This window comes from Felis catus, chromosome B2 (assembly GCF_018350175.1).
Source record: "Felis catus isolate Fca126 chromosome B2, F.catus_Fca126_mat1.0, whole genome shotgun sequence".
Taxonomy (NCBI): Eukaryota; Metazoa; Chordata; class Mammalia; order Carnivora; family Felidae; genus Felis; species Felis catus.
This window is the reverse complement of record NC_058372.1, coordinates 127,827,370-128,115,727: the sequence shown is the minus strand read 5'-3', so window position 1 is coordinate 128,115,727 and position 288,358 is coordinate 127,827,370. Positions and strand designations below refer to the sequence as shown.

Here is a 288,358-nt window from a genome sequence, read left to right as displayed (position 1 = left end):
GAGAGAGGGAGAGAAAGAATCCTAAGCAGACTCCGCACTGTCAGCATGGAGCCCAATGTGGAGCTCAAACCCATGAATCGTGAGATTACGACCTGAGCTGAAATCAAGAATCAGACACTTAACTGACTGAGCCACCCAGGTGCCCTTCAAATCTGGCCTTTTAAAAGACCTCCTTAAAGGTGCAGATCATAAAAAAAAATAGCTTAAGATCCAGGGATATCTAAATAATAAACTAAACCCACATATTTCTACAAAGAGACTAGTCTTTAAAAATAAAATTTTTAACTGAAGAGCAAAGACATCTAGAATCCTATAATTCTAGAACTAGGAAGAACTCACTCTCCTCATTTGTAACATATGAAGTTAGAATGGTTGTTGAAGTATATTTTTTCTTGAGATTGTATAAAATTTTGAGTCAGTGGAGAATGATTTGATTTACAAAACAAAAGCAAAATCAAAAACAAAAAAAACCCCCACCTTTTCATAAAATTCTTCAGGAGCACATCTACTGTAGGTAATAATAAATATGTGAATTCAAATTAGGTGTCTAAGAAACAATAATGATGTGAGAAGAGGCTGAGAATGATGCTGGTGAGCAGAGAGAAATGTGTGAGGTATGATCACTTGATAGGAAAATATAAGAATTGAGAGAGGTGTTCTTTAGACTCCCCTATACACACAGGGCCATGCTGAATTGCATAGCCAGCTACACAGTATTCTCTCATGATACCAGTGCCCTGTGATCAGAAGGGGATGTTCTCACATGGTCTTTCCAATACTGGAGATGGCTTTTGGCTGATGCATCACAATACCCTCTTTGTGATCTTTGAAATAGGATTTCTGAGTAGCTCAGGCATAGTCTGTGGTCATGAAAGACTATTAAGCTAAAGAGGGCTCAAAGTCTTGTTTTTGGCCCTCTGGGTGTGGTAGCTATCCAGCTGAGGAAAGGGCCACATAATGAAGGTTCAGCAGGCATGGGCCCAGCTGTTGGGACAATGGTTCTCAAAAGTCCACATGCAGTAATAGTGCCCCTGGGGAAGGTGTTCACAGTGCAAACGTCTAGACCCTATTCCCAGACATTTCGATTTAAAAAGTTGAGCGAGTTGTAAAATAAATGTCACTGTCATGAGGATGAAAAATACAACATAAGGAACAGCCAATAACTGTAATAATGTTGTATGTTGACAGATGGTAACTACACTTATCATGGTGAGCACTGCATAATGTATAGAATTGTCCAATAATTATGTTGTACACCCGAAACTAACATAACATTGCATGTGAACTATACTTCAATAATAAAAATGTAAAAGTGAATAAAAAATTAAAAAATAAAAAGTTGGATGTTGGGCCCAGAACTTTGCATTTCTTACCAGCAGTCCAGGAGATTCTGAAGCAGGTGGTCTTCTTTGAGAAATGAAGTTCTAGAAATTCAGTTGATTTCTGCTTCTCCTCCTTGGCTCAGGTTCTTTGAGTTAGACCCATTAATTTTTTTTTTCATCTGCTCCTATTTTGATGAAGCCAATTTTAGAATCATAATTTACTTCTAGAATGCTCTTACTGTTATTCAAAATAGTATCATTTGGCAAAGTGGAAATGATTTTGAGAAGAGGGAACATAAAAAGCTTTTGAAAAGAAAACCAGATCATAAGATGGCCTATTAAGCAGCAAGAATAGATTCAACTTTCAAGCTATGGAGAATTTTGCAAATGGTCTCAGTGAGGAAATGACTAATGGAGATTTGGGGAGCCAAGGGAAAGAGAGAGAGCACCATACTCCTGTCAGTAGTTAGACCAAGAATGTTTATTCTGCTAGAAGACCTTGTGACACAGGGAGAGCCAGGTGACTGGGAAATTAGTGTTCTCATCACAGACTTTTATTCACTTACGTAGAAACCATTCCAGCTGAATTGGTGTTTCCAAGACTGAAGAACATCCAGGGGGAAACTTGCCTGGATTTATAGGAAATCTAAAAACCTTGGCTTCAGCCTGAGTATTTGGATCTTAGGTTGAAATGGCTGAGAGATTGATTTTGTGGTCCCCATTATTAGAAGAACCCAGAGTGGTTAATTATCCAATATGGGTTGTGGTGGGAAATGGGCTTAGGCAAACACATAAAATCTGGTGAATAATTTGGAAAGAACAACATACAGGTACAGAGGTGTTTGCCCTTTTGCCAGAATGATGATTTTGGTAAAGCAGAAAAAAAAAATGCACATAAATTACTTTGGCCAATATATGCCAAGAAGCATAATGACTAACAACAAAGGCAGCGGAAAATACTGTGGCATCTGTTCTCACTATAGTTGAATTCAGAGAATCACCATAGGACTAATAAATAAAAATAAAATTAAGAAAAAAAAATTGTAAGGCAGGCAGTCTGAGCCAGCCCTTTTCTCAATGCCCTCCAGCCTACCTTTTTATAACCAGGGCTCAGCTTTCCTGTGTCTCTAGATTGCCCTCTGGCTGTCCCTGCCTGTACTGCTGCCTCTTCTAGGCAGAAAGTCTACAGAATTTCCCTTGGAAAACAGATTGCTCTGCATCCCATTGTCTTCTTGTTCTGCTCTCTTCTATTAAATCTGACAAGCTATTTTCAAATACTTCTAATTGCAAAATCCTTTTTCCAGATAGCATTTCATGCAGAAGCCCAGTACGTAAAACAGAAGTACTGCTTAGCTTGAATGGAGGAGAACCTGCAGCCATATCCATTTGGCCTCTTTGGGGAGGCAGCCCCACGGAGCAGTTAAGCAACTACTGTGATAAACTCACTGTGCATGTGGACTCCTCTTTGGTATCTTAAAGGCTATATTTGTATTTAAGCAGAGCCATCTTGAGAATAATATACATTCATCAGAACATCGTTAGGTTGGAATCAACAGAAACCCAACTCTAAAGCAAAAATGAGAATCTTTTGTTTATGTATCTTTAAAATGTAAGGGTCTGGTCTGAAGTAGGACCAGATGTAGATGTTCAGAAAATGTCAACAGGAATTGTCTCTTTTTTCATCTTTCAGGTTTGGTTAAAATTTGTTGTCTATATCCTGTAAGTTCTCTCCACAGAGCTGCAGAAGAAGACATCCAGGTCTGCATGGTAGATAAAGCTAGACTCTCATAAAAGAGACATCTTTTTCCCTTTGGCTGAGTCTCTGTTCCTTCCCCACCACCTTTACCCATCCATAAAAAGACTCTGTTTGGCCCTGTTTGGTACTGAGATTCGCTACTGCATCAGGCGATGAGGTTATATATTGATGACTCCCACAAGGATGAGTGTACCAGAAAGGATCCTTATTACAGAACATTCAACTATTTTCCCCTATTTTCTTAATAAAGGGAATGAATTATCTAAGTGAAAGCCAAGATGGGGTTCAGGATGCAGAAGTCACAAAGTCATTAGAGCTATAGCTCGATTTTGGTGCTCTTGGTTCTGCCCTCCCTCTCCTGCATGCTTTGCCCTCAGACTGACTTCACACATGCTGGTAAGATGGCTGCAATGGAATCCCAAGGCTTGGGGCCTGCATGGCTCAGTCAGTTAGGCATCTGACTTCCGCTCAGGTCATGATCTCACAGTTCGTGAGTTCAAGTTCCACGTCGGGCTCTGTGCTGACAGCTCAAAGGCTGGAGCCTATTTTGGATTCTGTCTCTCCCTCTGCCTCTCCTCCACTTGTGCTCTCTCTCTCTCTCTCTCTCTCTCTCTCTCTCTCTCGGAAATAAACATTAGAAAAAAATTAAAAACAAAAAAAAATCCCAGGGCTATGTGCTCTCTCATTCATATTATTCGATAAAAGACCTGGGCTTCCCTCTGACTAGATTAACTAAATTAATGGTCACAGCCCTGAGTCAATCTCTGCTGTAAGAGTTTGGGAATTTACTGATTGGCTCATGTCAGTCAGGGTCCACTCCTGTAGCTAAGGATGGCTCAATGGATAAGAAAGTTAAGGTTTGGGAATAAAGGGATGAAAGGAATGGATGCCTCTCACTACAGTGGGAGAAGTTAACTCCTTATGGGGCATAAGGAATGTATCAATCAGTATCTGATCAGAAAAGCAGAATCACCAGGAGATGGAGACACACACACACACACACACACACACACACATTCCACCCCATTCCATATGTTGAAGGAAATAATTATGAATAAACAAGGTCATGATCTCAGACTTCCAGCCTCCAGACTGTGAGAAAATAAATTTCTGTTTTTTTAAACCATCCACTCTATGCTACTTTTTTTTTTTTATGGTAGCCTGAGCAACCTGAGCAGTTTTTGGTACCAGGAAGTGGGGTTTTGCTATAAGAAATACCTGAAAATGCAGCAATGGCATTGGAATTGGGTAGTGTGAGAGGCTGGAAGAGATCTAACGTGCATTCTAGAAAAAGCCAAGACTGCCTTGAAGACACTACTGGTAGAAATAGAAATATTAAAGGTGATTTTGGTAAGAACTCAGATGGTAACAAAAAAAAAAAACACTATTGGAAACTGAAGGAAAGGTGGGCCTCCTTATAAAGTGGCAAAGAACTTGGCTGAATGGTTCTAATGTTCAGTGGAAGGTAGAATCTGCAAATGATAAAATTGGATATTTGGATGAGGAGATTTCTTTTTAAAAAAAAATGTTTAAAATGTTTTATTTATTTTTGAGAGAAAGAGAGAGTAAGAGCAGGGGAGGGGTAGAGAAAGAGGGAGACACAGAATCCAAAGCAGGCTCTGAGCTGTCAGCACAGAGCTCAACATGGGTCTCAAACTGATAAACCAGGAGATCATGACCTGAGCCAAAGTCAGACACTTGACTGACTGAGCCCCTCACGCACCCCAGTGGCTGAAGAGATTTGTAAGCAAATGTTGAAGGTCTTGGCTTCTTCTTGCTTCTTACGGTAAAAGATGAGAGGAGAGAGAGAAATTGAAGGAATCATTAGGCAAAAAGGAACGAGAACTTGGAGATTTAGAAAATTAGCCTATTCATATTTGAAAAAAATGAGAAGGCATGATCTGGAGAAAATACCAAGGGTGTGGTTGGACAATCACTCCATAAAGAGATTACCCATGATTTTAATCAGCCAAATCAGCAGAAGCCAGGAACAGAGCTGGGATTATACTAGGGGAGATACTGCTAGTTTGAACTAAAGTGAATAGAGACAGGATGGAATAAAGGAAGGCTTTTAAGCCCCTGGGATTCTACAGAAAGGACAAAAGAAGTATCTAACTATGAACATACTTTATTCTTCAAGCAAAGGTAAGAGTGACTCTCAAGGTGATTTAGAGATCATTGGGTCTGTCACTTATAACACAGGCCCAGACTGTAAAGGCCCAGGGGACAGCACTGGTTCTCCTTGGTTTCAGAGAGTGATGCATCACATGCCCACCTAGTGCCTCAGGGGCAGGGCCACCAGGAAAGATCTATGTGAGCAGAGCCACTGGAAAGAGCCATGAGGATAGGGCCACTGCCTAGGGCCATGGGGGGCAATGCCATCCCCCCATGAAGTGATCCCAAAGGGGAGAGCATTTATCCGAAAAGGATTATTCTTTTTTTTTTAATTTTTAATTTTTTAACCTTTTTATTTGAGAAAGAAAGAGAGAGCACACACAAGCAGGGGAGAGAGACAGAGATTCTCTCTTAAAAGAGAGAATCTTAAGCAGGCTGAGCATGGAGCCCAATATGGGGTTTGATCCCATGACACTGGGATCATGACTTGAGCCGAAATCAAGAGTTGGACAGGCACTCAACCCACTGAGCCACCCAGGTGCCCTCAAAGAGATTATTCTTGAGGCTTAAGTCCTAATGGAATTTTTCCTGCTAGCTTTTGTACTTGCTTGGAAGCTGTCACCTCTTTCTCCTTTCTCATTTCCCCTCTTTGGAAAAGCAATGCTTAATGTATATATGTCCCACCAATGTATTTTGGAAACACATAACTTGACTGATTTCATAGGATCACAGCTGGAGAAGAATTTTGTCTCAGGATGAATCACACCTTTAGTCTCACCCATACCTGATTGAGGTGATGTCTAGATGAGATTTTAGACTTGGAATTGGTGCTGGAATGGGTTAAGACTCTTGGAGCTGTTGGGATGGGGTGAATGTATTTTATATGTAAGGACATGAATCCTGAGGGACCAGAAGACAGAATGTTATGAACTGGATTTGGTCCACCCAAAATTTCTATGATGAAGCCTAATCTCCAATTTGAGTGTAGTTGGGAGGAGGGCTTTCAAAGAGGTAATTAAATTTAAGTGAGGTCATTAAGATGGGACCCTAACCTGATAGGACTCATGTCCTTGTAAGGACAGGAAGAGATATCAGAGCTCTTTCTCTTTGTCTTTACACATGCACATAGAGGAAACTCCATTTGAAAACACGGAGAGAAGGTGGAGGTCTATAAGCCAGGCAGAGAGTTCTCACCAGAAACCAATCCTACTGGCACTTGATCTTAGACATCTAGCCTCTAAAACTGAGAAAATAAGTGTTTTCTTTAAGCCACCCAGTCTGTAGTATTCTGTTATGGTAGCCTGAGATATGTATATTACATATACATGTTATATTACATATAACATATGTAATAATTTTCTCCAAACACAATTATTGGAACTGGTTAAATAATCCATATGAGGCTACTGCTTCTATATCTGGTGCTGAATCCTAAAGTTGCAGATAATGCAGTCTGTAGTCAGGAAGAAAAGACAGGCATGAAGTAAAAAAAGCAAGGACAAACTAGAAACTATGAAGATGAATTAGAAGTCCCAGGGATGCTCTGGAACTTGCTGGTCCCTCACCACCTGTAGGCCACCAACTTTGATGATGAGATGATCTAAAGAATCAGCTGATACCCTTTTGTCATAGACCTAAACATGCACTTGGCAAAGTGGAAAAGATTTGGCAAAGCCAAAGGGGCTGTGGGTCTGGCTCCTGCCCTATGCTAAATGACCCAGCAGATAAGTGACAATATATCTGAACATCAACAATCCTTCATGGTCTGTGCCAACCTTCCAAGCATTAAAAAAAAAAAAAAGTATTACCTGTCAGATCTCATGCAAAATGTCTCATGTGGCTCATGCCAATCCAGAACTATGCAGTGATGGAAATTCTAGAAAATGTAGATTAGCTAAATTGACACAATACAAATCTACCACAGGAATTAACACAAAGTAGAAAGAAAGGAAACATGCCAACTGGACAGTATCTTAACCATCGGTCAGACAGAAGATCTGAATCCACAAGAGTCCTTCCTGACCATTGGGCAGATGTTTCAGTGCCCATCTTAGAGCACTCTATGTCCTAGCAGAGATAGTAGCAGGACCCGTTTTCCAGGAAGATCCAGGCAAAAGGTAGTTTTAGATGCCTAAGTTCTTTTCTAAAAAATAATTTTTTTAAATGTTTATTTATTTATTTTGAGAGAAAGCATGAGCAGGGGAGGCGCAGAGAGATAGGGAGAGAGAGAATCCCAAGCAGGCTCAGTGCTATGAACACGGAGCCTGACTCACGGCTAGATCCCACAACGGTGAGATCATGACCTGAGCCGAAATCAAGAGTCAGATGCTTGAGGGACTGAGCCACCCAGGAGCCCCTAGATTCTTAGGTTTTATTGAGTATGTTAAACACAGCAGTCATTTTACCTTGGAGTCATTCTTTTTTGGAATTTAAGAAGTGATTGTTTTCTGGAGTGTTCTAAGAAATGTTTTATACTCAAGCTTTCTCACTTTATAACATTTAAGTGTATTCATACGGGAAAGAGAATGACAAGCAGCACAAAAGAAAGAGAGAGAGGATACCTATTTAGGATTTTTATCACTATGGGCAAAGGAGTCATACAATTGGGTAGAACTTTTTTTAAAAAAATGAGCTTTACTATGGAAGTGAAGCAAAATATTGCCTATTTGAAAGCAGCAGGGAGAGCTGACTCTCAGTTACACCTAAGAAGGTGAACTATTTGTATGTGTTTTTGTATAAGAAGGCTGGAGCAGGAATAAATTTATAAGTCCAAGGATCAGAATTAAAGTCAGAGAAGTCTATGGACAGTTATAATAGGTAGATCTGAAAGCAATAAATAGATGTTTTATTTGAAACCATCAGGTGTTCTGAGAGTGTAGTGAGGGTGTAGTGATTCAAAGCATTGAGTTTAGTTATAGTCAAACTACCCATAAATGTATCTGGTTTCCAATATGTACTAACCATGGGACCTTGGGCAAGCTACTTAAATTCCCTTTGACCCCATTTGTTCATATTTAAATGGGGATGAGAGTAAAACTAGCTATTTGAAATAAAGATTAAATGCTTTACATATGTAAAGTGCTGACTATCACGAGGCACACAGAAACGCTATGTGGTAGCTATTATTATAATTCTATATCTGTATGAGTTGAGATCATAGAATACCACCATTAGCATTTTTCAACCAACATGTTGAGAAGCACCAAAGATCCTATTTTTTAAGTGGTTATCATCTGTTGAGTACCCATTGTATGGCAGGTACAATGCAAAGTACTTTTCAGTTATTATTCAATTAAGTCCGTGCAACAATCCAGGAAGATAAATTTTCTTATTCTTATTTTATGGATAAGGAAACTGAATCTCAGAGTTGAGTAATTACTCAAGGTCACATAGCTAAAAACAAACAAACAAACAAACAAACATATAAATAGGACCAGGATTCTAACCTGGTTTTATCTGACTACAAACTCTAGGACTGCTCCCTCTAGTATTATGAAGTCACGCCCCGTGAATTCCAGCACTGAGCCTGCCCCTAAGGGAGGTCCTTTTGCACATAATCTTAATGAAGTCTCATCTTTCTCTCAATGCTCTGAGCATCCTGTGAGGGAGACAATTTTAGGCCTTTTTTTTTTTTTTTTTTTTTTTGCATTTGTTTTTCTTTTGAGGAGTGTCCCTGAGCATTAGAAAACCTTGGGAGCCTCATCCAGTTTGGGGATGGGGAGGATTGGTTGATAAAGTTGTGAACATTGGGAGATATTCACTGAGGTTTTGCCCTCAGATCAGAGCAGCAAGTACCTCCAAAGGGAAGAAGACAGAGAATTGATGGGAAATATTAGCAAGGCCCCCGATATCTGAAACGGTTACTTGGATTAGGCAAGAGACCTGCAGGTGAGACAGAGAGCGAAAGCGATAACCCCCCCCCCCCCGAAACTGCAGTGTCCCAAGCCTTAGGGACAAGCTCACCAGTGCCTATGTGGCTGCTTTGGGCTGCTCCCCTTCATCCCTCACTACTGGATTTGCCCTACAGGGTATTAGGATGCTCTCCAGTCTCCTGGGGATTATCTCTGCACAATTACTTTGTGATTAAATTGATTAGAGACCAAGTAGTCCTTTCTTTCTTTTTCTTTTTCTTTTTTTTTAATTTATTTTTGAGAGAGAGAGATGGAGCGTGCAAGTTGGGGAGGGGCAGACAGAGGGAGACAGGATCTGAGTTGGGCTCTGTGCTGACAGCATGGAGCCCAATGGGGGCTCAAACTCACAAACTGTGAGATCATGATCTAAGCCAAAAGATCTCACCTGAGTCACAAGCTTAACTGACGGAGCCACCCAGGAGCCCCTCTTTTTTTTTAAAGTAAAATGTTTGCAATGGTGGCAACTAAAATAAATTTTAGGGCCACTGAGATCACATCGTGAGAATGACCTGTGTCATGGGAAATGGGAAAGTGTTGCTCTATTGATTTTGTCTTTGTCCCCAAATATTTTTTTTAGTTGGTGTTCTAGGTGTGAAACTGGTCAGAAGACCTTGGAAGTTTCTTGACGACACTTCTGGTGACTGAGGTGTGTGTGTGTGTGTGTGTGTGTGTGTGTGTGTGTGTGTATGGCGGAGCCACTGCCCTAAATCCCTTTCAATTACATCCACTCTCCTTCATCAACTCTCAAGACTTGAATACAAAATCATCACAACCCATAATATTGCCTGCATCAGAGACCTTTCTAAATAGTCCTTAAGTATTTGAGAGATCTCCTGTTATCTGTATCAGCAACTCTGTGCTCTCATGCTAAACATTATTTGATTCTGTAAAAAGTTACAGAGAGACAATCTAGAGAAAATTAAACAGAAAAAGAGGTTTTGTTTATTTTTTGTTTTTCTTTTCCTCTACTAAAAGAAATGTCGATTAAGGTAAGTTGATTCACAGACAGGAAGAGAACTCTCTGTCTTTTCCATATCTGTTCTACCTGGAGACAAAAACTAATGATTGTTCATAAATGGTTTGCTGATGCTTCTGTATTGACTTGTGGTTTGCAGCAGCCTTACTTCCTTTCCTTTGTGACATCATTTTCCTGTTCATTTCCCACAGTTGCATATGTGGGTTTATGTGGTACACACTAATCCAACAAATGGAAGAAATTACGGGCCATGTCAAAGAGCTTTCAGGAATAGAATTTGGAACAAAGGGGCCAATACTTGAAGCATCCATAAAGCAAAAAGGGTGATGAGACAACTGGCAAAGAAGGTTCTTCACTTAAAATTAGAGTCCTGCTCACGGAATGTTCTGAGTGGGCTGTGGTGATTTTCTTTATTGCCCTTGATTCTTACGCTTCTGATACTCACTTCTGGGCTAGTGGGCATGTTGGGCTATTAGGCAGATATTTCTCCCAAAGAGCCCAATGCGTTGACTAAGACTGACTGGCAACCAGGGGGAATCGTTTTCATCAGAAAGAGATAAGAAGACTTCTTTAGGGTAGTATGGTGTGAGGGAACCATAGAATTCCAGGAACTTTAGGATACTGGTAGAGTTCCCATGGAGAGAAAAAAAAGGGTTTGAGGCTGTTCCATATGGCCAAAAGCTTTCAGGCTGGAAAATCCTTCCCAAGATAATTTTGGGTCACTACAAATTCTGTAATCATTCTCATCCACTTACTACCCCACGAGCTAAGAGCACCTTGGAATTTCAACTGAGTGCCAGAAGTTCCCCTTGACTGATGATAACTCTTACTCTGAAGGATGATAACTTGTGTTGTACTTTTGCTAACATTATCTGCTGTGAGGAGCACCCTGGGTTTCTGTTCACTAAAATCCCTTGCCACATTACTGGGATTTGAGCTTGATAGTCAAGAAAAAGGTGCTCTGTAATGTTGCATTGCTGTTTGATGTTTATTCATTTCTTAATGTTCCCCATGCACTAGAGGCTGCACTTACATGTTGCATTAACCACTTGCATTAAGTCCATTATCCAAGCAATTTTTCACTCAAAACTTATCGGACTACAGAAAAGAGTAAGCTTTTTTTTTTTAAGAGTCTGAGTTCCAGTTCTCAAAGTGGCATCTGAAATAAGTTTGCTATTACGTGGCATCCACAGAAGCTTAAGGAAACAGTAGAGTCACAAGGTGTGCAGCAATGTTGATCACGGAAAGATCCCATGGTTACCATCAAAGCCACCATTATGCTCTGGAAGGACAGCAGTAGAATGAAAAAATTAAAGATTTAAGCTCCAACCTACTGGATTACCTAAGTATCTTAAGAGGCGAGTCCCTTAGTTTTTCAGTGTTTATGGCAGTGCCTGACATATAGGATATGCTCAATGAATGTCTGTTGAAAGAGTGACAAAGGAATGCTTAGCCTAGGCAGAGCTTGGGGAGGACTTTTTGCATCCAAGGCTGTGAAACCCCAGCCTAACACTGTTGACACCTCCTGCAGCTATTGGAGCAAATGCTGCCATAGGACTTTCTCTTCAACAGAAAGTCAGGGTACCTTGATACAAACAGAAGAAAAGCTTTGTGATTGCAATGACCTAGATTTTGAATACAGAACTTCAGTGCTTCAGCATACTCATTTATAAAATGGGATATGGAAACATACATAATTGGAGGACGTATTAAATAGTACTATAGGTCATTGCAGTTGGCAAAGCATCTAGTTTACTGCCTAATGCTGTCCTGAAGATTTTTCCCTACGCTATTCTGGTCACTTAGAGAAAAATCAGTGTATCTTTATCATTTTGAGGTGAAGGATTTCTGGGAAAAAAATGAACATTTAGCGAGTACTTGAAATACATACACATGTTAGAAATACCTATGTTTCTCATCTACTATTTACAATAACTCTGTGAGGTAATAGTCTGTAACTTATATACATCAGCCAAGCCTCAAAATACTTAAATATCCATATCTAGCTAGTAAATGATGAAGCCATCATTTCAGTCCATTGTGTCTGATCTGCCAACCTATGTCTGTTCTCTACATGATGCTGCCTCCCTACGGGTAGTGTAAATTGGGTGAGAGGAGTTTAGAAGTGTTAATTTTTTTTTTTTTTTTTTTACTTTTGGCATTTAGTTGATGTTACTTAATTATTTGCTTGGCTTCAAGAGCAACACATGTAAAAGAGGTCTGGGTGAACCTTGTACCTAATGTCTAGTAGCCTATACAAATTAATTTTAAATCAATTCTTGCCTTTAAGATGTCATGTAACAACATTCATAATTCACTTATATGATTTTTCTAAGGTTTTAGAAATTTTCTATTTTAGCTTTTGAGTTAATGCAATTGAATTTTATTATTTTCTTTCTTTTTTTTTGCATTTTTTTCTTTTAAGTTCACAGGCCTTTCTTTTTTTCACAACAGAAAGAAGTATCTTTTCATGTCTTAAGGATGAATGAACCACCTATGGATAAATATACTATAATACACACCCTCCCACACACACACATCTACAGTAAAGAAGTAAGGCTACTTATTCCTATGACTTCATTTCTCTTGTAGATGAAATCATCTCATGTATGTATGAATGATATATATTTATATAATATACATGCATGTGTATATAATGTGCATACATGTAAATTATATATGCCCATATGTAGAGCATATATATGTACATATCTACATATGTATATATACTCTAGAGGCATTTTCAATAAGATCAATGTGAAACAAATCATTATTCTTAAACCTTTGATTTGTCTTATGACTCCTCTACAGCTCTTGTGAACACCCAACATAGTATTTTTCTTTCCATTCTGTTCCAAAATATACACTAATCTCACTCAGAACCAATATTGAACAGCACTTTCTGAGAATTTTCCTTTAAGTGTCAACTGTCATCTCAAAAGCTGGACCATCTAGGCTTCTGTTCCAGGAAAATTCCTATATATGGCTACCTTTTAAGACCTAGGAAAATATATTCCCCATCAGTCTAGGGCTACGTGATGTACAGATCTCTATTTTTCAAAAGCACAGATTTGTCCACTTGTCGTTATAGCACGTGTCTCAGGGCAATATGCTGCCCATCTGCTGAGCCAGTCTTCCTGGTTGTAAGCCTACTGTGGTGACCTCCTGCGTCCTAAGCCTACGACTTCTCATTGCAGAGGCAATACTGGGATGGCTAAACAAGTTGAGGAAGAGAAGTGCTGTGTGGCTGGGGCAACTCCTCAGTCTGAAGTAGAAGACACATGTGGGTAAAACTAAAATAGCTTAGGTGAGGTAGCTTCCACGTAGCTACCTTACCATTGTCCCTCACACCTCTGGACTGTGTAGCAAGTGGATGCCAGGTGTCCAGATTTCCAGTGTTGAAACACTCTGTTACAAGGGCTCCATAGGCTGCCCTAGAACCATCATTACCACCGGTAACACCCGTCTACACTGAACAGTACCACGGTTTTCCTTCTCTTATTTACTGTTGTCCCTGGCAGGATTGTTTTTATTTTATTTTATTTTATTTTATTTTATTTTATTTTATTTTATTTTAGACTCTGTGTGGAGCCCGACATGGGGCTTGATTCCATGACCCTGCAATCACAACCTGAGCCAAAATCAAGAGTTGGGTGCACAACCAACTGAGCCACCCAGGCACCGCCCCCCCCTGCCGGCAGGATTTTGATGACTAATTTTCCCATTGGATCATTAAGCCTGAGCTTTGACATTCTATTGGCCTCAAGTTTATATAAATATTATCCCTATCTTTGTCATTGTATATTTTTCTCAATCTTTTATTTGCTCACAAGTCAGAACAAATTAAAATTTTTTTTAATGTTGATTTATTTTTGAGAGAGAGAGAGAGAGTCAGAGCACAAGTAGGGGAGGGGCAGAGAGAGAAGGAGACACAGAATCCGAAGCAGGTTTTTGAAATTGCTTCTGTGAATTGGGGGTGTTTGAGGCAAATGGAAGAGTACAGAATGGATAGCAACTCATTGAGCTCCTTGGCCTCAGATGAGTATGTGAGTGGGGAGTGTGAAATCTAGACTTCACCATCGTCATCAAACACAATTACATGTTTGTCTTCACCATCATCATCACCAAACACAATTTGTAAGCACTGTTGGTGCATGGTTGGAATGAATGACCCAATGCTCAGTTCAGTGTTTCTGAGAACTGTTCTGGGGCACGACAGTCAGCCTGTACCTTGCCCTCGGTCCAGCACAATGTGAGGTCAAGTCCCATTACCAAGTTTAGAGTACCAATGAAGCCGTTCCAATCTTTCTCCATCCATGCAAAATTAGAAAATGGTAATATTTTATGGCATTTGGATAAATGCATAAAGATGCTTTTGGCCTGAGGCCACCAGTCCAGGAACTTTGGCAACTCCAGGTCACATATGGCTGTCATAAGGCAAGGAAAGCAGTATCTCGGCACTCCCTTGGTCCATGGCACAGCATTGTGCTACTATCTACCAGTTGAGAAGTGCTAATCTACATTACTTGTATTGGTGAAACACATGTGTACCTACTGACAAAACTCTGTGCCTATAATATGTGAAGATTCTATGCCCCTAAATTAATGAAGGCATTTAAATATTCAACAAAATGCTAAATTCCACTCATTGCTTCTCCACGAGTTCTAGCAGTTCAGTTGACCCTAAAGGCACACACAGACTAAAGGGGAAAGAGGAAGCTGTCACAAAATACGTCAAGGTTTCATTACTACCAGATGTCTCTAAACCATGGACCCACTGTTTTCAGAGTATCCAGGAACTTGGTAGAAATGTTTCTATTTAGTTACCTCCACTGAAATAAATCTTAGCTAAGTTCAAAAAAGTAAATCAAACAACCCACTGGACATGGTGGCATGGGAGGGAGACTTGGAGGAAAGTAGCTAAAAGGTGTTGCCTAGGGGGGTTTCAGATCATAACGGCACTTAATAATTGCTTTAAATGGTCACTAGAATTACAGACTCAAGACCCACCCTTTAAGAGAGTATCATTTGAGCCATTCCTCAGGAGAACTCTAATATACTTGTCCTTCAAGGTACAAATCCGGATCCACTTCCTCCTAAAAGTTTTCTGTTATGCTTGTCCCCGATCCCCACTCCCCCCTTCTCAAGAAAGCATCTTACTCTCTCTTCAACCACAGCCCTCATGTATCATGTGGTAACTGCTTTTTCAGAGTACGGATAAACTCCTTGAGAGCTGGGATCATGTCTTACACACTTCTGCGTAGCTATCTTGCAAGCACCCAAGAAACTATCAAATGGCCGTTGATGAAGAATATAAAATTGGGAGAATGTTTATTATATTCCTCTATTAGATGTATTTTATTCACAACAGATGAGAAGCTGGTATGTTACAGACTAGATAGGCCGCCCCCAATTTACAAACGTGGCTTTCCGAAAGTTCATTTTATCAAGTCAGTTGCGGAAGGCTTGGGGAGGGTTTTTTTGAGAAACATTTTTTATATGTGGTGGGTAAGTTCCCACTCAAGCTATAAAATTCGACCTAACAGCGAATGTCACCATATCAAAAGACACATGTAACAGGCCTGAAGTCTGGACGTGGGGGGTTCATAATGCAGAAATGAAGAGAAGGGCCCTAGCTTCTCCCATCTGGGCTGGGCTGGTCCTTGGCAACATTTTGGAAAAGGGAATATTTGAGACTCTCCCCATTTATCTTAAAACATGATTTTTGCCTCATCCTAGATCTGTCCTAGTTCCTAAAATGCTGCACTTTAAAAATATCCCCTTTAACTTCAATCATAACACAGATTTTCTTACTGTACAACATCTCACGCTTGCATTCAGCATAAAACAAGCTGATCCAAATGAATCCCACAAAAGTGAACGACTTATCTGTGAGATGCTTGCTCTCTTGAGTGGTGATTGAGGTGAATCCTCTAAACTATTCTCCAGTTTCCCACATTTTGTCTGGCTTTGAGGACCCACAGTGTCTCTCGATGCTCTGTTATTTCACTCTGACTTGCCTGGAAACAGAAACGCCGGTGCTGCCTCCAGCCCGGGCAGGAGTGACCCTCTGTGTCTCTCTTGGACCATTTCTTTATAAACTGGGAATGTGCAAGTCTGGTACTGCCTGTGCTCGGGAAGGCTGACTAACATTCCCCATCCGGAGGCACCGGAATGCCCACTTCTCTCCACCTTCGGAAGGCGGCTCCTGCCACACCCCTGAACAGCCCCGGGGGACAGGGGAGCCTCCCTGGGGCTTGGAGGCTCGAGCTAATGACACACAACCGCCTGGCTGTGGTTACGGGCTGCTCTGCCAAGGTTGTACAGCTGGTTGCCTGTGTGTTGGAAGATTCGGATGCCCCCTGCTGAAACCCGGGTTGCCAGGGAGAGCGGTTCCAGTGGGTTTTAAAGAGACCACGATTTATCTTTGCTCAGAGGCATCCTTGTTCTGTTGCTTCTGGCAGCTTCAGCTCAGCTCAGGTTGTGGTTACGTAAGTGTTATCCAGCGAGCCATCTGTCTTCCCGAGGGGCCAGGCTGATTTACAAGCAAGGCTACAGACAGTGTTCGGCACTGTCGTAGCTTGGATTTTACCTCAGGTTTGAACCTCCGGAATATTCTGTGCTGCCTTCGCTCCCTTGCGTGGGGCGAGCATTCCATGTATTTTTTTCCCTTTCCCGTTTGCCTGGAGTGTTTGTTTCCCATAGAGCTGTGTAATACCTCGGCCATTTCCTTAACTCTCTTAATCTCCCCCAATGAAGACTGTTTTTGCCTTCTATTCAGTTGCTCTCTCTACAGCTGCTAGACGCTCTTCAAATGTATGCTTTTATTAAATATTTAAACATGTATTCTCAGGGATGGAACACAGTCTCTGCTAAGAGCTGTGCCAGCAGATTTATCTCCTCTACCAGCGGAGAGATGAAGTTATGAAAGGCTGTGAAGTGTCCCCAAGTAGCTAGCAGAAGATGAAGATGGCCGAGGTTTTATGTGATTTTAAGCTTCAGACTGACCCTTATTCCTAGAAGCCCCTCGGCACGCAGTAGAATTGCCGGGCCATGAAATCCGAAGGTCAGCCTCACAGAATGAAAGCAAAATGGACACATGCAGGCTGGTTTAAAGTAAAATGTGCACCCCTGAAAGAAGATGGTAACGTTTAAATTCCTGCAACTAAGGCAAAAATCTTTTATTCAATGAACAGGACTCCTGCAAGTAAACTTTGCAAATGAGATCATCTTTTAACAGTTGTGTGGAGCGAATCAACCCCTCCAAGTGTTTTCTGAGCCCCTGCCACGTGCTCAGCCTGGTGGTGGGAAGAGGCTGCATTCAGAAACAGCATACAGAAGGGCCCCCGTGACTTTGCCAGAACAGTGAGGGCCGAATCCAGCCCTGACAATGCAGCAGAGTTTTTCTTCTGAATGCAGCCCTTTCCCCATCCACGACCCTCCAGGGTAAATAGTGCCACCTATGAGAAAGGAGAACAGAGTGCAGAAGGGAAGGCAGATGATTTGGTGCTGAACGAGCTAAAATCCTCCGGGGAAATACCAAGCCACCATTACCCATCGTAAGGAAAAAATGATCTTAAAAGAAGCAAAATTATTAGTTTATTTTCAACTCTAAAGGCAGCGGGTATGAATAATATCTAAAGGCAAAGCAAAGTAAGCGGTTTTACCCATTGTCTTTGCATCCTTTCCAGCTCCTACACCAGTCTGCGTTCTTAACACCTAAGACTTAGCCCTCTTCCTGGTTCAAGCACTCCAAGGGTCCTTAGCCAGTGACAGGCCATCAGTCCTCTGCACTAAACCTGACCCTGCATTCCAAAAAAAAGTAAGCACTTACCTTGCCCATTTCGCCTTGACCAAATTTCCTTGGAACTAGCCTCTTGTTTCCTCTTTTGAGGTCGTGGAGAGACCATATTTTGCCTCTTACCTTCACTCACATAGTTACCTGGCACCTGCCACCAAACATTCCTCGAGCTGCTTCCCAGCCTACCTGTCTGCCGCCTCTCACCTGTCAGCGTGCTCTCGTGGTACCCTCTCTGCCTCCCGGTATTCATCTCCTCTCATTTCCCCCTGCTGGGTCTGCACACCCTGGCCACTCACCCCGATACACACACAACTGAAAGCCGACACATATTGCCTCTTTGCAGGATGTGTAATTGCTTATTTTGACCTAATTCCATCTGGGCCCCTGGCCAGTTTATCATTTTTTTCTTACTATCTTCTGTTTTAAATGATTCAAGTCCCAATAAAAATTATAAATTAATACCGCTTAGAGTTCAAATACCTTCTATCCCAGTTTTGCTTATTTGTTGGGTTGCAAAGAAGTCTGTTGCCCCTTCCTAGAAGAACCTTAAAAACCCTCCCCTTGATCAAAACTGGTACTCTATATTCCGAGATAGTTTTCTGTACCCCATGCCTATGCTGGCCAGCGCCGATGACTTCGGTCTTGCAAATCTTTAAGTCTGATACTAGGTGAATGATGTCATCACTTGGCATCTTTTAAAAATACCAAAGTTAGTTTTATGCACAACATATGTTAAAACGAACTTGACCTCACACGTGGATATATATAAACAAATAACTTTCCTCACAGTCCTTGATTGCAGTCTACTTGAGGAGACAAGACTAGCACACATTAATTCTGGAATAATGTAAGGGTGCTAAGCTAGGTGCTAAATCACATGATACTGTCAATAAGAAACCAAGAAGTATAGGGAAGAATGAGAAGGATACAGTGTCAGTAATATAGCAATGGTCTAAGAGTGTAGATATAATGGGAATAAGTTTTTTTTAAAGGAAATAAGTGGTCAGTTTACATAGGTCCAAGTGAATCATGCTTGCCATGTTTCAAGTGTTCCAGGTGCAGAGGGAGTTAGGATAAAGGCAGGTTAGAATTTCCACGTGGCCACATGGTGACGCAAACCAATGATTACTAAAACCTGGCTCCCTTCTCTGGATGCCCCCTCGCCCAATATTTCTGCAAAGGGACCATAAAGTGAGTGTTGTGTGCTTGTCTCAGCCTATCAGTAACAATATTATGGCTGGACCAGCCCCGTGGATCTATCACTGAAAGACGCCTTTGGCAATACTCATCAGGAAACTTTGAAAAAAATAAAGATTTATTACTTACAGGACCTGGAAATTACACAGCACACCTGGGGCCACATAGCAAGGTCTCAGGTAGAGACAAAGACCTGCATGGACCCAAGGTTGAGGGTTGGTGCCTAGGGTTCCCCAGGCTCTCTCTTTATTGATGAATTTAAAACGTAAGAATGGGAGGGGGTCCGGGTGGCTCAGTCGATTGAGCATCTGACCCTTGGTTTCTGTCAGGACCTTGCAATTTGTGGGTTCGAGCCCCGTGTCAGCCTCTGCTCTGACAGTGCAGGCCTGCTTGGGATTCTCTCTCCCCTTCTCTCTCTGCCCCTGCCTTGCTTGCTCTCTCTGTCTCTCTGAAAACAAATAGATAAACTTACAAAAAAAGGAATCTTGAAAACACAGGGGAGGGAATTTAAAACAGAAGAGAGAAAAACGAGTGACCTAATGATCAGTTACTGAAATCAACCTACATCTCTAGACCAAAAGCCTCAGTTCAGGGAGACAGCCTGGTTCTTTATCTAATCATGTGGTTGGCCCTGTGTTTATTGGAGATAGCCATCTTTGAAGTGGATGCCTCATCAATCAAAGCTTAAGTTAGGCACTTACATTACAAAAAAAGAAGATTTAAAGTCAGGGCTTACAGTATAATGGGCTACACTTGGCTACACTGTGATGCCATGGCATAAGAGTCAATGGTGAGGACATCGACTGCCTGGTAGCTGATATGTTAAAAGTCAAGGGTGGAGCACATTGTAACCCAGAGAGTGCACATCTAAATAGCATCATAATTACAAATCCTATAACCATTATACAGGCAATAGTCTGAAATCCAGTCTGTAGCCACTGTCCCCAACTTGAAAGTGTTCAGCCATGAAAACAAGCCAGTGATCTTGTGGGCTGGCCCTGGGAATCTGTACAAAGATCTGAGTAATGTGAAATATTTTAACATCTTGAGCCATCAGGTATAAGGAGATTTGAACCTGCCCTGAGTTGATAGGCTATTTCATGTCTCATCAAACTAATCTCTTAGTCTTAAAAACTGGTCAGTTCAGTTAAAGCATTGTGTCTTATTTCAAGAGGCACTGATGACGGTGGGCTTCCAAAGTTAGGCCTGTATGATGCAAGTATTTGCATCAGGTATTTAATAAGAGGCATTTCTATAGAAACAAAAGAAAAAACCCCACAGAGGTTAGTAATCCCAGTTTCTGAGTTCTAAAGACAGCCAGTCGAGAATATTTCTAGATGTCAGATGGCTCGAAACCTCTTCAGATGGAGTGATGGCAGACAGGGACAATCTAATAGATTATGTGTCTGGTGATCATTCTTGGAAAAAACAATTTTTTTAATGTTTATTTATTTTTGAGAGACAGAGTCACAGCATAAGCAGGGAAAGAGCAGAGAGAGAGGCAGACACAGAATCTAAAGAAGGCTCCAGGTTCTGAGCTGTCAGCACAGAGCCCGATGCAGGGCTCGACCCCACAAACTGGGAGATCACGACCCATGGTTCAAACCCATGAACTGCAAGATCATGACCTGAGCCAAAGTCTGACGTTTAACCCACTGAGCCACCCAGGTGCCCCGTGTCTGGTGATCTTTCTGAGTCAACTTGACAGCAACAGGCATGAAGACTGTCCATCCAGGAGCTGTTGTGGGGATTTCTCTGAAGTTACTATCAATGTGTGCCACTTTAACTTCCATGGATTTGGGAAAGGGCAGTTTTAGTTCTCAAGGATTCCAAGTCATAAGTGGGGTTGGGGGGGGGGCTAAGGTGGGAATTGGAAACATTAGTTTGGAGAGTTGCAGCCAGATATTGGAGGAATAAGAGGAGTCCAGTCCAGGTTACAGGTGGAAAACAAAATCTTACAGACAATGAACAGAACTAGAATCTAATATTCACAAGCGTATATTATAATCGCTACTGAAAAATAATTTTTCTCTTCATAATCATCCCCATTTCTGTCAAAGATACCCATAGTAAGACTAACTTGTATGCAAATTAAGTTTAGTTTTAAATAAACTTGGCCTGTTTACGTAAGTGCCACAACAGTAGCGATTGACCATATAAGCTCTTTTAAGTCTGCTTTGTTGGAATCTTTCATAAAAAACCTCAGATTCAACTTTTAATAACGTCTCCATGGAGTGCCTGGGTGGCGCAGTTGGTTAAGTGTCTTGAGTTTTGATCTCAGCTCTGGTCATGATCTCACAGTTTGTGAGTCCAAGCCCCATATCAGAGGCTGCTTAGGATTCTGTTTCTCCTTTTCTCTGTCCCTCCCCCATTTGTGCACTCTATAAATAAATAATAAACAAACAAACAAACAAACAAACAAACCTCTCCAGGCTAGGAAGCCCAGCCAAAGACTTCCCATCAGACCTTGCCTGCAGTACCTATAGATTTGGATGACTTCTTGAGATCCTCCAACATATTCTGAACCTTGGTCTAGGAACCTGGAAGGGAGTGAATTTCCTGGAAGTAAGGCTGCTGGGAACCCTGTAAGCATGGTACCAGACTGATTACCAACAAAGTTTTTTAAAAAGTCATAAAAATTATAATTATCCTCATGAGATCAACCAGCCCTATGTAATTAATTCTTTCTTTAATGGAATTATTTTTATTATTTTTTTATGTTTATTTATTTTTGAGAGACAGAGCATGAGTGAGAGAGGGGCAGAGAAAGAGGGAGACAGAGGATCCGAAGCAGGCTTTGTGCTCTCAGCTCAGTCTGGGACTTGAACTCAGAACCTTGAGAAGTCCAATGCTTAACCAACTGAGCCACTCAGGCGTCCCTATGTAATTAGTTCTTGATCTTAATCTTTTGTTAGCAGTTTTATGAACCCAAAATTTCCTTAGAGCTCTGTAAATTCTTACCCAGTGCAGTGGTATTTTCTGAAAGTTATCAGAAAATTGTACCTGGCAGAGTCCTTTTCATGAATCTCCTTACAGATGAAATACTTTTGAAAAAGCATCAGAGTAAAGCCATAACTGCAAATGACAAAAGACTTAAAAACATCCATGGTTAAAGATTTGATGAGAGTTCATTATAATGCAATTAACAGGGAAATTTGATTATTGCTGTGACACACAGTGTTTCAAGATAACTGGGATTACAACTAATAACATTTCATATCAGATTTTTAAGAATTTCATATAATTTTTGGAACACTTATATTAATTACACATATCCACAGGGTATGCACTTATGTGACAATGCTTCCCATGTAACTTTACATATCAAATAAGCTTAATTAGTTTAATGTCTCTTTACGTGGAGAGAACACAACTCCTTTGAGATGTTCCAGTGACCCTTTGGAAAATCACAAAGTTATTTCCAGGTCAAAAAGATTTCATTTAGGATTTGATTTGGGGAAGTCTGTGAAAAGTATTAAAGGTTTTGGACACTTGACTCTATGGGATCACAGCTCACTATTAAACAATACTTAATTATCTACTTAACCAAGGTGACAAGAGATTAAAAAAAATTTTTTTAATGTTTATTTATTTTTAAGAGACAGAGAGACAGAGTGTGAGCAGGGAAGGGGCAGAGAGAGAGGGAGACACAGAATCCGAAGCAGGCTCCAGGCTCTGAGCTGTCAGCACAGAGCCCGACTCGGGGCTTGAACTCACAAACTGCGAGATCATGACCTGAGCCAAAGTCGGACGCTCAACCGACTGAGCCACCCAGGCGCCCCTCAAAAAAAATTTTTTTTAACTTTATTCATTCTTGAAAGACAGAGACAGAGTATGAGTGGGGGAGGGTCAGAGAGAGAGGGAGACACAGAATCCGAAGCAGGCTCCAGGCTCTGAGCTGTCAGCACAGAGCCCGACGCGGGGCTCAAACCCACGAACTGTGAGATCATGACCTGAGCCCAAGTTGGATACTTAGCCGACTGAGCCAACCAGGCGCCCCTAATGTTTTTGTGTTTAATCTTATTTGGAAATGATCTAGACATTCAAGGAATTCCCATCAATTAATTTAGCAAAATTCTGAAGTTTCAAGTTATCAAAGAGATTTAGGAAACTATTTTGAAGTAGATATAGCATAACATACAATTATTGCTGGAAAGCTTACCTAAATTCTTATGCCACTTAAATCTACGTAAGTCAGTTGTTTCCAAAGATTATGTTTTGACTACCAATGAAAATTTATTACAATAGTAGCCAAAGCCGGCCATTGTCCCAAGCTACTTTTCTTATTGACAAGATCTGTAATAGAGATAGCATGAATTTATTTGACTAGTAAACACAGGTAGAATTACAGTTTCTTCTCTGCATAATATTTAATATTTATAACTCTGAAGGCTTACCTATTTTAATTAAAACAAATTTAAACTAGATTTTATTTGCCAAAGATTATCCCAGATGATGTGAACTTGAAAAATATTTGAGTTAATTTCTATATTTCTGAGTTTTAGAAATACTTAATTCAAAAGCACTTTTTTTTTTACCTTTTTAAAGTTCTATATAAATCCAAGTTAGTTAACGTACAATATAATAATGGTTGCAGGAGTAGAATTTAGTGATTCATCACTTATATATAACACCCAGTGCACATGCCAACAAGTGGTCACCCATTTAGCCAATCCTCCCACTCAATACTCCTCCAGCAACCCTGTTTGTTCTCTGTGTTTAAGAGTCTCTTATGGCTCATAAGCACTAATTTTTAAGCCAATTGGAGCTCTTTTACAAATTAACTCTGGTAGTACTTTTTGGAAGTAAAAGGGGGGACGAAGCACATATACATAACATACATCCATAGACATGCGTAAACATAGCAGAAACAGAGACTCTATAGCCTGCATTCCAAACCTTTCAGCACAGATCAGGTACAATAATATAAAACTCAGAAGTTTGTAATAACAGTTGAATCCAAATTTCCAGATGAAACAAGTTAAGCTTATCTCCTCCTATGGCTAAAGCATTTTACTAATATTCGCGGAGAAGACTTTCAAGATTTGTACTTGCAATCTTGAGGAGGCTGAGGACTGAATTTGAGGCAAAAAACTTTCATAGCATTTTGTGTGTATTGGAGTGTAGTTGACACATAATGTTACATTAATTTCAGGTGTACAACGTAGTGATTCCACAAGTTTATACATTATGCTGTGCTCACAGTGCAGCGTTTTGTAATTTAAAAGGCCTCTCTTCCTTAGCCCTCTCCTCTCACCCCACCTTTTTTTTCCCTTCCGTCTCCAGCAACTGTGGTCAGTTTTCGTTACTTTCTGAGGTGGTTACATTTCAAAGACATTGTAAGATTTACATCTGAAAGGGACAGCCAAACAATGTGAGTGTTCTCCCAGGAGTTTTATGGCCTTTTGGATGGTTTCAGCAGTCCCAATAAAACGCAGTAGCTAGGGAGAGTGCCCTATAAAAGTAATTCTCTTGACTCCAGGTCAAATGGGACCTCTTCAGAGTTAGAAACAGGGAGCGGGTCTTTTGGGTCACTGTGGTCATGAAAATGATAAATCCCCTGGACCGTATCAGTTTTGTGCAACAGGAGATGGGCTTCATCTTAATGTTTTTCCTTCCCTGTGAGCCTTAGCAGCAGTCATTGGGAAGGAGGAATGGGCACAGCGTACCGGTAATAAATATCCAAATGAGCAGAGGGGGGGGCCTGCTATGAATATCAGTGGCCCCAGGGCTTTTGCCTTCCTTCTCTCTAGAAGCCTCAATCACCCTGTCAGCTCTTCTCTTGGTGACGGGTTGATGACCTGTGAAATGTGCTTCTGGCTCTCCCCTGTTAAAGAAAAAGCTGAGGTGGCTCAGCATCTGTGGTATCTCAGAGGACACAAGCATATAGCCCAGTTGGATCTTCAGGAAAATGACCGATTTTAGGGTCTTTAGAGGTATTGGTCAGTTGCATTTTGGCAGCTGTAACAATTCAGAGCCTATTCCAAACAAATGAGAAAACCCACACTAGGCAATTAGTTCCCCTCTCTCCTTCCTGCTGCATAAAATCTTAAAGAAAGGTTTGAATTTCAGGTAAGCTATAGCTTTTGATCTGTTTCTATTTCTTGTTTTTATCTTGTTACCTTAATCTTATGTGTAATTACCAGAAAATTTTGGATAACCTCCCTCACTGTGAACCTTCTTCATAGGTAGATGTTTTCCTTTTTAGGGTGTCCCAAGAGACTGCTCTGGGATTAGGGTCCATCTCCATTAGTGAGATATGCACAGAGTCTTTGGGGGAAGCTCCTAGGCGTCTGGAGTATAATATCCGAGTCTGGGGATGCTGGTCTGCATGGCACTGAATAGCACCCAGGAAGTGTTCGTGGGGTTTTGCACTTACCAAAGAGCTGGTGTATCTCCTCAGGGTTCTTAGGAGACACTAGCACCAGAGGTTTAGGACATTTGTATTTATCCATTAATCTTTTAGCAACATCACAGCAGGGATTGGACCCACGATATCCCAGCGGGTCAGAGGGCAAAGAACAACAACAGTGAGTGAAATGGTGACACATAGACCATAGGCCTAGGAGATATTTTCCCTTTAGAGATGTTATTAGTTTCCAGTTGCAAGACTACTTTACTTTTCTGGTTTAGGACATGTAGTCCTGGCATGACCCACCAGCTCAGTGGTTGCTGGTAAAATTCTCCCATTGTCCTTTTCACCTTTGGAAGTCTTTTCTGTGGGCCTTTACCCTGAAAGGGCAGGCCTACACCGGCGACTCCATCTTGTTCTTTGTCCTTCACCTTGACCACACCTCCTCCCCTTGAGTAACCCCCCCCCTCCACCTGCCTAACAGGACTTGGACCCTTCCCCAGCCAATCGGCTGAGGCCACAGCCATTACCTCACCAACTGCCCCTAGGCCCCAATAAAACCTTTGTCCTTTTGAAACTCGCTCTCTCTCCGGTATCTCACCGCTGTGTCGGTGCAGGTAGGGGATTGAGCTCGAGCTAATAAAGGCTCTTTTGCTTTTACATCGGACTCGGCTCCCTGGCGGTCTTTGGGGATCACAAGTTCTGGGCATAACAACCCCAGAACCTCTCTTTGGGTGGTGACAGACAATAGCCTTGCAATCCAATCCACTCTCCTTAGCTCTCCTTGGCCTTGAGGCCTTGAGAACACTTGCACACATTAATAGTCAGTTAAGGCCTTTATTATTAGTAGCCTAATCATCTTGTTAGACCTTATGGCCTTGATCATGCAGCTCTGGGGAGACTGTTGGATTACTGGGACGCCTTTTGGGTTGGATATCACAGGCAACACAGAATGGAGGCCGTATGCGAAAACGCATAGAGTGTGACAGACCCACAGCAAGTGGGGCTCCTTTTCCAGATGGTGTTACCCACCTGAGTTAGGTGGTTCGTAAGCAAGTTGCAATAAAGGGCATTCCACTTGGTTAATTCCAAGGGCAATGGTGTGATCCTGCCAACTACACCAGTTGTTATGCGTTGGTCACCGCCCGTCGATAGCCAGTGTTGTGGCTGGACCAGCCCTCGTGGTTCTTTTTATCATTGCAAGATGTTTTGCAGTAATAACCATCAGGTAACTTTTACAAAACAAAGGCTTATTGCTTATAGGACTTGGAAGTTACATAGCACACCTGAGTTCACACAGTGAGTTCAAGGGTAAAAAGAAAGAGAGAAAGACAGAAAGAGAAAGAGAAAAAGTGGGAGAGTGTGCATGGGTCTGGGGTTCTGCTTTTATTGGGATCAAGGCGGGGACTTAGCATTTCTGGGTTTACTCTTTATTGTGTAATTTAAAGTGTAATAGCAGGAGTTTAAAGCAGAACAGAAAAAAAAAAAAAAAACCAAGTGGCCTAAATGATCAGTTATTGAAATCAACCAACATCTAAACCAAAGGCACTTCAATGTGGGAAGGCAGGCTGATTCCTTGTCTAGTCCTGAGGCTGGCCAAGTGTTTATTTGAGATAACCATCCTTAAAGTGGATGCCTCTTTGAAGTGAATGTTATGTAATCAAAGCTTAAGTCAGGCACTTGCGTTACAGAAAAGAGAAAAAAAAAAAACCAAAACTGTCAGTGCTTATAGGACAGAGAGCCAACCTTGCAAAAGAGCTGAAGGAAGTAAAATGGAAATCACACAAAGGCTTAAGGAAAACCACTGTCAAGGGGCTTCTGGGTGGCTCAGTAGTTAAGTGTCCAACTTCAGTTAAGCTGCATCTGACTTCAGCTCAGATCATGATCTCACAGTTTGTGGGTTCGAGCCCTGAGTTGGGCTCTGTGCTGGCAGCTCAGAGTCTGGAGCCTGCTTCAGATTCTGTGTCTCCCTCTCTCTCTCTGCCCCTCCCCTGCTCACTCTCTGTCTCTGTCTCTGTCTCTGTCTCTCTCTCGAAAATAAACATTAAAAAATTTTAAAACTATATATAAAAAGAAAAACTATTGTCAAAGATACCACACTAAAGAATATGGAAGGAGATATAAAATCTTAATCAATATTTATTTAAAATTATTTTATTTTATCAATATGCCACATGCAAATATAATAATTCAGCTGGCAGCTGGTATTTATTTTTGAAAGACTCTGGAATTCTATTCCTGAATATCAGCTTTCAGAATGGCATTCTTGCTTACAGCCTCTTAAAAATGGTATAGTCTTCTTACATCATGGCTGTTTTCAGCAATAATATGATAGATATTTTGAAGAACTTTTCATTGATTGTAAGAATGTCAGGATCAGTAATGAAATAGGTATATGGATGAAAGATAGGAATATGAAAAAGGCAACACATTTTGGATGATCAGGATGATGGAGATTTCAATGAGAATTAAGGAATTGGGGAGAGAAATTGTGAATAATGGATTTGATCTTGATTATGAAAATTAGCAACAATGTCAGTAAGCACAAGCAAAAGGGTCCAGGAGGTATGCTAATGACCACAGAATGGCCATTCTTGATTTGTGACTTGCTGTTCCTGTGTGTGTGGAAGGATGCTTCTTTCCCAGCAGGGTGGCTCTTATGGAGTAAGTTGTGAATACTCTATTTACTGGAGTAATAAATGTGAATAGATAGGTCTGAACTGGCCTCTAGCACATGTATCTATACTTATTCATCTGTTGGTTTGTTTATAAAGAAATATACCCCTATTAAACTCACTGGCTAACTTATTAGCTCTATCTTGTATATTTGTCAAGAGTAAAATGAAGTCAGCTTTTTCAGCATTACCTCAGAGAGCCAGCAGGTTTTTCTATTATACAATCTATAAACCCTGATTCAGAAGACTTATTTCCTAAAAACCTTCATGGCACATGTGAACAAGATCAAGGAGAAAGCCAGTAAGCCATGACAAGCTGCCAGTGTCCCCCATGAGGGCCCTCAATTTGATGTAACTGTTATTAATGAAGGAAGCCAATGATTTGAGATAGGCCATTGCAAAGAATACTGGAGCCTTCAGAATTTTAATAGAGTGGAATGTGTAGAAGAAATCAAGTATAAGATGTTTGGGGGGATCCCTATTCTCTAACCAGTGAGAGAAATGAGTAGGAAGGAGGGTTTAGGGTTAGCCTTCTCTTAAAATGTCCCTGTCAATGTATTTGCGTATGGTGAGAATGCCAGAAATCTGAAGACTGGAGGACATTTGATCTGGTGAAGAGGAAAGGTTAGATTAAATGTCAATGTGAGATATTTGGAATTTGGTCTTAGGTATTCTAGAAAAATAAACAAAGCCTACTATTAATTTAAATGTTTTAAATTACAGGAATCAAAACATATGTTTTAGTAGCTATGGTATAGAGTAGGGAATGCAATGATTACGATCCCACTGTTTGGTGGGCACCTGCGTGGCCCTGTGGGTTTAGCATCCAACTCTTGATTTCAGCTCAACTCATGAACTCACAGGTTCCTGAGATTGAGCCCCGAGTTGGGCTCTTCCTTGACGGGGCAGATCCTGCTTGGGACTCTCTCTCTCTCTCTGCGTCTCCCCCACTCACACTTTATCCCTCTCAAAAATAAATAAAAACTCAAAAAAAAAATAGAGCTGTTAAGAGTAGCATCTAAACCCAGATGATCCGATTCTGAAATATCAATACTAATTTTGGATCCCTTGCTTCCGGTTTGCTTCCATCTGTAGATCACATTGAAGCAATCTGCAAATGAACTACTTTGTCATTGTTTGATCCCCTTTCAAAGCAGAAACTTGAGGTGTTTGATATTCCCTTCATATATCTGTCTATGTTACCCAGATCAGCTACACTTGTTCAAATTTGTAGCTTTGAATTCAATGATGTGTACCTTTCTTAAATTAATCATTGATCTTTTAATCTTCTTAGAAGGAATGCTAATCAGCCAAATAAATAAGCTTTATTTCCAGTTCCCAAGGCAAAAAAAAAAACAACAAAAAACATTCAAGAATAGCCTTAAAGGGAGTGCAGCAGTTAGCCCGGGCCTCCTCAGATAGGTAACAAGAAATACCGTGAGAGTTGGCCGTGTCTTTTTCTTCCCTTACGCATGCATGGGTAATTATCAGGTTTTGTATCTCTAAGTGACTAATGAACTTTCTTGTTAGTGAGTGGCAGGTATATCCTGCATTCTAATTTCTGGGAAGGTATAGGTAAAGGAACGGGTTGTAGGTTACAGTAAGAAATCAGTGCTGTCTTCGTCAGAAACAGAGAAGTCATTGAAAGAAGCTGTTGAATTGAGTTTTAGAAGGGAATTAGTGGGACTGAGGGAACACAGTTACAAAGCTCCCAGGCATGATATCACCACACTTTGTCTAAGGGACAAAGATACTAAAAAGCTAACAGAATCTAAAGAAAGTGCAATGGTTAGGCCTTTGTAAACAAGTTGTCAGACATGAGCTGCAGGCTTCAGTGAACAAACCAGGAAGAAAAGAAAAAACTCAAGCAACCCTAGTAATGACCCGGCAGGACCAAGTTCAGGGAAACATACCCACCCTGATGTTACTCTACCCCCTCACTCATCTCTAGCCAGTGCTTCCGTTCCTAAACACAATCGGAAGCCAGATGTCAAGAGACCCTTTGATGCAGACATGGAGGTCATTCTCCAAGAGCATCAGAGGCAGGTAAGGGGAGTGCACCTGAGGGGTAGACAGTGCCCAGAGCAGCTGATGGCAGTGAGTGAGGTTAAGACAAATTGACTTTTTTGGTGGACCAATGCTGGTCCTATCTGACTGAAGAATATTTGATAATTATTCTTTAAACGAATGGCTCCTGGGAGCAGAGATCTGCTGTTAATAACACCCTCTGAATCAAAGAGTAAACATCACTGTCTGAATCTGGAGTCTGGGCTGGGACCATTCGAGTTGTGGCTTGTACGTTAACAACCCTGGGCCAAAGCGTATGGGGCACTCAGAAGGGAATCCAGCACGAGGTCAATGGCTTTCACTTTCCTAGAGAAACAACCGCAAGGATGAAGTAGATCAAATCAGGGGAGAAGGAGAGGTTATTTCATGGTCAAGCTTGTTCTAGGGCATTGGGAGTGAGAGCCAGTCCAAAAAGTTTTTTTGCAAATGAGTTGGCGATGTTTCTTTAAAAGCCAATTAAGGGGACCTCAGATTGAAAATGATGGTGAGCAATGTTTTTCTCATTTTAAATCAGGGGTTTGAGGTTCATTTGTGAGAAATCAATGTAACCACATTTATCCTTGGGTTAGTATTGAAAAAAATATATAGTTACAGTGCAAATGATTTTAGTCTTTTGAAGCTGTGGGTAATATGAGTGATACTGACTGAATGGAAATTTCAGGTTAAGTGCATGAAATGGCAATTCAATAATGATGTGGAATAGTTTGGGGGGGGGGAGTTGGTACATTTAATCTAAAGACACATAGGTAACTTCTGTGCAAAAAAATCATTGCATTCCAGTAAATGATGTGACCCTGAAATTTTCCTGGGGTGGGCTCAATCACATTTTCACAACCCAGCACACTTCAGCACCAGTTAAATATATACTGTGACTGTGGAGGAATAAGGCCGGTATTGATGACAGCAAGCCTTGCAAAAACCAGACGCGGCACAGCATTCCCCTTCTGTTTTCCCCCTTTCAAGAAAGGGCTTCAAGCGTTCATTTGAAATTTGTCTCTTAATCTGTTTCCCATTGATGGCAGCAACTGAAAGTTTTCAGCCGGAAAAAGTCAAGCTAAGTCAAACCAGTTTTGCGCGCAGCAAGCATACAAATTGGCCATTTTTTAAAAAATCAGAACTTAACCATATGCTTTGAATTCAGAAGTGGGATTACATACTAAAAGGCTGCATTATCCTTAAAGCACCTTGTGTGTGTGTGTGTGTGTGTGTGTGTGCGCGCGCACATGTGAATATATGTGCATGAATGCATGTCTATGCTTGTATATGGGTGTGTGCATGCCAGTGAGCACACAGATGAGGGTAGGCCTGTCCTGCTTGGTGGATGATCCTGAAACAGGGACAATAGAATGGATGACAGTTACCACAGATTCTACCAAAGTCCCCCACAGAGATGGTCTTTTAAGGACTCTGGAGAGAGAGGCTCACTCTAAATAAGCTCCGAGAGAAGACCTACAGAGCCCCAGTAAACCAAGAGAGGTTTCAGTAAAGTCTCTTCAATAAATAACACTTGAATAGATATGTTCTTTTAAAATAAAAAAAAAACATGCCATTAAATGTTGTACCTTGAAGTTTAAGACATTCACCACTAGTGAATGGGTGTATATGAGAAAAATGTTCTACACATTACAAAGAAGTACAAGAAAAGGAATACAGAATACAGGAACACCTCTCCAGCAAGTTATGAAGTTGGCTGAATTCAAAAGTATCTCTAGACGTGACTGCTTCATAGTCTCCATCCCACATAGATTTATACACAATGCCCAAGTTTCAGGGTTTTCACATTTTTTTTCTGAGCACTGTGTGTGTGTGTGTGTGTGTGTGTGTGTGTGTGTGTGTGTGTATTCAACCAGAACCTTGTTTTCACACTGGGGTTGGAGCTCAGAAGTGTATGGCCATCCCATATGTCTCAATGAGCTTGGCTCTAGCAAGAGGTGAACATGTTGCAGCCCTTCTTCATGCCCCAGACAATGTGCTTTTTCCAGAAGACCAAGTGAGGCATAGAGAAGCTATCCAATTGGGATGTTGAAGGGGTCAAATGGTATGTTACTTTATCTGATAACCAAGATCAGGTGAGAAGGGGAGTGTCATAAGATGCCCCATCCCAATTTGACCATTTTTTTCTGGGGAAGCCACCTATGTCTCAGTGCTCATAGTCCCTGGGAACTATCATATATTGTTTTTTAAAATGTGGGTGCATCCTTTACTTACTTTCCAACACAGGCTATAGGTAAGTGAATTACCATATAACCTTTCCCAGACCTTTTGTTGAACATTGAGGCAGCAACATGTGCTCCAAGGTCTTTGTATCTCAGCAATGTTTCCAATTATCCAACAATGTTTCACAGATGTTGCATCAATGTTAGGAGACTGGATACCACTTTGGGACTCTTCCACATTCTCGCCCACACTAAGCAGAGATATGGGTCAGAATAAGTGTGACAGCAGCCTGTGGCCACCTGGGGTTTTGCCCCACTTTGAGTAGGGAAGATCACCCCCTGGGACTCTTGGGTCAGGCTTGAGGTGGGGAAAGAAGGAAACATGAGTGCAGGTCCTCTTCCTTTTACTGCCCCAAAATGTCTGGTCACATGTGTTCTCTGGACCTTTGGACAAGCGGTAATGGATAAGGATGGGAATGGTGGAGAGAAGAGAGTAGAAACTTCGCTACAAACAGAAGGGTCATAGCCTTCAGTGAACTGTTGTTGGTTGACAGAGAAGTGTTCATCTGGCCGCCATGAGCACACTAGAGGGGCATGGCTGTTGATGATGTTACAGACTTCTGCATATAAGATTTCTGTCCACTAGTCCTCCAAACTCTGGGAAAACTTCCTCTCTAGTCATTGATAAATTCAATTACGTTTCTGGAATGCTCTTTCATTAGAATCCCTATCACATTCTATCTATCTATCTATCTATCTATCTATCTATTTAATTTTAAAAACTAAGCAAAGATTTTGACAAGAATTCAAATGGCTGTAATGTAAACTCCTGAGAAGTCATGTACAGTTGCACTATGGTTGGATTCAGACAGAAATTTTGATTTTTAATTTTTTAATGAAATCAAGGTATATGGATGGGCTGTCCCTCTGTGACTTCTAAAGTATTTTATGTCCTTGTGTCATTTATCACAATTTATGTAGTCATTTCTGATTTTTTTTCAGCTCATAAAAGGCACAAAAAAATAAAATATTTGAATTAATCATTGGGCTAATTAAATAAAGTTGTCCACGGCTAGAGGTAATTGGTCTGGGGCTATAGCCATCCATTGCTCAACTAGTCCCTGGTTCTAAGTTTATCAAATTGAGCTCTTTGTAGGCTTTAAGAATGTCTCCACTGGCTGCAAAGCAATGGACAGGCAGGTCATTTTTGTCATTTTGAAGACTCAGTGTCCCTCTTATATAAGCATAGTGTGGAACACTGACAGGTGGACAGTGCTCTGCAGATTAAAACTGTCATTGTGTAGAGACCTGAACTGACTTGATGACACATAGATCCCAATCTAGGCAAGGTTCATTTACACTGTGATTGCTTAACTGCCACATCTGGTTTATCCTTTTCCTGGACACTATGTGCACACTGCCTTGGGAAGTGAATCACTACTGCAGTTCCTCTGGCATCACAGTCTCCATACACACTGATGTTTCAAGAGACAATGAAAACATGTAAACCTTTTCTTACCTACATTCCAATCACCCTCGATTCTAAAGGTCTAGAGGAACTCTCTGATATTCTACCTTAACTGCGAGAGCATAACACACGGAAATGTTAATAGAACGCAATGCAGTCCGGCCACCCCATAATATCAAACTTGAGTATGAAGATCCCAGACTTTGATTCTGTATCAGGGAGGATAGTTTATAACACCAAAGTTCATTTGTCATTAAACTGCATTTCCATGATGATCTGCAAGAGGGCCCTCTTCACCATCAACACTGAGAAAGCCAGGATATTGGAGCCTCCTTTGAGCCTCCTTTGAGGTGATTTTCAATAAAATTGTCAGGGAAGAACTGACCAAATAAGAAAAACTTCAGCAAAAACTTGAAGTAGGTCAGGGAGTTACTTAAGTGTATATATGGTCGTACAGGGCTTCCTTGGCCTTCATTTTGAGTGAGTTAGGAAACCACTGATGGCTTTGAACAAAGAAGTGGCATTACCATGTGACTTCTGTTTTAAAAGGAAGTTCTCTGTTGAACATGGACTGTATGTTTCAGGATGAAGGAAAGGCGACACATTAGAAAGTTATCTCAGGAATCCGGGTGACATATGACGGCAGCTCAGACCAGCGTGGCAGCATTGGAGATGTTGGGAAATAGTCAGAGTCTGGACATTTCCTGAAGGTGGAGACAACAAATTTGGGGAAGGACTGAATGTGGGATGTGAGGGAAAGTTTATGTACTGAAGAGTTTTATTTATATTAAGAGTTAAATTTATATTAAATTTATCACAATTTATGTAGTCATTTCTGATTTTTTTCAGCTCATAAAAGGCACAAAAAAATAAAATATTTTAATCAATCATTGGGCTAATTGAATAAAGTTGTCCACGGCTAGAGGTAATTGGTCTGGGGCTATAGCCATCCATTGCTCAACTAGTCCCTGGTTCTAAGTTTATCAAATTGAGCTCTTTGTAGGCTTTAAGAATGTCTCCACTGGCTGCAAAACAATGGACAGGTGGGTCATTTTGTCATTTTGAAGACTCGGTGTCTTCAAAGATTAGATGGCTAGTGTAGGAGTGCTGACGATACTGACTCCATTTTGGTCCTCTGTCTTGTTCATGTTTGCTCAATGACCTCTCCTGGCACTACATGTTCTGGATCCCTTGGACATAAATATATACACTTTAGGAATGCCACCAAGGCCAGGATGGGGGAAGGCTTGCTTTGGCCTCCCATGAATCTGTGAGATATGTCATCATCTTTCCCCTTCCTGAGGCATAGGTGGTCTGTGGCATAGATCTAATTGAAGATTAGTTGTCATTTAGGTGCATGCAAGCCTCCCATCGAGGTGTGTGTGAACCTTTTAATCTTGCTGCAATACTCTTCCACACGTCCCCTTGCTCTGTAAAATTTGTGGACCAAGGTCTCGATTTTGTGGAGGATAACCACACAGCTGCCATAGATTGTCTTCTATCAGAGCCCTGCTGTCAGTAAGCTACCCCGAATAAAACTCTGTGTCAACTGTATGGAGTGACCTGCTTCACTTTCTGGTTTCAAGGCGCCTTCTCAATTTGGGGGATAGTTTACTGTCCCTCCTCTACCTTCTTCTAAGAATAGAAATGGAGCAGAATTCAGGTGAAGTGGAATCTGGGGGAAGACAAGGTTTTGTACATGCTAAGTTTAAGACCTCTGTTAGATGTCATGTGGAGACATTGATTAGGGAGTTGAATATATGACTCTGGAGTTGAACAGACAGATTGGAGCTGGAGATACAAACTTAGGAGTTCTCAAAGTGTGGATGGTATTAAAATCCATGATATTGAATCAGACGAATATGAGCATAGGTATTGAAGACAAGGAAATCCAAGCCCAAATCCTGGAACACTCCAAAACTAAAAGACATTATTTCCCAGGCCCAGTGTAAATGCACCATAGTGTTTATTTAATTCTTATTGTTATTTTTTCTCTTCTTCTTCTTCTGTAGGTTATCCCACATTTGTATTCTACATGAAAATGAATTTTGGGGGTGCCAGGCTGGCACAGTGAATTAAGCATCTAACTCCTGATTTTGGTTCGGTCATGATCCCAGGGTAGTAGGATAGAGGCCTTCATCAGACTCTGTGCTTAAGATTCTGTCTCTCTCTCTCTCTCTCTCTCTCTGTCCCCCTCCCTCTGCCCCCTCCCTTGCTTGTGCTTTCTCTCTAAAAAATAAATAAATACATAAATACATACATAAATGAGAAAGTGAATTTTCAATTTAATAGACTTTTGGATGAAAAGAATTTATTCCCTGCCATCACGTAGGAATTAGGCTCCACATCAATTTGTTTTGAAATGAAATCTGAAATGAGATCTATGACTAGGTGCTGAGGGTAAAAACACATGAACGAAAGAATCCTCACTCTAGTCTGTCATATAAACGGTGTATTTATACTTGTGATGGGGAAGAGAAAGGGAACCTGCTCCTCTTCCTCTGCTCCCAATCTCAGTCTGCAAAGCCGCCATCTACTCGCAGACGGAAAGAGAAACCAGTGTTCTTCTTTGTACCTGCCTGGTTTTTTTACTCCAACATCAGTTGTAACCAAGTTTTGTTGAATCCACTTTCAAAACAACTCTTAAATCGATGCACTTCTTCCATTTTCAAAGGGTCAGTAAGAGCTGTTTTTCAAAAATGCCCCCCCCCAAAAAAAAGGAGGCACCTGGGTGGCTCAGTTGGTTAAAAATCCAACTCTTGATTCCGGCTCAGGTGTTGATCTCAGGGTTGTGAGCTCACTCCCAGCATGGAGCCGACTTAAAAGGACACACACACACACACACACACACACACGCAAAGAAGAAGAAGGAGAAGAAAGAAGGAAGAAAGAAAGGGAGAAGCAGAGAGAGAGAGAGAGAGAGAGAGAGAGAGAGAATGAAGGTAATCAGGAAGAGGGAGAAAAGGAAGGGGAAGAGGGAGAGAAGAAAGAAAGATGCTGAAAACCCATCAGTGGCTTCCTACTGGCTTTGTGATAGACTCCAGTCTTTTATTACCTGTTTTTGCTGCCTCTATAGCTCTCTCCTCCTTCTGGTCTTACTCCTCAGTACCCTTCAGGTCTCAGCTTCAATTTCAAGTCTCTGACCCCACCCTTATATGCCCTCCAGACTGGAACAAATGCCCCAATATTTGCTTCTATAATCCCTTCTACTTCTTTTATCATACGCAAGATATGTTGTTATATTTGGGACTGGACAGGCTGTGTTGCTCATCCATACACGCCCAGAACCCAACATTTTATGAGACACTCAACCAAAAGTTATTAAGAATCTTAATAATAAATGTCAAAAAGGACACTAAAGTTTTATCCTCTCTCTATAGAGTGTGTGCTTGCTTTTTCACAGGGATAAAAACTGATTTAAGAGCTGAAGCCATAATTGATACTGGGGAAGAAGGCTGAAAATGCCAGAGGAACCATCATGCAGAAAACCCCGAGCTGCTCAGAATGTTTGGACCTGGGAAGGAAGTGGCAGTTCCCTGTGTTCTGCTCCCTTCTACTGTGAGCTGCAGAAGGAGGGTGAGGTGTGTTACATCACGAGTGAAGTCCTGCACATTTCTTCATCCCTCCTCCTCTTCCTCCTCCTCTTCTCTACTTTAACATTTTACAAAGGAGGAAGTATTTCTTTCCTGTAAATTCATGTAAATTTATTTGGAATTACCTCATTCTGAACACTGTTTCTATCTGCCTGTTTTTAATTTGTTGGAAATTTTAAAAAAGAAGATGATTTATGGATGTGTCAAATAATTCATGTTTGAAGTAACTTCAATATCAGCATTATTTGTCCTGCTGAATATTTCAAGTATGAAAAAAAAATATTTGTCTTTAGAGTCTTCAGATGCTTAAACTATGTGGGAATATGCGATACCTGCCATAGCGCTGTGATGAAATGAGTAACCAATATTTCAATGGTTCTTTCTCTTTCTTTCCTCCTTTCTTCTCTTTTATCCTTTTTCTTCTCTGGATAAGAACATATGCAGATTCATGGACAAGCAAATGACTTTGCCAGTGGGTCAAGACAAGTGGAAAGATCAGGATTAAGAGGGTCTGGATCAGAGAGCTATGTATGAACCTATGGGAGTGAGAAGGAAGTACAAAGATCTTTGTATTCCATGATAATGATCATCTGAGAGCATCCATTATGTAAAAACAAAACAAAACAAAATAAAACCCGTTTATCACTAAATCAAGAAGTAGACAGGAAAGAATAACTTGACCAGTTGGTAACAGCCAGTCTCTATCATCAGATGTCAGTGCTAAACAATGTGTGAATGCCCTGGTGGCAGAAATGGAGGCTCTGCATAGGTCCAACAACATGAGCTCCACTCTCCAGTGCTAATATAGCCATTGATATTGACAAGTATCCAACCTCCCAGTAACAGAAAACAGTGATGACTCCCTCCCACCTACTCCCCACATACACACTCTTCCTTGGTATGGAATTCTATTTTGAGACCAATTAGCCACTTGGCAGAAAGTTGGCTACATTGGATACCATCTATGTTAGAAAGAGTGGTGATTTATTTTTATGAGAATTGATTTATATTTGTGGGTTGAGTGTACCTTTCCTGCCTGAAGAGACTCAGCTGGCACCACTATTTGAAAGCTGAGGGAGTGGTGGATCCATTAACATGGTATCTCATATAACGTTCCATCAAAACAAGTGAGTCACTTCACAGGAAAAGAGGTGAAATAATGGGCAAGTGACCATGATGGGATCTATGGGTGTTATCACATACTGCACCATCTTGGAGTTGCCAGACTAGCGAGTGATGGAAAGGCCTGTTGAAGACATAGCAGATGTGCCATCATGGAGCCATTATCTTGTAAGGATGGAGCACCATCCTCCCAGATGTAGTATATACACTAAATAAACAGCCATTATATGGTGCTGTGTCCCCAACAGGTAAAACAAATGTGTCTGGGAACCAAGGGGCATAAGTAGTAATAGTTTCACTTCCCATTAATATAACCAACCATATTGGGTAGTTTGTGCCTAGACTCTGTGGGTTTAGAGGTCCTGGTGCCCAAAGGGGACATGTTTCCACCAGGGAATACAACAAGCATCCAACTGAATATTAAGCTAAGGCCGCCATCTGGAAACATTATGTTTCTCATGTCAAGAGACCTGAATTTAAGAAGAGGAATCTCTACCCCGTCAAGAGATCGGACTGACCTTCAAAAGGAGATGGGGCTGTTTTTACACAATGGGAGTAGAGGGGAATTATATTTGGCACCTAAGCAAATTAGCTGGGTGTCCCTTAGAATCTCCTTTCCCATTTTGGTGATAAATGTACAATGGCAACAGCCTTAATGTGATAAAGCCATGGTGATGAGGGGCTTGGGGTCCTCAGGAACGAGAATCTTGGTCACCCCACCTGCCAACTAGACCAGCCAAAGTGCTAACCAAGAGAGAGGGAATCTAAAATGTAAAATTAAAGAGGAAGATAATAAGTCACAATGTGACCCTGAGGCCAGCTGAAACAACGGTTTATTACCCATTAGCTTTCTTATAAATCTCACCCAGGAAAAGAGGTTAACTGGTATCCTGGAGGAGCTTCTCCATAATTTATAAAACGACGTTGATCCAGGAAGAACAAAGAGTGGATTTCCATGGTTGTTGCACTGCCCTGCTCAAGTTTCTTGTCAGGTTTGCAGGACCTATTTCCTATAGGCTGAAGCCAGTCACTCACCCAGTGTCATACTTCTTTACTGGGGCTGTCTGTATCCAGTAACTTGTCAGCACAGGGGCATAAGGACTTACCCCTCTTCCTCAACGAGGTAACTGAATGTCCCTCCCAGCTTCTGAGCTCCCAATTGCTTTGGGTTGGCCCAATCTCTTCCTCTGTCCTTTCTTGCTTTCTGTTATTCCTTTTCACAGGCTTTGATCCTAATATCACTCCTTAACAAACTTCATGCTAACACATCTCCATCTTGGAGTCTGCTTCCCAGGGGCCATTCCCTGGGACAGATCAATTTACAAAGATAGAAGAAAGGTTTAGGGAAGTAAAAGGGTAGCTGCTACCGCTTCCAGGCCTGAAGGGATAAGCAAAGGAGCCTGGAATAAAAGCTAGATAGGAAAACGCAACTGATAGGTTGTAAGAATTCTAGCAGAAGAACAAGGCCAAGACCAGCCAACCCCCAACTCTCATCCCCCCCACTCTTTGAACTTTTGCTGGTTCCTACCATTGGTAGAACTAACCTGGAGGCCAGAGGTCAATGGATTCCTTTGTTTATTCCATACAGGTCAGCCTCCTAGGGTACCAAACAATGTGTGGAAAAAGTTAAAGAGTGGGTTTGGAGGGGCAAATGAAAATTCTACCATAGCCCATCTGACTATGCTAAAGATTTCTTTTATCCCTTTTTCCAGGAAGCAAAGTAAATCATACTTCTTCCTTAGAGGTAGAGTGTGACTTCTTTTTGTTTTTTATGTTTATTTATTTTGAGAGAGGGAGAGAGAGAGAGGGAGAGGGAGAGCAAACGAGCAAGTGGGGGAGGGGCAGAGAGAGAGGGAATCCCAAGTACGGCTGTGCAGAGCCTGATATAGAAAAGAGCCTGAGCCAAGAAAAGTCAAACACTTAACTGACTGAGCCACTCAGGCACCCCTAAGGTATGACTTCTAATTTGAGTTATCCGTGTCAATTAATTAATATACAAACAAAGGGAGATCAAAGGAAATATTTATTTGAATATGAAGGGAAAATATTTAGATCATAGCAAAGCCAGCTCTTTAAATGAGATTTTATGCAACTGCATTTATAAGAAACAGCATTATCAAAAACTGCTACAAAAACTGGGCAAATGATCTTCCCGTTAAATTCTTGCAAGGGAGCTGATGTCAGCCCCCATCTCATTTCCAGGTCTTTGCCAGCTTAGATTCCAAATTCCTTACTATGGGTTTTGTCTTTTGCAGACTCAACCTTTCTCCAGACAAGGACCAAACCATATGTAAGACATTTAAATATCCCAGGCTCCACATTTAGTAAGTTTGGGGCTTAAGTTATGTTCCTAAACCCATAAAGTTAGATAGATATGCGTGCTCATCAGATGGTAAGCAGAGTCAGAATTTGAACTCACATCTGTCCTATTCATAGCCAATGATCTGTCTACTGAACACACATCATTACTTCTTCAATGTTGGCTAACATATGTACACTGGGGGAAGTCATTTCCTCATGCAATGTTGTCTGCAGAGCTCGAATGGGAACTCTGGGTTCTACATTCTGGTTTCCTATGGAGCAGCTGCAGTGTTATTAGGATATAATCATTTCTCTTTAGTGTAGAAGACAATTGTGGATTTCTCAGTAGGGAAGGGCTTTTGCAACATGAGATTTTATTTTAGCTAGAGAAGTAAAGAAAATCTCTTGTTTTGGTTGATATGTCAGCATTAGAATATATATAAGTTATAAAGACGAGCAAATGTGGCTGCAAAAACCAGGTTGGCATCAGAGTATTCTACCCAGTCTTCTAAGAAACTGGCCTTTCTGGTTGGAAATCTGAAAATGGTCAGAAACTCTGCAGGTCTTTTATCAGATCAGAGGTTATAAGTTAAAAGCCAGAGACTTTGCAGATGAGTCTTTCTTGGTCTTCAATGTACTTTCTAAAACACTTTTCACTTATTTGATAACTTTTAAGAATCACACCTTGAAGATAAGAATTGGGCTCTACACTTGGACATAGTCCTCAACACTTGGCAATAATTTGTACTGGCCCAGCAGCACTCATTTAAGATTTGCAGACACGTCGGTTTATAACTCCTGGTCTAGGCCTTCCATAATTTCTTATGATGTTCTGAATTTCACGATTCGATAGGTTTAGTGCTTAATATCCAAGTGATCCAAATAAAAAAGCCGTTTCATTCATTTTCCTTTTTAAAAAACAAGGGGAGCAGTGAGGACTTCAGTCCATATTATATTTACACTATACACAAACAGGTTAATGATATTGGAGCCTAAGAAGATATTTGGGAGGGAAAAAAAAGTTTTATGATTTAACTAGAGTGTAAATTTTACCTAGTAAATAGTTTTTGACATTTATCCTCAGAGAACACCTACTTCTCTGTCTGGGTGATGCGATGCACCATTCAAGCAGAAGGATGTAGATGTGAGGACAATATTTAATTCATTACTCGCGTTTTCTTGTCTTTGGGGGTTTTGTGCTAATACTGAGCTGTGAGCTCAACAAACACCAACTTTGAAGGTTCCAAAGGTTTTCTTTTTTCTTTTTCTCCCCCTGTCTCATCAAAAACATCTTTTCTTCCATTTGCACATTTAAAAAGTAAGCCTGGGGTGTGTGGGTGGCTCAGTCGGTTCAGCGTTCAACTCTTGATTTTGGTTCAGGTCATGATCTCACAGTTCATGAATTTGAGCCACCTGTCGGGGTCTGCACTGACATCATGGAGCCTGCTTCAGATTCTCTCTCTCTCTCTCTCTCTCTGGCCCTCCCCTGCTCGTGCTCGTTCTCTCTCTCTCTCTCTCTCAAAAATAAATAAAAATTAAAAAAAAAATTAAGTAAACCTGCAGCTAGCATTTCGAACTTCCTTTAGCAAGAGTCTTGTTTCTTTACTAAAAATGTGGCTTGACTTATCTAAGCCCCAGAGCCTGCCAGGTATCTTTCCTCATTGGATCGGAGGGAGGATGTGGGGAGACCAAGAACACGGATGATTGATGAGATCTTGGGGAATGGCAGAAAATATTTCCAATTTTAATTTATTAGGCTCATGTTGACAAAGAAACTATAAGCCCTTAAAAGCTTACTTCATTCACATATTTTTTGGCCAACGAAAAGTTTCACCGTTGCCAAGTAAAAATGCTTCCTTTATTTCTCTCACTTCTGCTGACATATAAATTTTTTGGGAAAGACTTAATTAGAATCAGAAAGCAGCTGATCCAGCCAGAACTGTTGATGGAGACAAGGTGTTTGGTAGCTGGATCCTGCATATATATATATATATATATATATATATATATATATATATTTCCCTGGTTTTGCTACAGACGGGAGGGAAGAAGCACAGTCCTTTGGCACCAGAGAGCTTCTTTCCCACTGGAGCAAAAGGAAAACTAGAGGAAAAGGAAAACTAGAGCTGCGTGTACTACTCCTACCAATATGGATGCTGCTGACCTTGGAGGTTTCAAAAGAATAAATGTTGTTTTATGATTCTTGGAATAGCTGCTGCTGTGAAAAAATAGTTTGAGTTCTTGATGAATTCTTTAGAAAAACGAGTTTTGCAATCTGTTCAGTTCCGCGCTTGTAGCCAGAAATGAGAGAGTTAAAGATGCTGAAAACATGAATACCTTCTATAATCATGAGTTTGGGGACAGAAGTGGGTGTATCCATTTGGCGCTTGCCAACTCTTGCTTTCTGTTTACTTCCCTCTTGTGTAATCGTTCTTCATGATGCTCTTGTTGATGTTAACATTTAATGAAGGCCAAAAATATGCTAAGCCCTCCGCGGTTACATACAATGAGCAAAGCCCTTTCTCTGAGGTCTCACAAGACACAATGAGGTTAGAAAAATAAAAGATTAAAACGAGAGACGTAACTATAGAATTATACAATGAATTCCACCAGCCATTTTCCAAACAACACAAAATACCACTCCTCCCCAAATAAAAACCAAAATGCAACCCCCTAGTGAGGCACATTGATTGATAGTCAGACCACATGTACTAGAATATGCGGGAAAATATGTTTTCTGTGAATATATGTTCATGAACTTATCCTTTTATCTCCTTGCTCAAAAAGTGTTTATTGTATCAGCACAAAGTCCTGGAATAGGTTCTATGTAGGGTAAAAATGTGTTTCCATAATAATCCTGACCTAAAGGAATCTCTGATCTGTTAAGAAAGGTAAAGACAAAATATATGGAAGATATTTGCTGATGGGACAGCACCGCATGTTTAATAACAGGAAGTCAATGATGCTTCCCAACCAAGTGCCATCTATTTCTATCCCCAAACCTTAGTTTTGACCGCATATGCCCTGACTGGTCTCCTGACCAGTCTTGCTTCTCTCTTGTCCATTCTTGAATTAGTAGCTGGTGGGCATTTCTCATCTGGACAAAACCTGAAGCTTATGCAGGACTTAGACTCCTCAAGGGAACTAAGCATGTTCTCAGAAGAAATTCACATGTGAGACAAGCAAGTGAAAGACACAATGGTACATTTGAAGAAATGAAACACACTCCCTCTGTGCCTGCATGAGAGGGAGGAGGCAGTGAGAGGCGAGGCAGGAAATGCAGGCAGGGTCTTAGAGATTATGTAGGAGCTTGTGCTTTCTCTAACATGAGAGTAATTGAAGGCGTGGAAGACTTTGGGGAGGTGCATGACATCCCTTCCCACTTCCTACTTTCCACCTCTTTCTACCTCTTTGTATCCATAGGGCATTTTACTCTTCCTGAGTAGCACTCCACTGGGATTTCTCTTCTAAGCCTGTAAATGAGAATCAGATTCAGGGCCCAGAAATACGGAAGACTGAGTTACCACACGTAGATACCTTTCCTTTTAGATGCACTTGTTTCTACCGGATAAAATATTTAAAACAAAATTATAATACTATAGAATTCATTCATAAGGAAAAAGGAAACCCTCAAGTGCTAGGAGTAAAATGAGATTTTAAAGTCAAAGCAGTGAATGTCTAAGCTGACGCCAGGGAGTATCTAACCCAGATAAAACTCTAAAGGCTAAAAGCTGGAAGTTTAATATCCTTACAGGAAATTTCAAGCCATGACCATATTATGGCAGAAACTGAGTGGCTTAAAACAACAGAAATGTCTTTCTGTCACAGATCTGGATGCCAGGAGTCCAAAATCCAAGTTCTGACACTGTTGGCTCCTGAAAGCTTTGAGGGAGAATCTGTTCCAGCCACTCACCTGACTCCTGGTGGTGACTTGTGATCCTTGGTGGTCCTTAATTTGTGGCCACATCACCCCAATCCTGGTCTCCATTGTCACATGGCCTTCCTTTCTGTGTCTCTCTTTGGGACTCTGTATTAAAATCTCCCTCTGCTTTCGCTTATAAAGATACTAGTCATTAGATTTAGGGTCCATGTTAATCCAGTATAGCTCATCTTATTTTGATTACATCTATCAAGATCCTATTTCCAAATAAGGTCACATTCACAGATATAAGGGGTTATGATTTAAAACACATCATTTGGGAGGGGGCACAATTCAACCCACTAACAAGAGCATTAATACGAAATTTGGTCCCAGAGTAGTAAATTACCTATAATGCCACTTCAAAACAAATATAAAATATCTTACTGGAACCCTATCAAGGCATATACAAAATATACAAACCCACACCCAGTCTCCTCCTATCAAGGCATATACAAAATATACAAACCCACACCTAAAGATGAGGGAACAGTAAAAAAACATTACAGAGCTCACAAGGAAATGATCTACCACAAGGAAGAAATAGCAAGCACAACAATAAGGGACAAGAATTGGAAAAGATAAAAAAAAAATCCCCAGAGTCCAAAATTATGAAAAACATACACCATAAAATAGTTACTGAAGTGTTTAAGATATATATAAACAGGAAATAAAGAGGGGAGGAAGAATAGTGTGGACTTAGAAAAGAGAAAATAGGTATTCTAGAAATAAAAATATGTAGTTATTAAGCTAACAAACTCAATAAATTGGTTAAACAATAGATTAACCATAACTGGAGAGAAAGTACCAATTCATTGGAAGATGAGTCTGGTGCACGTGCTCAGAAAAAAGCACAAACAGACTAAACATAAAAATAATATTTAAAAGACTGAGAAAGAAGCATGAAAGACTGAAGCAGAAATCTAATATATATTCAAATAATTCCAGAGAAGAAAGGAGAATTAATGTATGTGAGCAATATTTTAAAAGATAACGACTGATAATTTTCTAGAATTAAGAAAAGTTATGACCCTCAGATTCATCCCTGAGCATCACAGATGCTCAGTAGCCTGTGGACTATCAAAGACAGAGAAAAAATCTTAAACAAACACACTAACTTGACAGAAAGAACAGGTCACCTAAAAAGAAAGATCAATGGGACTGACAACAAAATTTATTGTCAGTAAAAGACTGGGAGACAATAAGATAATACCTTTAAAGCACAAAGGATAATACAGTCAACTAGATTTCTACAACAGGTGATTCAAGCAGGAGGGTGAGAGAAAGCTAAACTACTAAATAAATGAATGAATGAATCAATCAATCAATCAATCCATCAGAGAATGAGTCAAGCAATATGAAAGCCATAACTGAGGAAGTAAAATGAAACCCAGGGAGGGGAAAAAAAAAAAGAGTAGGACCATGGCCCATGAAGCAATAGAAATTTTAGAAAGTAAAATTACTAGTAATCTATCTAATCAACATAGGTATAAAAACAGTGCATGATACATTAGCTTACCAAATCTAGCAGTGGATGTTAAGAATAAAGACAGAGATTGGGGCAAAAGATGAATAGTACAGGGGAGTGAAATTATGGGATGAATACACATTTGTCACAAATTATAGAATACTCACCACCATGTTCATTATGGATAGTGATAGATACGTGTCATTATACATTTGTCCAAAGTTACAGAATACACAACACCAAGAATGAAACCTAAAGTAAACTACAGACTTCGGATGATAATATGGTGTCAAAGTAAGTTCACCAATTGTAAAAAATGTACCATTATGATGGGGGATGTTGATTATGTGGGAGGCTATACACACATGGGGGCAGAGGTATGTAGGAAATCCCTGTACCTTCCTCTCATTTTTGTTATGAATCAAAAACTTCTCTAAAATACTGACATCTTAAAGAAATACATGTGACAAAAGAGGGCTTATCACAGAAAGATAAGAATATGTTGATATTAACAAATGTAGTAAGATCAGAAATGTGTAGTAACCACATTTTAAAAGGAAAAAGAAGAGGAAAACAAAGTACTTGAATATCTAAGTTGATGTAGAAAAAGTATCAGGTGAAAATCGACATTCAGATGTTGTTACACACACAAACACACACAGACACACTTACTTAGCTAGCTAGGAATAAGAAGGAAACCCCTTAAACAGGTGAAGGATAGCTACCTAACAAACACTTAATAGCAAACAACATACTTCATTTGTCAAACATTAAAGGTATTTCTGCAAAGTCCCGAATAACACAAGGATGCCGATTTACAACCTTATGATTTTTTAACGTTTTAGTTTCAACAAATTCTAAGCTTACAGAAAAGTTGAAAAACAAAAGTACAGAATTTTTTTTATATCTCTCACCAGGATCCCCTAATATTAACATTTTATGTGACCCAGAGTACAATTATCAAGCCAGGAAATTAACATCAGTACAATGCTATCAACTAAAGACCTTATTCAAACTTCTCCATAATACCCTTTTTTCTGGTCTACTTTTCTAAAGAGGTTTCTGTCACATTTCCTTGTTTAGACATAACTGTCTCCAGCAATTTGCACTCATTCCCCAGTGTTTGCTTGTCTTTCACGATCTGGACACATTAACAAATGTTGATCAGTTATTTTGTTGAATGTGCCTTAGTTTGGATTTGTTTGCTGTTCCGTTTTGTTTGTTTTAACAATTGGGCTGAGATTATGCATTTTTGGTACGATTAACACAGAAATAAGGTTGTGTCCTTCTCAGTGCCTCAAATGGTTCAGTATATCCATTTGTAGAAGATGTGCTTTTAATATTTGTAATGGGAGCCTAGTCAGAGCAACAAGACAATGTAAGTCAGGAAGTAAAGTTTAAGAATTGGAATGAATACAGTAAGTTATCTTATTTCATAGATAATGCTTATCTACATAGAAAATCGAAGACAGTGCACAGACCAACTACTAAAGCCAATTACATAGTTAAGCAATTTTGCTAGATAAAAGATAAAAATATCATATTTTTACTCAACTGCATTGACTTGAAAATGCAATAAGTAAGATGTCACTTATCAAAATGTAAAAACAATAGAAGGAAATGTAACAAAAATATGCAAGACTTATGGAGAAATTTATAAAAACTTTATTGTAAGACCTAAAAGGATAACTAAATGCATAAGGAAATATACTACATTCATGGACTGGAAAAATAAATAGTTAAACTGACAGTTCTCATGAAATTGATCTATAAATTCAGTGTAATTCCAGTCAGTCTCAGTATGGTTTTTCATGGAATTAGACAAACTGATTCTAAAAGATTATGAGAAAATGAATCATCAAGACGATACAACACAAATTGACAGGAGATTTTTTTAAAAACCTTATTAAATAATACTGTGATATTGGCGTGGGGATAAATAAATACATCAACTGGAAAAAAAAATGGAGCAGAAACAAACTCACATTATTTGGGGTACTTGGTACATGCCTGAGATGGCATGAAAGATGCATGAGGAGGGGCGCCTGGGTGGCTCAGTCGGTTAAGCAGGCAACTTCAGCTCATGTCATGATCTCAAGGTTCATGACTTCAAGCCCTGCATTGGGCTCTGTGCTGACAGCTCAGAGCCTGGAGCCTGCTTCAAATTCTGTGTCTCCTTCTCTCTCTGCCTCTCTCCCACTTGTGCTCTGTCTCTGTCTCTCAAAAGATGAATAAAAGTTAAAAAAATATTTAATGAATAGGGAAAGGATAGTTTGCTCAAAATGGTTTTTTTATCTGATAATTAGTTATTCTCATTAATCCCTATGTCACACTGTAACAAAACATTAACCCCAAATGAATTAAAGATCTACAGTAAAAAAATTAAAGCTGCAGAAGTTCAGAAAAAGATGGAGATTATCTTTATGATACCAAGTACGAATACCTTAATGCCTAATAAATAAATAAATAAGCTTTATAGAAAAAAAGTATATATTTGACTACTTTAAAATTAAAAACTTCCACTAAAAAAAATGCACGTAAAGAAAGTAAAAAGCAAGTAAACAAATGCTGGAAACTCACACAATGGGCAAAGAATTAGCATTCAGATCTCACATAACCTAAATTATAAAATACACATTTTCTCATACTTTAATATCTCTAAATCTGGATACACCTTGCTACTGAAAGGACAGTTTGATATTATCATACCTTGATATTATATAGATGTTATAATACCTAATAAAGTTGAGGACAATCATACTCTGTGAGCAATTCTTTGAAAACAAGCCAGTGCTTTTCAAACCTTAGGCACTGATTCATTGCTGGGTTATAGAATCAATATAGTAAGTCACTCTCAGAATTTAGAAAGGAATAGAAAGGAATAGAAAGGAATAGAAAGGAATAGAATAGAATAGAATAGAATAGTATCAGATTGCACCTCAATTTTGTCTAAGTTAGATGCACATGTATATGTTTATGTGTGTTTGCACTTGGGCTTACGGATGATGATGTAAAATGTAGTCAAACTGTGTCCTTGTCAAAACAAGGTTGAAAAATACCACCCTAGGAAAATTCTCACACACATGAGCAAGGAGACATATACAAGAATGTTCACTACAGCACTATTCTTAATGGTGAAAAGTTTTAAATGTGTAAATATTCAGGGGCTCCTGGGTGGTTCAGTCAGTTAAGTGTCCAACTTTGACTTGGGTCATGATCTCACAGTTCATGAGTTCGAGCCCCATGTTGGGCTCTGTGCTGACAGCTCAGAGCCTGGAGCCTGCTTTGGATTCTGTGTCCCCCTCTCTCTCTGCTCCTCATGCTTTGTCTCTCTCTCTCTCTCAGAAATAAATAAACATTAAAAAATTTTTAAATCTGTAAATATTCATCAAAAGTAGAAAGGATAGATTAAGGTAAACTCATAGAACAGATTAACAGTAAACTGGCAGAATATACTGTTATTAACTCTACATGTGTCAAATTGGAAAAATGTCACAAACATAATTTTGAATGGAAGATGTAGTGTCTGAGAGGGCTTATAAATTAAGATACCACTTTGATATATCCTTAAAAACCAAAATCATGCATTTTGTAACACATGACCACCAGGTAACTAGGCTAGTAGTTACCTTGGGGAAAAGGATGGAGGGAGAGGAGGAAGGAGAGAGGGAGGAAGGAAAATTAAACTGTCGGCTCTTTGATTCTCATGGTTACATTTTCTTTTTTACCAATATAAAGTCTTTAGAAAATTTGGCCAAATTTTGATGTTTATATCTGTTTAGTATTATATTAATTGGTGTATTTTTTGACTACTTAAATTATTTTAAAATAAAAAGTAATTTCTTGAGAGCAAAACAAAGTATCATGTCTCTTCCATATCCTCAGCATCTAGGGCATGCTGATGTAGTCGATGCTTAATTCGGTGCCTAGTCAACCAGTGGACTAATTGATGTCATTAGAGTGTGTGCTATGGCAGGTGCCTTGCAGGAGATAAACTGGTAGGGCACTCAGGCCTATAAGAAGAGGGGGTGCAGGGTTGGTAGGGACAGCCTTATGATTGATGTCTTTACTCATTCTGAAGCACTCTATAAGAAAGCAGTAGGAGCGTTCAGACATCCCAGACAATGTCTTTCTGAAGGGGATGACAGTATGGAGAAAAATATCACCATCCCTCCTTCATTAAGAATGCAAGGTCAGAACCAAGAAGTGGTATTTTGTTGCCAGATACTTTTCATCAGTCTCTTGATTCCCAAGAGACTAGGGAAAAGAAAAAAACCTTATGGCATCAGGGGACCACCCAGTGTGCCTTAGACTGCTACAGAGCTGGAGATTCAGAGAAGGGGTGGGTGGGAAGGAAAGGGGGTCTCAGGCTCAGGGCAATGGCCTTCCCTGACCTTGTGTGGCTCTGTAAATTCTTCCGCATTTCTCCTAGTCTGAGGAGCTCAGACAGCTGTTTGTACTCAGGATACTTCCCCTTCCAGGCTATAGCTGTGATGGATTCTGTTGCTCTCAGGGAGAGGACAGAAATAGGTTGGGACAATTCCCTGGTTTAGAGAGAAAGAGAGAATTCACAGTGAGAGAAAGATTGTCCACACCCATTCTACCTTGTCTGAGATACTGCCTCAGAGAATATGCAGTTCTAAGCCGTTCAGGGTTGATTAAAAGTAAAATTTCTTAGTGGCTTATCATAGAGCTAACTAGGTAAGGGATCAAGTGGCCCCAAATTCTTGTTCAGTGCGCATTGCACCAGGCCATTGTTACTGATTAGGGGATGTAGAGGGTACAGGGCGTTTCCTAGATATCATTTTACAATCTCCTTGAGTTTTCATCTTTTAAGAAATAAGCCTGATTTATTTTCACAAGGAAGAAGAGGAATTTTCTGCTCTCCTCTTTTTCCCTAGCAGTAGCTTTGTTGGGTAGGGGACGGACAGAAGGGCTCTTCTCATTTGGAGGATGAATTCACTGGCAGAACAGAACAAAATGCACATTAGCCAGATCAAGTCCAGGGCTGAAAGGAAGGCACTGGAGGGGGGAAGCATTAAGGAAAAAGAATAGAGAAACAAAACAATGCCTAAGTTATTTGGGGTTTATTATATTGATCTATAATATCTATAATAATCAGTTTGTAGAATCTTACACACATTGCTTCATTTAATACTCTACCAACCTTAAAAGAGAAGTACAGTAGAATTATTACAGATGAATAAGGGGAGGTGTAGAAAATTAAATAACTTCCCCATGGGAGTCATTAAGTCTGTCCATCACTACTACAGTTCCCCTCCAAAGTGCATGGTCAGCACACTTCTGCTTCCTGAAGGTAGGTGTCACCATTTGACTTGCTTTGTCCAATAAAATATGAATAGAGGCAACATATGCCATTACTGGACCAAGTTTTAGGAAGCAGTGTTTCTTATGTCCTTGTTCCCTCCTCCTTGCCAAACCAGAGATGCTCCATCAGCCTGGGTCCCAGGATAAAGAGACATGACCCAGTTCCAGTATTGATTGGAAAGCATATCCTAGAATCTACTGCTTCAGCTCTTCCCACAATTTTGTAAGTAGCTAATTCAGTGAATTCTATTTCTTCTCCTTCTCCGTCTTCTCCTCCTCCTTCTCCTTCTCCTCCTCCTCCTCCTCCTCCTCCTCTTTCTTCTTCTTCTTTGAGAGAGAGAGAGATAGAGAGAGAGAGAGAGAGAAAGAGAGTGGGGGGGGGGAGAGAGAAAGAGGGATGGAGGGAAAGAGAGAATCTTTTTTAAAAAAACATTTAATGTTTATTTATTTTTGAGAGAGACAGAGCATGAACAGGGGAGGGGCAGATGAGAGGGAGACACAGAATCTGAAGCAGGCTTTAGGCTCTGAGCTGTCAGCACAGAGTTCAACGCGGGGCTCGAACTCACGAACTGTGAGATCATGACCTGAGACGAAGTTGAAAACTCAACTGACTGAACCAATCAGGTACCCTGAGAGAGAGAATCTTAAGTAGGTTCCATGCTCAGCACAGGGCTTGATCCCACAACCCTGGGATCATGACCTGAGCCAAAATGAAGAGTGAGACACTCAACCACCTGAGCCACCCAGGCGCCCTGAATTCCATCCCTTCTTGCTTATAATACCTGCCGTATTTTCTGTTACCTTCTTTGGATGATACACTTAAGTAAGGACTCTTGCAGAATCTGACAGAGTGAACCTCTCTCTCCTTGAACTTCTCCCTTTGGCTTTGATGGCATTGTTCTTTTCTGAGTTTTCTTACTCCTTCTTAGTGTCCTTCACAGGTTCAGCACCCTGTGCCCATTCGTAAACTGTTTCCATACTTCAGATCTGATCCTTGGAAGACTTCTTTTATTGCACATTTTGCCCATAAAGTTCTATCCACACATGTTCATTTATATTGTAATCTATACTGATGCCTGCCAATATGTTGATGACTATTTTCAGACCTCTCTCCCAAACTCCAGATCTGCATTTGCAGCTACAAATTAGACATCTCCATCCAAGCATTACACAAGTTCCTAAAACCCAAAATGGAGCTATCCTCCTCAACAACACTGAAGCTGCTCCTTTTCTGGGGCTTCACACCTCAGTTAACGACATCACTATTGACTTCATGGCTTCCACTAGAAACTAGTCTCTTCAACTTCTTTTCAGTAACCCTCACAGTTTACCTCCCATCTGTCAGCTCTACTTCTTTTTGTTTTTAATGTTTATTTATTCTTAGAGAAAGGGAGTGAGCTCCACGCCCACAGCAGAGAGCCCAATGCAGGGCTTGAACCCATAAACCACAAGATCACGACCTGAGCCGAAGTTGGTCACCCAACTGACTGAGCTACCCAGGCGCCCCTGTCAACTCTACTTCTTAAGTAAATTTATGCTGTCCTCTTCTCAGTCACTTTTTAGTTAAGAAAATATTTATTAAACATATAAATGTGTCGGGAACATCATGGCAGACAATGGTGACGAACATGTGGTCTCTGCCCTCAGCGTGCTTAGCTTAGTTCATGCCATCATGATGTCTCGCCAGCCTATGCAATAGCCTCCTAACGGGTGCATTTCTCCAATGTACCTTATTATTGCCAAAGTGATCTTTCTGTACTGAATATGGAGATTAAAGAGTCTTCTGTACTCTGAGAGATCTGGCTTTGCATGCCTCCTCTCCTACTTCTTGGTTATGTACCCTAGTAACTCAAATAAATTTTCTGTTAATGTCCTTCTATGTAAAATAAGCATAGGGCAGCTCAATAAATGTTAACACAATTAAAATAAAAATTTGATCACATTACTAGCCAGCTTATACTTCATTTGTGAGTCTTTATTGTGAATAAGATGAAGCCTAATCTCCTTACCATTGGGTATTAGAATCTTAACGACCTATGATGGAATAAATTCGACTTTGTTCTTCTGCGTCCTCACACACCCATCCTGTGTTCCCACCACAACTGAATGACTTGTACTGACTGTACCTGTTATGTTCTATCTGGCCTTTTTCTCTTGCACATACTGTTCTTTCTGTCTGGAATACTCTTCTCATGGTTCACTGTGGACTCTGGATCATCTTTCAAGACTCCATTTATTCAGCAACACTTATTGGTTGCTTATAATTGCCCAGACACTACTATAGGCACTGGGGACTCAATATTTTATAAGACATTGTATCTGTTCAGGATATACTTGCAGTTTAATGAGAGAAGTGTCCAGTAAGCAGATCATTACCACACCAGGTAGTAGGAACCGTGATGGGCAGAAGAAGACAGGGGAAGACCATCTATCTCAAATTCAGAGAGTCCTATGTATGAGATTTTGGGGTTGAAGAGATGCCTGAGCTGAGTTTTAAAGGAGGAGATGGAGGAGAGGAATTGGAAAGTATAGTCAATGCTTTTGAGGGATTTTCTGTAGAGGAGAACAGAGAAATAGGGCACAAGCCCTGAGGGAATTGAGTCAAAAGAGGGTTGGGGTTTTGTTTTATTTGTGTGTGTGTGTGTGTGTGTGTGTGTGTGTGTGTTGTTTTGTTTGTTTTAAGATGGGAAATAGGAAAACATGTTTGTATATTGGTGTAAGTGACCCACTGACCCAATAAAGAAGCAGTAATCGGATGGCACAATTAGAGGGGAGAGTTGTAAAGCGGTGGCCTTGAGACTAAAAGAGAAGACAGGGTGCGGTACACAAATGAAAGGCTGGGCCAAGGTTGGAGCATGGGGTGGTAGGGGGCTCATCTACAGTAGCCTCATGTCTGCCTCTTCCTCTGTTTTACTCCTTTTCATCTTTCCAGAAGCTCTTGTTACCATTTCCCCAGCAGAGATAAGACTTTAACCATACCTCTGTCAGCAGAAAGCCCAAAGGAATAGATCTGTCGAATGAATAATAAATGAGGAATGACCTAGAGACTGCACTAGTCTGTGCAAACCTAAAACACAAAACATGTCCAAAGGAAAGAATAACTGGATTAGAAGTTGTCCTTTGGAGCACACTCATTTGTAAATTGAAAATTACCTCTGAATTTCTTCATTGCAAACAATTTGACTTGAAATGGATTTAAATAATTTTGCAACTTTTTTGAAAGGGGGTTGTAAATGCTGTTTATACAATTATCTGTTTCAAAATAATTAATAATTTTATTGCATATAGAGAAGCCCTCAAATTTTGTGATTTTGAATATTTGCTCTGAGTAATTCCACTGAAGAGAATAATTTTTAAGTAGAAAGATTAAATTATATAATTATTCATCACAACACTATTAATAATTTTAAAAACTGGAAGCAAAGGAATTAGATTTAAAAATTTATTAAGTTTTGGGGCGCCTGGGTGGCTCAGTCCGTTAAGCGTCTGACTTCAGCTCAGGTCATGATCTCGCAGCTCGTGAGTTCAAGCCCACATCAGACTCTGTGCTGACAGCTCAGAGCCTGGAGCCCGCTTCGGATTTGTCTGTCCCTCTCTCTCCCTGACCCTCCCCAGCTCACACTCTCTCTCTCTCTCTCTTTCAAAAATAAATAAATAAATTTTTAATTCTTTTTAAAAATTACTAAATTTAATATGGCTAAATATATTCTATATAATATAAATATATAAATATATTGCTAAATATGAAATTAATGAATAAGAGAATAGGCATATTTAATGTTAAAAGCCTGTTTATGATATATATTTAAGTGAAATAAACAATTTGCAAATCATATGTTAAATATTTTAGGAAAAATATAGATTTATGCATTGGAAAATTCCTGGAATATCATATAATTTTCTCTACATATAGGAAAAATCATAGGTGTTTTTTTCTTTTCTCTCTTTGTTTATCTAAATTTTCTAGTTTTTTGCAATAAAAAGATACTGCTTTTGATTTTAAGTATCAATTTTAATTGAGAAAAATACACATTTGCTGCATATTCTATCAGCTCCTACAACATTCTACTTACGTGGCCTATAATTCTCCATCACTGACATCTTTCATGGACTACGTTTTCCTCCACCCTTCACAAGCAAAAAGCAGTTAAATCTCCAGTGTTAAATCTCTCCCGAAGTAAAACACTGTTCACGCAGTGGAGTATTCATCTGGGAGGAGTGAAATGGTGTGGCAAACATTTCATATTTTCCATTCCAGACCAGGAGATGTACAGGTGGTCTGAGTATGTCAGGAGTACATGTTCATGGCCATTGCGTGTCCCACCTAGCCTGCCTACCACCTATTCTTTGGGTGGTAAATTACTATTCATTTATCCTCTCAGAATATTTCATCTTCTCCAATGCAAGTGTGCTGTTTAAAAAGTAGGCTTCAGTTTTTTGAATGAGGGATGGGAGGGTTTAAACTGGTGAGGGGAGCCTGGGTGGCTCAACGAGTTAAGTGTCTAACTCTTGGTTTTGGCTCAGGTCATGATCTCATGGTGTATGGGTTTGACTCCTACATCGGGCTCCCCACTGCCCTGTGGAGCCTGCTTGGGATTCTCTCTCTCTCTCTCTCTCTCTCTCTCTCTCTCTCTCTCTCTCTCAAAATAAATAAATAAACTTAAAAAAAAATTTTAAAAACTGGCAAATGCATTATATCTCTAATACAGAATCTATAGCATCTCCAAAAGGGCATTGAAGAAGTATTACACAGAGGTACTAGTGTTTCCCAGTTTGACTCATTAAAGGGAAAGTAACATTTTAAAGTTTATGCACTTAATGCCCTCCATCTTAGTTATCTTTAATTTCCACTGTAATCTTCTCCAAAATTAGCCTCCAATAGAACACAAGCTTCCTCTCCAAATATAGCCTCCACCAGAGCTAAAATAGCAAGCTTTTTTTTTTTTTTCTTTCCTATTTCTTCTTGGTCACAATCAGAGGAGAGAGAATTCAGTAAAAGTCTTCCCTGTGAGAGCATGTTAAGCATAATTTGAATCCTTTGGGGAAAAGAGCAACTTACTCTAGATGTGTAACTGGCAGGGGTTTGGACTGTTAATATTTTATATGGCCAGTGTTCCTTCAGCCCTAGAATGGATTTTGATTAAGCAAGGATGTGGATTTCTCTATAGACCAGGTGATGGGAGGCAGGCTCGCAGTTCGCCTCATACTGCTTGTTTTCATTGGTACTGGTGCTGAGGAGAATGCCAATGTGTGAGGAATAAAGAAATGCAATAAGGAAAGACTCAGCAGAAAAATGATTTTCAAAAATAGCAAAAGAGAATGGGAAGGATCTGCCCATTCTTGGGGGCGGGGGGCGCACAGAATTATAAATATATGGGGAATACGTGCCAGAGAGGGAAAAAAAACCGGAGTAGAACAAGATTATGAGATTAATCAGATGTTGGATGCCCAGCTAATTGAGAAAATATATGTCTTAGTCAGAGGGAAAGAAGTACAAACTAAAGATTTACAGAACTTCTCCCACGTAGAAAATTAAGAAATGAGCACAGGAGAGTTTTGATACTTCATGCACAGCAACTGTTCAGGGATGGCACCCCTTTCCGCCCTGCGGAGGGAGGACTTTGGAGTGAAAGAGAAACACATGCGGGGGCGCAGAATGTGGTTTATTGGAGGGAAGAAGGCTTTGGAGGGGGAAAGATTTGAGAATCGTTTCCCTACTGTGCCTCAAGGAGCACAAAGCCTTCTCCCAACCCACCCTCAACCAGAGTCTGCTTGCTTTTATATAAAACGGGCAATTTATCCACTCTCTCTTTGCAGTTTTGTTATCTCTGAAAATGGATAGTATAATGCCTGATGTATGATCGATGCTCAACAAATAGTACCTATAGTTATTTCAGAGAATGTTCATACCTTTAGATATAACTTCCCAGCAAACCTTTAGATATAACTTGGGGTGTTTCTCAGACTTCGGGGTGTAAATAATATAGTGCTTCTGCTATGTGTTTGTCTAATGTGGCCAATGTTCTTCACTTTTTATGAGCAAACCAATGTAATGCACAAGTTAATTGATAAATAACATTTTCTCGCCGACCATGATGATTCGGTGTTAAACACTGTAAATATACTGTAAATATGTTTTGCTTCTGTTGCGTAAATTTAGGAAGCAGCAGAGACCAGAATAGAGAAATAGATGAGTCAACAACAGAGAACAGGTAGAATATGGTCGTGGTTTCTGGTGGCAAACAGACCTGGTTTGAAAGACTGGCTCTGTCCACTTCATGTTATGTGACCCTTACGACTTGTTTAAACTCCGTAAGTATCAGTTTCTTCAACTCTATAAAGTAACACAGTAAAGATTAATTATCGTTTAGTAATTAAGACATAAATGGGTGGCCAAGAGTGGGTACGTGGTACACTCAAGTCCCTGCCTTGCCTGGTGTAGAGCTGCAGGCTTATGGTTTGAACTTGGAGGGTACAAAATAGGACCTAAAAGCAGGCATTACTTTTGTAGGTATGAACTTGATTTTCTCTGACCCTTGATTAGACGTTGGGGGCCAATTTCATATTAAATAAATACTTTTGAGACTTACCTTTTAAGTTACTGTTAATAATGGTGGGATTTACAAAGGTGAATAAACCCAAGCACTGCTTCTATAAAGCATACATCATCACAGGGATATACACAGAGACATATATATACAAGGACATACAAGTGGGAATGTGACATGTGTTGTAGAAGTATAGATAAAGTGTTAAGGGAGTTTAGTAAGTCATTACTTTCAGTTGGAGGTAGTAGAGATGTGACTTTTTAAAAAGCTGCTCACAGTTTTTCTAAACCCAACAAAATCTATATCTAAATATGGGGTCATTGAGACACAAACAAGGTGTGTGTTCCAATTCAATCAGGGGACATATGAGTACAAATTAGAATTAGGTCATGAATAGCAACATGAATATTTGGTTTCCTCTCAATTTAAGGTAAAAGATCAGTTTGTATTATTGCGTGAAAGTTCCAATGTGCAACAAAATACACTGATCAAATAAGCAAATCAGAAATTTTGGTTCTAATTCCACTATCTCATATATAATTAGCCTTAGAGCTAATGGTACCAGAACTGCTTTTTAAATTTTTTATTTTACATTTATTTATTTTTGACAGACAGAAAGAGACAGAGTAAGCAGGGAAGGGGCAGAGAGAGAGAGAGAGAGAGGGAGACACAGAATCTGAAGTATAATTGTACCAGAACTTCTAAAATATGACAAGAGCTATAAACCAAAGTAAGCTTTACTAATGATCTTTACAGAGAAGTGTTCAATCAGGCATCACTACTTGCCTATACTCATCTACGTGAAAAGCAAGTAGCTCCAAAGACTTAAAACCACTTTCCTGCATAATATAGCATCTTGTCTGCTGGGTGGGTGGGGGGGGGGGGATGGGGGGGCAGGAAAAAGTATAACCTTAATTGCAAATGTGCACACTACTCTCAGAGAAAGTATTTTTTATTTTGAGTGAAGATCAAAATAGCAAGTTTTCCCTTATTTGGCAAAACTAAACAATGACAAGAGGTCTTTTTCACAGAATCGATATTAAGTGTGACCTATGGATTCTGTGAGAGACTGTTTTTACATATCTATAATCTCTGTGACTCTTTAAGATTACATAACTGAAATGTCATTTAGGCTACTTGAAGTCTTTATTGTTTAGATTATTTGTTTTTAGTGGCACCTGGGTGGCTCAGTCGTTTAGACATCTGACTCTTGCTTTTGGCTCAGGTCATGATCTCACGGTTCGTGAGTTTGAGCCCCACGTTGGGCTCTGCGCTGACGGCGTGGAGCCTGGTTGGGATTCTCTCACTCCCTTTCTCTCTCTGCCCCTCCACTGCTCTCTCTCTCTTTCAAAATAAATAAGTAAACTTAAAAAATTATTAAGATTATTTGTTTTTAAATGTTAGTGATGAAAAAAAATCAGCTTATTACATTCCTTATCCCCATTTCCAGATATTCTGATTCAGTGAGTCTTGGCTGGGACCCAGGGGTCAGCATGTATCATAAATGGGCCCAAGTCATTCTGATTGCAGAGGGTACATGGATTGCACTTGAGAAATCCTGTGCTATATGTACTACGCTTCATATAATGGGCTCTTTTAATCAAAGATCTAGTAAGTTCTTTCTTCCTGAATTTTCTAGAACACATCCTGTTCCCATTTTCACTCTTCCTTAAAAATGTCACTCATTTCTGGGCCAAATCTATGCCATGCTGTGAAAAAGAAAAATATGCTCTCTGTGAAACTCTGTCTAAATGCTCAAAGTTAGTGGTCTTCCAAGGAGGTGTGTGCAGCCTAAGAGTTGTACAAGGACATCCATTGGAGAATTTCTATTTCTATTTGCTTTCATCTAAAAAGAAAAACTAAACTTTATTAATCTCAATGAATCGGGACAATAGTGTAAGTGCACTGTTTCTAAGTAAATAAATATGCATCTAAAGGCATGCACCCTCAAACACTTCTTACTGGTAGGAATGAGTAATGAGGACATTGAGAACCAACTGCTTTAATCAGTATAGTTTCCATTTTCCTAAATGTTTTAGCATTCATTATAGCCTTGTGTCATTGCTTACGTTTAATGTCCTTATGTCTTCTTTTCCCATTTAGAATATAACCTGGACGACAGGAATGGTTCCCACAATCCACTTTCCCCACACCCAGCACTTGGCCCAGAGCTTTCAATTAGTGGTTGTTACACAACTATTTGGAAATTAACTGACATGTTAATCTTCCAGTTTATCTGTTGTCTAATTTCAGTAAGTGGCAGTGTCACTGACTGCCCTTTCTCATGTCTGTTTTCTTATGCGGTGTCAGCCAGAACTACTTTTTCCTCATTCCCCTCTGATGAACGCATACATCGTGTGTCAAGTCCAGTACCTCCTCTGTGATGGCTTTCCTACTTTCTCTGCCTCAGTTAGCTCCATTTGTTTTCCTGACTTTCCAGAGTAACTCACCCATAGTTCTGTCATAGTAATTGCCATGCTGTGCACAAGCCTGAACTGTCCTGGATTCTTAGTTTACAAGGGACAGACTTAGGTCTTATGTCTATAGGAGATACTCAACGCGTGTTCTTGAATGATTGGTTGAATAATGAATGAAGGAGGAAAAAAGGTGCCTCCATCTATGTCTATGGAGGTAAAAAAATCTTAGAAACATGTTTATAAGTTGATAAGAGAAGATAGCATGATTTTATCAACTTAAAGAGATTTTTCTCAGGTCAGTGTGTGAATAAAGAATTGCAATGCTAGAACTAAAAAAAAAATCAGGTAAGCTTTAGTCCAGTTTCCGTTAACTGGTAGCAGTTACAAATGAGAAATGACTTAAAGAATGCACAAGCACCCAGAGTACTGATGAGTTTATATGGTGATTTTAGGAAATAAATGGATTAAATTAACTATAAATGAAAGGATAAGCAACAATCTTAATTAAAATTCATCTCTCTAGAATAGATCAAGAACAGCAGAAACATCAGGTGTTGGCAAGGATGGGGAGAAAGAGGAACCCTCTCATAATTGGTGGGAATGCAAATTGGTGCATTCTGGAAAATAGTATGGAGGTTCCCCAAAAAGTTAAAGATCCCTATGATCCAGCAACTGCATTACTAGGTATTTATCCAAAGAATACAGAAACACTAATTTAAAGGGATACATACACCCCAACGTTTATAGCAGCATTATCTACAACAGCCAAATTATGAAAACAGTGCAGAAGTCCATCGACTGATAAATGGATAAAGATGATGCGGTATATACACAAGGGAATGTTACTGAGTCATAAAAGAAGAATGAAATCCTTCCATTTGCAATGACATGGATGGAGCTAGAGAATAATATGCTAAGCAAAATACATCAGCCAGAGAAAAACAAATACCATGTGATTTCACTCATATGTGGAATTTCAGAAAACAAAACAAATGAGCAAAAGAAAAAAAAGAGAGAGAGAGGCAAATCAAGAAACAGATTCAACTATAGAGAACAAACTGATGGTTACCAGAAGGGAGGTAGATGGGAGATGGGTTAAATAGGTGATAGGATTAAGGGAGGCATTTGTTGTGATGAGCATTAGGTGTTGTATTGAAGTGTTGAATCATTAAATTGTACACCTGAAAACAATATTACACTCTATGTTAACTAGCTGGAATTTAAATAAAAACTTTAAAAAAATAAGTGAATCTTTGTCCAGGTTTTCTTTCTTTTTTTAAATGAGCATTTGAACACAGTATTTGGAAATTTTCTATAGTTACACTATTCCAATATATTTTTAAACCTCCTATTTCCTAGCAACTGAGCATGACTCCCATCACATTAAGTGTATATTTCCAGAATGATTCCAACAGAGACGTTTTGTAATATGTTCAGGTTGCTATTCTATACTCTATGCTTAAAACTCTAAAGAAACTTCTGGGTCCAGGAAGTGATTGGAGGGCCTGATTTTATCCTGAAACAGACAGACAAAATGTTCTGGTCTTTAAAGTAAATGAATGTTTATACCTATGATTGGGAAAATTGTTTTCTTTTCTTCTGTTTTCTTTTCCTTTTCTTTTTTCTTTATCTCTCTTTTCTTTCTTTCTTTCTTTCTTTCTTTCTTTCTTTCTTTCTTTCTTCTTTCTCTTTTTCTCTTTTCCTTCCTTCCTTCCATCAAATCCAGTGATTGAGTTAAGTACTAAAGCTATAGAAAGTAACTTACTCAAAACTATAAAACTATTCAAAACTTTGTCTGTAATAGAATCGGAATTGGGTAAGAAAATTAGTCTTGAGGCACCTGGGTGGCTCAGTTCATTGAGCGACTGACTCCTGATTTCGGCTCAGGTCATGATGCCAGGGGCGTGAGATCAAGCTCCGTGTTGGGCTCTGTGCTGAGCTTGGAGCCTGCTTGGGATAATCTTTCTCTCTCCCTCTTCCAGTCTCGCCTGCTCGTGCATGCTCTCTCCCTAAAGTAAAAGAAAATAATTTTTTTTTAATAAATAAAAAAGAAAATTACTGTCTCATTTTCATTGCCAAGTGTGTGTTTGCTATGGCACAAAGTAGAAAAAGAAGTGGTTGTAAGACACTTAGGAACATCTAGAAGAGAAAAATTTCATGGAAATACAAATTTGGTTACATCAACAACTGTGATATCTTGCTTGATGTTTTTTTTTTAAACATTAAAAAAATTTTTTAAACATAAAAAAAATTTTTTTAAACATTAAAAAAAATTTTTTTTAATGTTTATTTTTGAGACAGAGAGAGACAGAGCATGAACGGGGGAGGGTCAGAGAGAGAGGGAGACACAGAATCTGAAGCAGGCCCCTGGTTCTGAGCTGTCAGCACAGAGTCCGACGCAGGGGCTCAAACTCACAGAACGTAAGATCATGATCTGAGCCAAAGTCAGCGCGTAACAGACTGAGCCACCCAGGCGCCCCTTGCCTGATGTTTTAAATACTAGGCATCGAACTCTAAATCTTGCTTCAGTAATGTATTGCCCATTCTTATTTCATATTTGAAATTAAAATGACAGCAAAGTGCAGAAGGAGAAATAGAAAGTCATAACTTTTTTTTTTTTTTCTCTCCATTCTAGATGCTGGAAACTCAGTAGTTAATAAAACGGAGGAGTTCCCATTCCCAAAGAGCTTCTTATCTGGGGAGACAGCGAAGAAGTAAACACATAGATAAAAACAATCATTTCAAACATATGAAACATCATGAAGGAAATTGGGTGGTAAGAGAGAAAGTAATGGCTGAGCGGGGGTGGGGGGATGGAGGGGGGCAAGGTGGTGCTACTTTGATATTATGGGGTATATACTGATCTGAGAGAATATTCAAACAGGGACTTCAAGAAACCTATCCTAGGAGGGGCCGGGCAGTGAGAATCTAATGACCCAAGCTCTGTGGTGGGCAGAGCAAGGGCAGCTGGAGTAGAGTGAGCAAGAGACTGGGTGCAGTAGGGAAAAGAAGCCAGCCAATGTGGAGTCATTATATATGTGTCATGTCACTATACATCATGCTATATTTCTGCTGGTAATACATTACCTGAGTCTAATTGCAAGGAAAGGAAAGATAAGCCCAGATTCTGATATGTAATCTTTTAAAATGTCAAAGTCAAAGAACAAAGGAAGACGGAGAACACTTCCAGATTAAAAGAGATTTAAAAAGACAACAACACAATGAAATGCAATGTGCAGTACTGACATTGGATACTGGATTGAAGGCAGTGGGGTTGCTATAGAGAACATCACTGGGAAACTGGCAAATTTTAAGTATGTATTATTAAATACTATTACAGGATCAATGCAAAAGTCCCAAATTTGGTCATTGCACAGTATTTATGTCAGAGAATATCCTTGTTCTTAGGAAACTAATGCTAAAGCACTTAGGGATAAAGAGGAGTGAAAGAATGTAAATGTGGCAAAATATTAGTAAATTCATATATTGGGGTAAAGTTAAGCAGGAGTTTATTGAACTACTGGAATTCTTTTCTAACTCTGGAGTTAGTTTAAAAAAGAAATTAAAATATATCACTTTGAGTTCTGTGTGGAGAATCCTTTTTAAGGAGAAATAGTGGAAGCAACAAGGCTGGTTAGGTCATTGAAGCCCTCCATGTGAAAGGCGGTAGTGGTTTCAGTACGGAGGTGACAGCACCTTTATTTCTGATTTTAGGGAGAATGCGTTCAATCTTTCACACTTGACTGTGATATTAGCTCTTTGTTTTTCCTGGTTATTCTTTCTCAAGCTGAGGAAATTCCCTTCTATTTCTGGCGTATCGAGAGATTTTTTTTTCCAGAAATAGATATTAGACTTTGTCAAATGTTTTTCCTTCATCGTTTAAGAGAATATATTTTTAGTTTAATAAATTGGTGATTACATTGATTGATTTTCAAATGTTAACCAATCTTCCATTCTTCAACAAAACCACACGTGATGTCCACTCTCATCACTAGAACAAGAACTGAGTTTTACACAACTGTAGATGAGCTCAATATACAAAGCCAACTGTATTGGTATACACAAGCAATGAACAACCAGAAATTGAAATTTTAAAGAATACATGAACTGCTTAGTGATAAATCTGACAAAATATGTGCAAGACTTGTATACTGATAACTATAAAATGTTTCTGAGAGAAATTAAATAACGGATATCTAAATAATTGTAGACATACTACCTTGTTCATGTGTTAGAAGACTCAATATGAAGATACTAATTCTCTCAAAATTGACCTACGGGTTGCAAACAATCCCAATCAAAACTCCAGCAGTCTATTTTAGTAAGGATTGACAATCGGATTCTAAAATGCACATGCGAGTGCAAAGAACCAAGAATATGTGAAACAAATTTGAAAAAGAACAAATTTGGATAATTTTTCAAGATTTTTTTATAGAGTGACGGTAATCAACATAGTGTGGTGTTAACCTAAAAACAGATAAGTAGATAAAGGGAACAGAATAGAGAATCCAGAAATAGACTGCTCATATATGGACAACAGGTATCTGACAAAGGTTCAAGGCAATTCAGTAGAGAAAGAATACTCTTCTCAAGAAATCGTGCTGGAATAATGGGACATCCACATGCTCTCTCCGCCGAAATGAACTTCGAGCTGTATGTCACACCATATTCAAAAATTAGATCAAAGTGAATCATGGAACTAAATGTCAAACCTGAAATGATAAAATTTTCTGAAGAAAACATAGGCTAAATTATGGTGACTTTGGGTTAGACAAAGATTTCTTAGATTCTACACTCGGAGCCCCAAACATAAAAGAAAAAAATGATAACCAGATTTCATCAAAATGAAAACCCTTAGTTCTTCAAAACATGCTATTAGGAGAATGTAAAGACACACTAGAGATTGGATGTATTTGGAAGATATACATGATAAGGAACTTGTATCCAGTATATAGAAAATCCTCAAAACCCAATAATAAGGAAAAAATGGCAATTAAAAAATGATCAGGATGCCTGCCTGGCTCAGTTGGTAGAGCATGTGACTCTTGATTTCGGGGTCATGGGTTCAATTCCCATATTAGGCATGGAGCCTACTTAAAAAAAATGATCAAAATATTTGGCCAGACATTTCACCAAAGAAGACATAGGGATGGCAAAAAAGCATATGGAAAGATGCTCAGCATCTTTAGTCATCAGGGAAACCCAAATTAAAACCATAATTAGATACCTGTCAGAATGCTAAAATTAATGTCAAGCCCTGACAAAATATGGAAGAATGGGCACTCTTATTCACCGTTGGTGGGAATATAAAATGGTATGGCTTTTTGGAAAAAATTCATCAGTTTATTAAAAAGATAAACACACCCCTTCTATAAGATCCAGCCAGTCCCCTCATATTTTTACCTGTGAGAAAAGAAAGCATTTTCCCATGCGAAGAATTAAATACAAATGTTCACAGCAGCCCCATTAAAGATATCCTCAAACTGGAAATAATTCAAATGTCATCTCTAGATGAATTGTGATTTATCCATGTAATAGAAAACTACTCAGGAATAAAAAGAAACAAGCTACTGGCACATGCAGTGACATTGGTGAATCACAAAATATTTATGCTGAGTGAAAGAAGCCAGACATGAAAAACACATATTGTATGATGTCATTTATTTAAAATTCTTGAAAAAAATGCAAATTACCCTACGCTGACAGAAAGTAAGTTAGTGAAGGAGAGAGGCAGGTATGGATTAGAAAGAATGACAGGAAGCTTTTGGGAGTAAGGGATACGGTCACTATCTTGTTTGTGGTAATGACTTCACAGTTGTATACATAGGCCAAAACCTTGAAAATTGTACTATTTTTGTACACGATTATACAAAAATTTTAAATTGGCCATTTCCAAAGTGTGCGGTTGCTTGCATGTCAATTACACCTCAAACAAATCCTGAGTATGTGTCCCTGTTAGAGTAGACGAAAGACTGTAATAAAGCATTTTAGATTTTTAAAACCCAACATGACTAATACAAAGCTTATTTTATAATCATACTTATTTTATTTTTTTAATTAATTGGTGAAATAAAAAATTATTTTCTCAAAAGAAAATTCTAAGAAGAGCTGGTCATCCCACTAGTTCCTGGGTAGGTGTTTTTACCTTCTAAGGTAGTTGGATCCAGGCATACACCTCCAGTTTATTCACAGCAAATTGTATTTGGCTAATTTTGCACATACTCCCTCATATTGTTAAAAGCTTTATTGCTTCTTCACCTCTGATCCTTGCTAAAATGGTATTGCTTCCTACAACTATGATTGGAGCCAAGTAGAGCCACGTGACATGAAGTCATGCTATGTGTCAGCCACTGTTTCTGTAAAAGTCCTCATTTCATTGGTAATGATCCAAAGACACTCTTTTAAATTTAACAATAGTTTCTAAAAAAACAAACAATAGCTTCTTTATGGTTGGATCATCTTTAATCATTCATGATGTAGAAACAAGAATGGAAAGTTAGATTTCTTTAGCCTCAGTATTCTATCAAAATGAAAAATAGTGTATAAAATGTACTTAGCAAATTACCAAGCATCAGGCAACCAATGGTCTTTATTATTGTTACCTCTTTATCATCGTGTCCCTATGAATGTCCATCTGTCTGGACATCACCCTCCTCAGTGTCTGTTTCTAGACAGAGAAAACTATCAAACTCCCCAAGGCAAAAGCAAACAAAAAACTAGTAAGTGATGTAGTTTTGTTTCAAATCCTCTCTGCCTGACACTAAAGTCTGTGTTTGTCACCATTCTTGTGTCCCTGCTTCCCACAAATGTCAACTGAAATGTTGACGTATCTAGTGGATTCTCATAGTAGGTGCTCAGTAAGTACTCCTAGAATTGAATAGAATTGAAGCTTGTATCAAGAAGACGGGATGGTTGCATCCCAATACTTTTTTTGCATAACATGACCTTGGATGTGGCTTCTTCGAGAAAAGGCAAAACAGTTCATTTCTCCACAGTTCCCTGAGTAATTTCCCGCTGCATTCGCTGTGTATACCCCCTCCTATTGCCAAAAGCCAGATGTTTTTTTGATCTATATTTGTTCAGTAGCTGGTTTGTGCATGCTATTAATTGGTCAGTTGGGACTCATAATATTTATTCCTTTATGATCCAAACAATACTAATTCTACTGGGGACAGAGAACAGTTGTTGATGATATATTTTGGCCCGAAGATCTTATTCTGTAAAACATCAGCCTTGTGCTAATATTTCCCTTTCAAAAACATTAGAAGTAAAAAATCCTGTTTCTTCCTCTCAATTTTGTTATAAAACCTAAATTGCTCTAAAAAATAATCTTTAAAAAAATCCTTGTTTCTTCTTCTCATTTGCATTGCATTCTACACCTCACCCCCTTCCCAGAGAAATCATGAAAAGCATTCAGAGTGTGACTACACTTTTTAAATATTTTACATAATATACAGCTTTGTGAGTGCTAAGCGTGTGTGTGTGTGTGTGTGTGTGTGTGTGTGTGTGATTTGTGCTTGTTATAAAAATATTCTTCAGTTGACGTTGGTATATTAATTTTTAAATGCTCTAGCTCTCCAAAATTATTATGGGGAAAGACCCAACATGCCATGAGTGCCTATTGGGTACGCGAGGATTTTGCATGATTTGAGCAATCCTCTGAGAAATGAAAAGAAAATTGAGGTTCTGAGAAATTAAGGAAATTGTCACATTGTAAAGTGGCATATAATCTGGATGATTCGATCCAAGTTGTGCCTATTTTAATGGTCTACACTACAGCTGCTAGAGGGGAAAACAGGATTCTCATCTGGAGAAAAGTTTCTGCATTCTACTGCTGTATGTTGAGTCTGTTCTCCTCAAAGGTAGGGGGAGGGCACCTGGGTGACTCAGTTTGTTAGGTGTCCAAGTTTGGCTCAGGTCATGATCTCGCAGTTTGTGAGTTCAAGCCCCACATTGGGCTCTCTGCTCTCAGGTCTCAGGACAGAGGTTGCTTTGGATCATCTGTCTCCCTTTCTCTGCCCGTCCCCTGCTTATTTGAACGTGCTCTCTCTCTCTCTCTCTCTCTCTCTCTCTCTCTCAAAAATGAACATTTAAAAATATTTTTAAAAGCAGGCAGAATTAAAGCTAATTTCAGAGAAACAAAGTTTAGTTCAGAGGTAATATTGACCCTAACAAGGAAGCAGAATTGCCCATCTCTTGCTTCTTGTTACCCACAGTGAAGCTCTGGTAAGTGTTGGAGCAGAGTCCTGTGAAGAATTGTAGTTGCCGTTCACAACCTCCCTGGGGGTTGTTCATGTCATGGTGGCCACTTCGAAGCCTCTGTGTTTCTACTTTGGACAGGCAGAGTGGAAAAGGTAGGAAGGCAGTTAGCAGAGAAGAGACTCATTAGAAATAAAACTGGGTATAGTAACTTGAAGAAAAAAAAAGTAACAAGCAGAGAACATAAGGGTTGAAGGTCAATGGTATGTTTCATTAGCTCCTCTGGGCTTCTAATGGAATATGGATTAGTTTGCCCTGTGAAGGCTGGTTATAGCATAAGTCAGTGGTAATGTTCTTCTTGAAGAATACATTATCAAACTTGTTCTCCTGCCATAGCTGATACATCATCATTTTACAGTAAGGCAAGCATAAATGACATAGTAAATTTCTTCAAGACAGAAAAACATGAGGGAAGATACTAGACAAGTTTATAAATCTTCTCTTTTATAAATGTACTCTCAACACATCACATAGTCACTTAATTTGAGCAATACTTTTGAGTTGTAGGACACAAGGGTACCATTCCCAGCTTTTGGTTGGGAAAATATAGATGATATAACCAAGTCATTTAGCCAAAGCCTTATATGGGATTGTGGCCCAACTCATGTGCTGTCACTTACTAGCTGGACTTAGTATGTTTCCCTCCTGCCAGGAAAGACAGTGCAGTTTATTGTGGTTTCTAGAGTTTGGCTGCCCTGTTCTTAATTATCACCATCATCAAAAAATAGGGACAGCCTGAAAGTAATGGTGATAGACCAAAAACATAAGAAAAGAAAATTTTAAAATTGCCTTTAAGGAGATAAGCATCAATGAATGAGACTCAAGAAGTACCACTTCTGAGCCTGACGTTGATTTTTTTTTTTTTTTGTCCACTAAAGGGTTATCTGAATATGTATTAAATGACTATGAAGGAGGAACTAGGGGTCTATCAATATCTTCCTTACTAGGAAAGAATTTTTACACTAAGAGTTCCAAGTCTGTTTTATCAGCGTCCTATTGGAAAGAGGAAAAAATATATATATTTTTACTGTTCAAGTCATTTAGATCAGATCTAGTCTTTTGGGTTATTCTGCCTGACCCATAATGCCTTCAATTGGCACTAAAAAAGTTGCACTGATTAGAATTGCTTTGATTTTTGAATTGACAGAAATTGGTATGCTCACACTGACCTGTGTTCTAGCAAAGTCACATTGCCCACTGGAAATATTGCAAGAGGACCTGACACCTAGAGCAAGAGAAAATTTTTTTTCTCTAAATTCCTTCTTTCTTGACTCTTGAAACTACAAAGGAATGTTAACATTCCAATGTTTCCCTCCATCTCTGCAAAAAAAAGAGAAAATGTTTTAATCATTGTAGAATATGATTCAGCAAATCTCTCAGATTCGCAAAACTTTTACTTTTTGCCTTTTGAAATTTGGATGAAATGTTTCTATAGTGATTGATTTGTAGCCTGACCCAGTTTTCCAGGCTGCAGTAGAACACAGTTCGTCAGGTTCCCCAGAGTTGTGATAGTGACGTGGTTTGAATTCAGGGGCTGGAATCGGACAGACTTGGATTCGGTCCCCATCTCTGTCACATACTGGCTTGTGCACACTGGACACTTGTGTAATCACTCCTGGCACACTTCCTAATCAGTAAAGTTGGTATTGCAATAAGAAGTAACCCATATTTGTCTTTCCTAAGTGTTACCTCATGCAATACCAGAAAGTATATAGCAAATAGTGCAGCCACTATAAATGTTAGCCATTGTGATTACCACTACTGGTGTCGGAAGAATTGATAAGGTTTCTAAGATGGATCACTAAGGATTGAAGGAATCATCCATCTATAAAGGGTCATAACATGTCTTGACTGATGTAATTAGAATTGGGGATGAGGTACGAGTGATGTCAACTCCTCATGGAATTGATGGAGACACAGGCTGGTCCGCAAGCAGGAACATGTGGAGCCCAGGGGAAAGGCTCCAAAATCACTGGCCAGAACTTTCCTGCTGACGCCAGCAGATACAGCCTGGGCACCCTGGCCTCTGCCAGCCCTTCGAAGTGCCTAGAGTTGCTGCCGTTCCTGGAAGGCATAAATTCTCACTTTGTCTACTCGTTTGCATTAGTCTTTCAATTCAGAGTTTTGAAGAGATGGCTCCGATCAGTGGCAGGGCCCAGTTGAGCAGGCACACTTTTCACTCTCTAAATGGGAGTCGTTTCTACCCACTGTGACTCATAGGGTGGAAAATCCCAAGTACAGCAAGGAAAATGGCATGCTGATCAGCTTCAATGTTTTGTCCCCTATAAGTGGATGGGATTAAGGTCAGGTGTATTTCAGAACCAAGGGTGCCTGTGTGAGTCGCTCGGCAAAGTGATTCATGCTTAGAGTGTAGGTTGATAAGTTCAACAGTTGGAATGACTGAGCTACCTAGGGCCTGAGGCCCCTTATTGGCCATTGTATTCTGAAGGCGTCTGGCCTGCCTTCCATCTCCACGGCAGCCGCACAGCTACCTCCGTGCGCTCTCGGACTGTTTATGGGAAACGCTGGGGATTGGCCTGTTTGTGAATTAAAGCAGCTTCCCTGAACTGATGATGGTCAACAATGCCTCTCAGATTGAAAGGGAGAAGATAGTATATGGGTTTTGATTTGGAAAAAGGGACACCCATACGTCTAGGTATTACTGCCCCATCCTACCACCTCCAGCCGTAGCCCAGACTCTTGGGTTCTCATGTCTGGGGGCGGGAAGGGGGAAGTCTTTGAATCTCTTCCTTAAAAGCAAATAGCCAGAGTTAGTCTAAGTAGAGACCATCGAAACAATTCTACCAATAATTGATGCTTTAAAAATAAACATGATCTTATGTAAAAGGAATACAATTTAATAAAGCAAAATTTTGAAAAAGTAGAGAAAATAGAAAAGTCTGTGATCCCCCCCACTCTAATAAAACCACTTTGGGCCTTTCGGCCTATCTTATGTCACGGAATCTCTGCTGTGAAAAGGCACCTGGTTGTTCCCCAAAATTGTTCTTACAAATAGAACTTGAGGATGCGTGTCTGTACCTTTGCATGTTGCGGAAAATGGAGAAGGAACAGCCCCTGGGTATTGGCAACAGGAATGCGAATCCTGTCCCTGCTCTCTACAAGCGCTGTGACCTGAGGGATCAGTTGACCTCTGTGACCCTTATCTGCCAACTGGTGACAATGCTAATCACACATGGTTGATAAGCAAATTAATGGAGAGCAGTAAAGCCAGAGATGCAAGGGTGGAGACACATGTACACATGGACGAAGAAGGAAAAGGAATAACAAAGACCCCTACTTACGTGCTTTACTCTCCATGGAACAGGCAGCTCAGGAGGAAGATCCAAACTCTGATTATGTTTATTAGCGAGAGTGGCTTTTATGCAGCTAATATTCAAATATAGCATTTTCTATGTGTCAGGCCTGGTTCTTAGAGTTTTATAAATTAATTCATTTATCCTCTTAACAACTGTTGGAATGGTATTATTTCACAATTGAGGCCACGGAGCTCAGAAAGTATACATCACGTACAGACCTCAGGTCCCACAGCTGGTGAATGGCAGGGCTGGGATTCAAATGCAGCAGGCTGGACCCGAGCCCATGCTCTCACCCCATACACTGTACTGCTATTTGCTGTTGAGTTTGAGAACACACAAAACAAAGCCTTCATCCTCTTCCAGCCCTGTACTTTCTTCGCAGTCGCCATAGTCTTTCTTTGTAGGTGGTGGTATGGACTTTTGTTCTCCTGAAATCCCCTGAAAACCAATTCTAAACTCAACATCATTCCTAAGAGTTTTATCAAAGGTGGGCATCTCAGTGCCCCTTGCTGGCTGGGTAGATCTCTGCATAGCAAACAGGAAAGAAGACACATCCGTGTTGTGGCATGATCCTTTCTCAGGATTATTTGCTCCCTGAAGCCATTTCCTAAACCTCATTTAAAAATACAGGGGCACCTGAGTGGCTTAGTCCATAGGGTCCTGAGTCCTTGCTGTCAGGGTGGAGCCTGCTTGGGATTCTCTGTCTCCCCCTCTCTTGCCCCGCCCCCTCACGCTCAGGTGCTCTCTCTCTTGAAAATAAGCAAATAAACTTAAAAAAAAAAATGTTTATTTACTTATTTTCAAGAGGGAGAGCAAGGGAGTGGGGGAGGATTAGATAGAGAGGGAGACAGAGAATCCCAAGCAGGCTCTGTGCTATCAGCACAGAGCCCTGTGTGGGGCGTGAACTCATGAACTGTGAGATCATGACATGAGCCAAAATCAAGAGTCAGACACTTAACCAACTGAGCCACCCAGGCCCCAATAAATATACTTTAAAAAAAAAGGCAATAAAACAATGTAAAGAGTACTCAAATAGAAAGACAAGATAAAAGAGTAAAATTTTACCAGGCGAAGTGAAAACCCAGCAGCAGGAAATGGCCACAAGTTCCTTTGAATAAAATATTTTTAACTCTCAAAGAACTAAGTGCTGAGCTGACACAGATTAAATGCAGGGAGTGCTTCTTATCATGAGGCTGCAGGTGAGGGCTTCTGGATGCTAGAATTCTCAGTTGGAAATTTCTTGTGGGAGAAATCTCACCTTGAGAAATGAAGTACCTTCAGGTAAATTGTGCAGAGTTTCCCCTGGGGATGGGGAGAGGAGAGAGTGCTGCCTTTCAGCCCACAGGGGCAGTGTACTCTTTCTCAAGCCAGCGCCCAGCAACTGCTTCCTCAAAAACTGCCTCCCTCAATGAGAGATGCCCTCATTTTGTATCAAATGAAATGCACAGCCCCAGGGGCTATGTCTAAACTTCTGCAGGGAACAGAGCTCAGGTCTCCAGAATATCCTAATAGACTCTTTCTTGAATCAATCTTCCTTCCTTCCTTCCTTCCTTCCTCTTTCTCTTTCTTTCTTTCTTTCTTTTCTTTCTCTGTCTTTCTTTTTCTTTCTCTTTCTCTCTCTTTCCTTTCTCTCTCTTCCTTTCTTTCCTTCCCATTTCTCTCCTTCCTTCCTTCCTTCCTTCCTTCCTTCCTTCTCTCTCTCCCCTTCCTTCTTCCCTCCCTTACTTCCTTTCTTCCTTCCTTCCTTCCTACCCTCTTCCCTCCAACATTTCCTTTCAACTCTTTTTGCCAGTTGGGTTAGAGAATATTAAAAACAGAACAGAACAAAACAAAACAAAACCTCTTTTCCTGGGACTTGTCAAAGGATAAGTCACATTCTCATGTAGTACTAATTATAAGAGGCACTGCCCTGGTGAAGCACCTAATGTGTGCAAGATTCTTTTTATGCACTGTTTCTAATCCTAATACAAACACTCTAACAAGTACTTGTTGTTAATCTCATTTTATACATGAGGAGAGTGAAACTCTCGGAAGCAAGGAAGCTGCTAAAGGTCACACAGCGACCTTGGATTAGAGCTGGGATTAGAAGTGTGGTGCACATGGAGGCAAAATCTATGTTTCTGCCTCATGCGGCCTATCGCAGAAACTCAGAGGACAGGCTTAGGGTAGATTTGGTATTTAAAATGGAGTGATTGCAGAAAAAACTGTTTAACACCAGACCAAATCGTTGATTCCCTGAAGTATTCAATTTAACTGAATCTAAGGAGGCATTGCACACTGGCTTTTTTGTCTCTCTCTGAGCCATGACAGGAAAAATAATTTTTTATGATGTGTGTTCCCCTGACACCATGGCTCCAAATGGCCAGTGGGTGAATGAGTGAAACGTAGCTAGAAAGAAAGTGGAAACAGGAAGCAACGTGGCCTCTCAGAAGTGAGGTAATGCCCCCCACCCCCACCCCACAGTCTATAAAACATCTTCAGAACAGGTGTCTTCTAGAATGGCGAGACTCAGAGAGCTCAGTGCCTAATGAGTCCAGGCATTTCTTTACCATACGCCATGAAGACCCCTCTAGACTAGAGCACTTTGAGTTATTCCCCCACCAAATAATTAAACTGTGCGACATCCCTTCTCCCGCACCTGCTCCCACCCTCGCACGTGGCTTTATTAATGAGAACGTGCCACACTCTAGCAGGCTGAGCAATGCCAGGTGTGGGGTGTAAATCTATCTACAGGAGTAGGAGACAGGCGTGGAGGAAGACACCTCTCCGTCCTTTGAGTAAGAGAGAAGTCAAATCGCTAGTGGATAAAAGGCTTTATTTTAGCTTGCCATGGCTGCTATTAAATAAATAAATTGTCCCTAGAAAAGGAAATTGTGAATTTTGCGGTACTTGGTACTCTTCCAGGGTTTGAACGCCAAACAGACATCCACCGTGCAAGTATCTGAATCATTCCAGGAGTTCGCACGCATTCCTTTGTCACTGTCCAGCCCTGTGCCAGTCTCAATTCTTCACGCCTACCTCGCTGTGTCAGGCTCCAGCTGGCAGTGTCATCACTGACTTTGTGTGTGGATATTACTGCTTTCATGCCTTTGACTTGAGCTTCTTTCTGTAGGGTGGTATGAGGAGAAGAGGAATGGAATTAGAGGCTAGCCACCAGACAGATGTCAATGACTCCTAAGTGGTCAAGCCTGGAGGGCTGAACAGTTACATTCCCTTCTGGCCAGCCACATCATGTCATGACAGGGCTTCAGGCCCCAGTTTGCAAGCATTAGCCCACACTATGCAACTTTAGGAAGTTTCCCTTCCACGTGCGTTTAGTAGCTCCCAGGCAGCCAGGGAAGATCTCAGGGCTTCTCTGTCCTTCTGTCTGTCTGTCTGTCTCCCCCCTCCACCCCTTCTGTTTCTCTCAGACTGTGGGAAATATGAAGAAATTCAAAGATTCAATAATAAAAGTAGTAAGTGGTCATCATAGATACTTTGAAAGATGGGAGAGTTTAAAGAAGAAAATAAATGGCACCGGGAAATCTACAGCGTACAGATCAACACTATTAATATGTTTTCTACAGCCTTCCAGCTCGTTTCTACTGTGTGTGGGAGAGGGAGGAAGGCATGAAATTATCAAGCCTTTCTAACAATTATTGTGTTTCATCTTGCAAAGGTAACTATAATTGACCATGAAATGATGTTGAAGTGTGAGGACTGAATTATAACATTTCCCATAGGCTACCCTAAAACCTACATTCTTCATATTTTAGCATAATATTTTGTAACAATTTTAGTTTTGTAAACAAGTACAAAATAGTATGAAGTATTTCTGTTCACCCTTAACCCAGATCCCCACATGTCAATATCTTACCGGGTTTGCTTTATCATTCAACCTGTCTTAGGTTCTCGTCTGTGGATTATAGATGACAGATAAATAAATGAGTGGATAGGTAGATGGATAGATAGCTTTTTTCCTCAACTGTTTGAGAATAAGTTGTCAGTTGTACACCTGGTACCCATTTATTGATGAATACTTTAGTGTGTATTTTCTAAAAATAAGAGCATTCTCTTTATATAACCACACATGACTATCAAAATCAGAAAATTAACATTGATACAGAAATATTATATAATCTACAGGCCTTATTCAAATTATTTCCAAATTGTTCCACTAATACCCTTTATAGCAAAAATAAATTATAGGGGTGTGTATGTGTGTGTGTATTTAATGTTTCTTGTTTGGAATTCAATCTACGATTAATTGCCAAGCTTTTTAAAATTTCCTTTAATATGGAAAACCCAGGCTTCCTTTTTTGGTTACTCCATTTTTGAAGAACACAGTCCATTTATTTTGTAGAACATCCTTCCAGTGAAGTTGGTTTGATGTTTCCTTATAGCTAGATTCAGCCTTCATATTGTTGACAAAAATATCATAGAATGTTTCATCTTTCTCAGTACATTATATTGGGAAGCACATAATATGTATGCTATTACTGGTGATATTAACTATAATCACCAGGTTAAGGTAGTATTTTCAGATTTCTTCACTGTGAAGTTACTATTTTAACCTTTAAAAATGTTTTTAAGTTTATTTATTTATTTTGAGAGAGAGAGAGAGAGAGAGAGAGAGAGATAGAGAGAGTGCGCAGGGGAGGGGCAGAGACAGGGAAAGAGAGAAACCCAACGAGGTTCCTCACTGTCAGCACAGAACCTGATGCAGGGCTCAAGCTCACAAACCGCGGTATCATGACCTGAGTTGAAACCAAGAGCCGGACACATAACCAGCTGAGCCACCTAGGTGCCCCACTGTTTTAACCTTTTTAATTAATGAGTTTCTTATGGGAGATACAATTATATATTATTTTTTTTCTTGGTACTTTGGATTGCGTCCTGGACATGGTAAGTTATGAGATTCTGGGTTCTGTTATTTTTCTCCAACAAGTATCGCTCTCCTCAAGCAACGTGATTTGTAATATCAACAGATTTAGAACTTGTCTTAGGCACTGTCCTGGACATATAACAGAAAAAGACAGAAACGTTCTTCAGCCTCATGGAGAGAAAAAGAGGCGCCTGAAAATGAGCAAGCACACAAATAGTAAAACACCAGCAATGTGACCTGTGTGGTGAAGAGAGTAAACATGATAGAACACTAAATAGGGGTCAATAAACTTTTTGTGTAAAGATCATAGTTTGTCTTAAACTTTGCAACTATTAAATTTGGCCATTGGAGCACCAAAGTAGCCATAGATGATACACAAATGAACGAGCACGGTTGTGTTCCAATAAAACTCTATGCAAAAAAAAAAAAAAAAAAAAAAAAAAAAAAGATGTGGGCTGGTTCGGCCCACGGGTCAAAATTTTCCAAACCCTGTGCTAGGGAATAAAGCACACTTTATTCTTGATACATTAGACAGAATGGTCAGAGAAGACCTCTCTGAGGAGAAATATTTTAGCTGAGGCTCTAGGAAATGCCAGTGTCTTCTGGGAAAGGAAGTAGTAAGCATAAGAGTTCTAAAAGGCGGGAAAGGCACGCGCTGTTCCAGAAGCCGCCGGCAGGGTTGGTAGGGCTGGAGTGTGACCAGCAAGTGGTAAGTGAAGGTTGGAGAGTGGTCAAGAAAGGTCATACAGGGTTTGTAGGTCAGCATGAAGAGTTAGGTTTTCCCTCAAGTGCAAAGAAGGGACACTACAGGGTTTTAAACACAGAGTGATGTGACCTGACATATAATTTAAAGGTCATGCAGTCTGTTACATGGTGAACAGATCGGAAGGTGACTAGAGGGGCAGTGAGGACCCAGTCTGGAGACATCTGCAAGAATCCTTGAGAGACAGCTGAACCTTTTACTTGATGTCCATATCCTCCTCTTGTTTGACTACTGCAATTCGCCCTAGAAGATCTTCTATTTCCTATGAAGCAGTCGAGGGAGCTGGAATGTAAACCCAGGAACGGCCAATTCTCAAGTCTGTGTTAGCCACTTTCCCGACATCATTCGACCTTAAGTCGCCCTTCCCATCACTGCCTATGGCTATGTGGCTCAGTGGTTTCCAGAACTCTTTGGCTCAATCGACTCTGATTTAGCAGTAAGCCATATACCTCTGGCTTTTGGCACTTACCTCAGCCAAAAGCCTGTGTGGTTGATGCCTAAATGCAGAGGAACCAGCATTCTCCATGGGCAAATGCCTCACCTCTGAGAGCACGTGCCAGAGGGGGGTCACAGCTGAAATCTGGCTGAGTGTGTCTGAGAGCACAGTGAAGCATGAAGATAATATAGTTATTCAGAAGATACTGTGTGCAAAATATCAAAGATGCTTTAAATATCAGTTTCCTTTTGTTCTTAATGACTAATGGCACCAGTTTGTCATAATCAGGATTTAGGTTTTGTTTTTGTTTTTACCAAGCAGCAAGGATTTTTTTGAGATTATTACTACCTCACACTTAGTTCGACGAATTTGGGGAACAATGGCTATTTAGAGCTGGAAGGATTTTGCAGGATCACTCAGGCTGGTAGTTCCCAGATTGTGCTCCGAGGAGGCTCAAGATTCAAGGGGAGGAAGTTCAAAGAGAAATGGAAACAAAGTGGGGTACAAGTCTTCTTCAAGTCCAGCAGTTTATTTTATATATTGAACTTTTGGATAATATTTTTGTTTTAAGTTTTTTCATTTTGAGAGCTATAGATAGCATGTGTGCATGAGTGGGGGAAGGGCAGAGAGAGGGAGAGAAAATCCCAAGCAGGCTCCACACTGTCAGCACAGCGCTGGATCTCACAAACCGTGAGATCATTACCTGAGTTGAAATCAAGAGTCAGACACTCAAACGACTGAACCACACAGACACACTGAGCTAAGATTTTTTTTAAAAAGATTCCACTGGGAAAAATATTTGAACTTACTTACCTAGTCCAATGCGTTCATTTTTACAGAAAAATACATTTAGACCCAGAGAGATTAAATAACTTGCTTAGGAAGCCAGGGTCAGTGATGGGACTAGAACACTTTTTTTTGTTTTCAATGAGCTCTTTGCCCCACATGGGGCTTGAACTCGGGACCCTGGGCGATAAAGAGTCCCATGGTGTACTGACTGAGCCAGCCCAGGTGCCCCAGGGCTAGAACTCTTTAACACTGAATTTGTGACTCTGAAAATCAATGTGGCGAAATGTTAGAGAAAATGTTGGGTCAACTGATATGTATCTAATTATCACTAGTTTTGTGTCTAGAAAAATCATTTCCCTTAAGTCTCCTTATATACAGAGGAGTTTAGCTGTGTTTTGTTTTCTTTTCACTATAGCATTTTGTCTCAGCAATGTGGCTTTCAACAAGGTGAGGAAGGGAGACATGAAATTTAAACAGAGAAGCTTGGACTATTCTTTCTTCCAGTTGACACACATTACTTCACTAGGACGACCCTCTGTCAGAGCACTTTTTGCTTATTAACCAGTGCAACCCAGAGTCTAAGAACCTTGCACACAGTGGGAGATTCATAAACACCCAAGTAGATAGATCTACCCATCTCTAAAAATTGAACTCACCTCGTTCTAATCATATGCTCAGCTATTATTAATGGTGCAATGCCATCTGCTGGCAGTGTCTATAATTACAGTTGCACCATGAAAATAAAATCTTGAGGGATTTTTTCCTTTTTTGCTTTGTATTGCTTTAACAGAGAAAATAGTGTGGGAACATTTTATGTCTTTTATAATAAAATAAAAAATATGATCTCTGTAGATCATAAAATCTTTTCACTTTCCCTGCAAAATGACAAAACATGAACCCTCACTTATAATGAGAAATCTCAGCAAACCTAGGAACAGAAAGGCTGGAAGGGAACAAATACACCTGAAGGCTGAAGAAGGAACTGAACAATGGTGAGGGGCGCCCCCCTGTGGACATTCTGAGGCTTACCTGGGTTGAGAGGATGAAGGCGCCATTGGTTAGATGGGACTTTTTTTTTTTTTTTTCTGTTTTTTAGAGAATTTCAAATTAACACTAAGATTTCTGACTCCCTAGAAAATTCTCAAGTCTCGGTTGCTATGGGGCCTGGTCCTTTAGGAAAAAAAATAGGCGTTGGCATTCCTAAATTCTTCCCACCATATTTAATATAAGCCCTTGTGAGCAAAGTTTGTTTTTTTAGAAGCCAGGGTAGGTTACTGTGATGTGTGATTTCTCTGGGAAAGTTTGTCCTATAAAATATGGATTGTCCTAGAGAGCTTATAAGTAATTAGAGCTCTGAAACCCATTAAATCTGCTAAGCATTTCAGCTTTCCTGTTGAAAAAGTGTCATCACCATTTCTCCCTTCTCTGGGATGCAGTGCCTGTGAATATGAGAATACACATGGCAAATGAGACTTTGCAGATGTAATTAAGTTAAAGATCTTCAGATTGGGGGATTATCCTGAATTATCCAGATCGATCCAATGTAATCACAAGTATCCTCACAGGAGGGGCAAGGGGAACCAGAAAAGGCAACGTGACAGCAGGAATAGAGACTGAAGTGATATGGCAAGGAGTGTTAGCAGCCTCTAGAAGCTGGAAGAAGCAGAGTGGATTCTCCCCCAGAGCCTCCAGAAGGAATCAGCCATACCGACACCTTGCTCCAGGAGACAAATGAGTCTTCTGAAATGACGGGCTTGTGATCTCCAGGCGTTTAAGAGAACGAACTTGTGTTGTCTCAAGTCACCAGATTTTTCCTAATTTGTTGCAGTTATAAGAAACTAATACCATACATATTTCTAATCAATGATGACTTTTAATATAATCATGGTGCTAGTATCAGACTTCACAAAGTTAATAATGCCTTCATACCAAATGCCATATTCAAATTTCCTTAAGTTTATAGCTTCAATCGCTGTGCATTGTCATCACCTGTTTAACACAGCTGCTTTCCTCACCAGACATGAGCTTATTAAGAGGGGTTGATGCTGTTCAGCAATGTATCCCTTACAGTGCCCAGGTCATAGCAGATAGTAGACAACTAATAAAAGCAGGTTAACTTGAAATTGATCACAGCAATGATAGCGTTGATAGTAAATTACTGAAACTACATCATCCCTGTCATGACTATACTGTATACACCAAATCGGAAAGACATCACACAAAGTTACTATTTACTGAGTAGCCAATCTGACAGCTCTTTTTTTTTAATGTTTATTTTTGAGAGAGAGAGAGAGAGAGAGAATGCAAGCAGGGAGGGGCAGAGAGAGAGGGAGACAGAGGATCTGAAGAGGATCTGATCTGTGCTGATGTGGGGCTCAAACTCATGAACCATGGGATGATAACCTGAGCCAAAGTCTGATGTTTGACTGAACCACCTAGGTGCCCCTGACAGCTCTTTTTATGTGTCATTTTAAATTTAACTGTTATAACAGCTCTGAGAAATGGGTAGTACTTCTATATATACGTATATATGTGTGTGTGTATGTATGTATACATATATATTAATGTGTGTGTATATACGTGTGTGTAGGTATGCATATACACACACATACATATACACAGACACACCTCATTTTATTGTGCTTCACCTTACGATGCTTTGCAGATACGGCATTATTTTACAGATTGATGTTTGTGGCCACCGTGTGTCAGACAAGCTGATTGATCGGTGCCATTTTTTCACCAGCACTTGCTCACTCTGTGTCTCTGTGTCACATTTTGGCAATTCTCGAAATTTTTCATAGTTTCCATTTTTATTATATCTGTTATGGTGTAATGGTGATCAGCGATCCTTGATGTTACTATGGTAATAGTTTGGGGGCATCAGGAACCACACGCATATAAGCACACCCTGGTCAGTCAGCAGCCATCACTATTAAGGCAAGACTTTCCACCAGCAAAAAGATTATGACTCACCGAAAGCCAGATGATGATGTTTACGTGCATTGTTTTTTTTTTTTTTACGACATAATGCTATTGCACCTTTAACAGACTACAGTATAATGCAAACATAACTTTTTTATGCACTGGAAAACAAAGCAAAACGAAACAAAATTCACTTGATTAGCTCTGTTGAGATGGTCTGGAACCAGACCTGCAGCATCTCCAAGGTATGCCCGTGGTTGGTCAAACTGAAATGTTGAGGTCAGTCACTGGAGTAACGTCACTCAACAGGCGATTAACACGATAAGATTCAAATTCTAGAGACGTCTGTAGTGAGCCACCCTACCTTCTTCGTGAGTAGCTACCACTTAGAGAGTTACAGGGTGCAACAGCACACGGGACAGGGAATAAACCATGAACCCTTGGGCCACAAAACTGCTGCTTGCTGTAATTCACGTGGCAGAACTGTGGGTGGAGACAGACTGGCAGAGAGAGTGCCTGAAGCTGGGCAAATTGGAAAGTGATGATTAATATTTAATGTAAAATGTCATTGAGTTCCTGAATTACAATTGAGTAAGAATGAATGTCATTCTCATACACACAAAAGTATCAGCTGCAGTAAAAGCAAAATAAAACCCTTAAAAGGCTGTGTTATGGTAAGGCTCCTGGATGTCAATTAGATTTTTCACTCTTCCCCTTGCTCACGGTGGTTGGCTAAAGTATGCTTCCTGATGAGATCTAAGTCCTAAGCCCTGGAATATGTGAATGGTAACTTGTATGGCAATAAGGACGTGAAGATGTGATTGAATTAAGGATCTGAGACGGGGAGATCATCCTGGGTTAGTTTTGTGGGCCCTAAACACAATCACAAATGTCCTTACAAGAGGGAGGCTGAAGGAATGATGTGCACAGACAAGAAGACAATATGACTGAAGCAGAGAAAGATTTGTCTCTAGAAACGAAAGAAAAACTCATGAGGCCAGAACACAAGGAATGCAGAAGGACCTGGGAAAGGCAAAGAAATAGATTCCTCCCCGGAGGCTCCAAGGTAGCATAGCCTGGCTGACACCTTGACTTTAACCCACTGAAACTGATTTGGGAATTCTTGCCTCCAGAATCATAAGACAATAATCATTTTAAGCCTCCAAGATTGTGGCAATGTGTTAGAGCAGCCATAGGAAACAGGTAAAAGAGATTATCTCTAAATGCAGGAGTACTTCAGTTTATAGTAAAGGCACGCTTCAGAAAATACTCCCAAAAAGTACGTAGGCATCTCAAATCAATTTTTCCATTGTCTTTTAACAGCAGATGTTGTATTACAGAACCTCAGGAAAATTCCAGAATATTCCAAGAAGAATGAGAACTGGCTTTCTAGCAACCATCACATTGTTTTATTTAAAAAAAAAAATGTACACGAAAGAAGCTCATAAATTGTAACTGCAGCTTGGTGAATTTTGAAAAAGTGGGTATTCCTGATTTATCAGCATCCATCAAGAAATAGAATAGGGGAGCCTGGGTGGCTCAGTCAGTGGAGACTCTGGCTCTTGATTTCAGCTCAGGTTGTGATCTCATGGTTCATGAGATCGAGCCGTGTCGGGATCTGTGCTCACAGCACAGAGTTGGTTTGGGATTCTCACTCTCCCTCTCTCTCCCTGCCCCTCCCCCACTCATGCACCTGCACTCTCTCACTCTCTCAAAATAAATAAATAAACTTAAAAAAAAAGGGGGGGAAATAGAGTGTCCCAGGCAGCCCCTCTTGTGCTTCTGCATAGTCACCTCATAGTCACTACCAGCCTTCCCCCAAAGTTGTATCTATCTTGACTTTTACTTATTTTTGAAGTTTATATAAAAGAAGTCAATGGTGTTCTTTTCTCTCTGGCTTCTTTCACTCAAAATTATGTTTTTGAGGTGCATAGCTAGAGTTTCTTCATTTTCCCGACTGAACAATATTTTGTTATGTGTTTATAAGGCAGTTTAACATTTAACCTAGCGCACTATTTGTGGACATTAATATTGTTTCCAGTTTGGGGTTATTAACATTGTTTCCAGTTTGGGGTTCTTCTACCCAGGGTTGTGGTAAACATTCTTGTGCACAGATTTTGGTGCACACAATTAGTATTTCTATTTGTTACATATCTAACAATGAACTAGCTGGGCAGAAAGTGAGTGTATGTTGAGCTTTGGGGATTACTACCAAACAGATTTCCAAACTGTTCTATCAATTTACATTCCCACCAAGAATGCACAGGAGTTCTAGGTTCTTTTGATACTGACAGTTTGTTCACTGTAGCCATTATGGGGTGTATAGCATATCTCGGTGTTTTTTAAATTTTCATTTTGTGAAGTTCCTGTTGAAGTCTTTTGGCCACTTCTCTGTTAGGTTACTTCTTTTTTTATTTTTATGTAGGAATTTAAAAATCTTCTGGATATAAGTCATTTTCAGGATATATATATTTCATTTTTTTATAAGTGTGCATTTTCAATGCCTTAAATGGTGCTTTTAATGAATGGAAGTTCACAATTCAAAACATAAAGACAAAAATTTAACAATATTTTTGTGTGGTCTCTTTAAGAAATATGTACCTCCTCCAAGGTCACAAAGACTGTCTTGCATGTTATTGTATAGAAGCTGTATTGTTTTATCTTCAACATTCAGATTTATCAGTCACCTAGATTTAATTTTTGTGTGTGCAGTAGGCGTCAAACTCTATTTTTTTTTCCATACGGGTATTCAGTTGATTTCGCATCATTTATTGAAAAAACCATGCTCTGTAAGCTGTTAGTTTTGTCATAAATCAAGACACCATAATGAACGTACAGGTCTATATGTGGACTCCATTCTATTTGTGTATTTGTCAATTGTTCATGTCAATATCACATTGTCTTAATTACTGTAGCTTTATAATAAGACTTGATAGATGAAAATGTTAGTTTTGGATCTTTAAGTTTGTCTTAAACTGGGATTTTAACAAAGCCCGCTGGGATTTTAAATAGGATTGAACTGAATGTATAGACCAATTTGAGGGGAACTGATATTTTCATATTAATGACTTTTTAAATCTATGAACACGGTATACATCCCTATTCTATCCAGGCCATCTTCAAGATTGTCAACAATGTTTTATATTTTTCAGTGTAAAGATCTTGGATATTTTCCTCTACATTTATGATTATCATGCTATTTCAAGTGGCACTCTTTATAATTTTATTTTCATGTAACTTATTGCTTATATATAGATATACATAGGATGCAGATATATAAAAATAGAGAAATACATTTGATATCTTATTTGACATTTTATGCAGTAATTTTATTAAATTTATTCATGAAGTCTAAGAATTTATATTATGATCCTTTTAGATGTTCTGTGTACAGAATCACAGCATCTACACATAATTACATTTTTATTTCTTTCTTTTGAATCCTCATAATTTCTTTTTTTTTCTTGCCTTGGTGTCCTGATAAGACCTGTTGAATAGATGTTAGCATGCATCTTTGTCTTGCTCCCAAATGTAAAAACAACGTTTTTAATATTTTAATATGAAGTCAGATATTTACAGTGGCTTTTATTTTGTAGATGTCTTAGATGAGAATGGTTTCCATTTATCCCTAGCTTGCCAACTGGTGTTCATGATAAAGAGGACTTTCCTGTATCTATGGAGATGGCCATATGACTTTTCAACCTGACTCTGTTTACATCACAGTGAGTGATTCTCTAAGATGAAATTCATCTTGGCTATCCCTCCTATTCAAAATTGAACTGAAGGTTTCAGCTAGTGAAATAGAATATGAAGATGTAAAAGTCATCCAGAGTGAAAATAAAGGATCAAACTGGCTTTATTTCTGGATGACAAATCCAATAGAATCCTGAAATTGTTGCTAGAACTTACAAATGACTTTAGCAATGTTGCAGGATACAAAAGCAATTGTGTTTTTATGTTCTGGCAATTAATAACAAAAAGTTGAAAATTTAAAAATACAATTTATAATAACATTAACAATATGAATCGATAACTCTGACAAAAGATATAAATGAGATATATATATATACACACTAAAAATAAGACATAACTAAAGAAATTAAATAATTTCTTTAGATATGGAGATATGTACACCATTCATTGGTTGGAAGACAGTATTCTTAAGATGTCAAGTATCCAAAATTGACCTATAGATTCAATGCACCTCCACTTAAAATCCCAGCAGGCATATGTGTATGTTATGTGTGTGTGTATTTGTGTGTGTGTGTGTGTGTGTGGTGTGTATAGACAGACGTAGGTATAGATATGTATATCTACCTCCAACTTGTTAAAAAAACCTCGGGGTCAGCAAACCAGAGCCTGCCAGCTAAATCTGGCCAGCCATCTGCTTTAGTAAATAAAGTTTTACTGGAACACAGCCGTGCTCATTTATTTCTAATTTTTTTTTCAACGTTTATTTATTTTTGGGACAGAGAGAGACAGAGCATGAACGGGGGAGGGGCAGAGAGAGAGGGAGACACAGAATCGGAAACAGGCTCCAGGCTCTGAGCCATCAGCCCAGAGCCCGACGCGGGGCTCGAACTCACGGACAGACCGCGAGATCGTGACCTGGCTGAAGTCGGACGCTTAACCGGCTGCGCCACCCAGGCGCCCCGTGCTCATTTATTTCTACACTGCCTAATACTGCTTTCACGCTACAATGGCAGAGCTGAGTAGTCGCAACAGAAATCGTATCTTATGGCCTCCAAAGCCTAAAATATTTACTATCCAGCCCTTAGAAAATATTTGCCAATCTGTGCTAAAATTTATATGAAATGCAAAGGACTTATGATGGGTAAGGCAACTATGAAAAAGAAAAAAGATTTGGAGGAACAACACTATCAATGAAAGGGAAAAAGCTACTGATAGAAGCCATAGTGTGGATGGATTTGAAAAACGTGCTGAATGAAATAAATATGTATGTACTGAATAGGTATGTAATAAGTACTGTACACTATGTAATAAGTATTGTACTTATAGAATAGACAAAATGAATCTGTAGTGACAGGAATGTGGTTTTCTGTGATTAAGGAGATTTCAAAGGGTAAGAGTGACCTTTCAGGAAGGTGGGAATATTCTGTAGTTTGTGATAGTGGTTACTTGGGTTTATGCTTTTGTCAAATCTTACTGAATTGGGCACTTAAAATGAATGCAACCAATAAAGTTGATTCAGGGGGAAAGAAAATAGATATAAGGCACACAGGTATACTAATCCAAAACCAGAAATGTGTCTTTAAGGAATGTTAAGTTCCCTACCACAGGTTTCTCACAATGACTCTGGCTTACCATGAGGCCTCTTAACAGGTGTTTCCTCTCTTATTGGAATTCAACAATCACTAACTGCATTGCTCTTCATCAGGGCTGGTGTGATGGTTAATTTTATGTGTTACCTTGCAAGGGTCATGGGTGCCCATATTACCCATTATTTCTGGGTATATCTGTACGGATGTTTCTGGATGAGCTGCACTTTTGAATTAGTGGACTCAGTAAAGTCAATTGCCCTCCCCAGTATGGGTGGTCATCACCCAATTTGTCAAGGTCCTAAACGAAACAAAATGTGGACGATTGGCTTCTCTGGTGCTCAGGCCTTCAGACTTGGACTTTGGCTTTCCTGGGCTTCAGCTTGTAGAAAGCAGCTACTGAAACTTCTCAGCCTTCATAATCATGTAAGCCAATTCCCATAACAAATTTCCATATAGATATATATCAATCATTGTGGGAAATAAGCTTAGAAATTCCCTGGGCTTTCACTAATGGGTTAACAAGAAGTTAACCATTGAGCATAAAGAAGTACAAAGCCATAGGATGCTCACACCCAAGTTTGGGTACACAAGATTAGGTAAATAAGCATAGAAAAGGTGGGGCAAAGTCCTCACTATAGAACATAGGTATATGAAATAACCAAGATTAGGTATTCAGGGCAGAAGTGCCCCCCAATTTGGTACTATAGCAGAAAGATGCTTTCACAGGAGGGAAGAACCACGTTAGGTAAACAGGTAAATTAGACCCTGGACCGCAGCACTGCAGGTTAGGCAGCCCAGAGTGGAGATGATTAACAAAAGAAAGGTGGCTTAACTCTGAGATCTCCTGTCCTACCTGTCTCATCCCCTAGGCTAGCTAAGATAAACAGAGGTGGTACCTCATGTCCCCTGTAAACAACCTTCCACCTGACTGCCCAGCGCCAGGATTTTGTTTTGTATTAACCCAAACCCCTAACCCCTAATATCCTCAAGACCCCCTTTCCCTCACGTCCATGAGTTAATGTTCACACATTCATTGTCTCTTTGTGCACGTCCATCGCCATGTTTGTGAGCCTTTGATCCTGATAAAAACGGGGCAAGGACCCTTATTGAGGGTTCTTGTCTTTCCCTGGACATTAGCCATCTCTCGCTTTTAATCCTGCGTTCCGCTCTCTTGCTAGACAAGAGAGAACTTTAGACTTAGAGTCAGTGACAAATCATGGGACCGGAGTATTAGGAAAGCCTTGAATTCTAGGGAAAGGATTTCAGATCTAATTTAGTAGGTGGTGATACAGTCAGAACCCAGATTTAGGAAAACTAATCAGGCTTCTGTGTGTGTGAGGTTCAATACACATACGACATGATCTACTCAATGAAAGCTGGTTGGATGAGTTTTAGAACATACAGCTTTACACGTTCAGAATTTAAAAACAAAGGAAAAAATCAATGCAAAAGAGTTCTCCACGAAAGTTGATAAAACAGTAACATGATGTTTCACAAAATCTTAGTACTTGTTATGCTATATGGTATATACACTTGCTACGGGATCTAACAGAAATGTGGGTGATTTTACACACAGATAGAAATTTATGTGCAGAATAAATAGAGAACGTTTTCTGCGATTACTATGATTACTCTAGTAATAGAGTATTACTATTTGACAGTTATTTTGAGAAATGATCAGGATAGAGTAGGGTAATGAGTCTTACTGAAGTATGAAAATGCCATGATAGATCATAGTAAAACAGAAACATATCTTCTAGACCAGCCACAACGAAAAGGAAATTCTTCTAAGAGATGGAGAATGTTAGCATAGCTAGAAACCCGGATTCTGACAGGAAAACATCATAAATTTTGGAGACATTATGCACTTCGGGTTTTTTTCCACTAACAAGTTGGCAACGTCTGCAGAATGCGGCTAAGATTTTATGTTTACACTGCTATGTGAGAGCCTGGGCATTGGAGGCACAAGGTTGTCACCAGCATCAGGAACACTCGTTTTCTCCAGGAGCAACAAAGCCTGATGACACTTCACATTTCTGCTTTTAGTTCCATCCGGGCAGGACAGAAGGTATATCTAGTAATTTTCTGAGAACATTACAGCCACTGCAGAGTCTGCTGGCTGTGCTGTAGGAGAAAAGCATTGCCTGAAGTGAGGGATTGTCTAATAGAGAATTCCATATTCCAGGGAGGAGACAGTGTATTGGCCAGGGCCACCCAGTCACTAGGTAGAAGTCCCTAAGTCTAAGGTCAAATTCCTGAGTGACAAGTTAGTAACCCATGGAGATACAAGAGATTGTTTCTGTGAGGAATCACAATTTCCAGTCATATTCAGAGAGCTGGGACCTTGAATGAGGCTCAGGATTCTACAACTCAGGGAATTTGACTTAATAGAAAACTGGTTATACTAATCAAGGCCATCATCTTTTATCATTTATAAAATACTTTCCCAGACTTTATCTCAACTAATCTTTCCAATCGAGGTATTTTTATCATCATCAGAATCAACCTCCCTTTAGAGATGAGAAAGCCATGGCTTGGAAAGAAAGATATTTCCTACAAAGTGATAGTCAGGACTGCAAAACTTATTTCTTAATGGCAAATCCTTTAATGTTTTCACAACATTGTACTATCAACTTCTGATTTAAGGCAATCACACTTAAGAGACAGAAAGCACCATCAGTATTGTTAACATTTTTATTTGAAATTAATGACATTTTATATGGGGACAGTAAAGCTTTTGGAGGGCACTCCATAGCTCAAATGAAGGGAAAGATAGTATAAAGAAGAAATAAGGTCCAGACAAGTTAGGAGTTGGTGGCAGGGCCAAATGACTTCCTTCCAATTCGATGAGGTTAGCCTTTTCAGAGACAGTTTCCAAAGACATAAGCTAGCACTGCCCCTTATAAACTCCAGGAAGTGCTAAAGTATTTGCCTTCCAAAAATGTCCTAACCCTATATGGGGCCAAGAATGAGAAGAGATATATGAAGTGGTTAATATCACTCCATTCTGCAAAAAGCACCTTGCACATAGTCCCTCTCTATTAATATACTGGTGATGGTTAATGTTACGTGCCAGCTTGGCTGGCCAGCAGTGCCCAACTGGTCAAGCATTACTCTGTGTATTTCTGTGAAGGTGTTTTTTTGGTGAGATAAACATCTAAATAGGTGGACTTTGAGAAAAGACGATTGCTCTCCATGATGTGGGTGGGCCTTGTCCAATCAGTTGAAGGCTTTAATAGAACAAACACTGACCTTCTTCCAAGCAAGAATGAATTCTACCAGCAGACTGCCTTTGGATGCAGATTGCAACCTTTTCTTTTGTCTCCAGGCTGCTGGCCTCTCCCGTCAGATTTTGGGCCTGCTAAGTGTCCACAGTTGCATGAGTCAATTCCTCAAAATAAATCTCTCTGTATCTGGGGGTTTTGTTTCTCTGGAGAACTCTAAATAATCAATAATGTTAGGTGTGTTATATAGTTTCTAACATATATGAATATATTCACACATAAACTCATAGACACACTTATATCTATGTATACTCATGCAACCATTGAATGAATGAGCTTTACTGTCCCCATATTAAGTCAAACCCAGTGTGCTGATCAAGTAAACAGATTATCATTTTAAGATGATGCCAACCACCCCCTGATTGTCTCTAGGTTTGAGCTTCAGGGTTCAAGAAAGAAGGCAACAATCTCAGTTGCTTCCTTCTCCGACAAGGAAACAGATAAGGACTCAATTTGCCTTCCAGTCTTCTAGCAGACCATTTTTATTTGCCTAAACAATAGGGAACAATTTGTACAGGAAGGAATGTTTCATGAAAACTAACAGCCCATTTTCATGAATTCTAGAATATGACACTATTATTATTCGGGAAACATTATATTCCAGATCCCTCCCAAAACCCATGCTGCACTTACAGAGGTTTGTGCTCATGAGAATTTAGAAGGAGGGAGGGGTTAGGGTGCAATGGATTTACCCTGCTACTTCTTTGTGACTACGGAGAAGAAAGCAAGGGTTTGCACATTATAGATCTTTCTGGATGTGCTTAGAGACCCTGGCAGTCACTCACACTGGGGAGATTGGTGGATAAAAGAGGCAGCTGAAAACAAGGAAAGGCTATGGAAATACCTACTCCTCACTGTGACTCCAGGCTAATCGTGACCACTTTCATTCCAAATACACGCGAAGCGAGATATGGGAAAAAAATCAACTTAAGGATTCGGGAGAGAATGCTTAGTGCTTTTACTGAGTAAACACTATGCAAGATAGCAGAACAAAAGTTAGAGAGAAAGATCCTTTGAAAAACATTCCCAAGTGAATTGAGAATTATTGCATCAATAATTCAATTCAATTTCAATTGCATCAATTGAGAATGAAAGCCAAATTATGTTAGTAATCCTTTATAGCTTTTGTGGATAAAACCAACAGCAACAACAACAACAACAATAACAACAACAAAAATCCAAACAAATCAAACCAGAACAAAACAAAACAAAAACTCAATAGTTTGTAACTACAGATGGATTTTTCTGTAACTGTGGCAAAGGTCTAGTAAAACATTTTCTTTTTTTTTGTTAAAAATTTTTGTCTAATGTTTATTTATTTTGAGAGAGAGTGAGAAAGTAGGGAGAGGGACAGAGAGAGAAGGAGAGAGAGAATCCCAAGCAAGCTCCAAATTGTCAGTGCTGAGCCCTATGGGTTCAGTCCCATGAACCATGAGATCATGACCTGAGCCGAAACCAAGAGTTGGATGCTTAACTGACTGAGCCACCCAGGTGCCCCAAACATTTTCTAACTCTTATGTTTGGAGTACTTGCTTGGAATTATTTCTGAGAAGAAATATCCTTAAAAATTTTTTAATGTTTATTTATTTTTGAGAGAGAGAGAGAGAGAGAGAGCGCGTGCACACAAGTGGGGGAGGGGCAGAGAGAAAGGGAGACACAGAATCCGAAGCGGGCACCAGGCTCTGAGCTGTCAGCATGGAGCCCGATGTGAGGCTCGAACTCAGGAACTGTGAGATCATGACCTGAGCTAAAGTTGGCCGCTTGACCAACTGAGCCACCCAGGCACCCCAAGAAAATATTCTTTTAACAATTCTGAGTACGTTATTTGGAAAGCAGTCTGTGTGCATGTGTATACACATTCATACATAGATAGATCTCTAGCAAAAATGTTGAGGAAACAAGTTTTTTTTACCCTCAGGTTAGAATGTTAACTGGAAGCAGACTAATCAAACTAGTGACAATTTCTGTTTGCAGAAATATACCTGCATTAACATTAAGATACTAATCTGGGGTGTTTACGTGGCTCAGGGTTAAGCGTCTGACTCTTGATTTTGGCTCAGGTCATGATCTCACGGTTCGTGAGTTCTAGCCCCTCCAGGCTCTGCACGGAGAGAGTGGAGAGCCTCTCTCCCTCTCTCTCTGCCCCTCTCCTGCTCGCACTCTCTCTCCAAACAAGGAAAAAAAACAAGAACAAAAAAACGAAACATTAAAAAAAGATACTAATCTAATAGCTGTATTGACTGCCAAGTTGTTCAACCCACTCCCCTGCTCCACCCCAGTATTTGCATTGCCATAGACGATTTCCCATTGTCATGATGTCTGTAAACTCATATTTCACAATTTAAGAGACTCTGAGGGCCCTTGAAAGGGAATCACATGAAATATTACCTCTTCAAAGTGTATCTTGGATCTTTGGCAGCGTTCTGTGCTAAGGACTGCCTTCCATAACTTATATGCAAACAGCTCTCTCTAATTTGAATGCAGACCTGACTTAGGCATCCAGGGGCAAAGGTAAGATACTCCTCTCTGCTGTGAGGCACGTACATGTGTATGTATTAAATGAAACCTATTGGTTTTGCCTTCTCACTCACCCAGCAAGAGATCCTGTATTGCACGTCTGAGGACCATTCTTGGCAACTGGCAAATCTGTTTTCCTCGCTCTCTTTGTGTTTCCAGTTGATCTGTTCTCTTCTTTTCCCCTGTGGCTGTGCACATTGTTGTAACACAGCTGGGGAGGAGAAATGGGATTTTTTTTGTATCCATGTTGGGGGGGATCATTAATTCCATTGATTTGTTCAAAGAAAACTGGGGTTTTTATCTCTGATTTTCACAATGAGTACTGACTTCCTGGTGGGCCATCTTCTCCTTTGTATTTGAGAGTGAATCTTCTTACTAATTTAATCCCTAAAGATTTCATTAGTGCCTTGGAAATATTAAAGTATGTGTATAGAAAAGGCTTTTATTTTGAAAATAAAAAAGATACAGAATACATATATTCCTTTGAAAAATTCAGATTGAAGATCAGATGTGTTGGTTGATAATTTGTTTTTAGACATCGGATTCTGTGTTTAAATGGAAACAATGAGTATTTTTATATTTAAAGAAATTAAAGGGAACTACAACATTCTAGGGCTGAAAACGTTTGAGCTCTTAATCAGCTTCTTTTATTTACCAGAGGAACCGAGGCCCACTGCAGATAGGTGACAGACTAAAGCCATGCAGCATAGGCCATTGCTAAAAGAGTCAATTTTTCCTAAAAATTAAGCCTGTGATGTTTCTTCTACATTGTATGATTCCTTCAGAGTGAAGAACTGTTGGCTTTAGCAAAATGGGACCGACACATCTTTCTAAACCTTAAACAATACGAATTCTGTATGACTGTTTTCTCTAGTTCTTACCCTACGAATTACCACTAACATACCTTACTCTACTTTCTGCAAGCTCTACCATGGTTTTCTTACTTGCAGAAACTGCTAGAACAGATAGTGACAGAGCCCAGGCTAATTAGCTATTCGGGATCTCAGACTTTTCTTTAACTGCAACAAGTTAACCAGAACAAAAACGTATTTACCAGAAGCTCAGACAAAGCAAGTCTAAAGAATACTGGAGTGTTGTCAGCCAAATCACCACTGCTCTCTCTGCAACCCAACAGGCATTCAAGAAAACCGGTGAGCTTACAAGATGGGGATAAAAATTAATTTTCAAATGCTCAATTCATCATGCTTCCTAAACATCTCTTGATTTCACACGGTAAACGTAGAGAGAGAAAAATGAATAATGAATAGTCCCTTTGATCTCTAAACCCCCCTTTTAATTACTAAAATCTCTTCTCTTTGTAAATCTCTGGCTGAAGACACTGCTCACTGGTGGTGTCCTGCACCTGGCGTCCGCTGGGCGCGTGTCAGCAGCACTTGGAAGGTGCCTGGTAGCATTGCACCAGGGTGACTCTGCGTGGCTCCTGGCTGCACAGCCTTCGAGGCAGACTGTCTAGCCATTTTGCATTTCTGTGAATTTGGACGGGTGCCCCCAGGGGCACGCCCCTTGGATCTTTCAAAAGAGAACTTGTTGCAAGAAGCAGCGTCGGCTGACGGCCTCTAGTTTCGGCGCCTCAGAGGTCTGCTGCCCGGGTAGAGCTGAGGACCGTCTCTCCCTAGTTGGTCCGAGCCAGTAGCTGAGGGGGGGAGTGGCGGGGCCAGCGTGTCCACCCAACATGAGCACAGGGATGAGAGATCTTGGTGCCAGGGTGCCCCGCTGGGCTGCCAGGACTTCCTCAGAGTTGGACTGCACTCCAGGGCTCTTCCTACACCATCCTCCTCCCTCCAACTCTCCTTAAATGGGTGTGACACCTGCAGGCAGGCGCTCCTTTGCCCCCTCCTTCTCCCTCTCAGGCTCCTTTGTCTTTCACAGGTGTTATTCCCAGTAAATCACTTGAGTTTCTATATCCGTACTGCTCCCTGGATGACCCAAGCTGACACAGTGAGCTAGTAATAACTCGCTTTTTTTTTTCATAATCCACCTGTCCTGTCTGAATAAGTTCACCCCTCTCCCATCCACAGCCTCTTTGATGGCTAAGCCTGTGGTGGCCAGTCATATTGTGTGTTCTTGGACAAGGTAGAGCCCCCCCGAATAAAGCTGGGTCAACTAGGGCCTTTCTTAATTATTTTTTTTTCTGATTTGTAAGGTTCTTATTGTTCTTTTAAAATCATTATTATTGAAGTATAGCTGACGGACAATATTGTATTAGTTTCAGGTGTACATCATAGTGATAAAACAATTCTATACATTATGCTATGCTCACCGCAGGAAGTATAGGTACCATCCATCACCATGTGATGTTATTACAATATTATAGATTATGTTTCCTATCCTGTGTCTTTCATCCCTGTAATTTGTTTTGTTACTGGAAGGTTGTACCTCTTAATCCAATCTGGGGGTCTTTCTCAAGAATTTAAATGAAGAGATACCGAAATTGAGGTTACACGGTATTCCGAACCAGGGATGGAAACTCACATTTAGGGTTGAGGCCAGCATTGGCACAATGATAATTTCAGACCTCATGTACAACATAGCTATGAGGTCTTGAGAGGAAGTGAGCCTGCGGTGGATACGGATCAGTGTGCAAAGATGAAACACCATAGCTTCACTACATTACCGTCTGCTGATTTCTTATGAAATGAAACACACTCTCACCATACAATCCAGCTATCGTGCTCCTTGGTACTTCTCCAAAGGAATTGAAAGCTTATGTCCACACAAAAACCTGCAGACGGATGTTTGTAACAGTTTCATTCATAATTGCCAAAACTTGGCAGCAACCAAGATGCCCTGAATAGGTGAACTGATAAATACATTGCCGTGAATCCAGACAATGCATTATTTATTATACAGTACTAAAAAGAAATGGGCTATCGGACCACTAAAAGACAAGGAGGAAACTTAAATGCAAATTCCAAAGTGAAAGATGCCAATCTGAAAAGGCTGTATACTATATGATCCCAACGATATGACACTCTGGAAAAGGTTAAACTGAAGACAGTAAAAAACTCAGTGGTTCTCAGGTGTTGGGGGATGAAGAAATGAATAGGCAGAGCACAGATTTCTGGGAGAGAGAAAATCCTCTGTGTGATGGACACACAGCATTCTGCATTTGTCAAAACCCATTGAATGTGCACCACTAAAATGAATCCTATGGTAAACTACAGACTTTGGATAATAATGATGTGTCAGTGCAAGTTCACCAGTTGTGATAAATGTGCCACTCTGGTGGGGGATGTTGACTATGGGGTGGGGGCTGAGTATGAGTAGGGGGTAGGGGTATATGGGGAAACTCTGTGCATTCCTCTCAATTTTGCTATGAACCTACAAATGCTCTAAAAAAATGAAGTCTTAAAAAACAAAACAAACAAGTATAGCATCACAAAAAAAATTACTGCTTGATGTTCGAACCATCATCCCTTGGTCCCAGATTTCCAAGTCTGTTTGCACATGTGGTTGCCAGTCTCCATGGGTACCTCTGTGCTTTTACATTAAATTCCCTAATATTGAAGTTAGTTTGAGCTGTTAAACAGTTCCCAAGACAACTGCTCAAAAGCAGGTTTATATGTTTATTTATCTCAGACTTGAGTTGAACCTAGTTCCTTTTCCAATACCATTAAAAAGGATTTAGAGTTAATACCAAATTGATGGGTATTTTTTTAAATTCTTATTGCACTTGCCTGTACCATATAAGGTGACAGATAGTAATTAGGGTAAAGGTCTTGGATAGCATAATTCTAATACATTTTTCCTCTTTACTTTGTATTTCTAATCTATGTTCTCGCAAGCCCACCCAAATCCAAGGTATTTTGGAGATCAACTTTTGCAAAACATAAAATGCAAATGGACCCAGCAAACTACATACGTATTTCAGCTTAATTTAATAAACATTAAAACCACACACCTGTTACGTGGCTAGCAATATGCTATCACCTATGAAAATGATGAGCAAATACATAACCTTTAATATTAACCTCATTCAGTAGAAAAGCCATACACATGTGAAATTAAAAAAAAAACAGCATAATATAATGTGTCAAGTTTATGTGGGCATTTTATTGCTATCGTGTTAAGGAAGATGATCCATTAGCTCTAATTTGGCAGTAATGGTTTTATTTCAAATTTTTACAGGTAAACATATTATCTTTTGAGTTAAAAGAGTTTCATGATGTATCTGTTAGCTCTGAACAGTGAATTCGTTGTAGGAAGGCTACATGGTTGTAATCACTTAATATCCTTCATTGATTGAGCTTTATTCAGGACGATGAAACAGGAAAATCAGGAAAATACTGCAGTGCTCTATAGGTCTTTCTTTTGCTCCTAGAGTATTCAAACTCTATTTTGTTTTGTTATTTTCTCAATGCACCGTGACCAGACACTATCCATATTAATATTAAAATATATTTAATGTGAATATCAAATATTTTATTCTAATGACATCCTGAATTTACAAAAATCATTTAAATGAATTCAGGATGAAAGTAAGTCAAGCTAACCAGAAAATGTCATTTGAAAGATTCAAAAGATTTTGGAGTTTGTCTGAAATAATTCATCATCCAATTATTTATTAATGTTTAAAGTAAATCCTTGATCAATAAGGTTTGAGACTTCAGAACATTGTTTGGTTATGACCTTGAAATAAACTAGCTTTTCAAAAACATCAAATAAAAATATTTGAATGAGATGACTTAGGGAATAACTTGTAAAAGCTACTCTAAGGGCAAACACCACTTATTAATTTCTTTAATGTAAATTAGCCAAGGATTTGCATTCCCTATAAGGTTGTTCTAAATCTTTTAAATTTTACTCAGATCTTCATTCGGATACTACCTCTCTTAGGTGAAATGAGCCTCTAACTATTTTAACTGATAAACATCAGGAAACTCAACAAACTTTCCTTACTATAGGTCTGGTTATCCCCCCCCCCCCCCCCGCCCTTGTCTCATGTAATAATCATTTTTCCACCTTCAAAGGACACGGTCTCTTCCCCTTGCCAAGGCCAACTCTCTCCCTGCAGTTCTCAATCTCTCACCTCTGGAAACCTTCCACAAACACATCCACTCTCTTCTGCCTTCCTTTTCACCTTCAACTAATTGTATTCCATTCATAAATAAGAAATAAAACTCCATGAGACACCTGTCCCTTATGTTTGTACAGTTGAGCCTTGAACAACATGGGATTAGGGGTGCCTACCTCCATGCAGTTGACAACCACCATAAGCTCACTCCCTGAAAACCTAACTGCTAATAGCAGATTGTTGGCCAGAAACCTAACTGATACATAAACAATCAATGAACACACAGTTTGTAAATGTATTCTTACAATAAAGTAAGCTGGAGAAAAGAAAACGTTATTAAAATTACAAGGAAGAGAAAACACATTTGCAGTATTTATACAAATAACCCATGTGTATGTGGATCTGTGTTCAAACCCATCTTGTTCAAGGGTCAACTGTACTCCTTCACATAAGACCACCCCTTCTTCTCCCCCCTTCTGCCACATTTCTGGATATAAGCAGCTTTTGTTTCATGGAAGACTTACTTTGTTTCTTAGCTCCTTTAACCCTGTGGCATCTGGAACAACTGGGGACCTCACCCCCTTTTTAAACATGTTTATGTTGGGGAGACTGCAAGTGGAGGGGGGCCAGAGAGAAGGGGACAGAGAATGGGAAGCAGGCTCTGTGCTGACAGCAGCGAGCTGACGTGGGGCTCGAACTCACAAACCAGATCATGACCTGAGCTGAAGTCGGCTGCTCAACCGACTGAGCCACCCATGCACCTCTCACCACCATTCTAAGTACAGTGGGCTGATGCCTGGTAAAGGTGGGCTTGTGTTGCTTTGGAAGCCTTGTGGAAGGTGTCATCACTCCCTTAAGACCTGTGAGCCAACACACCATTCCTTGAATTCCCTTGCTCTTCTGACAAGTTCTCCAAAGGCCTCCTCACTGTTCTTCCTGGGTCCAGGCCCTGTGCCTTCTAAATGGCTTTTTACACTCACCATTCTAAAGTCACCTTGCAGTGAGGATTCAGCTCCTTCCCTGCCTAGAGCCTGTAGGTCTCCCTTGTGTCTGCCCCAGACAGACACCCAGTCTTACATTGTAAGCTGGATTCAGCCTCTGGATGATTCCACACAGCTCCCCACCCCACAGTCAAGCCAACCTCAGCTGTGTTGCACTCACTGCCATGGACTTTCCATGCCTGGAATGACTTTCCTTACTGTCAGGAGAAGCCTACCAGAATCTCTTGGAACTTCAAAGACCAAAATGTCACTGACATATTGCTGGTCCAGAGCTTCTATCTGAAGTTCTGGAAGCTTTCATTGCAATCTCATGACATGCATCCCATCCTTGGAATGCCTTCCTTCATTAAGTTGCAGGTTCTTTGAAGAAGGCCACAAGGCACTCTGATGTAGAATAGTGAACACAAAGTCCAATGGACTTAGGTCTGAACCCACTCTTACCTCCCATGTGGCCACAGCAGGTTACTCACCATCTTTAATCAACAATTTCCCCTAATGGAAGATTAGAACAACAATACTCCCTTATAGAATACTACTGAAAATTAGAAGAGGGAGTAAAGAAGTATTTGGTATCCAAACGTGTTTATAAATTTGATTTTTTTCCTATCAAGTCCAAATTACCCATGTTGGGCTGAAGCTGCTTGGGGTAATAAAGCACATCATGTTTTTTTTTTTCCCCCATTTTTTGTTTTGACAGGCTATAGAATGCAAACATTTGAATATTTCACATTTATTCTTACTTTTCTCTAGGGAAACAGAAAAAGAAAACTGTTACTTTAAGTATTCTCCCTTAAAATGAAGAGGGAGGGTGGGAAGAAGAAAGGAAGGGAGAGGGAAGAAGGGCAGAGGGAGAAAAGGAGGAAGCTTGTGAGGAGGGAGGGTGAGAGAGTGAAAAGAGAGATCTTAAATGCCTTTATATGAGAAAAGTAGAATTTTATTCAACTGAAAACAGAAATGCTTCCAAAACACTGTGTGTGTAAAGCCCAATTCCTCCACATTTCACAATGTTACAAACACAGGCCAGCCTGCGAATCAAATCAGTGTTTCCCGTCTGCTTGCTGTGGCTACTCCCTGGGCTTTCCGAAGTGGCCTGCTTCTATAGTACTGTAGATGAATCTTAAGAAACCACTTGTCAGTTTTCTTACCACGGCTTGGCCGGGAGTTGTGAACATTGGCTCAGAAGACCTGATTTCACGGTGACCGGCCAACACGCCTCACAACTTAGCACTGAGTAGGGCTGTGAGCCAAATTGGCTTTGGCCCTCTGCAGAAAAGAGTTATCCGAAATAACCACAGTAAAGGGATGTGGGGAGGTTCTGTTCTAATCATGCAAGTGAAGCTGGCTAAATTCTGTCATTTTCTAAGATTCCCACAATGAAAACAGCAACTATAAATGTGAAAAAAACACCTCAGGACCTAACTTCACATAATATTACTGACTTGGTTCTCTTTTTCAAGATGCTGAAGACACCCTCAGAAAGGAACCTACGTTATTTCTCATCCTCCAAAGCTTGGCTTCACATCAATCGTTTTAAGAAAATTCAAGAACTTCCACACGCATTAATCCCCAGTGAACTGGATCTTTGTAATATATTCATTCTCAGTGTTTTGGCAAAGTAGCATCATGTCACTGGTTTAATTGGTGGCAGGTTATTTTCCGGCTGTCAAATGATCTTTTCCTATTTAAGAGTCAGAAATCAAAATGCTTACCCATAAAGGAATTGAATAATTTGGAACATGAACAACATAAGTATTTATTTGAAAAACACTTTCCATTTAATTAAAATGGCAAATCAGCTATAGTAGCTTCTTACTACTAATTCTAATTTGCACTCACAGTCATGTTTATTCATCATATTCAAAGATATTGCTCCAGAAAACGATTTCACAAAGTATTCAGAAAAACATATGTATACATACAGTCTCTCCCAAAGAAAGTTAATTATAAAAATAACAAATCCAGGCAATATAAAGCTAAGATACGAAACGAGCTGGCATTTATAAACACAAATAAATAAATATATACAAAAGAGTCTATGCCAATGATGGACAAAGAAAAGCTTTATGATGCAGGGAACAATGATAAGAATAGACGACGATATCTGAGGACCCTAGATGAACACAATGCAGTTAAAAAAAAAAAAGAGGAAAAAGAATTAAAAACAAAAACAGGGGAGCTGAATTGATACTATTCTCAAGGTTAGGCTAACCTAAATTTTGGCTCCACAGCTAAATTCCTGCAATTCTGTTCTGAGGCAACCCAACGAAGGTGCAAAGCCCATGCACGGAACGGAGCGTAGAATTTGGCTCAGTCTTAAATCCACCTGCAAATGCTTTTACTCAGCCGTTTCTTCATCTCTCCTTACCTGATTACTGGAAATTTCTAACTCAGAGTTGACATCGTTGTCAAATATGAAAAAAAAGAAAACATTTTCCCAGATCTGAATGAATATGAGTAGAAATCAAAGCCACTTTGGAAGCTATCTCTCAGTTACTATTAATTAAATAGGAGCTTTGGGATAGAAATATCATAGTAGAAAGCTAATGAAATTCTATCATGAATCTCCAAGGCTTGGGGAAAAGTGTATGAAGATTCAGTGACTATTTATGATTGATTTTCATCTACATGTAACCTCTGCCAGAGTAAGCAGTCTGTTAATAATACGCCTATAGAAAAGGATTTGGCTCTACTGTAGTGAATCTTAGTGACCTTAAGATTTATTATCCTTTCCTACTATACACACTCCTCCCTCGTGAAAGCCAAGCCAGGGAATGCTCATGTCTCCTAGGGCAATGTTCCATGCTGCTGCAAAATGAAATGGTAATAAAACCCCACACCATATTATCTTACCATCCAGTCAAGTCTGGCAAATAGCTTTATGACTAAAGATCAGCAAAAGGTGAGAGGCCCCTCAGATGCTGTACAGCTTGACAACTCTCCTAGGTCTCAGACTGAGAGCCACCTGTTTTTTGAGCAGAGAGAAAGGCTCTCAAGTGCTCAGTCCTGGCTTCTGCCTTTAAGTAGATTGGTGGTGCCAGAATGTCTTCTCTCCTGGTCACTTAGGCTGATGTCTCCCAGAACCTGATACTTCACAGATAACTCAGAGCAAATATAAAGGTACAATATGTACTGAGACCAATTTCTAAGGACCTAGATACAACTCTATCACTTAAAGACAATTTAAATTATCGTCTCCAACACATTCACTAGCAAGCATATTACTTAGGGTAGTTTGAAAATTAAGAAAACTGCTTAATATACATGCCTTGCATACAGAAACCTAATCCATAAAAAACACACCATCTATCTTGCCAGATCTGCTCTGGCTCTTAGAATCAGAGGACTTATGTACAAATGGTTTTTAGACTAGCAGTTGCAGACCCACGTGCTTATAAATTATTTTCATTATGACAAGTTACCCCTATGCCTCAGTTTATATTCTCTGGAACAAAGCACTTGAAAAGGAAGAGGCTTTCTAACTGTGCAAATGGAAATGTCTTAGTCTCTAGGGCAAGAACAGGACCATAGAGTCTCAATGATTATATTTCCTAAAAGGGAGAGACTATTATACACAATATGCTTAATGGAAATTCTTGTTCCTCCCATAAGTCTGTGGGTTCAAACGACAGTAGGGGAGAAAAAACAGAGGTCTAAGGGATTCATTCTTCAACAAGTAGTGGGAAGTCTACATTAATGGAAAATCAACATTATACTTGATTCAAATGTATGGGATTAAATTCTAGTTAATGATGACACTTAAGCCTTGTGTCTTGTGTAGGATAAGTGAAATAGTAGAAATTTACAGGGTCTCATATTAACTGGGTCAAAATTTTGGAAATTCTTTCTTTCTTAAGCTATTAATGTCCTGAAGGTTAAGCATTTGGTAGAATAAGAAAGAATTCCTTCCCAATCTTTGGATCAGACATTAAGTATTCTTTTGTATCTGTGGTTGAAATGTTATTGAAAATGTAGAAATGCTACTGCATTCATAGAAACTAGCACCAGAACTTAGTTATGACCAGTTGTATGTTTCTCACTGTTGAGAAAGATGATGTAGCCAATGGCCATATCCAAAACCTAAAAGTGGGGTGTTTATGAGCCATACACTACACTTTCCTAGCTCTGCCCCTCCCTTGTCTGCTAACTTTAATGTCCCCTGGCTCCCCGAGTTCTGATGAGTCTGATCCAATTATATATTTAAAAAATTCATATCCCCTGTACCTACTGGGTCATGTTACTCTCAGTACTAAAGTTTTAGTGATGGTGGAAATGCCCCCATGGAAGAAATACACTGAAAGACAGATTTTAAAATTTTACAAAAGCCTTCTTAACAAAATACATTCCTCCTATATGAACATGCAGTTACCTAGGTCATAGCACGTTCACAAGTGCCAGTCATAGCTTCCGCAGCTTGCAGATTTTCACATTTCTGTAGACAGACTCTTCTTTATTCTACTGAACACATTAAAACTTTGTGCTGTGGCTGAAGGTGTCTGACATGATAATATTTTTATAGAAGTTATCTGAATGAGCATTGCAATAACCCTTGACTTTATCAATGACCTGGTGGACGGGGATGATTGATGTTTGTTCTCCATCGGCATGGGTCAATTTGGACAAGGACTTGTTCATGGAAGCACTGTCTGAAAGAAATGATACAAAGAGTTAGGCTACAAGATGAGTGGGTGACATGCCTAAGGGCCACCAGACTGGACACTATTTTGCACATTAAAGAAATACATAAAGGAAATGAAGCTCTGTTTCTTTCTTAGGTTAGGTAACAGGCAGCTCCAAAATTTTATGCTTTTCATCTTCAAAGTGCATTCCCATGCATGAATGAATGCTAATTTGCCTTCTAGTAATTTGCGTTGGAATTTGTTTCAAGAAATATTACCGTAAGTGGTATTTTTCAGAGTCAGTGAATAGAATAATTAGAAAATTGCTACAAAAATATACTTGGCAAATAACTCAAAAAAAGCAGGGACAGATTATATAACAAATAAAAGATGCCAAAACATCTATGGAAGAAATGTTTGATGTCCAAGATATGATTTCCAAACAATACAGGGAGGGAGAAATGGGAAGGTGACCATGAGTTGATAGGCACAAGGGGATTCATCATACTGTCCTCTCTAGTTTTTATACATGTTTGACACTTTTCATAAAGGAAGTTTTTATAAAATATAATTTAAAGGATTTGGGGAAATAAAGTGAATGAAAATAAACCTGAAAGGGTATTTTATCAACTATGCCATAGTCTCAGGGTGATGTTATTGCTGATGGCAATAATATCAAAATAATTGATAGTAATAAAGGACTGCTAAATACATTTCTGCTCTGAATTTCTCAAATTAATTCATTAATTTATGTATAAGTTTTTATTTAAATTCCAGTTAATTAACATACAGTGTAATAGTGGTTTCAGGTGTACAATTCAGTGATTCAACACTCAATATCATATACAATTTAAATATTATTTCTCTAGACCCAAAACCTTTCTAAAATTGGTTCAGATAGTCTCTGAAATTCACATAAGCTCTATTATTTATAAATACATATGGCTGTTTTCATTTACCCTATAAATACCTTCTTGTAAGTATCTACACTCCTCCCCTTCCCAACACATTTTGGAGAAAAATTCTACTCAAAAATTAAACACAGAGATTTCACACCAAATGAAGGAGCAAATGTGACCTTTTACAAAGCACTCAGTTCTCTACATTGTATCTTCTCTATTCACTGCAGAAGAAGCTAAAACTCTATGATGAAAAACTGCCTCAAGGAATCATGGCTCCAAATCTGGAATGTTCATTGCAGGCATGTTTATGCTTTGAGTAAGCTGCACCCAGTATGTGACACAACATTAAAAATCCATCAGTAATTGATAAAAGCCATCATCACTGTATCTGTTGTCTTTGGAAATGGCTCAAATTGTTTAACTGTTGTCCTCTGTTGAAACAGACACTAAATAAAATGAAGACTAAAAGAGGAAATGTTGTGTTCATCCCATACTAAAGGAAGAAAGAGAGAATAGATGGCTCATGAAGCACGGCAGAATGATCACATACCAGGACTGGTGAGAAAAAGGTTTAGGGAGTCATTGTAGAAGGGCCCCTCCCCATTTAGCTCTCAGCAAGCTGATTGATTCTGTGTTTCTTTCAGTTCATATATTCACTAGCCATTGGTTTTCTGCTGGGGATTTTTCTATTGATTTAGATATCAGTAACAAATAATTTGTGCTTAACGTTTTTAGAAAACCACACATACTCAAAGAAGCTTCAAGGATACACTCATTTTGCTTCAGTGACAATTTTCAGTGGCTTGACACCTTTTAGATATTTTGATTAGGTCCCTTCCAAATATGTGACCCAATTTTCTGGGTCTTCATAGTCAATAAAGTAAAACTCTGAGCAAGGGCTATATTTCAGTATATATGCTATTCCCAATCCTCTGGTTAGATATTACATCAATAACAATAGAGATTTTGGTTGTAGCTGCAAGTTTGAAAACCAGGGGCTAGGGAAATGAACTATTATTTGACCTAGGCTGAAATGTCAAGCAGACAAAAATCTTCAAAAAGCAGGCTTGGAACTGATAATTTCTCTATTATGACTTCTATGAATGTACCATGACATATCCAGTAATTCATAAGAGCAATGGAAGAGTAAAGAGTTTCTATAACAAACTTCTATAACAAACTTCTCAAGTACTGCTTTCCCCCCCCCCACTATTCTACCTTATATGTGATCCCTTAACTTCAGAGCATGGTACATTTCCTAGAAGGAGCAGCTTGCAGACACCCCCATGCAGAGAAGAGCCAGCACAGCCACAACCATTTGAAATTTCAGAAATTCCAGCTCAGTGCAGGACTGTCATTGTGCTAGCCGAGAAGTATCGTAAAGAACAAGCAATTTTGCTGGCGCAGCAAGAGTCTTAGTTTAATCCATGCAAACATTCTTTTATTACCTTGCAAAAAATTCATGCATTCAAAAAGTAATAGAAGTTTACCTGGATGATCCACTTTTGCTGAAGGAATGCTCTTAGAAGACATTATCTACACCATAAACATATGAATTTCTAGATCAATTCCAAGAAATAAATTAACTAGATATCCATGATGAATATGCAGTGACTTTTTGCATACTCTGAGTGACCCAAGTACACCAGCAGTCCTACTGAGAAATGGCTATGTAGCTAAAGGTCATTCATACATCAGTTGATTGGAAACCATCAATTACTATATCGCAGAAGTAATGTCATATAGCTGATTATATCTTTATGCTAGATGACAAGAACTCATTTAACCCCAAGGGTTTTGTTATGGGAAACAGAAAAACATGAATACATTCCTTAAAAAAAAACATACATACCATTTTAAAATAGCAAAGTTTTTCTTTGGTACCTCAATTTCTGAATTTCCTTTTATCTTTTAGTCAGTTTTATCCATGATCCTTAAATACTTCTAAATATCTCATTACTACTTCCAAAATGTCCCCTGTTCCAAATGATCTACCTGTCATCATCTCTCCCCTGGTGACATTTTTCTAGCTATTCTCACATGTGTTAAGAGGACAACAATTTGGTCAAATCCCTATTCATTCATAACTGATATAGAATACACACTATTTGCCTTTTCGAAGGGTAGGCAACATGAGTATTTTTTTCTTATAAATGAGATTGTTTTCTTAATTTCTCTGCCACCTTATTATTAGTGTATAGAAAATGCAATAGATTCCTGAATATTAGCTTTGTATCCTATAACTTTACTGAATTCATTTATCACTTATAGTAATCTTGATAGAGTCTTTAGGGTTTTCCATATATAATATCATGTCATCTACAAATAATGAAAGTTTTTCTTCTTTCTTACCAACTTGGATGCCTTTTCTTTTTCTTGTCTTATTGCTATGGCTAGGACTTCCAATACTATGTTGAATAAAAGTGGTAAGAGTGGACATCCTTGTCTTGTTCCTGATCTTAGAGGAAAAGCTCTGTTTTCACCACTGAGTATGATGTTAGCTGTGGGATTTTCATATATGGCTTTTATTATGTTGAGATATGTTCCTCTAAAACCTACTTTGTTTTTATCACGAATTGATGTTGTATTCTGTCAAATTCTTTTTCTGCATCCATTGAAATGATCATATATGTATCTAATTTTAAGTTTGACTAAATAAAGTAAAAAATTCATTCATTATAAGTAAAATGTATTTTGTGCCAGGAAACTACCAATTAGGTAGAATAACCTATGTCAGACTATATACCTGTCACCAAATTTCTTACAGAGGTATTTAAAGAAGGATACACAGACCTCTTAATTGAGGTAGACTGTTTGCGTACAGGACTCAGAGGCTGTATCTTATTCTGGAAGAGAGTCCACAGCTTTTATTTGATTCTCAGAAATGTCCTTTTTCTAAGAAGCTTTGAAAACTGCTGTCCTCACCTGTTCCAAGTTTTTAGATCTTAAGAATTTTGGAATTAACAAACTCTCTAACCACTCAAACATTTTTCCATAATGCTATCTTAAATCTCAGGCAGTGGCCATTCCAGTGGCAAGGTACACAGATCGTGGTGCAAGCAGGGACATGTGGAAGGATTCAAATGTATATGCAGGTCATTTGAAATTTAAGTGTTTGCAATGTGAACATTTACATATACACTGCACATCATACTATTTGCAAAATACCAAATATTAATCTCTTCAGTGCCATTTGCCTCTGCTTATGTTTAATAACTAAACAAATTCAGAGTTAAAAAGTTATTTCTATTATCCTTTTAGAAGCATCTTTAATGAGGAAAGTGTTGGGTGCTAAGTGGTGACAGCTGTTTGCTTGAGGTATATTTAGTATTTCAAAGTGGAAATTCTTCTCTTTTCCTTAGAACTATTAAAAGATTGCAACATTTCACACCATTTGCTGGCTATCAAGTACTGCAAGAGAGTCTTTATTTCCACACTGTCTTCAGGATTGGTCATACACATGCTCAGTGTTACAACCTGTGGTCACTGTAAATATCAAGTAGTACCAGGAGATGAACAAAGATGGTGTTTCTCACCATCCTGTATCACTTTCCAAATATTATGTTCTCTATCATATTTATTCAGGGACTTACATAGCGTCTTCCAATAACACATCCAATGGTTAAGGAATTGATTCTCAAATGTAACATACATCCTGGATGGTGTTTCCACCTGTTCCTATGTCAACTTGCCAATTTACTTTCATAGTAAGTTATGAAACATGAAATATGCTTTCTTGTGAATAATTACAACTCAATTTCTATATTTTTTAAGTAAAATCATAACTTTTAAACTCAGATACCGTATTTTAAAAAGAAAACTAATCTTTGAATCAAACGAAGTAAATAATATTCAGAGGCAATAATATGGCTATGTGGATTCAATTTTGGTTATAAAGGTTTAAAAAAAGACAAAATATTCACAAAAGTGCTGGATAAGGTCTTCAAATACATTTTGATTTTCATAAATCTAACATAAGCACCCTCATGGGCACTGTGATCTATCAATCTTCATGATATGGCAACTGCAATAAAAATATGATGAGAAATGTACCAGAGAACATCTTTCCCACCGCCAGAATAACTCACCAGTGTGGCTATTCCTTTTGAAGTAGGTGGTAGAGCTGGATTTAGATTTGGATGTAAGGTATGTTGAGTTGGACCCAATGGAGCTTGAGGACAAAGATTTTCCTAGATTATCAGAACTTTTCTTGATGATATTGGTAGCTGTCTTGCTCCAGTCTGAAAGAAATAATATCTCTTCATGAACCTGCTTTAGGGGGAATATGTCCTGTGAAGAATCATCACCACATTAATAAACTTATCCAAGGCCTCCCATTTTCTTATATGCTAGCAATGGCTCAGAGAAGAGGTTGGCATATGAACAATAATATGAAGTAAGTTTCTTAATTTGACCCGTTGCGCGTATTGTTTAAAATCTGACTTTAATTTTGTAAGGGTGAGAAGCAATCACTGCCAAAAAAAAAAAGTAATACTATTCTTCAAGTATTTTTTTTTTATAATAAGAAAAATCTCTTTGCCTAATAATGTGATTGAGGACCTCAAAAACATGGAAAGGTGCACATGTTATAGTGGAACCCCTGGATGTCGGAGCTGTTAAAGTAGACACAGAGCCCTGGGCAACTCACACCTGGCTGGAATTCATGCTTCTCTGCAGAACAGAAGGGTGAGGCCCAGAGCCCTCAGATCTCCTACAGTCCTAATGTTCTGAGACTCCAACTAAGCATCTTCACATCCTCCACCTTTACAATATTCTGCCATCGGGACTGGGTTGTTCTGACAATGGAAGACCAAATGAGAAAGGTTTCTGATTGACCTCAGGTATAAAACCGATTGCCAACATGCCCCTTTACCTGAGTTGTCTGCTAACCGAAATCTACCACAGCAGAGATGACGCCTCCACTGTTTCTGGACATTCTCCTTCATAGCACAGTGGAAAATAAATATAAATAAGCCTGCGACAAAAGACAATGCAAACATTTAAGCCAATAGATACATTTTTAAAGATAAATCTTGTAAAACACATAGATTCACTTGAAGTTCTTTTTTGTTTGTTTTTACATCTGAGTCACTAAGAAACAAAGATCCTAAGGAATCTTGAAGTATGTCCTAGATGGTTTAATCCTTTAGAACAGAACGCAAAGGTTCAGTTAAAACTAGAATAATTACACAGAGCTGCTTCTGCCTTTGCTGTTCTTTTAAGCAATTATTATGACTTAACCTGAAGATTAAGCTGAAATGCACAGTATTCAGTATAAGAGGCATTTAATATTTCCCTTATACTTACTTTAAAATTATTCGAAAGTACTTCATAAAACTTAGAGAAAAGAGAAAATGGAAAATATCCATAAGTTCTTCATCTATTGTAATTTGTGTATTCTCAGCTGTTTTATATATATGTATTATTGTAAGTTTGGGCCACAGAAAAATGGTATTTTTGCATGTAAAAAATGGCCGAAAATCAGCAAGTTCGGGTGGCTCCACTGGCCTGTTTTAATTTCTCAACATTTTAATACAGAAATATTTCTGTATTGTGAAACAGTCTTCATATTTATAGGTTTCCCCTGAACCCATCAAAAACGAACCGGATCACTAACCGGCTTTGGAAGCCAACCACTTTCAACTTTCTAAGGAGTTTGCTTCTGCATTTTCACCCCCTAATTGATTTCTCCTTCATTTCCTCTATACTTGGTTTTCCCACTGCTTACCAGCATACTCTAGTAACTCTCTGTAAAAATCAAACACAAAATGGTCCTCCTTTAACCCCCAATCTTCTTTTGGCTTCAACTTTTTCATTCCTAGTTCCAAAGCTTCTTAAATGGTTAACTTTTGCTATCTCCACTTCTTCTCAATTCTTCTCTTCTCAACTCACTCCAAACGGGCTACTACCCATAGCTACAAAGCCACTGCTCTTGTAAAGGTCAGCACAACCCCAGCATCACTAACTTATTTTTTGTTCCCATTTGAGTAGACCCCTCAACAGCACTCAGCACGATTGACTATTCTCTCCTTCCTGATACTGTTTTCTCTTAGGTATCTTCCTTATTTGCTTCCTGGTCTCCTTAGCAGATTCCTCAGTTTTACCTGTAAATGTTGACATGTCCATGACTTAGTTCCTGTTTTCTATCTTTTCTATGGCTGTAGAGTCCCAGTAGGTTCTCACCTCCTCTGGGCATGTTGTATGCGTGCCATATGCTAATTTTTACACCTGCCCCCAATCCCCTCTCTTGTCACCACCACCTCCACCAGGACGCCAACCCATGCTGCTTACAGGACACCTTCACTGGCTGTATCTCTACTTAGCAGCATCTCAAACCACTAATGTTCTACACAGACATCCTCTTCATCACTACCCTCACACCAATATCTCAAGCTCATTCCTACCCAAAACTACTTCACAGGCTCTTCTTTCAAATCTTTCCAGTACTGCTCCCTGCTGCTCAGGTGTCAGATCAACTGCTAACTCCTCAAAGAGGACATCATCAACTGATTGTTTCCTTTTCCTTTTCCTTTTATGTTTTAACCTCTAGTCACACCCTTGCACATACTTTTCTCATGGCCCTTATCAGAACCTGATATTCTTGTATTCCTCATTTATTTATTCATTTGTTTTCTTGGTTGTCTCCTGTTGGTAGATAATAAGCTCCAAGAGCAGAGGGATAGGTGTCACCTAGTGCTGTAGTGGCCATTCCCAGAAGGATACCAGGGACTCAGCAGGAACTCTATGAATGTTTGTTGAATGAATAGTATGATTAACTGCTCATCTATTTTACATGAGTTGGCTGAATACTTATATGTATATTTGTACGTGTTAAATGTATTTGGGGATGGGGGATGAAACGCAGGAGTAGAACACTAATTAAGCATCCATAGACTATAATGAAAATATGTTTACGGCAAAAGTTTCTAAAAAGTATGCAAGTTAGATGCACAGGTACTGCCTTAGTAATGTACCATATGAAGCAGAACATCTACATAAGGGAGGGTCTTTTAGAGGATGTGGGGCTTGAACTGAACTTGAAGAAAGCTTTGGGTGGGAGGAGGGGAAGTGTCTAAGAAGGGTGATTCATTCAGTGACCCTTACGCACTGCCAAACAGGAGGAACTGTTTCAGGAGCTGGATATTCACAAGTCAACAAGGTAGACGATTATTGCTTTCATGAAGTGAAATGTTTAGCATGGAAAGGCATAAAAGTAAAAATATGACAGTACATTTAAGGGACATTGACTTATCTGTTCTTTTTTAATGTGTTGCATTCATCAAGAAAACTGTAAATTACACTGTAGTGTATACAATCAGAAAAGTTAGGAAAAGTACTGAAAGTGCTCTCTTTTGATGTATATAGTGAAAGTTGCAAAATATGTCTAAAGTTAGGCGTGTATGTTTTTATGGTTTAATATCGTAACTCAAAATGGCTCAAAATCTTATTATAGAATACATTACATCGTGAACTATTAGAAGAGGAGCCTACTGGATGGGCCCGGACTGCAGTGAAGGACCACGGCTGAGTCTCTTCCTCTGGGATTGATTTCTTGTTTGGTCATCAGTGAGTGCCTGACACTTAGGAGGTGCTCTATAACTTCCTACTGAAATTACTGGTCACCGATTTCAAATGGACAAGTAGCCTATTAAAAAACTCCTGGGAAATGTAAATGCATTTATCTATGAGGGGTATAAACAGATGTACAATGACCTAAATGAAGTAATACTGGGCATCAGTAATATTACCATTTTATTATTTTTTTATGATTATATCTTTTATATATATTTATATAAGTAAAACTATTATTTTTATTACTAATACTTTCTTTTTAAAAATGTTTATTTATATATTTTGAGAGAGAGGGAGAGAGAATCCCAACCAGCTTCTGCACTGTCAGATGTCATGAAAACTGAGATCATGATCTGAGCTGAAACCAAGAGTCAAACACGTAAAAATGAGCCACGTAGGTACCCCATTACTACTTTATTCTTAATAAAGTAATCAGTGAAGGAAATATATCCTAGTGACCTAGTTGTTTGTCTGGAATGATATCAGAGAGGGTAGGGAAGTTCTAATTATATATTTTTTTAACTTTTTATAAATTTTTGAGACAGTGCAAGTGTGACTGGGGGAGGGGCAGAGAGAGAGAGGGAGAGAGAAAATCCCAAACAGGCTCCATGCTGTCAGCACAGAGCCCAAGGCAGGGCTCAAACCCCTGAACCATGAGACCATGACCTGAGTTGAAACCAAGAGTCGGACGCTCAACCAGCTGAGCCACCCAGGCGCTCTGGGAAGTTCTAACTTTATTTTTTTTATTTTTATTTTTTTTAATTTTTTTTTTTTTAATGTTTATTTTTGAGACAGAGAGAGACAGAGAGAGACAGAGAGTGAACAGGGGAGGGTCAGAGAGAGAGGGAGACACAGAATCTGAAGCAGGCTCCAGGCTCCGAGCTGTCAGCACAGAGCCTGATGCGGGGCTCGAACTCACAGACCGTGAGATCATGACCTGAGCCGGTCAGACACTTAACCGACTAAGCCACCCAGGCACCCCGGAAGTTCTAACTTTAAAAGAAACCTCTAATAAATATGAACCAAATTCCAGTCATTCTGACCACAAACGAACAGGCACCCACACAGCTCCTGAAGGTCCTGTGCTATGGACAGGAGGGTGCCAGTCTGCTTGGGCAGGAGTAGCTAGAGAGAGGAGACCTGCCTGCAGACTGGCCTGGCCCAGGCACGACAAATCTCGGAGCAGGGAGAGGATTTTCTTCCACACTTGAAACCCTCAGAGTCGATACCTGCAGGCAATCCACCTTCCTGGGGAGTAGGGGGTAGACATCACTGGGTTTGGATCTCACCTTCACACTGACTGATGAAATCGGGTGGCTTTTCAAAGCCTTCCCGCACCTACAACTCCAATTCCCTATGCAGTCTGCTGACACACAGAATCCCTTTAAAAAGTAAACATGCCGTTTACTATCACTGGTAGTGTGAATAGTCAAGGTGTATAAATGATACAAACTGGTTAACAGCTCTTTTTAAGTTTCCGAGAGGTGGTGGCAGTTTCTGAGTAAAGGGAGCAAGAGGCATGGATGCCTGAGGAAAGGTGAACACAAGTGACAGATTCAGGAGCCCCTGCCTCGGTTTACTCTATTTTTGTTAACTGGGGCATAATCTGTAGGTTTCGTATTTTTGACACACAGCTGAAAATACAGGTAACTATGTGTTCTCCATGTGTTCTTAAACAATTGTTTAGCAAAGTCACATATTAGGGCTGGAAGAGATTATAAACTTCAGTTAGAAACTTTCTTTCCCAAGCATCTCTGGCGACAGGGCCTCCCACTGAGTAAATGATTTTCATTCGTTGAGAGCAGAAGGTGAAAGCTGCCAGATGTTGCTTCCCTTGCGTTACACTCAGCAAATTTTATAAATGTCGTATCTACTGGAGGAAAAAAAAAAACTTCAGAGGTTATGTCTGGTGTTTCGAGGACACTGGGAGAGAACTAATTCTTGGATTCGCTTTGTCACCCTTACTGGGATGCTAACGTGAATTATTTTGAGGGTCTGATGCTGACCAGAGTCACAGAGGAAGAGGTTAAGGATAAGATAAAACTGGCTTAATAAAACAATTTTTTAGATTGTGCAGTGCTGTTCTAAATTATAATTATATGGCATAAGATGACATTGCCTATTTTTAAGCATCTGCATTTGCCAGTAAATATACAGGCATCCAATAAATTCAAGAGACACTGGAATACAAATCAGATTCAAAATCTGAACATCTCCTCTAAACTGCTGTGATAGCAGTCACTGAAATGCTCCATCCCCCACTATGAATTGTGATGCTACGAGACAAAATTAGATGACAGGCATGAAAAATTAGAATTCTTATGACAATATATTTTTAAATGGCAAAGTATTATGCTCATTCTTTAGCCTTGAGATACGTTTCCATTTTAAATTGGAACAGGGTTCTCGTAATAGGTTATTTTACTAGTCATAGGAACTAGACCTTTTCATGTGAATTTAAATTAGTCTGACAATAAATATTATACCCAAATTCTTACAGGACAAACCATCCCTTCTACAGTTCAACTGTGGGAAATGTGGTAGGTATGTGCATCTGGAAGAACGCACATACTCAGTATGGAAAGAAATTGTAAACACTTCAGAAAGGAGGAGGAGAAATGTGGCAGGAGAGCCAAGGGAATCTGGAGGCCAAAGTGAGAAAACAGAGGGCTATTCCCTCCTCAATTCTGAGGGATGGTGTTTTTGTTTTTGTTTTTGTTTTTTGTTTTTTGTTTTTTGATCTATTTATAGATCTTGGTGCCAGAAGCACAACTAAAATCATAAAACTTTAGACTTCTACACTGACATCCAAGGGAATCTGTTTGATTTCTCTTCCCGGTCTATGCTCTGTTTTCTAGCAAATATTTTCCCTTTGAGGATATTCCTATCAACCACACAGCACCTCAAAGAGTATCTCCACACCACCTGGAAAAATATGCTCTTCTAGCTTTCTGGGAAGGGTTTTAAGCTGTGACCAGGGACCAGGATAATTGGCCTTTATTCTTCACACTGACTTACAGCTTTATTTAACTGACCAGGGAGTAGGGAACAATGTCCATAAAAGTTGGAAGCTGAAATGGCTGAAAAGATTTGAATCAGAATTAAAGCCTTTACTTCATCTTGACAGGTTAGTGCTAGTTCCATGAGACCTTCATGTCTCACAAAACAGAGCTCATGATGGTCAGTCCCTCTTTGGGTGTATTTTAGCCTGAAAAACCACTGCTCTAATGAATCCACGCCAAAGTTCCTTAGCAATAGTTTCTTAAGCTTGATAACTGCCTTGATTCTTTATTTTACTCACATGGATTCAGATCCCATGCTGGAACAAGAAGAAAAACAAAAACTTGAACCAATTTTAAATGAAGAGATATCTCACCCATTCTCTACCCACCCATCCCCCCTCACCCTTGTTTTCCTTTTACTACCATCTTTCGCTAATTAGAGGTATCTGATCACTAAAAAAACAAAAATTTAGGGGCTCCTGGGTGGCTCAGCGGGTTAAGCGTCTGACTTTGGCTCAGGTCACAGTCTCACGGTTCATGGGTTTGTGCCCTGTGTCGGGCTCTGTGCTGACAGCTCTGGGCCTGGAGCCTGCTTTGGATTCTGTGTCTCCTTCTCTCTCTGCTCTTCCCCTCTCTTTCTCTCTCTCTCAAAAATAAATGAATAAACATTAAAAAAATTTTTTTTAAATTTAGACCACTATGCAAATTCAAGATGTCTTACTTCTCAGCAAATTTTGAAATTTTCTTATTTAAAATAAATGACTTTTTCAATCCTGACAGAGGATGGTGTCCCAAGGGTGTGGGAGGGTGGGGCTGCCCTTGGGCATTGTCGGGCTGCCCTTGGGCATTGTCAAGGAGGAAAAGGTAAGGAACTCCACCTCCTCAGATCCCCCCAGGGAAGCACACCACAGGCCAAAGCTGGGTCAGCAAATACGATGCAGTGACACCTCTAAGAACCATCTAAACTTGGGGTGAGAAACATTCTGAAAACTCTCATCAAAAAGTGGATTTGGAGGATGCCTGGGTGGCTCAGTCTGGTGAGCGTCCAGCTCTTGATTTCGGCTCAGGTCACGATCTCAGGGTCATGGGATTGAGCTCCGAGTCAGGTTCTACATTGAGCATGGAGTATGCTTAGGGTTCTCTCTCTCTCTCTCTCTCTCTCTCTCTCTCTCTCTCTCTCTCTCTCCCACCCTCCCTCCCTCCCTCTCTCTTCCTCTGCTCTCTACCTCCTCCCACCCCCCCACCCCCACTCATGCTCTTTAGAAAAAAAAAAAGTGGATCTGGTTTTTGATATCTAGTCCTTTCATTGACCTGAGAACACCTTCAAGCAGAATGTTGGAAAAAAAAAATAATAATAAACTTCCTTCTAAGTACTGGCACTATATTCGCTGCAGATGTTATGGTCTGTGTTTAACCTTGGTCTTTAAAAAAGCTATTTAACTATGTATTTAGAAAAAAAAATCCTGAGCCTCAATATTTTGGCTAGGAATTTGGCCCCCACATGGGACTCATTCTCTTTGGCTGATTCTGGCAAAGACTGTGGCTTTCTGAGGCAGATGTAAAATGAGTAGCCAAAGGGATGTTCTCAGATCTTTAGCCTGATTATCAAAAGTTGAAAAAAAATAATTGCCAAGGAACAGTTCCCCTTGGATATAAAAATGAAATCTGTACAGTACAATTCAGGACAGCACATATTGCCATTCTTTTGCGGCTCTAAAAGGTCATTTTCGAGAAGCCGTGGTGGAGGGAAAAAAAAAAAAGCAAACCAAAACCAAAACCTCAGGTCCTCTGCTCCTAATGAGTGCTTTATTAGCTAAAAGCAACTGACACTTGGAGCAAGACTGTCATCAACAAATTCCGACAAATGGCCTCAGTAAACTTTTTCTTACTCTGGATAATAAAGATCCAGAGTCACAATTAGGGGGAAGATTGCAGATGTAGGTAAGTTCAGGGATGCAGGGTAGACTCAGTGCGGGTAGTAATGAAGAGTGAATGGTATCTTAGGTCCACAGGCACAAGTGGTTCTGGAGTTTTGATGGGAAAAGCAATCAAGAATTAATCAAACCACATGTGGGCAAAAAAGGATGCATGCTCTAGATAACTGATTTTCGATACGAATGGTCTAGATTACCTCTAAGTCCCCCAGCAAGCCTGAGTCCATGTCTCTGAACAGCTCATATATTCTGTTGTCACATAGACATAGCCAGCTGGCTGCGGGGCTGGGTTTATGGCTCTCTTTGGGAACCTCCTGAATCCTGCTTTCATACTACCAAGATGCCCTTTAGAAAATTATTTCTCTGTGGCAGAAAATGCCGTGCCAAAAGATGAGTAATTTATTTCCTTGCAGTGTGTAACGTCTCAGCCAACATGATGTCGTCTCAGATGTTAGGGTTTAAAGGTGGTTCCTCTATTTACCTTGGCACCGATTTCCTAATGTTGCACATGTGATTACAGCACAGTTTAACAGTCAGGAGGCTCCTGACCCTTAATTTGATTTAATTTTCTTAGCTTACCAATAAGGTTAAAATAATACTAATAAATATATGTCCCTAAATTGTTTTTTTTCTGAATAAGGGTAAGAGTAAATTACCATTTACTCATTAAACATGTAATTACTAATGGATCTTCTCAATGGATACAGATACTCACTAGAAACTTTGAAACAAAAAACTGAAAGGGCAGTGATTTATTTTTCTTATGCTTTATCCCCTAATATGTAATATGCTATGTTATAAATACTACGTTGTCGATTCCAACTGATCTTAGGGGAGTCATGAACTCTTCTGAGCCTGTTTCTTCATCTATAAAATGGAGACAATACCCTCTTTCTTGGGTACAGACTTTCTACGCTTGTTTTAAGAATTACATCAAATCATGGATGTTGTGTGAGAGTTTTTTTGTAAGCCACAATGCAACTGTGAAAATATAAATTATTTCTGTTGCTCTGGGTATCTTCATATTTTCAAATTAATGGCAAACATTATCTCTGAATAAACTGATAATAACCTTGTGTGTTCGCAATGGCAGCTTATATTTTCAGAATTATAAAAGATGGGCTGATTGTGCCCAAGACCAGCAATCAATATTGTTGAATTCACATGCTTGGAAAAGGAAAATTGAAGACCAAGTTCTTGTTATGGGACTAATTACAGATCTTGATAAACCTGCCAGGAGTGTTAAACTTCCCTATGTGTTGAAAAAACCTAATCTAGTTGATAGTATCAAATATTTTGGTATAGTTAATGAAAAAAAACATACAGTCTGGATATTGTTTATCACTTAAATTTTTTTTTTAATTTTTTGAGAGACAGAGCACAAATAGGGGAGGGGCAGACAGAGAGAAAGAGGACCCCAAGCAGGCTCCGCACTGTCAGTGCAGAGCCCAACATGGGACTCAAACTCACAAACTATGAGATGGTGACCTAAGCCTAAATCAGGAATCAGCTTCTTAACTGACTGAGCCACCCAGGCGCCCCATTGTTTATCACTTCAATTTTTTTTTATTTTGTTTTTGAGAGAGATGCGCATGTGCAACTGGGGGAGGGACAAAGCAGAGGGAGAGGGGTAGAGAGAATCTTAAGCAGACTCCATGCCCAGTGCAGAGCCCAATGTGAGGCTTGATCTCAGGACTGTGAGATCATGATCTGAGCTGAAATCAAGAGTTGGATGCTCACCCGACTGAGCCACCCAGGAACCTCTATCGCTTTTATTATAAGCAACTATGTGCACTTATTTAATCACAGACAATAATCTAATCCTACAAGTATGTCAATATGGTTAAGGGACAGAGGTGCCCAAGGGGACTCTGGCCAAGACCTTCTCAACAATCAGGGAACTGCCTTTTACTTCTTTAAAATGAGTTACATTGTTTTTCCTGAAGTGTAGGCTAATGTTCCCAGGCATGTGAATTATGATATGCTTTTGTCAAACATCTGTTCCCTTTTAAATAGCAATTTGTACACCATACCATTTTCTCAAGTTGTATTCTTCAGAAAAAAATTAAAATTTCAAATGCAGTGATCTGCCAGTTTATCTGGTGAAAGCAGCAAAGACAGTAAGAACAGATATGCAACCCCACCATGGCAAGAGAAGACACAGTTATCTTTTCATCTTAAGAGAAAAAAAAATCAGTGGACTGATTAAAATATAACTTACTCAAGCGAAGAAGAAAAAATAAAAAGAACAAAGCAATGTACTGTGAAAAATTAGAAAATAATAGACTTAGGCTTAAGCTGGATTCAATTCATGATTTCATTTGCCTATTCAAGTAGGTAAAATTTAAGCTGTGACACACAGATTATAATAATTCTCTGATACCACCATTTTTGGCAGTTAAGTTGTATGGCTGTAAATGTACATAAAAAATTAAAAATTCATAAAATAACAAAAATACATATTAAAACTGACCCTTAAAATAAAATATAAAAATAAAGCATGTATAACCTTTTAATATGTAGGCTATGTAAATTTATGTAAGCACCCATATGATCATACATGTATATGTGTGTTTGGGCACCCTCACATCCATACATGCATTTATTTCCAAGAGTCCTGAAAGATAAAATGGATTTTTAGCATGTTTGAACCAAAGTTTTGAAGACATACACAAAAATGGAAAGAAACCTGTTCGCCAAAGCCACTCATGTGACACAGATGCCCCGATCTGACTACAGACCCAGCTTGGACACCTGTCATTCCTGCACACAGCATCTCTAGAACACTAAAAGGTGAGGGGTCCGATTTTCAGATGTTTCATTACAAGCTACATCTGAGATTAAAATCTGTTTGGCATAAACTTAATTTTCATAATATTGTATTACACTCCACATCTTTGGCCACTGCTGAGTCTAATAACGATAGGCTTCAGTTAGCTAGAATATCGCATAAGCAAGAAGACCACTCACCCTGACCATTCTAAAAAAATAATTTTTTTTAAGTTTATCTATTTATTTTGAGAGAGACAGAGAGAGCACAAGTGGAGGAGGGGCGAGAGAAAGGGAGAGACAGAGAATCCCAAGCAGGCTCCGTATTGTCAGCGTGGAGATCAATGTGGGGCTCGAACTCACAAAACCGTGAGATCGTGACCTGAGCCTAAACCAAGAGTCAGACACTCAACTGACTGAGCCACTCAGGCACCCAAGAGTTTACTTTAATGAGCAAACCAGTGATGAGTGTCCTGGGGCAGCATACTTCCAAAATTTCTCTTGACTCCGTTCATGTATTTCCAGCTCCCCCGTCCCTACTGCAGTCTAAAATACTTCACTGCCTTGTCTCACCCGGACCATTGGAATAGCCTCTTCTCTGCTTGCCATACAGCCACTGCTGGGCCGTTCTAATCCCTTCTCCATAGGCCCAGCTTCATCTTTATACAATGCACATCTGATCATGTCATTCCATACCTAAAAGATTTCAAAGACTTTCCACTGGTCTTAGAAAGATCAAAATATAGGGCCTTATGGTCCAGCCCCAGGCTCCCTTTTGTGCCATGCACATCACTCTGTCACTCTACGGCTCATTCTTGGTTCTCTGGTTATAGGAACTTTCTTTTAATTCCTGGGGCATACACTATAATCACTAATGATAGCAGGTTTTTTGCACACGGAGTGTCCTCCACCCGGAATCATCCCTTCTCTGTTTCTACATCCACCTCCACCTCATTCATCCCTGCTGGTCCTTCAGATTCCAGCTTAGACACCACGGCTTCTGTCATGTGCTCCCAACACCACCAGCTACATTTCCTATGGTGACTATCTGATTAATGTCAGTCTTTCCTACTAGAATAGAAAATCCGTGAGACAAGTGGGATCGTGTCAAGGTTTTGTTTGGTTTTGGTTTTGGTTTTTTTGCCGGAATAAAAAAAAATATCAGAAAGAATAAAAAAGACAGAGTAGTTTGCCTAAGTACTACCTGAGTTCACTGAATTGTTTCTCTAGACTGCCTAGGTTCTATATGCATCTTTGAATAAAGCATATACTTTCAACAACAGCCAAGCCTCCCTTAGACGGTTCAGAAAGTGACTCAAATAAAAACCATCAAGCGACTTTCTGTAGCGTCCTGACAAGTTTTTGTACAGACCTGGCCAGTAAGCAATTGTTGGTGGCCTCGTGTGCTCTGGACCACTGTGTTTTAATGTAAATTTCCTTTTCAGGAAGTGTTTTTAATGTCCCTGGGATGTACAGAAATCTGATTTTATGTAATTTTAACATCAGTCTTAAAAGTTAGCGATTCATGCAGAACTGTGACTTGATGATGGTTTAGAACATTTTTCCCTCCTGACAGGAGACCTATCCTGGGAAAAATAAAACATCCCAATTCTCATTAATGGAAACAGAGCTGAACAGACAACTGTAGCTGTTGAAGGTTACTGAAACTGCCAGGAAATTCTAAAAGCAAAAACAAGGTTGGGCTGGCAGATTAATGGGCCCGAAACATAAAACCATGGAATTTCTAATGTTAATGGACATTTCTGTCAATATTTATCTAGGCACTTTAAGTTGTATATTATAGAAGAGATTAACTAGGGGAATGCTCACTTTACAAAGCTAGATCCTAATGAAGATGTGTTCATAATGCTACCTATCCAGTTTCCATCTTTAGGAGGGGTGTTCCAGGCTTATTATTCTATTTACTAAAGATAATGAGCCCACATATTTCCTCTATTATGGGACAGTGAACCTGAATAAAATTTGCTGAACTAATGCCTCTTTATGCCAGAAGAGTCTCAGGTTGGATTTAAGCCATCTCCAAAGCTGCTTCCCCCTTTCTTCATCCAGCAATCCATTTATTCATTTAACAAACAATCACTGAGCACCTGCTTCATGACAGATTTTTGTTTTGTTTTGTTTTGTTTTTCAGGAGCTCACGAGCTGGTGGGAAAACTAGGAGGCAGAGCGAAGTATCGATACGATACGATAGTACGATACGAAACGGTAAACACTCCCCTGCTGGTAAATACCAGCTTTTCTTAGAACGCACCTGTAGGGGAGAAGCTGCCCAGACATCTCGTTTGGGGAGTTTGATGAGCAAGCCTGCATCCTCCCATGCTGTCCACCCCAGCTCAGATCAGCGCAGCTCTCCTTAGCCCTCCTTCCCCCCACACCTACCAGGGCATGGCCAGGTGCTGCTGGTAAGCCTGTAGTACTGCCCTACTCAAAAATCCCAAGCTTTGCCACCTCCTTCCTTTTGTAGTGTGGGCCTCACCGTGCTTCTAAACATCAGGGAGCTTATCAATGACCCAAGGGACATCCAATGTCTTAAAGAATGTCACTCAGCTTTCAAAAACCATGACTTATATTTACTTAAGTTTAAACGCTGAAGTCCTCATAGAGTATACTCGGGTATGTGTTATGGAATCAGAAGCATGACAGGAAACTCCTTGAAGGAAGCCTTTGACTTCTGTACAAAGAAGGCCATTGGCAAATGTTTGCAAAATTGTTGAGCTAACTGCTCTATCTCATAAGAAAATGAGCATTTCTGAACTAGAATATTGGTATTTATTTTGAAATCCAAGGAGCCAAGGAATCAAGGTGAATTGCTCTGTTCCTGCATAGATTCTACAAATTCTTCGGGGCCATGTTACATCTACATGGATACTAAGCGAAACTGTGAAGAAGATAATATTGTCTGTGCCTCCCTTTAAACTCCCCACTTAGTCATATAATCATGTAGATTTATTGAGCGCTCACTATCCGTCAGGCACTGTTCCAAGTGGTTGGGACACACATCACCGCAAAAAATTCAAGATCCTTTTAATGAGTGCCCTGTACCTGGGACTGTGTTCATCACCTGGAACAATGCAGTGGACACTTAGCACGGCATCGGCCCCACAGAGAAACTGCTTGCAAACACGATAACATTAGAATGCAGATATCACCAAGGTACCATATACCTTACCTTGTAATGAATTGAAGATGGAGAAGAGGTACATAAAAGGGACATTTAAGGGTCCCCAGGCAAAGAAAGCAAATCCCCACGTCATGCCCAGCAGAAACGTCAGGCTGACCACACTGCGCAAGTTCCTTAAAACCTCTTCGCGCAGGGTCCGGTTGCTTCTTTTGCCGTTTCTCCCGCAGATTTGCACCATGACCACGATGAACATGGCAACATTCAGGAAAAACATGACTCCAAAATACCCAGCACAGGTCACATAAAATATGACTGGATCCTGAATCCAACAGCTTAGAGAAGAAGAAGAAAGAAGAAAGAAAAAGATTTATTACTATGTTCTGTTTACCTAAGACTTCTCCTGGCTTAGTTTGGACTTCTGCAGATTTCACAGCTGGCCCTTTCTCGGTGTCTTTAGACAGTCATTTCATTTTCTCGGGCCGCAGTTTCTTTTTTGATGTTTACACGGTTTTTTATTTGTTTGTCTGTGTTTTTTTTGGGGGGGGGGTTGTTTTAGATAGCCATCATCTTAATATCTAGTTATTCAAATCAACAGTTAAAAAAGAAAATGAAGTAGCATCTTGAATTCTGACTTTGTGTGAAGACACTCTTGGCTCCCCCAAAACCATGCCTAACCCCCCTTTCTCTTATGTGACTGCATTCCGAGAGTGGGAAATTTAAGTACTCATTTTCTCAATCGCTTTTGCACTTAAGTGGTGGCCATGTGGACATTTGTTCTACAAAATGATACGGAAGCAAAATCTGCTACGGGATTTTTGGGAGAGCTATTCTCAATAAACTGAATTGGCAAGGCCCTCCTTTGTTCTTTCTGCTTCCAACATGAATGCAAGGTCTGGAGCTGCAGCTCTCCCTTTACATCTCTGAGGCAAAGGCCAAGATCACTGCAGAATCGCTGGCCCTGACATTTTCAGTCATGAAACCGGTGCTGGCTGTGGTCTACTTCTACAACTCTTGTCATGTGGAAAGAGCCAGTTCCTACTTAAGACACACATGATCATGGATTCCATTACTGCTGCAGAATAATTCCTATTAACATAATTAGCCTAGTTGAGGCAAGACCTTATTGGAAAACTGTGATATTCCTACAGGGACACTTCTCATGAACAGTTAAAAAGTTTACACCAATTACATCTTTATGAGATAAGGAGGAATATACTTGATATTCAGAATGGTATATATAGATCAGAAAATAGATGAAAGCAATTTATTTTTTATTTATATTTATTTATTTTGAGACAGAGAGAAAGAAGGAGCAGTGGAAGGGTGGGGGCAAGGGGGGAGAGAGAGAGAGAATCCCACTAACTGTGCAGAGCCCATTGTGGGGCTTGAAGTCATGAACCATGAGATCATGACCTGAACTGACATCCAGAGTCAGATGCTTAACCGACTGAGCCATCCCAGGCACACTGAGATGAAAGTAATTTAAAAACTATACCATGTGTGTTAAATTACTTTCATCTAGGGGCCTGGGTGGCTCAGTCAGTTAAGTGTCTGATGTCAGCTCAGGTCATGATCTCACGGTTTGTGGGTTCAAGCCCCGCGTCAGGCTCTGTGCTGACAGTTCAGAGTCTGAAGCCTGCTTCAGATTCTGTGTCTCCCTCTCCCTCTCTTCCCCCATTCATGCTCTGTCTCTCTTTCTCAAAAATAAACATTAAGAAAAATTAAAAAAAAACATACTTATATAAAGTGTCCTATGAGTAAAGTCGACAAACACCACAATCTGCAGATGCCCCCATTCCTAATTAACACCATCAAAGTTCTTAGGTGCCTCAGAAATTGGATCATTTATTTAAAGCAATTAAATTCAACTTAAAATTCTCAAGTAAATGGCTACCATTCTGGGTTATGTGTCCCACACCAGCACGTTACTGCCACGAAGGCAAAGGCTATCTTGAGCAAGCTTGAATCCCAGAACCTAACGTGATTCTCGGCATAGAATAAATGCTCGATAAATGACAGCCATTGATGGCACAGCAACTTACTAAATGTGCTTTAAAGTCCTGTGAGACTTGACTAACATACTTGCAAAATTCCCTTGTTTAGGAACTGATGTGTTGACTTCTACTTTTAATATATCTTATTATAAAAATCCCTCAAATGATGCTGCTTATCTCTGGAGCTAATATTCCTTCACATACAGAAGCCCCCCCTTAGGATCCTGAAATGCCTGACCTGGATCCTTTATTTTCTGCTAGTTCTTGTGGGGTCTTTTGAGTGCTGCTTTGGAAAGATAAGAGAAAGAAGTCCATGAGGGAACGGGGCACAGATTGGACACTGACTGGATATGAACGAGTTATCCATGCATGAAATGTGCACAGAAATGTGGCCTCACAGGCCTCATCTCAGGAGTAAGCTCTTGGTGCATCAATAATTCATTCAATCAACAGATATTTATTGAGGACCTCTTATTGGCTAGATAAAGTATGAGAGAACTGCCAGACATGAACAATATGCAAATCTTGGCCTCAACGATCCCACAGTGTGAAGGGAATTTTCCAAATACAAACACTGATTTGATTTTCTTGAAGATGTGTGCGAGTTTAAGGAAAGGGAGCCTTACAGAATCTCCTCAAAGAGAATGGGTCTTCTGAGCCTAGCAGAGCATATAACAGACTTCCTTGTCAGTCTCCCAGGTGACAGAGCACAGGTCACCATGGAAAAGCAGCTCACAGGACAGGGCACCCAGCTGAACAGCTGCGAGACAACAGAGACCTCAGCTAAGGCGTGCAAATGCATTCCAACCTTCCAAAATACGAGGCTCACTACTGGCCTGGAAACTTGTACTAAACTTTAGGAAGCAAAGGATATGTACTCACCACAAACAAATTCCCAACAAGTTTTTATTACTTACAATTCATCGCCTTGTTCTTTTCCATAACTTTCTTTTCCATAGACCTCATTTTGGTTTTTGCTTGCGAGAACAATGGACACGATTAAGGCAGGCAGACCTGTTACAGAAAGACCATGACATAAGTAACTTTTCTGAAGCATCTGGAACTGTTTGATGTGACTGATAATGGCAAGGGGGGAAAAAAGAAGAGAAAGAAAACCCTCCACATCACAGAAACAAATGTTTTCAAACTGACAACTTGATTCAAAACAACAATAAAATTCCCTCTTTGGTTGTTTCACACCAAACATCCAACTGTAACTGGCAACAATTAAAACCCACTCTTAAATGACAGATATTTAAGTATTCTGTTTGTCTACTGGCACTCATGAGCGAGCCAGAATCTGGTTTATTCTGAATCCTGAAGCAAATACACATTTTCATGTATATTTCATTGGGGAAGGCCACACCACCCTAATTCCCTGAAAAATGCTTTTAGTGCCTCTGAGAATGGTGGCAGCACCTTGGAAATGTCCTATACTTCTATATTGACAGCTGCCAAAAAAAAAAAAAAAAAAAAAAAAAAAAAAAAAAGCTCTAAATGCTTGCTCTGATAAGAGGCCAGATAAAGAAAGAAGTCCATCTAGAAGATTCAAACAGGCTAATGCTACCATCCATGCCTAGCTGAGGAATCATGTTAAGAAGTTCAAGTCAAGAATTCTGGCTAGTATTCTGGTTGCACACACAAAAATAACCTTCTCTCACTGGTTCCAAAACACGGGCATTTGTTTAGAGGGTGAGGATAGCTAGGACAGTCTGAGCTGGCCTTTATATTTTCAAACATAATGGAAAGGCACCACTGTCTGCCAGTTGCTTCTTCAGACTTGGGTGGGCTGGCGTTGGTCACAGGAAATAAGTTTGTGGTGACTCAGGAGGCTAAAGCTTTTTTCCTTTACTCCTGAATTTAGTAAGGAAGGATGGCTGCACAGTTTTTTAAAATACCATTCTGGCATTAAAAAAATATATAAATAAATAAATAAAAAAGAGAGACAAGGGGCACCTGGGTGGCTCAGTCGGTTAAGCATCTGACTTTGGCTCAGGTCATGATCTCACAGTTCATGAATTCCAGCCCCACGTCAGGCTCTGTGTTGACAGCTCAGAGCCTGGAGCCTGCTTCAGATTCTGTGTCTTCCCCTCTCTTTATCCCTCCCCTAGTCATGCATGCATGTTCTGTCTCTCTCTCTCTTTCAAAAATAAATAAACATGAAAAAAATTAAAAATAGCCATTTGCAACTACGTGGATGGAACTGGAGGGTATTAGGCTAAGTGAAATTAGTCAGAGAAAGACAAAAATCATATGACTTCACTCATATGAGGACTTTAAGAGACACAACAGATGAACATAAGGGAAGGGAAACAAAAATAATATAAAAACAGGGAGGGGGACAAAACAGAAGAGACTCATTAATATGCAGAACAAACTGAGGGTTGCTGGAGGGGTGGTGGGAGGGGGAATGGGCTAAATGGGTCAGGGGCACTAAGGAATCTACTCCTGAAATCATTGTTGCACTAGATGCTAACTAATTTGGATATAAAATTTGAAAAATAAAAAATAAAATTAAAAAAAAATTAAAAATACCATCCCTGCCTTGGGATGTGTATATCAAATCCTCATCATTGACAATTTTGAAGTTTCTTTTAGCAGCACTAGTCTTTTGAAATAGGATTTTCCTCTGAGAACCTGGCAATTTCCGTGACAGTAAAAACAGAACCAAAACTTTTGAGGCGGCTTACCCCAGCCAATGATGCAGAACTTCAGTATGTATCGGCGAATGTAAGTGTTAAATACTTTAACCAGGGCAATGTACATGTGAATTGCTTCTAGCCCCATCCAGGTAAAGGTTGCAAGAAGGAAGAAATGGAGCAGGACAGCGACAGCCATGCAAAGGCCTTCCACGTGAAACGAGGTGATCCAGCCATCCAAGAGGAAGAGGAGATTCAGGAGCAGCAGGGCTGTGCTCAGGTTCATCAAGATCTTGGAGGGATAGTCCCTTCGCAATTTCCTGCAAAGGGAAAAAGGAAGAGGAGAACGAATAATCTTTTAAGCACAGGTGGTAAATTCATATCTTCTATAAAGCTCTGTAATAGGTTACATAGCATCATTTTGCAATGCAGCCCCACGGGGAGGAAGGGACTTGTGAGTATTTAAAGATATTTATGAGTATTTGGCAAATTATAACTTTTTTAATATTAATTTTATTTCAAAGCTGTTTCTAAGTGTTTTCCAAATTTCCAATTAGTTTCAACAGATTGAATTTTTTTTTTATTTTTTTTTTATTTTTGGGACAGAGAGAGACAGAGCATGAACGGGGGAGGGGCAGAGAGAGAGGGAGACACAGAATTGGAAACAGGCTCCAGGCTCCGAGCCATCAGCCCAGAGCCTGATGCGGGGCTCGAACTCACGGACCGCAAGATCGTGACCTGGCTGAAGTCGGACGCTTAACCGACTGCGCCACCCAGGCGCCCCTGAATTTTTTTTTTAACTAAAGAAAAATTCTAGTTATAACAATGAGATTTTTGTTTAAAAAAAACAATTTCCCTAAAATTTTGGGAGGTTTCTTGATTTTTAATGAAGTAGGGATCCTTTTTTTTAAAAAAAAAAAGTTTCTGATTCAGGACTACTTTTATAAGATCTGTGAAGCACAAGTTTTCACCTTTTACCAGGTAAAAAAGCACTTTATACAATTTTTATTTATACGATGATCAGTTCTTCCAGGTTTGGGGGCCTGGGTGGCTCAGTCTGTTAAGCTTCCAGCTTCAGCTCAGGTCATGATCTCATATTTCGTGAGTTCGAGCCCCGTGTTGGGCTCTGTGCTGACAGCTCAGAGCCTGGAGCCTGCTTTGGATTCTGTGTCTCCCTCTCTCTGCCCCTCCCCTCCTCGTGCTCTGTCTCTCAAAAATAAATAAACGTCAAAAAACTTAAAAAAAATCTCTTCCAGGTTTAAATGCATTTTTCCATAGAAATACAGTAATTATAAATCAAGGTTCTATAGCTAGAAAATTTGTGTTGCATGATATATGTTATGAGAAGCCTGTACATTAAAGTTGAACCACTCCACACGATTCAAAAAGTATGTAAGTGTCTTTAAAAGCAAAGGCAATTTTCTTATTCACATTTTAGGATAGTTAAGCACTGGGTTTTGACAGATAAAAAATACTTACTCAAAAGCAACATATGTCAGCAGAGTTGCTGCTGAAAAAATGGCAGATATCCCACACCCAATATAGGTGATGAAGGTGAGAACTTTGGTGTTTGTTGCATCTATCTGTGAGGCAGTTCCTTGAAGGTCCTATATAAGACACGGGAAGCAGATGTTAAGAATCTCTTTTCATGAGAATGGTGTTTTACTAGAAAGTTCATTGCTAGCACTTACAATCTTAGCTCAATCTTAGGTGGAAAAACAGTGCAAATCAATATGGAAACTTGTGTTTATTATACTCTTACAGATCATTCTATGAAAGCAAAGCATAGCATTACTGAGAGAGTTCCATGTTGCTTTCTATCATTACCTTGTAATCGAAGCTCTTTGCACACCGGGATAGCATGAAGAGCAAAACCACCGGGTTGGTCGCCCACCAGAAATTGGGGAGGAGGTCACTGCCTTGGCTAACAAATGATCAGGCCCCTTCCTCACATTTGCAGGGCTAGCGGCACAAGTACAAATGGAGGCCACCATGGCCAATGTGCGCCCTCAGCACACATTGGGTTCTTTTTGTCCAGTGTGGGGCGGGGGGTCCAGCCAGTGGACAGAGTCAGGTACCTCTGAGCTTAGTGCTGAGGATCTTAACTATGGTTATTTTAAAGCTTGGTATGCACTGGGTTAGGTAGTCTTTATTTTTTTTCATAAATGAGAAGGCATTACAAATTTTTAGGTCATAGTTACTTACTTACTTATTTATTTATTTATTTATTTATTTATTTATTTATTTATTCATTTATTTATTTATTTATTTATCTATCTAAATCTCTGTAGACCTGAAAGGGCACCATTTAAAGTGTTAGGGGCTGTGGAATGGAAAGAATTGAACACTTCCTAGAATATTAACATGAAGCATTAATTTCACTGTGCAGAAGCAGATTTACAAATCTGGGCCTGGTAGGGAAATCTTTATTTTCTTCCTTATATAGGGAAGTGGGTTAGGGATAAATCTTGAGTTAAGACCATCCACTCAATCCTGGTTGGAAGATAAAGATACTTCCAATGTGCAGCATGTTAACAAATGGAGTCTTCTTGGAGAAGGCCATATTCCAAACAGGATATGAAATTTGGGGTCTTGAATTATGAAAAAGGAAGTTTGTTTTAATAGGCTTTTCAGTCTATGTGTTAATTTTCTTTAATTTTCATCAAAATGTCCATAAAATTTGTTACTCACACACAAAGACTCCAGTAAGTGGTGTCTACATATGAGTATGTATATGTGACATGATGATGTGGGATTGTTTCAGGTTTGACTGACGCAGTAAAAAACAGGTAACAGCACTTCAATGGCTCCCAGAAATGCACAATGGCCGAATTCAGCAGACACAGAGGCCCAGGGTCAGAAGGGGCTCACCCAAACCTTCTCTCCAAGGACTCTCTCCAAACACTGGGAGGACCTGGGATTTCCCTGGTACATGGGATGGGGTTCAAGTCGGTGCCAGTGGACTCACCAGATAGGCCACCTGATTGACATTTTGGTTACCACGGGATTTCATGAAACAGAGAGATGGTCTTGAGGAATCTTCAGGTGACTCGTCATCACCTCTTGAAAACCTATGGCCCCCATCTAGGTGAGGCAGTAGACTTGCAAGCCACGATTGAAACCACAATTTAAAGTGTAAGTTAAATATACATTTACACACAACTCTCACATTGTTTTGTACTTCTGAGAATGAAGAATATGAGAATATTTTTTCCTCTGAACTAGCCAACACGAAAATATACTAATGTGAAAAATTTTAAATCTTAAACTACGAAGAAATGTAGTAGGGGACAGTAAATCCATCATATGTTAGTAGATTAGAAGATAGAATTATGGGGCTGGGGTGCATTTTTTTTTAACTTCTCATACGGTAAATGTGTCATAGGGCAATTTAGACTCTGGGAATATCTTACACAAGTTAATAAAGAGTTTGTAAATCAAGAAAGACTCTTAACAAAGTCCTGGTGGTCTGGAAAAGCTGAAAGGATGTGGGCACACCTCCAGGAAGGATAAATTCTGGAAAGTTTTTCTTCCAGCAGTTTATAATCTTATAAGAGCAGCCAAGGTGGAAAGGATAGTACTAAAAATGCATATATTCACATATATGTAAAACTAATTATTTAATCAAATGGCAACAGAAAAAGACACAATTACAAATTCACAGTAAAATTCAAACAATAGATGAAGAAACTGACCATGAAAAGAAATGGTAAGCCAAACTTTGGTTACATATAAGTCACCACTGTAAAGTGAATTGTATTACTGTTATCTATTTAACTTATACCTACAACATACACAGTCATGCTCAAACACACATGCTCATACACCACGTACATGCATGTACATGCACACGTACACAGTTCAAATAGTTAAATGAATTAAGCTAAAGCTTATACCTGAATGAGGATGATGCAAAGTAAGTGATTTCTAAGAGCATGTCAACTGTCAGTTTTGGAGAAAGGAGAACATGGCAGTTAAAACTGAGGGTGTTTTTTTGTTTTTATTACTTAGGGAAAACATACCATAGTTTAATTGTTCATTTTCATGCTCTGGCAGTAAAGAAAATATTTGTATTTAGGAAAAGTTAAAAAGTGATTTGCTATGATTGTCACCTTTTTAAAGGCCTTGTTTTTATCCCCCAGGCCATTTATGCAGTGGACGGTCAGGAAAATTACTTGCAGGCTTGCTATATGGCAGTGGCCATGTACCTAGGCCAAGTGGGTTCGTGAGCCCAATGCCACACCCCACAGCCCCTCACCGCTCCCGCCCAGTCCCGTGGGAAGTGGGGGTGAGACCTAAGGGAGGGGAGAAACATAACCATTGTGATTCCAATTTAAAGAGCTTTACTGACTCAGCACACACTGCTGCCATCACCATTAAAAAATCCTTTGGTAATGATCCTTTGGAACTATACCAGATACCAGAAACAGTGGCTCTGTTACAGTGTGGAGGGAATGCTGCGCACCAGAAAATTATCTCTAAGAGCACAAGTGTATCAGACATAAAGCAGAGGTGTTAAGTCTGTGGATGAAAAATTCAAATAAGTTGTTGCATGTAGGGTGGCTCTCAAAAATTTGGTGGGATGAGAAAAAACATGTTAGTGTGATCTAATTTTGGTTTAAAACTGTTGGACGGGATGGCTAATGATATAAAAACAGGGCCACGGAAGAGAAGGAAGGAAGGAAGGAAAAAGTAGTATGAGGGCCTAGTGGTAAGAGACATGTCATGCCCATCAACTCTCTTGCAGGCCTGAGGTCTCCCTGTTGCCTTAGTCCCTAGTCTGTCCTAACAGGCTGTGCTCTCCAGCAGGGCTTGGGGGGCACATAATTTTGGGTGACCACTGGATCACCTAGCCCAGTACCTGCTATAAAGTCACATTCAAAATAATGAGTGATAACGCAAGAACGATATTTTATAAAACTTTTCACAGTTCTTTTCCATGTTAGTAAAACCAACATTTTCTTCTTCTTTAAATTTTCTCTTTCTCCCTTGTTTCCTCTCTCTCCCTCCTCCTTTCCTCTCTCTGTCTCCCCGACTCTGTTTCTCTCTTAATTCAAGGGTCTCGTGGTGATTTTCTGTTTCTAGGATTATTTATCATCACTGTTAATACAATAGAAAAAAAAGGTAGGGTTCTTTTCTATAATTACTGTTACATATTTTAAATATGTGATCTCTGCTAATTAGCAAGATTCAAGGCACAGATTACAATTATCAGGAAATAATTCCCCAAACACATCATCTAAAAAGGCTGACTTATGAAAAGAAGTATGCCTTCCCAAGTTATATCATTTCAAAATGAGTTTAGAAATTCCTCCCCTACCATCAGAACTCCAAAGTGTGTGAGGTGGTTACATAAGCAGACCGTCTCGCTCTCATCTGAACCTCTGTGTGCCACACATCCTGATGTGTTCCAAAATCCAGAACCTTCTGTAAAAAGAAGTCCACAAACAGTGTGAAAATAATAGCAGGCCAGTTCCTTTTCTATAACAGACATTAGCTTCTTCAGGAAAATATGCCTCAGTCTCTTTTGCCTTAAGTTTAGCAGTAAAACAGATACTACTCTTAATTCTGCCAATACTTAGCATGATTTAGATTCCCGGAATCATGGAAGGTTAGTGCTGGGTTGGCAGGAGAGTTTATCCTAGTCAGTGGTTTGCAACTGCGTTCTACTGAAGTGCCTCTGGGGTCCTGCAAAAGTCTGATTCAAGTTTAGGTTTTAATGTATGTATTACAAAATAAACTTCCATGAAAAGAATATCCCCTTTTGAACATATTACATACAAATGAAGTCTCTGAAGATCAACATTTGTTTCTGTGTGTCCGCCTCTGCTTTTGTAGACACGAGGACAGAAGTCTGCATTCTTGTAACACACTTTGCATACACAGCAACCATGCAGGGTGGCAACTTATTATAAATGCCTTTAACATACCTTGTCTGACTTTTATGGCAGGATATGGAATATGAGCGACTCATATAATTAAAGAATATCTTAAGACTGCAAGGTGATATCATTTTTAATTATGTGTCCAGTAAATCAGGACTTTCTCAAAACTGTGCAACTAGAAACCAAACAATAAAAAACTTCCCAGTTATGATAAGGCATATCAAAAACAGGGGTCTGGACACCTTCAGACTCCATTTCTACCAGGCAGCAGCCTGTACTGGGGCTGGTTTGATGTGGCCATGATAATCCCCCTGCAGATCCCCAAGGGAAGGTGACTCTTATGGGGTAGAGGTGGGAGGTTCATAGCTTTTCCTTCCCATCAAAGAGATCCCCACACCTTATACCTAGTAACTCATCTGTTACTGTTGCCTTTTTCTCTTAATTGTCCAACATCATTTTGGAAGGAGTTCATTTCTTTCAAGCTGTGTGTGTGTGTGTGTGTGTAATATAACCACTTCTAAATTTATAATCCTTTAGTACGCTTTCTCTGTAATATGAGATCTGGAAGCTGGATTCTAAACTGCATGCCTCATACATATCAAATAGTCTCTTTAGAGATGTCCTTCCAAGAATGAGCTCATATCGACATTCATCAAAACATGGCAATAAGGGACGCCTGGGTGGTTCAGTGAGTTAAGTGTCCGACTCTTGATTTTTGGCTCAGGTCATGATCTCACTTTAGGTGGGGTCGAGCCCCGCACTGGACTCTCTGCTGACAGTGAGGAACCTACTTGGGATTCTCTCTCTCCCCACGTCTCTCTGTCCCTATTCTGCTCATGCTCTTTCTAAAAATAAATAAACTTTAAAAAAAGTTTTTAAAAACAGGCAATAAAAACACATAGTGTATTTTATAAATAATGGAAATCAAAGAGGTTGTCTGGTTAAAAAAAAAAGTCAAGTTTACTTATTTCTTCTTGCAATGAGTAAAAAGTTACAGAAATTAAGGCTCACTTCCCAAGCTACCTACGCTAAGATTTGCAGTCCAGTGGCTGTCATACTTACACAGTGACTCACTCTGGTTAGGATGGAACGAAAGGAAATGGGGGTGTCGAACAATGTTTAAAATTCAGTTGTTCTTAAGACAGCCAATATTTTAAAACTCACCATTTTTGTTCAGATCCCAGAAGGCACAGATGGGATGAGGCACTGCCTATATTAACATAAGAATAAACATGTGAAATTGTGTTTAAAATAAGTGAAAAATCTTATGATTTGAATATGGGAAAGGAGTCAAAATGCTGAGGTTTTCGCAAAGAAATAGACCAGGTTTAGTCATGCCAATACCACCTAAGAATGGCAGGCGGTCCAGAAGGATCTCCTGTCCCGAGACACTGACTGCAAATCAACCGTAGTCCCATAAGGAAGCACGCCTTCCATTTATCTAAAGGTTACTCTATATGTCCTGTCCTAAAAAGCTTTTCTTGGCATTTATCAAAGCTCTTTACATTGCAATTTCACTTCATCTCCAGAATTTTCCTTTATGTCTAGATTATGTGCCCAGAATTAAAAGTAGGGACTCAAACAGATATTTGCACATCCACGTTCACAGCAACGTTACTCACAATGGCCACAACACGGAGGCAATCAAAGTACCCATGGACGGATGATGTATGGATAAAAAATGTGGGAGATACATATACAGAGAGATATTTAGGTCTCTCTCTATATAAATATACAATGGAATATTATCCAGCTTTAAAAAGGAAGCAAATTCTGATACATGCTTCCTTAAAAATGTATGAAATGGATGAACCTTGAAAATATTATGTTAAATGAAATAAGCCAGTCACAAAAGGACAAATACTATATGATTCCAATTACATGAGCTGCCTCGAGTAGTTAAATTCACAGAGATGGAGAGTAAGATGGTGGGTGTGGGGCCCAGGGGAGGGGAGCAGGGAAGCTGTTACATGAGGGTCTGCCGGTTTCAGCTGGGGACCACAGAGCAGTTCCCGAAGTGGATGGCATCATGAATGTGAAAGCACTTACAAATGGTTAAAACAGTAAATATGATTTACGCCTATTTTACCACAATAAAAAAAAAATTCTTCATGGATGAAGGCACTGAAACAAGGGACGCCAAAGGGTAGAACAACGAGGTCTCAGAGGGCCCAGTGACAAAGCAAGGCTAGTTCTTAGATGACTTAACTTCCAAGCCTTAGTCCTTATCAGCCAGCTTCCTGCCTGCCTGCTTCCTGCGTTGCCTAACAAATAGCAGAATCAAGAGAGGGACCCTCTGTAAAAGAGGGGAAAGACTGTGCCTAGCCTCACCTGGGACCAAAAGAAACCCCATATAATTTTATCGAATAAACATGATAGGAAGGGTAATGAAACAACAACAAAAAAGCAACGTTTGCCAAGATTTCAACCTCTCAAAAAACCTGCTAACCTCTCAAAAAAAATGAGTTAACTCTGCCCTCTTTCCCTTCTGCTTTCCCAGTAGCAGTAATTTCTGACTTAAAAAAAAAAAAAAAACCCAAACCTTTAATGGCAGGATTGTGCAACTGCATCTGTATCTAATTTCTCGAAGTAATACACTGTTTGTTCCTTAAAAAGCACGGCCCTTTTTTTCACTCCTGTTCTCCCCATGTCTGAATCCTAAAGGGGATGAATCCCTCCATTTGCCACCATTTACTGTGACATTACGGCACCACCTGATTAACCGTTCTCCCCTTTTTTGGAAAACTGCCTCGTTGAGAAAGTACCAGAATAAAATTCTCACCATGTAGAAAAAAACAAAGGCCCCGCACTTCTCTGAAATGGTCTGCCTCTGTTCCACTGTTCTTTGTAGCATTTTCTTACCTGGTTTCTTGTATGTTTGATTTTAATTCGAACAGGATCCTTCAAACCCTGGATAGTAATGTTTCCAATACTGCATGCCATCACATAACTCACTAAGGTGCCTTTCTTGGTTTCTACATCCTTTTAAAGAAAACAAAAATGTATTATATCACTCAGTACACTTTTGTTTGATTTTGGTGCCCCCAAACACACAAACTGTCAGCACTTTTTACATTTAAGATCTTCAATTATAGAACATCCTGTTTATAAGATTAAATTGCTGGCTTTCCTGAAAGAGCTTTGCTATTTCCCTTATTATAATAAATACATTGAGGGAACATTATGAGCCAATGCTGTAAGGCAGTGTTCATAAAACCTCACTCTTGATTGCTGTGACTGATGTCAGCCGGTTAACATCTGAAACAATGTGAACCCAGAAATAATATAAACTCATAAAAAGCCACGAAACAATTAGACCATTTCCCTGCCCTAGAAAACTACATGAAGCTGTTTGCTGTTACAGAAGTATAAATGAAATATGGTGTGAAAAATAAAACAATAACAACAAAAATTAACAATTCAGATTTCACATCCATGCCGATAGCCTGATGTGTTTAGTAACTTAGAACTAAATGTAATTCTGGTGGGTGAAGGTCCCATCCAGAACTTCTACCTTCTCTGTCTGTACACTTGCCATCCTCCATAGCTTCCCCTTCAGAGACAAGGTTGTCAGGAAATCAAATCAGTGAATTCGTGCTGAAGAATGACTGGGGTCAACAGCGTCTCTCTCCGCAAGATCACCTCTTATTCCTTCTTCCCTTGTGTTATTCTTGTCAAACATCCTGCATTTCTCCATTGCAGCTTATAAATCAGTTGTTTGGGAATAATTACAGGATTTCTTACATGCCAAATAAAATCTCGGCATGCAGGATACTGTATAGTGTGATCATGCTCAATAAAGTCGGCAATGGCTTGTGGATACCTTGTCTTTTATTTAAAAAATACGCATATCGTGTTCACTGTGTTAGGGAAGTTATCACAGAACCCTTAACATTTTTTGACTCTGCTATAAATTCATGTTAAAAACCAAGCATCTGTTTCCTAATGATACGTTGATGGGGAGATGCCAAGGGAGAAGGGAAAGGTAGCATGGAGAAGGCGGACTCAAAATGAAACAATAACAGATTCTTATAGTTCTAACCCAAATCCTTCCCACTGGGTGCAACCTCTCCTCTGAACAGAGCCCCACCACCCGTGACTTTTTTGTGACACCTACTGCATTTCTGTTTTGTTTTTTAAAAAAATTTTTTTTCAACGTTTTTTTATTTATTTTTGGGACAGAGAGAGACAGAGCATGAACAGGGGAGGGGCAGAGAGAGAGGGAGACACAGAATCAGAAACAGGCTCCAGGTTCTGAGCCATCAGCCCAGAGCCCGACGCGGGGCTCGAACTCACGGACCGCGAGATCGTGACCTGGCTGAAGTCGGATGCTTAACCGACTGCGCCACCCAGGCGTCCCTGTTTTGTTTTTTTAAAAGTGACATCATAAGCCTCAAGTGATTTTAACCAATGCAGTTTTATGCGTACACAGCTATTAAATCCTTCAGAGTAATTAGTAATTACATTCTTAATCTACTCAAAATTTTTACACAGTTTGTTTCTAAAACCTTTAAAAAAAAAAGTCTTAACATTTTAGAATTCTGGGAAATGATTTCATGGTATTCCTTTTTCTTACCCGTAACTTACACCTCCACACCTCTATACATAACAATTAGAAACAATTCTACTGGCCTTGAGACTTGGCTAGTTTCTCTTACATAGATGGCATTGTTTCATATACGCTGGTATCTTTAATTTAATAAATAACTTTGATTTTTTAAAAAGGGCCCAGTGAAACTCTCTGGATCTGGTTGTACTTTCAAAGGCAACCAGAGGTCACCAGTGTTTGCTGGCAGGGAACTTTCTAGTATCTAGAAATGATGCCAATAAAAATGACAATATGTGCTCTGCACAATGCCATTAGACTCTGGGGATGTGTGAAGGCCAAAGGCCACTTGAAATATTAATGGGAAAGCTGATTAAAGCCAAGAATGCTGCTCATTATGTAAACAGCGCTTCCTGCTGAATTAAAAAAAAAAGGAAACAAAAAGCAAACCTTTCCTTTGGCACACAATTTCTTTAACTCTGAAGGTCTAAATTGCTGGAGAGCATAAAATATTTAACACAAGGAATAATAAATAGTAGCTCCTCCACAAATTCCATTTCTAATTGTGCCATGCAAGTCTCAATCCAATATTTATTTAAGAAAAAAAACCCCTACATGAACACATCTGTTAAATAAGCATATGATTACCTGAAATAAAATGTTTAAATAATTATGATAAAATGTTTCATTTTTGAAGATACGATATATTAACTTTTCTAAGCCCCTTGATATATTTTCAAGGTACCCGAACTTTTATTTTGCCTTTGGAGCAAAGAAAATCAATCTGCAATTAAAAAACAATTTAATGAACCTTACCTGGAAAAGTCCAGTTTTATTGAAGAAAGTAAACTGTGCTCTTTTAACTAGTAAAGAATCTTCTTGACTTAAATTCTCAAGTAAGTTTGGAGGCAAAATTACAGAAGCCAATGGATCGGTTTGTCCACTCTCAAAATCCATCTGTGACACACAGAGATACACTGATTGACTAATGACAAATCACAGTGATAACTACCCCACATACATACTGAACAAGGCAGGAGAACAGCACTTGGCCAGGGCCAGGGCTCCCCTTTACCTCCACTGTAGGCACTGCCCTCCTGAATGAATGGCTACAGACAAAGGCCTGGGTCTCATCTGAGTTTTGCAAAGGTGGAAAAATGGAAGATGCACTGATTTTAACTAAGGCAAAATGAGAAGTCTACAAATCAGTTAACATTTTAAAAAATGAGTTAGATTTACACTTAATAGATTTTGAGCTTTTCTCAAAACACATAGTGAAATAACTACAAAAAAAAAAAAGATTGGAGTTAGTTTGTCTGATTGCTGAGAATAAGTATCTCTGGGTAGAGGAAGCAGCTGAAGTTTGGTGAATACTCTTGGATATCGTTTTCCCTGAACCCGCGGGTCACGCCAAAGAGTATCTTCCCGCAAATGGACGTGGGATGAGACTGAGGCTGACCGAGTTTTCACCCTTAAATGTGAAACAGAATTATCCAAAAGAGCCCATACTCTCAAGAAGAATCTTGAGGAATCTTCCTTTTAACCAGATTTTAAAATATTTTATCTTGGTTTATGTCCGCAGTTGAGTGGTAGTACATGCCCCTTAATGTGTTCTCCTATGTCAAGGATGATGTTGTGACATTTCATTTGCCCACACACACAGTAGGACCCTAACACACACACACACACACACACACAGTAGGAACCTGAAAAATATTTGCTAAAAGGTCGCTTCAACAGGTCAGAGTGGCTCTCCACTAATCTGGCCCAGCTTTCCGGCCCAGCCTCATCACTGCCTACCATTCCCAGGCTTCATGAACCAGTTGAGTTCGTTCAAAGACCAGCAGAATCACCAATACCTGAGAAATTGTTCAGAGTGCAAACTCTGGAGATCCACCCAGGACCTACTAAATTAGAATCTCTGGGGATGGGACCCTGCAATCTGTTTTGACAAGTCCTCCAGGGGATACAATGCAGCTGGACAACCACTGGCAAAGAGAATACACAAAGCTTCTTCCCACCTGGGGCCTTAATACAGCCCTTTCTTCTGATTGAACTGATGCCCTCCCCCACTCTCAATAGGGCAGTTCCCAGTCGTGGTTTAACACTTCCTTCTATTATCACCTCTGGTAGAACATAAGCTGACCACCCTGTCACCCAGGTTCTGAAAGGACATCTCAGTGTCCAAATAACTGTGGCTACTGCTACCGACAACCTTACCAAACATTCTGACCCATCTGCCTGCCACCCCACCACCCAAGATCTTGAAGCAGAAACTGGCAAGTGATCAGATCAGTCTTTGTTTGCCTAATTAATTAGAATTAAAGAAACCATTGGCTCATTACCTGGAAATAGGATTCATTATTGCTTGGTAGACCGATGCTAAAATTTGAAATTTCATTTGTCCCTGGGGACAGGGACGATACTCCAAGCGCCAAATTCCGAGTTGTAATATTCACACGTGATGTGCTATTTAGGTCTATCTTGAAGGCCAACTCATCAATTGTTTTTAAAGCTCTAAGGAAATGACAACACCACTCTTAAGTAACATGTTTTACAAACTTGTGCACATGTGACTTGTAGGACAAAATAGAAACTAAATAAAATTGTCTTTAAATTTTCTGATCCTAACATGAATATTGACACCCCAAATCATAATAACATCAGTTAAAACACAGAATAATAGTGATGAATGCATCCTCAGGAGAAATATTATGCTTTAAGAAATACCAACAATTAAATCATCCTAAAAAGATACTGTTTTTCAACTCTTAGGCTTTTTTTCTTGTATAAAAATACCTTTTCTACTTTATAACTGAGTGAGAATCAAAGAAAATAATGTGTGAAAGCATTTCTTAAACTCTAAGACACTATAAAAAATGTTTGCTATCTTTACAAAGATAAGGTAAGTTTGAAAGTACGTTGTAAAAACATAAAATTTTCATTGAAGAAATTTGTTTGAAAGGAAGGAAACAGAAGAAATATTAACACATTAAATGAAATAAATGGATGAAAACTAGTTGTGTAAAAACAGGTACAGATCACCCTGCCCTTGGCATTTTCATTCCCAAAGTACAACGATCACACAGCTACAGCATTTCTATGTCAGTCTGTAGGACAGAACTGACAGTCACCAAGTTATGCCAAATAGATGTGAGTGGATTGTTCACTAAGTGTCTCCTTTGCAAAGTGACATCAGCTAATATATATAATAGCTTATCTTGTGAATTAATTCCAGTAAACATTCTTTCAGATGAAAAATGAAATATTGATTATGTCTTCCTGCAGCTATTTATATATTTTGGCAGATGGACAATCCTAATCATTTTGTAGATTATATTTCTCAAAAAAGAAAATAGAGAACTTTGAAGTTCACTTTGTGAATTATCTTGAGAAATATAAATGGGTCTTATGGACATTTAAATTATGAAAGCTGAGGGGCACCTAGGTGGCTCAGTCAACTAAGCACCCAACTCTTGATTTCAGCTCAGGCTATGATCTCATGGGTCCGTGGGTTCGAGCCCCACGTTGGGCTCCACGCTATCAGCACAGAGCCTGCTTGGGATTCTCCCTCCCTCTCTCTCTGCCCTTCCGGCAACTCACGTGCACATGTGTTTTCTCTCTCAAAAGCAAATAAACTTAAAAAATAAATAAATTATGAAAGCTGGGTACCAAGCATTCAGATAAGTGAGAAATTATATAACATGTATCCAATACATTTTGTTCTCCAAAAGAATCAAAGAACACTTACTCAGAAGAAGACTCAAGCAAGTCACTGTCTGGACTGGTTAAGATATTAGAAAATATATTCATTAAAGTTGAACCAAGCATTATATCAATGTTTTCTTCTTTATTCACAATCCTTTTGACCTGCTCTACAATGCTGGTAATATTGGCTGAGCTTAGGGTCTGCCCATCACCAGTTAAATTTAAAATCTGGTTGGCTACTTCATTTGCTTCCCCTAAAAAAAGGCAGAAAAACAACACACAAAGTTTTGAATATTTCAGGAATCCAAAACCTATTATGATATTTCACTTCATAGTCTCAACTTTGAAGGAACCTATTTTCATATACAGTTCTAAGAGAAATGTCCCCAGAATCACAAAAAATAAGTTTATACCTACTGTTTAAAAATAATACACAACTATAAGACACTGACACAAATATCAGTTTATATTTTATGTCTTCTCTAAAACTGTCTTATTATTTTCAATCTCTGATAGAATAAACAGAACAGAAAGTTAAAATCAGGAAAAAACAGAATTTTCTACCTTAAGTGAAACAATCATTTGCTTAGCTTTTAATCACAATGGCTATGACAAAGCAGAAAAATATGTCGGAAGAGGATAAAGAGGATGAAGTCATTTCATTTTGCCTTTAAGAACTGAAGAAAAATTGCTCACTTACTTGAACAATTAGAGATGTCAGGAGGCCCCCAGTAGGCTAAAGATGTGTTGGCAAGGTCACGGTAACTATGGAACAAAACAAGATCGTTCAACTATTTGGCATAAATGACATTATAACTGACAAAATTAGTTAATAATAAGTTTTTAAATCTGCCTTGATAGCTAGGTAAATTTCATTTGAAAATAAAACTGCAATATATTGAAATAAAACTCCTACTAAGAATTCTTACTAGAAAAAAACCAGAAGCCATGCATCCTAGAAACAAAATACTAGCAACAGCCGACATCCTAAGCTAGAATATATCAGGTTACTGAGGTTAAAAGCATATTTGGTAACACAGGTCAGATACCTCTTTGAGAACTTTTCAGATAAAATCTGATTGATTACCCATAACCCTGTATAGCAGATTATAATCCATACTTTATAGGTGAGGAAAAAGAGAAACCAAAGAATATTCCAGTCTCACAGCCAAGAAGAGGTACAGCTTTGTTTCAAACTAGGGTCAGTGACTCTCTGAAGACCCTTCTTTCCTCCCTAGCATGAACCAAACGCGGCAGAGGGTGCAAGGTCTGGGCACTTTCCATTTCTGAACCCCTCTACCCCTGCGAGAAAATTCTTCGCTAGGGGGTGAGGTAGAGCATGAAGAACTGGGTCCAACTTGCTCTTCACTGAATCCCCTGCCATTGACCCGTCTCTGGGGTTTCTATTAAACACTTAGGGAAAATCTACACCCTGACAGTCTCCATTAGCAGCCTGCCCTCACCTGCATTCTGACTTTATTTCCCTCTTTTTCTGCCTCCTTCCCCCTCCAAATTGTTTAAAAGTCTTAGAATTTCAGAGGTGCCCGGGTGGCGCAGTGGGTTAAGCGTCCGACTTTGGCTCAGGTCATGATCTCACAGTTCATGGGTTTAAGCCCTGCGTTGGGTTCTGTGCTAACAGTTCAGGGCCTGGAGCCTGCTTCAGAGTCTGTGTTTCCCTCTCTTTTTGCCCCTTCCCCCACTCGCACTCTGTCTCTCTCTCTCTCAAAAAAAAAATACATACATACATAAACATTAAAAAAAGAATTTTTTTTAAAGTCTTGGAATTTCAGCTACATGTTCCAAAGCTGTGAGCAGGCGCTTTATTCATCCATATACAAGGTGCTTTGCTCTACAGACACACTCTGGTTTCCAGATCTCCCCATCTTTCTTTGGAAAAGCCTGAATCAGCCTGTTGCTTAGAGTAAAAAGCTTTTTTTGGTAACATCATCTTTGCCCTCCTTGAAGTGAATGATTTAGGTATTCGCAGACTTTCCTGCCCTTTCCTATCAATATGTGACACATGGGAACAACGGCACAGCACAAATGTGGAGGTGGATAATGTGGAGCTTTACTGGCAGGATTCAATAAAAGCATTACCATGTCCTTGAAGCATAAAAGCCTTGCTTCCCTGGACAAGGGAAGTTGTATACAGACGGTGGGATGAGTGGCCATTGATAGCCTTTGGGATCCTCATCGGCATAACATAAACCTATGTGAAAATAGCAACCAACACAGAAAGGTTAATCTATTCTTTGAAGTGCAGAGGTGCAAGATGAGAGCAAAATGACGACATTGGGAATTAGGTATTTGTTTCACGTAATACTGCAATACTAGCTTTTATGTTCAGAATTTTCAACACTTAGCACATTTCAGACACAAAAATTATCCAAATCAAAGTCACACCTGTATGGGAGTAGAATCATGAAACATACATCCTTATTCTAATGTAAATTATTAGCAGACAAAATTAGTAAAATAAAGGTTTATTCAAAAAATTAACACTACAAGGGCACCTGTGTGGCTCCATCAGTTGAGCGTCCAACTCTTGATTTTGACTCAGGTCATGATCTCATAGTCCCAGGATCGAGTCCCACATCGGGCTCTGTGCTGAGCAGGGAGTCTACCTGGGATTCTGTCTCTCTCTCCCTCTGCCCCTCTCCCCCACTTGCTCACTCGCACGCTCTCTCTCAAGTTAAAAAATAGGGGCGCCTGGGTGGCTCAGTCGGTTAAGCATCTGACTTTGGCTCAGGTTATGATCTCAGGGCTATGAGTATGAGCCCAGCGTCAGGCTCTGTGCTGACAGCTTAAGCCTGGAGCCTGCTTCAGATTCTGTCTCCTTCTCCCTCTGCCCCTTTCCCACTCATGCTCTGTCTCTCTCTCAAAAATAAATAAACATTATTTTTTTTAATAAATCAATAAACATTTAGGGGCACCTGGGTGGCTCAGTTGGTTGAGAGTCTGACTTCTGCTCAGATCATGATCTCACAGTTTGTGAGTTCGAGCCCCATGTCGGGCTCTATGCTGACAGCTCAGAGCCTGGAACCTGCTTTGGATTCTGTGTCTCCCTCTCTCTGCCCCTTCCCCACTCATGCTCTGTCTCTCAAAAATGAATCAATGGTAAAAAAATAATAAAAAAATTAGTAAACCCTACATACAATGATGATCCTGAAAAATTCAAAATGTAATATGATATTTTTCCAAAGGGAAAAGGCTATAAAATACTGTAGTCATTGAGTTGCTCGCATATTTTATGGAAAAATCTCCAGCTGTTCAGAAAGCATCTTCTGCCTGGAAGTTTGCTGAGAGGATAGTAAAAAGAGAGCTGTGAACCGGCACCACATGTCTCTCACACATGCCCTCACCCTCAAATCACCTGACCTGTTGTTTGAAAACTTTCTGGGCAAGTGTCATGACATAAATGATTCAGACTTTACAATTCTTAAAACACCAGAATAAGAGCAATAGATCAACAAAATCTTGTTATTTCAGAACTGAAAAACAGCAAGTTATACCAGACAGACTGTTGGGAACTGGTGTTATAGTCACCAACTGAACATTCAAAGAACTCTCCCACCTACATTCTAAGGCTTCAAATTGCCAGGGTTTTGACCTTTATTTTTTTCAATTGGTACAAACTTTTCCTCATAGGCCCACTGGGCAGAAAAACAGTAAAGGGCAGAACTTAAAGTAGTAGAAATTACACATCTAGGGATGCGGACAGTTTTCCGGGTTTCCTCAGCTTTCTAGAACAAAGACGAGGCCAGCTGACACTCACACAGCTTCCTGGTCACATGTAAGCTACTATTCCTCACGTTCCTTCCTCGTGGAAACTCATGTGTGAAAGGGTGGCCCATCTGTGAACAAGCAAGCACTCTCCCACAGAGGCTCAGGAACTGTCCATGCTGGGGCGCCTGGTGGCTCAGTCTGGGTAAGCGTCTGACTCTCGGTTTTGGCTCACTCAGGTCATGGTCTCACGCATCTGAACCTTGCATCAGGCTCCGTGCTGACAGTGCTTGGAATCCTCTCTCTCCCCGCGTCTTGCTGCCCCTCCCCACTTGTGTTCTCTCCCTCTCTCAGAATAAATAAACTTAAGAAGAAGAAGAAGAAGAAGGAGGAGGAGGAGGAGGAGGAGGAGGAGGAGGAGGAGGAGAAGAAGAAGAAGAAGAAGAAGAAGAAGAAGAAGAAGAAGAAGAAGAAACTATTTGTGGTGACAACACGGATGGTTTGCATTCCGCCCTCTTTGAGTTCTCTGTAACTGTGTATGTTGACACATTACATATGGGTAGCTCCTCACAGAAACAGAGATTGTCTGCTTCTTTATCACACCGGGATTGTGGCCTCAGTTACACCAGCTTCTTTGAGACTGAGGGCTGCCCACTGCCCTCGCTTCAGCCTCCTGCACATGTCTAAGGAAAAGTCTCAAAGTTTCCTTTTCTCTCTATGAATACACTTAATCGTAATATAATTATAATCACGTAGCAACAGAGTAATAACTTTACTTTTCGTTGTCCATATTTGTGATCACTGATTTTTCTAAAATAGTTCCATCAAAGTTCATTCATTTATTTATTCAAGTATTTAAGTGCTGGGAATGTGCTAGGTTCCGGGGGAGGTGGGGAGTGAGGGTGTGAAAAAAACTAACATGTGTGCTCAAGTGAGAAGAGATTCCTGTTTAAGGAAAGCATCCATAAGAATGTCAGCAAGTCCAGTCAAACACTATGACCTTCTGATTTGTACAGTGCTCGAGGTATCTGGACAGCATGAAGTAGAGGCTCAAATGACCCTATTTACACATGACGATGTCATAAAACACATCACAGAAAAGATGACTTTGGGTTGTCTTTAAAACAATGGTGTGAGAAGCAGGTGGATGGTGGGAGCAGAGCAGAGCAGTGTGAGCCAGACCTAGAAAGGCATAAAAGGGCATGGCATGTCTGGGCAAGGGCAAGCATTCCCGCGTGTGTGGCTGGAGCTCAGGACGTGAATCGTGTCTAGGTGGGAACTCAGTCTAAACCCTGGATGACTCCCAGATTTCTGGCCTATCCCTGTGGAGACAGTGGTATCATTAACGAAGACAGAAAACATAAGATGTTTTCTTACATGGAATTGCCTTTTCCAAGATTCACCTCATTAGATGTACACGTACACACTCTTTATTCCTGCTGCTGAAGCCAATTCTGGTCAAGGCTATCCTGGCACTTTGCTCATATTCTTAGCATTTCCAGAATATGTCCCCCACAAGAGTATAAACTCTCCTCTGCCCCTTTCATTCCCTTAGATTCATACGTGTTGAGTTGTTGTCTTTTACGTTAACCAGGTCACCCATTTGTTACAACGCCACCAATAGGATGAATTTCATCATCAGAAAAAATAGTTTTAAATAACCAAATGATGCACAATGGAAGAATATTTCTGTGGCTGTTTCAGTTAAACCTGAATAGTTATATAGAATACTTATTAAAAAATTAAAGGAACTTACCCAGTTGTTTTACACTCACTGCATATAGCCTCAAGCCCTCATCCAAGGACTCATTATTTTTTAAGAGCTTCTGTTGAATGTCTTTTCCTTCTAAACTGGGATTGTTGGTAGCATTGTAAACTAGAAGGGCCCAAATCACCAACCTAGAAAAACATTTCAGATGTAATTGTTGGAATTGTTGGTTGATTTTTTTTGGGGGGCAGGGGGGTGTGGAATAACAGTATATTTGAATATGGTAGTAAGAGGGATGACCATGGAGTGTGGAGACTCAACAGGCCACAACACTCAAAAACTCCTATTACTGGATAAATTAGAATGTTAAAAATATCTACATATGAATAGATTATATTGATTATTGCATGTATAATTCTATTATATCATATCATATAACCTCATTTCTTTTGAGAAATGTTTTAAGTAATATTTATAGTGTACATGCAAGAAAGGGCCACACTTATGACTAATTATACATTGTTTCTTTATAGCCAATAATAAAGTTTTTTAGAAAAATTAAATTCCAACAAATATGACTAAAATGATCATTTGACTTTAAGATTATTAAGGGAATTACCATTTACAAACATGTTCCAATTTCTCCCGAACTCTAATAATGATTTTCCATCTTGATGAAGCATTTGCCAAGTGTGTTATATGGTGAAAAGTTATAAAATAAATACTTAAAATATACATGATGATTGGCCAGCATCCTGCAGAAGTCTACAGACTGTCTGACCTTGAACGTCTTTAAAAAGAAAATATTTCTAAGAGAAGCAGAGATGCATCCTAAAAGCCCCATAAAAACCTGTGGTTCTACATTTCAAAATAATGTAATTTTCTGTTCAACTGTAATCATAGCCATAGTCAATAGCAGAAATCAAAACATGCCGAAGTCAAGGTGGTAGCAATGCTTTTGAAATAAGTATTCCCAGGAGAGAGGCATGGCATATCTAAGTTATAAAATTATGTGGGTATCAATAAAAATGAAATAGAGTACTGATATATTTGTGGTGCTAAAAAAAGAAAGATTCCTTGAAATTATGCTATTCAAGGTCAGGTGAAATTAAAGAAGAGTTCTATTTTTTCCCCCTAAATATCTGCTCATCTCAAGGGCAAAGTGCTGAACTGTTCTCACAATTCAGTCTGAAAAGCTATTTATCTCTAAAATGATCTACTGCTTAGTGTTCATATATAAGTCATATTTCAGGATGAGCAAGACAAACAGATATAAATATGATGGTGAACTGTCATCACTTAATAATTTTTTAAATGGCCTATAAAAAAAGTATCTTATGATTAAATTATTGTTGGAAGATAAGCTTTGCCACTCTAGTTACTGACAGCTTAGAGTTGGGAACATGACCTTTTACTTCTGTTGAATATTGAGAACATAATGAACACAATGTATCGGGATGATACTGAATACCCAAATTCAGCAATTCAAGAATGACCATGCATTTTCACAGGCCTTATCTCTGTATTTTCCTCTCTCATCCTGAAAACTGAAACTGTTTCATGGTTCCACAAAGTTCCATCAGTTGTTACCATCAATCACCCTTTATTTGAATAAACCAGTCTCTGCGGCTTTGGTTTCCTGTCTGGGCGATAGAGGAGGATAGCATTATCTGAGGTTATGGTCTGTGTTAAGTGTTACAATCAAATTGAAAGGAAAACTTTGGGGAAAAAAAGTGTGTGTAAAACTAGTAGATTGTGGTTTTGAGAAAACACTATGAGAGACTAAAAATTTATCAATGAGCATAAGAGAAGTAGAGAGTAGGAAAAAAAAAAGAGGGGAGAATGTCTGTAAGAATACATTGTAAATAACTTTAAAATGATTAAATTTTTTTTTCAAACAATAAGCTTTTAAACAGTTTCAAAAAATTGTGAAACAAAGATTCATACCAAATAAAAACTACACATGTGGACTTTCCCATATATATGGTCTTGGTTCCCTCTCCATATTAATTTTCTGTGAAGCTACCCATTGGTTTGACACACAACTGAAATTCCATGAATGTAAATGTCTTTCAAGCAAGAGTTTCCGAGGTACTGATGTATGCCAGTGATGGCAGACTTCAATATTGCTGGGTAGTAGAAGAATCACAGAAGGTACACTAAAAAGGGCAATGCTGACTTCCTACAGAGGATATACCATTGAGGACACCCGCAACTTTGGCTGCCCCAATTGTTAGACAAAGTGTCCAACAAAGGGATCTGTATCATGCATCCATTATTCCAAGCTCAATATGATCTAGCAGCACAGGTTGGAGAAAAAGTTATTTGGCCAAACAGAGAAGTCCAGCCACCATTCAAGAATATAGCATTAACATAATTATTCTGTTCTTTAGATCATAAAGGAAAAGGAACTTTCTTTCCCTAATCGGATGTTTCAAGCCAATCTGTTGAAGATACACAGAAATGAAAAGTCTCAACTATAATTTAAAAAAATTTGCTTTTTTAATATTAAACAGAAAACAAAAAAAAAAAGTAAGAAGAAATTCTCTGGTTAACTTTCATATGAAATTCTATTTTTGTCTTCTAGTAAGAATACATCACCTTAAAAGAAGTATATTCCATCATTACTGTTGTAAATCTATAAAATCAGTTCAGTCAATTGAAACGGAGTAAGAATTACATGAACTTTTCCTTTTCAACTCCTTTTTTTTTCTTCTTTGGAGATGTAATAGACTACCTGACCACAGCTAAATTTATTTCATTTAGGAGTTAAAGTTGTTTTTAATTATACCACCCTCTGAAGCTGGCCTGTGTATGCCAGTGGGTTCTGCAAAGTGGACAGATCTGTTAAATTACCTGCCTGGTCTTGATACGAATTTTAAAATGAAAACTTCTGAAAAGTAGCTATTACCCATATTATTAGATGCTACCATACATAAGCTTTAACTATCTTTTTTTCTTTGATGGTCTTTTTGAAATTTCAAATAAGATGTAATGGGTTATCATAAACTAGCTAGAAATACTAAATATAAAAACTCAGACATTTTAAGTGTTCTACTTCTGAATTATTTTTCATCAGATGTACATTTCCATCCACTCTATTATTTGATGGTTTTGACTACAAGAAAAAAAAAAAAACAGTGTGTATTAGTGCTAAAGAAATAAAAGTGCTACTTGATTAAAATGTTTCCCTCCTATATTTCATTATTCTCATTTCTCTACCAGACAGTCAAAACAGGTGAAAGAAAGGATGTTACACTTTCTGTTAAGACTTTGTCGGTGTTACCTTGGATCATTTCCAATGCTTCTCTTGACTTTAATCTTGTCCTCTCCAGTGCTCAGGTGAAAACTATAAATACAAATATGTACATTCATTATCAACCTCATCTGCCACATCATCAACAACACAATTTGAGGAGGTGAAAAAAAGAAGCAAAATGAACATTCTAGGCCACTATTTCCAAATATGTGTCCTGAAAGTATAGTTCTTTCACATGTCTGAGAACAAACGGCTCCATGGTCAAGTAAGTTTGGCAGCCGTGTGCCAAGATTTTAAGATTTACAACATATGTTAGTATACTAAAGAATATGAGATGTTCAGATATCTAGAGATGCACTCAGCTTAAGAATGTACTTCCGGGCTAATTCAACATGTGATCCTTCTTCTGTGTTAACGACATTTGTTGGGTTCACAGAATACACATCTAGGTTTCATGAAACATACTTTTGAAAACTAAGAATAAAACTATGGAAACAAGGTGCAGAGGAGGATATGTGGATTATACTATTTCCTAGGCAGTTATAGTATTTAAATATAATAGTAAAAGATATTTTTGAAAAGCTAGGTGCAGACTATAGATATCTCATCTAACAGAAAAACAGTCTCCAAATTGGGGTGCTACAGATGGTCCACTGGGGTGTGAGATGAAACTAACAGGACTTCTATGTATATGTGATTATCTTCTTTTAATTGATAGTATATTATAACATATACTGGCTAAGTAATGCACACACACAAATTTATTTAAAATCGCAAACATATTTTGGGAATACATACTAATTTTTTTTAAAGGTTGAGATCCATGATCAAAAAATTAAAACAAATTGCTACAGCCCTAAAGATTTTTGTGCACAGAAATCACAAAATATAGAGTTGTTGTTTTAGAAAGATTATAAATATGGTGCATGTGTGTATGTGTGTACTTGTGCTGTGTGTGTGTGGGGTATAACCAGAGAGAGAGAGCATAGCGTTAAATGAGACTTTTTACTTACTTAAATAAATAAGTAAATAAATTACTTTTTATTTCTTAAATAATTAATTCTGTCATTACCTGATATTGACCACATAAACAGTGTAGTTCCAATTTTGGAAGGTTAAATTGAGCTGAAAAATACAATGGGAAAGAGTGAGCTTTGATAATACTTTCTAAAAAAAAAAAAAATCTGAATCGAGTTTCTTCCCTCCCAAAAGATAAGCTGTTATTGGAATAATGCCCTGGGAAAATCCCAGAGAGCCAGAGTGAAAGAAAGGTGAAGATAACAGTTACTGGATCATTATATGCCAAGAACTTTGCAAAGGTTATTTCTTCAATCTCACAACAACTAATGAGATAGGTATTATCTACTCCTTCACCCTTATTTATGAAGAAACTGAGCTTCATGGAGAGAAATAGCTTGCCCAATGTCCTCAACTAAGAGGTAGCAGATTCCAGACTGAATCCCAAGTCTGTCTGGAAACAGTATACTTTCCTCTCTAGCCTGTATTATAATGGGCTCCACTATAATGGTTCTTCAAATTAGCCCACAGACTGAACGCTACACAGTTGTAAGAGGGTACATAGGAGGATTAGCACAATAAACAGCTTCGTATTCCTCATTCAACAAACGCTGTAGCAGTAACACATCTTTTTCTAGTAACTATCATCTCATAAGGATATTAGTAAGAATAATTACAAATTAACAATACAAACCTTTTAAAAAAACAAAATGAGTTCAATATTATTGGGAACTATGTTTATTATTGTGTGGCTATTTAACAGCCTCATGGGTCTGAGCATCAGACTTTTTAAAGAAGGAACAGATTCTTCTCAGTATAAGTAACAATTACATTGTCCAATACAATCACAAATGGGATTTCTTTACTGATATGAAATCTTCCTATTTGTGTATCACTTCCAGAGGGATTTTTAGGAAAGCTGCTCTCCATTTAGAAATGATACATAAAAAACAGACACATAGACCAATGGAATAGAATAGAAACCCCAGAACTAGACCCACAAACGTATGGCCAACTCATCTTTGACAAAGCAGGAAAGAACATCCAATGGAAAAAAGACAGCCTCTTTAACAAATGGTGCTGGGAGAACTGGACAGCAACATGCAGAAGGTTGAAACTAGACCACTTTCTCACACCATTCACAAAAATAAACTCAAAATGGATAAAGGACCTAAATGTGAGACAGGAAACCATCAAAACCTTAGAGGAGAAAGCAGGAAAAGACCTCTCTGACCTCAGCCGTAGCAATCTCTTACTCGACACATCCCCAAAGGCAAGGGAATTAAACGCAAAAGTGAATTACTGGGACCTTATGAAGATAAAAAGCTTCTGCACAGCAAAGGAAACCACCAACAAAACTAAAAGGCAACCAACGGAATGGGAAAAGATATTCGCAAATGACATATCGGACAAAGGGCTAGTATCCAAAATCTATAAAGAGCTCACCAAACTCCACACCCGAAAAACAAATAACCCAGTGAAGAAATGGGCAGAAAACATGAATAGACACTTCTCTAAAGAAGACATCCGGATGGCCAACAGGCACATGAAAAGATGTTCAGCATCGCTCCTTCTCAGGGAAATACAAATCAAAACCACACTCAGGTATCACCTCACGCCAGTCAGAGTGGCCAAAATGAACAAATCAGGAGACTATAGATGCTGGAGAGGATGTAGAGAAACGGGAACCCTCTTGCACTGTTGGTGGGAATGCAAATTGGTGCAGCCGCTCTGGAAAGCAGTGTGGAGGTTCCTCAGAAAATTAAAAATAGACCTACCCTATGACCCAGCAATAGCACTGCTAGGAATTTATCCAAGGGATAGAGGAGTACTGATGCATAGGGCCACTTGTACCCCAATGTTCATAGCAGCACTCTCAACAATAGCCAAATTATGGAAAGAGCCTAAATGTCCATCAACTGATGAATGGATAAAGAAATTGTGGTTTATATACACAATGGAATATTACGTGGCAATGAGAAAAAATGAAATATGGCCTTTTGTAGCAACGTGGATGGAACTGGAGAGTGTGATGCTAAGTGAAATAAGCCATACAGAGAAAGACAGATACCATATGGTTTCACTCTTATGTGGACCCTGAGAAACTTAACAGGAACCCATGGGGGAGGGGAAGGAAAAAAAAAAAAAACAGGTTAGAGTGGGAGAGAGCCAAAGCATAAGAGACTGTTAAAAACTGAGAACAAACTGAGGGTTGATGGGGGTGGGGGGGAGGGGAGGGTGGGTGATGGGTATTGAGGAGGGCACCTTTTGGGATGAGCACTGGGTGTTGTATGGAAACCAATTTGTCAATAAATTTCATATAAAAAAAAAAAGAAATGATACATATATCCTAGTGTTTCAATTCGTTACTGGCTTTAATATGCCAGTCCAAAAAGTCAACAGCAGCATTTGTCATTATTAGACAATTTCACTCCTCCCCTCAAGTTTGTAACAGAATTTTTAATTACATACTATTGTTTCCTGTGGTCAACTTGTTTTAAAGCATATTCAAAATAAGGCTTTTCTTATGATGGACTCTTCAAAATAAGACTGTTTTGTCATATCAGTTATTCTTTAGATAGAAAGACAGATGATAGATAGATGATAGATGATTGACAGATAGACAGACAGATAGATTAGACAGTCACCACTACCTCTCAATGTATTTAGCCTTGTTTTGCTACGAACGGCATATTTGCCAGGCTTCAGCATAAGAAAACCCATTTTTCTTCAAAATGTATACTCGAGTGACTTCAATCACAAAAACTGTGTGAACTGTAGTAGTGCTGTATATAAAGCAGTACAAAGTCCCACTGTATACTATAGATAGAAAATAAAATAGAAAAAATAGAAGCCTATGGAAAACAAAATTTTTGTTTTGGAGATGAAAATTAAAAAACGATATGTGGTATCTATAAGGAAAATAAAATAAAATGCTGATTTTTTTAAATTGGAAATTACCAAAATTTTCATTAATAGAATACCGATTAAATAAATTAGCATAACCTAAATCTCCCTCAACAGAAGACTTAAGGGGTGCCTGGGTGGCTCAGTCGGTTGAGCCTCTGACTTCAGCTCAGGTCATGATCTCACAGTTTGTGAGTTCGAGCCCTGCATAGGGCTCTGTGCTGACAGCTCAGGGCCTGGAGCCTGCTTCGGATTCTGTGTCTCCCTCTCTCTCTGCTCCTCCCCTGCTCACACTTTGTCTCTCTCTCTCAAAAATAAAGATAGATTAAAAAAAACAAAAACAAAAACAAAAACAGAAGACTTAAATGACCAGACAGTCACATAATGGAATACTATGCACCTTTAAAAAAGAATAAAAAGAAAACTTAGATAAGGAAGGTCTCTGTGTACTTTGATGGAAACCTGGCAATTACAAAAATAAGTACAATGATATGTAAGATATGCTCTTCGTGAAAAACAGGAGGACAAATACAAATCTATAGTCCTTTTAAAAAATGTTTATTTATTTTTAAGAAAGGGGGGGAGGGGCAGAGAGAGAGAGGGGAAACAGAGGATCCAAAGCAGGCTCTGCTGTGCTATCAGCACAGAGACTGATACAGGGCTCGAATTCATGAACTATGAGATCATGACCTGACCCAAAGTCGGACAGTTAACCAACTGAGCCACCCAGATACCCCAAGAATATATAGCCTTGTTTTCTTTTATATGCACAAAGAAATTCAGGGCGGGGGAACAAACAAGAAAAACTAACAATGACTTCTAAGCAGATGGGTTGGTCTCCAGGGAGATGAGCTACAAAGATGGTCAGAGTACTTTCACGATATATTTTGTTATACTTTTTGGTTTATGAATCAAACATTCAAACAATTAAATAAAAAATATAGAATCTACTTTTTAAAGCTATGCTGAAAATGTAGGGATATAATAGTAAATAAAGATAACTATCAAAATATATTTCTATTTGTGTGGTACTTTCCTTATTTAGACATTAATCATCTATGAGGCTTGTCCTTGATTCAAATGTCACTCCCTCAGTATAAATCAGCATACACCTTACTTCTATGTCTATAGTAAGCATAAGGAACAGTGTCTGCGTTTCAGTATGATCTACGGACTCAATAACCCAGACAGTAGATTCCTTTGCAGGTTTCCAGAGGTTAAAGGTTTCAAATCACAAAAGAAATTATATAAGTTCACTTACCCATTCTGCCACCTTGTTCTGTACTTTAACCTCAGGGTGATGAAGGATGTTTTGAATCACTATGGAAATTCTAAAGATAATTCCATCTGTCCATTGGAAATAGGATTTAGCCGTTAATTATCTTTTATAGTCCTACAATTATCAATTTAAATATACAATCACACAACTTCACACAATGTAACAGAAATGACTTCTGTTGGAGAAACAGGCTTCTAGTTACAGAATAAGTCACAGTAATAAAAGGTACAGTATAGAAAATACCATCAATAGTATTGTAATAGTGTTGTGTGTTGATAGATGGTAGCTACACTTTCAGTGAGCACAGCATCACACACAGACTTGTGGAATACCTGAAACTAACATTGTGTGTCAACTACACTTTGATTAAGAAAAAACTAAAAACTAAAAAAAAAAAAAAAAAAAAAAAACACTTTCTACACAGGTACAGAAAAGTTGAGATATTTTGACTTAATGCTCATTGACCTTTGCAACTGCTTAGCAAGAGTTATCAATTAGTTTATTCTGAGAAATAACCCATTTCTCCTACATTATCACCTATATATGTTTCTTTAATTCTATAGATTTTGGATATTTACTCTAATTTTTTCATGACTTTCTCATGTACAATTTGATCTCATGTAATAAGAAATTATCATTTTTTTTGTACCTTATAAAGAATGACAGGGTTTGGGGGGTGAAAACTTAAGTGGGATGATGGGCAGAAGTTAGCTTGAAAAAGAACAGATACACACATATTTGTTCCCCACTGCTCCTTATTCTCCACCCCCCCCCCCACAGCGTTTACTTCTAAGTCATTCACCAGATTTTTCATCAAAATTCCATAAATATAGTTGCTTGTATCAAAATAAAGGGGGGAGGGAAGAAAGAATATTTGCAGATAGAATTTTAACTGGACTAAGTTGCTTTAAAAGAAAACTTTATGTGAAGAAGGTTCTGCTTTTTTCTTTTGGGGATCTTTAAAGTAGTCTGATGTATTTTTTTTTTGTAAATGCAAATCAAAGTCACCACCCAAGGTTTGCTGAATCTCTCTAGATGTGTGTTATAGGATACCTTACTATAAATAGCTAATGAGAAAAATATCATTTTAAAATATGTTAGGTTATATATAGAAACGAATTGATTCTCCATTATTTTGTCAATCATCTTTCTTCATGCTTATATTTTGGTAAGTCTTCAGGAAAGTATGCATAGAAAATGTAGAAAGTATATAATTTAAATACTGTTGGGGAATAGATTTAATGAAAAATTTGGAAAGTCAGTAGAAAATACATAAAACTCTGCCTCTGGAAATCCCCATATCTACCAAAATGCAAATTCCAGTCCCACTACCAAAGGAATGTTTTTCCAGTATGGGGTCAGAATCTCATACTAAAACCTTTGCCGCTCCCAGAGGTAATAATCTAAATACATGAAATTGGTACAAGTCCAAGGACAAGTGGGTTTAACTTATGCAGACTAGGTTATTTCAGCTTCTAAAACTCTTCAGGTATTTTAATGAAGTTGATTTTATGTTCCTCTAAAAATATTCTGAATTTAAAATACTTAGAGGAATATATTCAAAAAAAATGATAATAATTCAGATTAACAAAACCCATTCAGACTGTATGTCTCATCATATAAAATTATGGATATTCTGAAAGAAGGAATTCAAATTGCAGAGGTCCCAGAGTTATTCCAGGATCCTAAGGACAATTCTGGGAATGTTCACTTGTGCCAGCAGAGTAGCTGAAAAGCCACCACTAGATGGAGACGTAAAGCATGTGTTTAAGACCAGTATTCTTTCCTTCTCAGGAAAATATTGCAAAATACTAAAAATCATTATTTTTAATCACTGAGATTTCTGAAACGTTTTGGAAACATTTAAGATGTTTTTATTTAAATTTTAGATATCTGCTGCCTCATTTTTCAATTTGCTGTTATTTATAAAGGAGAAAGACCTCCAATATCAGAGATAATCTAAATGAATTTATATAGTACTCTCCCTAGAGTTATATTGCTTACAGCAAATAAAATATGTGAACACAGAAAACAACCTAACATCTTGTGTTAAAGATTATCCTGTGTTATAGATTACTTTCAAAGTCATTTCTTTTTAGAAGCCTTGGAATGAAGTATCCATATACTCAAGGGAGTCTACTTGTTAAACTTACTTAAAATTGCTGAATAACACAGTCAACAACTAAACATGAGAAATGCCCAGGAGTGGACTGTCAACACTAGATAAAATGTCCACCAAAGAACTGGTAAGAAGGGTTTTGGTTTGCAGCAAAATAATTGGCTTAAGCATTGCCATTGCAGAAAATACACAATTAAGACACACTAAGGCAGGCTTTCCCATGTCATTCTAGAGGTCAAGTGGTCCTCTATAGATGTAACAACTCTCACAGTGTCTCATTAGAAAAGCCTATTACAAATTTTCATATATTCCAGAGACTTCAAAAGCTGTATGTATTATCCTACTAATGGCATCCAAGCCAGAAGAATTCATGATAGACATTTCTTGGGGGGAAAAAAAGTATTTAAGAGTATATCCATTTTACAATTAGATAACTCTTTCATCCATGCAGGACTTCAAAGCAGAAATCATTGCTTATCATTACAGACGTGGCATCAAAATGCTATTGCTGTCTATAGGTCTTTCTCCAATTAATCATTTTTTTGGTCCTTAACACCCTTTTCAGAGTTTCTTAAAAGATATAGAAACGAGACTACTTTATTCTATATTGAAGGGTGTGAAATATAGGTTTGAAAGGCAGATTTTAAAATATTTATTTGAAAAGACAGATGTTAAAATATAAACCAAATGTTATTTTAGAGTCAAAATGATGTCTTTGGACCAGTGATGAGGCAATTATAACACATAAGTAGTATTTATAAGAAGACTGGAGTCCTGCTCATCCTATACACACTATTTCTGTAGATAACAAGAATGTAAAGCTAGAATGATTGTCTGGTCCATACATACATCCAGAGAGTAAATTTATGTTAAGAAACTGGAAGCAGTGGTACAATGAATACTTGTAAGCTAGGTTTTTTTGAACAATAATAAGGACTAACAGAGTTAGTTCCTTGCTTGGGTTACTTGTGTTGACCCCACAAAATTTAATATCCAGGGGCACTGGAGTGATGCTTCAAGCACAGAAAATAAGATTTGGTATGCAAATAATAACTGACTCAAGAGCTTTCCTTAAGAATGTAATGTAAAAGGCACAAAAAAATTATTTGTGGGAATACCTCGGTTATCCGTTACAGACTGAAATATCTGTTTATGAAAACTAACTTAAAGATTTTCCTAGTATACAATCTGAGGTATCAAAGTCCTATTGAAAATAACAAAAGGAAGTTTACATAGGAACATTTCACAAAGTCTAGGAAAACGCATTTCATCGATACACTGAAGAAGTCTGTCTGTCAATCTCGATCCCTGCCCACCCCCTACACCAGCATATCATCATTGGTAGACTCAGCAAAACTCTTCGATAGTCTGGAGTTTAAAGGATTGGGTACGATAGATAAATGACAAATTTGATAGCTGTACCTATCTTTCTTACAGTCAACAAAATAGGATTCTCTAATATATCAGATCATGATAAGCCTGAGAATGTTTACTGTATCCATTTCCCGAGGAATAAGAGAAGTGTATCTGGAGTTGCTGACAGTATGTGAATGATTTAGACATGACCTTAAGTTCCATTTATTCACAAGGTGAACAAGTAATTCTCTTTCCAATTATTTCTAACTTGACTACATCAAAGAAAAAATATTAATTAGATTACAGTTTGCCTCTAACACTTTGTTACTCTCCCTTTTTAAAAAGATAGTGAAGGCGTAGTGAAGGTGTAGAGATACAAGAAAACAATAGGAGATGGAGAGAATTTAATAATATTGTTTTCATTATATTCATTTTCATTTTTCATTTCTATTTTACAACAGTGTTACAACAGCAATATCAATTTTCCCAAATAAACACAAATGCTTAAGTAAAAATGTGAGTCGATTTAGGAACAAAACCTATTAAATCAATAGTATAGGTGGCTAAATATATGGTAAAAATTGTTCAGATGGTACACAGATTGGAGGACGTGATTTTGAGAATATTTCTACCACATGATGACTTTTGAATATTTTTAAATGCTAGGACTGCATTTTTTATCCAGAATCATCTAAATTAGGTTTTTCCCTCTAATGTAGTCAAGTCAAACCATTTTAACTGATTCTAACATTTGCTCGCTTTGTTGAAACCCCATTGAAGGTTATGACGCAGAGAGAGACGGCTGAACAAGGCTCTCTTCAAGAATGTCAGAAATGACATGACTGAGTGAATACAGCTCCACTCTACCAAAGTCAAGGACTCTGAAGCATCATATAAACGTTCTTGGGCAGTAGAGGACGTGCCAGTCCTGGAGGGAGAATGCCACAGAGGCTCTTTGTATGTTCGTACAAAGAGCGAAATACTTAGTTAGAATTATAATATTCCCATCTACTGGCTGGAGTCCATGTGAAATATGCACTGGAAACTTCAGCTGTTGCTGCTTTTTCCTGGGGGTTGCTGGAATGTCTGCCCCATCATAAATCTCCTTGGTGTAACTACCAGAATAACCATAAACACTTCCCTGAATCGATGTCTTTATAACTATAGTGAAATTTAGATCTATGTTTCATGTAAAATATTCCATACTTCCAATTTAAATGTCCTTACAGAGGAAGTTGGTATAACCCCCGAAGCCAAAGAAAAAATGAACTATGTGGGTTTCTTTTCTCTGGGTTTTTGTCCTTGGTGATATACTGCAGATGTTTTGGCCTCACAAGTGAAATGATTGGGGTTGAGAAAATTCCTTTGTTTCTAATAGCTCATATTTGAGAATATTACTGTATTCAAGGCAATGCTGTGGTCACCTGATTGGAATTTCTCTTTTCTAGAAGAAATTTAAATTATTTACTCCGAATTACCAAAAGGCTATGTGGTCCATATAGGTAGCAGACTAAATAATAATTCAAGTTACCTGGCATTTTCCCTGCTCGTATCTTATGTCCTATTAACTGCCATATTTGCAAATTACAAATAATATATATAGTGAAGTATATATGGAAAAAAAGTCAAGAAGTATTGGCACTTAACTGAAATTTTGTCAGCCAAAAATGGACTTAGTTGATACGCAATCACATTCTAACCATTATTCTTCAACAAATAAAAACAGACAGCAACGTATTACCATATAAATTGATCTAAGTGTCACCAACGCTTAAACATAAAAGTTGATTTCAGTGAGAAATTACATCACCAGCATTAGTTTTTTTGAAATCATAAAGTTCCTTAAAAAACTGGTTTCGTGAAGGGAATAGTCTGACAAAATACCATGAATATTTTTTCAGATATTTCATATAAAGCAAATTAATTCCTTTTAATTAAGTGCCTTTCTCTTAGAGCTTCCTTTGAAAGCAATGTTAGCGAAAAGTGCATGAGAGTAGTACTGGAAATGTGGTCATTCCACTGGTCATTAGAAAAAGGAACTCAAGGGATTCAAGGGACATCGATTTATTTTACTAACCTTACAAATGTACAAATGTTCCCAATTATTCAACAAACAGAAATTTTGTTTGACGCTTAGGTATCCCCACTCTTAGAATACAATTTGTTATCACATCAGACATACTACAAATATAAAAGGTAGTGATTTCTTACCATTCCTTTGTTTATCGATTCTATTAGTAACAGGCATGTTAGTGGTGACAGTGGGTGGTGTAGTACTAGGAGAGTCTACAGTAGCTGGTAATAAAGATGAGAGAGATGTAATTTTGCAAGGAGCAATGACAGTTAATATGGATGAGCACTCTATAATTAATGCTTGAAAATATATAGAGGAGGAATAGGAACCATTTCTTGCTACTAACTACAACAGACTCTAGGGTTATAATGCATAAAATGAAGCAATGCTTCCTATGGCACATTAAGAATCACTTCATATGGCCTTTGGTATTAGAATGCACAGGAGTCTGGAGTTAGCACAAAGGAACAGGAGAAAGAACGTCGAGGTTCTAGACCCAGGTCTGCCATTAACAGGTTAATGACCACGTAGTGGTTTACTAATTCAATCTTTCTAGAACTCGATTTCCTAAGTTTGTATTAAAAAAAAAAAGAAAAAAAAGAAGGTCGCAGAAGGCAGTCTGCACCTCACCTGTCAGCTTTCTAAACTAAGTTAGTCTTCCTGATATGCTGAGGCTAGAGAACTAAAGTCTCAGAAGAAAATGTATATCTCCTTGAGAAGATAAATGTAAACAAAACAAAGAGAATGAAATGTATAGACTATATGGAATATAAATGTATAGAATCCACCATCTACAGATCTCAGTAACTCTACTAAACATTGACAGATAAAATGAATTTCATAAGGACAAGCCTTACAGGGAGGCCATTTTCAAGGAATTATGTCATAGCTATGCTTTTTATACTATTAAAACTTCCAAGATTAAACCTTTATGTAGTGCTTTAATAATTTACTAAGAGACTCAAAGAGTTATTACATATGTAAAATAATATCAGTTTGTCTTAGGAGTATGCTTGTATTAGATGTACATTTGTATGTACAATGGCCATTTCTTATAGATCTCAATTTACAATTACCTAAATTTAAAAACATTTAAGTGATTATGACTACCTTCTGAAAGCTAAATTCTTTGACTCAAAATATACATCCTTAACTAAAATGATTTTCCATTTCAAAATAATAAATAATGCTTAAGAATTTATTTTTTAAAATAATGGACAATCAACTATATTTATCGTAGTGCAAAATACATCAATGAACATGAAAATGCTTTTTGGTCACTTAGGACACGAGGGGGAAAATGCTGGGCTTTCCTGCCCAGCATCAGAGACTCAGGAATCAGTTTGATAGATGTCTCAGATTAAAAGAAAAAAATTTTAAACCCTTCAGATCTTGAACTAAGCACAATTAATGTTTCTTTCTATTTTATATAACTATTTTAAAACTATGCTGATTGTGGACACCACATAATGACTTTATTTTTATAGGTCGTTCAAATGACTTTATTTTTCTAGGTTATTCATCAGTAATGATATCAAGAAATAATGTATCAGAAAAGAAGCAAAGATAATACTGAATTACATCTACCCCTACACTAGAACCACAGAAGAGAGCTGAGGTTTTGATCCACTTCGAAGCCCTTCTATAACCCCTTCTATAATCAGAGAATCATTCTCCAATTCTCTTAATAAGAGATCCAGCTTTTTCAAAGGCACTGTCATGATTCTTAATGTGGTACATAGAACATGCTACATCATAAAGAAATATTTAATAGAACAAATGGATGAAATGGGTCATGAGTAATTAGGAGGAGCAATGATAAAATTAAAGCAAAATATTTATATTATCTCAAAACTTACATGACTTTAATTATATATTATTAGCATGCAAGTATCTAATAATAATATATAATTGGAATACTGGCAATAATACAGTCAATGTGAATTATAATAATAAAATTACATTAATATTGGTTTAACATAAGTATTTTCATCTTAATATTTAAGTTATATTATACACCATAAATTGCCTTATAATCTTGTCATAAGCTTAACTGAATATTTAACTTAATTATCCCTTTCTTTGTTGCACATGAATACTTTTTTCAAAATAGTGCATGACTATATTTATACCGGACCTTTGCAATAATCTTGAAAATAAAAAGAGAAAAAAATGAAATAAATCCTTGTTTAATAGCATATAATCATTCACATTTAAAAAACCTCATGCTTTATGGAAATATGGTCATCTAGTGTGTGAATGCATTCTTTCTCCACAGTGTATGTACTATGCACCCACACAACTAAGACACAGCCAGAAATTCTTCTGTTTTGCTGGGCTTTGGCTTCTCAAGTGAAAATTAAGATAATAATCAAAATAACTTCAAACACATTACCCAAAATAGCAAGTAGGACACAGAGTCCAGAGGACAACGCTGGCTCCCTACCTTGGCAGAGGGTCCCCAGATCTGCACAGTTGGCTAGTTCTGTGGCCGGGAGTGGGATCAGGTAGGAACCTTGATCAATACAAAAGGATGACACAAGTTATCTAAATTTCAGATTTAATGGCATTATCCAAGAAAAAAAAAATCCATGAATCTTCTGGTTGGCATAATAGGAGCAGACCTAGAAGTGTCCAGCAATAATACTCCAACATCAAGAAAGTCTCTCAATCTTCGGGTCTTCATTTCCACAAATGTAAAATCAAGTTACCAACATTTCCCTCAAAATCTGTAACTCCATTTATTGACACTTCACAGATGAAAGGAAGAGAAGTGCTCCTGCCCATTACAGTTTGTGTAAAAAGTCCGGGGCCTTTTCATAGAATAGATTTAGAAATCCATATAAATAAAGTAATATAAACATCAAAGGTAAGTTTCAAAAGTGAATTTGGATATTATTAATATTCATAAAATGCATATTTCTGGTTCACAGGCACCAGCGTATGCTATTTGCAATTCCAGAAATATGCTTCTGTGACTTCAAATTGGTCTCCGTGTCTTTTCATTTCAAACTTTTTTTTACTGACACATCCCCAGCAAGAAAGAAGTTTAGAGTTGATTTTCTAGTAAAAGTTCTGGGAACCTGGGTGACATGGCATTACTGGAGTAGAGTAGGAATGATCAGATATATAGTAACAGATACTTGTGGAGGGCCTTATAGAATGCTGGCCCCATGAACGGTGGGGCTCTGTCTTCCATTGGTGAATCCCACACACCTAGTAGATGGGTACTCAAGCTTTACTGAACAAATTTCTAGATGCATCATCAATGGTTGATAACATTTTGAATTCTTTCTTAAAGGAAACTATGAAAGGAAACTAAGTAAGAAAATTAGATTTTAAATTTGAAACTGCCTTTGAGTCTCCATGGACAGGTAAAAGAGAAGATACAATAATAATAAATAATATTAATAATTCAGACTTGAGTACAGTGAGGATGGCAAGAAAGTGATGGATACAAGACATCTGAAGATAGAATGTACAACATTTGGTAACTAATTGGAGGAGAAGGCTAGGGGATAGACTAGGGGACATTTTTCTGGTTTCCAGCTTTAGAAATTGGTACATAATGATCTCATAAAAGGAAAGAGGAAATACTAAAAGAAAACTTAGGTGAGGTGGAATGAACAGTAAGTCCAGTAATGAGAAATGAGGTGCCTGTGTGGCATCTGGATACACGGACAGGTGTACACATTTTTGTTGGGAGGTCTAGCCAAGAAACTATGCCACAGAATCTACAGACGTGTCTGGGATGACTCAAGCTAGAGTGTAGATTTGATGGAATCATAGACATTCCTGTATTTAAGTATCATACTATTTAAAAAGTAAAAGAGCTCTAAATTTGAGAAGTAAAACCAGTTCTGGTAGAAGGTGGTTTTACAGAAGTTTCACAGAGGGTGTGGCTGTGTCAAGTATACTAGAAAGGTCAAGAAGGATCAAAACCGAGAAGACGTTTAACTTTACATTGGAATTCTGGTAGTAGCTGTACAGGAATTAGTTTCAGTAGCGTGGGAATGAAGAACGAATGACCACCATTTGAGATGTGAATGCAAAAAGAGGAAGGTTGGCTATGAAAGGAAGCAGAGACAGGGAGGGCGAGTTTGAAAGATTGAAAACTTAGACAAATGGACTATGGAAAAAGGCATCTGAAGAGGCAGAAGTTGAGTCTTGCCTTAGTCAGGATTCAGGTAGGATTTTACCATCAATATTTTCTGTCCACTATTCTTTCTTATCACACTCAACTTCTCCCCCCTTCTTGAAGAGTCTCACTCCTCTGTTATGTACTTATATTTTAGTGAGGAACTTCTGAAAAGTAAAAAACCTTTAAAACTCAAAATGAGAAAATGTCAGCCACTGCAACATAAGAGAGAGAGACAGAGAGAGAGAGAGACCCTTGGATGGAGTTCCTGTGCTGCTCAGATTACGCACAATGCTGGCAGTCAAAGGTTCCTTAGGCCACTTCTGGCACTGATACAGTATCTCTGGAAGACAAAGAAAGATAAGGAGACAGTGCTGTGGGAAAGAAGTTTCTAGGCTAACTACACTTCCACTGCAGTATATTGAAGGACTCAGGGTAGAAATGAGGAGAGAAAATCAGAAGAGTTGTGATTTAGAGCAAGATATTTAACAATTTTCTTTAACATTTCCTCAGTTTCACTGTATGATAGCAAGTTCCAATATGTGACATCCTTGTCAGGGAAAAAGTAACATTTCTCAATATTGTCCTTTTTTGGGTACTCACAGTTTAGCAAATTGATACTGTATTATAAAACACTCACTAAACACTGGTTTATGACGATTCACTATGGCAACAGAAATTAAACCTGAAGACTAGTGCAAGTACAAGTGACAAATTTAATCAAAAGGAAATTATACTGATAAATGAAAGCTTCCATTACAAATATACCAAATTCCATAAACAAATACCTAAAATATAAAAAGGGCACACAAACTCTTTATTCCCACCTGGTTCCATTTTCAGCACATCTGCATAAAAAAAAGTTACTCTTGCAATTAATTTTCCTAGGTGGACATATTTATAGGCCAGATTGTTAAGGAAGAAGAACCAATTCTCATTTCTGGATAATGATATAATTAGTATCAAGGAATTATTTTCAAAATGTGACCTATGTGTGTTCACTGATGTTTATGGATACCAGAAAGGTTTTTAAGGGTATTTACTTAATATTAACTGTAACATTTAGAGCCATATTTCCCTGGGAGGCGGGGAACGTAATCACTGAAAAGCTGCAAAGCTATTAATCTTTCTTCTCTCTCTGTTGTTCTTCCCAAATCCTGCCGCTTTGAAAGGAGTCACTATTTACACAAGTTGTGGTAAAAAAGACTGATGCACACCTAACAGCTCATCTGACATTCTACACAATGATAATCCAAATAACAGTAGCACTAAATCCTCACAGTGAGTTGCAACATTGAGAAAAAAAATTGCTTTCAAGTCCTCTTTGCAGGATTACTAAATAGAATTTTATAAATTTTCATAAATATATTTACAACACATTATTTCTGGAAGCTATTTATGCTCATAAAGAGTTTGGACATCTTCAAAGAATAAAGTCCTTTGTAAAGATAAAGTAATTTCATCTTTATTTTATTATTTAAAAAATAATTTAGGGGGCACCTGGGTGGCACAGTCGGTTAAGCGTCCAACTTCAGCCAGGTCATGATCTCACGGTCCGTGAGTTCGAGCCCCGCGTCAGGCTCTGGGCTGATGGCTCGGAGCCTGGAGCCTGTTTCCGACTCTGTGTCTCCCTCTCTCTCTGCCCCTCCCCCGTTCATGCTCTGTCTCTCTCTGTCCCAAAAATCAATAAAAAACGTTGAAAAACAATAATTCAGTTATCTAAAAATGCTACACTCAGTAATTTTTTTTTAGAGATGAAAGGAAGGAGCCAACAATGAGTCAGAATTTTATGGCTGTGGAAGACAGAACCGTAATAATTGAAAATGGAAGGGTAGGAATCCAAGAGTTGATGAAGCCTTGATAATTAAGCGCAAAATGCTGGAAGTGAAAAGAAAAATCAGTACCAATCCAAAAATTTCTAGAAAATAATAACAACCAAGTTGGGTACTTAAGAATTGTGTCTTATCTCTCCATCCAAGCAGTTAACAAATGGAAGTGGTTAATAAATGCTTATTAACTAAATGTAGTTTGTTTGAACTTGGACTATTCACGGAGTTATACTGTACCACTCCTCAGGAAAGAGCAGTCATCAGTAAAATAAATAAAACTGGTATAGAAGGCACTGTCTGTTCTTTGTGAAAAGTGATGGACATTAGCCAGTATCTAAACTGAATCATAACACAGGCAAATACTTGCCATTATAATTAAAGAGTCCACTAGGAAAACCGTCTATCCATAGAGGTCATAAAACTGAATATGCTTAATAAAATTGTTCTAAGAAAAAGAATGATGCTATAAAATGAAAAAGAATTACTGCTAAATAAAGCATTTCCTTCTGGAAAAGGCTGACAAGATTAACTATGTTAATAATAAAAAAGACCTGCTGAAAATTTCTTAATTAAGGTATAATTCCCCAACGAGGCTAGTGTAGGAAAACAAAAAAAGTATAATTCTGAACTTGTTGAAACATTAATTAATTATACGTTGATTACATGAAGGCTAGGATATTTACTATTTGAAACAAATGACAGAATGTTTTAACGTTAGATGGAATCAGTTCTATTTTACCATCGTATTTTCACATTATAATTTACTCGGCAATAGACCTTTGGAAAATCTATTCATTCCTCTACCGCAAGTTGATTCTGGAATTAAAGGTCATATTTAACACATATTGTCAGTCCAATGGAATGTCAGGCATGAAATTCTATTTTCCCATTGGTTACTGTACCGATCATTAGTTTTTGGAAATTAGTTACCATAAAGAGCAAGCCAAAATGTTCCAGAAAAAAAAAAAAAAAGAAAGAAAGAAAGGTTAAAATGTTAATAGAGCAAACTTTTTTATGTGTTGAAGTTCTGCATAGCTAACAAGCTTAGATATGATCTCTGTGACAGGTATTTCCTGTCAGTTAATAAGTGACTTGGGTTCTTCAACTCCCAAAGCTGATGACTGAGCAGCGGGAAACTCCCTCTCCCGTTATGACTCCTGAAACACAGCCCAGGATATCTGAATCCATGGAATGGGGTGTTTGCATCATCATGGAATGTCAAGAGGACCACCGTAAAAATTAAAGGAATTCAAATACACGGATTCTGTAACTTGTGCTCTTTCAATGAAATCATTTTGAAAACTTACAGATGGCTAAGTTACCCAAGCATGTGTTTGATGCATTCCAGTAATCCTAAGCCTTGGGAAAGGAGTTGTAAAGACAGTGTTGAAGAATATCCATAAATGAATCCTGGGGAAGGGAGAGAGGAGATCTACATTTTAGCTCACCAACTGCCTTGGCCACTTTAAAAAAAAAAATTCAGTTTCCTGCCTTATATTAAGTGAAGAGACTAGCTTAAGTTGGGATTCCCAAGCAGAAATGCCTACTGGGGCCAGAAGGCCATCTAAGATGGAAGGGGGTTGGCGTGGAAAGAATACAAAGAATGGTAAGGGTTGAGAAGTCCTCTCCCTCTGTAAGAAGCAGATACCACTTCCCCCCAGCTGTGTTGGCCAGGCACCAATACTAACCCAGGTTTAGTTTCTTGTTTGCCAGAGAATCCAAAAATTTATCTTTATTTCAAGTCTAATTTTTTAATGTTGGTAATAAATCATTGTTTAAAAGCATTATGTGGAACAATTACAAATAAAGGATAACAGGTAAAGGCCACTGCCATCATCAATGTCTGAAGGCTAAATGAGCCCATAAGTGGCTGGTTTAACTACATGTGGGCCAGGAGATCTAGCAGATCTTTTCCAGTGTCATCCCAAGTATGTGCTTCAGAAACTTGGACCCTCATGATTCTTTGGACTAGTTTTAAGGATGGGCAAAGTTTCTCTTAAAGGGCCAGACAGAAAAATTTTAGCATGGCGGGCCATGTTTCTGTCTCTCACAATCACCAACTCTGTCACTGTGGCCCAGAGGCAGCCTTAGACAATACAAAACCTCTTAGGCATGGTTGGGTTGCAATAAAACTTTCCTAGTTTGCCAACCTCTGGTCTAGAGGATTTCTTACAGAGGTTTAGGAATCCATGTATATTCTTCACATTTTATCATACTAATGTACCCAAGAAGCAACACAGGAAAGAAATCTTATTAATTTTGCTTAAAACAAATGCAATGTTGGGGGGCCTGGGTGGCTCAGTCAGTTAAGTTTCTGACTTCGGCTCAGGTCATGATCTCACTGTTTGTGGGTTCGAGCCCCACATCGGGCTCTGTGCTGACAGCTCAGAGCCTGGAGCCTGCCTCGGATTCTGTGTCTCCCTCTCTCTCTGTCCTTGCCTGCTCATACTGTTTCTGTCTCTCAAAAAAAAAAAAAAAAAAAAAAAAGAATAAATGTCTAAAAAAAACCCAATAAACAAATACAGTGTTCATGCCCTGGAAAGCTAGTGTTTTCCCACCGATCACACCTGAACCATCATACTCCTCATCCAGGCAAGAAGCAGCTCACCTACTCTAGTGTGGCTCACCTTCTAGTGCTGCATTTCCCAAAAGACGGTCTAATTTACACTTATAAGAGAGCACAGCTCTAAAACCTAACTTTTTGAGTTCACTTCCTGGTGTGGCCACTAATTAATGAAGTAACACTGCATAAATTACTTAATTTCTTTGTGCCTCAGATTTCTCGTCTGCAAAATAGGGTTGGTAATAAAACCCACATCATGGGATCTGTGTTGTAGAAAACAGTTAATATGTGTAAAGACCTTAAAACAGTACCTAGTACATAATATGTACTGAATATTCAAATTAAGCGTATAACTTAAGTATAAGCAATTATTAATATATCTACTCAAACATTTTTTTTGGTTGCCACAGTCCTCAAACATAACCCCATAGAAAGGCAACTATTAAATGGTCTGTATTATGACTTTTCAATGGGCTATGGTGAAAACAGGTCCCTGGAGTAAAGAGAATCACCCTGGATGAAGGAAGAACATCACTGCCCTCTCACCGCTCACCATCTCACACCAAACCCACACACTTGATCTTCTCCATTTCCTCACCGAGTGAAAGACTTCTCAGGAGTCCCTGAACATCCTCTGTAGCTAAGCAGACTGAGGGGATGCCGAGGAACACCATTAGCTTCTTTACAAACTTCTTCGGTCTTCTTCTGGAATACGGTTGTGGTTTACCTTCTGTCCAACAACCCACAAGGAGATATCTCTCCAATGACACCACTTAATAGCCTCCCAGCATTTGCAGACGCACCATGGACCACACAGAACAATGAGTGACTTACCCTGAGGGTTAGGGGACAAGAATTCCCCAGAGCAGAAGGATACACACCGGTCGCAAACTGGGGAGGTGGTCCCAGAACTTCAAATGGGTCCCACTTTGTTCAAATTATCGGGAATGTATTTCTGGTAAAATCCCCTCCAAAGTCACATGAGAATTTCTTTTTAATATTAGACCCCTTATTCTCCCCCTTCCTTTAAAAAAAATTTTTTTTTAATGTTTATTTCTGAGAGAGAGTCAGAGAGACAGAGAGAGACAGAGCATAAGTGGAGGAGGGGCAGACAGGGAGGTAGACACAGAATCCAAAGCAGGCTCCAGGCTCTGAGCTGTCAGCACAGAGCCGATGCAGGGCTCAAACTCCTGAACTGCGAGATCATGACCTGAGCTGAAGTCGGATACCCAACCAACTGAGCCACCTAGGCGACCCTCACTTCTTTCCTCTTTTAAGGAAAGTTATCTCTGTGACTAAAAAGTATCTATTATCAACAATTTAGTCATATGACATTCAAAAGTGATAATGAAACTTCTACTTTTGTATTTTAATCATTCTTGTAATAAAATAATGATTTCTAAAATTAACTCATGCACATAAAGAATGTTTTTTTTAATTTTTTTTAATGTTTATTTATTTTTGAGACAGAGAAAGACAGAGCATGAGCAGGGAAGGGGCAGAGAGAGAGGGAGACACAGAATGTGAAGCAGGCTCCAGGCTCTGAGCTGTCAGCACAGAGCCCGACGCGGGGCTCGAACTCACGAACTGTGAGATCATGACCTGAGCCGAAGTCGGACGCTTAACCGACTGAGCCACCCAGGCGCCCCACATAAAGAATGTTTGATAGCAGTCTATTTTAATACAATGTTGCTATATAGAATTATTTTCCTAAATATTTTGCATTTAGCTACTTCCAGTAATATCACATTTAAGTCTCTCAAAGAGCAACCATAAAGGGCAACAGATGACAAATAGTCATTTTCAAATAGAAAAAAGCTCAAAGAAAAAATTGATAATTCCTGATTATCAAAGATTTTTCCATAAAATGGATATCTTTGGTATTTTATCCTGGCTGAGTAAACAGCATTCTTTTAGGTGGTGGTTGTTTATTTAAATAAGGTACTAGAAATGTCATAAAGATCAACTTTTCACGATATCTTTGTGATTAAAAACAATCACTTATTAATTTCTTTTATTTCAGTCCTGGTGTAAACATTTCTATTTGAGGTGTCCTAGTTACCACTCTTGTTACATCAGTGATAAACTGTGTGACATTTTATGACATAAGGAAAACTTTAATATGGTAGGACCAAAAGCTTTGATTGAATAAATATGGTTTGTAATCAAATGTATGCTGTGTATGGCTGAGCATACAAAATTTTAGAAATTAAAAAGCTCAGGAGCACCTGGGTGGCTCAGTCAGTTAAGCATCCGACTTCAGCTCAGGTCATGATCTCACAGTCCATACATTCGAGCCCCACGCTGGGCTCTGTACTGACAGCTCAGAGCCTGAAGCCTGCTTTGGATTCTGTGTCTTCCTCTCTCTTTGCCTCTCCCTCATTCATACTCTGTCTCTCAAAAATAAACATTAAAAAAAAAAAAGCTCATTAATGACAACTACCTACACAGACACACACACACACACACACACACACACACACACATATACATATATATATATGTATATGGTGTGTGTGTGTTTATGTATAATTTCTTGTTGACCAACACCCATAGAACAATGCTTTAAAAAACAAAGTGTGAATATGCCCAGACTTACCACAGCTTAGGTTGCTTTCTGCTTTCAGAGCTAGGGTTGGGATATTCCAGAAGTCATTTTGCCAGTCGACCACATTCCCTTTCACATTACAGCTGAGGTTAGAGAGGATTTTGGAATTCATGGTAAAATTCCAAAGTCGAAAGTTATAAATGTCCCCTTTTAGAGAGGCAATCTCATTGTGACTGGAGCCTAACAGCAATTTCCCATTTCCAGGAATCACTTTATTAATGGTAGAATCGCAGGGAACTGCTTCATAGTTTCTTTTGAAATTTACACCAATAAAGCCCAGAGAATTATTCCAAGTGATGCAGAGCTGCTCAAAGCTTTCTGTGAAAATGTCTTCTTTATCCTTTACAGGTAACACACTGTTTAGGAAGCATTTTGAGCCAGAAATAGAAAGAAAGTAACCACTCTTGGCCTTTCCAAAACCGAGTAGCTGTGTGGAGGACGCATTTGAGTAGGAGAAGGCTGTCCATTCATGGTCTTCCTTGCCAATTTTGGTTGCTTCAAAGCAGAGAGTGAAAGCGCTGAGCTCTGGAATAGAGACACTTTTGGCAACAGACACCTGATAACTGTCTAGTGTCTGCGGTAAAATGACCTTCTGGTTCCTTAAGGACACAGCAACTAGGACAAAACATAATAACACATAAAATGTATTAACGTCAAATATGAACTAATGAGACGCAAAACATCTGATATGCCCTCCCACCCCCATCACTCTGGATCAACTGACTTTTGCCTCACACCTCCTTCATGACCGTCACAAACCCATTACCTTGTATCAGTAAAACTACATGTAATCCCATCCATATTAACTCTAATCGTTAGAGTATGTGGGATCTCACAGCAAAACTTCTGAGTTATAGCCAACCCAGTTGATAAGTATCTTTTTTTAATCCCTGAACTGAAAAAGAAAATCCCAAAAACCCAAATTCAGGAAACTACTGTTTCAGGAAAGCTGTTTATACATTAAAATTTTCAAAAATATATTAGTTTTCAAATAATTTCTAAACGTAATAGCTAATAGTTTTTTTTCATTAACAATTGCCTTTTACTCTTCCCAAACCGTCCTCTGCTACCCTCTCCCCTTCAGAGACCCCATATCCTATTCATTTTCCCCATCACCAGGCTATGTCAGGAGCAAAGGTAAAGATAATTCTATGAAGGAGAGGCAGTCTAGTAAAAAAGTAAAAATAAAAATGGAATTTTAAGCTATATTTCCTTTACAGCTGGGTATTTGAGTTCCTTTGTGAGGGATGGCAAGGGGCAGAGGTAAAAAGGGCAACACAGCCACCTCCAATCCCACCTCCTCCACAAAATGCAATGTGACCTTGGACACGTTACTCCACCTCTCTCTACCTTCTTCTCCTCATCCTCCTCTCCTCATAAAATGAAGGACAGTGACACCTATTGCACACGTGGTCAATAGGAATCAAATAATACCTGGAAAGCACTAGAACAGTGCCTGCTATAGTCAGTATAGAGCTAGGACTGATTACTAATGTTACTGATTACTAATAATGATTATTATCATCTGCATAATACATTCAAAATAAAATGCGTTAGCCTAGTCCTTCTGTGACACATGTGAAATTATTAAGTAATACAATGGATTTCACCCTATGTTAATATAATAGACACTGTGAAACATGTACCGGTTTGAGACAGAAGTAGCTCTCCTCAAAAATTCTCTTTAATGCTGGCTTCAAGGAATGCTAGATTGAATAGATTTTAATATAGGTCTATGGTAAAGGCATCATTTTCATGTAAATATTCTAGTAAAAACTGCATGATGGAGGGGCGCCTGGGTGGCACAGTCGGTTAAGCGTCCGACTTCAGCCAGGTCACGATCTCGCGGTCCGTGAGTTCGAGCCCCGCGTCGGGCTCTGGGCTGATGGCTCAGAGCCTGGAGCCTGTTTCTGATTCTGTGTCTCCCCCTCTCTCTGCCCTTCCCCTCCTCATGCTCTGTCTCTCTCTGTCTCTCAAAAATGAAAAACATTAAAAAAAAAAAATTAAAAAAAAAAAAAAAAACTGCATGATGGAGTTTAATAGAATTGTGGATTTCAGTCTACTTTTTAAATATAAAGCACTTTATAGGTCTATTTACCCAAAGGGATACTTAAGTAATATGAACCCAGTATACTACATGTATTGTTTAAAGGGCTGGAAAGAAATATGTCCATCAATGTTTTATTAGTAGTTATGGCTAGATGACAGATGTATGGATAATTCTAACTCGCTTCTTTTTTTTTCTAATTTCCTGTAGGGTTTTATAATTTTGAAAACATTATTTGAAAAATTAAAGCACATGTTTCCCAATTAACCACACACGCACCTAATGTGAATCACATTTGTGATTGTGACTCACAAACAGTAAATAACTCTACCACCAAAACCCAAGTTTATAATAATGAGGGTCAGTTATTTTCATAATGGTGCCTTTCTTTTTTGTTCTTTCTTTCATACATGATATTTATTTAAGAAGCTAGTCTTGAATCCTGAATTTTCCTTAAGTAAAAAGAGGCTTTAGAGAGACCAAGATTATTCAAACGTTATGGTATGCCAGAATCTGGGAAATACATTTGATAGAAATATATTTTTTCCTTTCATTAGAAATTTTTAAGGTGCTGGGAATGCAAGATGGTGTAGCCACTCTGGAAAACAGTATGGAGGTTCCTCAAAAAACTAAAAATAAAACTACCCTATGACACATCAATTGCACTACTAGGCATTTATCCACGGGATACAGGTGTGCTGTTTCGAAGGGACACATGCACCCCCATGTTCACAGCAGCACTATCAACAATAGCCAAAGTACGGAAAGAGCCCAAATGTCCATCGATGGATGAATGGATAAAGATGTGGTATTTATATACAATGGAGTATTACTTGGCAATCAAAAAGAATGAAATCTCACCATTTGCAACTCCGTGGATGGAACTGGAGGGTATTATGCTAAGTGAAATTAGTAAGAGAAAAACAAAAATCATATGACTTCATTTATATGAGGACTTCAAGAGACAAAACAGATGAACATAAAGAAAGGGAAACAAAAATAATATAAAAACAGGGAGAGGGACAAAACTGAAGAGACTCATAAATATGGAGAACAAACCGAGGGTTGCTGGAGGGGTTGTGGGAGGGGAGATGGGCTAAATGGGTAAGGGGCACTAAGAAATCTACTCCTGAAATCATTGTTGCACTATATGCTAACTAATTTGGATATAAATTTAAAAAAATAAAAAAATAAAACAAGTTAAAAAATAAATAAATAAAAAACAAACATACAAAAAAAAACAAAACAGAAAATAACAAGTGCTGTCAAGGATGTGAAGTTGTAAATTCTGTGCACTGCTGGTGGGAAAGTAAAATGGTGCAGCCACTGCAGTTGGTTCATTAAAAAAACAGTAAGAGGGTTCCTTAAAAAATTAAGATTACGATACCATATAATCTTGAAATTCCATTTCTGGCTATATCCAAAAATACTGAGGAAGGGTCTTGAAGAGATAATTTTTTAATGTTTACTTATTTTTTAGAGAGAGAGAGAGACAGAACGCAAGTAGGGGAGAGGCAGAGAAAGACAGAGAGACAGAGACACAGAATCCGAAGCAGGCTCCAGGCTCTGAGCTGTCAGCACACAGCCCAGTGCGGGGCTCGAACTCACAAGTTGTGAGATCATGACCTGAGCCAAAGCTTAACCAACTAAGCTTTCCAGGTACCCCTTGAAGAGATATTTGTATACCTATGTTCGTAGCAGCTTTATTCACAATAGCCAACAGGTGGAAGCAATCCAAGCATCCCTCAATGGATAAATGTATAAAGATATTGTGGTATGTACATACAAGGGAATATTATTCAGCCCTAGACTGGACAGAAAACTTGACTTATGGTACAACATAGATGAACTTTGAAGACATTATCCTAAGTGACATAATCCAGTCGCAAAAAGACGAGTACTACATGATTCCCCTTATAGTCTAGGGCATTCAAACCCTTAAGCAGAAAGTATAGTGTTTGTCAAGGGCTGGGGGTGGGGGAAATGGGATGTTGCTGTTCTATGGATAGAGTTTCCATTTTGCAAGATGAAAAAGTTCTGTGGCTTTGTTGCACAACAGTATGAATATGCTTACCACTATGGACTTGTGCACCTAAAACTGTTTTACGATAATAAAATTTATGTTATATGTATTTTACCACAATTTAAAAAAATTTTAAGCAACTAAAAAAAAAAAGGAAAGAAATTTTTAAGGTGTTTTCCTCAGGCTATGTTGTTCATTAGCTTAAGTTATAAATAACTAATTTTAATTTATATGCTAATTTTTTTATATTTGTTCCGTAGCATAGTTCCTTAAAAGGGCAGCATCTTAAAAGCCTAAAATAAAATGATTTCTGAATAGGAAAATTTAAATGTTCAGTGATGTTAGAAGTACAGCTTTTAATTATTAGCTGTGGAATATCTACAATATCTTCCAAGCAGCCTTTAAATGCTCTGCATATAAACAATATAAAAGAATTCAGCTCTACTGTAACCAGATTTTGGATCTGGTAACAATATATTGCTAATGAGAATGCTGAAGGATATTAACAGATTCTTGCCCTTAAATTCTAATCCTAATCATTCACATTCACATAAAAGAGCATAACTCTTGTCTTCTGGTCCTGGTGTTTATTGTAGAACATGCTAAATGAAAGCAGAAGGTTGGCGTCGTCTTTGGTTTACATACCTCTGATGTAGCTGGCATTGAAGCCTTTCTTCTGGATGCTAAAGTCACTTGAAAAGGACACATGCATCTCATTCGCACTGGAGTTAAACGATAGGCCTTTGGCAGTTGCTCCGCAAAATTTAGTCTGGCTCTCTCCATTATCAAGGGATAATGAGTCATAAATGCAATTGGGAGCTTCTTCAATGTCGAAATCATTAAACGTTATCTGAATGATATAGCCGGTGGGGGCTCGCAGGGTCCACATGCAAGCCTGGCTGTTAGGATAGTCGTTAGGATAGCACGGAGAAGTAAATGTCCCAGAAGGGTTGGATAGGACGACTCTGCAGTTGGCACAGCCCCACACTGTTGGCCAGACAAAAGAGAAACAGAGACGAGGGTGGGGATTAGAGGCATACAATAAACCAAGAATACCACACACTGGGGACAATCAAATAGTAAACATTTTAAAATACCAAAATATAACCATGAAAAATAAAAGGAGAATGAAGCCATCTCAAGGAGAAAAAGCAAGAAAGGAACAAAAAAAGTAAAAGAAAAATACAAAGTTTTAGAGCAATGATTCTTAAACTTGGCAGGGAAGGAGGGTCATATACTCTAAGAATCTGATAAAAGTTACAGGAACTCTTTCTAGTAAAACACATGAAAGCCAGTACATTGTTTTAGGGAGTATATGAGGCCTCAAGAGGCAACAATGGATTTCCCAAAGGTGCACTGGCCCAGGTTAAGAATTTCTACTCTAGAGAGTAATTGAACCAGGGTGGAAGGAGTTATAGAAACGCAAAGGTAGAAGTCAATATTACAACCATAGATATAAGGGAAGATAAATACTTAGGAAATACATGTTTAAAGAGAAAGCTACCAATACAAAATAAACAAGCAAACAAGTTATCTTCAGGCAGATTGTATTTTTTTCTAAAATTCAAATAAATAGCATCACCTTGCATGTGTGGAATGTTCATAGTTTTGAAAATACTTTCACTTGTTTCATTTGTTCATTACAGTTGTTACGTATATACTTGTGTGATTATCTCTTATTCATTCAGTGAATAATAATTGAGTGCCTGTTATATGGCACTATTCTAAATAGTATAGATTAGTCAACAAGAAAGACAAAGTCTATGCCAGAATGATTCTTACAATTCAGTTTGGGGCCCAAACAAATAATACAATATAATGACAGAAGGTAATATGAGGTAGGAAGAAAAGTAAAGAAATCACTTATTTCTCAACTATTAGCTCTCCAGGCCATAATCACCAGTTGGAACCAGAAACCAAGGTCTCCTGTCTTTCTATCTAGTCATGCTTTTGCAATTAATATTCACGTTTCTTTCTATAGTCGTATAAATGTAGGCGGTAATTTCATGTATTCAACATTCTGGATAAATAAAGTGCCATAAAACTGACATTTACACTTTCAAACAGTAAAATACTTTGGCCATGTTAATGGAAATCACTCTAAATGTATTGTACTCCTCCCTCTTTTACTGGGTTGAATAAAATAGGCAGTAACTTTTCTTGAACATGGTAGTTACTACAAATACTGCTTATTCTTCCATGATTCAGTGAAAGAAACAAGGACTTATCAGATACACTACACTGCTCAAGTTAGGTTTTTCTTTTTTCTTTTCCCTGTGGCCACCTTGTGTTATGTGCTGTATCCTTGACAACTCTGTTCCCCATCAATTCTTTCTAACTTGCCCTCCCTCTGCTTTTCCTCCCTGGGTCTCCATTGTCTTGTACAGGGCTGAAGACAGAGGAAAACAATTTATGATCACTAAGTGTTGGCCAAATGCCTTCTCTCATCCATCCTTGAGCCACCACATTCGTCTCCTTTGTAGCTTTAATCAGAGCAGTGTATTACTTCCACTTGTGACATTATTTGCTTCTTGTCGGCTTCTCTGAGCCCAACAAGCAGAGTATGTACTGTTATATTCACTATCTTACTCCTCAGGACCTCACAGCATCCCTGGTGCATGGAAGACTTTCAATAAAATTTGTTAAATTTATGAACAAATAAATGAATAACTTAAATCAATGGAAACATGTCTCAATTAAAGAAGGATGAAGTACGGTATAAGCCAAACAAAGTCTAAGTCAGAAAAAGACAGCGTGCATGAACTCTGGAATATCTCTTCGGATGGGGCTTTAGGGCTCTTTCTTCCAGTTATTTCACTCATAGTATAGGACTGAGAACACTGGGCCTGACACTTTAGCTTCCTGTTACTGTACCTTGGGCTCAAGAGAGAGAAATAATCCTAATAGATTAACAGGAATGTATCCAGTAAAAGGCACTGAAGATTAAAAAAGAAAAAGAGAAAATAAGATACAATCTCTGTGTCATCTCAACATGCATGAAACAACAGCATTTTTCCAAAATAAAATGCTATCCACTACATCCAAAACCCAACTACTGTTCATGAATTCCTTTAGCCTGATGTACATATTTTTGGTCAAATTCTTCTCTAAGAGCTGAATGAAAGGTATAGGAAAGTTCAATCTGTCCACATGGATGCTGTAATCTCAAACAAGTTAATCTCCTCAGTTTCACTATCTTCACACAACAGTAAAAGCACCTACCTCCCAAGGTTATTGAGAGGATTAGATAGGTTAATGCAAGGTCCTTGGAGCCACACAGTTAGTACTACATAAATGTTAACTATTATTAATCATTACTATAACACAGAATCTGTGCATCAATAATTTAAGAGAGGAAAAAAAAAAAACAGCACTCCACTTTAATAGAATCTCTTTTTCCCTTAGGCCCTCTTTAGGATGAAAAAGAGAAAGGGAAGACACCCATAATATCTATTTAAAAAAAAACAACAAACATTTACAGCATTCTTCCATATGATTTTCATCTATAGTTGCAAGATAGCATTTAGAGATAGTGCTACTAAATAGAGATTATTTTAGCTGGATGAAAAATCGGTTAAACTAGGTATAGTATCATCATGTTAATCATATTTATAAATAACTTCACGGTAAAGGGCTTTCACATATACTATCTGACATCATAACAACCCTGGGAATTAATACCACCTCTATCTTCAGATGAAACAAATAAGGCTGATACAGATTATGTAGCTTGCCCAGAGTTACACATCTAATTGATAAGAGGACCAAGATTCAAACCAGCTCTTCCGAATGTAAGTCTAGTGTTTTCCTAGGAAAAAAAAAAGTTTCCACAACTAAACAAAAGACAGCAAAGTGGTGGGCTCAAATACTATTTTAAGAGACAATGTTTTCTAATGGGCAATTTCTTAAACATAGTGTAATCACCCTGATATCAATATATTTTAAGAAACTAATTTTGAAATATTTTAGTAAAGAATACTAGGTAGTCTAAAATATGGTGATTTGAATTTGCCCATTTAGAGCAATCATATGTCACGATTAATTGATTCCTATACAATGAACTAGTTCATTAAGAAATTAATTTGTTCTCTCTTGGGATGCCTGGGTGACTCAGTCAGTTAAGCATCTGACTCTTGATTTCAGCACAGATCATGATTCACGGTTCATGGGATCGAGCCCAGCAATGGGCTCTGTGCTGACAGTGCTGAGCAGGTGTGGGATTTTGTCTCTCTCCCTTTCTCTGCCCCTCCCCTGCCCATGCTTGCATGCTCTCTTCCTCTCTCTCTCTCTCAAAATAAATAAACATTTTTTTTAAAGAAATTAATTAGTTCTCTCTTAAAGGCATAGCTACTTAAGTAAGGGGTGCCTGGGTGGCTCAGTCGGTTAAATGGTCAGCTTCACTCAGGTCATGATCTCACAGGTCATGGGTTCGAGCCCCATGTTAGGCTCTGTGCTGACAGCTCACAGCCTGGAGCCTGCTTCAGATTCTGTGTCTCTCTCTCTCTGCCCCTCCCCTGCTTGTGCTCTATCTCTCTATGTCGCTCAAAAATAAATAAATGTTAAACAAAAAAAAAAAATTTAAAGGCACACCTACTTAAAAAGATGGCTCCTAAAGCAGCCACTGAATGAGGTCTTGGTAAAACCAGAGTTAACATATTTTCTAAACAATACTCAACTCAAAATATCTGGCTCAAATGGTTTTCAAAGATGGATGCAGTAACATATTCACACCTATAAATTTATACAAGCGAAGTTTTCCAGTAATCTAAACAACAAACCAAATACCACCCCTAGCTCTTGCCTATGCCTGCAAAGGTTTAGCAAGAATTTACTTACGCTTACTTCCCTTATTTTGCAAAACTTTATTCTTCAAAGAAATTCCAATCTAAGGTTGAAAACCTCCCAGTCATGCCAAAGCCTATTTCGATTTATAAAGAGCATTTAGATCCAGATTTAATAATCGTTATCTTTTGTTCTGTTTTTTTTTTTTTTTTTTTTTTTAATCTCAGAGATTTGGATTCTTACTCCAACCTGGTTTCAAGTACTTGCCTGTAACTCAAAATAGTATGTTCTTTAAAATTTAAGGCAGGAGTATCCGGCTCCAAAAGATAAATCAAAAGAAATCCATTTTAGCTGCTTTCAACACAGATCTGTAGATGGGATAACTGGTTTTCCTATACTGTGTTAAGTGGTGAACAAAATGCATACACTTAAATCTTATTTTTTTTATTTGAATGCATATAAAACTGTCGCTGATGAATTTGCTGGAAAACCTAGCTGGTGAAAATCATCTCCAGAAAATGATGCTTTAAGTCACCTGTTCAGTTTGCATCCATCTGGAGTCATTGTTTGAATTATCTATGTGAATAAATTACATTCTAATGAATCAAGGTTATTAATTGCTTAAAAAGGTTTAAAATATTTAGTAGCCGTGGTGGTTTCTGAAGATGACGTGTAAAGGCCAACCACTGAGAATTCCAGGATCGGTTCTAATGCCTAACCCTTCACAAAGCCAGGAAGAGCCACACAGGATTGCTCCAGATCAAGTAAAATGCTGCCAGATGTAACGCTGCTAAAATGTCAAATAGAAATAATACTTTAGATGCTGGCATATATTGATTGACTGATAATATACAAAACTATACATAATACAGAGTCATTACAGTGAAGTGTTTAAATTTAAGTGATTTCAGGCCTCTGTGCATATTTTTTCAGGACAGCAGAGAATCTGAAGGCAGTCTGGCTGTGACATCTGCGTTTCTGTCAATGTGACACACTTGGCAAGCTGCCCCTCCCCAGCCCGCCCCACCCCGCCTCTGCAAACCCTACACTCAAAGACAGCATTTCCATGGACGGGAGGATCCCTCCTAAACCAGGGTTACACTGGTCATTCCAATCTCCTGCTGGAATTTCCAGCAGCCAAGCAAGGATATCAATTCACTCCCAAAGTCCTCCTAAAATACTGGTTTCCCCAGAGCTAACCAGAAAATGGTTTGATTTCCCACTGTGATGTTTCAGCCTCAAAACATTCTTTGGAGGCACCACGAATATAAAGCTATCTCAATGACTTGCACATTAGTTCAAAAGGATACCATTTTACTTGAATCAGTTAAGTCTGATATGGCCAGAAAATTAACAAGAAGTTGAAAGTTCCTTGATGAAGCACCATTAAGCTTGACAACTTTTTTTTTGAATCTTCAAACCGATTCATATTCACCACACCTTCAGATACATTTCTATCTTCTATAGTATTGTTCATGTTTAAACTTCAAGTCTTGCCTTTCCATAACCACTGGAGCATTAAGAACATTCCATACGTGGGGCGCCTGGGTGGCGCAGTCGGTTAAGCGTCCGACTTCAGCCAGGTCACGATCTCGCGGTCCGGGAGTTCGAGCCCCGCGTCAGGCTCTGGGCTGATGGCTCGGAGCCTGGAGCCTGTTTCCGATTCTGTGTCTCCCTCTCTCTCTGCCCCTCCCCCGTTCATGCTCTGTCTCTCTCTGTCCCAAAAATAAATAAACGTTGAAAAAAAAAATTTTTTAAAAAGAACATTCCATACGTAACTCTGAAAGGTAATATTTTCTGAACCAATGAGTGAAATGATGGAAATGCTTCCAGATTCACTTTATTATGTAGCTATATCTCCCTTGCAAGAGGATTAAACACACAAGCACATGTGCATGCATATGCACGCACACCCACACACATGTTCATGGGAAACTGTTCTCTCTTAACCAGTGGTTGAATCCTTCTCCAAGCGTTTAAAAAACAAAACAAACAAAAAAACAATCTAAAGGCAATGCATAATTTGAAACAACCTAAAGCTGTAGGGCCGATCACTTAATCTACCTTTTCTGGTTAGTATGTTCAAGTCTCTTATCCCCTTCCATATTCCTGCACTGCAAACCCCAACTCTGTATTCATCCAGCCATGGGCCTTCTTCCTCTCTAATACATAGGCTTCTGAACACTGCTGAAAAGAATCCACAACACTGTTCAGATTGTTTATATTATAGCGGCTTCCAATTTTATCTCACTCACCCTTTTCAACACTTGATGTCTCTGAACACTCCCAGATTCTTGAGTAGTCTTTTCACTCATAGTTCCTACCTTCTCCTTATTCTCCTCCTGCCCTTCTCTCAGCCCTCTCTCAGCAGGCACCTGCTCTAACTGCCCTCACAATCTTTTCTATTTCAAGTGTGATTCTCAGACCCACAGTTTAAGCATCACCTGGAGCTTGTTAGACACACAGAATCAACCAGACCTACAAAACAAAATCTGTATTTTACAAAAGATATTCTGGTGACTCATAAGTAGATCAAAATCTGAGAGGTACTCCCTTAAATCACAACATACTACGGAAGCCAGTCACAATCTCCGTGCATACACCTTCTCCCAAAGGGATTTGCCCCTCCCACATCTCACGCAGTCACATTGGTAACCATCACCCCAGGGAAGGATCCCTGACCTGAAGGGAACCAAATCACAGTCTCAGCTACTCAGTCAGATTCTCTCTCTGAGAAAGTGAAGTTAGGGACACAGATAATTTATTCAGAGAATGATGAAAAATAGAATGCCAAAGTTATACAAACTGAAAAACAGTGGCTACCTTGCCCACTTTCAAACAAAGGGCACTGATGGGCAGAGAAAAGAGAAAGAGAACAGATGTAGAAAACAGAGAGGTGAGAGAAAATCAAAACTGTGAGAAACACAGAGACTTTAATTTTAGACATTCCATGTCCAGAAATCAATGGAAGGAGCAGTTCTTTGTGGCTTTTCATTGAATTCTAGGACAAGAATTTATACCTACCATCTCACTTCTCTTTATGTGGCTTTAGTAGATTTCTGTTCCTTACAACCAAGTGTGCTTCAAGGCAGTACTTTACAGGGCTCTCCTCTCCCTTCAGTTTTTCTATGTCTACACTCATTCTCTCTGGATGATGTCATCCAAACCCAGGCCTTCATTATGTTCAAATGCTGGTGACACGCATATCCTATTTAGCACCACACCCACACTTGTGAATGTCTACTCAATGTCTCCACTTGAAGGTCTCATAGATCCCTCAATTCAAACACCATTCCTCAAATTATTTGTTTTTATCCACTTTAGAGTTGTTAGTAGCATGAGAAACATCCAAACTAGACCTCTGAATATCCTCCTCCATCTTCTTTCTCCCACGCCTTCTCGAATTTTTATCCAGGACTATGACATTATCTTATCCATGGTTATTTAATTCATCTCCTTATCCCATTCCCATGGCTACTTAGCTTAAGTTTCACATCTTTTCTCTCTTGGACAAAAGCTCAGTAGCTAGCCTCTTTGTCAACAGTCTTGTCACCTCCAACTCATCCTCCACATCACTACAAGAAAGATCTATGAAAATGCAAATGTAAGGATAAAAATGTTTTCTCTAACTCAAAATCTTCTCTGGGATCCAAAAGGACAAGCCCTCTTTGAATGACACATACAGCACTCTATACTGTCCTGTTCACACTGTCTAACTCATCCCTTACCATCCCCATATCAACTCGCTCAATAAATACTTATTAAGTAAGCACCTCTGCACCTGGCACTGTGCTGGCTGCTAGGAATACCAAGCATATCGTGGACAGGATATAATCCCTGACTTTATGGAACATACAGATTATTTCAAATACAGATAAATAGATAGCAATAGCACACTGTGCAAATTGCTCTGATAGAGCAGGTAGATGAGTGCAATCACCTAGGTATAGACTTCGTAGAAACAGTGCCATTTCTAACAGATGAGAGAAACCAAGACCTAAATATGCAGCACGGAAGTGGGCCAAGTTAAGAGGGAGGCAGGGGAGAAAAAGAGAAGTGTTCTGGGCAGTAGGTCAACAGGTGCAAAGACCAGCAGGTAAAAGAGCTAGCTGACTGTTCAAATAACCTGAGAGTTTAGTTTTGTGGAAATGTAGTATCTAAAGTGGGGTGAAATAGGAGATAAAGGGTCAAGGTAGGCAGAATTCTATAAGCCACACTAAAAAAAAAAAGAAAAATTATAGTAAAAGCAGAAAATGAAAAGGTTTTAATTATGGGAAAGCAAAACAATCAGATTTGTATTTAACACAGATCTTTTTTTTTTTTTTTAATCCTTACTCTTGCATACAACAAAGATCCTTGTAAGAATCACTGCAGCCTCATTCAAGGGACTTGACAGAGGACCAGAAGAAAAAGACAGAGAACTACCCTGGCAGTTTATTTGGGGAGAGCAAAGAACAGTCCCAGCAGTAGGCAGACTAATTCTACAGGGACTTCCTGCAGCAGAGCCTAACTGCCGATGGGTAAGATATAAAAGCAGCAAAGCAACCAATCCCATGTTCATCGAAGATCTGTCTTACTCTGATCTTCCGTGTTTTATCACCCCTGACAAAAAACTGAGGGAACTATGAAAAACAAGCACCCACCTAATGTTCATTTCACTTGAGAATGTCACAGAAAACTTTTCCATATGGATTATCGAGGCAGTGCTGCAAAGTAAAACTGGTTTGTTTTGGCACTAAACCAGAAAAATAGTGCTAAATAAAACCAACAGAAGTGGAGAATATCTTATCCTAATTACAGCTAATTATAGTTCTAATAGCCATGAAGGCAATGATGTCATTATTGGCTCATCAGCACATTACTAACTTCTTGAGCACATGAATGCAGCTAATGAGATAATCCATATAAAATACTAGGACTGCACTTGGTTGTCAGTAAGATGCCCAAATAACATTAGTTTTTGGTGCTGTGATTGTGGTTATTAATAGTGGAGCATGTTAGCAATGTTTCAGATCATTTGTTCATTCATTCAATTTTCTGGGCCCCTACTTTCATTCGTTTCTAGTTCTGTCTTAGGTATCTTTACATATGGTTATCGGAGGATGGTCAGGGTTGGAGGTAGGAGTGAAAAGTTATTGCTTCCAATTTATTCCATGTTATGTGGTGCAGGTGAAGAACCTGAAATTAATAGCTAGAACAAGTTTTGGTTTAACCTACCCTCCCAATAAGTTGGGAGAATATATTGGGAAGAAGATGGCAGTGGCAGAGTAAATGTGCACTGTAGCTCAATTTTTCCAAATGAGTCTTTAATTTCAGGGCATTAAACACACACACACACACACACACACACACATTCAGGCTTGTACATATAAATGACAGCCATTTAAATAGTGATAGCTTAGAGAAAAGTAAATTATAGATGCAACTGGCATAATTTTGTCCCTTTATGGAATACTTTTTATGTAAACATTTTAGTAATAAGGGCTGATGTAAAAATTCCATAATATAGATTTTTAAAATAAAAATGTTTTTTCAGTAAGAGTTTCCATTTTATACATAAATAGGTTGTTTAAATACGCTGTCTCACTGCCTTAACTTAATCCATTACTGGAATTAATTATTTTTCAAAATATTTATATAATGTCAACTTTGCACACAGATCTCAAGAATAATATATTAGAGGACAGTCTGAAAGAGAGGGAGGAAGAGAAATAGATGATCTTAAGTTTGTTCAACACTCTCTGAAATTAAACTTTAAAAGGATATCTTCTATTCCAACTCCTTTCTAGCTAAATCAAAGATCTAATAAAAAATGGTTTGTTATTATTTTTGAAAAACAACACTGTGGCAAGAACAATAGACTCGTGATGCTGAACTAGAAGCTCTCTCAAGATCCCCTCCAGATCTAAAATTGTACCTTCCAAGAAGGTAAAATACTTCTTTAAAATTTCAGTACAAGCCAAACAATCCTTCCATATACACAGAAGCAGAGAATTGATAATTACAAAAACTATAATAACCACTAGAATTTGGTGAGTGATTACTTTGTGCCAGGTGAGAGAAAAGTACATTGGCTTCCTCTTGAAATAATCTGTTTATGTGACTATTTGGTAATACTACAAGTGGATCACAGTAGATTCTGGTCTTGACTCTTCCATTAACCAACCATGGGATCTGGGCTAGTCACTAGCCATGGAGGCCTTGGTATCCACGTGTGAAAGAAAAAAAAATGTCTCTTCTAGTTCTAAAACCCTAGTTTGGTGATAGATTCAGTTCCTCACACACAGTAGAGCTTCAATTGCTCCCTTTAGCAGGAGGAAGCTTCCGGGAGAGTCATGGAGATATCTGACACTTCTGGAAGGGAAAGAACCAGATTATGAGGCAACAGGGTCTTTTTGAGCATTCACGAGTCCCCGCCTGTTTGAGTTCATTTGTCCGCTCTGGAGCTGTAAATCAGGCAACACAGGTTGAATGGAATTAGACCTAATGGTCAGCAAACATCCTGGCTTCTGGGATATATTCCGACTGCTCAAGAAAATTTCCACATCTTGCCAACAGTAGTTATTGTGCTATTTTGAATATTGCTGGCTTAAAATTACACAGCAAGCTGTCTCAGATTGTGAAGATTTAGAGTGTGGTTACATCGGGGGGGGGGGGAATCACCTACTTTCTACCTAATGTAGCTGCTTTAGTGTGTTCTTGATGCCTACAAGCTTACTTTACAAAAGAAAAACCAGTTAATTACTTTTATAAAGTTAATACACCTATTGAGAAGTGAAGTTGAATTTTGATTTGCCACACCACTGCCAAAATGTTTATCTAATTTTGAATTTCTCCGTGTTGGGGACGAGGTAGTGTAGGCACCAACTCTGTAGTGCCTCTGGCAGGCGATGCACATCCAGGCGACTCCATCAACTTCTCCACATCTACACTGCTTCACCTCTACCCTGGGGACCCTCCACATCAACCACACAATCTGCAGTAAAAACACACTTGAAAAAGTTCATGAAGTTCATCGAACTTTGTAATCACAAACTTCCAGGATAGTATAAGAATCTACTTGCTTCCTTTTAGTCAGTTTTGTTTTTAAACTCCAGAAAACTGGGAGAGTGACTTGTGATAGGTGGGTGAATAAGGTCGCACCTGCAGGCAAGCCAGAGAGAAGCCCAAACCACCAAAAGTGGGCGGGCTGGGTGGTCTACAGAGCAAACAGTGCAGTGTGTTTCCCTTTGGAGGCACAGACCTAAGAACAGAAGTTTGTAGAGGTCTGAACGGGGGCAAACTGACTGTCACTGGAGAGCCTGGGAGTGCTCAAGCTGCAAACATCTGTTTTGCTCAACTATTTGAGCGGATTAATGATCACTCGAAATTTCTGTCAAATTGCTTCTACGCTCCTATTTGGCTTTGCAGTGTTGTTTGAGAAAAAAGGGAAACATTATTTTTAACATACAGATTCCTTTCATGATCCCATGTAGAATATCAAGTAGGCAACTTTGGGAGGGTGTTCACTAAGGAAGTGACTTTGGAACAATAATAGGTATAACACTATCCCGGATAGTGCAAGTTATAACACAGAGTGTTATCATAACACTGATGAAGAAGCAGACTGAGCCCCAGAGAATTTTGCAATGACACAGGGAAGTCCATTTTACAGAAAAACTGAAAGGGAAATTTCAAATAATGGCAGTTTGGGATTCCAATGTAAATACAAAGCTTTAGATACATATGTATCTTTCTAGGGAAGGGTATATATGATGGGAAGACTCTGTCCTTCTGGCATCAAATCTGAGCCCCCCAAAAGATGAGAAACTTTCAATCTGGGGATTCTTTAATAATGCATTAAAGTAAATAGGAGATATTTGGATAATATATCTTTCTGAAAGTTACTTACTAAGATAATTTGAGTTGAGTCTCTACTCAAGAAAATCAAAAGGATTTTCTTCTCCCTCCAATATACACAGCTGACTTTCAGAGTTTTTTTTTTTAATGTTTATTTACTTACTTTGAGAGTGAGAGAGAGCATGCACGTACTCATGTGAGCAGGGGAAGGGGCAGAGAGAGAAAGAGAGAGAGAGAGAATCTCAAGCAGGCTCCATGCTGTCAGTGCAGAGCCCGGTGCAGGGCTCAATCCCACAAACCTGCAAGATCATGCCTTGAGTCATAATCAAGAGTTGGACACCTAACCTACTGAGCTACCCAGGTGCCCCTTGACTTTCAGTCTTTTAGATGAGCAAGACACTAGGAATTTTTATGAAGGACCACCCAGCCAGCGTGGCCCTGTTCTGTGTGGAAAGACTGTTAGCCTCACAATGCAAAATGGGCCAAAAAGCAAGTTGATATTTTAATAAAAGTTAATATTTGCTTGTAAAGTGGTGGAAATAGCTTACATACATGCGATTTTGCCTGAAAGGAATAGTGTTTTAAATTACCAAAAATACTTTTTTCTCTATATCATTTTTATGGATATTATTTTATGATACTTTACAAATTTATTTTCTATAAAATTAAGCCACGATTCAAAAGACGACAAGGCGGGTGAAGTTCCTCAGTCGCTATTTGTCTCATAACAAACAGAATTTGTAAGAAACATATGTATCACACAGAACTTAAGATGCAGGCCAGAGGCTCCTGGTTAAAACATAAGAGCAAAGGTTCTAAGTGCCTGGATGGAAGACAACATAGGGCTGACAAACGGAGGATCACATGTGGTCATTAACAACTCAGACACCACAAAGCCCTGCCCACAGAACAAGGAAAAAAAAAAGAAAGCAAAACCTTAAAGGACAGCCTGTCTTGCCATTTGTTTACTATATTTGAACACTTGCTCCCAGGAAAGCTGAAAATTAAACACCTGTAGTTCACAGAAGCTCTTTTGGGCACCAATCTAAATTTCTAGTTGAACTGGCTTTGAAGTTGCTCCTATGCCAACATCTTTACAGCTGCTCTCAGTATGTAAACCCTGCATACACTTGACTAGAAATAGCACATTGACTGGCTGGAACTTTCTGCACAGCGTTTCAGTGAAAGACACTACTGTCCTCTAAAGCACATTATTCAACAATTAGATTTGGGCTGCCGATGCAAAAGACAAAGGCGGCACTATATCCTGTTCCATTCAATCAATTTTCTTCATGATGTCATGCTTAGGTGCAGCCTTTCAATTCACAGTTTGATTTTTTTACGTGGCTTCTAGTGATGTACAAGTCACTTAAAAAGATGTACATCTACCTCCGGGGGTACACTCATTTCAGAAATATGAGGATTTTGGTTAGAAAATCTCCTAAGTTGGAGTAACTGGTCTATTAAAACCATTAATAAGGGCGCCTGGGTGGCTCAGTCGGTTGAGTGTCCGACTTCGGCTCAGGTCGTGATCTCGCGGTCTGTGAGTTTGAGCCCCGCGTCAGGCTTTGTGCTGACAGCTCAGAGCCTGGAGCCTGCTTCGGATTCTGTGTCCCCCTCTCTCTCTTTGCCCCTCCCCCACTCATGCTCTGTCTCTCTCTGTCTCAGAAATAAACATTAAAAATTTTTAAAAAATAAAAATAAAACCATTAATAAAGGCAAATGTGAATGCTAATGAAATTTTAATGAAAAAAGTACATCTGATTGTCCCCCACTTGGTACATCATCCAAGTAATATTAATGTGCTTATTCTTTTGCTGTCTTTTGTGGATTAAAAAAATAGAAAAAGAAAAGGCAATGTCAATGCTCAGTTGATGTGATTCAGAGTTTTAGGGAAAGGCCGGGAGGGAACATGTTACACTAAGAGTGTTTGATAGAAGATGGGATTGAATCATTGCAAGGCGAGTGGTATCTCGTTAGCCACAAGTGGAAATGTGTTACAGCAGATTAAACGATTACATTTTCCTGTCATCCTCCTTTGGTAGCTGGTAATAAGAAATACAAAGAAATAAAATAAAATATATTCTGGACACAGCTTGGGTGGGAGCCTTTTGCTGTCTGCTTCCCCTTTGATTCTTTGGGTTCTATCCAATGAAAATGGAAGTTGACAGAAAAAAAAGAAATGGTATCTCTAAGATGACCCCCCTTATCTTGAGTTCAGACTGTGACATTGTGTAATGCCAGTACACAAAGTTACAGACTTCCTTCATCCCACATAGAGAAAGGATTGGGTTTTTTTTTTGTTGTTTTGGGTTTTTTTTTTCTTTTTTGCTTGTTTTTTGGGTTGTTTTTGGTTGCTGCATCTGGCGGGTGGGGGATCTGAAAATCTTGTGGTGCTACCACTGAAATTTAAGACTATTTTTCTTGGCATCCTTCATCGAATTTCAGTCGCTTCTTTCTTTGTCAAATATTTTTTTTCCTGGATTAAATACCATGAATTCATAAGATGAGTCAAGCTAAAAACAAAACAGTAAAGAATAAAAAGGGCAAAGTTCTACATGTATAACATAATGTGTATGCATTCTGGATTTATACATGGTATATATGTAGACAATTTTCATGAGGTCAGACAGCATGTCTCCCCGATTTACTTCTAAATCTCTAGTGCACAATGGCACATGGCAAGGATTCACCACTCAAACACCCAGAAATTGAGAAAAACCAGACATACATACTGCACACATGTATACTTCAAAATATACACAACATTAACACATACGTGTTTACATATATTTTAAAACATGTGTTACAAGATAATTTTTAATAACCATGAGTCTTACATGATAGAAGAGCATCAAGTCATTTGTTCCTTCCTGCTCATGATAAAAATTGAATTGAATTCTGTTCTAGGCTGAGATTCTATTTGAATTCATAGAATATGTTTGCTACACTCTAGTCAATCTCTACTTACTATGTGTAAGGCACACACTATAGGTACTAAAGAGGAAAATTATTTCCCTTGGGGATAACAAGAAGCCACAGCAGAGATGCCGTAAACTTGCTGATGTAGGAGGCTGCTTGACTTCAGGACAGTTGTGGATTCCATGTGCTGCTTCTTCAACCTGAATCACTTGGATCTCTATCATTGTAACATTCAGTAGGCTATCACTGCTTCTAGTTCACCCACCTCGTGCCCTTCATTTTACAGATGTGGAAGTTAAAGCCCAGGAGTCTTTCCCACGAGAACACCATGAATGAAAATCAAAATGGAATTGTTTCTGCTTCCCAACTAGGGTTAATGCAAATACTGTCTAATATCTGTATGCTTCTATTCAATTTAAACATAGTGAATAAATTTGGGGTGCCTACAGTACCTGAGGTCATGCACAATTATCTTTCCATGTGTAAATTAAATACTTATAATAATCTTGCAAATTGCACTATTTTGTGAATGAGAAAACGGACATTTCTGCATATTGTTTGAATGTACTTCTTCACTTCTACAATCTAGCCCATACCTCTCAAAGCCAGGGATCACATCTAACTTGGTTTAGTCAACATTGCATGCTACATCTGCTTCTAAGTGGCGGTAGTATGGATGGTCACAGTATTAATAACAATGAATTTAATCCAAACTTTCTTTAGAACCAAAGGATTTCAAGGATTCTTAGAGTTTAGATAACCCACTCCACCGTGTTTCTTACCCTAAGCAGCAGCAACATGAAAAGAACATGAGCTTTGGAGTAAGGGGGACTTGCCATTTGTATGTGATCTTGGGCAAGTTACTTAACCTCTAAACCGCTATTTCTTCTTAGAAAAGGAAAGATATCACCTCCTTTTTTTTTTTTTTTGTGGCTACTGAATGGATTAGTGAAATTCTATACAAAGTACCTTATGCAACAGCTGGAATATGACATAGTTATTTGATTACCGATGGTGTAATGGATGCCGCAAAGCACCAGCCAGATTCCCCTGAGATCCCCCTTCTCTCAGATGCTAGGACTGTGAGCTACTGAGAGTTCACGGTTGAGTCTTCCTCAGAAGACCGCCATCAGCTGAAGACAGACACCTCACCCATAGTCAGACCCCCATCTGGTGACTGACCAAAGTAGCAATACAAGGCCCGGCCCCCTTGCCCCAACTCTGAAGGGCACTCTGGCTCCCGAGCTGCCTATAGTGTCTGCTGAGGCTATGGTTGTGGCCATTTGAAGCCCAGCTTCTCCCTCTGCCCTCTTCTTTCCCTTCCTCACAGGCATTGAATGAAGACTACACATGCTAATCTCCATCTCAGAGTTTGAGCTGCAAGAACTCAACCTGTAACATCCGATCATCGCATTGTCTTGTGCTCGAATGAAACAACAGGCATTGAGGATGCTCAACAAAGAAATCTCTGTACTGATGTGACAGAAAAATACTGAAGTGAGAAGTAAAAGATGTATGTAAGCCTGGTGCCAGTCACTACCTGGGTATGTTGGGTTGCTTAAGGTCTCAGTTTTAATGGTTTAAAATGTGATGGATTATAACTCTGACACAAAGTTTAAGTTCCCTCATTTTAGTTCTGTCTTTAGGCCCTAGTGTTTCTACCAGGCCAAGGAAAAAATTACCTATACTGAAAAAATCAATACTTTTATTTTTATCAATTCCTAATCAATTTACAGACCCAAGGTAATGAATACAGAGATTGTGATATTTTTCTTGGGGTGTCTAGGTGACTCAGTTGGTTAAGTATCTGACTCTTGATTTCAGCTCAGGTCATGATCTCACGGTTCATGAGTTTGAGCCCCACTCTAGGCTCTATGCTGACAGCATGGAGCCTGCTTGGGATTCTCTCCCTTCTCTCTCTCTCTCTCTCTCTCTCTCTCTCTCTCTCTGCCCCTCTCCCCCCAAAAATAAACAAATAAATATTAAAAAATAAAATAAAGATTCTGATGTTTTTCTTAACATATTTGGAATGCAGAACCTTCCAGATTAATCTAACCAAGTAGAAATTTGCTAAATAATATATTATGGAACATTAATAAAAACGTATTATTGGTAAGTAAACTTTCCTATATTACCATTAAGATTGAAAGTAAGTTTGAGGAAACTAGTCCTGCTAAGTATTTCAAAAGAAAACTCCATGATTAAATATTTCTGTGCTCATGACTCATGAATTTTTTGAAGCACAGAGAGGAAGTTATTTAGTTACTGAAGCACACTTTTGTGCACAGTGAAGTAGCAGATGTTTTCAAATGATTCAGGAATGAACAGTGGAAGGATACTTTTAAATAATCTAGGGAATTAGAAAACGACATTTTCCTAATATCCTATTTTTTACCAATCCAAAGGCATACATTTTTTTCTGCTGGAAAAATGACCTATCTCATGCCTGTATCTAAATTTGCCTCTTCCATTTGATCTTTTAACATCTGATGCTGAGTCCAATTATAAGAAGGTTCAGTTGTTCAAAGTTGGATTTTTATATTTCCTTTGATGTATTCTCTAGAGGGTTTAACGAACACCATTTTAAAAATATACTGTACTAGAACATAAAGCTATCACTCATGTTTGTTTTTTTATTGAATTTCTGGTAAGCGGGTGGTGTAATGATTCTCAAAACCTTAACTTCACCACTCCATTACCATGTAGCTAATGGGTTCAGAAAAATCCAACCACAAAAACATAATCACAGTAGTTCTCTGTAAAGAGGTACCTGAAACCTCATTGATCACAACACTTAAAATGTTCCCTGTGAAGGTCAAATTCAAAACATATTTATGAAAAATAAACCTTTATGTTTAGATTTTAAATCTGTTGGCCAGAAAAAACATGGTAGTTTGGTCCAGAATATAAAAAGAAACTAACACAGGAATCCAGGAGAATATTCAGCAACTTTATTCAAATAAAAACTCTCGTTGGTACTTGGGTGCCATGATGAAGAGCTCCCCAAGAATTTAGAAATCAGATTGTTCTTTAAAGTATTCGATTTTAACTCTTTTGTATTGATACTAACAGACATAATCATCTTAGAAAAAAGTCTTCCTAAGACTTGACTATTAGAACGAATGCAGAGAAAAACAGTGAGTATGGTATAAGGGTATGAGTTCATATGGTAAAATACAAACTGAACGGTACGACCTATCTAAGTACTATAATGGGCCAGCAAGAAAATCTTAGAAAATGGCCCAGAGACCGGGTGCCACTAATAAGATCAAGTCTTTCAGGAGATGGATACACAAGGCTCATTTGGATTGAAAAGGTTACAAATGGGAGCCATCACAGTGTTCTAAGTCATGTTCAGACCATCGTCTGGTTTCTTACACAGGTGGACCATCTACTCTTCTGGTTCCTCTGATATTACTCATTACATATCAACAAATTTGTTCACTACAAGTTGGTTTCTCAAGTAGAGAGATCCCCATGACAGCAATATAAACAGGGGCAATATCAAAAATATTTAACAACCCATAACAATTAGACATGGGCCCCAGTCAATCAGAGTAGACACTGGCCAGGAAAGCAGAGCATTAAAAACAGCTGAATATCAGTTCTGACTGTAACTTCTGCATTTACCTTTACTTATAAGTATACTTCCAGTTACTTGCTTAATACTTTCCTTCCCTCTTATACTGTGAGGTCAGTGAGCACAGGGACTGTTTCATTTAGTACAATATTTCCAAACCCTAGTATAATTCCTGGTCCTGGCATTAGCTCTGAGAATGCATGAATGGATGAACAAACATTAGTCTGGATGAATCTACTGTTAGGAGATAGATATACTTTCACAGTGGGTTTAAACTAAAACTTCTGAGCCTTCTAGACTGCAGGTTAGACCAAGTCACCATGGCAAAGAGTAGCCTTTGGAAAGGTCTCTTGAGAAAGTTTCATCAACCTCCCTACAGATAGCCCACTATTCTGATTCAGCCCTGCAGACACCACGGGATTTCCCCACACAGAACCTACAGTGAGGTTACCAACATAAGAAAACAACTTTACATTTTTTGCCTTCTGAACACAAATCTAAGATATAACAACTAATTTAACGATTAAGATAATAAGCCAATTTTGCTGCAAATGAAAATCTGGCTCGTAGTTCTAAGTCTGCTTATTGAAACAGTCAATTTAATTATGAAATAATAAAACTTTCTTTTTCACTTTGTTACGCTTTACTCCCAGACTATTAGCCATGTTGCCATTGGGAAAAGTGCAGTTTTACTTGAAATCACTTGGCCATAAATTTGCATGAAACATAAAATACACCAGCTTAGAGGGCATATTCAGAACATGCCTGCAGGGTGAGGGGCTAATCTTTAGGATTATTGTTTCTTTCTCTATTGCATGTCAGAAACACCCACTAAAAATTCATGTGTTTAGCTGGCATGTAAACCAGAAAGACTTTTTGAATCCAAACACAGTTGATCATGTTGTGAAAAGGATTTCTAACCAAAAAAGCAAGAGGTTGAATACCATGTTTAATTTCATATTTACAAACCAAACTTTTGTTCCGTATTTTCATTATGTATACAATGTTTATAGAGATCAGCCAACAAGTATGGGCAGAACAGACTCTGCCAAGGATACTAAGGGATATTTTCCTGTGATATACATTTTCCCCTCATCTAGTTCCTAACTGAAAACTGAAGACAGATTAGAGACAACTGCATTTTTATATCAAAAATTCAACACATCACCAAATCTGCAGCACACATTTTTCTCCTTTGCCACTCTGTAGAAAATTTCTCAATCATGCAAAGCTTTCTAAAATGCAAAAGGAATATTCCTTACGTCCCCTTTGGCTTTTGTAATGGATAATATTTTACAATGCAGTTACTGAATGACTCCTAATTCTTATCTTTATTTGGACTGACAGGATTCAGTTTTTCTAATCTGTCTCTTACCTTTCTGCTTCATTCTACCCTTGAGTACCAGGAATTGTTTGAAGAGGGAGTAGAGTCAGTTCATTTCCTCATATCACTGTCATTTCAAGAGATTTGCAAATATCCTGTATTCATCAATCTATTTTATCACAATGACAACTAGAGAACTAATTGAGTATCACGTTAGATATGTTAAACAAGGTGTGTGTGGGGGGGTATCTCTTCTGTTTCCTTTCCATTAAATCTTACCTACAAATTACTGCCTAAAATAGAGTGGAAACAGAAATGGAAACAGTTTTTAGTTACCATTTTAAGGCACCTAACTACCTTAACAAAAGTTTTGAAGGAGGCAGTGCCTCTTGTCATAATATCAAAAGTCTAAAGAAAATATTAACTAGCTAATTGTAAATTATTAGACTAGCCTCAGAAGTTTTCTTCTCTTTATTCTTCCACACTGTTTTCTTTAAAATGTTTGTAATTAAATGCCAAGTTAATCTTAAATGCAAAGGATAAACCATATTATGCCTTTGAAGTCATGACCTAGGAGAGCTCTGTATGATATGCTAAAACTCATGTAAAATATTCAGATAGTATGAATAAAGCATTTCACATATTTTAGTACAAGGTTACAGTATAAAGAAAAACATATTTATATGGTTTATCACATTGTTAGATGGTTTCTCTCTCTCTCTCTCTCTCTCTCTCTTTTTTTTTTTTTTTTTTTTTTTTTTTTTTTTTTTACCATTTTGACCTCATGCAATATTTTTCTTATCACTAATACTCTGGAAACAAAACAATCAGTGACACCATCTACAGAAGGTTTTTTTTTTCCCTTTCACATTTCACAGAGTATTAAGTCCAGAATAATAAATCATGTATTAGCATGCAAGCTAGATCCTTCTGATTTCTGTCTAAACACCCTTTCAGCCTTTCAACTGAAAAACAACAACAACAACAACAACAAACCACACACAAAAAAACAAAAAACTCCAGTAGGGCCTGTAACTCTTCTTCAGCAGAGATACCTTTCACATATTTCATTTAGCATTTAGATAAGCTTTAGAAACAGGAATTCAGTGCTGTGAATTTTAAATTAATGAAGTGTACTAAATATATAATATGATGGGGTATCATAAATCTTAATGTTTCAGTTCAGCAGAATATAAATTGGAACTCCCCTTTTTGAATTTTTTCTTTTGCCAAATAATTCACAAAAAGTCTTAACTTTTTGTACCACATTAAAACAAGTAAGTGAGGGGTGCCTAGGAGGCTCAATTGGTAAAGGGTCCAACTTTTGGTTTCAGCTCAGGTCATGACCTCATGGTTCCTTAGATCGAGACCCATGTCGGGCTCTGGGCTGGCAGCAGGGAGCCTGCTTGGGATTCTCTCTCTCCCTCTCCCTCTCCCTCTCCCTCTCCCTCTCCCTCTCCCTCTTCCTCTCTCCCACTCATGATTGCACACACACTCTCTCTTTCCCCCCAGATAAATAAATAAACTTAAAAAATTATTAAATAGAGGCACCTGGGTGGCTCAGTTGGTTGAGTGACTGACTCGTGGTTTCACCTCAGGTCATGATATCACGTTTTCACGAGTTTGAGCCCCGCGTCTGGCTCTGTGCCAGCAGTGTAGAGCCTGCTAGGGATTCTCTCTCTCTCCCTCTCTCTCTGCCCCTCCCCTGCTCATGCTGTCTTTGTCTCTCTCAAAATAAACTTAATTTTTTTAATTATTAAATAAAAGTGTAGGAATAGCAAGCAATATTTTTATATACTTGTCAAAAAATCTCATTTTACAGAAAATGCAGAGAATAGATTTACAGACAAATATTTATATTTTTATCCAGCTTAATACAAAGCACCCATTCATGTGTATCTGGGAGCCACACTGAGGTACATATAAAAGCAATAGTACATGACTAAGTGAGAAGTCGGAATCTCATCTGTATTCTCAGCAAAGACTTTGCTTGTCTAAATAGATGTTAAAATAAATAAAATTTGGTCTTTTCCATTACTTTTCTCTTCTAAATATATTTAACATATTTAGTGTAGGGAGATAATTCATGCCAGATGAGTATGAATGAAAATGATTTCATTCATTTTTCTACTATATGGTTGGCTCTAAGAAATTTTGATAATTTTTTTAAAAAATGCTTATAAACTTAGTAAAATGAAAAAGAAAACTCAATGGAAAGAACACTACTGTCAGCTTTGTGGCTTATTATTCTGACTCGAAAAGAACAGCTGAAATGGCCAGGTAATTATGAACACTTCTATAGGCTTTATTTAGATGGTAATGTTTCAATAAGAATACTCACGAAATTAAAGGTTTCATAATCAATATTCTCAAGTTAATGACAAGGATCATTTCTCCTAAAATTCTTTTTAACAGAACATACCATGTGACACGAAAGAATAAGAATCATCCATTTTTCCCCCTTGGTTCTTCAGGATATTATAATTTCTCATTTTGAATAATAATCAACTACAGCATAAATATGGATTGCGAAGGCATTGTAAAAATGGATCTCCTCTGGAATTTGATTTTTGGAATAAATCCCTGAGATAAACTTAGTTTCCTAATGTTTTTCCTTTCAACAATTTTCTCTAGTCTCTGGGGAATGTTTTTTCCACACAGTTACACTTTGCCTCTTTACCACTTGCTCCTCCTTCCAAAACTCCCACTGCCCTGCTTCCCTTTCACTTCATTTTAGTCCTCCTTTGCGCACAGGTCCTTGCAAGGGAGGCTTTTATAACAAGCTGAGTCACCAAACACCAAAAATGTGTTTTCTAGATTAGCCCTAAATGGCACACCTTCTAGGCGCTGGATCTGACACCAGCTTCTACTTCTGACATTCACAAAACAAAAACAGTTTTGGGGACATTTCAAATTTGAGTGATTGAGGTTTTTAAAAAGTTGGTATTCATTGATAAAATACTCATAGAATTACAGAATTCTAACTGGAGTAGAATTAGAGACCAGACAACCCACGATTTCATTTTATAAAATAGAAGAAGGAAGAAAGGGAAGGAGGACAGCGTAACCTGTCCAAGGCCACATAATTACTCACACCGTTACTCACACATTAGTCAGTGGTACAACTATGATTAGAATCTTGCTCTCCAATGACCTCTCCATTCATATTTCCAAGCAAGTAATAAACCAAGATCTCAGTTTTCCATTAAAAAAATGTATTAGGCTTTTATAATATGCTAACCAGCTCAATGAGGCAGACACTATTAATAACCCTATTGAAGAGTTAATAAAACCAAAGATTAAAGAAAATTAAGCTTTGTACCCAAGTCACAAAGCTTCTGAGTGGCAGAACCAGGAATCAGACTCAAGAAATCCACTCCAGGACTTCTCTGTCACTCTAGGAGTCCCATTATTAATTACCTTCAAATACAGAAGTCAACTCTAGGCTATCATTCTTCATTCTGAAGACCCCTTCATTCTCAAAATCCACCAGCAAGAAGGAGACTCTCTTATTACGTTCCTTTTAATTTTTAATACATCTTTCCATAATGACTTCCTATACCAATTGCGACCTCCAGATTTTATCAAACTGTTATTTTCTGTAAAGATTAAAAATGTTACAGCCCAAGTCATCCTACAGTGCCTTGCAGTTGAAGATGAACAGAGAGAGTAATATAGTAGAGCAATACTCTATTCATTTAAATCCCTTAATTTACTATGAAAGTATCCTCAGAGACCTTATGATAATAGAAACATGCATTATCTAAACTTCAAATAGATACTCCAAGTTTTTAAAAGCTACCCACTTGTAACTCAGCAGCATCACTGATTAAGAAATAAAGATTTCTCTGATTCTACCTGGAATAGGTGGGGAGACAGGATGCTTCTCTCTCTGGGAAAGTCTATGACTCAAAGAGCCTAAAAAGTCCAGAAAGAATGGAAGTCTCTTTATCTCTTTGTTTTGTTCCTAACTAAAGGGTAAGGAGATAGCCTTTTGGATTTTTTCTTAGCACATTCAAGTTTTTGTTTTACATGACATACATGGAGCACTTACGATTATATGCTCTGTAATGTCATATACCTAAATCTCTATGAGCACTTCTAAATTCTTGCAAGTGATGCTCCTATCATAAAACCTCCTACAGTGAGTTAAATGCACACACTGGGAATTGAAGAAATTCAGGGTTATTCATGAACAGGGAGACTTGTACCTGGTGGATAAGGCAATAAATATTTCATGATGTACAGATTGCCACAGATGGACATTCGTTCTTGGGAATACATCTGCATTTCACATTGTCTTCCTTGTAAAATACCTTGCAGTGGTTGTTGGTATGTCAGCATCACAACACATATTAATGTAACACACACTTCTAGTATTCCTCTTTCCACAGAGGTAGAGTTACATACAGGCAAGAGCCCAATCCCACTGTGCATACAAGCTACTGTTAATAGGCAACATTTAGCATTAATAAGACAATGTAAAGAGTTAAATTTATCAAACAGGAGTGGCTTAGCATCACCTAACTCTGCATCTAATGTTTGAAAGCTTTTCTGTCTGCAGATCAGGAGCCAGAATTCCCAATGCCAACCACCCCTGCAGCACACATGCCACATAACAGTGCAGCACAGAAGGGAATACTTACCCTATTATGTTGAAGAGCAAGTAATACACGAGAATAAAAGCGGGGGGGTGTGGGGTGCGGAGGGGTGGGGGGAGCACCTGGTTTCTAAAGTTTCAGTGATGTAAGACAATCCAGAAACAATTATCTGGCATTAAATATAGACAGCTGTAATGAAAAGATTATGTAGGTAATTTCATAGTGGTTTTTATTCTGTACTTCTAGTAAGGCACATAATAATTCTTAAAGTCAAAACATCCTAAAAGTATGGATAGTCTTGAAGAAGGCCTGCTCATGACTGCCAAGTGTGAGAGAGTGTTGCACAAACCCACCCCTGGAAATCACAAAAGGATTATGCTTTTTAACATAAGACAATGCCAGTAATAACAAAGAATGATAAATCGGGGTACTCTAGCAAAGCAGGAGAAGAGAAAAAGAAATGACCAAAAGTTTGTATCAGTACTCATTCTTGGCACTGCAGAGGGAAAGAAGGGGTTCTAGTTTTAGTGTGGTTTCTAGAAAGCTCTGAGATCAGTCCTGATATAACCATGCTTGATAGTTCCTAAATCAAATCCTAGTTGCAGTGCTTCGTGTCAGGTTTGATTGCCTGCTGATTTCCGCTTCTTTGGAGGCATTCACATTGTTGTTATATCTCTGATGACAATGGGCGGTTTATAGTATAGAAGGGATTCTCCACCTGGTTGGCCCTTGCATGAGTTCTAAGAGCTCAACTAACCTCCACCAAATGATTGTAAAAGCTTGCGCATATCAAGTGTCAGATTCTCGACAGGGTCTCTGGCTCAAAAATATGAACAACACTATTAATGAATATAAATACTTAAATTAATACCTGAGATTTGTACACTAGCTGGCTAAGGCAGGGTTACAAATTAATAATTGTCCTGAATATGAAGATTTAAGAATAAAACGATAAAATCCTTATGTTAGCTTAGAGTTAATACAATGTAAGTCATATCCAATGGGATGTGGACTGTGTTTGTGTCTGTCAGGGGAGCTGACAAATTTTTGGAATAATTAGCCACTGAGAGAAAAGTTCATTTATATTTGGGTTGCTTCCAAGCTTGTGAGTCGGGGAGCGGGGGGGTGGATAGACGAAAGGATGGATAAATGAACGATAGGTATTATTATTTGAATTGGAAAAAATAATTAAAATGGTTTAATTACATACCAGACAAAATTACGAGTTATGCTTAATTTCTTTTAGATTATTTATAGGACTGAATATATAAATCTAATGATGTTAACTATAACTGTCTATGAAATGGTATTACCTTAGTAAATTTTTTGCTGAGAACTTTTTATATGAAAATTATATCAAAGAAAATTAATTTGGATAACTTAAAGTTTTATGGCTAAGATGAATCTTATATATCAATGTGAAGTTATTAGCCATTATTTAAATACCAAGCATTTGTTCTAAATTTCTAAATTTATGTAATATAATAAATATTTTATTCAGAGCCTTCATTAAGAATTAAATTGTGCTCTAACTGAACTACAACCAAAGATTAGATATTCTCAACATTGTTTAAGAAACAACTTTAATATAATTGAAAGCACAGATTTACCTCAATTTCAATATAGTATCAAAGAGACACAAGGCATAAAGAAAGATTTATTATTAGAATATTTGTTCATTTTCAACATGAGAAGTATATTTAAATTCAGTGTTAGACATTTACGTGAACAATCAGATATTAACTACTCACTAACATTCATTTTGCATACATGGATAGGTGTTCCTAGGGATCTGCTACTATGCTATAGGATGCCTCCTACTTCAGGTAGGAAGTCACGTCCACATAGGAGGACGGAGTCGAGCTGAGCATGTCATTATACCTTCCACAAATCGCCCATCATTTAAAACCTCCAGTAATAAAACCTGGAGCTCTCTTCACAGGGAGGAGCCATCAGACGAAAAGATATGCTTCTCCCTTACCTACACTATCACTGTTGTCATTTTTCTGGTTTTGGTTTCATTGCTTGAGTCATGCAGCAGTCACTAAAAACAGTCCATAGAAAATTAAAACAGAACCACAATTTATTTTGTTTGAATTAAAACTTCCAAAAGACAGAGTGAGAAATTTTTCTTAAACTCTGACACCATTGAAATATTTCTAGGAAGTGGAAATTTTGTTCACTCTAAGAGTTGCAGGTTTTTTTTTTTTTTTTTTGGTACCACACATTCCCAAATTCACAAAGAATATCAGGCCACAAGAAATTCTTGAAAACACATAGAATTATAATAAAATGACAGCATATGAGCCTAAAGAATACTAATGGCAAGGAATTTTGAAGACTAAAACAGGACAAAATGGTCTCTGAAGTGTATTCAGAAAGAAAAAAAATCAGGGCACCTGGGTGGCTCAGTTGGTCAAACACCTGACTCTTCGTTTCGGCTCAGGTCATGATCTCAAGATTTGTAGGTTTGAGCCCCACATTGGGCTCTGTGCTGATGGTGTGAACCCTGCTTGGAATTCTCTCTCCCTCTCTCTTTTTTTTATTTTTATTTTTTATTTTTTACATCTATTTATTATTGAGAGACAGAGAGACCACAAGTGGGTAGGGGCAGAGAGAGAAGGAGACAGAATCCGAAGCAGGCTCCAGGCTTCGAGCTGTCAGCACAGAGTCCGACGCGGGGCTCAAACTCACAAACTGTGAGATCGTGACCTGAGCCGAAGTCAGACGCTTAACTGACTGAGCCACCCAGGCGCCCCTCCCTCTCTCTCTGTCTCTCTCTCTCTTTCTGCCCCTACCCTGCTCTCTCTCTTTCAAAATAAATAAACTTAATTTTTTTTTTTTTTAAGAGAAAAACCCGCCCCTGTTGAGGCACACTGTAGTGGAAGAGAAGCTGCACTGGGTGATGCAGGACCTGCCAGGCTGGTCCTGAACTTCTCTGCATGTTAGCTCACCCATTCCCACACCCTGGCAGTGAAGTCCTTGCGTGGTCCCCACTTTAATATCTCCATATCCCAGGAAGTGCAACATGACACAGGGATAGAGAATATTGGATCGGAAACCAGACTGTTACAAACTCAGTTTGTTCATCCGTATAATGATAATAATAGCACCTAAGATTATCATAAAAGAATAAAATATGAAAAGAAGAAAAGAAGACATAAAAGAAGAAAAGAAGATGCACGTTTGTGTATGTGTGTGTGTGTGTGTGTGTGTGTGTGTGTATGATAATACATAATGTATACCAAAGTCTCTTAGAGCATGCCTTAGCATGTGGTGGCTGCTATATTGATATTAATAGAACGGGTGTATTAGATTACCAGTCACATATACTACATTTGCTATGATCTGGCAGGTAACTTTTTGAATCAAGTACTTAAGTTTCAACTAGAGCAGTTATTTACTTTTATCATATCAAATAGAAAAGCATAAAAAAAAGAAACCCTGTAAATAGTCCTCAATTCCAGTCTTAACCATATGCATAGTGAAACCAGTTGTGAATAAGGATTTGACCTTTCTCAACTATTTAGACCAAAGTCAGTCTTCCAACAATGCTATCACCTGTACCTTATTTCAGAGATAACTGGAAGTCCCGCGTTAGTACGCCCCAGCTGCCTACTTCCTCCAAGAAAGAAAAACAAGAGAAGCACCATCTCCAATGGAGCTTATCCAAAACTACGAATTAAGTCTGACCTAAAGGTTCATCCCTGATAGAAATGTGAGCGGCAGTGTGGGGCAGAATACCACTCATAGAAAGGCACTGCTATCACCCAGAAGGGGGAAAAAAGGACATCATGAAAAGTCACTGCAAGTAGCAAACGAAATTGTAACTAATTTTAACGTGGTGGTTTTTTATTCTCTCACACTTAAAAAATTATACGGTCACCTCAGTTTCCAAGCTCTGGAAGGGTTGCTCAAACCCTCTCTGGAAACTTCCAACTTAGGTTTTTTTCTTCCTTCCCACCTTTATAGTCTCTCAGATGGTCCCTGACTACATTTGCTTGAAATTCTCTTCTTTCCTGGCTTCCAAGAAATACTATCTCTCGGTTATTCTCCTTATTCATTATTCTTTTATTACTGCCTTCTCTGATTTTTTCCTTCTCATTCCTCATATTTTGCTGTTCCCCAAAGTTCGGCTTAGAGGTCTCTTTTCCACTGACAGTTTCTCCTTTTGGAATTTCATCAAACATGATTATGAAATACGATTAGAAATCCGAGATTCAGTTCCTGATCTCTGCTCCAATTCCCGACTTCCGTTGCAGTTCCTGACCTCTGTTCTGCATTTGTGGCTGTCAAATGAAGAAGACAACGTGCCTTCACGGATACCCTCCAAACCCTTTCCTCTCCATGGCTTTCCCATTTTAGCAAAAGGCAACTTTGTCTTCCTCGGACCTGAATTCCCACTTCTGTTCTGGCCTTCAACTTACTTCACCCAGACTTTGTATCCCTCCCTTCTGATCCTTCTTTCCTAAACCTTTTTTCCCCATCAATGCCAAATTAGTATTTGTAAAACAAACCTCATAGCATGTCTGCTTCCATTTAAAAAATAAAAACCCTTCGATAGAAATCAGGTGTCCAAAGGCCAAACATCTGAACCGAAATACCGACACTATTTCTGACTGCCTTTTTACCAATACTGTCCTCCCATCAGCTATACTAGAGAAAAATATTTGCATGTAGGTCCTAATACAACCTTCCGCCTGCTCTGTGTAAGCTCTTGTCTCTGCCAGAATAATACCAAATACTAAATGCGATGATAAACTCTTTCCTACGTGTGTTTGTGTCCACTGCAAATTGCATTAATCCTACTGAGAGTTATAAACACTCCCATAGGCTTTATACCATATGACTTTCAAAAGAATCCCGCATTCTGCTTATTTTCCTGAAACATACATTATTTTGAATTTCGTTCGGTTACTTCTTTTTAAAGGACCGTCACAGCTAATCTCATTGCATAAGCCTAAGTCTCTCTCTTGTGCATATCAAAGGATATTTATGAAAAACAGGACAACTTTGAGTATGAAAGAGAAATAAGGTGTAACCAAAACAGTCATAGAATCACAGAATGTTGGCAAGGGACCTTTGAGTTTTGAGTTCATCCGATTTAAATTGTGACCCAGTGCTACAACCCCTGATGGTACCCCTGCCAGACAATGTTCTGGCTGCTGTCTGACTCTCCAGTGAGAGGAAGCTCGTTACTTTGGGGAATGGGACATTCCATTGTTGGCAGCTCTTATTGTTAGAAAGTTCTTCCTCACTCTGGGCCAAGACATACTTCCTGGTAACTTTTCCTCATCACTCCCAACTCTAGTGCTACAAACACTTGGGCTTCTGTTATTTCTACAATCTGTTAATGTTTGCAAATCTACTTTATTGTTTTAGAGGGCACTGGCTGATAGAGTCTGGATCTCCTAGCTGCTAACCTATATGGTATTTGTCTAGTATACCTGATAATGAGAATTCGTTTTGTTTTTCCTTTCTTTACCACTTTCTTCCTTCAGCCGCTGTTTTGATTCCCTGATCTTACATGAAACGCTATTCTTTCTAGCTTCCTCATTATTTTTTTCCATCTTTCACCTAGGAATTTTGTGTTTCTTCTAACGTTCATATTCCTAGAATTTCAGATTGAGCTGCCATACCTTGGGGCTCACCTTGGAAATATCCTGAAACTACCACAGAACAGACTGCCACATCCATTCATTGGGGATTTTTGGAAAACCACTTTCCTCCCCAAGTCAATGATCTAACATCATTAACTGGTGGTAATTTGTATCAGCTCTCCTTCAGCAAACACCATTAGTTTACATACATACAATCCCCTGGAACAGACTGTAGTCACTAAAATCTATTTGAATTAAGAGGAATGATAGGTGGAAAGGACACACAGGATTAGAGACAGAAGGTCTGAATTTAAGCTCTACCCAGCCACTAAGTCCTATTGTGTGATGATGGGCAAATCCATGAACTTCTCTGCAACTCAAACTTCCTCATCCCTAAATAATAATAAACTACAATGTCCCACAGCCGTGTGTTATATTGTTTCAACCTCACCATAGTGTAACATAGGTATTTTTTGATCCTATCCTCAAAAGATCAGAACCTGAAGTACTATTTCCAAGTTCCCAGAGCCTGAAGCTTAAAGGTGATGAAGGTGAGTTAAGGGCTCTAGTCCACCTGACCCCAACCCCCACTCTTGAGTACATCATACACTCAAATGAGGAAGAAGAATTCCCTGATATCCAGTGTCTTTTATTTTATGATTCTAATGATGGATGCAAACACTGAAGGAAACAAAATAGTTAAGAAGGAATATAACCCTGAAAAACCAACATTAAATATATTTGATCATGAATTAAAACAAATGAGTCAACAAACAATGCTCTTTTTCTAACCACCTGGGCCTCGCATCCCGTCCAATGGTGTTCCCTAGGCAGGTGTGATTCCTGAGACACTGATTAATTAACAAACCCAAAAAAGTTAGAGAGGAAGAGAACCAAACCATAAGAGACTCTTAAAAACTGAGAATAAACTGAGGGTTGATGGGGAGTGGGAGGGAGGGGAGGGTGGGTGGTGGGCACTGAGGAGGACACCTGCTAGGAGAAGCCCTGGGTGTTGTATGGAAACCAATTTGCCAATAAATTTCATATTAAAAAAAAATAAAACAAAACAAAAAAACAAACGCAAGCAAGAAAATAAACTAATCTGTTTCAGTCAAGTCTCATATATTCTCTTTGCTCTGAAATTTGAGGCAAACTACGGGATCATACTTCTGTAATGTTATCACCATTTGGGTGATGGAAGTCTGTGACCATCTCTCCTCTCTAGCTTTTGGAACAGTTCAAATATCTCTCAGCCAGTAAGGTAAGTGCCAGGCTATTTTTATGCTCAGTCAATTTCCTAGTGTAGCTGAGCTAGGATCCTAACTAGACAGCACACTGGCATTGCCATATGCTTAAATTTCCAGGCTTCTGGACAGAAGCCCTTCCCTGGAAGTTTCAAGAACTCCTATTGGCCTGTTCCTCCTGCCATGATCCTTCAGCCCATATTGTGGTTCTATACTTGCTTCTCGGGAGTGGGAGGAAAAAGGGCTCAAGGGTATTCTCACTAATTTACATAGAATAATTTACAGAGGAAGATCTGGATTAAAGTCCGAAGATAAACCAAACAGGTGTATACACAATAAACATAACCTATCTTTATTTCTCTCAAAAAAGCTATCCCATCTTGGCTCAGTAAATAATAATGTTTTATGTCCACACAACATCCAAGCCTCACAGCAAGATTTATAAAGAAAGGAAATCATTTCCTAGAGAAACTGCCTTGGAATGAGGTGGCTCATTATCTAAGCCAGCAGAATGTCAACTGTGCTTAACCCAGACTTCCTTCACAAATGAGGCAAAAACATCCTAGTTAAAAACATTCTGGTTTAGCGGAGAACACAGAAAGGTCATCAAGCTAATATTTACATAATTTACTTTTATTAAAAATAAAAATTTTCCATCTCTGGCATGTCTTCTAATATTTACATATGTTTAAATTTCTTTGTGACTTGAATGCAAAGAGGTTATCACTAATATTCGAGGACATGCTACCTACTCACCACTATGCTAACAAGCACAGCCTTTCTGCTACAACACTTCTGTATCTAAGTCTTTTGAAATGAAGGATGGGAACCTATGTTTTACCGCAGAGATGTAGTCATTTTAAAGTAATCAACAACGGGTAATCTACCGGTATTTCGACATCAAATTGTTACATCTACTTTAAGAAGAATCGTATGTCATACCTGAATTTATATATGCTTTCTCTTTTTCTGAAACACCAATGATACAAATTTTAGCTTTGACAGTATTTTATTCTAAAGGTCTAAAGGTTTTTTACTTAACTGCCCCATTGTGAAGCTCTTGCTAACACAAGATATCAATCGAGTCCTGAATCGTAAAACTGCCGTTAACTTGTTTGCTGTAACAATATTTCTTCACATCTCATTAAAAGATGGTCTAACATTCTAGACAAAAACGTTAACATGAAAACATGCCAAATTCCACAAGCTGTGAATTAAGTTGATTAGTTAATGGAGAAGGGATGGGGGAAGCAGTGACACATACTTTCCTACTTAGTCAGAAGTACAAAAAAAAAAAAAAAAAAGGCAGTTTAAAAAAAAGAACATAGGGCAAAAGTTTTTATCAACTACTCTGTTCCATTAACCCTGCCTATAGTGATCAATATTCTTGCTTTAAAAAATGGTTTTTTTTAATAAACCACTCTAGATCCACAGTCTGTGAATACAGTGCATTTCAGAACTATTTTCATCAATGAAAATAAAGCAAGGTCAAGTTGATGACATTTCTAAAAAGTTTTCTTTTAGCATCCTTTTCAGAGGGTCATGTCATTGTTGGATTCCCACTGCATTTTCGTCATACAGCATGATGATTATACCGGCAAACACAGAACAGAGGAATCTCTTTTCATTTCTGACCCTGCAAGATGGGATCACAGAAAGCCTCACACAAAGCTCATGGGCTGCGGGACATGTTTCACTGGACCTAAAAAGACACAGCCCTTTTTCACTGTGGCTTTTCTTTGAACTACACACTTTAAAGGAGCCATAAGATTCAAGGCGGGGAGGGGGTAGAAGCAGAAGAGAAAGAACAGGCACTGTATCTTCTCAGAAGTGGAGGGAGTGGCAAAGGTTAGAACTTAGTGGGGCAACACTAAAAAATCCAGGACAACCGAAAAACACTAGTCTGATAGTTGTGTGTGTTTTTTTTTTTTCCTTTTCTTTTCCTGCTATATGCTCTAGAATATCCATCTCCCTCGCAGGCATTTCTGATCTCAACTCTGAAGGAGACCTGGCCTTCCTGGGTCCCGATGGTGACTTCCGGGCAAAGGCGAGTTTTGAGTTTTGCTTCTGAGCTCCCACAGACAAAACTGTTGATCAGGCCCAGTTACACAAATTTGGCTTGAAAACCCCTGTTTTGAAAACAATTCCGAAATGTTTTTTACGTGGGCAAGAATTCTATGCTTTAAAAACACTGGGCTGTAGTTCCTCTGATGCATAATAAATTGAAAATTGATTTTTCAAGAGAGAAAGAGCATGTTTTTTATACTCTGGTAATGAAAATGGAAACAGTACGTTGTAAATTCCTCCTCCTCAAAACCCCAAATTAATGACCATTAGGGGGAAAAGGCACATAAACCGTTTTCAACTTTCAGCCCACTGAATGCATTCAACACTACTAGGTTCTAGTAAATCAAATCTGCCTTCTTCTCAAGGACATGTTATTTCTTTTCCTGGAGGGAAAGGCAAGGTATCAAAATGCTACACTAGCTGTTTCTTGATTCCGAACAGAGTACATAGAAAACTCAGTCCAAAAAGGGATCCAGTGACCTAGTATCTGACACTGAGGGGTAGGGAAGCCCTTTTCTTAATATGGTTTTCATGATTAATGAATGACATTACCATATTTACTCCTACATCTTTCCGGCTTGCATAAGCTCCTTCTGGCTGAGAATACCACCAAGAAAATAATGTTCTCACCACCTAGTTCTTGGGCCCTCCTCTACCCTGTTTTTCTGCTTTTAAAAAAAGCTACAGTGGCAAGAAAAAAAAATTTCTTCCAGCAGAACATTTTTTTAAATTATTATGATTATTTCTTGCCAGAAGCTGTTAAAGACGAAAATGAAGGAAAAACAGCTGCTGGCCGTGGGCTGCCCTGAAGAGGAAGTTGCACTGCGGCACTTGGCTTCTAACCTTTGCGCAGGTGCCTCTCCCTGCCGTAGGCTTCTCTTCGCCCCTCTTCTTACCACAGGTGGCAAACTCCCCACTACCGCAAAAGTGCAGGAGGAGCAAGCAATCTTAAGGGGTAAACTCGGAATGCCTTCACTACCTCAATGTTTAAGCACCGATGGTTAAATGAAAAAGAAACCTTCAGGGTAAGCACGCCTTTCCGTCACTTACAGGTCCTTTCCTCCACGCTTTGTGTGGATCACAACAGCCATGACTCAGCGATGGGAACTTTCTACAAGTGACAATTAGTCACTGAAGCAAGGAGGAAACACTCGAAGTTGTAGATTAAATTTACTTCGTTAGAATTTTCCTTTGGTAAAGATCATGAAAACCACGGGTTAACAAAAGTAGATGGTGATGCCCAGCAGTCATGTGCTTATTCTTTGCTTCCCTTCCAAAAGTAAAATATTAGAGGAAAGAAAGTGAGGAATATTACCTTCAAGTGATGTGGGGGGGATAATAATCTCTTTGTGCCTACTTTTACTTATTAATGCATTATTTATTAAGATGAAATCACAAATATTTAGAAAGGAAAAAAGCTGCTAATGAGACACGCACATTATGTATTACTGCCGTTGGAAAGTCTTCTAAATTGGTCATTTCCTCAAAAGTTCATTTTTAAGATCCGTGGTTGAAACAAAATACTGTTTTCCAAAATAATATTTACTTGGTGCATAATAATTCGCTGTGCAAACCACCGTTCTGAGTTAATGATAAAAATTACAGCTAATATTTCACTGGTGCTTTCCAAGGGATCAGGTTCTGATAAACACGTTGCATGGATTCCCTTATTTAACTGCCACAACTCTAGGAAGTAGAAACTGTCATGACCTCATTTCACAGAAGTAACTTCTCCCCCAAACCACATGATTTGTAAATAATAGAACCAGAAATCTGTCTCATAGTTTGTCTTGAGGGCCTACATTCTGAACCATTACCCTCTACCATTTTAGGTAGCCCAAGTGGGGGGTGGAGACATTAAAAAAATATATTATAAATGCCGTGCGGGTTCGTTACATGTCTCAGAAAAAAAAAATAATTAACTTGAATTTCAAATGCGGTGAACAAGAGTTTAAAACAGTGGTTCTCAAACTTAAGCTTCCATCAGAATGGCCCAGAGGGCTGGTTAAAACATAGATGGCTGCACCTCACACCCAGGGTTTTTGAATCAGTAGGGCTGGAATGGGGCCTAAAAATCTGCATTTCTACCAAGTTCCCAGGTAATGCTGATAACTGTTAGTCCCAAGACGGGACCCCACTTTAAGAACTGCATACCATCATAGCAGGGATACATAAATTGAAACATGGTGGAAGATATTTTGTTAAGTACTATTCATGAATAAAAGTTAGGCATAAAATACATACCCTGAATCATGGTTATGGAGATGAAGTACATTTAATCAGAGAAGAACAGTCATGTGAGCTTGTGCGAACCTTCACAACCTTTGCTTGCTGGGTATTTGTGGGCCCTTTGTGGATTTACCTCCAACAACATGGAAAGAATCAAGACTAGGAGCCAGATGAACTACATAGCTGTGCTTATTCTTGAAGTCAGTTCCCCCTTCAGTGCAACACAGGAATAAATCATTCCTTTCCTCCTCCCCCTCCCCCTTCTTTTTTGGAACACTATAAGCATCTGATGAAATAACTGAATAAAAATGTTTCAAACACCAAGGAACAATACACAAAATAATGTAACATTGTGATTCTGATTACACTTGATTTAATCTCAAAATGTAAGACACTTGTTTTCTTCAGAGAAAATTAAATTTTATACCAATTTATGACTGTTGATCACTGTGAGTCATGATTAGAACATATTTTAACTCAAAAATTTCCTGAAGAGAGGAAACCATGGAAAAGAACTTAGTGGGAAAGATGAAAAAGCGTTTATCCTTTATAAAAATAACTTCTGAGAAATAAAATGAATGGAAACTGATTATACAATTCTCTTGAGGAGAAGGAACAAAAATAAATTTCTCTTGAGAGAAAGGTGATGGGTAAGAAGTCCTCCACATTTACTGCTAGACACAGGTAAAGGAGTTCTGCTGTTATGTAATTATCAAGAAAAGGTAATATATATTTCCTGAAAGTATTTAATAGCTCTTTTTTTTTTTTAATTTTTTTTAATGTTTATTCACCTTTGAGAGAGAGAGACAGAATGTGAGTGGAGGAAGGGCAGAGAGAGAGGGAGACACAGAATCTGAAACAGGCTCCAGGCTCTGAGCTGTCAGCCCAGAGCCAGACCCAGGGCTCCATCTCGGGACTTGATCTCACAACCAGGAGGTGGTGACCTGAGCTGAACTCAAGAGTCGGATGCTTAACCAACTGAGCCACCGAGTCACTCCTCTCTAATAGCTATTTTTAAGTCAAACTGAAGAACACTGTTGAGCCTCAGAAGTCTATTTGAAGTCAGTGCTAACAAAATTTGATTCTTACTGGCACCGATCATTATATTGTGTTCAGAAACACTTCCTGGGGCACTTGTCTGGCTCAGTTGGTAGAGTGAGCAACTCTTGATTTTGGGGTTATGAATTCGAGCCCCCACATTGGGTGTGGAAATTACTTAAAAATAACATCCTTTAAAAAAAGAAACAAACATTTCTTAATGTAAAAGGTGGACTTTAGTTGTTAAATTTGAATTAGGGGAGTTTCCAGTTTGCACAGAAAGTTGCTGTTATAGTACTTCCAGTTCCTCCTAGTTGTCAATGATTTATTAAAAGAAAATAAATTTTAAAAAAGCGTAAATTCCTCTTTTTCTCTTCTTCTCTGTCATTATTTTAGTCGAAGCCATGGTTTATTTGCCTTGTCTTTTATTTTATGACGCTTTAAAGATGAAAACGTTTTTAGAAAAATATCCCATTGATGACTGCATTACATCTGGAAACAATTAATAAAATATAAATACCCAAAGTACTAAAACAAGATGGGACACAAGTGAGGGAAAGCTGACTGTGCCACCCCAAAATGTGCCACTTTAGCATGTGGGTTATTGTGAACAAAAGGAAATCAAGACCCAGCAGACTCAAGACAAATTGTTGCCTCTCCTTTAACAACCTAAAAAAAAAAATCTAGACAGGGACCTGCCCTGATGTGGCTGGACAGACATCTGATTACCAGACATTGACTCTTCTTATCAGGCCTATGAATCACCCTCCTCCCCTCTGAAGCCCCAGGCTCCAAGACCATTCCTTAGCTCAGGATGGTATATAAGCCTCAGTTGACAGACTTGCCCTTGAGCATCGTATCTTGAGGGATCCAGCAGGTACAAAGTTAAATTTGTTTTTCTCTTGTGAACCGATCTTATATCAGTTTAACTATCAGCCAGCTAAAGAACCTAGAAGAGAAGAAGGGAACATTTTTTTGCCCCTCCACTAGTCTTTCATAATCAGATCAAAATGAAACATTATACTTTCATAATGTCCACAATTTGGTACTGAATCATTAAATAATGTACTAAGATTTTTCTGGATGGTGACAGTTTCTGAAAGAATGACTATGTCAATTAATCTGAAAAGGATTCTTAAAGGGAACCGATTTTTAGGGGCGCCTGGGTGGCTCAGTCGGTTAAGCGTCTGACTTCAGCTGAAGTCATGATCTCACAGTCTGTGAGTTCAAGCACCACGTCGGGCTCTGTGCTGACAGCTCAGAGCCTGGAGACTGCTTCAGATTCTGTGTCTCCCTCTCTCTCTGCCCCTCCCCTGCTCATGCTCTCTCTCTGTCTCAAAAATAAATAAAAATATTTTTAAAAAATTTAACAAAAAAGGGGAACAGATTTTTAAATAAAAAGCAAATGTATGCAAATACAGATCCTGTAAGTCTACAGAGGGTTCACAGCCAACTCACCACTGATCCCTCCCCTCTGCCCAACACACACACACACACACACACACACACACACACACACACACACACTTTACCCTTAGACAACTTGACTGTATGGCCCTTTTCACAGATGCTTCTGTGATCACTTCAGCCATGAGGTCTCTGTCCCCACCTAATAACTAAGTTTTGATAACAGATGATCTCAGGCTCATAGAATGAGTTTGTCCTTGCATCATTAATTTAAAAGAACAGTGAACAGTCAAGGGGTACATAAGAACAAAACAACTCTGTTCTGGAAAAGGAGTCAGCATTCAGCATGACACTTATCTTGAACCACATTCAAGACCAAAAAGGAAAAAAAAAAAAAGGCAGAGAGTCTGAAAAATTATGATTTAACACTGCATATTATAAATAATTAGGCCTGATGAGATATGCCAATTATCTTTCTAAAATTATGACTTTTAATTCCCATGTATTTTCTATGGGAGTTTTGAAAATTCTCAAGTGGAATAGCAATGCAGGGAACAACAAGGATCACTTATTAACAGTTACTTTTCTTGTTAGGAGGGAATACAGAGAAACATCCTAATTCTGAAATCATCCAGATGCATACTGCTTTAAGTCAACCTGCATTACTGCTCCAGAAGCAATCCATTTAAAATTTAGTAGAATTACTTTGAAGACACATTTTGAAAAAATAAATCTCATTATTCTTAACTCTCTTTCCCCTATTTTAATATTTGCTTACTACCTCCCAGTAGCATATGCATGCATACTTTGCAAACATGGTATATAATATTAGTGCTGATATTTTATTGTTCCAAACCCTGTATTTCTACATTATAATTGTACTCATTTTGAAATAATTAATAAAATTATTCTATATTAATGGAACTTTAGGTGGATGTTTTTTTCTACCATCGATGGTATTAAATAAGCATCTTTATGTATAAAGCCTTTGTTTCTATTAAATTTACAGGTAAATTTCCCAGTAATTAATCAGAAGGTACAGTATCATCTTCCTGGATGGATCCATCATAGGCTATTTTTAAAAATCAAATATATACATTTAATTTTAGTATAATAAATCCACTAATCATAAGAGATAAATCCTTTTTAAAAAGCTACTCATTCAGGAGTGCTGATGCATAGGGGCACTTGTACCCCAATGTTTATAGCAGCACTTTCAACAACAGCCAAATTATGGAAAGAGCCTAAATGTCCATCAACTGATGAATGGATAAAGAAATTGTGGTTTATATACACAATGGAATACTACGTGGCAATGAGAAAGAATGAAATATGGCCTTTGGTAGCAATATGGATGGAACTGGAGAGTGTTATGCTAAGTGAAATAAGTCCTACAGAGAAAGACAGATACCATATGTTTTCACTCTTAGGTGGATCCTGAGAAACTTAACAGAAGACCATGAGGGAGGGGAAGGAAAAAAAAAAAAAGGTTAGAGGGGGAGAGAGCCAAAGCATAAGAGACTCTTAAAACTGAGAACAAACTGAGGGTTGATGGAGGGTGGGAGGAAGGGGAGGGTGGGTGATAGGTATTGAGGAGGGCACCTTTTGGGATGAGCACTGGGTGTTGTATGGAAACCAATTTGACAATAAATTTCATATTTAAAATAATTAAATAAATAAATAAGTAAAATAAAAATCTCATTCAAATAAGAAGCATATTAGATAAACTGATAGTTTAAAGCATTTATTATATCGCATTTCTTAATGATTCACAATAAGGACATTTTAACTTGATGTTTTAAAAATAAGGAAGAGACACAACAGATTTTGACATATTTGGTCTTAAAAAGTCAAAAATACCAAGTCCAAAATGTACTAATTCTTATATTGCAAAAAATAAGTTCCTAGTTGGTTGTTTGGATTTTAAAATTCTTTTTCCCATGGAAATAACATTATAAAATCCCGTTAAAATCCCAGGCCAACTCATAACATAGCTAAAACAAAATTAATAGCAACCCAGAATCCCAAATCCACTTTATACCCTGGAACTTCAGCCCAAGACTCTGCTAAGCTATGAGCCTCATGGGAGATGTAAAGAGTAGGAAAAACTCTGGTACCTCTGCTCCTCTCCTGTGGAAAGGGAAGGAACATGGGTGACAGCAGAAGGAAGTTCTTGGAGCACAAACCAGGGATAGTTTGGTCAAAAAAAAAAAAAGAACAGGAGGAGGCAAGCTTCATGATATTTGTCTTTTAGACACGTTGTTTTGTTAAGTCCACGGTTTTTATGTTACCAACTTCTGAGGAACTATGATGTCATTTTGTCTATACATCAACAAGGTCAAAATGAATGAAATGCAGAATGGGCCACCTGGGGTCTGCAGCAATCTGATTAGTTCAAGTGAACGTGTTCCAGTACAAGTGAAATGCACGAGTGTGCCTTTCACACAGCTTCTGTGCCTTTCACATCAAACCTGTAGGGTGGGGATGGGTTACCCTAGTCTCAAATGTCTCCTTTTAAATAATGTGGTTTAGTTCATTCATATTGTCGTACCTACACTCTTTTGGTTTTGTGCCAAATAAAAAAAAAAACAAAGAAGGCACAGTCCCTACCTCTTAACTAATAAGGAAAAAATATAAACATGAACAATCATGAAACACAATACACCAACAAAACACAGAGTAAGTACAAACTGTTACGGAGTCCCAAAGGAGAGATGGAGAAAAATTGTAGATTTAGAAAATGATTTCTTGCTCCAATTCTACCTTTAAAATGGGATCTGATATGTGGTTACATGGATATTCACATACATGAAAATTAAGGAAAAGAAACTGCCCATCTTACTAGCCTCGTTTTAAATGCTTCTGACATCAAGAGCATGCATTTACCATCAGTCTTGATATGGGGAGGTGCTTTATTAGGTAGCAAAGGGGAATGAGATTTAAGTTGAGGACAAGGTATGAAGAATGACTTGGAGGTAGGGAAATTAGTGGCATGTCAGAGAAAAACAGGTTTTACAATTATTTTTTTTCTTAGATTAGGAATAAGGAAACTCAAAAATAGCTTAGAAAATACTGGTTGCAGCTACCTGGTGAAGAACCTTGAATGTCAATCCATAAAGGCAGCATTTCATTCAGCAACTGAAAGCTCTCCAAGGTTCCCAAGAAAATTACACTTTGTAAAGGTTTATTTGAAAGTGGTTTGTTACTAGATGACGGAGGAAGACAGGAGACAACAGCCATCAGTTTTTTCTATTATTACAAAAGTTGAGGCAAGAAGCAATTAAGAGTCTGCATTAAATAAAGAGGACTCAAAAAAAAAAAGGGGGGGGGGGATACAAGAGACACTCACAAATTTACCAATGGATAAGATCTCTGAGAAGTGTGGCTAAAAAAGAGACAAAGATACCTCTGAAAGTTTGATTCTGGATGGAAGAAAAATACTGGGATTAGTGAGACACTGAAACCAGCAAAAAGCAGCTTAGATTGAAGAAAGATCCAAGCTGAATGGTCGAAGCGAATAGTCTTGTGAGGTTTGAAGTCAGCTGCTTCTCACTAGTGGAGTTGTGCTTGTTATGTTTGTCCTCAGACTATTTTTTAGTAATTGTACTTCCTATTGTAGTTACAAAACGTATTATATTTTACATGAAGCAATATTAATACAAAAGTAAAAGGATATATGAGTCCATGAAAACTTAGCTGAATGGTTAGGAAAGTTTTTTATAAAGGTAAATGGAATAGCCATTCAATTAGTTATGGGGAAGATGGTCTTTAGTGACTGACTGATGGGGAACCTGAATGATTCTGTTCAGAACACTTCATAAGCAATCTCTCTCCGCTGTAAAGGAAGGAAAATTCAAAATCACGGACATATTATGGGCATGATTTAAGCAAGAGAGACAACACTGAGCTCTAATTCAGATCTATCCTCAAAGGACTTGGTGCTATATGAAAAGAATAGCAAATAAATTCAAGCTTACATTAAATTCAAATAAAATGTTAAGGACTCCTGGCTCCAGCCATGATGAAGTAATAAGTATGTGATTTCTCCCAGCATAAGAAAAACTAGAAGAGGACAAAATATATGAAACAATTGCTTTGAAACATTGTAAAACTGACGGAAAAGGGCTCTGATCCTTGACAGAAAAGAAACACATTAACACATGAGGTGAGCCCCATATGTCTGTCTGAGAGTACTTTCCAAGCCCCTGCACAGGTAACTGAACTCAAACAGAGAGCAGTGGCTTCACAAGACAGAAGATCTATAAAATTTCTCTTACTCTACCATGTTATAAGCTTGGTTTCAAGGTGCCCCTGGCACCCTAATAATGTGTGAAGATTTTTAAGAAAATAAAATGTCCTATTCAATGGCTACACCAATGTTTTTATTATTATTAGCACGGGTCCTACATGGCAAAATATCTGCCAAATCAGCTTAAGTTTAAACTTGTAGGAAACTCAGAAGTGAGATCAGAATTTAAGATGTAAAAGTTGAGCTTTACCTTTTTGTAATATTTATCAAAGTTTGAAATTATACCACTCTTCCCCCTTTAGATTTACTGAATTATACATAGCACTTCCTCAAACTATCCATCCAATAAGATTACATTCTTGCATTCAAGAGATGTTTTTGTATAATTGCTGCATCATCTTGGATCTTAATATTAACAGTCGATGATTAGGGTCTCATTACTTTGCTTCAATCAATGGCCACATTCACATTACACCCTTCATCAGCAAATAGCGACCTTCATGCAAGGATACAGTCATAGCAGGTGCTTCTCCAGAAATGAGACCGTCTTGACTGATGCTTTCAACCCACTATTTACCCAGGTAAACCTCTCAAGTCAGTAGCTGGGGCAGAACAAATAACCCCTCAGAAACCACTCGCCAGGTGCTGACTCTACTCTAGGTCGGAATTTTCAAGTGTTTGCCTGAAATTTACTTTCTGATTCATGCTTTATATTTGCTGAGCAATCAGATTTACAAAAAAGATTTGTGAGGTTTTTCACAAGATCCATGAATTTTTGAAATAAATAAACACCTCAGTGAAGACAGGACAAAATAGAAGAAAACATGCTTCCAACAACAGCAATTGGAGTTGGTTTTCCTGGGCCACCTTTTTTATCTTTAATTTTAAATAACGGTAATAAGCCAAAAATACAATAAGTCTACCATAAGGTTTTAGTTAAAAGGCAAAATCCAATGTAGGTGTGAAAAATATAACAGGAAAAAATGATTTGCTAGTCATTGCATTCGTTTTATTACATGGAGGAAAGAAGCTCTCAAGGGAAAATGCAGCCAGGCAAAGGTGTAATAACTTGAACTTGAGAATGTGTGTAGGGGCTAGAGAAGGGTGAAATGCAAGTTTACGCTTGAGCTAGGTGAAGTTCATATCCTTTGTAGAAATTTCTTCTCCCACACACACAAAAGAATATTCTTAAGTACTAAAAATATCTGAATACTATAACTAATCCATATATAGTAATATTGAATATTCCTTTCCTGCTGGAAAAAAAAATGGGGTGCCTGGGTGGCTCAGTCGGTTAAGCGTCCGACTTCAGCCAGGTCACGATCTCACGGTCCGTGAGTTCGAGCCCCGCGTCAGGCTCTGGGCTGGTGGCTCAGAGCCTGGAGCCTGTTTCCGGTTCTGTGTCTCCCTCTCTCTCTGCCCCTCCCCCGTTCATACTCTGTCTCTCTCTGTCTCAAAAATAAATGAAACGTTAAAAAAAAATTATAAAAAAATAAAAAAGCACAGCAAATACAGCAAAGAATTTCTGCTTTCAAAAAGCTATTATTTAATTCTTGATATAACTAGTAAAATCCTGATAGCTCTGAGGGCATTGGAATTCTATTTATTGTGCCCTAGAACTATTAACTGGCATTTTTTCCAGTTAGCAGAGATTTCCTTGTTTGGAGGTATAACCGACATGCAATAAAATGCGCTGATTTTAAGTGTCCCGTTCAAGGAGTTTTGATAGATGAATTCCCCTATATAACTATATCCCAACCAAACTTTGGAACAATTCCATCCACCCAGTGTGTCTTACTGGGTCTCCTTCCAGTCCGTGGCTCCCTGGAGGCAACCACTGTTCTGGTTTTTATCATTAGAGATTACTTTTGCCTGTCCTAGAACTCCATATAAATAAAATCGCAGAGAATACACTCTATGTCCCTTCCTTGTTCAACATGTTTTACAGATCCCCATTCATGTTGTTGCACATGTCAGCAGTTCCATTTCTTTTTTGCCAAGTACTGTTCTGTAGTATGAACATACCAAAATCTGTCCATTTACATGTTGATGCACATTTGGATTTTTCCCAGTTTGCGGCTATTGTGAATATTATGTGAATATATGTGAATATTACACTGTGAATATTATGGAATGGTTATGGAGGCTTTGTGGGCAAATGTTTCAATTCCTTTTGGATAAATACCCGATAATAAAATTATTAAATCACAGTGTAGATTTGTGTGTATGTAACTTTTTAAAGAAACTGCTGACTGGTTTTCCAAAGTGGATGTACAATTTTACACTTGCTGCAACAATGTATGAAAGCTCCAAATGTTCCACATCTTCACCACCCCTAGTATGTGTCAGTCTTTTTAAATTCTAGCTAACCTAGTGGAGATAAAGTGTACTCCAGTTTTCAGGATGATATTACCACTATTCAAACCAGTTTTCTTATGCAAAACCATTAACCAATAGAATTAGATTAGGGAACTTTATGTACATATAACTAATGAGCATTATAAGTATATATATGCCAGTATATATATACCAATTTAAAATCATGGTGTTTTATAATCATATCCATACATAAAACTATAAAAATGCTCAGTATGCATCGATTTCATAATAATACAAAATCAATGCATGTTATTGCTAGAAACATTAAAATATGATGAAAAAGGAAACACCTGAATCTGAAGGGCATGGAGTTTGCAATTATCTGTATTTCTTTCTATTTCTTTTTTAATTCAGACCATTGTTTAAACAAAAAAAAATCATACTAGTCATAGTTTGATGCCCTGCCCTTTTCAATTACATTTGAATCTTGATCCCCCCGCTCCACATTTCACTAAATATTTGAAAAAATAAAGTTAGAAACATACCATAATTTATCAAATCACATATTGTGGGATATTTAGGCTATGTTGAATATTTAGTAATTATAACAAAGCCCCAGAACACACTGAAAAGGTATCTCTGACTGCAAATGAGCATCTTTGTAAAACTGAATTTCAGAGCCAGCATTTAACTCATGTTACTGATTGATCAAGTTAGCAGTTCCGCCCACAGCACACCAACTTTTTCATTATCATCATTAGTTTAGATGCATTCTAAAAATAACTTGATGTCCCAGTACATGGAGTTCAAGTTTAAATAAAATCCAACATGGGTCTGAATTTTTAAAGTATGTTTCTCAGAGGCACATTTTTACTGTCAAATAATACAAGATTCACTAGCATTTTTAACCTGAAATAGCCCATAGCATGTTTTCTGATTTTATTTCTAACTAGGATTACTAACATTAAAACACCCAGAAGGCAGTATGGTCTTACTTTTGAAAAAATGACAAGGCCTCCTTTAATAATACAGAAAACAAAATCACACCGATTCAATTTTATTGTTAGATTTCAAATCTAATTTTTTGCTTCCATATGAATAGCAAAATCAGATTTGTTTACATATTCTGCCTTCAGAGCTAAAAGACTTCCAACCTATTTAAACAATGCCTAATGAACTCTATGTTTTTTCTGACCAAAACAATAGTTGTGACTTTTCAGCACTATATGTTTTATAGTTTATATATCTCTGCTTCCCACAAATGGGGGCTTCAAATGTAAATTAACCAAAACCTCCCAGTTTAAAATTCTTTTGAATATAATTACAACAAAAATAAAGGTCTTTGTAAAGTGAAGCCAAGCATACATACTGAACGAACACTAAAGACATGTTTTTTTTTGTTTCACTTGAACCACTTTGAAATAAATATCCTCAGAACTGCCTAACATCCTAATAACAGAAAATTTTAAGATATGATGGGAATATTGAAAAGGAAAGAAACAGGAATGGAAAACAGAAGCAATTAGGTAAATCAGAATATAAATTTGATTTAAATGAGAAAAAAAGGAGAATATAAGCTGATAGGAAGTCAGAGGCATCTAAAGGAACAATTTGAAGAATATGGAAAATGGTATCTTGCAAAAGTTAAATGCAAATAAACTAAATTCCAAATCATTAGTCATTCATTTTGTGACACAATTTCATCCTAAGACAGACTTTCTATGAAGAAAGTGTTTTCTTCTTCCCTTAATAACAAACATCATCATAGCAAATATGTTCCACCTACTTCAAAAATTTCTTAAAAATAAAAAACCTTCAGAAAACAGCAGAAACTCAGGAGACCTTTAGGGCTTTAGAAAAACAACACAATTATTTACACACACACACACCCCTCAAATCGATACCTGTCATTGCACCTCTAAAACAGAATCATCTATTTTGTAAGGGTGTGGAGGTAATAAATCCAAATGTAGAGTATTCCCTCAAGACATTCCGAAGTGAAGGAAGTAACAAATGAAAACGACAGCCTAAAAGAACAGAAGGGTTGAGGGGAGGTGGAAAATTGTCTTGAAAAGACAAGACTGAATATGTTTGCAAACTGAGCTGGAAGGCACAAAGCAAGATCAAAGTTTAAGCTACAGGTAATAGTGGGGACAGCTGTGGAAAAGACGGACCAAGAGGAAGGAAGAGACTAGCTGAAAGAATCTTAAGACCCGGGCGCCTGAATGTTTCAGTCAGTTGAGCGTCAGACTTGGGCTCGGGTCAGGGTCTCGCACTTTGTGGGTTCAAGCCCCACATTGGGCTCTGTACTGGGCTCAGAGCCTTCTTTAAAAAAACGGGGGAGAGGCACCTGGGTGGCTCAGTCGGTTGAGTGTCCGACTTCGGCTCAGGTCACGATCTCGCGGTCCGTGAGTTCGAGCCCCACGTCAGGCTCTGGGCTGCCGGCTCAGAGCCTAGAGCCTGGAGCCTGCTTTGGGTTCTGTGTCTCCCTCTCTCTCTGCCCCTCCCCTGCTCATGCTCTCGCTCTGTCTCTCGCAAATGAATAAACGTTAAAAAAAAATTTTTTTTTAAGAATTTTAAGACAATAATCACCTTCTTTGCATTTTCAACAAAAGCAGACACTTTTTAAAAAGACTGGTCTCTGTTTTTTACAAAAGAGCTAAAACAATGTATTTCCACCAGAAACTCAGTCCTTGAAGCAAGTGAAAATAAACTATTCTGGTTATTGTACACATTTACAGTGACACCTTCTTCTTTTGGCACACGTAATTCTTGTAAAGTTTTATGAAATTTCCTCTCTCAAATAGCTGGTTTTCCACAAAGATAGGAGGGTTGACTCACTAGTTTTAAACTCAACACAGCATCTATGCCACACACAAACTTCTTCTCTTCAATAACTGAATATCCGTGGCTAAATCCTAATTTTGCTTAGCAAAAGTATACAAATTCCTTACCTTCAGCACTCATTCAACATTTAATTGAGGCTCTACTATTTGGCAGACACTGGATAGGGCATAAGAGGCTAGGGAGCCATGAAATTACCTAAATTAAGGACTGTGCACTGTAGCCTGTAGGGGACAAGAATCTTCAAGGAACTTAAGCAGGGCAGCAGCAAGATTCCAGTCGTAGTTTCACACACACACACACACACACACACACACACACACACACACACACACGATGCAGGGAGATGACTTAGGAGCCCATTCAACACACCCGGTGGAGATGAGCACCTTGGGGGCAGTAACTCTAAAGGGAAGGCCACATTTCTAATGCAGATCCAGCAACTCTTGGTCACAAGTATGGGTTTGACCAAGAAAAACACCAAGGGTGGCTGGAATTCTATAAACTTCTATCCTCAGCTTTTTGATATGTATATCAATGCTGTTCACATCAGTGAGAAAAGTGAGGCTGCCATTTCTGAAGCGAAATGGTATGATAGAGAAAAAGCATAAACTATGGATTCAAAAAAACAAAAACAAAAACAAAAACAAAAACCAAAAAACAGTCTGCTCCTGAGTTACCTAACTACAATCCCGGGGAAGCTCTTCACCTCTGTTCCCTTCGTGGGCATTTCTGATGGCACATATCCTCCTGATCTGAGCTTGTGGTGACCAGTCTCTCTCCCCTCCTGGGCTGGCAGTTGTCCCTCAGCTTTGTCAGCGCAGACCCCATTGACATCCCTCACAGTCTGGCCTCCCATGACCTAGCTTCATTCCTTACTCTCTTGTGCAGAGACCCTTTATTCTAGTAAAAGAAGTATTTATCCTTCCAGAAAATCACTTTCAATGTATCCATGGGTTTGCCTTGGCCCTTTCTCCCCCCTACACTGCCCATCTCTATTGCCAACCTCATTTTGCATCTTCCTGCTCTCTGTTACCACCAGAGGGGATACCCTATGGGTACAAACCACTCCCATGACTGCCTCAGTTTTTACAGCCAGCCACACAATCTGATTGCAGGGAAATGTCTTCAAATGGTCAGTAGGAAGCCACACCACTTTCTAAATATTTTGTTCATCACCCCTGCTAGAAGACACAGGTTTTTTTTTTTATTTAAAAATAAAATTTTTTTAACGTTTTATTTATTTTTGAGACAGGGAGAGACAGAGCATGAACAGGGGAGGGTCAGAGAGAAGGAGACATAGAATCTGAAACAGGCTCCAGGCTCTGAGCTGTCAGCACACAGCCCGACGCAGGGCTTGAACTCACGGACCGCGAGATCGTGACGTGAGCCGAAGTCGGCCGCTTAACCGACTGAGCCACCCAGGTGCCCCGGAAGACACAGTTTTAACATCGCTCCCTCCATGAAAACTTTTCTGAGATCTTCTCTGCTATCCCTTGATATCACCTCTGCAACTCTATTAGACCATATATCATAGTACTTCCTATTTGTCTCACGTCAGTCTCCTCATCAACAATGTCAAAAACCCCTTGACATCAAGGACCATGATTTTTCTCTAATATATCTCACACACACACACACACACACACACACACCACTCAAATATTACCATAATATATCCCTTAGTTTTTAAAAGCACTTAGGAGAAGCAATATTAACTCTGTGTTCTCTGGTATTTAAATACTATAATGCTCTCACAGATGTTTAACATATTTTAATAATATTAGCGGGAGGGGAAAGGCTCTGATTAAGAAGGTCTAACTCTTAAATCAGCTAGACTCTCCCTGCTAAGGGAAATCCCATCACAGATGGGCAGCTTGGAAAGCAGTTTGATTCATTCACTACACATTTACTGAAGACTTCTTCTGGGGCCACACAATCATAGCATTGTACGTATAAACAGACAGCGCCTTAAATGTAAGAAATGGTTGAAAATTCAGAGAGGACTTTCTTCTGACATCCTGACTAAAAGGTGCAGACCTCTCTAATACGTGTGTGAGAGATATGTAAACAGGTCAAATGGTGAGTCATGAGAATCCTAACCAAACACCAGCAAAAGCGTCAAGGGGGAACTGGAAGGAAAATGTCTGATGTCAAATTAGCAAAGGCTCCAGGAGAAAAGCCACAAACTGCATTGTTTATTGAGACATCAGTATTGGAATAGAAATGCTGTGGTCATGAGCTCCCTCCAAGTAACAGAATTTTCAGGTTCCCCTTCTAAAAAGAGATGTGATGAGCAGTCCAAGTAAAAAGCTAATATTGACCAGCCAGGAGATAAGTGATTAAGACACAGGGTGATTAAGAGCATTCGGGACGGGTGGGGGCCACAGTCCACAATGCCCTTAGTGAGCATACTTGGAGCTCATTCTCTGTAAAATACCTAACGCCAAGGCAAAATATCTTTAAAAGTCTCACTCTTCCCCCCTATAGCACAATCACTGAGGCCACCAAAATCAGCAGGACCAGAAAACTCTCATCATGTGCCTTACAATTCTGTTTGATAAAGCCAGTAATGCAGCAAAACTGGTAACCTCTCAATACAGGCCAGTATTCATTGTACATACCTCAGGGAAAGAGAAAGAAAGAAAAGAAAGAAAAGAAAGAAAAGAAAGAAAAGAAAGAAAAGAAAGAAAAGAAAGAAAAGAAAGAAAAGAAAGAAAGAAAGAAAGAAAGAAAGAAAAGAAAAGAAAAGAAAGAAAAGAAAGAAAAGAAAGAAAAGAAAGAAAGAAAAGAAGAAAGAAAAGAAAGAAAAGAAAGAAAAGAAAGAAAAGAAGAAAGAAAAGAAAGAAAGAAAGAAGCAAAGAAGGAAAGAAGCAAAGAAAGAAAGGAAGGAAGGAAGGAAGGAAGGAAGGAAGGAAGGAAGGAAGAAAGAAAACTGTGAATGTGTTTAAAAGCAGTGATTAATATTACCATTCAGAATGTTTTCTTTTTTCAGATCTGTAATTTCACTCTGACAATACTCTTTCAAGTTTTGACCAGGTAAAGAAATCTTCTAAAAAGATCTCTTTGTTTAGAGATTTGCAAAAAGTACAAAAAGTAGTTGATTCCTGTAGCTTTGCCCAGACTAATAATAGTTACTCGTGTAATTTTATAATTACAGAGAAGAAAAAGAGAACCTGATTTTTAATTGAGCAGACACAATCTATCATCTGAGCTCTAGTGTGAACAGTTCTTTATCTAAACTAGCAGCACAAGCTCAAAGCAGACTGCGTTAGAAACAACTTTTTTGACTCTTACATAAGAGTTGTATTGAAAAGAATTTTGTAAATTTTTTAAAAAAGTGTACCATTTCTAAACCACAAGAGGAAGCTGATTTAAGAATGACTGCAAACTAAGATATTTTCACGTGAAATGCATCATAATTCACCCTATTTTCCCAAGAAATGAGCTCATCTAAAAAGAGAGATTACTTGGCTATACATAATTTAAAAGATTTTTTTGAAAAAAAAAAAAAAAAAAAACAAGATAATTAGTCTTAACCATAGAAATAGGATAGTTATTGTAGCCCCCACTGGACTAATTCACTCCTCTCAGAGAGTTGGGGTTTTTTTGTTTGTTTTGTTTTTGTTTTGTTTTTTAACAGTTAGAAAGGTTTATCTGAACTGGTGATAGCCCTACCTGTGTGCTGGCAAAAGACCTTATTCGCCTTTCAGGTGTTTAACTGTCTTAGTTCAGCGGAAGACAAAGGATGTTTATAATATTGTGACTTCATGCTCATTGTGGAATTAATCTGTTTTCTCATCTAACCTCTATACTTCCCTCCTTTGCTGCCCCACCCTGCAAGATATATTTACTTCTTAAGTTTGGAATAAGTTCTCCCCCCCTCTTTGGTTCTTTTCCATTTTGTTCTTTTCCACATTCCTTCCTTACAGAATCCTATGACATTGCAGTCAGAGTGAGAAAGGTGTCAAAGAGCACATGTTCCACTTGCTGAAAATAAAATGAAAACTCCTTAAAGAATTATTAATTTGAAAGTTGAGGAAAATTTTGTACCTGCCAAAGTCTAGAGTTCCCACAGGCTTCTCCTGTCAGAGGGTGTTTCCTGCCTAATCTCCAGTTCCATGTAAAAATTCCCTGCTAAACTGAAAGGAAACACACACAGAGGAAACTTTTGACGTAAAACAATTAAGACTATATGTGCCTCAAAAAACTAGACACACACACACACACCCTCTCTATAGTTAAGCAGTAGGCCAAGGGGCCCTTCAAGATTTTTAGTATCAATTCTTCTTCAGTATTAAGATTCCTTCTTTGTGTCCTGATTTCCAGAGATGAGGAATGTGAAGGATAGCTGGTTTTAGTTCTTGGCAACCAACCGCTAGGAGAGTCCTTTGGTACTTGGAGGACCAGCTCAACCGTCTTATCTTTGCTGGGAGATAAGATAAAGTCCGTTATCACTTCCAAAGGACCACGCTTCAAATATCTGAAGACCACTACCTTACTCTGACTGACTTCAGGATTCCAAAGTAAATGTGACATTTCTCTGATTTCTGTTTTTCCGCAGGAGTTTTACTCTTTAAAACACAAAACAAATTGTTACACAAAAGCAACAATGTGGTATCCGACAAAGGACTCCAGTCTCCAGGGGCAGCCCACCCCCACACAGGCTTCTCAAGGCACAGGGGAGACAGAGATGCCCCGAAACGCTCCTCTGACCCCTCAAGGCTCATCACTAAGCGGCTCTCCCTGCTCTTGCTCCTGCTTACAGATTCTGTCTAAAGGACGACAACCATGCCCAGAGACGGTGTGACCTGGCCAGGGAGCAGCAGGACTCAGCTGACTACCCTCTTTTCCTGATGCCGTCTAAGTGGGGCCCGTTTCATCAGTGGCCCCATCACGCTGCCCAGTCATGTAAAACTGTCACCGTGGTGACTAGTCATCCTCTTTCCACATCTATGTGATTGGCTTTATGACCCCAAAGTACGATTTCATAGTTTCCTACATCAAATTCAGATCATCTCCTCAAGGGTACACATGGGAAATTATCTGGAAGATGCGTTGAGGAAACTTCTGTGTACAAACTTGGGGGTTTGTTTATTCGATCACATTGGCTCCTCCAATCTCAAGTGCAGAATAAGAAAACAGCCTTTCAGCTGAAGGCTACCTAGGAACTGTAATTTGGAGCATTTTGACTCTAACTGAAAAACTTTATTACTAGATAGTGTAATTTTCTGTTAGTCACTTGATCATTATTCTTTTTTTTTTTTTTCATTTGATGAAACAGTTTGCTGGATCGTAGGGTAGTTCTATTTTTAACTTTTTGAGGAACCTTCATACTGTTTAAAGAGTGGCTGCACCAGTTTGCATTCCCACCAACAGTGCAAGAAGGTTCCTTTTTCCACACATCCTCACCAACGCTTGTTGTTTCTGTGTTTTTGATTTCAGCCATCCTGACAGGTGATAGGTGATACCTCATTGTAGTCTTGATTTGCATTTCCCTGACGATGAGTGATTCACAGCATTATTTACAAAAGCCAAATTATAGAAGCAGCCCAAGTGTCCATTGATAGATGAATGGATAAATAAGATGTGATATGTATATTTGGTACGGTATGATACATGCTATGTATATCACAAGATGTGGGATGTATATGCATCCAACGGAGTCTTATCCAGCCATCAAAAAGAATGTAATCTCGCTATTCACAATGGTGTGGATGGAGCTAGAATATATTATACTAAGTGAAGTAAGTCAGTCAGAGAAAAACAAATCCCTTACGACTTTAGTCATATGTGGAATTTAAGAAACAAAACAAATGAGCAAAGGGAAGGAGACAAAGGGAGAGGCAAGCCAAGAAACAGACTCTTAACTACTGAGAACAAACTGATGGTCGCCAGAGGGGAGGTGGGTTGGGAGATGGGTGAAATAGGTGATGGGGAATAAGGAGTGTACTTGTCATGATGAACACTGGGTGATGTATGGGATGGTTGAATCACTACATTATACGCCTGAAGCTAATAGAACGGTGTATATTAACTATGCTGTAATTTATTTTTTTTAATTTTTTTTTTAACATTTATTTATTTTTGAGACAGAGAGAGACAGAGCATGAACGGGGGAGGGGCAGAGAGAAAGGGAGACACAGAATCCGAAACAGGCTCCAGGCTCTGAGCGGTCAGCACAGAGCCCGACGTGGGGCTCGAACTCATGGACCGTGAGATGGTGACCTGAGCTGAAGTCGGACACTTAACCAACTGAGCCACCCAGGTGCCCCAACTATGCTGTAATTTAAAAAAAAGAATGGTTTGCACAATCAGAACCTTGTTCTTTATCTTTCAGACACATTAATAATAAAATGGCCAAAAACACATGGCAGATTTATAAAAGGATTATTTTTCTATGCATTTGAAAGCCTCTTTGACCAAATACAAAAATAGTATAAAGTGATATGCCTAACACATAAATACAGACTTCAATGTAATTGATGTTATAGAATAATTGCTTCTTCTTTGATCATGAGAAAAATCAACAAACAGCACAAGATTGCTTTTACCCAATTACCTACCTACCTTCTAGAACTGCGCTGCGCTCTGGGCTAGAAAGTACACAATTCAGGCCAGATTGCACTTTCAAAAACATTCCCCCTTTTAGTTGTTGATCTATCACTGAGCTTTGAAATAATCTGCTGATATCATCGATTTTTCAGGAGAGAAGGGAGGCCCCTCCCTCAGCGCTCATGACTAAGGCTATCTGTATGGAAACAGGCCCCTGGTTGCTTAGGAATTCATTGGCTCTCGGCTGTTTCTGAAGCGGTAACCTTTAGTCTGCCTGAGATGCCATCATTCATCTTCAGAGTCATGGAGTGTCATGCTACATAAAAAGAGGTTATTATTTGAAATACCTTTAAGAGATGCCTATCAAGTAAGGGAAGAGCCAGAGTAACGGTTACGTGTCTAACAGAAAATTGTAACATTTGTGTACATCCACAGCCTCTCTGGCCATTTTTAATGTAACTTTAAAAAAAAAAAAATTACCAGATTTTCTTCTGTTTGTTTTTCCAAGTTATTAAAGTAACGTTCATTGTAACAAGGCAAATAATTCTGAGCTGTATAAAGTTCCATTGCCTTCTCCCTTCTCGCTCCAACCTATGCTCTTGAGGGTGACCCATTGTAAAGCCTGACGTGTACATGCGTCTATGTTTTACTATAATTTTTATACAGTCTGATACAAACGTACACATACATAACACATTTCAGTTTTGTAATACAACCTATTACAAACCTGGGATACTGTTTGGCAGTTTGTTTCTTAACATTATCACTGACATCTTTCAAAGCCAATATACACAGTTTGACCACATTGTTTGGAATGACTGCACAGTATTTCATAGTATTAATGTAAAATAATTTACAAAATCATTCCCCTGTTGAAGAACAATGTTTGCTATTACAATGTTACAGTTAACATACTGGTATATATTTCTCTACATATTATGTTTGTTTGTTTTTAAAATTTCTGTCAGATAGATACCTACACCCGGGGGAGTGATATATTAAAGAAAATACAAATTCTTAATTTTTAAACAATGTTGCCTACTTAACTCTCCCAAGGGACAAAGCCAACCATGTTAGCATGTGCCCTCTCCCCAACAAAGGTGATAATACTGGATGTGGATATTATCAACATTTCTAAATAGTATAGAGCTAGTGTATTAAAAAATCGTGTCTTATTGTTTTAATTTATGCTTCTGTGGGACTAGTTTCAATATTCAGCCGTAATTTGGTTGTAGTTCCTATTGAAAGTTATATTCATCACTTGTCAAGAGACCTTGCTTTTTTAAATACTGAAGGGCATAAAACTTTATACTACTTGCTTGGTAAATGCCCCGTGAAACTACAGACATTAACGTACCTAGCAGAAGACTTCTTCTTGCAATTCTATGATATGAATTGAACTAAGGATGTTATCCAAATTAAACTACGGTATTCTAATTTTTAATCTTCTCACCTAGGTGTCAATCTTAACAATCAAAAGAGGTTTTCTGCCAACCCTTTACTCTAGCTGTCATAGCCAAATTACCAAAACATTAACACTCAAGGGAGCAACCAAAATCTATAAAGATTATCACTGAAGGGTAACATGGTAAGAGAGTGAAAAGGGGCATCTTTGAATTCGGGGACAGGAGGGCTTATCTGAGGTGGTAATGATTAAGATCTGAGTGTCAAAAAAAAGAACCAGGTGTGTGCAGTTTAGGAAGAGGAGGGTCCTAGGAAGGCATGGTCAAGAAACAGGTGGGCCAATAGGTCTAGAAAATAGTAAGGTGAAGAGGAGAACAGCAGGATGTAGTGGTATGGATTATACAGCTTGAAAGCGAAGTAGATTTGGGGATAGGAGGTAGGAATCAAGAGTCTTGTTTGCACACGTGAAGTTTGAGACCCATTTTAGATATATATAAGCAACCATAGAGGTGACTCCAGGGTCAAGGAAGGGGCCAGGGCTGACAAACTGGATTTGGCATCAAGATGCCATTAAAAGCCACTGGACTCCAAAAGATCACATAGGGGTCACGCAGAGAAGTGAAAGAGTCAGAGGGTGCATACACTGTGATGCAACATCACAGTTAAGCACCACCACACGTTCTTCAAAAATACACATTACTCAGAGTTACCCTAGGACTTAAAGATAGGACTCTGAATATTACATACATCTAAAGTTTTGATATGCATTATTTTAGGGAAACTTACACTGAGTTGTAAGGCAAACATTTTATATTAAAATGCCAATAATAATCCCTAACGTATTTTTTGTGGTATCAGATCCTCACGGGTAAAGTGGTGGCATTGTGAGTGAGTCATGGTTCCAGATAAATAGGTAGAAATGTTCTGGCTTCATGAGTAAACACAGATATTGTCTGTCACAAAGCCTTACGTGATACACATAAAGTGTGGAGTAATGAAAGGAAGTTTTAAAAAAGATTTGTGTGAGACGGTAACTTAAAAACAAACGTAAGGACTTTGTTTCCCAAGACCCTGATAATGAGTGCCTCCTTCAATTCTGCAACCTAGGTGCTTCCCTTGCCTCATCCAAGCCCCAGTCAGCTGACTCCTTTTAATTAGTCTGAGAACATGTGTTTCATTTCATTTATTCCAGTGATTAAAATGATGAATGTGGATATATCAATTAAAACACTGACATGAAAATAAAAGTCTCAATTTAAGGTTTGAAGGAGCCTTGAAAATTGACAAATGCCATGACCTAACACAAATGAAAGTAACTAGACTTCAACTAATTTTAATCTCATAACTTACTTCATATCATGTGATGGGTTCTTGGTGAGTCACTTTTGAAAGCTAAGAAAAAGCTCAACACTGGAACCAAAGAAATCCAATGTATATTTAATTTTCAGTTCTCCTCACAAGTTTTTTTTCCTCTTTTGGCAATGAAAGTAAAACAAAGAAAGAGTGGCTTTATCATGGAATTGAAACAAATACACACACAAAAAAAGAAACTTCAAAGAATCTGTTTTGTTTTGAGGCCATTAAACCACGTGCCAGGAATTTTCCGAGTAGCTAAAACTCTTAAAATACTTGATGGCTTGCAAAGAAATATTTATATATTAAATATAAGTTGAATTTCTTAACCTGCGAATAAACAATTTTAGAGTAATCTATTTTCATGATTCATTAAACGTATTGTTTATAATGTATAGATATATAACATAAATATGGAATGTACAAAACCTTGATTAAGCACATGTAATACATAACACTATATGAGTAACAATTTTCCTCTAAAAACAAGTATGGTAAACTGAATGAATACAGCAATTACAGAAAAAAAGAGTAAAAGAAAATGGACCTAAGAGAAATGCAGTTTGCTCAGAAACAAAACCAGATAATGAAGAAACAGTTAACTTTTAAACATCACTCCCAATCCTCAGGTCCTGATTAGCTCATTCATACAATTAGCTGACGATAGAAAATGTAGCTTGCAACCATAACTAAAAGGACCTTATTTCAAAGTTCAGAAGAAAACTGTAATTACACAGATTTGATATTTTTATTCCAAAAATACTGTAATTAAAATTAACTTTTTCATATCCTTTTAGGCTAGCTAAATAAACCTCACGATCTAAAAACTTAATTTCAAATTCCTATCTCATGCTGCAACATGGTAAGTAAATCAGGATAAATAAAAACAGTAAAGTCTTTACTTTCCATAAATGATTCTATGAAAACTTGAAAAGAGAAAGAATTGAATATTGTATATTTATTCAATGGTTGAAGAAACAGCTAGCACATTTTTAATGTCAGATATGTAGCTATCTCATCATTCAATATGGGCTACACAAATAAATACAGCTAAAAGAAATGCAGCAAAGATTAAAGAAATACACTCATTAGAAAACAGAACAATGATCAAAGTCATACTATTCGTACAGAAGTCAGAGAGGCCAAGGGCAGTAAAAGCCTGTAAGGACCGAAATGGAAACAGAAAAAGATAACAAATAAATGAATAGCACACTGAAACTAAAAGCAATGTGACCACTCTTAAATTCAGGGTTTGAAAGAGAAAGGGTCTTACTCACCTGAAAGAGGAACATACACAAGACACAGAGCAATGAAGAACGGAAGAGAACTTGGCTTCCATTTCCAACGACAGTTCCACATTTGATCTGAGTGAATCATCCTGCAATGGAAGAAAGCAACCATCAGGACATTCAGCATCCAGCAAGGCAGTAGGACAATAACAGTCAAAGTGCAGGTTTTCAGCAGAGATTGGAAAAAAGCAATCGTTATAGAATAGGCGGTTTTCCAATGAAGGTGGGGAAATATTCAGATAATTCAAATTCATTAATCAAAAAATAAAGCAATTTCAGCTTCAACCTTCAGCATCACCAGTCACATGCCCGTCTTACCCCAGAGGATTTTTATATCAACCTCTCCTATAATCTCCCAAAAATGTAGACTTCAAGGAAATGCTTTCGTTTTATGACATCTGCTGTGTTACAAATGGAAACAATTTAAAATGAAAATAAGGTGCCCAATTGCCTTCTTTCCCTTAAAATTAAGCAACGAAGGGGAGCCTGGATGGCTTAGTTGCTTAGGTGTCCGACTTTGGCTCAGGTCATGATCTCACGATTCGTGAATTCAAGCCCCACACCGGGCTCTGTGCTGACACCTCAGAGCCTGGAGCCTGCTACAGATTCTGTGTCTCCCACTCTCTCTGCCCCTCCCTGGCTGGCGCTCGCTCTCTCTCTCTCTCAAAAATAAATAAACATTAAAAAAATTATTTTAAATTAAGCAATGAAGCATTAACATCCAAAAAGAATAACTACTTTGTACATGATAGCTATCAATGTTTTCAAGTGGCTACCAAACACCAAGTATTATAGAAACTACAATTAACTCTACAGTGGTCTCGTCTTTAAACTCAAAATTGCACCTACCAATAATTTAGACAGGAACATCCATATTATCTTGGCTTAAAACAGTGGTATGAAACCCTTCATTGACTCACCTCCATCAAAAGAGACAAGTCAGTGAATGGGGCAGCAAGCCACCGTAAGGGCCCACAAAAGGCCTGGTTAGCAAGAGAGCCATGAAGCAGGAAAATGGTTACGTAGCAGTAAAACAAAAACAATAACAAAAACAAAAACTCCTGATCTTAAAAGTCTCTAAAGGGAGTTTCCATGGTTCCAGGTGACAGTTGAGAATCTTTATTTCTAAAAAGAGAAACAACTAATCAGATACTTTAGGATCACAGTAATACCTTCTTTACCTGAAGGTTGCTTATCTGGAGTAAAATATGTAATACTAATCGCAAAACCAGATATGCAGGGAAGGAAATACTCAAAGGAGAAAAAAATAGACATCAAATGATTTCTTTTGATGTTTCCAGTCCATCCTTTACTGTTAGAGACCACCCACATAGCAGGGCGAACAGGCGCCAGAGTGAGCTAGACCAGGGTTTGCTACTTGTAAACTATGCACCCCTTTGGAAATGTACTTGACCTCCCTGCACTTCCAACTTTCCACCTGTAGAACAGAAACTCCAATCCACAGAGCTGCTGGATGATGAAATTAGAGCATGTCTTTTGAGAACAGTGCCTGACACTTGCCTAGCAAGTGCTCAACAAATATTAGCTATTACTGTTACTACTACCCTGGGCATTCTAATGTAAGTATGGTTACTCTGTCCACAGTAAAATCAAAAGAAAAGCCTTAAACAAGAATGGACCATAGGATGTTTTAAACTAACACCAATCAATTGACTTTGTGACTACTTCTGGATCACCTGGGAACAGAAATGAAATGGATTACTCATGCCTGCCATTAATCCAGAAATTCTGAGCAGTACCTGATATTCACGCCATGTTTTCATATTCACCCAACTAGAATTTCTAGCATCACTTGGTTCCTAATGGAAATTCTAAACCAGGTAAAGCTTAAGATCTGAGGAGTAGTTTTCTGTATGGAGGGTATGTTTTAAACTACATCCATCCAAAATATTTGAAATTTGAAGCAATGTTACTGCTTATGGGAAGCAATATGCCACAATACATCATAATAATATAATAAGAATGGATGTGAGCTTTGGAATAGCACAGAGTTACAACCTGGTGCCTCAATTTATTGTGTGACTTTAGAGGCAAGTCCTTAAAATGCTGAGACTATTTTCTCTTCTGTGTATAGGATGTCATCCATCGAAAAGACAGAGCCACTACTGCATGGCACTTAGTAAGTGTTTTAAAAAGGGGAGATGATAAACTTCTATCACATGAAAGGCTCACTCATTTGGAAGAATGGGTCCATTCATTTTGGATGAATGAGGTATTTCCCATTCAGGTCATGGATGAATTAGCATGCTTCTAAAACAAACAAACAAACAAACAAACAAACAAACAAACACAATTATATATTCAAAGAAGTTTAGAGCTGGGAATATCAAAGATGAAGTCTAACCTTCACATCCCACAGAGGAGGAAACTGAGGCCCAGAAACATAAAGGGGCAGAGCAATCAAACCTGGCTACCGGCCCTACCATTTATATTCGAGAATATCAGCTCGAGAGAACTCCCAGCCTCTTAATCTCTACGGCACATGACAATTTTCCTTCGTCAATACTTGGAGAATGGTCTCCTCTCAAATTTATGTGCTCTCTAAAAAATCCTCAAGGAGGGTCTCCTGGGTGGCTCATTCGGTTAAGCATACAACTCTTGATTCCGGCTCTGGTCATGAACTCACAGTTCGTGAGTTCAAGCTCCGCGTTGGGCTCTAAACTCAAGAGTACGAAGCCTGCTTGGAGTTCTCTCTCCCTCTCTTTCTTCCCCTGCCTCTCTCATGCTCGCTCGCTCTCTCTCTCTCTCTCTCTCTCAAAATAAATATATAAACTTAAAAAAAATCCTTAAGGAATCATCTTTGTTAGCTTGGTAACATTGAGTATTATTTCGTAACGCAACTTTCTTTTGCTATAACAGGTTCTTATTTAGGGATTCCGTAGTCAATCCTGAAGCTGTATCCTTTCAGACAATAGCTGCCAATAATGACCAAGGGCTTCATGCATTCTGGTTCCCAAGACTCCATCACTTCATATTGAAAAGGAACCCAGCACAAGGCAAGCACTCGTAACTAAAGTTAAACCTCATGACTGGTCAACTTTCATCCACTTGACTGTTTACTGAAGAACAGAAACAAACAAATTAAGAATAGAACAGAGGAAGGAAAGCACTATGTGTCTTCTCAGGGGATCGCTTAGCAAAGACACATCCCTGAGATTTAAATAACTTTCTCACAAGAACGGAAAATCCAGATCAGGGTTACTAAGGTTCTAAATAGGAGCTACAAAAAAATATAATACAATCTTGTATTACTTGAGTCGTAGCCTCAAAGTTCTGTTGAAGAGACCAAGAACATTTTTAAGTAAAGGCGAGTCCTACATAGACTTCTGTTACCTGAAAACCATCTAAGCATGAAATTTAAATCCAAGCAATAAAACCTATCATTTCACAGGCAAGAAAAAAGAAAGTACAATACTAAACAACTTGTCCAAGATCACATAATCAGTGGTGCGAGAGCTAACACATCCCGATGCCACCTGGCTTCCAATTCACCTGTCCCTGAGAACCAAGACACATCCATTGCAAACTTGCTCCACTTTTCAATCAGCACAGGCCACAACATACAATATGTTTGAGTCCTATTTCAGGAACTTTAGAACCTAACCCTGTTATTGAATTGTTGTTAATGTCAGAATGACCCCTTATGAACATGACTCAATCCAAACGCATCACTGAAATAATCTGTAGTCTAGAAAACCGAACATCTTCCACCTTTTCACTCCTTGAAAGTCCAACTTAAGGAGAAATTGATGAAGAAAATTTAAAATCAGTGGAGAAATTGACACGGCACTAATTCTATCATTACTAGCAATAGTCAGAATTACAGATTATTCCTCAGATCCCAACCGTATTTCTATGTCAAATCTTTTCACAAAGGACCGCGAGGAGTGGCAAAGAGAGTACCTTAATTCTTCTAGAATGAAAAGAATAGAATTTGGTTCATTCAAGTCTAAGCAGAATTGTATTTCTCCTTTTGGTTAAAGATCATGTTCCTGATCTCAAGCAATGAACAAAAAGAAAAAGTGCTATTCTATCACTCAAGTTCTTTTATTAAGTTTGGCTCACCCCCATTTCAAAAAGGTAGAAAGGTTTATTCTTCAAATCTGCACAAATCTTGACTCTTATGTGAGCAGAAGCATCCACTGCACCATGGCTTGTACCCCGGGTGAAATTAAAAGGCAACCCTGAGAAACACACATACACTCCATGTAAAACTAGGACTATCTGAAAAAAGGATAGCGTATCAATCTCCTAGTTGTGATACTATATTACAGTCTTGCAAAATATTACCACTGGGAGAAACTGGGTAAAAGGTATATAGGATCTCTACCATTTCATCCAGCTGCCTGTAAATCGACAAATATCTCAATAAAATGTTCAATTTAAAAAGTAAACCCTGGGGCGCCTGGGTGGCGCAGTCGGTTAAGCGTCCGGCTTCAGCCAGGTCACGATCTCGCGGTCCGTGAGTTCGAGCCCCACGTCAGGCTCTGGGCTGATGGCTCAGAGCCTGGAGCTTGTTTCCAATTCTGTGTCTCCCTCTCTCTCTGCCCCTCCCCCGTTCATGCTCTGTCTCTCTCTGTCCCAAAAAATAAATAAACGTTGAAAAAAAAAATTAAAAATAAATAAATAAATAAATAAATAAATAAATAAATAAATAAATAAATAAAAAGTAAACCCTGAAGCCTTGGCATATATAACTTACTTTCAGATGATTCAGGCAAAATATTGTGGTGCATGTACGGAGAGGGGAGGGTGGAGGGAAGAGGATAGGATGGACAATAAAACAAATGGGATAAACATTTACACTAAGTGATTCCACATTAAAGAATATACATGCGCTCTTCATATTATTCTTGCAACTTGTATGAAGGTTTAAAATGCTTTATTTTTTTAAAATGTTGATTTATTTACTTCGCGAGAGAGAGGGAAAGAGGGAGCAAATGCACATGCCTGAGTGGGGGAGGGGCAGAGTGAGAGCGAGACAGAGAGAATCCCAAGCAGGCTCCACGCTGTCAGCAGAGAGCCTGATGCTGGGCTCGAACACAAGAACCGTGAGACCACGACCTGAGTGGAAATCAAGAGTCGTAAGCTTAACCCACTGAGCCACCCAGGCATCCCAGTTTAAAATCATTTCCAAATAAATGTAAACACACCCACACACATTTACACTGAAGTGTATCCATGTTTATCTCATGACACTCCCATCAGTATGAGTGCCTTAGTCATCGCCAGTTTGGTAGAAGTAGCATCTCATTTGGGTTTCCTTTATTTGGACTGGCATGTTCAAATTTTTTTTTGTAGTTGTCAATCACAATAGGAATATTTTTCTTCCTAATTTGTGGTTTCTTTTTACAAATGCTATACTAAATATGCTAAGCTTTTGTCATATTCACTATAAACATTTTAAATACAGTAACCTTGAATGCCCTAGGCATTCCAAATAATTGCATCCTGAGTGATGCTTGTAAAGGAAAGTGAGATGATACTCAGGTAACCAGGCTCAAATTTTATTGGTGTTTTAGTTACCACTGAAATGTCCTTTACATGCTGTCACCCCAGTCACTAAGTGTGCATCTTAATGCCATCCAATATAGATAATGCAATAATGCTATCCCACCAGAAATGAAATGGAAAGATACAGGTTTTTGCCCAAGCATGCCACACACATTGAACAAAGCCTTATTCTATTTAGTCTAAAGTCTAAATAGTCTCTAGAAACTTTTAATCATCCCATCAGAAATATAAACTCTGGAAGAGATGGGCAGTTAGAAAAATGGTCAAGTTTAAGGAAGTAGTTGTCAGTTTATTTTTAATGTATAAACTGATTCTCTTTCAAATCATTATTTCCAGAAATCAGAGTGACGTGTCCAGTTAGGCAGTAAAACTACAAGCTTCTAATATTTCCCATAAGCCAAGAGACAATAGCCTCATTCACCATTCACATTGGAAAAGCACAGTGTCATGTAATTTATATAAGCCATAAATGGAACAGGAGTTTCATGCAGCCTGAGATCAGTTAACACAAGTCTTGCTAAATCTACTAAATTTCTTAGGATATGAAAAATATGTAGTCAGTACAACTCCAAATATATTTATGAAATCTATAACTTCATAACTTGAATGTAAGAATATATTAACATTCTCCCCCCACAGAGTAGGCAGAAAATACCTTAGTTTGTGTGCTTGAACCCATTAAAATAAAAATTTAAAAGATAATATCGTTTGTGTTTCCCATTTTAGCATTTTTCAACAAGACAGTAAGAACGTTTACTTTGGAAAGGTTGGTATTATTTCCATATATTCTAACATACTAATATCTAAAAAGAATCAGATCATCTTAAACCATTCCATATGAATTATAAACAGCAAAATGGAAAAAAGAAACCATTTTGATCTGGCAAGACATGGAAAAACTTTCAGACAGAATAGCTCCATAAAGAAACTCAAATCAGGGTATTAAACTATATTTTATGTGATTAAATGTTCATATTTTGACTCTCTATGACATAAGAGTTTCTAAACATGTGGAATTCAAGTGGAGTAAATACCTTAATTTCATGAAGAAATTTTTACAATACCTGTGGATCAGTTTCATGTTATATTTAAAAAATTGGTATTCATACGTTTATTTCATTTCCCATAAGATCTAAATTACCTAGGAAAGCTGGAGGAAGCTAGACAAATATCTGCTGTTAAAAGCCTTCCTATATTTTTAGGAAAAACTGAAGTTTAACACAAATTCACATTCATTTAAAATGTGTCGCCTGTATATGAGAACAAGTCTCCTGTGAGCCTGTTGGCTGCATCTCAAAATAAATTATTTCAGGTTGTACCTCGCTGAATCCACTGGCATAAATGAAACCCTAAAATTCACAGGTGTGGATTTACTGCACATGCACTTTTAATAAAAATAAGTAGTTCTTTTCTAATTCTACTGCTAACCACCAGGAACACAGGGGCAGAGGGCTAGGCTTGTGGGTACTACACTTCCTGTTTTAAAAATGCTGGGTAGAAGTTGCAAGGAAGGGAAAGACAGGGCCTGAGGCGCAAGTCTCTACCCAGGTATTAAGCTGAAAGAGGAAATTATGATGGAAACACATAAGGATCCGGTAGCTGGAGGAGGGAGGATGAGTATCAACTTCTAGAAACTCTTGGATGTTAGTGGAAGGGAGTAAAATGTCAGCGTATCTGCCCAAGATTAAATAAAACATCAGAGGGAAAATTACATATTACAAGAAAAGGCAGCTTCTCAGTAAGACACAAAAACAGGGCCTTTTTAGAACTATCTTCCTTTTTTTTCCATTCTGGAAGGCCCAGGCTGCGCTCAGCGGCCCTTTCGCGGGGTCGCTTGGAGAAACCTCAGAACTTCGATGGTAATTCCGTAAAATTAAAACCTTTTAGGTTTCTCTGACCCTTCATAACCCTATGTCCTCCGCTTCTAATTCCAGACAAGAAGCCTCCCACATCCCATCCCGTAAAATGACATAGTCCTTCATTACTTTTTAATCTACACAAGACAACCAAGAAACTTTTCTGCGCGTTTTTTTTTTTTTTAAACCATTCAAATAACCCAAAGATCCAAGAATAACTTCTACAGTCAAGGGTGACAATGTGTAAAGTCAACATTTTCCCGGTATAACCAGTACCTTCCAAGCCCCCAGGTGTTGATCCAGGAGCGCTCTTTCTTGGCAGGGCAAGGCCCCTGGATGGAGGAGCGATGCCGGTTACTCCTTGTTTAATTTGACTCGAAAACACGTTTTCCCCATTCTTGAAGCCCTGCCCTTTTTTATTACGCTTTACACCGCCCAAATGTGAGGTTTACCTCTCGCTGGAAAAAAAAAAAAAAAAAAGGAAGCCGCACACGCAAGTCACAGCTCCGCCTGGCAATACCTGCTCGCTCCTCGGTGCCTCGGGGGTCAAACTGAAGACAAACCGGTTTATTCTGTCAATGCAGTTGAAGTCCTTGCAAAATCATTTAGTTGAGGTGGGGGGGTGGGGGGGAGGAGGTAGATACAGGTAAAGGTGTGAAGGAATTCTCAGCTGAAAGGTGAGACTTACATGTTGGCATTAAGGTCCGCAGGGGCCGCACGGTCATGGTCCACAGTCCTTCCCCGGCTCTGCTGCTGCGAGCTCCCCGATGGAGACCCCGCGCGCCCCCCGCCGAGCCGCGCGCGGCTGCCCGACCCTCCTTCACACACTTTCTGGAGAGTTCATCGGGGTTTCCCGGCAGCCACTCCACGCCCGCGCCCGGGGCGGCGCAAGGTGGAAGGCCGGCGCTGCGGAGTTCAAGTGCGGATCGCGGCGGCTAGGGGGCGGACAGGGCGGCAGGTTCCTCCTTCCAGACAAGTTTAAGAAAAGTTAGGGCGAGAAGGTGAGGGCAGGCGGGGCTGCCCCTGAGCCGGTGCTGGGTGCGCGGGCTGATCTGGGCCGCGCGCGGGTGGAGGGGTCCGACCCGGCAGGTCCTCGCCCCCGCCCGCGGGAGGCGGCACGTGGTCACCGCGCCGGGGCTCTCGTCCCCCACCCCACCCCCCACCCCCGCCCGCGGGCCCGGGCTGCTCCCCGCGCCAGTCCGCTCGGCCCGAGCTGTGGGGGGCGGGGGGCTCAGGTGCGGCTGCCCAGGCGGCGCGCGGCGTCTGGCCGGGCCCCGCGCGGCCCTGGGGCGGCCCCAGTCTCGACGCTCCGCGGCGGGGGCCGTCCCCAAAGCGCGGCCGCCCCACCCAGGATCGCCTGCCCCGGGGCAGAGAGGCAGAAGTCCGGCTCCGGGGCGGGAGAGGCGCTCCCCCGACGGGCAGCCTGGCGCACGTTGCGGGGGCCGGGCCGGGGTGGGCGATTGGCGCCGGGCCGGGCTCTGCTCCCAGGCGGGGGAGGGGACGGGGCAGACCCGAGGTCAGCAGAAAGCCTCGAGCCCTGAATTCGGGAGACTCTGCGCAAAAAAAAAAAAAAAAAAAAAAAGAGAGAGAGAAGCTCGGAATGCCGGCGGCGGCGACGTGGGCATCTGCCTGCCTGTTGGGATTCCGGGTCCCCAGCCCAGCGGGTCCCTGCGCCAAGCTCTGGGGCCGCCGGCTTCCTTCTCTCCCCTTTCCTTGTTCTTCTCTGTCCTTTTCTTCCCTGGTCTCTGCCTTTCCTTTCTTTCACCTCTCTCCTCTAGTCTTTCTTTCTTCGTTCTTCTGTTCTTTTTCTTTCTAATAATCGGAGTGAAGGGGGAGTCCGTCTGTCTTCCGAACGACCTCGGCCGCCCCATACCGGCGCCGCATCCCCTGGTCTCTGCGGGGAAAGGGGATGCTCTCCCACCACACCCTTCTCCAGGGAGGATGAAGACCGGACTTAAGAAGAGGCCGAGAAGGCGGCAGTCGCAGTGGCCACCACCGCACCCACGACAAATACACCCACCGCCTTCTGCCCCTGATCTGCTGCCGCCTTCAGTGCCACAAACAGAGATTCATCCTTTGGGCTTAGAATTTAGTCTTCTTCATTAAATGCCTCTCCATAACCCATAGAGTGATAATACTTAAACTTTTTGCCATTGCCCTTAATTTGAACTGTTCACATCCCTTCTGGAAAGAAGTATTTGAAAGGGGAGTGGGTACTGTGTGATAGGAGGCAGTGACAGACTCGGGGGGCTGAAAGTGGGTGCATAGAGATCCCGAGAAAGCAAAACTTAGAACGAGTGGCAGACTGGTGCACAGTTTTGGCTGAGACCCACCTACCAGAACTGCTCCTCTGGGACTTAGAGATAGGAAAATTGAAGAGATAGTAACAGGGGGGCTGGGAACGTGTTCCCATGACATTTCATTCAGCAGAATCGATTTGCAAAGCAAATCCGGTTGCTCACTGGGGAAAGTCCACTGCCTGGATTCCAGTGCTCCTACAAAGTAGCCGACTGGCAAAAAGATCCGGACACACCTCCTTGGAGATGAGAAGAGGGAAAAAAAAGGACTCACACTTGGAAAGTAGCTCCCTTCCCCTTGTGAACTGCAGGAGTTAATCTGTGAAATGCTGGAGGCAAATCTTCCCGGTGATAGGGCAACATACACATCCAGAGTTCAGCCCGACTTGAACTGTGAGCATGCACACGTATCCATGCACAGGCCACACAAAAAGGTGCCAAAAAATTTATATAACATTGATTGGCTGGTGATAGAAAACTGTTGGGGTGGAAAAAAAAAAAAAAAAAAAAAAGAAGAAGAAGCAGCAGAGCAGGACTTGAGCACAGACAGCTCCTGGCAGAAAGGAAGCTGGAATGCTGCCACCAAATGCAGAGGCCTGAAAATCCAGGGTGTGTTCTTCTTATGACTTTTATCAATGTTTATTTTGATGAATAAACAGTATAATTAATAGAGATGTTGAATTTAGCACTTAAGGAAAACCGAAGTTCCTCTGTCCAGCGCTCCCTTGTGACAGAAAGGGAAATGAGACCCAGAGATGTGGGGACTGCACAATTCAAATCGGTCTCTATTAACGCCAGAATGTCCCAAGGACATTTACATTCTACTCATAGAATTTTCTTTTGAGCAATGACATTTACTATTTCACAGTCCCCAGATTTAGGAATCTGAGGGCAGCTTTGCCCACTGCATCTCCCAAGACTGGCTAAGGTTGTGGTCTCATCTGAAGGCTCGATGAGGCGTGAGCTGCTCCCAAACTCATACATCTGGTTGTTCCACTCAGAATTTTAAAGCTGGAAACACAAGGGCAGACAAGGAAATAGACATAACTGTATTAGGGTGATTTAGACAAACAGAACAAACAGGATGTATATACACATATAAAGAGAGGTTTAAAGAATTGGCCCACATGATTCTGGAGGTACAAGTCCAAAATCTTCAGGGTAGGCCAGCATACTGGACACTCACGGGAAGAGTTGCCATCCAAGTCCAAAGGCAGTGTGCTGGCAGAGTGCCTTCTTGTTTGCAGGAGGTTAGTCTTTGTTCTGTTGACACCTTCCACTGATTGGATTAGGCCCACCTATATTATGGCAAGGAATGTGCTTTACTCAATGTCTACTGATCTGTTAACCTCATCGAAAAGACATTTTCACAGAAACATCCAGAGTAGCATTTGACCAAATATCCGGATTCTATGGCCCAGTCAAGTGGACATATAAAATTAACCATCATAGGGGTGCCTGGGTGGCTCAGTCAGTTAAGTAGCCAACTCTTGATTTCGGCTCAGGTCATGATCTCATGGTTTATGAGTTCAAGTGGGATTATATCTCTCTCCCTCTTTCTCTGCCCTTTCCTGGCTCATGCTCTCTCCCCCTCTCTCTCTCTAAAAATAAATTAATAAACTTAAAAAAAATTAACCATCATAGTAACTGAAACAAATGTACCTAATGTCTAAAAGCCGTGTGTATTTACATGTGCTATTATATGTTACAACGTTCATAAATGTATCTTTTGTTATTTCTATATGTTTACATGAATCATAGGTAAAATATTTCTGGAGACAGTGCCTGTCATTAATCAGTACATTAGTAAAATCTGTGTATTTTGGAAATTCTGTCCTCAAACTAAGGATTTGTTCTTTTTCTTTAAAAGAGCATGTTAGGGAAATAGAGTGTGAAGAGGAAAGTACATGATCTTTTAATGAAACAACCTGGGTTCAAAACTTGTTTCTGTAATTTATCAGCACTATGAAGTCTGGTAGTTTACTATGTAAACTATAAACCTGATTTGTAATAATACTTACAATGTTTAACTCATGGGGTCATCAGGCAGATTCAGTGAGCTAACAATACAGAGCACCCCGCGTATTTCCTGGAATTTGGTAATATCGGTTGCCTCTGCCTGCCTCATATATCATCCTAAAACTGAAAGTGCCAGTACCACATTCCTTTGCACACAGGAATCCTCTGACAACATTCCAGACAAAATGAATATTGAACATCTGTTTGAATCCTTAGCATTGATGAACACTTCGCTATGAGAAACTTCCTCTTTCTGTTGATTGAATCAAACATTCATGCCATCAACTTCCATTCAGAACAAGGACATTCTATCTTCCACAAAAAGCCTTTCAAATATCTGAAGACAGCTATCATCTCTCTCCACTCAGCTTTTCCTTATTCAGTTTCCGCAACCATGGCTATTTTAACCATTCAGTGCCTGACTCCTCACTACACATGTGATTCACCCTTTGCTATCAAAACAGGAGCCAGTATCAGCCCTCTTGACAATGTACTCAAAGTGGATTCTACTTGTTGCCCTTGATAACAGTGAGATCCTTACCTTTCCTGAACTGGATAGTACTCTTGTCTAAATAAAAGTTAATGTTGACCACTTGAGCAACCCATAACATAATTATAGTAGGAATAGGAGTACCTATTATTATGTTGATCTACTACATGGCAGGGAGTGTATAAATTTTAGACTACAAATCTAGTTGTTCAAGACATATATCTTAATTTATAAGTAATTCTTCAGTCCAATTTCTGCTTTAATCTCTCATGCTGCCTTAACCAGTTCGATTCCTTCCATTTCAACAGGCTAGTTGATTTCTTCAGCAGGGAGAGTAGAAAAAAATATGGTCCTTGATTTATTTATGTCAGCAGATATCAACCTGCTTGGTGCTTGGTCATCAGTCTGCAAAGGTTATCAATCTTGTCAGTGAGGCCCCTCCAGGTTTGTGGCTTTTTCTTGACTTCCTGATGGGCCTGATGGGCCCTTCCCATTCTGGACCCTTGGCCCCTGTCTGGGATCTCATAGAGATCAGAGAGGAGGCAGGCAGGAAACAAAGGGCTCAGCACTCTAACATGCCCACAATCTCTCTTACTTCCCTTTCTATCCTGAGAAGGGAGATAGCTTGTCTTTCTCTGCTGTGTCTCAACATTTCATTCATCCCTCCAATCCTGTCAGTTCTCTTGGTGTTCTGCTTTAGGGTCTGTAAAACCAGTCCAGGGATCCTAAATGCCGCCTTCTTCTTCTTCTTACTCCTCTTCCTCCTCCTCCTCTTCTTCTTCTTCTTCTTCTTCTTCTTCTTCTTCTTCTTCTTCTTTCTGCCCCATTATTTCCAGAAGTTGTGAACATACAGCAACTAGAAGCTTGTGCAGGAAGAAGCAGAAGGGGAAATAAATAAAGGGAAAAAAGAAAACAAAAAGTTAATCTCACAAAAATACGATGCCTCTACAAATTCAAATGCTTGGCAAATGATTATTATTCCTATTTAAAGATAGGAAATTAAAGTTCAAAGTGGTTGAGCAACTTACCCAGGATCACACAGCAAGCAAGAGAAAGCTGAGGTCACACCAATGTCTGACTGACTTCCGGTGCTGTACTTCCCCCCATGGCCTCTCCTCACTGTTGGCCCCATGTCTTTTCACATGAGCTGTTCCAGGTCAGACAGCCCATCCTGCCCTAAGGCAATAATCTGAACCCATGTCAGGGGGCGCAGCACATGTTACTTTGTTGCATTCAAACCAGTGTATCAGTTTGTAGAAACCAATTTGAAATTTGATTCCTTTATTAATCTTGTCAGCAGTATTTTCCAAGTTTTGTTACCTGAAAATTTAATAATTCTATTTCCTACATTGGAGTTATAAATGACAACACTGGCCCAAGCAAAGCCCTGTGGGATTCCACGAGGGGCCTGCTACTTAGTAGTACTGATTTACTAATAATTAGTGTTGGAAGACACACGTTTTCAACCAGTTATCTGTCTTGCCTTACTCTGATCCTATACATTTTCCTCAACGGGAGCCCGAACGTGATTGTAGGTCACTATGTACGTCAGAAAATTCATATGGTTTTTATATTCTCCTAATCTACTTACCAATCAAGACATTCGGTTTGCAACCCCGAACGTAAGTTTGAGGATAGGACTTGTTCTTGGTGAGCTTTTACTGGCTCTTAGTAATACTTCATTCTGTTCAAGTGCTCAAAAACTATCCTTTGTATAATCCATTCCTATCAACGTCTAAGAGAAACATCAAGTTCATTAGAGTTTACTTCCTGCAAACCCTTGTTTCCTGTGATACAATCAAAACAAATTAGTTATTGTTTTAAAGCTGACATGACATACATTGTGAGTCTGACTCTCCTAGTTCGGTGGTTCATGTAGGCTGCTGTGACTTTCATGTACTGACAGCTCTGTAGTCTTCCACTCATAATAAAAATACGATTGAAAGCAATTACCACCATTGGAGCTGCCTATGCACCTGAAACTCTATTGAGATAATTACATGCAGCACCTCCTTTAGTCTTCATGCCAGCGTTATACAGACAGACATTTGGCCTAAAAGCATCTAGGCAACCAGAGCTTAAACGCAATTTTTTCTAAGTCAACACTTAACACCCCTGCCCAACCAAACCAAGTGCAGCTATACCTGCCTGGAGCATTTACATAGAGGTTTGAGTGTAGTCTGGTCAGAAGAAACGCAAGGAAAAAAGATATGGATCCAGGAAGTACAAGCATACAGGTGTTTCGCCTATTGTATCACCCTGCTTTTAAAAGCACTCCAGGGGCGCCTGGGTGGCTCAGTTGGTTGGGCGTCCGACTTCGGCTCAGGTCACGATCTCGCGGTCCGTGAGTTCGAGCCCCGCGTTGGGCTCTGGGCTGACAGCTCAGAGCCTGGAGCCTGTTTCGGATTCTGTGTCTCCCTCTCTCTCTGACCCTCCCCTGCTCATGCTCTGTCTTTCTCTGTCTCAAAAATAAATAAATGTTAAAAGCACTCCAAAACCGGCCTTCACTAGCATGGTGAGAATTAGTGTTTCTGAGAATCCAGCTGAATATATAAACTTCACAGTTCCAAAAACTGGGAAACAATCCTGCGTTATATAAGACCAAGCATAAATGAATGCAATAATAAGAGCCACATTTATTCATGTAATTATTAATTTCCCTTTCATTCATGTATTCATTCATCAAGAAAAACATTGATTGCCTACTTTATGTCAAGTATTAAGTGCTGTCATTACAGCAATAAACAAACATAAAGTCTCTGCTTTCATTATGCTTAAATTCCACCTGGTATGGAGGAGAGGTAGATGGTAATGTAATGAAAAATAGATTCATGCTATACAGGTGGTGATAAGTTCCATGAAATAAAAGCAAGGAGAGGTTTCAAAACATTGTGATGTTGTTTCAAAACATTGTGATGGGGGACCTAAGTGGCTTAGTCCATTAAGCATCTGTTTCTTGATTTCAGCTCAGGTCATGATCTCATGTTTGTGAGTTCCAGCCCCACATTGGGCTCCACTCTGATAGCATAGAGCCTGCTTGGGAATTTTCTCTCTCCCTCTCTCCCTCTCCCCCCCTCCCCCATGCTCTCTCTCTCTCTCTCTCTCTCTCTCTCTCTCTGTTTCGAATTAAAAAAAAAAAAGAGATTGTGATGACGGGTGCTCTTTTCTGCACAGTGGTCAGAGAAAGCCTCTCGAACAAGAGGTCATCGTGGAAGAGACTTGAATTAAGTGGAAAATAGAACCAGGCAGTTATATGAAGGGAGAGTGTTCCAAACAAGAAGGACAAGCAAGTACAAATGCTCTGTGGTAGGATGGGCTTGGCCTGCATATCACAGCAAGGAAAACAGAGAGGCAGGACTTGAAAGAGAAAGAGGGAATGAGATCTGAGAGATAACAAAAATCCAATTTTTTTTTTTGTCTTACAGGCAATATAACAGGCATTGGATTTTTTTTTTTTTTGTAGGATAAGTAAATATTGGAGTAATTTTGAATAGACAAAAGTATGGTCTGACATATTGGAAAATAGAATCTAAAGAGTTCAAAAATGGAAGCAGACTATTTAGCAGTCTGCATAATCAAAGAAAGAGACAATAGAAGCGGCAAGATGGCGGCTTAGGAGGACGCTGGGCTCACCGCGCGTCCTGCTGATCACTTAGATTCCACCTACACCTGCCTAAATAACCCAGAAAACCGCCAGAGGATTAGCAGAACGGAGTCGCTGGAGCCAAACGCAGACGAGAGGCCCACGGAAGAGGGTAGGAAGGGCGGCGAGGCGGTGCGCGCTCCACGGACTGGCGGGAGGGAGCCGGGGCGGAGGGGCGGCTCGCCGGCCAAGCAGAGCCCCCGAGGCTGGCTGGCAAAAGCGGAGGGGCCTGACGGACTGTGTTCCCACAACAAGCGCGACTTAGCGTCTGGGAGGTCATAAGTTAACAGCTCTGCTCGGAAAGCGGGAAGGCTGGAGGACAAAGGGAGGGAGAGCTGCTGAGCCCCCTGACGACAGAGCTCAGCTTGGTGGGGAACAAAGGCGCTCCCCAGCGCCATCTCCCCCGCCCATCCCCCAGCCAAAATCCCAAAGAGAACCAGTTCCTGCCAGGGAACTTGCTCGCTCCGCGCAAACACCCAACTCTGTGCTACTGCGGAGCCAAACCTCCGGCAGCGGATCTGACTCCCTCCTGCTGCCACAGGGCCCCTCCTGAAGAGGATCACCTAAGGAGAAGCGATCTAAGCCTGCCCCTCCTGCCCCCGTGCACCTTGCCTACCCACCCCAGCTAATACGCCAGATCCCCAGCATCACAAGCCTGGCAGTGTGCAAGTAGCCCAGACGGGCCACACCACCCCACAGTGAATCCTGCCCCTAGGAGAGGGGAAGAGAAGGCACACACCAGTCTGACTGTGGCCCCAGCGGTGGGCTGGGGGCAGACATCAGGTCTGACTGCGGCCCCGCACACCAACTCCAGTTATACACCACAGCACAGGGAAAGTGCCCTGCAGGTCCTCACCACGCCAGGGACTATCCAAAATGACCAAGCGGAAGAATTCCCCTCAGAAGAATCTCCAGGAAATAACAACAGCTAATGAGCTGATCAAAAAGGATTTAAATAATATAACAGAAAGTGAATTTAGAATAATAGTCATAAAATTAATTGCTGGGCTTGAAAACAGTATACAGGACAGCAGAGAATCTCTTGCTACAGAGATCAAGGGACTAAGGAACAGTCACGAGGAGCTGAAAAACGCTTTAAATGAAATGCATAACAAAATGGAAACCACCACAGCTCGGCTTGGAGAGGCAGAGGAGAGAATAGGTGAACTAGAAGATAAAGTTATGGAAAAAGAGGAAGCTGAGAAAAAGAGAGATAAAAAAATCCAGGAGTATGAGGGGAAAATTAGAGAACTAAGTGATACACTAAAAAGAAATAATATACGCATAATTGGTATCCCAGAGGAGGAAGAGAGAGGGAAAGGTGCTGAAGGGGTACTTGAAGAAATAATAACTGAGAACTTCCCTGAACTGGGGAAGGAAAAAGGCATTGAAATCCAAGAGGCACAGAGAACTCCCTTCAGACGTAACTTGAATCGATCTTCTGCACGACATATCATAGTGAAACTGGCAAAATACAAGGATAAAGAGAAAATTCTGAAAGCAGCAAGGGGTAAACGTGCCCTCACATATAAAGGGAGACCTATAAGACTCGTGACTGATCTCTCTTTTGAAACTTGGCAGGCCAGAAAGAATTGGCACGAGATTTTCAGGGTGCTAGACAGAAAAAATATGCAGCCAAGAATCCTTTATCCAACAAGTCTGTCATTTAGAATAGAAGGAGAGATAAAGGTCTTCCCAAACAAAAACTGAAGGAATTTGTCACCACTAAACCAGCCCTACAAGAGATCCTAAGGGGGACCCTGTGAGACAAAGTCCCAGAGACATCACTACAAGCATAAAACATACAGACATCACAATGACTCTAAACCCATATCTTTCTATAATAACACTGAATGTAAATGGATTAAATGCGCCAACCAAAAGACATAGGGTATCAGAATGGATAAAAAAACAAGACCCATCTATTTGCTGTCTACAAGAGACTCATTTTAGACCTGAAGACACCTTTAGATTGAGAGTGAGGGGATGGAGAACTATTTATCATGCGACTGGAAGCCAAAAGAAAGCTGGAGTAGCCATACTTATATCAGACAAACTAGACTTTAAAGTAAAGGCTGTAACAAGAGATGAAGAAGGACATTATATAATAGTTACAGGGTCTATCCATCAGGAAGAGCTAACAATTATAAATGTCTATGCGCCGAATACCGGAGCCCCCAAATATATAAACAATTACTCATAAACATAAGCAACCTTATTGATAAGAATGTGGTAATTGCAGGGGACTTTAACACCCCACTTACAGAAATGGACAGATCATCTAGACACACGGTCAATAAAGAAACAAGGGCCCTGAATGAGACATTGGATCAGATGGACTTGACAGATCTATTTAGAACTCTGCATCCCAAAGCAACAGAATATACTTTCTTCTCGAGTGCACATGGAACATTCTCCAAGATAGATCATATACTGGGTCACAAAACAGCCCTTCATAAGTTTACAAGAATTGAAATTATACCATGCATACTTTCAGACCACAATGCTATGAAGCTTGAAATCAACCACAGAAAAAAGTCTGGAAAACCTCCAAAGGCATGGAGGTTAAAGAACACCCTACTAACGAATGAGTGGGTCAACCAGGCAATTAGAGAAGAAATTAAAAAATATATGGAAACAAACGAAAATGAAAATACAACAATCCAAACGCTTTGGGACGCAGCGAAGGCAGTCCTGAGAGGAAAATACATTGCAATCCAGGCCTATCTCAAGAAAGAAGAAAAATCCCAAATACAAAATCTAACAGCACACCTAAAGGAACTAGAAGCAGAACAGCAAAGGCAGCCTAAACCCAGCAGAAGAAGAGAAATAATAAAGATCAGAGCAGAAATAAACAATATAGAATCTAAAAAAACTGTAGAGCAGATCAACGAAACCAAGAGTTGGTTTTTTGAAAAAATAAACAAAATTGACAAACCTCTAGCCAGGCTTCTCAAAAAGAAAAGGGAGATGACCCAAATAGATAAAATCATGAATGAAAATGGAATTATTACAACCAATCCCTCAGAGATACAAACAATTATCAGGGAATACTATGAAAAATTATATGCCAACAAATTGGACAACCTGGAAGAAATGGACAAATTCCTGAACACCCACACTCTTCCAAAACTCAATCAGGAGGAAATAGAAAGCTTGAACAGACCCAGAACCAGCGAAGAAATTGAATCGGTTATCAAAAATCTCCCAACAAATAAGAGTCCAGGACCAGATGGCTTCCCAGGGGAGTTCTACCAGACGTTTAAAGCAGAGATAATACCTATCCTTCTCAAGCTATTCCAAGAAATAGAAAGGGAAGGAAAACTTCCAGACTCATTCTATGAAGCCAGTATTACTTTGATTCCTAAACCAGACAGAGACCCAGTAAAAAAAGAGAACTACAGGCCAATATCCCTGATGAATATGGATGCAAAAATTCTCAATAAGATACTAGCAAATCGAATTCAACGGCATATAAAAAGAATTATTCACCATGATCAAGTGGGATTCATTCCTGGGATGCAGGGCTGGTTCAACATTCGCAAATCAATCAACGTGATACATCACATCAACAACAAAAAAAGAGAAGAACCATATGATCCTGTCAATCGATGCAGAAAAGGCCTTTGACAAAATCCAGCACCCTTTCTTAATAAAAACCCTTGAGAAAGTTGGGATAGAAGGAACATACTTAAAGATCGTAAAAGCCATTTATGAAAAGCCCACAGCTAACATCATCCTCAATGGGGAAAAACTGAGAGCTTTTTCCCTGAGATCAGGAACACGACAAGGATGCCCACTCTCACCGCTGCTGTTTAACATAGTGCTGGAAGTTCTAGCATCAGCAATCAGACAACAAAAGGAAATCAAAGACATCAAAATTGGCAAAGATGAAGTCAAGCTTTCGCTTTTTGCAGATGACATGATATTATACATGGAAAATCCGATAGACTCCACCAAAAGTCTACTAGAACTGATACAGGAATTCAGCAAAGTTGCAGGATACAAAATCAACGTACAGAAATCAGTTGCATTCTTATACACTAACAATGAAGCAACAGAAAGACAAATAAAGAAACTGATCCCATTCACAATTGCACCAAGCAGCATAAAATACCTAGGAATAAATCTAACCAAAGATGTAAAGGATCTGTATGCTGAAAACTATAGAAAGCTTATGAAGGAAATTGAAGAAGATTTAAAGAAATGGAAAGACATTCCCTGCTCATGGATTGGAAAAATAAATATTGTCAAAATGTCAATACTACCCAAAGCTATCTACACATTCAATGCAATCCCAATCAAAATTGCACCAGCATTCTTCTCGAAACTAGAACAAGCAATCCTAAAATTCATATGGAACCACAAAAGGCCCCGAATAGCCAAAGGAATTTTGAAGAAGACGACCAAAGCAGGAGGCATCACAATCCCAGACTTTAGCCTCTACTACAAAGCTGTCATCATCAAGACAGCATGGTATTGGCACAAAAACAGACACATAGACCAATGGAATAGAATAGAAACCCCAGAACTAGACCCACAAACGTATGGCCAACTCATCTTTGACAAAGCAGGAAAGAACATCCAATGGAAAAAAGACAGCCTCTTTAACAAATGGTGCTGGGAGAACTGGACAGCAACATGCAGAAGGTTGAAACTAGACCACTTTCTCACACCATTCACAAAAATAAACTCAAAATGGATAAAGGACCTAAATGTGAGACAGGAAACCATCAAAACCTTAGAGGAGAAAGCAGGAAAAGACCTCTCTGACCTCAGCCGTAGCAATCTCTTACTCGACACATCCCCAAAGGCAAGGGAATTAAACGCAAAACTGAATTACTGGGACCTTATGAAGATAAAAAGCTTCTGCACAGCAAAGGAAACAACCAACAAAACTAAAAGGCAACCAACGGAATGGGAAAAGATATTCGCAAATGACATATCGGACAAAGGGCTAGTATCCAAAATCTATAAAGAGCTCACCAAACTCCACACCCGAAAAACAAATAACCCACTGAAGAAATGGGCAGAAAACATGAATAGACACTTCTCTAAAGAAGACATCCGGATGGCCAACAGGCACATGAAAAGATGTTCAGCGTCGCTCCTTATCAGGGAAATACAAATCAAAACCACACTCAGGTATCACCTCACGCCAGTCAGAGTGGCCAAAATGAACAAATCAGGAGACTATAGATGCTGGAGAGGATGTGGAGAAATGGGAACCCTCTTGCACTGTTGGTGGGAATGCAAATTGGTGCAGCCGCTCTGGAAAGCAGTGTGGAGGTTCCTCAGAAAATTAAAAATAGACCTACCCTATGACCCAGCAATAGCACTGCTAGGAATTTATCCAAGGGATACAGGAGTACTGATGCATAGAGCCACTTGTACCCCAATGTTCATAGCAGCACTCTCAACAATAGCCAAATTATGGAAAGAGCCTAAATGTCCATCAACTGATGAATGGATAAAGAAATTGTGGTTTATATACACAATGGAATATTACGTGGCAATGAGAAAAAATGAAATATGGCCTTTTGTAGCAACGTGGATGGAACTGGAGAGTGTGATGCTAAGTGAAATAAGCCATACAGAGAAAGACAGATACCATATGGTTTCACTCTTATGTGGACCCTGAGAAACTTAACAGGAACCCATGGGGGAGGGGAAGGAAAAAAAAAAAAACAGGTTAGAGTGGGAGAGAGCCAAACATAAGAGACTGTTAAAAACTGAGAACAAACTGAGGGTTGATGGGGGGTGGGGGGGAGGAGAGGGTGGGTGATGGGTATTGAGGAGGGCACCTTTTGGGATGAGCACTGGGTGTTGTATGGAAACCAATTTGTCAATAAATTTCATTAAAAAAATGTAAAAAAAAAAAAGAAAGAGACAATAATGGTTTGAACTAGGGTAACAAATGGAATTGGTGAGAAGTTCTTCAACTTGTGATATTCTGGAGATGATTTGCTGATAACTGGATACAGAGTATGAGGAAAAACAGAGGTGGGGAGTATTCTGGTGTTCTCACCTCTATAGATGAGTGAACGGAATTGCTAATACCTGAAGGAGGAGGCTGAGGGAGAAGCAGGTTTAGGAGGGAAAATCAAGAATTCAGATTTGGACATGGTGAATGTGAGATGTGTGTTAAACACTCTAAGACATGCACCTGTCACACTGCCTGCAATATATTAGGTGCTTGATAAAAGTTAATTATTTAACACAAGCATTGCATTCTAAGATTTTTCTAAAAATCTCTGTCAAGCTGCCTTGGCAATGGTAGAATAGCCTCTCACAGATGAGTGAGAATTTCCATTAAGTCTTAAAGAATAGGTTTGATTTTCAGTGCAAGAGGAAAACAGCGAGAATTTGAAGCAGTGAGACTGTTTTTGCCACAATATAGGAAATGGTGATAAATATTTGAGGGCAAGTGAGCAAATGGTCTGGCTGCAGTTACAGATTCTGGAGACTGATAAGGAGTGAAAAACTAATTGATGGCAGATTGTGGGAGGCTTGGAGGGTCAGACTAAGGAGTTTGACTCATTTTTAACTGTCTTCTGTTTTTGTTCAGCTTGTTGGCAAGGGAGCCACAGGATGAAAGCAGTGTTTATAAATTAATTGGGATGGACTATAGTAGAGAAGATTTATGCCAGGGGAGGACCGCAGTAGCCCTAAGTGAGAAAATAAATATTGTGGGAATGGAAATGGAAAACATGGAACCGGCTCCAGAGACTTCTGAAGTCAAGGAGACATGGTTCTTATCTAGTCCAAACCTACGTAACAGACATCTGAGCTCTTTGATGCTTGGCATCATGAAGACAATATAGGATTCACTGTGTTTTTGTTAATTTACATGATTATACATGATCTTTTGCTACTTTCAGATGCTATAGCTGTGGGATGTTTACCAGGGTGGTGCTTCTCTTTCTCAGCACGTGGTAGGAGTGCTCTTTCCTTTCCCTAGGATGTCAGACCAGGTAATGTGGACTTGCTTTGGGAAATAGGATGTGAGCATAAATGGCATATATCACTTTGGGGCAGAAGTTTTTAAAAAGCAAAGTGCAATTTGTCACTGTCTCTTCCTGATGCAGCAACTGGCAATATTACAAAAGGGTGGAGATTTCGTCCACTGATTTCATCCGTTCCTGAGTGAGGATGTTTGGACCTGTAGCAAACCTTTAGGGAAGAGAGTGGGTAAAATATGCTTTTGTTCCTGTAGGCCACTAAGATTAGGGGCTATTTGTTACGAGGGTATAATCTAGCTGATCCTGACTGATGTAACAACTGTTATCGAAAGAATTGATAAAGTATTATACAATCAAATGTCGAAGATATTTAAATAACTTAAAGGATCGTATTTTATCTGGGCAATCTTATCTTTTCATTTCAAAAGTATTAAGCAATAGAGGCATTCACTTTTGAATGTCCCCTCTCTGTAAAGAGAGCTTCCCTACTATTCTTACTTTCTAAACTTCGACTCTAATAAACTTTTGCCTGCTGCTCAAAAAAAAAAAAAAAGTATTGAGCAATAGTTATAGCATGTGAATTGTAATGATACTCATAACTCAGGCCAAAAAGAGACAAGCAAACAGGAAGGAATAGTTTTTATTATGTATTTGCTTTCCTGAGTTGATTCTATACAAGTTTTCTGTGATTTTTTTTTAAATCAAAGTAATTTTCCAGGAATTTAAATGGAAAGTGTAAGTGTGTGTGTTATGTGGGGGTGTGTGCATGAGAGAGGGGAAAATCAGATTCCTCATGGGAGAAAAACAAATAGGGACAGGAAGCAAACACTTGTGAAACCAATACTAATATCCTTTACTGTTACAGAGCTTAATATCTGAGATAGTTTTCTACAATTGGAGAAAAATCATTAATTAATAAAGCCAATTAATTATGGGGTGCCTGGGTGCCTCAGTCAGTTGAGCATCCGACCAGCTCAGGTCATGTCTCAGTTTGTGAGTCTGAGCCTTACATCGGGCTCTGTGCTGACAGCTCGAAGCCTGGAGCCTGCTTCAGATTCTATGTCTCCCTCTCTCTCTGCCCCTCCCCCATTCACCCTCTGTCTCTCTCTCAAAAATAAATAAAAACATTAAAAAAATTTTTTTGAAAAGCCAATTAATTAAAAAAATAAACACACTCTCTAACACAAAAGACATCATGCCATTTCATTTAGATATGAATATATGTGGCCACATATAGTATGTGGCCAAGAATAAGTATAGAGGCAAACAAACAACCAATTTTTCAAATTATGCATCCCTGTCATTCCCCAGGTAGTATTTGATCATCCTAACGTCCCTGCACAAGAATCCTGTCAAGTTGGTTTAGTCAGAATCCCCCTTTACCCTTGATGTTTCCTCTTAGTAGGTCTGTGGTCCTAAATTGCTCCTTATATAGATCCTAAAGCAGTCACCTACCTTGCTTGTGACATCAAAGGAATTGCATGCCTCCCATTTCTGAGCCTTCCTGGATTGAAAACAGTAATGCTTGCTCGCTAGTGGTCTCTATCTCAGCAAGCATTTAGGTTTGACCTTCATCTGAGAAATGACTACTATTTCCTCCATTAGCTTTCCAGGCTCACATACTGATCTTCAGAGGACAGGTATCTCCAACTCTCATTGAAGGTGGAGTTTGTTTGATAATACAATGTTTCATGGTCATGAAAAAAAAAATGTAAATGGTGGGTTCAATGGTGGAAATGATTATTTAAGAATTGAAGAATATAAACTTGAGCACATTTATTGAGAATTAATTAAAAGGTTGAATTTTAGTACATCTGTTCTGTTTTTTTTTTCAAAAACCATGCTTAAAAACTCAGTTACAGTGTAAGTTTCAAAATATATAAACTCCTCACCCTTTTGAGCCAAATGAATTTATACTCCGAGACAAATAATACCTTGTCTATGCCATACCTTTTAATTAAGTGCACGTTCTTAACATTGATGGAGTTAATATCACTTGTTTGGAGGGAGAGAGAAAGAGAGCATGAGCAGGGAAGGGGCAGAGGTGGGGAGAGAGAGAGAGAATCTTCATCAGGTTTCATGCCCAGCGTGCAGCCCAGCTTGTGGCTCAATCTCACAATCTCACGACCATGAGATCATGGCTCCAGCCAAAGTCAAAAGTTGGATGCTTAACCAACTGAGCCACCTAAGCACCCCTTATATTTTTTATTTAGCACATTTTATTTAACATACCTATGTGCTATAATCTTGTCCCAGTGCATAAATAAGTATATGAGTTGTCAAGAACAACGATAGCTACCATTTCCTTTGCTAGTTTCTAAAACATAACAATTCCATCCTACTAAATTTTATTGCAATGCTACTAAATGGTTCTGAAATAACCAGCTCTTGTGCCAAGTTTTAGTCTAGAAGATGTAAAACAAAAATCAAAGTCAGCATATTGCTTATATTTCTAGGAGCACTAACAAATGCCACACATACACACACACATACAAAATACATCAAACATGTACACAGTTGACTAAATTCCTGTCTTAGTATTTAAAGAAAAAACTCAGTAGATGTATTAGTCTATATAGAGTCAACTTTGTGGATTTTTTAGGAAGGAAAAACTGATCTTAGATTTTTGAATCTACAAATTCCTTAGTAAAATGGTGACTAGTTTAAAATTTCAACTGTTTGAAAAAATAAGCTTTTTTCATTAGATTTATACAAATTATTTTTCAGTCCAAGATATCTATTCACATGTTGTAAACTTTTGAATATATTTTCTCTAAAAGTTATGCCTGCCTGAGTTCAAACTAGATCATTGATTATCGATTTTGATATTTAGTATGCTAATTGGTATGGAATATTGCCAGAGTTTGAACTTTTCTTTTTCTTTTCTTTAATGGTACCTTTAATTGTATTTTATATACTGGTCTTGGAGAACCCAATTTTCTTGTTTGAATTGCCTGGTAGGGCCAGAACAATTGGGAATAAAGGAAAGCACAATTCCAGGCCAAGAAATATGACTGAAAATAAGACAGGTCTACTAGACTGTAGATAATAAGGGTTGTTAAAAAAAATGAATGAGCTGTCAAATTTGTTTAAAATGGTGCCCAGAGAATAACTACTCACTGAACTTACCTTTGAAAGTTACCTTACTCTCAAAGAGTAAGAAATCAAGAGGTTCTAGAACCTGGATCCAGCAGAATGAGCATTGAACTTGGGACTCCAGTAGAAAGCACAGCACAGTGGGAAAACACACAGTTGGGAACCCCAGAAGCAGGAATACAAACCCAGACTCTATCATTCATTCATTAGGTGGCCTTGGGCAAACATCGGTCTCGATCCCAATTCCATATCTATAAATGGGAATAAACGATGCCCACCTTCACTAATTGTTATTATGCTTAGAGACACTATTTGTAAAATGTTTGGCAGAGTCGGAACTTAGAGATGACAGAAGCTATTATTATTAATAATAATTAGAAGTAGAATCAGATCATTCTATGGAAAAAAAAATCCCCTCACTGAAGAAGGCAAGATTCACTAACAGAATAAATAGCAAAAATTTGTTGTTAAATCAAACCGAGTTGGATTCTGTGATTCTGTTTAGTGTCCATATGTTCCCATCCTATGTATAGTTTGTAGGAAGCATTCCTTGAATAGCGGTGTAACAGATTTGGCCATCTCAAATGTTCATGTTCTGGCTGACGGCCATGGAGTCAAGACGGAGATCTTGGACTATGGAAGTGTGACAAATCCACTGAAGATTGTTCGGTGTTTCTGTATTTACTACAAATGTACAAACCAAGTAAACTGGGTATTCAGCACACTTGAACTGAAACCCTTCCAACACAATAATCTTGTGAGCAATACCTTCACCAGAAACTACCTTTTCTGAGTCCTCTATAAACCAGTCCTGTTTTTGACAAGAAAATTACAAGACTTGCTTTCATGATTCCCTTTAAGTGCCATTTGTATATTTGCCGTTTGTATTACATATAGCTTTTTATAATTTCTTATCTCTTCTGTTGAAACATTCTAAAATTCCTTTTTAAACTAAAGTTAAAAGAATATAGTGAATTATATCAATTTTTTTTTTTTTACTGTACACATAACATAAATTTACCTTTTCAACATTTCCAAGTGTATAGTTCACGGGCATTAAGTCCATTCTCATTGTTGTCAACCATCATTGCTTTCTTTTTTTAGTGTTTACTTATTTTTGAGAATGAGAGAGAGAGAACGCAAGAGAGCAAGTGAGGGGCAGAGAGAGAGGGAGTGAGAGAACCCCAAGATTCTGATGCAGAGCTCGAACTCACAAACCATGAGATCATGACCTGAGCCAAAGTTGGATGTTCAACTGACTGAGCCAACCATCATTACTTTCTATCTTCATAACTTTTTCATCTTTCCAAGCTGAAACTTTATACCCATTAAACAGTAACTCCTCTTTCTCACCTCTCCCAGACTCTGGCAATGTCTATTCTACTTTCTATCTCTATGAATTTTGTTTATTCCAGGTGCATCATGTATTTTTCCCTTCATGTCTGGCTATTTCACTTAGCATGAAGTCTCCAAGTTTCATCTATGTTGTAGCACGTATCAAAATTTCATTGCTTTTTGGGGTGCCTGGGTGGCTCAATTGTTTGACTCTTGGTTTCAGCTCAGGTCATGATCTCGAATTTCGTGGGTTGGAACCCTGAGTTGGGCTCCATGCTGACAGTGCAGAGCCTGCTTGGGATTCTCTCTCTCTCTCTCTCTCTCTCTCTCTCTCTCTCTCTGTCTCTCTCTCTCTCTTCCTCTCTCTGCCCTTCCTCTGTTCTCTCTCTCTCTCTCTCTCTTTCTCTTCCAAAATAAATAAATAAACTTAAAAAAAAGAATTTCATTCCTTTCAAAGTTATGTTATTTTTTTCACTTCCAAAGGCATAATTTATCAATTAACCTTATTATTTAAAAAAAATAATGTTTATTTTTGAGAGAGAGAGGGAGGGAAAGGGCATACAGGGGAGGGGCAGAGAGAGAGAGAGAGAGAGAGAGAGAGAGAGAAATAGAATCCGAAGCAGGTTCCAGGCTCTGAGCCATTAGCACAGAGCCTGATGTGGGGCTCAAACTCAGGAACAGTGAGAACATGACCTGAGCCAAAGTTGGATGCTTAACCGACTGAACCACCTAGGCCCCCCAATTAACCTTATTTTTAATAGAACTTTTTTTAAAGCAAAATTGAGAGGATGATACAGAGATTTCCCATCTATCCCCTGCCTGCACATAGGCGCAGGCTTCCCCATTATCATACCGCCCACCAGAGTGGTGCTACATTTGTTAAAACTATGAAACTGCACTGACACATCATAATCGCCTCCAAGTCCATAGTTTATGTTAGAGTTCATTCTTGTTATACATTCTGAGTTTGGACTGATGTATAATGACATACATAATGTCATATACATAATGTCTAATGGATACAACATTATATAATATCACACAGAGTATTTTCATTGTTCTAAAAATTCTCTGTGCTCCATCTATCGATCCCTCCTTTCCCTAATCCCTGGCAACCACTGATCTTTTTACTGTCTACATAGTTTTGCTTTTTCCAGAATGCCACATAGTTGGAATCATACAGTATGTAACATTTTCATGTTGGTTTCTTTCACTTAGTAACATGCATTTAAATTTCTTCCATGTCTTGATAGCTTCTTTCTTTCTAGTGCTGAATAATATTCCATTGTCTGGATATAGTACAGTTTATTCATTCACCAACTGAAGGACATCTTTCTTTTAAATTTTAATTCCAGTACAGTTAATGTACAGTGTTATATTAGTTTCATGTGTATGATACAATGATTCATCACTTCCATATATCACCCAGTGCTCATCACAAGTGCACTCTTTAATCCACATTGCTTATTTCACCCATCCCCCCACCACCTCCCCTGTGGAAACCGTCACTTTGTTAGTGTGGGTTTTTTGTTTTTTGTTTTTTTGTTTTTAAAGTAAGCTCTATGCTCAATGTGGGGCTTGGACTTATGACCCTGAGATCAAGAGTCATGTGCTCTATTGGCTGAGCCAGCCAGATGCTCTGCATCAGTTTGTTCTCTATAGTTGTATCTGTTTCTTGATTTCTCTCTCTCTTGTTTACTTGTGCTCATTTTTTTTTCCTGTTTCTTCTTAACTTCCCCATATGAGTGAAATCATACAATATTTGTCTTTCCCTGACTGACTTATTTCACTTAGCATTATACCTCTGGTTCCATCCATGTCATTGCAAATGGCAAGATTTCATTCTTTTTTTATGGTTGAATAATATTTTATTATATATATAACATATATATATATCACATCTTTTTTATTCATCTATCGTAAATAATACTATCATAAACACAGGGATGCATATTTCCTTGAATTACTGTTTTTGTAATTTTGTAATATTTTAGGGGTAAATACCCAATAGTTCAATTATTGGATCATAAGGTAGTTCTATTTTTAACATTTTGAGGGACTTCCGTACTGTTTTCCACAGTGACTGCACCAGTTTGCATTCCCATCAGTGCAAGAGAGTTTCTTTTTCTTTGCATCCTTGCCAACACTTGTTGTTTCTTGTGTTTTTTATTTTAGCCATCCTGAATGACATCTTGACTGCTTTTTAAGTCTTGACAATTATGAAAGCATCTGCTATAAATATCCACGTACAGACTTTTGTGCAGATGTGAGTTTACAACTCTTTTGCATAAATATCAAAAAGCATTATTGCTGGATCTTATGGTAGGAATGTATTTGGTTTTGTAAGAAACTGCCAAACTGTCTTCCAAAGTAGCTGCACCATTTGGCATTCCTACCAGCAGTGAATGAGGATTCCTGCTGCTCCATATCCTTGCCAGCAGTTGGTTTTATCAGCGTTCTGGATTTTCACCAGCGTAATAGGTATGTAGTGATATTTCATTTTAATTTGCATATCCCCAATTTCATATGATTGAGCATTTTTTTCATATATTAACTTTTCATCTGTATATCTTCTTTGCTAAGGTGTCCGTTAAGGACTTGGCCCATTTTTTAATTGAGTTGTTTTACAATTGGGCTTTAAGTGTTCTTTATATATTTTGGATAATAGTCCTTTATGAAATGTGCCCTTTGCAAATATTTTCTCCCAGTCTGTGGCTTGTCTTCTCGTTTTCTTGACATTGTCTTTTGCAGAGCAGAAGTTTTAATTGTAATGAAGTCTTTCCTGGATTGTGCCTTTGGTGTTATAACTAAAGAGTCATCCTTCTACCCAAAGCCATCTAATGCTTCCTATGTTATCTTCTAGGAGACTAATGTTTTGTGTTTTACATTTAGGTCTGTGATCTATTTTGAGTTAATTTCTATGAAGGGTGTATGGTGTGTCCAGAATTGATGTTTGTTGTTGTTGTTGTTGTTGTTGTTGTTTTGCATGTGGCAAAAAAAAAAAAAAAACGTTTTGGCACCATTAACTGGAAAGAGTATCTCGTCCCCCTTGTACCTGCTCCTTTGTCAAAGATCAGTTACTATGTTTATGTGGGTCTATTTCTGTACTCTCTCCTCTGTGCCCCTGATCTCTTTGTCGGTTCTTTCACTACTACCACACTCTTAATCACTGTCTCTTTATAGTATCAGGTCTTGTCAGTTTTGTGACTTTATCTCCTTTAACTTTGTGTTGGCTAGTCTGTGTCTTCTGCCTCTCTACGTAAATTTTAGAATGAGTTTATCAACATCCACAAAGTAACTTGCTGAGATTGTGATTGATAGTTACATGTATTTTTAAAAGTTTAATTCTTAAAGTTTAGAGTGTGTCCTGCAGAAATCACACATAACGTTACAAAGTGGCCCGTAAACCCCAGGCTTTTGAGATGGAGTTAAGTGGTGATCATAAACAGGACAGTGCGGGTGGAGACCGTGCGGATTACAAGTTTATGAACCTTCTGCTACCCGATTCCAGCTCTGATAACACATCAGAGATCGTGGATGTGGAAAAGAATTTCACTATTTCAGAACTTCATTTTTATCATTGAAATGTTGCTACATATTTTTTGGAGAAGCTAGAGGAAAATAGAACAAGTTCAACTCCTCTCTCTCACTTCTTTTCCCTGTCTCCATTAGCCAGCATTAAATATTTGAGCAAAAATAAAAACAAAAAATGATTGGAATGACTACAATGCTACCTGGTAAATGAGAGAAAGAGGGAAGTGTACTTCTACAGAGCTAACAGCAAGCAAAATCTTACTTCCAATAAAAACTTTTGCTTTGTAGACCATTTTAATATGCCACAGAATGAATAATTATGTTTTAAAAATGGCAGTAAAGTTAAAGGAGACAAGAAGGAGGTGCCTGCCATGAAAGCTAGAATTAAAAACTTCTTTTGAAGCTGTAAAATATCATTAATCTTTGAGTGAAGTGAACACAATCCTCCCTCTATTCTCACATAGACAGCTGCTAATAGGTAGTTTCAGGAAAAAAAATATTTTGACATGGAAAATGCTAGTGCATTTGGGCATGGGCAACTATGTCTAGAATCCAAACTAATTCAACCAATAAAGTATTTCTTAATGTATTTTATTAAAAATAATTTAAACAGTATATTTAATGGTACCCATAGTGATATTTTCTTAATCGTTTCTGTACCACATTAATAAATCTATCATCAGTTTCTCCTCACCCATTTAAAAAAATTATGGCTGGCATCAAAGAAATCACCATTCACAACCACAAATTGTTTTTTTGTTTTACTTTGTCAGCATCCCCATACACATATGTGAAATTTAACATGGCTACTGTTTAAATGCTAAATACTACTTATGATCAACAGAATTGCTACACTAGCTTACATACTTATATATATATTTTTTTAATCTGGCCATTGATTTAAATGGGAGGAAACCTGTGCCAAAATTAACAAGATTCATGTCTGAGAGCGCCTGATCATTTTTATGTTTTCCCCAAATGACCCTGAATCACAGATCTTGCTTTCCCAACTCAGCTAGACTCAACAAGCTTTTACTCTTATAATCAAGGCATAGGTCATTGCTTTGGGTAGGAACTGATTCCAATGGAGCACAAGAGAACTATTAATCTATTCCTGTTAAGCACTGCTTGGGTTTCATTCAGTCTTTTTCATCGCACTAACACAGTAAACATAAAATAAAGTCATATTCTGAAGTGGTTAGATTTAGTCTTCAAACATATTTAGAATGGTCACTGTCTTTTAAGGAACAAATTACCCTTTCAGTGAATCATTATAAAAGTAGATGAGAAAATGTAAAATAATTTGTTGTAATTATTAGTATGCAACCCTCAGAGCAAGAGTCATGAAGCAACTGGGAATTTCTTATGTTTAGTTATTAGCAAATCAACATTTCCTGAGCGTCTCATGTGTGAAAAACTTAATGAGAGATATTATTCAATATTTCACGGAAAGTGGAATGATAGTCCCAGACTGCAAGATTATTTTTATGTGTGTGCTCATATTTAAAGTCACTTTTCAAATTTATTAATCAGATTTTAACAATGTAATAAAGTTTCCTTTTTAGACCTAACGGAAAAAAAAAAGCAGTAAATATAAAACACTTATTAATTATGTAGCCGGGGACAGACTAAGGATTCAATAAATTACAATAGCTGTTATTGTTAACAAAAGTATTACATTTAGTATTACTTTGTCTTCGAAATACTCTCCAGTCATTAAAATAAAGGATTGACCACAATGTTTTGATAATTTGTTATTTATTCTTTTATGCAACTAAATTTACTCCTAAAAATGTAAATTTCTTTCCTTCAATCAAACTTAACCCCAAATTGCTCCCTGACATTATAGACAATTTATTAATAAGTTTATACCATATTTTTTTTCTTTTTGGCCACATTTTACTTTGCATATATTATGAGGCTTATAATTATTTACATTATGTATTTTCCTTAATATTCATATTCAAAATAATGATATGGTAAAATTAATATTTTGGCTTAAATTGATGAACTATATGTTACATAAATGTAAGTGTCAGACTTATGTTTTATAATTATATATAAATTTATCTGATTCAAATTTAATCTAAGTTTAAAACGTAAGGATATTTTTTCAATATTTGTCCTTTAGGTTTAATTGTAAGATTTATAAGACTAATATTTTTGATATAATTACTAGTCCTATGATGTTTAAGTCTCTGGAAACAGTTTAAAATGAAAGAAGCATTAATTTTGGCATGAAAATTAATATGGACCCTTGCCATAGTTTCAGAGAAGCTAAGTTGAATGGAGTATGGCATGGACCATGGGGATATTAAAGCATTGTGTCTTGCATTCTGTGAATCTACATCGTAACTATTGAAAAGACTTTGAAGATTTAGCTTAATTTTGGTAACATTAGAATTATAGCAGCACCTGTTCCACATATTGTGTGGATCACATTAAATAAGAGATGGGGCAATGCCTTGAAAACTATGACGTGTTGGGTGTCTGTTATTATTTGAATATTTTCCAGGTGATTGAAATTGTTTTCAGATTTCTAGTTTAGAATGTCATAAAAAACATCAACAACTTCATCTTTGGTGACAGTATGGCACACTGTTAGAATCTTGAACCATAGTAAATAAAGAAGGGCCTCTAAGTGTGATAAAATCCTGCCATTATAGAAGAGACTACAAACAGAAGACCTTGAACCGAGTTGGCAGAGCTCAGGTGGTTCAGTCTAAGTAGAACACTCATGGCCCAAACCAGTAGCCTGTTGTTTGAAGCAGAGTGGGGTAGACTGGATGGATTCTGCAGCACCCTAGAACCCCCTTGGCACCATCTGGGAGTGGAAGCAAGACTGAATGAGGAAACGGATAAACATGTCAACTTGGAAAGAAAAAGTCCATTGGCATGGCAGTGTAGTGGAGAGACTCTCAGTGCATTATAGTCCTTCAACTGTCAATTTTCATTAAGCAAACTGGAGGTAAAATCAAGACAAGTCACTTGTGCACACACAGGTGTGCTCTCTCTCTCTCTCTCTCTCTCTCTCTCTCTCTGTCTCACACACACACACACACACACACACACACACGTCTTTTGTCATATGAATTTTTTTCCTGAGCAATAGCGATTTCCAGGATGCCAACTAAAACAAAAACCAAACCAAAAAAAAAAAAAAAAAAAAAGACAGCAACTAAAACTCCACAAAATTAGGCAGCAGAAACCTCAGTTACAATACACTACATGAAGACAGGTTTTGTAATTTGAATCCACGCAAGTTACAGGCTACGAAGCAATAAATCTGAAGGTCCTCAGAAAAGCAAAACAGATTCCATAGCTGCCACTGGGTCTAATTTTCAACTAAAATTTATTAGTTATAAAAGAAATGTTATACAGGGGCGCCTGGGTGGCACAGTCTGTTGAGCGTAGGACTTCAGCTCAGGTTATGATCTCGTTGATGAGTTCCACCCCACGTCGGGCCCTGTGCTGCCAGCTCAGAGCCTGGATCCTGCTTCGGATTCTGTGTCTCCCTTTCTCTTTGCCCCTCCCCCGCTCATGCTCTGCCTCCCTCTGTCTCAAAAATAAATAAACATTAAAAAAAAATTTAAGCGTTATACAGAAAAATCAAGGAACAAAGATATAGATAGACACTAATTTAAAGTGGCCCCAGGGGTTGAACTTAATAGTTATAAACTTCACAATACTACTGTACATATATTCAAATAATTAAAGGAAATCTGTTCAAATAATTAAAAAAAAATCATATTAATGAGTAAATATGTAGGGATGCCAAAAAAGAAATGGAAACTTTTAGGAAACTGAAAAATCCAAATCAAAGAAGTGTAATAACTGAAATTTAAAAACTAGCAATAAACTCAACTGCAGATTTCAGATGATGCAAGAGAAAAAAAACCCATGTATTTGAAAAGTTATCTCGTCTGACAAATAGAAAAGAAGAAAATATTGAAGAAAATGAGAAAAGCTTGTGACACTATCAATTGATACAGCACACATGTAATCAGAGACCCAGAAGGAAAGGACTAAAAGAAATTGGCTGGAGAAAAAAACACATTTAAAGAAAAAATGTTTTAAACTTTCTTAAATTTGTTGAAAAACATAAATTAACAAGTCCAAGAAGCTCTGTGAAACATAACTGGAATAAAAAGAGAGAAAGTCATATCCAGCCACATCAAATTCAGACTAACGAAAGTCAAAAATAAATGGAAAGTTTGAAAGTAGTAAGAGAAAAATGACATAGTACATAGAGATAACAGTATGATTAACATTCAACCTTTCATCAGAAACAATGGAGGCTAGATATTGGGATGACATATTAAAAGTAGTGAAAGAAAAAAATTATTCAGAATTATTCATGGAGAAATTATCCTTCAAAATTAAAGCTATAATTAAGACATTTTTCAATTAAAATAGAGAGAAATTAATGCTAGCAGAACTGCGTTATTTAAAATGGGAAGTTTTCCAGAGCAGAGGAAAATTGCAGCAGATGGTATTTCAGATATACCAGGAGAAATAAAGAGCACTGGAAAGGATAAGTACGTGACATGTGAGTTCATATAAATATATGTATTTTTTGCTTTTTTATTGGCTTCTTTAAAAAATGTGCATAGTTAAAACCAAATGTATATTACTATATTGTTGAAATTATGGTATATATAGATGAAAACAATGCAAAGAAGGGAGAGGTAGCAGAACCATATTGTTGGAAGTTTCCTATATTCAACTAGAAGTCATTCATTGTGGAATAGGTAAATTTTGATCAAGTTAAAGTAGCATGCTATAGGGGCACCTGGGTGGCTCCATACGTTAAGTGTCCAACTTGGGCTCAGGTCATGATCTCACGGTCCGTGAGTTTGAGCCCCACGTCGGTCTCTGTGCTGACAGCTTGGAGACTGGAGTGTGCTCCGGATTCTAGGTCTCCCTCTCCCTCTGGCCCTCCCTGCCCCTCGCATTCTCTCCCTCTCTCTCAAAAATAAATAAACATTAAAAAAATGGTTTTTAAATAAATAAAAGTAGAGGTTCTCTTACATCTACCGCCTAAGAGTCGCGCTGTAAGAAGCAACAACCTCTCCACCTCCTCTCTGCCATCTTCTCCGCAGCCACAAAGCAACAACCTTGTGTGAATGCATCTCTATCCACATTGGCCAGGCTGGTGTTCAGATCAGCAACACCTGCTGGGAGCTCTATAGCCTGGAACATGGCATCCAGCCTGATGGCCAGATGCCAAGTGACAACACCATTGGGGGAGGAGATGACTCTTTCAACACCTTCTTCAGTGAGACAGATGCTGGCAAGCATGTGCCCAGGGCAGTGTTTGTAGACCTGGAACCCACAGTCATTGATGAAGTTCGCACTGGCACCTACTGCCAGCTCTTCCACCCTGAGCAGCTCATCACCGGCAAGGAAGATTCTGCCAATAATTATGCCCAAGGGCACTACACCATCGGCAAGGAGATCATTGACCTTGTCTTGAATCGAATTCGGAAACTGGCCGCCCAGAGCATGGGTCTTCAGGGCTTCTTGGTTTTCCATAGCTTTGGAGGGGGAACTGGTTCCAGGTTCACCCCCCTGCTGATGGAATGTCTCTTTGTCAATTATGGCAAGAAGCCCAAGCTGGAGTTCTCCATTTACCCAGCTCCCCAGGTTTCCACTGCTGTAGTTGAGCCCTACAACTCCATCCTCAGTACCCACACCACCCTGGAGCACTCTGATTATGCCTTCATGGTAGACAATGAGGCCATCTATGACATCTGTGGTAGAAATCTTGATATTGAACGCTCAACCTACACTAACCTCAATAGGTTGATTTGTCAAATTATGTCTTCCATCACTGCTTCCCTCATATTTGACGGAGCCCTGAATGTTGATCTGACAGAATTCCAGACCAACCTGTGCCCTATCCCCCATCCACTTCCCTCTGGCCACATATGCCCCTGTCATTTATGCTGAGAAAGCCTACCATGAACTGCTTTCTGTAGCAGAGATCACCAATGAATGCTTTGAGTCAGCCAACCAGATGGTGAAATGTGACCCTCGCCATGGTAGATACATGGCTTCCTGCCTGTTGTACCATGGTGATGTGGTTCCCAAAGATGTCAATGCTGCCATTGCCACCATCAAGACCAAGCGTACCATCCAGTTTGTGGACTGGTGCCCCACTGGCTTCAAAGTTGGCGTTAATTACTAGCCTCCCACTGTGGTACCTATGGAGACCTGGCCAGAGTACAGAGAGCCTTGTGTGTGCTAAGCAACACCACAGCCATTGCTGAGGCCTGGGTTCTCCTGGACCACCAGCTTGACCAGATGTATGCCAAGCGTGCCTTTGTTCACTGGCATGTGGGTGAGGGCATGGAGGAAGGAGAGTTTTCTGAGGCCCGTGAGGACATGGCTGCCCTTGAGAAGGATTATGAGGAGGTTGGTGTGGATTCTGTTGAAGGAGAGGGTGAAGGGGAAGGAGAGGAATACTAAAGTTAAAAATGTCGCAAAAGTGCTGCTTTTACAGGGAAGCTTATTCTGTTTTGAATATTGAAAAGTTGTGCTCTGATCAGTTAATTTGTATGTAGCAGTGTATTCTCTAATATACAATTTCTGACCTATGCATTAAAACACAATGCTTCATTATAGATCCAAGCTGTACATTTCTCTCATGGATTTGAATAAAGTATTCCCTGTCTTAAGTGAAAAAAAAATTAAAAAATAAAAGTAGCATTTATAATCCCTAGAGCCACCACTAACAAATTGGCAAGATATATGTTAAAAAGTAAATACAGGATGCAAAATATTTGCTCAACACACAGAGAGAAGCAGGGAAAGGAGGAGTAGAGGAACAAAATAGAAATGAAACAAATAAAAATAACAACAAAGTGGCAGACTTAAAGTCCATAATAGACATAATTTTATTAAATGTGAATTGACCAAATACACAAAATAAAAGACAGAGAATGTGAAACTGGATTGAAAAGGCAGGACTCTATGCCATGTGGCCTAAAAGAGGCCCCCTTAAATACAAAGATGCAAATAGGCTGAGAGAAAAAAGATAGAAAATAATGTGCATGCAAACAGCATGCATAAGCAAACTGGAGTTGCTGTATTGATATAAGACAAAATAAACTTCTAGCCAAGGAATGTGACTGCAAAAAAAGTGAAACATTTTATCAAGTTGAAAGAGTCAATTCAACAATTGTAAATGCACGCACATCTAATAACAGATCTCCCAAAACTGGCAGAAATAAAAGGAGAAATAGAGGAAATAAATTTAAAACCATAATAGAACATTTTCATATTCCTCTCTCAGTATTCAATAGATAGGAAAATCAGGAAGAATATAGAAGACTTGAATGACACTATCAACCAACTAGTTGACACACACAGAAGACACCACATAAACCAAGAAGATCTACAATCTTTTTAAACATATATGGAGTATTTGCCAATACAGACCATAGGCCATACAACAACTGCCAATAAATTTAAAAGATTGAAATTGTACAAAGTGTATTATTTAATAACAAAAGGAAACTTGAATTCAAACATAAACATATGTGGAAATTTGTCAAAATGTTATGAAATTAAATAATTTGGAAAGTAAATAAGTTTTTAGAAACCAAATTAACAAATTAGCCAAAAACTAAATCAAAAGGGGAAGTAGAAAATATTTTGAGATGAATGCTAGCGAACACACATAATAGCAAAATTGTAGAATGGAAATAAAGCAGGGCCAAAGGGAAATTTGTAGCAACCCATGCTTACCTTAGAAAAGAAGAAAGATCTAGAATCAATGATATAAAATTTTAACTTAAAAAGCTAATATAAAACCCTATCTAAATAGAATGAATGAAACAAAAAAAAGAGTGGAAATTAATGAAATAGGAGTAAATCAATAGGGAAAATATGTGAAACAAAACGGTGGCTTTTTAAAAATTTTGATAAAATTGGTAAAACCCTAGCTCATTTGATCAATAAAAAAAGACACAAATTATCAGTATCAGGAATGAAAGAGATGAAAGAGAGTTTTCCATAGATATTAAAAGGATCATACATGAAAAACTGTATGCCAATAAATTAATACTTAGATTAAATGGATAACTTCCTCAAAAGAAACTATTAAAATCTGACTCCAAGAAGGAACAGAAAATCTGAATGTCCCAGTGCCAATTAAAATACTGAATTCGGGGCGCCTGGGTGGCGCAGTCGGTTAAGCGTCCGACTTCAGCCAGGTCACGATCTCGCGGTCCGTGAGTTCGAGCCCCGCGTCAGGCTCTGGGCTGATGGCTCAGAGCCTGGAGCCTGTTTCCGATTCTGTGTCTCCCTCTCTCTCTGCCCCTCCCCCGTTCATGCTCTGTCTCTCTCTGTCCCCAAAATAAATAAACGTTGAAAAAAAATACTGAATTCATAACTAAAATGCTTTTTACAAAAAAAATTCCAAGCCCAGATGGATTGGCTGATAAATCCTACCAAACATAAAAGAAATAATATTAATCCTACACAAATGCTATCAGAAAATGGAAAAGGGGGATATGTACCAACTTGCATTATTCCTCTGGCAGAAAAATCAGAAAGAAAAAAAAAATTACAAGACAAAAAACCCTACAAATATTCCCCAGAAGTTCAGCTGCAAAAATCCTTAATGACATCAGCGAATTAAATACAATGCAACACAAAGAGTGTAAGAAGGGGAACAAAATATTTGCATTTGAGATGAAGTATGCAAGTTGGAAAAATTCCAAATGAAAGGAAGAAACATGAAGAGCATCACTTTAAAGTCAGGTAGAGGCAGATTCACATTCTGCCTGCATTATAACTCTGGAAGCTTACTACAATTCTGTGTACCAACTCTAAAATGGGGAGAAGAAAACTCACGTCATCGGATTGTTGTGAGAAATAAGTAATAGATAATGTATGAACACTACTTACAACAGACCTCAGGCTATGGAAGAAGTTCAATAAGTTTTAGATACAGAAATGAGGCTGAGAAAAGCGTGAGAAGGAGCACAGAATTAGAACAGCACGGACCTGTTTTGGTAAAGACCAAGATACATTCTTCTTTTCCTGGATGACTCAACGTGAAGTAAGGGAATCAACTCTTGAGATGGGGAATAAGAGGCCATATTTTGAAGATTTTGCTAAGTAGAATGTGCATTTTATCCCACATCTATCAATGGATAGTTGAAGCAGGTTGCAAAATATTCAAAACTTTAAGAATGGTCTGACAAGTGTAGATAATGGGTGGGAAAGTTAAGATATTAGTGTGTGCATATTTCAGTAGTTTGGGCGAGGAAACAGACCTTAAACAGAAGAGAGGGATCTTGCTTTCTGGGGACAAAGAAAGAGACAAAATGGTTCTGAGCTTGTATCTGGATAAACAGAAAGATTGTCATTATAAAATGAGATAGAGGAAGAAGCGTAGGCAAAAAAAAAAAAAAAAGGTTCAATAAGACACTTATGATATGAAAGTGATCCGACTCTCCCTTTCTGGGTATAGTATGCTTTGCAGACATGAGAACTTTCTGCTCTTTAAACAAGTCATTTAACTTGTCTAAGCTTCAGATGACTCATTCTTTATTGAAACAGAAAATGTAAAAAGAGAGAGAGGAATTAACAAACCCCAGACATCATCCCAGAATTGCTATATTGCAATGAGGATAAAGACCTATGTCAACATGAATATTACTGTTATTACCCAAATGGCACATAATCTAGTCATATAGAGCATTTACTTAAGCCAGGCTGTTTTCTGGTGTAGAGCATGCTTTTCTTATAGCCAAAGGCAGACTCTGTGTTGACAGGGTTCTCTAAAGTCATAGTTCAGGGAAGCATCCTTTGTTCTCATGAAAGAGAACACTTTGTTCTCTCTCGTCATCTCTTGACTTCAGAATTAAACACTGTGAAAATGACTTGCTCCAGGTTTAGGCCAACTCTCTTATGAATTAGAAGCAGGGGGTGGAGGGAAAAGAAGGAGAGAGATTTACAAAATACATGTGTTCACGAATCAGGAGATTAAACATTTGCAAAAATGACTGCAGTGCAAGGGAGTATGTGTGAATATCATGACATTGGTTGCTGAATCCTCCTGGATTTGATAGGAGAGAGGCACCATTTTGCTTCTGACTGGATCACACGAGAAAGACTTCAGGGAGAAAGTGGCATTAAATGAGCTCTTAAAAAAAAAGTGAACATTCATACTAATCTCCCTTTTATAAAGCCTCCCCTTTTTTCCTTCTTTATCTTATACCATCTCCCCCATGCCTCTGATCCAGGGTACCTCGTGTTCTTTCTGTTTCTCTCTCTCCCCTCATCAAAATCCACCGCCAACTAGAAAGTTGAGAGAACCATAAGTAAGTGCTAAAACCAGAAGTGTTACAGCTGCCTTCTTCCCTGGGTACTTATAGTTTAACACATAGGGAACAAAATTGATAAATATCTAATGGTAAAATTTCAAAAATTGATAATATTAGCAAAGGTAATTTTTAGGAGAAGGCTTTTGCCAGCACCTGGGAAATCAGTTCTGTCTACCAATTTTAAGTGGCTCACAACCTGCAGCTACATTCTAGTGTGAGTCAGAAAAATATCACAATGGCAACTGGAATGTGACATTTGGGGGGGGGTGGTCATCCTTAAAAAGATCAAAAGAAAACAGCACCTTATTATTATACACCATGCCCATGTCCATACAGAACCCAAATAGTTTATAAGAGGATGTGAAAAAAAAAAAAAGACTGTAAAGGCTTTCGCTTGGATTGTGTCTGGAGCACTACAAGGTCAAAACAAAACAAAACAAAACAGAAACCATTTACGTACCTCCCAGGTATACAGAAATGAACATCACGGACACTTGCTTTTTGAAGTGTTGACAAACCTGAATGTTAACTTGGTAGCTATGCCCCGCAGTTGTTCACGGCCAAGTCGTTATTAAATTCCTCCTTAAAATATCCCATGGGTTGAGTGAAGGGAATATTTTGATAAGTGCCTGGAATTCCACTAGAAATTTGTATACTGTCTCTGTACTTGAGGCTAATAAAGATATGCCCTCTGGAACTTCCCTAAATGTGGTTTCTATGAGGTTTCCTTTTGTTTCCTTTTATTCTGTTTGCAGGAAACTTTTCTTTAGCCACCTGGACGTCATAGCAGCATGTGTTTCTCTGCATTCCCGTAAATGCGTTTGCCTAATGGCTAATTAATAAATCAAAAGAATACCTAATTTCCCTCCCTCGAGGTAGGAGTTTCTACCAAAAATGTTCGCTGAAACATGTGGTTTTAAAATTTTTTATGCATGAAAGACAAGGATCTGGTGGGTGGTCGGTACAAGTCGGTGGTCACAATGAAAACCAGAGAAAACTGAAAAGCGTCTTGTTTCTTGTAGGAAACACGACGTATATACTTAGAGATAAAAGTATGTAAAGACCCAGGTTGGGCAGCGAGCTTCTACAGAAAATGTAAAGGGGTGCGTGGGTGGCTCAGTCGGTTGAGCGCCCAACTCTTGGTTTCAGCTCAGGTCATGATCTTATGGTTATGAGTTTGAGCCCCACATGGGGCTCTATGCTGACAGTGTGGAGCATGCTTGGGATTCTCTCTTTTTCCCTTTTTTCTGCTCCCCGCCTGTTCATGCTCTCTCTTTCTCAAAATAAATAAATAAACATATATATATATTTCTAAATATCATATATATATATATATTTCTAAATATTGTCTTAGAATGAAGTTTTTAGTCATTTGGCTTAAAAGGTAAATGACAACAACAGGTGATAGAAAAAAGCATAAAATGTCATCGAGCTAAATCAGTAAATCAGTGAAAAATAAATTACTGATAAAAGGGGAATAATGAACTTGTTTGTTAAAAAAATAAGAATGCTGATATGGGTATAAATCATCATTCCAGGAGAATTCTGCCTGGATACAAAGATGTGAAACCCCTGACGACCTGTTGACTTTTTTGTTTTTCTGTGATTGATTATTTATGTTTACTGCTGAGTTAGACTAAGGAGCCAGAGCTCTGACTTCTGCTGCCTCAGAAGCTCCTAACTAAGAAAAAAAAAGAGAAAGGTATAAATGATCCCAGAGCTACTAAAGAGGCAGCCTCTCAAATTGCCCATAACATACTGAAAAGTTATGTGGGGGGTGGTTCATGGAGGTCCTGAGGTTTCTGAAACAGAACACGAATGACAAGTAATGACCATCTCTGAGACCACTCTGATCTCTGTTCCATGAACATTCTGAGCTAAAACAGTTGGATACATATTCAAGTTTGATTCACTTTAGAAAAGAAAAAGCCCAGAACAACATTGAGTTCCTGACTCCTCAGATATAATTCTTTCCCATTTCTTCCTTTCCGTGGAATTCAATTGTTAGTGACTGACATCCCATGAATGCACTTAGCAGATGGCCAGCTTCTTTGGAAAGCTGAAAAGAAGTGAAAGATGTGATTCATCTGGATGTATGAATGGGATAAATGTGAAAAGGGTCAGGGGGAAGGAAACATACTTCTAGGCAAAGACACTATCATCAAAAAGTATTGCAGTTGATATAAGTAGGAAATATGAGATATACCTGGCTAGACGGCACATTCTAAGAAGAATAAAGAATGATGAAACCCGCATTTTATGGAACATTTTAAAACAGGGGAAAGATATTATCAGTTTTGCCTGAGAGGTCTTTGACTTCTTCCAGTTCCTTAGAAAGTAAATTACACATTTTACCTCTCTCCTTTGACCTATCATCGATCGATGCAGTAACAACTACAATATAACTAACATGTTGTAGCTACCAGGAACTGTTCTATGTGTTTTATATTCGTTACACATTATTTGCACTTTATACTTTAAAAATCAGAGACTCAAAGAAGTCAAATGATTTATCTAAAGTTGTACACCAAGTAGATAATGAAGATTCAAATGTAGATTCTCTGACACCAGCATCAGCTCTTAACATTTCCTTTTCCCTAGATAACCGTAATTGCTCTCAGGAGCTTCACAGGATGTGTTAGGGGTTACTGACAGCCAAGAATAAACATGGTATATATTTCTGGAACATCCATTTACCCACCAAAAAAATCTGAAAAAAAATCACAGATATATTAAAAATAACGTTAATTTTAAAAATAAATGAAAAAAGTAATCAAACCTCAGTCTTTAAGGTGATGAGACAAAAAGCTCTCTAAAGGCCTGAGGTATAAGGGTGGCCATTTTAGATTTCTTTCTAAGTCAACATGACTGCACATAAACTTTGTTTAAACCATAAGCCTGATTTATGACCACCAAGCATACATTGTGCACCTGTTTGTAAATGAGTAGCCTAAAGGAAAACCATCTTGGTCTTAAGATATTGATCAATATTCCCACTCCCTGCATGCCTTGCCTTAAATCTTGTGATTCCTGCCCGTATGATAATCTATAATCTTTTGAGCTTTTACAAGATGTAAAAAGGTATATAGTCCTGTAAAAACTGTTCATTCCCCAGAGCACTTTCTTCCTTGTGAAGATTGTGTTTCCTGAGCAGCTATCCTAATTTGGGCTAGAATAAAACTCTCTTCTAAAATCTCTCCAAGTTTTATCCATTTTGCATTGGCAAAGGAAAACTTCAAGGGTGATTGGTCATTAAAGAAAAATTCAGGCTTTCTTCAAATTGCTTACTACAGTGGATGGATGTTGGTGTCCACTCCTCAGCACCCATTCACTCTTTTTTTTCCTTGGATATTTACATCTCCGAAGTTCCCATAGCCTTTCATTGTTTGCAGTCTTGGAGCTATCACAAAACAGTGTGCCCTCCCTGACTTGCCAAAAGGTTAGCAGAAAGCCTTAACTATGCTAATGAGCTTTTGTCTTCTAAGGATTTTGACTCTTGAGTCTAAAGTCAGAAAAGATTGTTGGAGCTTACACCTTCTAGTTTGGGTGGTTCACTGATAAAGGCAATAGGGTTTTTATGGCCACAAGGACCCCTGGAGCTAACTGCTTCTTGAACTTTCTTACCCTGGGTCTTATACTTCTTTAATTCTGTGATCTCACTCAGCAACTTACAATAAATTCCCTTTTACTTAAATTGGCCAGAGTCTGTTTACTCTGCTTGCAATTGAAGAACCCTGATGAAGGTACCATTTTCCCCTGTGCAGCTAAAACATTGGTTAATATAAAAACAAAACAAAACACGATTTAAACACATCTTGCCCATGATGTACAATGTGATGTGATGTGTGTGTGTGTGTGTGTGCGTGAGAGAGAGAGAGAGAGAGAGAGAGAGAGAGAGAGAGGGAGAGAGAAATATCTCTATATAGATTGAAATAGTAACAGAGGTTCAGATCAGGGAGAAGTTATCAATCTGGTATGAATGACCTTTTGGCTTTTATCCAGTTCCTGAGAAAGTAAAAGACATAAAATCAATGAATATATCCAGACACTCTTGTCTTACTTTGCTTGGGCCTCTGTTAGAACATGTAGCCCTCTTTGTTCTATAGCCACAGGTCCACACTGGATGCACATCAAGTTTGCCCAATAGAAAGTAAGCCCTTGTCCATAGGATCTATGACTCATTCATCCCTCAGTCTACCATTTCAGGGGACAGGATGCACAGTGCTTAGAGGTTCCTACATACAGTATTGTTGCCTGGAATTATATAATTTGCACTTGGAATTGTAGAAATAGATTACTGAAAGAGATTTAAAGATTATTTATTCAGGGCTTTATTAGCAAAGAAGTCAAAGGCTAGAATACATAAAGTGATTGCCCTAGGTGATCTAGAAAGTTTGAGACAAACTTGGCCTAAAAGTCCAGATCTCTTGACTTTAAATCCAAGTAACCCTCCCACTTCTGTCTCATGGCCACACTTCATCATCTAGGAGTCTAAATGCATTTGACTTGATATTAAGTCAAAACAAGCCTTGCAAGTTTGTCTTAGGGAAGAGTCATTTCAAGTCTACTCAACTGAAATATAAGCTCCTAAGTCAGGATATATGCCTTCCTCTTCTCTTTGTGAGAAGCCTGCTGGGAGTACAAGGGGAGTCAATAAAATCTCTGTTAGGTATGTGCATTATGGACTTCATCCTGACACCTGAAGAGCTGAGGAAGGACTTGGCCATTAGAATATAGCATACGTGAATCAGAAGCTACTTAAAAGGGATTCCTCTGGCCTTTTGGAGCAAACTAGTTGCAGGCAGCCCTTTGATCTATTTTCCTCCCACATCAGGCTGACTTTCTTAACATCTGGCAGCCACCTTCTTATTTCCCCAGATTTTTGTATATCACATGGAAATACTGATGTCTGGGTCTCAGTTCCCACCCAAGAAAGGCATCTTTGGGGATGGACTTTGCAATTTATAATTGAACAATCTCTGAATTAAGTGAAATTCATACAAATCCACTTGAGCTTACCAAAATATTTAGAAAAGAAGGATGTGGCTGGTTAAAAATGTTACCCCAAACACTTTCCTGATGAACAATTGAGCTCTTCCCATGTCTTGGCATTGAAGAGGGAGCCATGTTTTCTTAGACAAGCATGCTTTTTAGAGATGTCTGACACATATTTGATCCACTCACATAGCTAAGAGCTTTTCTGTTTTGGTGGCCTGGCTGAAGAAGAAAAGGAACAACAAACTTCACCATGGAAAATTGAGATGGAGAGTTATCATCACTGTCTGCAAACATGCGTTTTCTGCATGGCTAAGATTAGAATAGCACCAAATCATTACAGGGCTGTTATTTATGAAGAAATTATTTTTTCCAGAAGAAATAGAACCATCTACAGAGAAATTATGACCTTTTAGGCAGAAAAAATGAGTAGGAAGCAGTTTTTAAAAAGAGTCAGAATGAGTGCCCTTGGCAATGAAAGTTAAATAATAACGTCTTGACCTAGGTATGCCTAGTTCTGTTCCAAGGTGTGCCTACTGTTCCAAGTAGATTCACTCAGCTGCCTGGATTACTACGGAACACTGTGCTATGATTTTAAGTACATTATTTCATTAATTCTCAGTGACTCCATGAATAGATATTAGCATTATCCCCACTGTGCAGATGAGAAAATTTAGGTTGAAATCACATAGCTAGAAAGTGATGGGACCAGCTTTTGAATCCAAATCTTGTCTGCCTCCAAAGGGCATATTTTGACCCATATACTTTACTTCCATACCCAAAGAAATAACAGCAGGTCCTAGAAAAGAAGGGATCAAAGTATTTTCCTCAGGAAACAATCTTCATAGCATCAGAAGAGATAAACACTTAGAATTCCCTCCTCAGAAGGCTGAATGTCTGCTGTGAGTGAAACAAGTCTGGCTAAACATGTAAGCCCACAGATCAGAGCTACTTAACCAAGTACACAAAATAGTGACTCACTTGTGGCCCTCACAGCACTTATGCAACTGTAGACACATAAAGCAATTTCACAGAGCTCCTTAAATTAACATGACAATGATCCATAGTGCAAAATATATAGTCTCTGGCATTGGATAGATTTAGGGATAGATTCTGTTTTTCCCACTTATTGACCAAGGTGACATGTTACAATTCACTTAACTTTTCTGAGCCTGTTGGTTCATTTGCAAAATAACAGTAATAAAACTAATAATATGTGGCATTATTTTTAGGATTAAATGAGAAAAGTAAAGCTTCAGGCATCTCGCACTTTTGTGACGACTCTGTTCTTTTTCACTGGGTGGTTCTTATTTTACAACAGTCCACAGCCTACAGTCAAATTCTAATCCAAAAGCAGGACAGACACAAAGGGGACATGCTGAGAATTCAAAGAAGAGAAAGATGACGGTTGGGTCCTTCGATGTGTACAGCTTTGCTCTTTCGCCCTCAATCCCCTGGACATGGTGTAGTGGGCGTGGTCTTCTCTGGCTGACATTCATTGTGACCCCCCACCCCCACCCCGTTGTCTGAATCTTAGGGGCAGGCATTGATCTCATGGGAGGTGTGACGAGAGGCATGTTTAGAGTCTGTCTCTATGGTAACAACAACTGCAACAATAATAATAACAATAAAGTATCTGTGAAATTCTTTAGCCGTATTCTTACTAGTTGAAAATCCTATTTTGGATTCCAGAGCCTGGTCCAAACTGATAAATTCGTATGGGCATGAGAGTGTTCATTGTCTTTCTCTGGCCGTATTCCCTTTTCTGTCTTGTCCGCAGTAGTTCACTTCTTTCTCTACGTTTGAGCTAAGAATTGGGAATTCCATCTGGTTTTCCCTTTGATGGAGCTGGAAGAGTGAGTACTTTCAGGTCCTGTGTGTATCTGGAAGGGGTGACAGAAACTGATCCTTCCTGAAATACTCTACCTAAAATAGACGTATGTCTTCAGACATATGTCTCCTTGGCCTCTTGCAGCTTTTCTGGTACATCACTATGCCAAGACCTCTGGCACTATTGTTCCATTTACTAAAGAGTGATAAGATGGCTTGTTTTGTTTACCCTGACCTGGCGTAGGTCAGGGCCCCTGGAGGAGGGTAGGGAAGCTCCCTGAAATATGATAAGTGGGGGATAGAACTCCTCCTGTCTCCTCTGTATGTAATTAAATAGTTTATAAAGTAATTTTGCATAGTGGGATCAATGGGCAATCAGAAGGTAAATTTCCCGAAAACACAGACTTCACATAATTCCCATAAAAATATGGGAAGGAAAATATATATCATGTTATAGAGTGACAATGCAACGTACACTTTGCTTTTATAACATTGCACGAAACCATTTGTGACATTTTATGCATTTTTAAAAATCATCGTATTTCTTGAAATGAAGACAGTTGTATACTATTTTCTGTTTTGCTACATTTGTCAAGATTAGAAATCAAATTGAATGTACGTCTTTCCTTCAAGACACACTATTAATAGTGATTTTTCCTAAATATATTATAAGATGATCATTCACTGAGGTTTGGGAGCTACACCAAATGTGCCAGAATGTAAAATGTGAACGGTAGGGGGTTTACCTGGTTTTACCCCGTTGTATCTCAGCTGCCAGTGCAGCAGGCACTTGCAAAGTTTTTATGGAATTAACCAACAGTTTATAAAAGGGCACTTCTGTGCCTATGATAACAATCTCTATCTCTGACCACATATTTCTCTCTATTGTAACCAAATCTTTTCCATCTCCAGCCTTTCCCTCAGTCTTTATTTTCCCTCTCCTCCCACCATATTCTTACGCTACTGCCTATCCTCTAGCATCCAACACACATACACATCCACCCCCAACCCACCCTCACACACACGCATGCACACTTCTTTACATTATTCCCGAGCTCTGTCTGGAGATCTGAGAAATTTGCTATGTTATTCTCAATCTATTGACAGAATTTGGGTGCCCATAGCTAACAGATTTCAATGTACATGGAAGTGATGATTTTATGGGATGTCTTCTTCAAAAGGTAGAACTTTCTCTATAATTTTTGTATTTCTCTGATTTAGTTGTAGTGAATGGAATGTTAAGGCAAGGCCACAATGAGTTTCCCAATGTGAGGGCCCCAGTTGGGATGGTCATAACCACTTAAGTACAGTTGGTTGACAAAGTGAGAAGTAATCTAGGAAAAACAACTCATATGCCCATAGTTTTTTTTGTTTTCCACCTAAAAACTCTCTTTTTTACCCACATAAGATAAAATCTACAGTAGGGTTGTTTCTCAATTTTTAAAATATCTTCAAACATGCCATTTAAAAATAGCTATTTGAGCCTACGTTCCCTTTATGGCACCCACCAGAGAGTGGTGAGGAAAGGATTTAAAAAGAACATTTGCTCTCAAATGTGTTTTACTTAAAGTACATGATGGCAGCTCTTCTCAACCGGCATGAGCTGCTTGTGTACCAGGAGATATTGAGTCCTTCACCACTCTGGGGGGCGAGAGCCCTGGGGATGGTCATTTCTGACCAAGAGCAGATTTGTCTGGATCTTCTCAAATGGTAAGTGGTGACACAGGGCTTAGTGGCACACTTCCCTGTCTCTGCAGGTGACAAGCATCCAGCACTTCCCATCCCTCAGTGATACGACTGGTAAACCAAGATCATCAGGAAGTTGTCATACCACTGGGACAACTCCAGTAGCAACCAGCTTCAGAGAACGCCACTGCCCATCATGTTCCTCCCGTGGGGAAGCCGTGGGATGACCTTATGTGCCAGGTGCCCCAGGGACAGGTGACAGACCAAGGTCAGCTGATGTGAGGAAGCTTGGCCAGATCCCCTGGCAGCAGTAGCACCAGGTGGTGGTGACTCCAAGCCTGTGTGCTCACTAATCAGGACACATGGTCATAGTACATTTATCCACAAAAGAAGAAAAAGAGACATTAGTTTCTTTAGTAAAATTTCAACTTTTGTAAGTTTTGGGGTGGGTAAAACAAGAGGTTGTAATACTTCTATCACTGCTTTGTGAACCAAGTATTTCTTCATCAAAGATAAGGAATTCCATGTTGCTATTTTAAACTGACTTTGAAAAGTTACACTCAAAAAAGCAAGTTCAAGTTTCACGTGAAATATTTTGGAAATTTTAATTTTGACGTTGTATACTTCTTGTCTTTGTAGATTTGCACGTTGAAGCATATATGTATGTTACATAATTTTAAAACAAAACTTAAATTTAAAAAAGTGTTTCTAAATATCAAAAATTATCTTAAAAAACAAGTAAATCTACTTTGCATTTATTAATGTCACGAGTGTGCCAAGTAGAAATATTTCAAATTACTTTAAAATACAAAAATTCATGTAGTTTTAGTAGGTTATCAAGGGACAGAAGAACTGCTAAAATGCTTAGTTCTTTCAATAATTACATTGTTAGCAGTAATGATGTCATTATTCTGAGAGTGTTCTGTGAATCACATGTATTAAATCAAATGAGTAATTATGTGATATTCAGATTTCAGCATCCCATTATCCTGTAAAACTAGAATTCTTGGTTTGGAGAAAAGAGACAAAAACTTAAGATAGTTGAGGATACCTAAAACCCATACAGTTCTGAAATTGCATTGAAATAATTGTGCCAGAATTAATTTATATTTTTTTGTAGCTCTGTTCACTGAAAAGGCCTAGAAATAGTGAGTAGTAGAAAAGCCTGACCCTGAGTTATGGTCCCTGAGTGCTATTTTTCACTAAAAAAGAATCTTATCTTAAAGATATATATAATTCCTAGGTCTGGGACAGGAAGTATATAAGATGAGCCTGGAACATGTTATCATAGCAGATGAATGAACCTATAAAAGGCTGGAATTGGGTCAGAAGGACTCAGGTTCTAACCTAAAGCGGTCCCACCAATCAAATGTGGGACATCTATTAGGATGATAACTACAATGGGTGAAAACATATCATATATGCTTATATCCATGAGTTCTAGTAATTCTGGGAACCAAAAACAACCCAATGTTTGTCACTAGAGGATGCTGTGGAACTGATTGGTTATTACAAGGATGGTAAATAAAGGAAAAAAGTTGAATGTGTGCTCTGCCTTTCCTATAAAATAGAGGTCACTGTACAACCAAATCATAGTCAAGAGGAGTTTCTCTTTATAGATGGGTTCCAGGCAGGCAATGGAAGTAAGAATGACATTGTAACCTGTAATGACCTAATGAATCAGGTCCTTGAGTATCACTGGCTGTAAACATCACAAAAAGAAGGAGAAGCACTAATTATGTGCCTCTTTATGGAAGAGCATGACACCAATAAAACGGTCTTCAAAACTATCAACATGAATCTGGTCACGCTGCGTGCTTATTTAAAGGAAATACATGTTAAACCGCACCACAGTGTGTTATAATCTGCAAAAATAACCAGGTATCTGCAACAAATAAATTGGACAACAACAAAATAAATAAAACTAGAAGGAGAAATCTCAGTATAAAAATATACATAAAAACAATGGTACACGGTAAAACTGACTGGGGAAAAGAAAAGTCACTGATTTGTAATATTTGCCAATTTTCCTGGTAGAAAAATTCAAAAACTACAAGACCTCTTCAGTATCATGTTGACTTTTCTGAGTCTTTTGCCTTTCCATATGAACTCAGTACCAAAGCACTATTGCAAGTCAGGTTTAGGTAGTAAGCGATGAAACTCAGCCTTGTACAGGCTTCCCAGCTCCTAGAAAACCCAGAGGAATGGGGGAAAAAAGATAGTGAAGGCAATGACTACCCTAATACTCTTCACACATTATCATTCTTCTCAGGACCCCCTCATTTTGGAGAAAAGGATGTATGCCTTAGGGACTGCCTGCCCTATGGTCTTGCCCTGGCATTATAGGAGACACCAAATAGTGGTTCTCAACTTTGTACACAAAAATCAGTATACCACTAGTATACCACTAGAGCTTGTGGTTTGCCTATGGTCTGGAGTGGGATCAGGGTATTTGCTTTTTTTTTTTAAATCTCTTCAGGTAATTTTAACGTACAGCCAGAGTTGAGAACCACCGTGCAGAGAAAATCCCTCTGCAAAATAAAGCAGATTCCAGACAGTGTGCTTCAAAGGGATTAAGAGAGTTTGAGATACTTATTCCCTCAGTCCTCTGAATTACTTGGGCCCCTGAACCTTTGCCTGGAGTAGCCTCCATTATTTTCCATAATGTGCTGCCAATACATTATCCTTTTCTATGTGTGCCCAAACACACACAAAAAAGCCTGGGAAATGTGAATGTAAATGAGAGCAGAGCCTTGTTTCCAGAGAGCACTAGAAAATGCCCACTTGTTACCAGGGCAAGGAGAGAGACACAAAAGGGGCAGATCTCTATTCTTTCCCAGTGGGGATCATAAAAACAATCCTGCAGTGGGAAGCCTATTTGACCAAGCTCCAGCTATTGCTCCCATCACACCCCACATCTCCACCCCCTGGTTCCCTCCCAGCCAATGGCTGAGCACCGCAGGGGCATCAGGGCCAGCCATTCCTACCTGGCGGGGTCTGCTGTGATGGGTAGCTTTGTCCCAAGATCCCTCCATTGGCCTGGCCTAAATCTCAGAACTCTGCTGTAGTCTGACACTCTCTCCCCACCCCAGTCCTCCTGCCCTCACTCTTTCCTTCACAGAGGTCAGATGGAAGGTTCTCACATCCTCCCCTATTCCCTTCCCTTTAACCTACAGAAGCATGTCCCCCCAAAACTCTCTTGCACTCCTAATTCCATTTTGGCATCGGCTTCTCAGAAGTCTAAAACTAACACACTCCCAATTAGCACATTAGTGAGAATCAGTACATCAGACAGAGTAGCTGTTTCCTTGGAAAATATAAAAAGTCCAGCTTTGAGAGATCAGATAAGAAAACACATTTCTAGAGAAACTAAAGGAAGTCCTGTTCAATTGGTTCAGGAAAGAGATCTTCAGTTATGAATAGGGAGACCAGAGTTTCAGGAGGTGTCCAGCCCTAAATATAAGGAGTGAGTTGGAAACAAAGAATAGAGCCACAACTCCAGAGGAGAGTATTATAAGTGAGTTACGGGAAAGGATGTGGGCTTATAAAGTGGGGGCCATGCATTCATTTAGTAATTAAGGAACAAACATTTGAATGTCTACTCTATGCTAGATACATTGAATATTATTGCTGAAAAGAAAAACAAAAATCATGGTTCCCTCCTGGTGGAGTTGCCGTGTTATCGTGGATACTAAAGGTTAACTCCCTACTTCTCAGTCTGGCGTGGGGGCAACCCTAAATTTCACTTCTCCGACTGCCTGCAGTTGGGAT

The 288,358-nt window shown here is 38.9% G+C and overlaps 1 protein-coding gene and 1 pseudogene across 5 annotated transcripts; one reads left to right on the top strand and one right to left on the bottom strand.

Moving 5' to 3' along the window:
- Positions 1-100,692: 100,692 nt before the first annotated feature.
- ADGRG6 (adhesion G protein-coupled receptor G6) lies at positions 100,693-243,495 on the bottom strand. Of its 5 annotated transcripts, XM_019831321.3 has the most exons (26): positions 243,049-243,495; positions 234,958-235,058; positions 176,969-177,310; positions 172,245-172,868; positions 163,562-163,630; positions 161,253-161,336; positions 155,549-155,634; positions 151,436-151,488; positions 150,391-150,453; positions 147,153-147,295; positions 143,771-143,882; positions 142,374-142,438; positions 141,717-141,927; positions 140,311-140,482; positions 138,782-138,922; positions 136,282-136,401; positions 134,584-134,629; positions 132,855-132,961; positions 129,014-129,141; positions 127,586-127,854; positions 125,813-125,909; positions 122,950-123,233; positions 109,356-109,457; positions 108,571-108,723; positions 105,973-106,018; positions 103,472-103,607 (listed from the first exon to the last, which is right to left on the bottom strand). In XM_019831321.3, coding segments are annotated over exons 1-25 (3,588 nt in total). In that variant the 5' UTR covers positions 243,051-243,495; the 3' UTR covers positions 103,472-103,607; positions 105,973-106,004. The 5 variants fall into 5 exon arrangements, with proteins under 5 accessions (XP_006932123.2, XP_019686878.2, XP_006932124.2 ...); XM_006932061.5 differs by lacking the exon at positions 105,973-106,018 and having other exon boundaries at positions 100,693-103,607; XM_019831319.3 differs by lacking the exons at positions 105,973-106,018; positions 243,049-243,495 and adding an exon at positions 242,637-242,777 and having other exon boundaries at positions 100,693-103,607.
- A 27,425-nt stretch (positions 243,496-270,920) lies between these two features.
- LOC101089614 lies at positions 270,921-272,220 on the top strand (annotated as a pseudogene).
- The last annotated feature ends 16,138 nt before the right edge of the window (positions 272,221-288,358 follow it).

Coding starts and splice junctions, on each gene's coding strand:
- ADGRG6 (XM_006932061.5), bottom strand. Junction 172,869..176,968: donor CAATGCCAGCTACATCAGAG/GTATGTAAACCA, acceptor GTTTTGTCCTAG/TTGCTGTGTCCTTAAGGAAC. Junction 123,234..125,812: donor AAAGAACAAGGCGATGAATT/GTAAGTAATAAA, acceptor TTCTTCTCTAAG/CTGTTGGATTCAGGATCCAG.